The sequence below is a fragment of the Typha angustifolia genome, chromosome 15 (assembly GCF_048772165.1).
Source record: "Typha angustifolia cultivar Huaian chromosome 15, ASM4877216v1, whole genome shotgun sequence".
Lineage (NCBI taxonomy): Eukaryota > Viridiplantae > Streptophyta > Magnoliopsida > Poales > Typhaceae > Typha > Typha angustifolia.
Window position 1 is genome coordinate 19,465,296 of NC_133253.1, and position 220,747 is coordinate 19,686,042.

Sequence of the window (220,747 nt, forward strand, 5' to 3'; positions counted from 1 at the left end):
CCGAAGAACCTGGTCTGAGCCACACAGCTAATGGTGCTCCGATAGTGACACCTGTACATGTACCATATAACGTAGAATACGACTACTCGAATCTTCCCCTGTTCACCAACATGTCACATGATGCCCGTAAAGCACAAGAACATGCGCCACTTACCAGGTGGCTCACTGCGAGCTTCACTGGGCCAAGTCTTCGCATCCTCTCGCAGAGAAGAGGAGATGCGACAAAACCCAAATATTCTTCCTTTTGTGTTTATTTTGCTGTAAAAATTGATTCCATTTTTAACTCCCCCTCAATGTTTCACTTTCACTAATTATCAAATAGAATTACTAATTCTCGTCCATCCTTTTTTTTTTCTTTCTAAGAAGTAGGTTTTCCTCAAAATTAGAAAAAATCAATTTAGAATTAAGTATTTTAAGAAGTTGCCGTCTAGAAAATAGGCACTAAAGAAGAATTTAAAATTATTTACATTATAATTTTTAATAAAATTGAGGAAGAGAGATTTATTATATATTTAAATAGTTTTAGAAGTTGTATCCATAAACTTTTTTTCTTTTCTGAAAGTGTGAAAGTAGTGCGATAATTAAGGAACGGTCAAAATATAATGAAGTCTTCATTATATTAGCAGCCTAGCTGTAAACAATATACATTACTAGGCAGACTAATACATTCGTGTTATGAGCCTTTAAGAATTCGAGTACAGCAATGTCGAACTCGCAGAAACAAAGTTGTACGCTATCTGGGTGGGATCGCGAGCCAGTTACGGCTTGATCTCTCTCTCTCTCTCTCTCTCTCTCTCTCTCGAGTGTATGACAGCTGGCTGAGAAAGACAAAGGACCCCATCCAATTCCAGCTCATAACGATGACAAATACCATTGGTGGTGGCCAAATCGGCTTCCTACCCGACGACACGTGTCCAATCATTTGCTGCGTTATGAAAAGGCTAGGAGGCCCCAGATCTATCCGTTCCTATATGGACCAATAGAAACAGAGCTGGGATTATAAATAGGTGAGTAAAGAAGTAAAGAGGAAGGAGCCGAAGTCTTCGGAGGCAAATAGCTCCCGCGCGCGATTAGGGTCTCGTCTCGGCGATCGTGAGATGATACGCGCCGGAGACGACGCTCCTGGAAGCGCGAAGACGGCGGTAACTTTCGAGAAAGCGGAGCAGCACGCCTCCGCCTACGCCGTGTGGGAGAAAGAGAGGTAACCTTACCAGCCGCCGCCTCGGATCGTACAGTGAGATCCGTTTGGAACCCGAGTTCTCGGTCTCGAGAGAGCATCCTAAGGTATCCCAGGGCGATGTCGGCGAAGTCGGGTGGGCAGATCGAGGTCGAGTCGGAGTCGGCGAGGTGCGCGTGCTGCGATTTGACGGAGGAGTGCACGCCGGAGTACATCTCGAAGGTGCGGGAGACGCATCAGGGCCGTTGGATCTGCGGGCTTTGCGATGAAGCGATCAAGGACGAGATCTACCGGTCGAGGAGGGCGATCTCCACGGAGGAGGCGATCGATCGTCACATGAGCTTTTCCAGGAGCTTCCGGTCAGCATCGCCGCCGTCGAACGCGTCGGAGAGGTTGATCGCTGCCGTGAGCCGGCTCCTTCGCCGGAGCCTCGACTCGCCGCGGGAGGCGAGGTCGACTCCCACGACCCCTCGCATGGATGTAGCCGCGGAGAGCAGCGCCGCCGCCGCCGGAAGCCATCGCGGGAGCGAACTCCCGCGATCTGAGAGTTGCTTCTCTGCTTTTGCTCGCTGAACTCCAGGGGAGAATCCCGTAAGAGGTGAGTAAATGGGCGAGAAATAGCAAGGGAAGAGAAATTTCCAATAGCGGTTTAGTTCATTAATTCTTCATTAAATTACTCTCGTAGGTTCCTCTTTACTCTCTAGTTAGTTCGTCATAAAAGTTTAGCAAGAAGGAAGATTCTCGTTCTCGCTAATCTTGAAAGGCATAGAAATGTTCTGCCGTTAATTGTTTTATTGAGATTAATGTGTTGAAAAGTTTTCATTATATCACCGTGCTTGATGCTCTTGATATTATCAATTAATCTGCTAAAACGAAGCAAGCTTCGTCAAACAAGTTCCATAGCACCACGCTCTCTCAACTCGTTCAATTTTGGTTAGATAAGTCCTACATAGATCATAGATCAACATTATGGAAGATCGATAGACATCATAAAGGATACGGAAGCCAACCGAAGACGAGCACGAACCGTACTGAGAAAGGAAAACTTCAAAGTAGCGTAACCATCAAAAGGACGCAATCTTTTAACCTCATGCTGACATGCATGCACGTCCGAAACCTCTCAAACTCTTCATGAACAGTGGCTCCCCCCTATCTCATGAAGTTTATAGTTTCTTCGAGAGGCTCTTCCATGTAGTTGATGTTGAATTGGCGTGTTCCTAGCTATAAAATTGCGTTATTATTGAATGCCCGGGTGTAATGAAAAGGAAAAGGTAGATGTAAAACTAATCTTTTTTTTATTTTTTATTTTGAGGCATAATTTTGCTACTTACAGCTCACTTGCTGTTAATGATATCTTAGACTAGTTCTGAAAAATTAAATATTTGGTCATTCAGTGATGTCACGATTACACTTTATATGACATAAAAAATAAAATATATTTTATATTAAATGATCAAATATACTCTGTCTAATGGAACAAAGAATTGAAATGATAGTTAATAAAATAGTATTTCTAAAGAGTAAAATACTAATTAAATTTTATTAATTAAATGGAAGATAAAAGAAAATAAAAATATTAAGTTGAAGTAAGTTGCCCTAAAAACCATTCTTATAGGTCACTTCTACTACTACTACTACTACAACTAACAACAGCCATGACTTGGCAAAGCATGGTTAATGGTAGGAATAGATCTAATATTATTCCAAGCGCGATTGTTTTTAGGAATTGCCATAGGCATTCATATTCCAATTTTCTATCTATACAATAAAGAGAGCAACTTAGATAAAATTATGTTAGATTATCTTATAAAATATTTTGAGAGTATTTGTGCGCGTAGCATTACTCTTAGAAAAGTTTATTATATATCCCAACATCTCGCAGAGTCGTCCTTCGACGCTCGAGGAGTCAAATCGACACGGAGGGGGGAGACGCGTCGGGGCTTAGTAGGCAGGAGGCCAAGGGTTGTATCTTTTTCTTCGTAGGAGTACTATTTGCCGTGGTCGAAGTCGTAAAGGCGAGTAAAATATTTTCTTTAGGGTTTTGAGAGCTCTCTCGAAGCCTTCGACATAAGCAGTAGTCTGGAAAAGCTAGATCTTTAGTGGTAATAGTAGAAACAGCAGAAGGCAGTGGCTTTAATTCGTCCTTCTTGCTTTCGTCTTCGCCTCGTAAACAATGGATCGATTTCCTTCCACCTATCCTTTGATCGATCGCCGGAAAGGTTAGAGGTCTCTCGCTAATTTTAGATCTCGATCTTAGTGTCTTGTTTTCGTCCTGATTCAGGTGATTTCTGTCATATAGAACTTACATGATGAAATTTCGAGCTTTGGTTTGATCTACTTCTTTTGTTGATTATTTATTTAGTTATATATATGTATGTGATTTGGAGTTTAGATTAGTGGAATTCTTATTTTGTTCGCATCGTAGGGATTGGGTTTTATTGGCCTTTTAGGTTTTCACTGTGCAAGTTTTTTTTTATTTTTTCTTCTCTCTCGGCGAGTTAGTAAGTCCATATTTTGGAAAGGAAGGAAGCAAAAGTTAGAAGAAAAGTTTTTTTATTTATTTTTAATCTATCGCTTCTATAGATTATGGCGCTTCTGCCTATGGTCGGCAAGGAACTTGAAACACCTGAATTAACTTCAATTATCTTTATAATCTTTCTTCTGTACTCGACCACCACTTACGAGGTTTTGAAAAACCATAGGTGGTAGACGGGCTGGCAAGGAATGAAATGTCTAATGCCTATGCGGTTGAAGTATTAGCCTTAGGACAGGCATCTAGAAGTCCAGGCAAATGAAATATAATAACCCAAGAAAATAATGGGTAATAGATGTCTAGTATTAATGCATGAAACTGAAAATTGAAGAATTATCTGTTAACTGAAAACGTCTACAGTTAAGAATCTTATATAGGAAAACGTCATATAGGTGCTAATACGGAGACTAGGTGATGCCTACTTAGTTTTTGGTGGATTCTACTATAACCTATGGGAGGGGAGGAGAATATCCAGTCACAGTGATAGGAGGGGTATCCTGCTGCTCCATGGAGTCAATGGCTGTTTGCTGCAGGAGGTTATAGCGGCAGAGGGGAGGAGGGAATACAGAGGGGATGTGTATGACAGCTGGAGGAAGACAGGAATGGTGGCCTTGCAGCTGTGGGAGTAGGGGGAGAAGGCAGGGAAGTGAGGGGGCAGCCAGCTGTTGTAGGAGGATATTATTACTAGAATGGAAGTTTCTGTTAGGGATAGAAATTTTTAACCCACACGATTTCGATTTTGGTTCAATTATTTGATACTGAGAAAAGGATTTCCATAGCTCCTTTGGGATATTTTTTCTGCGGATTTCAGGATCTAATGGAATGCCATGATGGCCATGGCATCTGGTGTAATATATGGGTCCTGATTCTTGATATCAAACATGATGAATTTGAGAATTTTTTGCAGTGGATTACAGGATGTTCTTTTCGTTGTTCACTGTCATTTTCTTAATGATGATTCTGAGATCATACTAGTTTAGCTATATATAATTAATATCGATTGGAGATAAAAGTATTCTGCTGCTAGGCTTTAATTCAGGTGTTAACAGAGTGATTTGATGATGTTTCAAATTTTTTGTCAAAATCCTTGAATTTATACCTTGCATATTTGTTAATTTCTTATAGTTATTTGCAGGTTTGGGATAAAATCCTTGATGAGAATTCCCTTTTTACTACAAGGATATGCACGTAGCATGATAGTTTTATACTTAAAAGAGGAATGAGTTTGTCCACCACAGGTTTCCCGCACAGGGAGTGTCTGAAGAACTTAACAAACAAGGTTACAACTCTAAATCCCAATGCAGCAGAATTTGTTCCTTCAGCACTTCGAGCATCCTTTGGGAATGGCAGGAGTCCATATCTAACCAGGCCAGATATTCATTATCTTTCTGGAGAAGCTGTCTCCTCTCAATCAAAGTGCTCTATATCCAATAAGTCAGATGATGAAATACGTGAGTTTTGGGATTGCCAACTTCCTGATGATATTACTCCTGATTTCAAGTTGATGGAGAAAGATGACCAATCACCAGGGCAGCTGACACTTGCTGGTTTGTCATTACATGATGTTGAAACATCCGAATTTTCTGCAGCAGCAGTCAGCCACTTCCTAAGTGCATCACAGGAAATATCTCTTCAAGATCCTGATGGTCTCATTTCGAGTGAAGAAATGTGGTATTCTGGTCCATGCTATGGTGAAAATCAGTCATCTTCTGCTTTTTTAACATCAGCGACAAACAACTGGGGCCACGAGCTGGGTGATGATGATTTGTGTTATATCAATGGAAAGGAGGAAAACCAGTATAGTGGTGAGTACGATGCTCACAACTTTTCCAAAGAACTTGCTTCTTCAGAGGATGCTGTTGTCGAATCTGTGCAGTATTTGATGTCACAGTTTCCTGGTTTTTCTGCTGAAAGCCTTGTGGATGTGTATTATGCAAATGATTGTGACTTGAAACTGACCATCGAAATTCTCACTCAACTTGAGGTAATTTTTCAGATATGTTGGTATATACTTCTGTACTACTAGTCAAGAAAACCCAGAGTTTGGCAAGGCAATTATGTGTATTTAGAAGTGGTATTCACAATCGCGGTTCCCTCAAGCAAAGGAACACCACCTGCATAATATATTAGGATTTTATTTTATGAAGCGCCATCTTAGATAAAAGATTCAGATGATCATAATATTGAATATGTAACATAAAATTTTCAAGGAAAAGAAAAGATGGTAATAGAAGCCATGAGATGCAATAATTTAAAATGGTAATAGAACAGTTGAACCTGGAAGAATAGAAAGCATGGCCAGAGCAACATTATGGAGAAATGATAAGTAGTAACATACTCTCATATAGGAGTGAAGGACCCGCCCAGCTGATTGCTTAGGCCAATGGCTGCTTCTATCCCTTGTGATAGCGATATAGTGGATTCTGGCTCAGATTTGTCTGCCATGAGCTTTTGGATTTATTAGAGAAAGCTTTTGCACAGGGTCTCACTTGTCAAGCTAGTGCAGATGCCACTGACTTTGTTTTTTTGGTAAAGTTGGTAGGGTACAAGTCTTGTATAGTTGTATGTCCCAGGCATCTGCATAAGAACTTTTGGAAGGTCCATCTCAAAATTCTGTAGATCATACTTTAAGTCTTATCAATTACCATCTAATTTTCCTGTACTTCTGAATTACTGTATTGATCCCTCTCTGGCATTTGGTAGCATCTTTGCCTTGTTTCAAATCAGAGAAGTGTGGTTTTCTTTGCCAAATCAAATGTGCCTTCTCTCCTTGCCAAAAGATCTCATCTTTCAAGATTCCCAGTTGATATTTCTTTAGATAATTGGAAGTTGAAAAATGCTTGTAACTGTTGCTTGCTTATCTGCTCTATTGCTGACTTCATATTCTTGGGGGAAAGGTTGTGTTGATGATAGTGGTGGTTGTCGTGGTGCTAATGAATGATGAAGATAAGTTTGAATTGTGTTAGTTGCAACATAATGCAGATCTTGATGTGGTGCTTTAATGTATCTTGATTTTACTTGTGCATGAAGACGCAAGTTGATGGAAGGTTCTATCAGGATCCAGACTTGAAAGCTTCAACTGCTCCAAGCCTTAGCATGCTGGACTTCCCTGAACTTCTCACAGTGGAGGCTCAAAATGGTTTGTCAAAGTACATTCCAGAAGATGTTCAAGGAGCTAGTAATGAATATAGTTCCTCCACTCCATTTAGTGGTGCTATTAATTTGGCTTCAGCTGTTTGTAAACTCGCTTCCAGGGACTCTGGTAGTTTCAAGATTGAGAAGAAAGGTGCTGAAAATTGCAGTGTTGGTTCAAGTACAAGTTCACAAGTTTTAACCAAACAATACGATCTTAATAGCAAATTGGTTGCTGGAAATAAGTTGCAAGGTGTTAGTTCTGCATGGGATGCTTTGGTCTGGCTTGAGACCGGTGAAGCAGTGGGTAATACTCTTGGTTATCTTTCTAGACTTCTCAAAAAATTATTTCTTGTTCCTCTGTTTGAGACCTCTTCTCTTAAAATGTGAAGCTGATTTCTGTATTTGACAGCAAATATGTATTCAGTATCAAGGGAAGAAGCTCGCGATTTTGCATGCCTTCGAAATGCATTCTTTGAACAAGTAAGAACTTATTCGTGGGGTTCATCATGTTCTTTGGTTTTGGTAATACTAGTTACAAGTGATTCTTGACAGGCAGGACAGGCCTATCTGACTGGTAACAAAGCTTTAGCAAAGCAGCTCAGTGCCAAAGGGCAGTTTTACAATATGCAGATGAAAGCAGCTCATGGGAAAGTTAGGGAAGCCATATTTCGACAAAGGTCCATTATCTTTTGACTGATAATTTTCATAACCTATCTAGGGAAGCCATATATCAACAAAGGTCCATTATCTTTTAACTGCTAATTTTCATAGCCTATTCCTTCATTGTTGTGAAATCTCTGAAGTACATGAGCAATCGAGTTTTGGAATGCAAGTCATTAAGAGATAGTACTGTAGAACCTGTAACCATGTGGTTGCTAATTTCATGAATGTAGTCATCACAAATCTTCCTTTTTTTTTGAGAAAATAGAAGGTGAATCTTAAGAATATTCTCTGGTAATAAACCATATCTAGCAAGATACAAGCAAAAGTCATTTTTTTCCTTACTTATCAGGATGGACTATAATCATTGGAAACTTGTTTGCAAGTTCTTTTAAGTTGATGTCTGGGCTCGCTACATTGGATAGATCCAATCATATCATCATACTCAAGGAGCGTGTTCTAACATTTTTTTCTGCTTTCTTTTTGGCAGAAATCCTGGAACTTCTGACCTTCAGGGATATGGCCAAGGGCAAGATTGCTTGATTGACTTGCATGGTCTTCATGTGAGTGAAGCAATCCATATTCTAAAGCATGAACTGAGTATCCTGAGGAGCACTGCGAGATCTGCCAGGCAGCGACTTAAAGTCATGATATGCGTTGGTACTGGCCACCATTCCAAGGGTTCACGTACTCCTGCAAGATTGCCAATTGCCGTTGAGCAGTTCCTTGTGGAAGAGGGCCTTCACTATACCCAGCCTCAACCAGGACTGCTCCGCGTTGTGATATACTAATTAACCTGTTAGATAAACAGTAGGGATAAAAGAAGGGGCACAGGAATTCTTGTATGTGTAACGGAGGAAGAGAAATAGAGTCTCTAACAGTAAATGATCATGTAATACTATATGTAATGACATCTTAGCATTTTGTAAAGCTTCAGGCAGCAGGTCATACTCTCATTCTCTATGACTATTCTTTTTGAACGGTGTCCTGTTGTGATTATTGAAGTTCATTCCTCAATCTCACACTACGCGAGTCTCTTAAACCAGCATATGCCTGATCGTGTATTGTGATTTGTTTTCATAATTTGTTGCAATTCACACTCAGTTGATCAGATAATGCTTTCCTTATTAGCTTCTTATTGCTATCTTCTCTTGCAAAAGTAACGATATACTAATTGAAGGGAGCATGATTTACTGCTGGCAACTTTAGGGCAAGAGGGGCTTTACATTTGTTGAACTAGGACACTATACCTAGAACTGAGGGGTTCCAGCTTTCAGAAACCTGATTGCTAAATTTGCTTTGTTTGATGATGCATTTTGGGTTCCATTATGACCGGAAAATATGGATATCTCAATCAACGGGCCAACAAGCCAAACTTGGCTCTTCATGGGTTTGAAGAGCTATTTGGATAGCTGCCAAAAACACGTGTGCTGCACTAAACATTATATTAGTAATGGTAACACTAAACACTGTTAATGTGATTAATGTCCCCCTGGATTAGGGAGGTGCCTAACAATCGAGTAAATAACACTATGTTTGGTACCTTGGTGGTGACTCAGGCATTTGGATGATATGCAAAAAGTTAGGATTAAAGTTTCTTTTAGGGCCACAAGAGAAATACAGATATCACAGCTTGACAAGCTCTTATTATGGCTAAAGAGTTCCATGACCAAAGAGAGGACCAATATAAGGCCCTTAAGGCGAAACCTTGATGAGGCTATTGATCCTTGGATGGACCTGCAGGAATTGCCAATGTTGGCCGAAACAATACAGGCAACTTGACATTCATCAGTGTCAGTCCTGTTTTGGTTTCAACTCTGGAGACTGAGACCTTAGCCCTTAAATGTCTCTCTTGCGGCTCAACAACTCTTCAACATGTTATCTTTGGAGGAGATTCCAACATCCCTATTACTGCAATCTCTGGCTTGGAATATCCAGCTTAGAATATCAGAACCTTATACATCACTGCTTATTTTTTAAGACTGGCTTTCAGTCTTATAAATTTATTCATACCTACATAGAATGTAACCCGGCAACAAATTGGGTTACCCATTTTGATAGGTTTAGGCATTTTTAAACTTAGGAGAACATTCTACTCTTACTCCTGGGATAAATTGTACCCTCCTATTTAATGCTTCTGGTGTTAAAACTCAGCCGTGCCTGATCAATAAATAGCTGGTGTCTCATCTCTCTTTTTATCCAAAAAATAATTTACTGGATTTTCCCTTGGACTACGGGCGATCGATTGCCTCCAATTATTTGATACGCTGATATGCTTTTAATGTTTGATTGAGAAGCTGTGTTGGCCTTAACCAAATGGTAAATCACCAAGTTACTTTGGGAGGTTTTGAATTGTTATCTATGTAACATGGTTAATGTATCTTCGTGATGCAGCAGATGAGCCCGTATTCTCGACAACAATGCAGAAGAATTTCGCTGATTCTATAAAAGATAACACCTCGCTACTCAATTTGCTGTTGCTTGTAATTATTTGCATTAGTTTATTATACATGTACAAGAAAGTTTTACATTGGTTTTCTAAAAATTTAAAATCCAAACACAGGTTCACCAATCGCTATTTAGGATGTTGCTGTCATGCTCTGACCAATAGCTCATAAACGTTGCAATTAGTCTCCACATTGAGCCGCTTCAAGGCCTCAAAGCTCCTGCGGCTTCCCAGGAAATCAATTCTCTTGAATGATACAAAACCTTGTTCTATTGCTTCTGTGCTAGCATATAGGGAGCGGAGTCGATCAGCATGTCTTGAATCAGTGTGAATGGCAACCTCTGTTTCATTTGCAGACATGTTTTCCTGAAGAGTAGCAAAGTGAAAAAGAATTTACCCACTATATATTAATCCTAGTATTCATGAGGAGAATCAGACCCATAAGCTCTGTCATGGATCGTTAGAATTTAACACTAGGCTACAGTGGTGGCCTAAGGAAGCAACTCAATAGAATAATTAGCATATAGCATGACAACTACAAAAACTAAAAGAAATATTGAATAAAATAATTACTAACTAGGTTCTTCTGGGTATCAGAACTACTGCAACTTAAAGATGCAACTTTCTATCAGTAATCCTGGTCCATATACTCGACCAGCTAATTATTTCGTGCATGGTGGGGCAATATCTTTGATAAGAATATCTGCAAGCTGAGGAGAATGCAGGAACTCCAAGTTCTGACTTCAACAAGAATAAATCAGTTGTCAAAAGTATATTCTTCCCAGGATGTGCAGAAAACACGGTTGGTACATATAGAAGCATGAGTACAGACTATAGGCTGACCTAACAGAGAGCACTGGGCCAATGGTAGAATCAACTGCTAGTTGCCTATATATGTACTATTACCTGAATGTGCCAAACCATATGTCATAACTATCACTTGTTAACCTTGTGAAAGCAGCATATTTGATTAAATAGTGAATGAAGAATATGAGATTCTAAAGAGCTCAAAGTTCCCATGTTAATGATGTGCTATAGTTGCTACTGTAAGGGATAGAGTATCATACTATACCTGGTAAAAGTTGTAGATATGATCCAGCACCTGTATACACGTAAACCCACTATTGCTAAAGAATGTTTTTGAGCAAGGCCCCAGTTCACCAAAGCGATCAACCGGAAAGAGAATAGTGAGGAAGTGGTTCTTAAATATCAGTTCCCTCTTCTCACTGTAAAACACAAGATTGACAGTGCGGACATTACTAACAACTCAAGATATCCAATGACAGAAATTATGAAAATGGAAAATGTGACAGAAAATTCATTACAAGTACCTTTCTCTAAGCGGACGAGAGAAGTTCTCAAATGATGGTTCAGAATCCTTTCCATCTCCTCTTGCATCAAAAAAAGGAGTTTGTTGCTCACTAGCATCTTCTGACCAGGAGGAGTCCGTATAAATACATGCAGATGAAGTTGGCTCAGATATTGACCAACAGATGGAATTCAACAAGCTGGCTGGAGTGATTGGACTGATTGGAATTTGACATGACTGACTTCCAACAAACAAAAAAGGATCACAATAACTATAAATCCGCCAAAATTGTTTCCTTGCAAGTTTAATGAAACAAAATGCACATGACTTATATGCAAACATTGCAAAATCATAAAATTAGCACAGGCAAATATTGGGGGTTTCCATACAGAATCCACAAGTTGGATATGTCAAGTGTGTGAATGGAAAAAGGATTATGAACAAATACACAAAGTACTGAAATCTTGCGATTCTTGATTGTTTTCTGAGACTTTCATTGCAGCTGATACTAAAATGGTTTCATTGTTGAACATACAAGTAACATTCTTAAAGAAAATCAGAAGATATATAAGAAATGAAAAGGTGGCAAGATGAACGCCCACCAAATGAAAGATTTGAGGGTGAAGGATTCACAAACAATGTGCAGGAAAGTTTTCCCTGGAAATTATGTCCAGTTAACAAATAAATAAGTTATTATACAACTACAATTACCAATCAAGAAACATGTATCAAATACTTAAAGGTACAGCATTTGCACCATAACTATGAACTCATGTATAGAAGGATAATGTCTGATAAACTTATAACTGAGAAAGCAAGACAGTCTTCTCAGTTATGTACTATATAATATAGGCATAACAACAATATGCTCTGCAAGTAAATTAAAATAATCAAATGGATGTCAACCACTGCTTACTTGCATACGGCGACAACGACGACCTCTGACACCCAATTTTGCTAAATCAATTAATTTCTGCCTCTCTTCAAGGTTTTCTTTATTTCCTCCATACATTGATGGAGATCTCTTAGAATTTAAAGCGACCGGACAGAAACTTCCATCTTTTGCATTCTGAAAGAAGTACACACTCAGGTAAAACTAACTTCACGTGTAAAAGAAGAGCAGTGTCAAGTAGCTGCAGGGAGTCAGAAAAGTAAATTGGTAATAAAATCAAATTATACATGTGACCAAACAATATTTGTCATGGACTTCTTAATTTAACATCCGACCAGCAAAGCTGACAATGTCAGTATGACATGGACCATATATTAGTCCATCATCACTTATCCAGGCTACACTCCATATCAGTTCCGAGTCTTTTGAGAACATGCGATGACTAATGAATACATCCAGAAAGCGATAATTTTCCTAATTGTAAGAAGCATTAATCTACATATAGATGAATATAGCTGCTAAATACCTCTTTAGAGATTTGAGCATCCTCAAGAATCATGGCAACCTGTCTAGCCAGGTCTGAAGAAAGATGCATGAGTCGTTGCAAGAATTTCTCCTTTACTGTTTTCAGAACCCAGAGAGGCTGGGGCAAAAACCAAAATACAACAGCTTGAAGCTATATTACTCAACAAAGAAAATGAACAACTGCCTTCAGCTAAAGACCTAAGAGATAATATACAGAATTACTTACAGTTACAAGGTTGTTGGTGTGCCCTATGTATCTTTGGATTGAAGGACCTTCACAAACAACATAACTTGCATGACAACCAATAAACCAGTGATCCAACAAATTTGCACCTTCTCTACTAACTGCATCAACAATCTGCAAACATAGTCATTTCAAATAAACCAAAAATCAACAAATTCAAGAGTAATTAAATAATAATAATTAAAAACAATAAATCACATTTTAATGGATAAGCTGAAACTTTTATGAAGATAATGGCCCATTACCTAAACAGTCGACATGAATTAGCAATTTCTATGGTAAGAGATGGGAAACTCATTTCAACCTATTTTGGTTTTAAGGTGAACTTCCTCAAGAGATAGAATTCAGGAGAAAATAATAATAATAAAACTTATGAAGGCCTAAAAGATAGAAAATCTCAACATAAATGAGATATTTCCAAATAAAATGCTCCTCCACTGCAAGATTAATTAGAAGAATCTACTTTCTTCATCATGTGTGCATGACTTTCATTTGGGATAAAAATTAATTTCACTTGGCAATCGGCTCTGTTATGAAAATAATTCATATAAGTCATACCTTCTTCCTCATTTCGCCTGAAATGTTTGAATCAATATAGAGTACATCATTGGAAAAAAAATATCCATCCTTGCTGTTTTCTCCAGAAGACTGTAGCTGATTTTGCCTAGTCAGGTCCGAAGACTTGCCATCCCCAAAGGTAATTAGTGGAAGACATGAATTTTCATTCCCAGGAATGTCAACCAGTCGGTTAAACTCCCCTAGTGGTAACCCGTTGTCTCCAGTACTTTTTACGCTATACAAAGATTCGCTTAATCTCACTGTAGCAGAGAATCCACAAAAACATACATTAAAAGAGGAACAGCTAGAACGTTAAGAATTTTAATATTCTTTTTCTGATACGCAACAGATATTATTGTAGTGATATTCTACTTTACAACATGAGGTAAACCAAAATATAAAGAGATTAAGGTAGCTAAACCAGGATTAATGAAAGTAATGCTCACCGTTTCTCCTCACACTGTCAACAAACCAACCCAATGTAACAACTAAGAGGCCACTCCTTGGTCCATGCTTAAGTGCATGTTCATATTTGCGTCCTCCAAAGCTGTAAAAAGTGTTAAGGGAAAAAATATCTAACATTTCCATCATGTTACTGCATTATTTACCAATAGAAATAGAAAAATGCTAGGATGATGTATAAGATGATGAGCAAAACAGTTAAGGAAAAAGAAGGAATAAGAAAGTGTCAGACTAAAGGATATCTGTACCACAAGATGAGTGCACTTAGGATGCAAGTTTGCACTGTACTGCCCCCCTAGTCTCTCAGTCGCAGCCATGACTTGATTTCTTGCTTCTGTCATGTGAAGAGGTCTTTTGAGTAATGAATGACATATGAAGAGTCATCATGATATATAAACGGGCATTATGACATGTGGAGTGTAACACAGTAACACTACAAAGTTGAAGAATTTCTAAGCTCAAGTTGGAGAAGCTCCAAAACCAAAAGTTACGAAAAAAGAAGCTTGATGATAATAACCCAACAGAGCTGCAGCAGAACAAAAATGCAATTCATGCTTATACTTCTCAAATATTTAGGGTGATTCCAATAGAACTTGGAATCATACAAGATTAACTAATTATGCCCAACATACTACTAATAACCTTGCAATAGTCTTTCCATTAAATTATTTATTTCATGTCTATGTTGAATCTTCCGGTGTAGTATACTCGTATCGTTCAGTCACATTGCAGGCAGGCCACTGTTAAGAAGGAAGGGCTATCATGCCCTTCCTCAATACTTATATCCAAGCTACTTCTGCTCATCCATAGTATCGAGTTGAACAGACTGTAAGTAAGACTAATACCTCTTTAATTTAACAGGTTTTTCTTTCTTTCTTTAAATGTCACTCCTAAGCATCACCATTTTCAAAGCCAAAAAGGCTCCATAATATACTGCTACTGTTTAGTTACTGCAACCTAGGAGCAGCTCCCTGGTAATTTGCACAGTTAAGCCAAAGATCATTCCCAGATTATATCCAACAATTGAATTATAAAATTAACATTTGATTGCAATCAAAATAATAATAAGAAAGAAAAGGCAACAAGAAAAAAGAATATATGTGTGGTGAGATCTACAAGTACCTTTGGATAACCCTGTGACGCATATCACCAGACCAGCGAATGGCCCACCAGCCTGGGGAACAGTAGGCTCCAGTAGGACCGAAGAAGAAGCCGATGACATCGTCTCGGCGGATCTCAAATTACAAAATGATGAAAGAGAGGTCCCAACAAAGAGCCTTGAGCAGCCCTTGCTACTGACCACCTCCACTCTACCGCCGGCCATAACTATACCACTCTCCTTCCCAACATGGGCCAAGGGTTTCAACATGGCGCGTGACTGGAACCATACTATCTCAGCAGAGACACCTAAGAAAGTTAAACTCTCAGTATTATTCCGGAGCAGATTAAATCGCTGTTCGCTAAACTACCAAACGTCGCCATTAAATTCCTAACGAAACTCAACAATTGAGTACGATTAATTGGAAAAACAATAACTTTTTGAGAAAGAGAACTTGCACACACACAAAAAAAAAAGGATTCAAGGGGATCTAAGAATTCAAATTCGAAACTCCCGCCGAAGAATTGAAGACCAAATCTATTACAAAAACGATTCTGATTCATAAAACTGAGGAAACCATGCCTTCTTTGCAGAGAAGCCAGTTCTCGTTCAACAGAGTAAACTTCCAAATTGCATCAGAAATGTCAAGAACCACTCACATATCCTCCTCAGAAAACTCCAGCTCCCCAAATTCCATCAGTAAAACACAGTAAAAGAATCGCCCCAGAAGCAAATTACCTATCCGATTGCAGTACCCAATGGCTCCAAGAGAGGATAAGAAGGTCAGTAGATCGTGGGGCTAATGATTTCGAGCAACGAGGGGGGAGATCTGGGGAGGATTGGGTCAATGGAGAAAAGTTTTTGGGGGTTGGATGTGGTGTTGCTTTCGAGGAATAAAGGCGTTTCGTCGACAGACGGGAAGGTGATAGCCTGATAGGTTAGAGAGAGTGGACTACTAATCTACTACTCCCCACTCGCGGCTGCAGCGGAAGAGGAGACGAGAAGAAAGAAACCCCCCTCCCTTCCCTTCCCTTCCCTTCCCTGGTATCAAATTGGGCTACCGCATATACGCGGCGATATTTATAAATGCCACCGTTGTTCTCGTTTATTTTCGAGTTAATGCCATTGCGTCTCGTCGTCGGTTAGTGTAACCCACGTAGATGGAGCTAAGATCGCATTAATTAAATTAACGGATTTCGAATGCGTTAGAAGTGGAAAGCATTTTTCTGAATTAATATTAGATTAGGTGAACAAGGCTGAGTTCTAGCAAATGACATTATTCAAGTTTAATTTATTTAATATCGAGTCTATAACAGAAGTCATAGATTTAATCCCCCAAATAGAGGTTTAGATATGATATTTAATAAAAATAATTTAATTAAAAATATTATATGCGTTTTTTTTGTGTGAAAGAATTAGTCAACTTATCGAATTACTATATATTATAATAAGTTAGCTTCTTTATTTAACTTATATTTAGCGTATAGCGTCTCTCCTGAAAAGTTAGCAAATTCGTGCTAGTTTTGAGGGCGACATTGCCATTTCACAAGCTTTTAACTTATTCTTGCAGTTTGATGTCATTTTCCGTGGCGTTAAAGCAAAGCCTTCGATAAACTAACGGCGGTTGACCCGATAGCGACGGACTCCTTAAAATTGTCTCTCTTTTTCTGCAAGAGAATTTATTGCATTCCAGATTCTAGTTCCACTAGCGGCTGCTACGCTTCGAGTCCCATGTGGGAGACTCACATGCAACTGCACCGAAGCGTCACACTTGAATGCGAAGGGAATTAAGGGACCATTAAGTTGAGCACTAAATCTACGAATTAAGATGTGACCTTAATGGGACGGCTAACCTCCACGTGCAATCCTGTACGTTGGAATAGTCTGCAGAGAAGAATATTAGCCGTCCGTTCTGCGAATCTATTCTTTAGAGGAAGTAAAGCAGTGCTCATCTTTTTAGCACGTGGCTTGCACGGGACCATGTCCTTCTATGCCAATTGTCTCTCTGAAGTCTGAATGTAAAGTCGTGAAACAAAGTCACTGGCCATGCAAATGGTTAAATGGCTACTTAAAATAATGATTAGCAGTTAAAACTGTGAACTAATCGATTGTCTACTATGGGTTGCCAAATTTATATCTTAATTACACTTCCCAAAGTTTTGGGCTGCACTTTTCAAGACCTCAAGCTTCTCTCATTCTAGTTACCAGATGTTCTTTATACGAAGAGTATATTCGACTTTTAGTTCCATGCATGGATAGGGTTACTTTTACCTTTTGACCAAGAATGCATGCCTTGTTCTTCTAATTAACTCACTAAAGGAAGAACCTGAATAGTAATTAATACCATAACATCGTTCTGATCCACGAGGAAGGACTTAAAAAGTTTGATCATGTCATCATTTATATCTGACAAAGGTTGTGTTAAATCCCTGCCACGAGCTTCCAGTCGTTGGAGAGCGAGAAAAAAGGCGAAGAAATCCTCCTTATAACGAGAGACTCGGTTACATTGGTCATAAAGCTCAAGAGGTATATAGAAGTAATGGAATATAAGACTTTGGAATTTGGATGGGTGGTCGTAATCAATCCCACCGACTATATCTTATGTCAGGGTCGATGCTTTTCATGAATAGGATAAAGGGAACCAACAAAACTAGTGCACATAGAACTAGGGGTGGCAAAATTTGACCCGACCTGATAACCCTACACGATAACCCGGCATTTAATCGGGTTTGGGTTTGGTATAATCAGGTTCGGGTCATAAACGGGTCAACCCGTCTAACCCGTTTAATAAACGGGTCGTGTTCGGGTTTATACAACTGACCCGTTTTGACCCGTTTGACCCGTTTAATTATACGGGTCGGGTCTAGTTGGGTCGGGTTAACCCGCCAACCCGTTTATATATATATATATATATATATAATATATAACCTAACCCTCTCTCTCAAATATATATATATACATATATATATATACCTAACCGGCTAACCCTCCCCACTCTCCACTCCAGCCGCCTCTGCCTTTCCAAATATTTGCCCCCATCTCTAATCTCTCTCTCCAGCGGCGATCGTCTGCCACCGTGTCTCCGCCTGCCGCCTCCCGCATCTCCGCCTGCCTCCTGCCGTCTCCACTCCGCGTCTCCCGTACCTCCCGCGTCTCCGCCTGCCATCTGCACTCCCCATCTCCTGCATCTCCGCCTGCCGTCTCCTCTCTCTGTCTCCACCTACCGCCCACCACCGAGTCTCTCCCTGTCTTCGCTTTTCACGGTGCTGCAGTCTCCGCCTGCCGCCCCCGCTCCCTTTCTCCGCTTGCCGTGTCTCCTCTCCTCCTCTCCCTGTCTTCGCTTTTTGCGGTGCTGCAGTCTTCGCCTGCCGCCGTGCTGCAATCTCCGCCTGCCGCCCCCGCTCTTTCTCCGCTTGGCGCAACCGTCTGCCGCGGTGCCTCCGTCCTTGTATCTGCTTGCCACGGTGCCTCCATCCCCTTCCCCGTCTCCGCCTGCCCTCCTCTCCTCTCTTTGATGTGTTCACTCTCCTCCAATCGCCTCTCCGTCCCTAGCTGCACCGACCACCTCGTCTTCCTTGGCAGATCCGGAGCTCGCGCCATGGGAGCCAGCTCCTAGAGCCTTGCCTCCACCGCTGCTGCTTTGTCAACACCAACGTTGAAGCTTGAGACATTTGAATTTATTTTTACTAAATTTTCCTACAATATTGTAAATTATGCTGGATTTGTGTAAATTTGTGATAGTTTATCTCTGCGGCCTGCGGGTGATGTATTACGCCGATTAACTCTAAACGGGTTAAATGGATGTAAATTTAAATGGGTTGTATTTACGGGTTAAACAGATGGTTAAATGAGTTGAATAAAAAATATAATATATTATTAAACGGGTTAAACGGGTTATATAAAAAATATAATTTATTTATTAAATGGGTTATACGGGTCGTGTCGTGTTACCCGTTTAATAAACGGGTCGTGTTCGTGTTTAGAAAAATTGACCCGTTTATTAAACGGGTCGTGTTCGTGTTAGTACTATCTTAACCCGACCCGAACCCGGCTAACCCGACCCGATTGCCACCCCTACATAGAACGGATGAAAGAGGAGCACTTTGCTAGTACTCTACTGGTGATGGTGAACAGCTAACAGTGGGGGCACGCTATAATGGCGTGGTATGATCTCCTTTTCACCTAAAATTTGGGTACTTTTGAATCGAAACGAAAGAAGGGCAAACTACAAGTATAAGGAGTTTTTGACAGAACTAGCCCTGTTGCAAAATATATTTAACAGAATAGATTAACATCAATTTATTTATCAAATAGGGTTCAATTTATTATATTTCTAATAAAAATACTGAACTGAATAGCGTTTCTTTCTTAGACAAGAACTTCGAACTGTTAAGCATTTTTTGTCTAATCCTAAAACACTGATTTATTCAATATTTTATATGTATAAAATTTTTAACTTAGTCTTTCAGTAATTTAGGAAAAAAAATTATACAGCAATAATAACTCCTAACGTAAGGAATCAAGTGAAATATTTCTAACAATTTATGAGGTTATTATATACTAAAATAAGTTTAGAGAATCATTATAAAAAAATGATAGTTAAAGGGGTAAAAAGAAATTATGCCTTTAAGAAAATATCAAATAAGTTTTATATCTTCATTTTTTTTTCTCCTTTTATTTGCCTTAATACACAAAAGATAAAAAATAATTTTTAGAGAATCGAAAATTAATCATGTGATAATTATGTGATGTTTTTTATTATTTTTTTAAGGAACAACTAGCAACAAAAGTATTTTAAAGATTTTATGTAAATATTAGGGTCTGTGTTATGAAAAATAAATAAATAAAGTTCATGTAAAAATGAACAATAGTTTGGAAGTTTCAGGTGCATTAGTCTTTAAGAAAATAGGAATAAACTTTTCCATAGATTTGCTTGGATTATCTACTTAAGCCGAGTCCGACTCATGCAAGCTTACTGGCTGCTATATACTGGAACCTAAAACTCATATGTCGTTGCCGGGTCGGATTCGCACTACACTTCCTAAAGAGCCTAATTCGGATCCGCTCAAATCTCGACCGTCGCCCAAGCAGCGGACGTGTGACCTCCTTCGCGTGTTCCGGAGGATCTGTGGTTCCCGCCTCGCCGGAGATGGGAGGGATCTCGGTGTCCTCGCCTTCCCTCCTCCTCCTCTTCCTCTTCCTCCTCTCACTCCTCTCCATCCTTATCTCGAGGTAAGCAGTAAGCCAGTTTAAGGTTTCTTCTAATCTCCTTTCTTCCCCTCCTGAAAACCCTTGGGGTTTCTACCCTGATGTCGAACAAATTCCGAAGCATTTATAGAAACTTGTAAGTTTAATGTGATGCTTGATTGTCGTAAGTTACTCCTATTCTAACCTGTTGGTTCTAAAAAATTTGAAGGTGCTTTGATACGTGATACCCTTGTTGTATATAATGCAACAATCTGGCTGGTTGAGTTTATTTCTGTATTATCCTAATAGCATCAGTTTAATGTACAATATACTGTGCTTGTGTTTGATGATTATACTTACGAGAGATAGGGACTTTCGTGGGAGATTCAGGTCTCAAATCTATGGGGCTGTTGAGAAGGAGAAAACTTTGGCTATGATAAAACCAGATGGCTTGCTTGGTAATTACACAAATAAAATAAAGAACGTTATTTTGGAATCTGGATTTAATATCGTCAGAGAGACGACGGTTCATCTTGATGTGGAACAAGCGACACTCTTTTATGCTGAACATTCAGAAAAGAAGTTTTTTCAGAGCCTGGTTAAGTACATGACAAGGTATGTTTGTTTTTGAAGTGATTACTTTATCTTTTATTGGAATTAATCTTTCCATACATGGCATTTGAGTTGTTTCTAAAGAAAATTTTACATTTACATACTGGAAGCTGAAAATAAAGGAAATGGAATGTCTTCCAGAATGAGCTAAGATTGGTTGTTAACTTGGTGGCCACGGACATTGGGCAATAGCCAAGGCAGGATGTTGTGGCATTTTACATTCTCATCTAGGAGATATGAAGTTATTTATCGCCAACAATTCTAGTATATGTTAAAAATGAATTTGATGATAGGCCGCTATTTTGTTATTATACTTGGTTGAAAACTCCCAACCAGGGAATTTGCGCACAATAATTTGGTTGAATTTTCTATACTCAAAATATGGCCTACATTGACTGTCGATCTTTTCAGTGACCATGTCTAGAGTATTTTTTTCCTCATACTATGATTTTAAGATGAACTCTAATAATTTATTCTTTTTGGTTCTGAGATTTAGTTACCAAAATGAACACATGCATTATGTCTTCTATTTCTTTTATTTTGTTGTCCTTCAGTTGTTTTGGAGTTCTGTTTCTTTCTTTATTTTGACGTAGTACATTTCCTGTTGGTTTATAAACTCTCGTGTTATCTCTTATATCCTTGTCTTGCTGGAATTGTGGTGTGCATATATCATCAGTAACTATTTTGGATTTCTGATTTCCTTAAGTCCTCATGTTTGATTAATTTAAATGATAATCTGGACACTTCATCAATGAATACTATATGTGTCATTTTTTACTGGATAGTATACTTATTTTTGCAGTTTTTCCAACTTGCTTTCCATGAAATTATCAGCTCTATCTGGTTCCAAGGCATCCTTTTTTAGTTGCAATGGTGCGTGGCTTAGTGAAGTATCTCCTATGCTGGACTCAAATGAACCTTAGACACTTGGATGTTATAAAGTTCCCTTCTGTGTTATCTATCTTCTTCTAATAAAGGCGATGTGCCTGTTACTAACTAATTTTTTTGATATTTAGTGGCCCAGTTTTTATTATGGTTCTGGAAAAATCTGATGCCATCGCACACTGGCGTTCTTTGATTGGACCAACTGATGCAAGAAAGGCAAAAATTTCTCATCCTAACAGGTTAGAAATTTCATTCTTTTTTTTGACAAATAGGGAAGGGTTTTTGATATTCACAGAGCAAAATACACTATCCGTGGAGCATTTTGAATAATGACAAGATATATACATGTCTATGTGCATGGACTTATGTGGTGTGCCTGACTGAATTTGCATGCCAAGATATATAATTTTGAATTGTTTATCTTGCTTTATGGTTGCAATTATCAGAGTCAAGGCATGTAAATAGATTATCAGTTCTGTTGACTTCCCAATGCAATAATAAGTCTCACACTCACCAGTTCTCTATATCCTTTAGAGAATATATTTTTAAGGTGATTTTCTCGATAGTGGCCTCAAATATCACTTGCTGCTTGTAGGACCATTTATTTCTGATGATTATATGTGACAGGTATTTCACAATTAGTCTGTAATTGTCTTGTATATATATATAGGCCTTCAAAATGTTGTAGATCTAATAAACAATTTTTTAGGATCTTTAGTTTTTGAGCTTAGGACATCGATATTTAAGTTATAAACACTTCCTTAAGCCTGCCAGATCTCCTATGGCAACTTTTAGGTTGTAAACTAAGCCTTTCTTTCTGACAAATATCTCACTTATGTTATAATGTTCACTATTCTGATTGTTACTTGGTCAAACCTTGTGTCTTATACGAGCTTGGCTGCTAACCTTTGTACCTTCTACATATTATAGCTTAATTGGGGATACTCGTAATTATATGCATAATATTGATAGAATCATCAATATATTCATCATGGCCTCTGCTATTAGTTTAATTGTGTGCACATTTCTGTTCGGTTTGCAGCATTAGAGCCATATGTGGGTTGGATTCTGAAAGAAATTGCGTTCACGGTTCAGACTCACCTCAATCTGCTGCCAGAGAAATTTCTTTTTTCTTTGGGGACATGCCACCCGGTTAGTCCTCCATTCTTTCAGTAGTGTTATCTTTTTAACACTTTTCTTTTGTTTGGTGCTTCTGTTTACGAGTATTTGTAAACTATTCAGAGAATTCTTGTTATATTAATCTATAAAAGTTTAACAATGAGCAGATGTTCTTGCAAATCTGCCTAGCATATTTCTTTTATCAGTGCATTCTTTACCTTTCTATCATATGGAATCTAGGACCTTTATATATATGTTATGACTGGATCATGAATTCCTTTTATGTTTATATGTGTACTTTCTTCATCATGCAGCTATTGTGAAGCATGATGAGCTTTAGAATACTCTTGCGAGGCACACAGTTTTCACACAAGCAGCTCTCTTCAGACTACAGATATTAGCAGCGTAGCTTATCTATTCTTCAATTTGTAAAGGGAACTCATACAGCTTTGTGTGGATGATGGCAATTCATAGACTTGTTACTTTAATATTCGTCCTGTAATCCATGAGATGGCCTTACATCATCAGACAAGGTTGAGGAAAATGGAAATATGAAGGTCAAGCAGGGTCAGATGGCTACTTGGTAAATGTATGAGCATCAGAACTTGCACAAAGTTTCCCTTTTTGAAGGTTATGCATTTTAAATATAATAGTTAGATATTGGTGCACTATTTTTAAGGTTCATTTCATACTCTTTTGCTCAAAATTTTGACGTCCAGCAACGGGATCTGTCAAGATTGTCTCATATGTAATGGTTTCAGCATAGTGAATCCTCCTTCCTGCATCAGCTCATCTGTAAAGTGTTATAAAAACAGGCATTGATGCTTTCCATTGATATGACTTGAAAGTGAATGTTGTCAATTTGATTTGAGCAGAAACTTACGACAGTCAAGTGATCTGCGAAGAATTTTTTTTGTGCAGAATAATGTGTCTGTTTGCCATCAAGGGTTTCTTTAGATATTACTGTCCACATTCTGTTTTCTCTAATAATAAAGTAGACAAACTTTACTATCATTTCTTCTCTTATGTAAAATGCTTTGTTCATTGAACAATTTCTATCTCCTTTTTTCCTATCTTGATGGCGCCACGACCCACAGCCCACAGCACCAACTTGCCTTGAATGATTCTTCTATGTTGGCACTTGGACGGAGAAATGTTGTTTGAAGTCTAGTTGCTGTCTGATTTTTGTTCGTTCCCTGCAATCAATACATCACTTTTTCCTTTCCATTATTTTTCTTTCCGGAGCTGGTCCTACTGCTTCGAGCCTTCGAGGCATCCTAGCTTAGAATCGAGACCTATAGCGACAGGTCTGTTTCTTGCTTTATTTCTTTGTGCATATAATTAATGAAAGTCATCACAGCTAAGAATCGTCTCCTATAGTGACAGGTTTGTTTCTTGCTTTATTTCTTCATGTATTTAAGTATTAATGAAACTTGCACCTCTCTAGATTGATATGGTAGTGGTTGAGATACGTAGTTGGTCGGTTTGAATTCTAACAAATGTTTGAAGTAAACTTGCCTAGATATTACTTGTTTGCTTTGAGTTTAGAGACTAATTTAGTTCAGTAATTAAATATTTTTTTAATTTTTATATCGAACTAAGTATTCTTTCCTAAGAAATGAGACCTGCTGTTTACTGTTCAATCGAGGTATCAAATCCAGCTAAGCTGGGGGTTAGAGTGGCCGACTTTCCTTGGTTATGTAGGAAAGGTTACTAAACTTTTCTAAAATTGTTGGTACGTTTCTACGGCATGCCACGTAAGATAATTGGTACGACCTGTTCTAATGTGTACGTGTCACGTAAACGTGCTGTCCGACAGATATTTATCCTCTCGGTCGCGTACGCGATCCATCAAAGCTAGGCGAAGTAGAAGTCGAGGGTCTTTCCTTTTCAGTGGTCCTTGCATTTCTCCCCTCGTTTCCTCTCTCAACGAGAGGCAAAGAGGAGAAAACCCTAGAGAGCAAACCCCCTTACCTCCTTTTGATTCTTGTCGGAGTCTTGTGGGATCATTGATTCCTAAGGAGAAGCCTCTAATTCTATCCTTCTCCTATCGGAATTCCTGGCTGGATCTAGAAAATTTTGTTCTTTTCTCCTTGCTTGAGGAGCGTTGGGGCGAGTGGGTCGAGAACCTGGGAGCTCCCACTGCCAATGCGATTTTTTTGCGCTTTTGGAGTGGATTTCGGTGTTTTTAGACAGGCCGAAAAATTTAGCTTACGATGTCTTGGGCGGGACCGGAAGATATATTTCTCTCCACCTCACTTGCAAGCTTTCTTGACAGTAAGTTTCTCTCGAACTGTGTCTCCATGATGAGCTTTTGATGGGGAATTAATTTTGCACCACCTAAGTCTACCAAAATAAAGGAGATAGAAGAACGAATTAGAATTGGGAACACAGATCTGTTGAATATCATGTTTGAATCTAGGTCACTGGACTTCAGTTATACTTTACATTGGTCTGGCTACAATATTCCAGGTGGTCTTTTTATTGGGTGATGATGCAAAAGAAATGGAGAGAGGGCCAGAACCGTGATAAACGAGGGAGTTCTGATTGGTTGGTATTTAGCAGGCTTGAAAGGGTGACTTTCTTGGGATCGTTTGGATTTATTAATTGCAATTGTTGTCGTCCAGCCAGTAGCTGGTTTTATGTCTCACTTCAGCAAGGGAATACAGGAATGAATGATGCACTAGAAAGAACCTAGTGCCAAAATATTCAACAGAAAAAGTAGTTTTGATGCCTTTCATATATTTTGAATGTAATTAATGAGATAACATCATAAAATTAGAGTCCTTTAATTGAAGTTGTTTGAAACTTAGATGCACCTTCCAGTTGGTGTATGGGATTTTCCTTTTCAAGACTTCTGAATTTTTTTATTTGTCTGGAGTCTGGACTATTTATTTCTTTTAAGCAATGAGGACATATGTACTAAAAGCAATTGGCATAACGTGAGATGCAAAGTTGGATGAGTAGAATTATCAGAGGCATGATATTTGGAATCTTGGATTCAGACTGTGATAATTCTGGTGCTCGACAAAAAAGTAAAATGCCTAAATTCATTGAGGTTATGGCCAATTTAAACCGAAGTTCGGTGCTCAAACAAACTAGTGAACAAATACTCAAAATCTGAATTCCAGCCTGGAACTTAGGATGAAATTTGATTCTACTGTTCGTTTTCTTGAAAGTTGAATATAGCACATATTTTTGACTACTTGAGGGTTAATTATATGTTTGTTCACCAGTTTGTATCATCACCGAATTTAAGTACAATTTTTTATAGAGATCTGACATATCCTCACTGATAAATTTACTACACAAGATTTTGCAGCAACTGGTTTTTTATGGTTCTGAGAAGTAGGTTACTAGTGATCATTATACCACATGCTTTCCATTTGAAATTGCTGCATTATTGAGTTAACTAAAACGTTTACTTTATCATAACAATCAAAACATTTTACATTTCAATATATTATTGGCTAGCTCCTTATATCTTTTCCATTTTGTTCATTTGGCAGAGAAACTGATTGTCTTATTACGAGATGGACGAAAACTATTAGGCACTCTCTGTTCATTTGATCAATTTGGTATGCATCTCTTCTTTCTTTGTTTTGGCATGGTTTTGCACAAGATATCTCATATCAAATCTTATATTTGTATGGTCGGTGTTACCACAGCAAATGTTGTTCTTCAGAGTGCCTGTGAGCGAGTCATTGTGGGAGATCTATATTGTGATGTTCCGCTTGGTTTATATGTGATCCGTGGGGAGAATGTCGTTTTAATTGGAGAACTGGTATGGACCCCTGTTATACATACGAAATCACTAGAATCTTAATGTGATGCCATTTCCTTCTGTTGATGCATTAAAAGCTATTGTTTGTGAATGCACAGGATCGTGAGAAAGAGGAACTTCCTGCTCACATGACTCCAGTTCCAGAGGCAGAAATTAGAAGGGTATGTATTATCCCGTGGGATTTATTATCTTTAGAGACAGGAAATTTTTGCCACTTCTGTTTGAAGCTATGTGCTGCTGATAGTTTTCAGTGTTCTTATATGAGCAGTTGATTTGATCAACTAAGTCACTGATTATAGTCTTTAAGACATGAATGTTTATTTCCTAAAATGCTTGATAGACCTATGTTAGACGGTAATAAGGAGGTCAATATTTTATGTTAATAACTTAACATTAAAGAGATATTATGTATAAATTGCTGGTCAGTAATAAAGATATATTCACTGCTTGGCATCCTGCACGTGGTAGAACATTGACAAGACTAGGAAGATTTGGTTGCGTATTACCTAAGAGTAAGCTTTTGTAGATAAGTGAGTTCTCTTAATATCCGAAGCAATTCTATTTTAAGAGGCTTGTGTTTGTGTCCAAAAGCTGGGAAAGAAAGGGCTGTCTGGGGATGATGCTGTCTGAAGGAACAATTATATAGTCAATATATGGTATGAGGCTCTTGGAGAAATGGTAGGTTAGTAGTTTTGTACGTGGTCGAGATGCGGCATGTTGTGTAAGTTCATTGTACAAGAGACCAATATATTATGTTTCCAGCAGAAGCTTATCTTAAATGAAGGCTATAATGCTAGTTTTGATTTCTCTGGTTTCTTGGAAAAAGCAATCATCTCATGTGCTTTTGCATTTAAGTTATTTGGTTATCCTATTTCTTCTCAGTCCATCTATCCTCCACATATTTGGGCATTATCTACTTGGTGATGATCAAGCCAGAGGTTCTCTAACGCATTGTTTTTTCTTTTGACCTTTTGCAGGCTGAGAAAGCAGAAAAAGATGCCAGAGATCTTAAAGGTTCTATGAGGAAGAGGATGGAGTTCCTTGATTTTGACTGACATCCAATTCCTTCATGCCATGCTTTATATTTGGTACCTTAACCAGTTGAGGCTGCAAATTTTTATCACAGCTTCTCTTATTGGGCTTTTCAGAACCTTATCTCATCTCATTCCAGCTTTGGGATCTATCGAAGTGGACTCTGCAAGAAATTTATGTTATTTTTTAACCTGAGTGCTTGAAAGTGCTATTTTGATTTTGTTTTTTCTTCATTTGCAACTTATCTTGAGACTAAAGTTTCTGCTACATTATTATTGGGCTGTGTACTCTTATTTACATTAGTGACTACGTGGGTTAGTATTTATCTTGTTGGAATACATTTCTTGGTTGCAATTTTTCTAGTTTACCATCCTGTTGTCAATTTCTGACATGTATGCCTGAGATGCTTTTCTCCATTGATATCAAAATCCATCAACAGGATCTCTAGAGCTCATATCAACTTGCTACTTTCTGTACTTCCGTTATTGCTTTTCAGAAGTCTGCTTGCTTGCATGCATGAGGCTCCCCGAACGGGGGGAAGATACTGATAATCTGAGACCGACAACATGATTATATTTTCTACAGGATTGTCTATTGCTCATTATTTTTATTTTTTTAAGTAGAAATGCTTGTGCTATATCCTTTATTTTTTATTTTTAAATTTTGGAAGTCTCTCAGGACCACTGTCCATAATTACACATTGATCGATCTCGGTTGTATATTCTTTTAGTAGTCTGAAATTGGTGAACTTCTTGGCTATCATGTTTATTCTCTTCTCATCATACAAATGGTTCTCACTGGTCTGACAGGTAAAAAGCGAACTTATTTCCCTCTGGCAGAATCTGAATTTATAGGGGTTGGATCTTCATTTGTTTGATCCTGTCGAGTTTATTGGGTCTAGTTGTCTGGAAGTGCCACCTTCAATTCTACGAGCACTCATATGTATTCACTTTAATTTTGTGATCCATTTGCATAGTGGATTGCTAGGTTTCCCACATGTCTCTATAATACTTTGTAATAAATCGTCTCTTGATTAGTATTTCAGGTTTAAGACATCTGAATCTCTACTAAGAGACCAGAATCTTAATTTATAATTGATTTAAAATGTGTTTGTATTTATAAATGTGGCAAATTACACTTAAGGTTAAAATATTTTTTAAACATTTACAACTCATCAGATCACTTATGAGCCAATGAGTGACGACTGTCATGTGAGTCGCCGAGCTCCTGGTCTAGGCTCAATTATTAATTCTTCCAGCCCCTCACCGACTAATATAAGTATATCGGAAGAAAGGACCGATAAATAATCTTCTCGGCTTTGAGTCTCCTCCTCAACACTCCTTCTACCGACGACTCCTTTCTCACTCCACACTAAGTAGCAGATCCAGCTCTCTCTCTCTCTCTCTCTCCCCCCCTCTGCCACACTACTGCTACTCCTACTCCTCTGTGTGTGTGAGAGAGAGAGAGAGAGGAGAGGAGCTCTAATGGCGAGGGCGGATCTGTGGATTAATTCTTCTATCTCACTTGTCGTCGTCGTCTTGCTCTTCTTCGATTTCTTGGCCGATGCTTCGGTGCACGACTACCGAGGTGAGAAGTTCGCGAAACGGGGGAACGCATTCATCCTCCATGGTGGAAGTGAGGGGCTCTACGCTTCGCTCCCAAACCCCAATACGACAGCCGGAGGCAGTGGCGATTCCTTTATCCGGTACCAACTCCTATATCCGAGAGCTTATCTGTATCAGATATCCGCATTTTGCGAACTTTGATCTGGGATAGATCTGGCTATTTCTGATCTTTACTGTGATGGGTTGAGTCTTCGGGGCTTTGGGGGAACTTGGGTTGACCCGATTGTGAATCTGGGATTTGTAAGGGAAATTCGAAGGTCTGGCGTTGAGATCTGATATGAATTCGACTTGGATCTGAGTCCCTCGGATCCCATTTAAGCTTTTCTTTGGTTAAAACTAATTCTAGAGCTTATTCGTTTTAGTCGCTTGATTGAGACCAAGGATCGTTCGGTAGTCTTGTTAGAGAAGAAATCAGAGGCGTAGAAGTCATAAGAATTACTTGAGTAATGTTTCTGTTGTTAGTGAAAGTAGTTGACTTTGCGGAATGTTACTTGCTAGTTTTCTGTTACTGTCATTAGGAAGCTCTAAGTTTTTTGTAATCCATTATGCTTTAATTAGTCCTAGTGTGCTGACCCCCCTGACTATTAAATTGGCTGGTCGCTGCATGTTTTTGGCCTTAAGATGTGAGCAATGTGCCAAAAATATTTTCAACATCTGTTTCTGATTCTTGATCCAAGATTATTTTTTTGGAGGGTATAGTCAATTCGGCTTCTGAGGTTTTATTACATTAAGAATGAAGATTTTATGTAGATGGTTGCATTTCATTTTTCTACTTACAATTAAATTGCATGACAACAAACTAACTTTTGTAGCTAATGGAATTTCTGGCCAACAGTTTCTCATGGTGTTCTTTTCTCCTCTTGTTCTCATCTTCTGGTTTTAAAAAACAGTTTCGACAAGATAACTTTTAGGAGGCCTGAGAAAGCTGCTGACTCTGTTAAGGAAACTGATTCATACAAGGTGCAAGCAATCATCTTTGAGGTGGAAGACCGGGAGACAATCGGTGGGTCAGCATATGGCGGTCAGAGAGCTGTTTGTTGCACCCCAGATCTGGCAAAGTTAGGAGCTTGCACAGAAGGCACTGTAATTCACCGCATCTCTAAACAGAATCCTGATTGGCCACAAGTACTCTTTGCTTCTTTCAATGGAAAGGATCTTGAAGCTACACTACCATCACGGACCTTACCGATAACTAGAAGTGGAATGTACAACATGTATTTTATATATTGTGATCCAGCTCTTGATGGAGTGGAGATAGAAGGGAAAACAATATGGAAGAACCCTACAGGCTACCTTCCTGGAAGGATGGCTCCTCTCATGAACTTCTATGGTTTCATGTCATTTGCTTTTGTGATACTTGCAGTCTTTTGGTTCTCTCAGTATGCAAGATTTTGGAGAGAGGTTCTTCCGCTTCAGAATTGCATTACTATTGTCATTACGTTGGGAATGTTTGAGATGGCATTGTGGTACTTTGACTATGCTGAGTTCAATGAGACTGGAGTTCGTCCAATGGGTATCACATTTTGGGCTGTAACATTTGGTACTGTGAAAAGAACCGTGGCTCGTGTTATCATTCTTGTTGTTTCTATGGGGTTTGGTGTTGTCAGGCCTACACTGGGTGGACTCACTTCAAAGGTTATTATGCTTGGAGCAACATTCTTTTTGGCATCAGAGATTCTTGAATTGGTAGAAAATGTTGGTGCTGTAAGTGATCTATCTGGGAAAGCACGATTGTTTTTGGTTCTTCCAGTGGCAATCCTGGATGCTTTCTTCATTCTGTGGATATTCACTTCTCTATCCAAAACGCTGGATAAACTCCAGGTTAGCATATATAATTTTCCTTGGTATTTGTTCATCTCTTAATTCATTCCTTCATGGCTGCACATCATCAGTTCCTGAGATTATGATAAGAATATAATTCTCATTTATGTGTTTCTTTCTTTATCAATTACTATATTCTCTCTACTTCTGTTAGTCCCAGAATTTCTGGAAAAAATAAAGTGACAACTGTAAGGCTCTTTTGGTTGTTCACAGGCAAGAAGGTTAATGGCCAAGCTCGACATTTACAGGAAGTTCACAAATGCATTGGCAGTGGCTGTTGTGGTGTCTGTCGGTTGGATTGGCTATGAGGTAATGTTCTTTTACTGTCAACCTAATGGAGAAAAAGGGATTTTTACTATTGAAAATGTAAATGCTTGTTCTGCTAATTAAGAGGAAATTGCAGTTAAGTAGCTTGAGTAGTCTCGTACCTATGAAAGCTGATGTGCTGAAGAGTTAGTTCTTTGAAATTAAAAGAATTTGACTGTGATATAGATAATGTTGCTGATGCATAAATTGCCGGTATGACAAGGTTATTGTCTTGCTGCAGCTTTATTTCAAATCAACTGATGTATACAATGAGCGATGGCAGAGTGCATGGATAATTCCTGCCTTTTGGCAAGTCCTCTCCTTCTCTCTTCTCTGTGTCATTTGTGCTCTTTGGGCCCCCTCTCAGAACTCAATGAGGTAAAATTTCTGATAGTATCTTCTTAGGGTACTTGATGTTATCATCTTAGCAAGGGACAGAGAGCCTCTGTTTTTTTATTTCCAGTCATTAGTAGTTTAGGTATTAATATTATGGTATGGCTTTCCACTGTGCACCATGGTGTTGCTTGTTGAGCCACCAAAATTATCCTTCCAGCAATAGAACTAAAGCAGCATGCATCTTACCCCTCATGCATTGGGCACTGGAATACCAAATTTTAGCTCTTATATATATATATATATATATATATATATATATATATATATATATATTGCCTTATGGAATGTGCCTTTATGTGTGTATGTGTAACTACAATGTTGTTAGGGACAGATGATGCCAACGGTAACTGCTGTGTTTTTTTGCATGAATGTGTAAAAATTTGCTTAAAAAATTTAAGTTGGATCAAGTTTCTTGTATCTAAGCAATAATGTTTTCTCATTTAGAATTCATCTTTTTATTCATTCTGGATCTGTGTAATATTGAGTATGTAGAATGTCTATACTCGAGAGTTGAGAGCTTTACTCTAACAGGACTTGGTGCGTTCAATATATATTGCCTGATGATTGCATTGTATGCGTGCTTCTACTAGTAGTTCATGATTTGTGAGTCCTCTTCCTGTTAATACATTTACGAATTTTTGTATTTGCATCTAGATATGCTTACTCAGACGATGCAAGTGAAGACTTTGACCGAGAGGACACTCTATCCTTAATAAAGCCAGGACCTATCTCTCCGAAGGATGGCTGGGGCTCACCTGCTTCACCGGATGATAAAGCAACACTGAACATTTCGACTGCCACCTTACATAATGGCGATATTGAGGAAGACAAAAGGGAATAGTAATCATGACCTGCTTATATCTGAATGGTCTATCAGATTGTACTGATCTACAACAACTCCCTACAGTAGATGTAATGGGATTTTCGATGTTGAGGGGTAAGATGTGTACTATTTTCTTCTGTTTGTAAGAAACTAGATCTGAGGGTATATTGTTTCTTCTTGTAGCACTTTAATCCTCTATTTGTTCGTAGCCAGTATATTGAACCTCATTGTCATAATGGTAATATTAATGCATTTAGGAATTAATGAATACCATAGTTTTTACTGAACATGATTGAGTTGGTCTCAATTCTTCTGTTCATTGATGTGACTTATCGTTTTCATTGGTGAAAGAGAAATTATTCTTGCCAGAATTCAGGCATGCATTATTGCAGGCTATTTTTTCCATGCATCCTGCGATCCAAGTCTGTAGGCTGTCAGAAATGTTCCATTACGATCGGTTCAACTGATGTGTCTCACAATCTCCTGTTCTTGAATTGTCTTCCTTCATTACTGTTCCATCAACAGCTGTTTGAAGGTCAGGAAGAAGGACAACTTGGAATTGGATTAAACTAATTCATCTCAAACTAATCAAAGATATATGCCTAATTCTGCTGTATTTGAGGTCGGATATCGTCGAGCAGAAGTTTCTGAGATCCACAACGAAGCCGAATCATTATGCTTAAGTACGATTTGTCAAGTCTCGTATAAATAAACATTGCCAGATTGCGACCTGAAACTAGAATAAGCTTGGCTTGTAATTTCCAATATGCTAGAAGCGAATCAATTCTAGACCGACATAGCTATTCATGAACCAATCAGTTCTTTTGCTGCCTAGTCACGATTAATTGTTTTTAATCAGGCACCAAAACAAAAGTTCTTCCATTAGTAGTATAAGAATATGAATCAAATAATTGGTCTAATAGCACACCCGGGCATGTTGGCATTTATTCTTTGAGAAAAGAGTAGCATATATTCGTAGAAATCATACACTACGAGTGGTATTTTAGTGTCCAGGATTTACTTACCTGTTGGAAACGGAGAAATGATGAAGCTAGAAAAGAAGGGGGGGGGGGGGGGGGGGGGAGAGAAACTTCATCTACTGCAGACTATTGCTGTATGCTTCACAAGCTATTACAACAAACTTTTATTAGGCATACTACGCTTCCCAAGATATATCCGTTACTGACAAGATAACGTACATTTGTAGCAAAATATGAGTTGAAAAAAAAATCTTCGAAGTTAAAGATGATGAAAAGAAATGATGAGATACATATGATGAAGCAATCACCGCTATAAAGGTCACATAGATGGAACTGATAGTCTGATTGCTGATTCCACACTGGTTATAAAAGCAATTGTTCTTGCACTTCTGATTTGACTAAAACAAAGTTCACCAATATCCTTGGTGAGGACTGCGAGGTGGCAAAGTAAGGGGGTCCCTTTTTTTAAGAGGACTCGCCTTAGATGCATAGAAATATAATTGACAATTTAGATAATTTGATCATCTATCTAGCAAATAGAAATTGCAGACATGAATATCTCTTCGATATTAAAGAATGGCAGAGAAAGTGTAGGGATTAGAAAAAATCAATTGCTATCCGGTACAACTAAGAGAAGCAGGAAATGCCATCTCAATTGTGATATACACATAATGAGATCTGAAAGATGAGTATTAAGGGATTATGCCTGTATAAGAAGGGAGACATGTAAGAAGCAAAACAGTATCAATGATGAAATGTTAAGATGCATGAATGCAGAGAGACCAATATTAGCTATTAGTTATAAAATAGAAGCAAGGTACTAATTCATGTTCAATAGAATAAGAAGGCAACCAGCTCACACCTTTCTCTTCAAGTCTTCTTGGAAAATAGCTTCAAACATCATGCTCCCATGAAGAAACCAAAATTCAGGTATACAGGTCTATATCTTGCCTTAGCCAACTCTAGTTGAAAAAGAATGTAATAAATCCATAAAAGAAGAGCATGACAGGATTGCAGGCTGAACATGGATTGCTTGGTTTATTGACAATGGTTGCTCAATGATGGGATTTAATTAGGACACGGAAATAAGGTTTCAGGTGGCCATCAAGGACTACTAGACACCTATTGTGAATGCAAAATCAAATCTTTTGGCCACCAAGCCTAGGCCACAGAGGATCAACTCAAAATTGGGTAGATATGAATTCAGCAATCCAATCTAAAATTTATTAGAGTATTCAGTAGTAAAACAGAAAAAGAAGTGAAAAGAAAGAGAAAAGAGAAAAGAGATATGGAAAGAAAGAAAGAAAAGGAGAGCACGACAAATGGAAGGCCATAAGAAAGATAAGTTATATGCAGTGCTACGTTATCATTGTTGAGCCTTTAATGCTTCATAGTGCAGTGCACAAGGTTAAAATCTTCAAAAGACAATATTAAGGAACAAATTGTATCATGTGATTACAAATGAGAAATCAGTGAATATGACTGAGCTTCTAGAAGAAAAATAATAATTTCTCTGTTTTGAACTGTCAAAAGAAGCATCAGTGCATCATAGAAGAAAATTTGAACAATTGATTTGCTAAATGTCTACATTAATCCTGTCGTTCAGTCACTCTCTAAGCAATGAAACTTTCGGAGGAAAAAGGCAATACAAGTTTACTACTTTTCAACCTGAAAATATCTCAAAATTAGAGATGAATGGCGTAACAGAAAACCTTGTAGCAAGAACTAAGTGATAGAGAGAATTATGCAAATCATGAAAAAGAAGAAGTTTATAAATAAGAAAGATGATATACGATATGATTATCCAAGATGCTGACATGAACAGTGTTCTATATGAACATGCTACACGAAAAAAACTAGATAGTGTAATAAATTGAACAAATATGCTTACAGAGACAAAGTAAAACAGGCTCTTCACAGCTCCAACAAGATATTGCCTTCGATTCTGGTTGCAGAACTCTTCGTCAGCTACAAATGCAAGTCTCTGAAAGCAAGCCCAGCATCTGTCCCGCTAACATTCAATTGGCTGATCAATTTCCCTGGAGAATTTAAAGAATATCTGCCAATATCCTTATCAGACTGCAACACGCCTCTTTAAAGTTTTGCATTTTTTTTCCACTTTAATGGGTTCTCCTCCTACTGAGAATAGGAGGCGGGCAGCCTTCAAAGAAATCAGACACAGCATTTTCAAGATCCTCAACTGAGTACTTGATATACAACTCTGGGTGCCTCCCATTCTCTATATGCTGCCGGAACCTGCCAAGAAATGACCGGTAAGCAGGCAACAGAAGCTCCGATATTGCGATCCTGAGCTCCTCCCTCAGCTGAGAATCTGGCACATGCCACATTGCCTGAGTGCGATGAGCCTCATCAAAAGCAGCATTGAAAGCCCTAAACCTCTCTCGAAGCGTCGACTTAGAGACCCCCGATGAGAAGCCTCCGCTGGCATGCAATCCCTCATCCCTCAAGCAGTAGAGTATCTTCATCCACGTTGCTCTCTGGTAAGCAGTTGCCGCTTGCCGGTACTTTCCAGTGAGCCGTTTTAAGTAGTCATCCCCAATCATTAACCTTAGCTCAGGCGAGTCCTTCACCTTGTTGACTATATAGTGGACGTTGTTCATCAAGAAGAGGTGGGAGAGAGCAGTCTCCTTGTAGAGACTTGCCTTGCTCTCGAGATTGTGCTGGAGGACAAAAATGATCCAGATCAGGTGGTAGGCGAGAGGCAATTGGTTCTCAGACTCCGGGATGTCGAATTCGGGATCATCAGCAGTTCGGCAGCTTGCGGAGGGAGGCGAGACGATGAGTTCAATGAGCGTGGGCTTGTAATCGGAGATGAGACTGATGTAATTCATGACATAGCGAGTAAGGGGATGAATTGTACCGCCCGGAACTGGGATTCTGGAGGGATCCCGATGGACGGCGCTCTCGAACTCGGAAAGGATACCGCGAACTGCCTCGGCGAGGCGGGAAAGGATCTCGGCGGCTTGGATATAGATGGACTCAGAGGACTTGGACTGGAAGATGGCTGACACATCGGGGAGGAGGTCGGAGATGGCGTCGTGGAGGTCGAGGATCTTGAAGAGCTTCTCCGGGGATCGCCGCCCGATGGAGATAGCCTCAGCAAATCCAAAGAGCTGGAGCGCGGCGCCCTTGACGGTCTCGGCGAAGGGTGCATCGTCACCGTCGCCGAAGACCTCATCGGAAAGGCGGCGCTCGCTGGCGAAGACGACGCGGACGGCGACGCGTGCGGCGCGGATCCAGCGGCGGATTTTGGACTCGAGGGCATCCCACTCGAGGCGCTGCACATCGCCGATGCTGAGCTTCTCGACACCGAGGCGGCGGAAGCAGAGGTCCACCGCCGACTTCCGGATGGAGCTATACACCTGGACGCACTCGCGGCCGTAGCCAGCGGATATCATCTGCTCGGAGACGGATCGGAGGTCGTAAATCGCGTCGGAGGGAAGCAGATCGATCTCGCGGATGCTGCGCATCGAACGGTAGCTGCTCCGCCTCCCAACGGTACTGCTCCCCTCCGAGTCCTCCGACGCCGCCAACGGGCTCTCTTCCTCCCCATGGTCGGAGTACACGCCCGACTGCTCCGATTCCAGAGTGCTCGACATGGACAAAGAGCTCAGATCGACGAGTGATTCGATCTCTATCTCGTTCGCGCGGGACACCAGGATGTGACGAAACTCGTCCTCGAGCCGCGCCATCGCGATCTGGATCGCGTTCTCCGGGCATGGAGACGACGACCCTGCCGCCGACGACGAAGAGGATAATCTCCGAGGGCTGCCGATGGCGATCGGCTCCTTAATGGAGCGGCGGATCTCGTCAACAGCTCGAAGGTATTTCTTGGCCTCGGATCGATCTCCACCGTCGAATAGCATCCGGTCTTCCTCCCGCGCCCCAGAGTCCCACCGCATGATGAGCCTCTCCGCCGCCTCCAGCTCCGCCGCCGCCGGCTCCGCCGTCGGAGCGGTGGCAACGCCAGATCCGTCCATAGGAAAATAAAAGGAAGTAGAGCTAGGGTTTCGCCGGCGTGAACTCTTTGGTCACGAGAGATGACGGTATAAGACCTCGGATACCAGAGTAGAGAGAGCAAGAGAGAGAGCAGAGGAAGCGAGAGTGGTTTGACTTCGGAGAATTTTTCTTCTTTTTTTTCGATGATGGGTGTTCTGTTTCCAGTAGAGCGTGTGATAGGAAGATTCCCATCATCCCATGTGGAGGATCACTCATCGGACAGCTGATTCATTATCACACGGACAAGAATCACCGACTACCCAAGCTCTAAAATCTAATTACTCCTGTAGTCCCAAAAATGAAAAAAAAAAAAAAAAAAGACAAAACAAAAAACAAAATAGCTAGCAAGTAAGCAAAAAACAAGGAAGAAAATCCAGAGTTCGTCGCGTCTTGGGCCTCTTGGCCCATGTTGTCTGATTAGTTTTTCCGGGCCCACGTGGCAACGAGTGACGCAAAGACCGAATCGTGGCCTTCTGCCATGGGTCGGCTGCTCACGAGGAGCATTGTACTAAAAGTATTATGGATAATCTTCAATCCAACTAATAGAAGTTTCAAATATTCTCTCTTTTACGAGATAAAATCCGTAGTCGGAGTATCCATTTGCATGATCGTTGAGTTACTATTTATTTATCTATTATGTAAACTTGGATTTGATACAAGTATCGATTTTGCCACCGTCTTCTACCTGCATGAATACCGTTAAGTAGGCTAGAGTACCTCATTTATGGCAAGAATGTAGCAACTTTTAGTCTAATCAACCTCTGCTGTGGCACTTAAACAGGGGAAGCTGCATTAGTGAAATAAAGCAAGATTGGTTGATGAAAATGGAGTTGCATTTAGCACCAGACGTACTTCTTCGTCTCCAATTTGTAGGCATTTATCTACCGGGCATAAAGGTGTAACAAATTCATGGCAGCACATGAAAGCGAGAAGGAATTAATGATATAATGTACATACATATGACTTAGATTAGTGATTTGACTTGCATAGAATGGACAAATCATATCTTTAAAAGATAGTCTACAGTTAATATGCGGCCCACTGCTGGGCCAGTGCCCAGTGGCAAAATATAAACTTTTGCTCGTAAAAAAAGTTAAACGAAAAATAATCAAATCTAATCAGATTTATGTACACAGATTGGGTCATTTACGCACTAAATTAGGATCATACATAATCTGCTGCTATATAGGGGGTTGCAAAATAATCTTTTTGGTAAATAATTTGAAGGGAGATCAATGCAAGCAGAGTTGCTTATGTTAATCTCTTATGCCTAAAGCTATACGGGCTGCTTCACCCGTGGAGATTAGCTCTTTTACTCCGTTCCATGTCCTCCTACCTTTCCTCAGTAAGGCTTCAGGATTTGAAAGGAGCAGAGAAGGCTTGCATCTACACTCATTAATGCACCGGCATTATTGAACTCCCCACAGTAATTTGGGGCAGAAAATATCGTCACCAATTGCCGATCCGCAAAAAATTCATAGCCATCCTCCACAACCTGCTTCATTAAGAATTGTGCATTAGATTGTACATGAAAGTAACGAAAAGCTCCAGTTAGTCATCAAAATTGGCATTGAAGATTTTTTTAATCTGGTCAATTTGCATATCAGGGATATCGCCACCTACTAAACATTATTCCGGGGAAAAAGACAGAACTTCTATTAATATATTGGTGAAAAGAAAACATCTCTTATTTATTTACAAGGAATACTCTCTGAATGTTAGATTGTTCCATTAAATTAATATTTGGGTGGTTTTCGTGGAAAGGAAGGAAAAGGGACAGATAAGAATTGTAGTTGGGTGAAGAAAAGGATATATATTATCTAGAAGGGAGGTGGTTTCCTAATGGTTGGTAGCCAATCACAAGAAGCCAAACACTCAGCTACAGTAATATTTCTACAGTAGGCTGCAGAGAATCCGCTGTCGAGAAGTATCCAAATCAGTGTCATGAATCAAAGTTATCCGAGGAAATGCACTAACTTTTGTAGATTTGATAGGTACTATTCACTATGACCAACGACGTTATGAGTTCGACTCCAATTTTAAATAATTATTATAAAAAATTTATTTAATAGTTTAATAGTTTAGTAGTTTTGTTCGATGGTATGATTAGCTTAAATAAACAGCTCGATAATTCAATGAGCACAAGGTTTGAGGCATAAACTAAGTGACTTACTCGAAAAATAAAATACTAACCTGATGAGCGCGACAAATCAGATCAAGATCATGCTTTCTCAAGAACTCGGCCACCTTATCCGCTCCAAAAGTAAAAGACACCCCTCTATCATTCTCCCCCCACCCCTTGATCTCCTTATCAGGATCTGACCACAAGAGATCGCATAGCAACCCTTGGTCTGGTACGTCGACCGGCCTCTCAATCTCCCTTATCTGATCCATACTTTGTAGATCCGGCGACAAGCCTCCATGCATGCAAAAAATCTTGTCATCAATGACAGCGGCAACAGGAAGACAATTGAAGCAGTCAGTGAAGAGCTTCCAGAGACGGACACTGAATCGACGCTTGCATTCATCATAGAAGCCGTATATGCGATTAATGGAGGCACACTCGTGATTGCCACGGAGGAGAAAGAAGTTGTCAGGGTATTTGATCTTGTAGGCCAAGAGGAGGCAAATAGTCTCTATGCTTTGTTTACCTCGGTCGACATAGTCACCGAGGAAGAGGTAGTTGGAGCTCGGTGGGAGGCCGCCGTATTCAAATAGGCGCAGGAGGTCAGAGAACTGGCCGTGGACATCACCTGGTAGAATGAGGTTATGCAGTAAGGGAGCTTCGTTTCATATTAAAATTTCTACTTCACATATAAGAATCCACATTCCACAAAATGTAAAGAATGAATAGAATTCAAGTTCTTGGATTAGATAGTGCAAGTTATCCTAGATTTGTAAGAAAAAAAGTCAAACTTCAATCTTATTACATTCAAAATAAATCAAATTTCAATCATATCTCTAGTAGTGGAGATGCAGTTTACATGGACACGGTCATTTTGGGTGCCAGCTTACCACTACAAAGGTAGTTAATTTCAACATTGTGATAACTTATCAGCTTATCCAAGCTCTTACTATTAGATTACGAATCGAAATTTGTTCATCGTGCCCTAACACTCCCTATTGTGTTGCCTTTATAAATACAGATACAAAATAAATGAGAACTAAATAAAATAGAGATTAAAAAGGGGTCTAATGATGTTTCAACTTGAGATCCGACTCTAATATTAAATCATTAATGGATCCAACATATTAACTAATCATGCCTTAACATTTACTAGATCATATTTCAATACACCTTGCAAATTAGTGAAAGAGATGAGGTTTTGGCAATTATCCAATCGTGCAGTAGTATGCAAAAATCTTAACCCCTGCAGTTTGTTGCGCATCATAAAAATGCTTGCATCTGGTTAAATCTTACACGAATCAGCAACAAAACTAGCTACAAAAGAATCATTAATTTGCAAGAAATCACAATAAACTAAGCAAACTTTGAGATTATTAAAAGCCAGATCTGGCGTCAAGGAATGATAACTGCAGAATAATCGTATATCAAAAGGAAAAGAAAATTGCAAAATTACGAACGAAATCTTCAAAGAAAACATATCATCAACCTGGTTTATCTCAATCTATCTTAACGAATTCATCGGATATCTTTAGATCTCAAGAACGAAGACAAAATAATACAAATCCAGTCGAGAATCTCACCACAAACATTAATGGGCGCCTCCAATTCGAGCAAATTAGGCTGCCCTAGAAAGATCTCCTTGGCTGCTACGCAGAGATTCCTTATCTCCGCTTCGCTTAGCTGAATCTTCTTGCCACTGGACTTGTTCTTCTTCCCTTCCAATAACCTCTCTATCAGATCATCCAAAGAACTCCCTTCCATACTTTTTGAGAATGATTAAGAATTAAGAAAGAAGAGAGAAGACAACAAAAAAATAGAGAAAGCGTTTGATTCTCTCTTTTTATCAATAAAACGAAATAATAGCGAATGGGGAAGAGGAACCAGGGAAACGGATGGAAACCGGAGGTTGAGGGGATCAAGTGGACGGAAATGGGGAGGAGGGGTAGACGTCTCACCGCTTCATGCGCGTGCCATGGCATCCGGGCCATCCGTAGGACTTGGGCCCCACCGCTAACAATCCACCAACAGCCAATTGTGGTTTGGATAAGGTCAATTCCCTAAGCGGGAAAGGCCTTGATAGAGGCCCAATCGAGGACAAAGAAGGCATGACGTTGGCCCACTGCTTGATAAGAGTTAAAATTATGCTTCGCTCGCTATCTTCGCACGAGGGTGGAGGGCAGACGACAGAGCACTTTAAAATAGTTTAATGGGCTTCTGGTTAAAATGATGCATTTAGTGGTGGAATTGGGCCATGATAACTAACCGATAAGATATTTGATTACCTAGTTGGTTAGATTTTGGGTTAATTTGCTGATCGTGCAATGTGTACACAGGAATCTCATCTACTTGTTTAGATTCAAGCTGGGTTTTACAACCTAGGGATGGGATTTTTTACTAGTATAAAATGATGTAGCACTATTGGAGTAATACGCAAATTGCCAAAAAAATTTAAAAAAATTCAAAAATCAAACTATATATGCATTCTCTAAATTACTACAGAGCATAGTTATCAAAAGTCAAATAGACTTGGCTTTATCGAAAAATAATTGGCTCGATTTTACTGTGCAATTCAGAGAAGAGTTTTTGCAAATCGCACGAGTTGCTCATTCTTCTAAATTTTCTAGTTGTCTTTAATGATCAATTATTTCGTTAAATATAATTAAGATATAACATTATGCAAGTCATATGATGTACTTGAAATATTAGTTGAGGATAGCTAAACAAGAGAAGAAATTCAAATTTATTAGTTTTATACATATACTTTTTAGTTTTTAAATTATTTAGAAAATATTAATATTTTAAAAAAATTTAAGATATGCTTAAATAAACAGTATAGTTCTACCGAGTGACTCGCAGGTTAAAACTAACAACTTAAGACCCAACCTCTACCTAGGTTAACGTTCAGACAGGATGTGATAACTATGCCGCAAAGAAAACTTTTAGAATCACTGGTGATTATTAGTTATAATCCGTTTGTGGATATCATGCAGAAGAAAAATAAAATTAAACACGAGCAAATCATGAGATCGCAATCGAGAAGTCAATGTCTTTCCTCTCGCCTCGACTTCTCCCCGATGCTTCCAATCCTCCTAGACCTCCAGCACGTACCCCTCGTGGCAGTTCCCCATCGGCTTAGTCTCCTCGATCTTGTCCACCAACTCCTTCATGTCCGGTCTCCTACCGGGATCCGTCTCGACGCGCGCAGTTCACGCCGATGCGTAACAACCGCTTCATCTCGGCCACCGCCGCCTTCGACTTACCGACGATTGCCGGGTCCACGATGGCCCACTTGACGAGGTCGGTCCCACCCTTGGGGTTTTGCGAGTACTGGGAGGGGAGCTTCTGGTGAGGAGCTCGAGGAAGAGGACGCTGAGGCAGTACACGTCGGATTTGGGGGACACGTGGCGATTACTCTGGGGCGCGATATGCTGACTTGTCTTTGGAGGCAACGGAATGGTTGAGGAGGGGGAGGAGGCCGTGCCGCTCACCACCACCGCCTTTAAGGCAGACCCCACGCTGCCGCTTCCAATCTAGGGGTGCAAATGAGCCGAGCCTGAGCGGGCCAGCTTCTACTTAGTCGGGATTTTTGTTTAGGCTTGGCTTGGTTCCATTTAAGTCGAGCCGAACTTTGAATGAGCCCCTTCATCCCTCCACTAATCGTGTCTTCTGCAACAGGGAGGCTGCCACCCTTGAGGAACTGGTCGATAGGGATGTGGCCGTCGTTGGAAATAGACAAGTGTCGTCTTCTGCTCCCCCTCGTTCCACGACCTGGACAGCGATGGACGGCTCTCCCCTCTACATTTTCCCTTTCATCTCCCCTTCCGGGTTTGAAATCGCCATTGGATCCAAATGGGACGATCGGATCCTTTTCCGATAGATTCCGGCGTAAAGATTGGTTAAGAGATCGTTGCGCGAAAATGGCAAGGAATCATTACATATAACGAAAAATTCAATTAATAAATGAGAAAAGAAAATCCGAGAAGAGAGATCTCTTACCTAAATGCTATCACCTCTCAGAATCTCGAAGAAAAGAGAGAATACCGAGAGAAATGCTGGAGAGGCGCGAGAAGAGGGAGGGTGTAATATAAAGTAGTAACAACTGCTGTGGGAGGATACTTCTCGCCTCCTTAATCCCAAATTAAAGACACATAATGCTTGCATGTTCTCTCTCTCTCTCAAAAATGCGACAGGGAGAGAGTCCTGTTTGCATTAATGGATGTGTACTATTTTGACGCGTGTATAAACTATAGATTATATATATATATATATATATATATAATTTTTTGAGCTTGTAGAATCGAGTCTGAGAGAGCCGGTTTTGACTTAGGCTTGGCCTCATTTTTTAATTCAAGGCTTCAAGCTCGATTCAACTCAATTCAAACCGAGCTTGAGTCAAGCCCGTCGAAGATGGGCACAAAGTAAACCAGGCGACTTTCGCCGACGAGCTCGTCACTCTTCCGGATTCTTGCATTTCTCGCCGCCGGTTTTCACGTAACACAAGTAGAGGTTGTTGTCGAACGACCTGAAGCCGAACTTCCTGAAGCTCGGAGGTACCGGCCCCTCTAAGTCGTTGTTCGACACTTTGAACGAGGCAAGCAGCCGCGGGGCTACCCCGAGAATCCGGCCGGAGAATTTGTTTCACTCAAAGCGCAACTCGATGAGCATGGTGGTGTCCTTGAAGAGGAAACGATGGAGCCGTTGAAGGCGTTGCCGTGGAGCCAGAGCTTCTTGAGATGCATCATGGCGTCGAAGAAGTCGTCTCGGATGGGGCCGGCGACGTGGTTACTGGAGAGGTAGATGGACTTGAGGGCGGCGGGGAGGCGGTAAAAGGCAGGAAGGGCGCCGGAGAATGAATTGCCCGAGAAGTTCAGTGTGCGCAAATTCTTGATGTTGGACAGCGCGGCGATGTCGACGGTGCCCATGAGGCTCATGTTCGAAAGCCGGAGGCCCGTGACGGCGCCGTCGCCGCTGACCCACGGGGACGTGGAGCTGCATGGTGTGGAGGATTAGTAATTGGGTGTCCACAAGGAGAGGGAAGTGGCGTTTGGTGAAGAAGTTGTTGAGGCGGAGGAAGGCTTCGGCGTCGGACATCGATACCCCACCGGGAAGCAAGAGGTGGAGGAGGAGGAGGACGACGACGACGACATTGACCATGGGTAGAAGGTGATGGGAGCTAGGCCGCGGTTTGGCGTCAGCCTATTCTGTTTGGTTCCTTTCTATCTCCTCGATGGCCATAGATAGTTTTCTGGAGGAAGGAAAGGAGATGGACAGAGAGATTAGTAATAGTAAGAGAATGGGAGACAACGCGGAGGTGATGGCATTCAGATTCAAATGTACAGGTAACAGCGCGGTGGTTAGAAGAAGCCAGTTCAAAAGGAGAAGGTGAGTCACTAATGATATTTTTGAGCTCTAGATATTTAATTTACCTCAATTTGGAGAATGGGCAAGCAGAGAGTCTAAAGCCTTGTGGAATTTTTGCTTATTCTACAAGCTTACAGCAATCAATAACTAGTTAAAAGGGCATATGACCGTGATCATGAGGTAGGTTACCGGAAAATTCTAAACCTTTTCCCTTAATCGCATTGTTATTTGTAATTCATATATTGGGTATCTGAATAAATCTTCTTAGTTAATGGGCTATAGCAGTTCAAATCCTTAAGTCATAGTTAGCCATTTTCGACGTATACACATGCAATCCACCAATTTCAAAACTCTTTCGCACTCGAATAATTTGACTCCCGGGACAGTAGATAGCAGACTAACTCTTCATGCCATCCACCATTATGATTCAGTGACTGTCTCCAAACAAAAAGATTCATTGACAATCTTTGTCATTTACTAACTCTTCATGCCAAACAGCATTCAACATTGGAGCAGCGTTTGACATCCACTAAGTTATACATAAAGCCTCTCTTATTTATAAATGATTATTATTTCTTATAAATAGTATTTAAATATTTCTATCTCTGGTGAGCATTAGACACATATTTCCTTACCAAAATGTACATACGATAAATCTAGGCCTTGATCTATAACTTGAAACCAGAGAATCCTTTATTAATTGTTATATGTATATATCTAAAATGCCTCTGTGGTAGTACTTGAGACCTGCAAAATTTTGGATACATAACCTAACTTGTTTAGCATCGATCCAATATATGGGTACAGGAGAATGTATTTGTCCTTATCATTTGCCTAACGAAAGCTTTGCCTTACCTACCTTAGTAGAGTAATTCTCACTTCAAAACTATCAGTATCACAAGGTAGGATGACAAAGTTGACAACACAAGCAACCAACATATATGATGTGGAATTAATGAAATTCCACCTAACTTAAAACCTCAACTTCCAACAAAATATATTCCCCATCTAATGTGTTACTCCACTCTGCGAGTCTTCTCTACCAACTAGGGCATGTTAGGTAGAGATATTTACTTAATTAATTTGTCAAATACTAGATAAATACTCAGGAGTTACATCTATAATTTTGGTAACCGTTGAACTAAATTGTTTAAGGAAAGTCCAACTACTTATCAACATCCCATTTCTTTTAAAGTCCATACATTGCATGTCTTCCATTAATTAATTTGTCAAGTTGATTAGATAATAATTAAAGCTCGCAACCAACATTTTACCTCATAATGAAAAGGTCATTAAAGAGAGAGAGGTCCGAATCTTGACAAGCTCCCTGCCGTCCGATCTAGATACTTGTGCAACCACCGTTGTCTTCTGTACGAGGAGGGTATTTATGTCAATTCACAATCGTCTTCTTCACCGAAGGCACCAATGACCAACCTCGACTTTACGCCTCACTCCACGTCCCGTCCCTTTTTTTAAACTCCAATCCTTCTCCCCCATGGCCGAAATAGTTGCTTTCGAAACCTTAGTCTCCTTCCTCCGACCTCGATCTCTCTCCGCTTCTCTCCGTAACTATCAAGTCGTTCCTTCCAAGATCCACCAATCGATCCGAACCGCCTCGCCCTACAGAATAAAGTAGATTCCGATTCGTTCACTTCGAATTCTTCGATCCGATGGTTGAGATCTTCTCCCCCGGTGGTAGGTTTTACTTCCAGCAGCAGAGGAGATGGCTGCGTGCGTTCTTCTCGTCGCACAAGACCCTCCTTGCTGTTCTCTGGGTCGTAGGAGTCACCTCGGTGTTCATATGGCAAAGTAGCTCTATAAATGTAATTAGGATCTTTCGGCCGACATCGGCCCCGAGGCCGGTGCCGAGGCTGAGGGCGGCTGCGTACAATTTGACGGATTTCGGAGGAGTCGGAGATGGGAAGACGCTGAACACAGAGGCGTTTGAAAGGGCAGTGGCTGCGATAGCCAGGCTTGCGAAGAAGGGCGGCGGGCAGCTCAACGTGCCCCCTGGGAACTGGTTGACGGCGCCGTTCAATCTTACGAGTCATATGACTCTCTTCCTTGCGGAGGGTGCTGTGATTCTTGGGATACAGGTGAAAAGTTTTGAATCATTTTAATTTTAGGCGGAATTGTTTGATAATGATATGCCAATAATCAGGGATTTTGATAATTTCCTCCCAGTTTTATGATATTATGCATCAGCCATCCAAATCAAGTCCTTCGGTGAAGATAAAAATGAGTTTTAAGTTAGATGATGGCCTTTATAGACTTTCGCATTATTTTTTGCCGGAAAGAGTGAAGACACTTCAAAAGTAGTGATCAAGGACGTCGGTAGGTTATTTGCTAATTTTTGCTTGAATAGTGATTCAAGAGTGAAGACACTTCATTTGCATTTATTAATACTCTTTAGGACAGGGAAGTGGTTTATGACGATTGGAAAGTGCCATATGTTTTTCATGACTATGCTCGGAGAGTAATAGGGCTTGTATCTTTGGCCAATCTTCTTTCTAACTCTCCTATTTGGTATATAGTACTAGCTCAAAGTAATGTGACCTAAAAGTTGGTAGATCAAAGAATATTACCAGAAGGAAGTCTGGAAGAAATCTTGAAATATGGAGAAAGAATACAGATCTAGTAATGTAAGCAGAGAAACAACTGGATGCAACAATTCTAAAATTGGCAAGGAGCAAGGAGATCATTGACTAAACATACCTTTATTCTAATTGGGAACCTAGTCACACATATGAATTGCGTAAGTTGTGAGGCACACTGAGGCTACATTTAACACAAAGGAAAGAAAATCCTTTTACATACTGAAGCAAAATGCCCCCCTCCTATTTTATTTCTTCATTTTTTTGGTAAGATTTAATTTAGTTTTCTGAGTAACACCTAGAGTCTAATGATTTACATAGTAATGTTGTTTGAAATTGCAAAGCAAGGAAGCACAGTTCATTATTGGTTTGAATTTCCTCATTGGTGGAAATTTCAATTTTTCTTAATAAACTGCATGAATTTACTACGAAATGATGGTTGCTTCAATTCTAGTCACTCCTTTGGATGCCTTATTTGCTAGTGTATTTGTTAAGATGTACAGCATTTAACTACTACTACTATTTCATGCCCTATAACAGGATGAGAGGTATTGGCCATTATTGCCTCCATTGCCATCTTATGGCTATGGTCGTGAACATAAGGGGCCTCGATATGGGAGTCTTATTCATGCTCAAAATTTGAAGGATGTGGTTATAACAGGTCAGCTTCTTACTTATCCTTCCATTTGGTCCTTTTTGTTTCCTTATGCTTCTTTCTTTACTGGCAAATTGCACAGTTCGGGCTTCTGAGAAATTCATTAAGCAAATTAAACTAGATGATAAATTAATGAAAAGAAATTTTTGTCAAGCTTAGAGATATAGTTTAGTAAGGAACTCATAAATCACTGGATAAATGAAAAAACAAAAAACAAAATAGAGGGCTATTCTTTGAAGAGGGGTTCAATCAGTCTATAAGTATGCATGCCTCTAGTATCATTGGTTCAAGTCAACCTAAAATGAAGTCTAAGCTCATTCTAATCAGACCAGAATCAGATTTTAGTCAATGAACATTTGACATCCTTCTTGGCTTCTTTTTTATGTTTCCTGAAAGCAAAATACAAGGCAGGGGATATGTTTGCCTGTCATTGTTTTTTTCTTTCTTTCGCTTACTGTTACTGTAAATTGCTGGACTCTCTTAGAAGTGAGGAAAACTTGATCCATTTAGTAGCAACTAGCAAGAATAATTCTTTGTTGACTGGTAGAATTGTGGTCCACTCCCCGTTTTCATTTTCCTTTGGCGTGATAATGGAATTTACTCCAGACAAGTCAATGGAGAAAAATGAACCCATTTAGTCAAACCCAAATATTTGGGACTGAAGGTTTGTTTGTTATCGTCGTCGTCATCGTCATCGAAGTTTATTTCAAACATTCTTTGAATCGAATGGAAACTAAGTTAAATCGTATCATTTGTCTTAGTTGTCTCCCAACTGCTATAGCTCTTAATGCCCTTAGTTAAATCACCTCGTGTTTGTAGATCTTTTTGTGTTCCAGTTGTTTTTAAGTTGTGTGGTTTTTTAACTCGATGTTCACTTTTTATTAATGAACAAGATTGCGGTGATTTATTGGTCATGCTATCTTATCCTTGATTTTGTCAACAGGACATAATGGTACAATAAATGGTCAAGGTCAAGCTTGGTGGACTAAATACCGGCAAAAAGTACTCAATTACACAAGGGGCCCTCTTGTTCAGCTCATGTGGTCTAAGGATATCATCATTTCCAACATAACTCTTCGTGATTCTCCATTCTGGACGCTTCATCCATATGACTGCAAGAATGTGACTATCTCAAATGTGACCATCTTGGCTCCGGTTACTGGAGCTCCCAACACAGATGGAATAGATCCAGGTATCTATACAGCGTAGGTGTTGTGACCATTCCTATGTTTTGGAGAATAGGATAATGCAGCTGCACTATTTGATTAACTAATTTTTAGGAACTTCCTTATAGTTTGTTTTCTCTGTAGCTCTGCACACCATGTTTTCTTGGATAGTTCTATCTAATAGTAAAAGATGTGAACCTGATTCTCGAAGGTTACCATGACATGAGTGATGCATCCCCTTTTATCTTTTATATCCTACTTCCTAAGCTTCTCGTTGCATTTTTCTACTAAAATCATAAGCATAGAAATATAAAATCCTACTACTCTCATAAGCATTATGATTAACTGTAAAAGTTTCATGATACTTCCATCATCCCTTTTGTTTATAGCCTTTCAAAGTCTGACTTGTTCATGTTGTGGATGCAGATTCTTGTGAGGGTATGGTGATAGAAAATTGTTACATATGCGTTGGTGATGATGGGATAGCAATAAAGAGTGGTTGGGATCAATATGGTATTGCATATGGGCGTCCATCTACCAATATTTTAATCCGCAATGTCACAGTACGTTCTGTGGTGAGGTGAGATATTTATTGAGCATTTCATGTCATCTGGATAAGCATGCAAGTTTCTTAACAACATTCAGCAATGGGCATGCTATCATTGGAGCAGCAAGACATGTAGCATATTATATTAAAATTTTAACTATTGAAGTATAAAACATATTGTTTGGGCAATGCGGGCCTTCTCAAATTTTAGTTTTTCTTTTGCCAGACCCATAAATTGAATATGCTTGCACATATGATTATTAGGCCTGTCAAAGCATACTCTTATGTGATAGAACTTTAAAAATAGGTGGTAGTCCTATTATCTAAAGCCTGGCCATATGCATAATAGGTTCTTTGATATTTGCTCTCTGACCTATCATTCATCTCATCATGATACTTGGATTATCTTGCTCTTCTGTCTTTTGAAGTCGGTTTGAGAGATCTTAGCCTGATAGGTGAGGCTGGGTTTTTGATATTTAGGCCTGTTCAATTTTGAGCTGAAGGCACACTAATATCTTTAAAGTCTGGTCAGTTTTGGCCACCCAAAATGATACGGGCTTAGAGTTGGTTTGGATTGAAACCAGCCTGACAAGTGAAATGTTCAGGTTTAATTTCAGATAAATGAATATTTCTTATGTAACAATTTATATTTAGTTTGAAATAATGAAATATTGACCGGGGAACATAAAAGTTAAAGTTTGCCCCCTTTAACAGAAGACTCTCACCTTAACAGTGTGCATACGTTCATATTGAGACGTATCAATATTTCCCATCTCAATCTTTAGCAAGTTGTTAATTTGCACTAGCTAGCTCTACATAACTACAGATATTTCTACGTAAATTTGCGTACTTCATAACTACAGATATTCCTACATAAATTTATGTAATCTTTGTTAATAGGTTGCTTCTTTTTTTCCCAGAGCATTCATTTAGTTAAATTGTCTTTCCCCTGTAGTGCTTTGAGAAATCAATTGATGCTAACAGCTGATATCTTGAAAATAAATACGGAATTACCTTGGGCTCATGAGACCTCATTTGTTTATACCAGTTCAATACTATGAAAAATTATTAAGCTAGATACTATAGCTGTTGTTATAGGAGATCTGTTTCAGGCCTATAGAGAGTCTCTTAATTAATTTTGTTTATCAGGATGGGTTTGAGAGCTGTAATTTTGCATTTCTAGATATTTTTTCATCGATCATGTTTCAAATTCAATGAGCTAGTTGAGTGGCTTAACATTGTTCCTGAAGTTGTTATTATTGATGCACAGTGCTGGAGTATCAATAGGCAGTGAGATGTCGGGTGGAGTTTCAAATGTTACTGTAGAAAACCTTCATGTTTGGGAGACAAGACGTGCTGTGAGGATCAAGACTGCCCCTGGAAGAGGGGCCTATGTTCACAACATCCTCTATCGGAACCTGACCTTTGATAATGTCCGTGTTGGAATTGTGGTGAAGACTGATTATAACGAGCACCCTGACGAAGGCTTCGATCCGAAGGCTGCCCCAGACATTAAGAACATAACCTTCATAGGGATCCATGGGCAGGGCGTACGAGTACCAGTGCGGATTCAGGGGAGTGAAGTGATACCCATAAAGGAGGTCAGTTTCCAGGATATGTCTGTCGGTATAACCTACAAGAAGAAGCATATCTTTCAATGCGCCTTTGTCGAGGGGCGTGTCATTGGCTATGTTTTCCCTGCACCGTGCGAGAACCTAGATATTTACGATGAGAAAGGACGACTAGTTAAACGTTCAGTATCACAGAACAGCACCGACATTGATTATGATTTCTGAATAATATGAATTGCCCTTCCATTTTCGAGGCCAGAGAGATGCTGGATGGTTTTTTTTTCTTTCAAAGTTATCACTTTATCAAGAATTTGTAGTTGTACTCCAGTTTTTCTATTCATTCTTTCCCCTTGTTTACTTTTGCTCCTGTATATAGAGAATATTCAGTTGTTTATACTGCTGGGATATCAGGCCATGCATGAGCATGTTGCGGCCTAGCTGCTTTTGATTTTCTTGTCACTCTATAGTGAAAATAGTCCATTATAGATATTGACAACTAAGGGGAAATAAATGATAAGGTCTTTATGAAAAATAGACAATAACTCATAGGGTCTAAATATAATCATCCCTGTATTTAATCTCTTCCGCACTCTATTTTTATTTATGGCATTGCTTCTCGCTCTCATAAAAGGTTTTGCATTGACATTCATGAGATATAACCAATGGGTTCTATGTGAAATTAGATAATGCTTAAGATGGTCCAAGTGTAATCGTCTCAATATTTAATCACTTTGCACTCTACTTTTAGTTAGGTGTTACTTCATGTTCCGGTAAAAGTCTGCAGCTTAAGCTAGTACACTGACATTCATGAGGAATAAGTGAAAATAAGGTAGAGTAAACACTGAAGCATGAGCAAGGGTTGAGAGGACCTCTTTGAGAGACACTAGCCATTATGGAGAGGTTTTTCTCCAAGCTGTGTTTAATTGCTAGATTAAGTGGACTTGTGTATATGTTTTAGCTTTGCGAAGGCTCGGCAGATATTTTCATTAAATCCAAGACTAATATAATAATTATAGTCTGACACACATAATGAGAGGGGGAATAAAATGAGACAATACTATCTGGACAAAGAGCATACCATCTCCTACTGCCTACTGGGAGAACCAAGTGAGGAGAGAGAGAGCAATACATTCTACAGCCTTAAAATCTTGTTTGCTTTGAGTTTAAAAACTCTTCTCAACTAGTTTATTTATTTTTATATCTAATTAAATTTACTTAAAAAAATTAAGACTAAATAATAAAACTAATTAATTAAATTCAGAGCTTAGTCTCAAACCAATCCCGTACTATATTGGCCCATTAAATTGGGCTTTACTTATATAGTTATATAGTTATACCACTATTTTCTTCTTCCTCTCCAACTCTCTCTCTCTCTCTCTCTCTCTCTCTCTCTCTCTCTCGGATGGATTCTACCAGAAAGGCTTCGCAGATCGTGGCGCTGTTGGACCTGAAGCCTCACCCAGATGGAGGATTCTTCTTGGAGACCTTCAGGGATTACTCCATCACTCTCTCTAAGTCTCAACTCCCACCTCACTGTAAGCATCCATTAGGTTCCTCTTGTTCACTGCTTTGAAGATTAATTTGTGATTGAGAGTTCCTCTTACCTGCTAAAATTTTGCTAGAAATGATCTTCTACAGTATAACATCTTTTTGTTTTCGGATTGATTGCTGATATAGGTCCCCTTTAATATCTAATTTGATCTGATCATCTCATTTAGGACTTTTCCCCCATCCCATCTATTCACTGAATCGATGGAGAAAGTTAGTGATTTCTTGATCATGGCTATTGTATTCTTAAAAATCATCCGTGCTGTGGATTACTGTTCGGCATTCTTAGATTTTGATCTCTTGTGAGTATGAGTTGCTACTTAGACTGTCTAAATTTGCCTAATTTATGGTAACCTCTATTTTTTTTTTCTTTACTATAGTTCCTTTTCGAACACATGAAGTACTTTATTTGGTATTCTTATTGTAATGGAAGCATCTCATTGAAGTGGGAATTGAAGGATTTGTATGTTTTGTTAGGGTTTAAGATCACTGTATCACAGAAGATGTTCTATTGATGTCACCTAGGATTACTTTGCCCGTTTGCGTTATCAGCCGTAGACATTGACATTCATTCAATCAAATAAGTTGCATGTCAGACCGCTTGCTGCTTAATTATGTCACTCTCTTTGTAAACGTAGTCATTTTCTGATTTCAAGACATACCTTACTGTCAATTAAGTCTTGCTCATCCAAGATAAGCTTTAGTGTAAGCATATCCAATTTCTCCTGTGGATTAAATACTAAGTACTAACTTGAATTCTGACAGCAGACTTTCTAGGAGGCACTTATCTCTTATGATTGCAGTTTTAGTTTATTGCCTTATGAGCATATGCAACATCTAACTTAAGTTTAACCTCTAGATAAGGTGGTGGATCGGGCCGTAAGCAGTTCGATTTATTTCTTGCTTCCATCAGGGGGTATTGCTCACCTTCATCGCATCCCTTGTGCCGAAACCTGGCACTTCTACACGGGAGACCCCCTCACGGTTTGTACTGTGTTCCATCTATTGATATAGATTGCATTTACAGAAGTTTATTTGCCCTACTTCATAAAGTGCCGATATTTTAATCTGTCACTCTTCTTCAGGTATTTGAGCTATACGATGATGGCCGCATTAAGCTTACCGTCGTTGGACCGGACCTAGAAGCTGGCCACCGGCCACAGTACACAGTTCCACCAAACATATGGTTTGGCGCATTCCCAACATTGGACGTCGAATCCTCGTCATCTGATGGAAGTGTTCTCAACAAAGCACCAACCAGAGATCCTGAGCTGCATTATTCTCTGGTTGGTGTCACCTGTGCTCCTGCCTTCCAATTCGATGACAATGAGTTAGCAACGCGTGATGAGCTGAAGGCTCTTGCTCCCGCTGCTGAACCCTTCATCAACTACCTCATTCCTTCCTAGATGAATCAAGTCGTTAATGCTTTGTTCATGCAAATGATTTCTTGGCCCCTTTACTCTTTTACGACATGAGTATTGTATGTTATGTGACCAGAAGTTCTTGTTAAACATCTTTATGTGAGCTACATTGTGACTGAAATGAGCAAAGTTGATTTGAAATTCAGCTTCATTATACTTCACAGTAGGGCAATAAGATGGTCTGGCATGAACTCTAGCTTGATACCAGCGGCGTAGTGAATCAGCTATTACCAATTAAGTCATAAGCTTTTGGATAAACTGATGTATCACATCCCTGTACTAGTCAAGCAGGAAAGCAAAACTTGAATAGATCGACGTATTAGGCTGCTGATAATTTAAGATGAGCAATTGAAGAAGTCATAGACAATTTTTGTTCCTTAATTGACAACAAAAATGACATCTTCCTTGCAGATATGGTCAAGCTTAAATCATGTCGTCTTTGAATTGCTCAGGAATAATGGATTTTCTATGGTGGAAAAGTCTTTCGCAATCCTTCAAATCAAAGACATTAAAAAAAAAAAAAGAACTTTCATTGTTCTTTACCAAATCTCTTGACTAGAGTGACAAATTGCATATTCCCATGATACAACTTTCTAAAAAACTATGAAATGGTTGTGTAGGCAAAAAAAAAAAAAACTATTTGTTCACATAAGTTTATTGCTAATTGCCCCAATTTGTCCCAAACTAAGGTAGTTTAAGTAGTTGCAATCATGCAACAGTGGCAAAACCCTCTTGATTATGTCTCCAAACCCTTAACATTTGTATTTCCTAAATAGTAATAATAAAAATTACAACCTCAAGCAAGAAAAATAATACACAAATAGGCAAAGATTTTTTTTTCCCACTTACGAGCCCGAAGCAAAAGGCCAACTCTCTAAAATAATACAGAGACACTTAGGCCTCAAACTTTTAGTCAATATAATAAGATATCTAGTCTATGCTTTAAGTTATGTGCATCACCGAATAATTGTTTCGAATCAAATACTACTAAGACCTCTCCGAGCCATCGCGCTGCTGAGCTACTCCTTCAAATCAACCACACTGTCAAACCATCAAACTATTAATTAATTTATTTTATAATATTATTTAGAGCCGAAGTCGAAGATAAGAATTCCTTGTGATACAGGTAATACACAAAAAGGCGAAGATGTCGGCAATAATTATTATGCTTCGTTGTCCATGCACCGTTAATTAATACAAGAACAGCAAGCTGTTGTAATACACACGTCTCGCACTAACGACTACCCTGGCCTTTGATGAACCAATGGACGGAGGATATTGAGCCAAACCTTTTGAGCACACTTGGCCTTACACGTTTGTCTACACTATTCCCGAGGGTCTGAAAGATGCGAACAAACGTTATTCACATTGTCGGATAAGTTTTGCGGATAGTGGGGTTTCGGTTGTCGAACAAACGTTATTCACATTGTCGGATAAGTTTTGCGGATAGTGGGGTTTTGGTTGTCGAACAAACGTTATTCGCGCAGATAACGTGAACCCACCCCACCCCACCCTTCGGAGTCCCATCTCCATTTCGAATCCCGTGTAACAGTACACAACAGCGAATTCCGCTAGGCGAAGAGGCCCACCACCTGCTTCCGCCACGTAGCATTCCGTCCCGACTGATCTATCGTCTCGAAGAGTTTGCCGAAATTTTAAGCAAAATAGTTCAACTTTTTAAATTTAAGATAAAGTTTACTCCACGGAGTTTAGCTTTAATTTATTTTATCTTTATATGTTTTAAATTTAAGCACTTAACTCCCTTTTTTTCATCCAGATCAATTAAAACTGTTGGATTTTCTATTCCAAATTAATTATATTTTATTGGCACCGATATAAATGATCTAACCATCCCTTAATCTATATTTCATATATATAATTTAATTTTTTTTTCATGTCTCAGTTAACAATTAACTAAGAGCTGCAACTTAGTCTGAATAAGAAAAGGGAAGTAAACGTGGGTATAATAAAATCTGATCAAATTATATGAGGATAAGTATAAATTAATTTTAAAGTTATTAGAGAGATATAGGAGTTTTTATATTTTTAGAGTAATAAATTGAACTATTTTTTTTAATAGTAGTTTCTCACGCATAGTTATGAAGCATATAATATCACTGAAAGAACATCTTGGTGGAAAAAAAAAAACTGGCCAATTTCACCAATAGGTGATTAATCAATAAAAATTTATATTTTTTGAATTATTAATCTTCTTGGAGACAAGTAAAAAATAACAAACATTAGAACAATTTAGAATTAGGAAGATATACTAATATTACATCTTGGTCTTATTTTCTCTCGCGGTCGGAGTTTTATAAAATCAATTTGTGTACTTTAAAATAGTGTATATTATTCGCTTATGGGTGACAGTAAATAAAAGTAAAATATTATCTTCACAAGTCATCCCTATTAGACCCCTTGTTAGGGTTTCTTCCTTCTTTTTTTCTCCTGTAAAAACTTTTATGTGTTGCCATTGAATAATTTCCTCCTTCGGATGCTTTAATTATAAGAGAAGAGGCCTTTTGCTTGCCCATGAGTTTTTTTCCCTACCTCTTTTCTTTTCTCTTTCCTCACTAGCTTGTTTGTGTGGTATGAAGAGTTCATCGATTATGGGTGGGTGGCTTTATTTTACCCTACTCTTCTCCTGACTTTATTTATTGTATATCTCTTCGTCTCTATTGTGTTGTTGTTGTTGCCGCTACTGCTGCTGCTGTTGTCTCTCCTCTTCCCTTGTTCAACAGGGGGAGAGGAAAGAGGAGAGGCTGACATTTTTTCCCCCTTTTTTTCCTCTACTTGTCGTGACCAATTGTCTTGCTTGGCATGCGGCTCTGCTATAGTGATTTGATAGGTGCATGCGAGTCGGTGAGGCCCTCCTCATATTTCATCTACTACTTCTATTGAGGTAGCATGTAGTTGTAAAGGTGAGGGTCAAAAGATGTGGGTGGTGCTATGACAAGTTGAGTCTCACTATGGAGAAGATCGCTAGATTTTATCATTAATGCTACCTTGAGACTAGCACATCAACAAATACTTATCTTGGATCATAGTGTTGTGCGCATCCTCCTCTCATATTTGGTTTTTAGATTAGAGAAAGCATTTTTAGTTTTTTCTTATTGTATATTAGAGTTTTATCACTTCTTCGACCTTTCGAGGATTCACAGAATTGAGTAACAAAATTACACGCTAAGTTTAAGCCCTCTACCTACACTAATCCTTCAGCAACTCCTATTAAGATGAGAGTTGCTACTAGTTTCACTTCAAACGTGGTGATATTTTAACTCAATATTCAACCTATGTATTGAAACTAAAATTAACAAATAGTTTTTTTTTAAATAATAATAATAATAATAATCAAAATGCATGTGCTACTGCAGCAACCGTGAGAATTCGGAGATCTCGAGACGGTGACTTTTGATATTAAAAATTAAACCTGCAAGCCCAATATTATTAAAAGCAACACTTGATCTAATCTCGGACCTTTGATTAGTGCCATGCCTCATCAGCCATTAGGTGGTATAATAAGAAAGAAAATTCCCATAAATTAGGAGGTATTAAAAGAAAACAACAAAAGAAATAACGTGTATTGTTTCTGATGCCGTATGGATTATGTCACTTGTCACTCTGATACCCAAACAATTTCCACGTGCTTTCGCGGGTGTCGGCGGTCCACGACAACTAAGCCCAGCCGCGCGACAAAAACGTGAGATGAGAAGAACGACTTTTCTTTTTCTTTTTACTTCTCATTATTATTATTATTATTATTATTTAGTATAATAATTTTATGTATTTAATTAAGTTATTGTCCTTGCTAACGCTATTCAAGTCTCTTGCAATTATTTCTCTACGCGGTGCTGTCACTAACGACCAAAGAGGGAGACTTGTCTTAGGACAGACTTCTTATCACCTCTATTTTTCCTTAAAGTTCAAATATTATTTATTTAATATCTTGTTTTAATATTATTTGTCGGTATTCAACTAAGTGTTAGCTTCTTCTATTATTGGCACCCTTATAAAAAAAATTAAGTCTATTTGTTATATTTGTTGCTTGATACCATAATCTTTGACTTAATCTATCAAATCTAAATGCACAGGAGAAAATTAGAGAAAAAAACTTATTTATTTCAATATATTAGATCAATTTAAACTCACCCCACCAATTATATATTATTCAAGTCTATTTTTAATTTTTCTACATTAATTCTTGAATGCCATAATGAGCTTACATGCATTAGTTTACTCTCGCTACTGTCACATAATTTATAATTTGTATTTCAATTCTCCCTTTCTAGTGCTTATATTTTTAATTCAAATCTTTCTATGACTAGGTATTCAGACTATTAAATATATGATCATCTATCTAAGGTATATAATTTAAAAAAAAATGATGACAAAGAGATCCAAACTAGAACAAGCTAATACTATACACCACTGGAGCATGGAGGCCATCGACTTTGTCAAAAGGAATCCCAACTATATTAAAATCGATTCTTTGATGCTGGCTAACATGCTGAATAGTTTCACTTCTCCAACTTAAACTATTCAATTCATCAATAATAATATTCTTCTTCACCTCCAAAAGTACCAAGATTTTATAACCACTCATGTTTATCTTAATTTCTTTTAAAAATTTATAATAATGCATAGTATGATATATATATATATATATGTACTAAATTACAACTAGTTAGTGGCTAATGTTTATTAGATTTTGGTGGGGGAATTGGAATCGTTGACCATCTCAAAGAGACCACCACTTGGGCTAACGGCCAAGGTAGACGAAGACATTAGACCGGTCAGCGAATCCATTCAAAGATAATACGTACTACCTCGCCAATAAGGGCTACCATTTAAAACTAAATCAACGATTTATTTATTTATATATATAAAAATTCCACATTTTGAATTGTTCATTAGCTAGAGTAGTATTTGACTGCATATGTCAAAGAGTGCATATTTATTGTCAACACTTCTTTTAGAAATTGTAATCATACTTGGAAACAAGTAGCAATATGAGCGACAAGGGGCATAGAAATTTTCTTATATTGATTGTTCTAGAAAATTATACATTCGCGCATAATAAAATCATGCCAATGCGTCGTAAATATTTTAGGTTGAACTAAAATAAGAATTTATTCTGAAATAAAGGAGTTTTTATTCCAACTTTAGTGTTTGGTTGTAAAAAAAAGGAATATATGCCGAAACAAAGATATACCGTGATATCTAGGTTGGTTGCAATAGTTAGAATAATTGATAAAAATAATCTAATTGATCTTTTGTTAGTTTAATATAAATTGATTATTATTATTTTTTTAATTTGTTTGGAGGGAGAAAGAAAATGTGTTTAAAAATTAAATATAAATTATATTATTATTTTTACAGTAAAAAAATAATTAAATTTAATCTTTGATAGTTTATACAATATAAATAAGATTAGAAATCAAAATATATTTATATTCCAATATATTATAATCATATTTATATTTAAAAAAAAAAGTGGGTGAAATGTCCCAAAATTTTTATTTCCAACTAAATCCTAAAAAAAAGGGATCATATTCAATTTTCTATTTTAATTTTGTTATCCTGCATTTGGGATAATTTTATTAAGGATAAAATAGGTCTATTTTAGAGTAATCCCCAAAAGAGTGAATGATCTAGGAAATAAAATCCAGCAACGTGGCTCCACCCTATAAATCAATAATGCGGCTGATTGTCGGCATACAAAATAGCACGACACGTCGGCAACTCATTAACTCTCCATAGATTACATCTCGTATTATTTTTCCATGGTTTTTGCCACATTTGCCCCTACCATAAAATTATTTTCCCACTCTTTCAGAATGGTTTATTATCACTTTTATTTAAATACTTATTATTAAAATTAAGAGGATTTTCTCTACAGTAAAAAAATTGGAATATATTTTTAGTGTACTATGAAATCTAAACAAGAACGTAGATAACACAGTGACAATTATAATAATTTGGAAGTTTCAAGTAACATTAATTAGACCTTCTATAATATTTATTTGTTCATGAGCACGACTTTTCAACTGGAGGGTTCCGTTTGGCGCAGTCACATCTTGGTTGTGTGGAAGACCATCCAACCACTCTCTTCTATGCCTCTCCGTTGTGCCGTCTGGCAGTGGACTACTACTATCTCTGCCGACCAAAGAGACCACGTGCTCTTCTTTATTATTATTATTATTATTATTATTATTATTATTATTTTATATATTTTTTTATTCGGTCGATTCTTCTCTCTCCCCGTCTCTTCCACCCGCCTTCCTTCTTTTTCTCGCACTCAAATCACGTGCATTAAAACCCCATGCTCGTCACCTATATCCAGCTAACAAGGACTATAAAGACAAAAGCAAAACAACAACAGAGAAGATGAACAAGGAATAATAAAGAGTCCCAGAGAGAGAGAGAGAGAGAGGCATCCGGAAGAAGAAGAAGAAGAAGAAGAGAGAGAGAGAGAAAGAGAAGAGCAGAGGAGGATAGAGATAGAGAGAGGAGAAACTAAAGATGGAGAAGAAAGCAGAGAGGGCAGGGGAGAAGACCAACTTCTCTGTGACGTGTAGCCTCTTAAGCCAGTACCTCAAGGAGAAGCGTGGATTTGGGGGTCTTGGCCTTGACATGGCACTCGAGCAACAGCCAAAGGGTGAGGTTTTTAATGTTAAAGATTTACTACTTCAATGTGTTTTTGCCTTGGTTGATAGTTAAGTTACCCTGTTATTATATGTGCGTATGTATATATATGTATATCGTATGAAACGAAGTAAGAGAGCTAAATCCTATCTTAGTGCTCTAACTTAATACCTTTTCCTCTTGTAAACAAATGCAGAATTATATAGACCACCAACTACCATGAGCTTGATGCCAGGAGTTGATGCGTCCGAAGAGGAGGAGGAAGTTCCAAGCAAGGAGGAAAATATCAAGGATCTGAGTTCTACTGTGTAAGATTTTTTATCTTCTCAACCCCCCAAAAAAGGAAAAAAAAAATGGACTTTATTTTTTTGCATGTAGCCATGAGGAAAATTAATTAACTTCGTGGCATTCTTTAGGGCGCCGGAGAAGGCACAGTTGACGATATTCTACGACGGAAAAGTATTAGTTTTCGATAATTTTCCTGGGGAGAAATTCAAAGACATGATCGAAATTGCAAGCAAGCAGAGCAAACCAATGCAAAATTTGGGTCCCGCTGCAGTAGACGGCGACGGCGGTTGTTCTTCGCGGCAGAATCCGGCGATGTCGACCTCCGGCGGCCAAGCAGCTCTACCGAGGCCATTACGAGCCAATGTTTCTGGTAATAATTCTTTACTTACTATTCTTTTTCCCTTATAATTTCGAACATACAAATTAAGTCAATTATGTATCATTATTCTTTTTTTTTACAATTTATACGAGAAATTAATGTAACATAACTACATAAGACCTCTCTCTCTTATTACATCTCATGTTCACATCACTGTTGCTAATAAATGCCCAAATAATCTCCTGAATCACAGATATGCCCATTGCAAGAAGAAAGTCTCTTCTAAGATTCCTGGAGAAAAGAAAAGATAGGTGAGTATCTATTACTGATAACATATACAAATTATTCTTTTGTGGGCATGGTGTGATTAAGATCATAAACTGAATTATTTTTCTAATCCTTTTAGGGTTAACAGCAAGGCGCCTTACCAAGTGAATGGCTCTTCAGCAAATAAGCCAGAGGATAGCAAGTCATGGCTTGGCTTGGGACGACAAGATCTACAGCTGAACACGAGCTCTGAGAGCAGAAGATAGGAGAGGCGTCTGACAAACCAAAATTTACTAAGATATTTTAAGGCCCAAATAATAATTCTTAGTTACGAGATATATAAATTTGCACTTCATTATTGTTCATTAACTCAAGACAGCTGTTCGAATTTCCGATAGACAAAGATATTAAATGTATGCTGGCCCTTGGAATATATATACACTTGGTGATGATTAACTTTAATGATGTTATATCTCGACAACTAGGAGGTAAGTTATTCTTACCTGTTACTCTGATGAGAAAATTCCTCCACTTTTTATTTGAATCTTTTGTCGATCTAAAGATGAAGAGCTATTTCAGCAATTTATTCATTGATTATTATGATCGATTCTTTCTTAACTCTTGTATGGTGACTTCTTTAGATCAATATCTTCTTTTTAGGTCCTCTAATTTAAAAAATCCTTATCCTAGAATACTGGATCTCTTTTATCTGAATTATATAAGAAAAGAAAAATACTTGGGTGTTATGAAATGTTTAACATAATCACACGCTTCTCAACAATTAATGTTAAGACTCTTTCTTAAAAACAGCAACAACTTGTCCTTCTTTAATTTTATAGCAACTCTATCACTTGAATTAACCTAACACGGTTTCTAAGAAATCTTAACACGGTTTCTTCCCCCATGCCAGCTATTGAATAAAGAGTGATGGGTACCTTCAAAGTAGTAGGACTTCCATGGTTCCACCATGGAAAAATTATACATCCAAAGGCCTTTTTTAATTAGAAAAGTCATGCATGCTTCACCTTTTATTTTATTTTTCTCTCTTTTGAAGCAATAGTTTACTCGTGCATGTGGATGTGCAGTACTGCTTGTTAGGTGTATATGTGGTATTATATATCCATGGACCACAGTGATGACATTAGCAGGTTTTGATAAGGTTGCTGATGAACAGTATGGGAAATTCCCAAGGTTGAGTAGTCAATTAAGAGCCCCAGATAGATAGCTAGTTGGATGTCAAACTAATGAATTATGGATACTGGCATATTGCAATCACCTCCTCAATATTAAGATGCCAAATAATCTATTAATTCAAGATAGACTTTGCATCATCTTAGACATTGATGAAGATAGTTATGATGTGAAAAAAGAAATTACTAACGATAGCTAAGTTGTTGCATAATTCTGTTAAGTGTAGCATTGCTTGAATAAAAAAACATCCAAAGTGACTAATGCAGCAATTTCATATAATTTAATTTTCTCGAATATACTTAGTTTTAGCTACTGAGTAAGTTTATTCCTTTACCTTATTTACTTTATAAATAAGATCAACCGTAGAATATATAAATATTCTTCTTTATTATTTAAAATGAGAGTAATAATAACTATTTTTAATGCAATATAAAGTGAAGAAAAGATAGGAAAAATATATTTTATTTTTTCTGAGAAAAGTCATACATGCTGGGTTTAATTGAAACAAAATAAAAGCTATAACAATTAGAAAATATCTGTCTAGATAAGACGAAAAAAAGCAGTGTATCTCCTGTACCAACAAGACAAAACTAACTAACATCTCTACCACGATAGAGAGTAGTAAATCACTACCTACCAAACAAACTGTTTCAAAATCATATCACAAACCATAAAAATATATAACAAGAGCACCGCTAAAGTGTTTTTGAAACAAGTAAACAAAATACAGTATCCTTCTTCCAAAAGCAAAATGCAAAACCCTTAGTCTTCTATTGTTATCCATTACTTAACCATCCTTTTAGCTTTTCTTTTTATCGCCCACTCCTCCTAAATTACGAAATTTCATAATAAACACTTTATAAAATATTCATCGTAATTTTATAAAGTGTTATTTTTTTTATGAAGTTATCATAATTATCTTTTGATTTGATATAAAATAGTTTGATGTGATATATATCAAAAGTAAATTTTAGTAATTTAGATTAGTGCGTCCTGCAATATATAATTTTGATGAATAATATTATATTTTAAAATTAAAAAAAGCATTTATTCTTGTCTATATTAATGGAGATAACTCTCTGGATAAATATAACATAATTTAAATCCGACTAGGAACCACTGAAGTAGGTACATGCATGCAATTGGATAAAACAACATCTCGTCAATCTCGGATTGAGATATGCTTGATTTCGTCTTGCAGAAACAAATGGAGAAGCCAACAACCTCTGAATTTAAAAATCCGGCAAAGCTAAATAATATATATATATATATATATATATATATATATTTCACATGCCTAAAGCTATTAGCTACAGGTAACAGGTGAGCAACTTCCTATTCCCTGTCCCTCCTCCCATGAACAAATCCATGGATATCAGGAGGTGGTTGCTCGGTAGCTTCACTTAAAAGAAACACGTGACAGTCGATAGACGAAACGAGGAGGACGACTTTGGAGGCCACTGGCGAACCAACCACTCTTGCCGGGAGGCGAGTTGTTTTCTAGAAGAAGTTTTCTTTTTTTTCTTTTCTTTTTTTTTTTTTTTTTAAATCTGAAAGGAAGAAGAGGATGTGTCATGAGTGACATCCGATGAAAAGAAGTTAACTTGCATGTGGATGAATAGAGTTTCCAAGTTCAAGCAGTAGTGCGTTAGGCACCAATTGAAGGCGACCTTGCAGCCATAGATAGGTTATTGGATCCAATCTCTGTGGAATTTATACAAGGGTTAAAGTATTTAATGAATGAATGAAGACTAGAATTTATTAAAGAAGTCACTGCGTTAATTCTTCTACGGCCAGAGGCAGAGATGGCTGCATGCACGTCATCTGCTCTGCTGACCTAAGATACGACCAACTAGATAAAAAGATATGACTCGGAATACAAAACTTTATTCTACCCATGATCGTGATGGGGGAGTGTGGAGAAGACAATCACTTCCTGTCATATCATGACTCTCGGATGGTCAGGCATTTGAAAAGCTCGTGTCTTTAGTGCGCGAGAGGATGATCGGATTAAGAATGCCATCAACGATGGTTGTGGGTGAGATTAATTATTCATGAAAAAGAGAATAAGTAGACTCACCTAATTTTTTTCTTCTTCTTCTTTTTGATAAATTTACCGGCTAATTTAATAGATTAAACTTAATGCAAATCTTTTTTAGTTTTTACTAACATCGCACTTGGAGGTGGAAAAATTTGACCCGATCCGATAATTCGGCTCTCGATCAGGTTTGAGTTTAATATAATATGAGTTCGGGTCGTAAATTGATCAACCCGCCTAACCCGTTTAATAAACGGGTTGTGTTCGGGTTTACACAATTGACCCGTTTGACCCGAAGTATACGGGCCGGATTGGGTTGGGTTAGGTAAACCCTCTAACCCGTATATATATATATATATATATATATATATATATATATATATATATATATATATATATATATATACTAACCCAATCATCTCTCTTAAATCTCAATCTCTGCACTTTCCCTTCTCTAGCCGCCTCAGCATTTTGAAAGAAAAAAATAATCACCTTGTCTTTCTCTCCAGTGCTGTTGCGCCTACCGCCTACCGCACTTGCCGTCGTGCCTGCTACCTCCCTCACCTGCCGCCTCTCGCCCATGCCTCCTCCTGCACCTGCTGTTGCGCTTGTTGCCTCCCTTGCCTACCGCCTTAAGCATCTTTGCTCTCCGTCTTCGCTTGCTGCGACCATCTCCGCTTGCCGCAGTGCCTCTGTCCCCATCTCCGCTTGCATTGACCACCTTTGACCTCTCACATCTTGTTTTCCTTAGCAAATCCAAAGCTCGTCGTCATGGGTGCCAGCTCTTGGAGCCTTACCTTCACCTCCGCCTCTATCGTTTTGCTAACTTCGGCGATGCCTCCCCGTCGGAAGCTGCCGATGAATTTATTTTTTACTAAACATTCCCAAAAAATGTGAATCTAATAGATTTGTGTAAATGTGTGATATTTTTGTTAAATATGTAGTGTGTTAAATGGATGTAAACTAGTTAAACGGGTCGTATTGATAGGTTTAAATAGGTCAAATAAAAAATATGATATGTTTATTAAATAAGTTAAACGGGTTGTTTTGGATTAAATGAGGTCGTATAAAAAATATAATTTGTTTACTAAATGGGTTAAAAGGGTTGTGTCGTGTTACCCGTTTAATAAACGGGTCGTGCTCGTGTTAGTACTATTTTGATCCGACCCGAACCGGACCCGATTTGATCCAAACCTGATTAACGTGACCTGATTGCTACCCTACACAACACAACCTTCGATGGAGCCTAAATAGATAATCGATTCAGTTTTAGCTATAACTAAAGGATTGGATACAAGTCCAATCGTATCAACTAGCAACGCAAGTTGTCTGGGATCAAGTTGGGTCCAATGCTGCTGTACCATGGGCCTTATATGGGTCATCGTAAGTAAGAACCCTTTTCTTTTCCAGGGCCCAAATCCTTATATGAGGTTCTTAGTCTTGGATTACGGCGGTCATTCTTACCGCGAGTGTTCATCCCACGACTTCCTCTTCTCTTCCCTCCTTACCAAATTACAAAATATCAAATAGCGCGCTCATCTCTCTCTCTCTCTCTCTCTCTCTCTCTCTCTCTCTCAAGATGCCTTCAAGTGCCAAATCTTTGACAGGATCTAGGGTTGTCGGCTCCGATCTCCGAGCCGTAACCCTAATGGCGGAAGACGGCGATGACGATTTGCGGAACCTCAGCGAACCCAGCTCCATCGACCAAAATCTCATGTTCTCCGCCGTCGGAAACCCTAGATCTCGACCGCTGGAACCATCTAATGGCGTCTTCCTGAAGAAGAGGCCGAGATCAGGTGCTTCCGCCGGTAAGGAGAATCGCCCAATCACCAAATGCCCGGAATTCGATTCTACTATTTCTGATATATCTCCCGAGGAGAGGAAGGTAGTGGAAGCGGGAAGGGGAAACCCTGCCACATCTATATGTGATCGCTATATGTCTTCTGGATTTGAGAAAATGGAAGAGAATAAGGTCGGAAAATCGTGTCTTTGGACATCAATAGAATCGGAACATTTTGGGAGAAATCACGATAGTGAGTACAGGATTCGGGGAGAAAAATCGTTCAGTTGGGCATCAACTGCACTAAAAGCAACAGAAAATGAGGGAACACGGGACAGTGAATTAAAGGTTCCTAATGATAATTACTATTTAATGTCTATTGAATCAAGGCTATTGAAATTGAAAGCGCAGTCTGGTACTTCTGAAAATGAACATAGTTGTTCACAAAGTGATGATGGCGAGTATTTTGAGGCAGGTACACAGCTAAATGAATTGATGAATCTATGCTCAGAGGTTGATGCTGAAGGTGATTTGAATGTGAAGGCTTCTGAGTTAGACGGGAATGAGCTGCCTGTTGAGATATCTGAGTTGCAGTGGAGTGACCGAATAGAGTGTCCTTTGTGTGGAGATGATATTTCGGAACTCAGTGAAGAGTTACGGCAGGTGCACACGAATAACTGCCTGGACAATTGTGGAACTGTGGAGGTGAATCTCTGAACAATTCTTTGCAAGTTTCACAAGACAATCTTACATATTTGCATTTAAGCATACTTTTAGTGGTTACATTGTTGCACATAATCCTTCTTGTTACAATTGAAAGAGAGTATTTGAGATTGGTTCTGTTTTAGTTCATGAATTTTGTCTGATTGTGAGATAGTTGTTTAGCGATGTCATGCTGTTTCTTTTGGAAACAAATGCACTACATTTAATGCTTTTTGGAGCGTTGGAATAAAAAAGGATGGGCTATGGGACATCTAGTGCCTATCTTCGTATTTGAGATTGGTGCTGTTTTAGTTCATGAATTTTGTCTGATTGTGAGATAGTTGTTTAGCCATGTCATGCTGTTTCTTTTGGAAAAAAATGCATTACATTTAATGCTTTTTGGGGCGTTGGAATAAAAAAGGATGGGCTATGGGACATCTAGTGCATATCTTAGTCTATTTGATTTGATTTAATTATTAAGATTTATTTGAGTCCAAGTTAGAATGTCAAATTTGTCTCCATCCTTTTCTTGTGTAAGTGTTAGCTAGAGGTGACTTCTATCTAGTAATGCAAGTCATAATATTTAAGTTGGCAGACCTTGTTTTGAAGTTCTCTATATATCTATAAATACCATATATTTCTAAAATATTCAATGCAATGAATTCACAAATGAGAGTTTGTCACATAAAAGTATGCTGATAAACTTTTATTAGAGAAATATGATCAGAAATGAAATACTTGTGGTGGCATGACCAAGAATAAAAATGTTCTATTTATCTGTTAATATTGTAGTTTGTTTCTATGTACAGATGCACCTTTATCATTGGCTTTATTAGTCAAAATATAATATGCCAAAATCTCATCATTCAAATATATTCACATTACTACAGAACCCATTTTGCAGGTAACTCATTCTGATCATGAAACAAAATCAACTTCACCACAAGAAAATGTTGGCATCAGCTCTGTTCTTGAGTTTCTGAAGAATTTGGGATTATCTAGATATGAGGAAGTTTTTGTCAGAGAAGAGATTGATTGGGAATCCCTGCAATGGCTAACGGAAGAGGTTTGCTACGTGTGATTAATGATTACTCTTTTCTCTACGTTTATGAGCATGTACCAGTTTTCTTATTGAGAAGCCTGCGCTTCCTGCATCTGTTGTGGTATCTATTTATTGACTATTACAGGCTTAAGATGCTATGTCACTTCATGCTGGCTTCTTTCTATTGTGGATATCAATTGAGAAGCTAATTTTTGGCCTTCTACACTATTGCAGGATCTTCTGAATATAGGAATTGCTGCACTTGGACCTAGAAAAAAGATTGTCCGTGCACTCAGTGAGTTGCGGAAATTAAATGACTTCATCCAAGAGACAAACACCAGCTCTTCAAATCTAGCTAATAAGGAGACTGCAAAATTGTCTACTGGGAATAAATTAATCACAGAATATTTCAGAGGTTCTGTTTTTAATAAGAACGTTCGCAGCCTCCAGAAACCACCTGATGAGAAGGGCCAGAAGGTTTCAGCTAGTAAGAGAGCCACTAATAAGAAATCTGTTGGTAAAGTGGAAACTAGAGATATACCCCTTTGGTGTTGCATTCCAGGAACACCGTTTCGTGTGGTACGCTGTGCTATCATTGAGTTATAATCAAGCATTTTAGTTGTTCTGTGCAAGTTGCTCTCAATCTCTCCATTGTACATAGATTTGAACTGAAATTTTATATGTTAGCAAAGTCCTCTGTTTTCATGTTCGTGATTGATTCATGAATACAATATGATTCAAAGTACATGCTTTCATGTTTTGTGGAAGCTTTCTAAGAGTAGGTGGGCTTGGTAATGCAAGTCATGGGATAGAATAAGAACTCGTGAGATAAGAAATGAATATAAACTAAACTAATCCAGTTTGGCACGCAAAAAAGAGAAAGAAGTAATATTCGTAGAAATTTTTTATTTGCATTGAGGATTGAATTTTATCATGTTGTATCTGTGCTATTCATTGATTAGATGTTATGTAGCATAAATGGGCCTCTTTTGAATGGACCTAATGACTGGCGGGCATGCATCTAAACATTTATTCATTTTTATTTTAGTACCATTCATGTGAAGACTTGAATTACATGGTTTTAGGACTTTGATTTTTGTGCAATTGCACATACGTTGGACAAAGCTTTTCAATTTATCATCTTTACTTGGGATTAGAAGCATTAAAAAAAGTCCTTGTTTGATTTAATCAAGTTTATTTTTCTTAATTTTCTTGCCTTCAGAGATTTTCTTTCTCAGTCATTTGTACATTTATTGTTATAAGAAGAAATAATGTTGCGAGAATCTATAGTAAGAAGGTAAAATCCACTAGTAGAAGACTAAAATTAATCAATATAATTTATCGACTACTCTAAAAATTTAAGCTGTTAGAGGATGAGGATTTTTTTAATTTATATTCTAATACTTCCTCTTATTTTTGGGCTAAGATATTTTGATGGGCTCTAAAACAATGGAAGATCCAAACCTAGCATGGGTTTGGAGAGAAAGAGAGAAGGATAGAAGAGAATTTTGGTGAATGTATTAATTGATTGTTGAAAGAGGGGGCAAAGCTCTATATATACAATGTCATCATAAAATAAGATAAATAAATAATATGTAATTTAAAAACTCTAATCCCCCTTTTAAACTTAAGGTGTATCATAAATCGATAGTTTGTTAAGTAAATGCTCAAAGCAAGGAAGGGGAAGAGATTTTGTGATAAGTCGGCAATTTGCTCCTTAGTGCTGAGGTGATGGAGCGAAATGATATTAGTTTGGTACTCTTGACGAATGTAGTACATATCGACTTTAATGTGTTTTATTCTCTCATAAAAATAGGATTTTCAGCGAGCTTTTAGCACTGTTATTGTTGACATGAAAAAAGCTTAGGAGAGGTAAGGGAACATCTATATCACTAATGAGACAACGAAACCAAATAATCTCCTTACTCGTCACACATATAGTATGATATTTTGACTTCGTACTAAAAAGAGATATCACATTCGGCTTCTTGTTATGTGAAAAGATTAGGGAATCTCTTAAGAAAATATAGAATCCAGTAGTAGACTTTCAATTAGATTTGTCACCAGCATAATCTTTATCAAAATAAATTTGCAGAGCTAAGATGGAAGTTGATTGCATGAAAAGACAGCGAATGATAATGCCACGAAGGTATCGAAGAATACGTATAATAGCAGTATAGTGGGTTAATTGAGGAGCTCGTATGAATTGAGTGATAAAACCAACTACATGAGAGATATTTAGCTAACTGGTTTGTAGCGGAAGATATCAGAATACCATACAAATCAGGAAGGTGACGCTCATGCTATGGATAACAATGAGTGGGTGTAGGAGCTGTTACAGTAGAGGATGACATGATCAAAGGGATACTATCAGTAGAGGGGTCTCAGGTATAAAAAGGATACACAACTTGCGAGTGTAGAAGTATGATAGGGTCGTCATAGGAGAGAGGTACTTTGGAAGAGTTGAAACCTCAGCCAGAGAGCGTTTTAGGGGGACATATGGAACTGATAATAGAGAAGTGTCTACGGACCAAAGAGCATCAAGTAAGTAGAAAGTAGATTGTGGGGCTGAGGGAGGGACATTTGAGGGGATAAAAAATAGGATAGATGCAGGAAGATCAAGAAAGGATAAGTTCAAAGGAGCCAAAGCATCCGAGGTGAAGAAGGGTATCTCTTTTAGAAAAGTGACATGATGCCATATCATAAAACGATGATGCCATATCATAAAACGACGAGCATAAGTATCATAACAACGATAACCTTTATGCTCAGGACTATATCATAAAAAAACGTATTAAGTTATTCAAAGGGACAACTTGTTCTGTTCATTCAGATGAAGAAGAACAAAGCAGTCGCATCCAGACATGAAGATGACTATAAGATGGTGAAGTGCTATAGAGACGCTCATATAGGGTCACATCATTGAAGATTGAAGATGAAGTTTGATTGATTAAATAGAGAGCAGTAAGAAGGGCTTCAGCCCAATAAAAAATGAGGTACAAAAGTCTGAAAAAGAAGAGCACAAGTTGTCTCAAGAAGATAACAATGCTTTAATTCGGCAATATCATTCTGAACTTTGGGACACGACTATTGAGGTAGAGTGCTGGTAGAAGCATGAGCAAAATGAAATTAAGAGAAAATATACTCTTGAGCACTGTCAAATTAGAAAATCTTAATAGATCGACCAAATTGAGGACAAACTATATAAGAGAAAGAGAAATCACAATAGATGTGACATACCTTAGAGCGCTAGCGCATGAAGTAAATGTAGGTGATATGAGAGAAATCATCAATAAAGCATACATAATAGAGAAAGTTAAGACCAAAAGAATGAGGAACGAGGCCCCAAATGTCAGAGTGTACAAGATCTAAAATCTAACAGGGAATTAGAGATACTTTGATTAAGAGAAAAAGAAAGTGCTCGATGTTTTGCCAACTTACAGCTAGTACAGGGAGACAAACAAGAAAAAATGATTACTGCCTAAGGATCTAGATCTGAATAATGTCTTGAGACGCTGACTTGATACAAGACCTCAACGTCAATGCTATAGGTCTGAAGAAGATAAGGGGTGACGGGACAAATACTAGGACTAGGTGGAGGAAGAAGAAGCTAGTATAGATAATAGAGCCTATGAATTTGATGATCGGTAGGTTTAAGTCCTTCAATTATTTGATTATAATCATGTTGATCTTGAGATAATCTTTTTTCTTTTTTCTGTCTCTAATAAATGTTGCTTTGTGATTGTTTAGGTCTAGCATCGTGCTTTTAATTTTGGGTGGCATGTGTAAAGTTTCCTTTGTCTATAAAAACAAACTTCTTTAAAAAGACTATGTAGTATGGATGCATGTCTTATCTCTATTATCATCGTTATCTGTTCCAAATTGAGTCTCATTATTATCACCATCACCATTATCATAAGAAAATGAGTAAAGTTGATCGATGGAAATATTAAATACTTAAAAAAAATTGGGTTCTACTTGATATATTATTTTTTTTAAAGAAAATGACTATAATTGATTAATGATAATTGATAGAAATAGAATTACTTTAAAAAAAACTCTACATCAGCATGGATCGGCAGGGGATGTGCCACCGGCACACATCGTGCCAGGTGCCGTATCACCATTAGCACAGCCATCGTTGATATTGATCACGATTCATGACTTTGAATGAGTGTATTTCGAGTATGTGGCTTGTTATTTAATTAGAAAAATGAAATAGAGAAGTAGGTCCAATTAACCCTTTTGATGTAATAATGTTGGTAACTGAGGTTTTTCTGGTAGATGATGTACCTGCAACATAGACTTACATCTCAGACCATTCATTTGCATACTGCATTTCAAGTTTAACATGGTAGTGGTGTTATTGGTGGCTAGTCTCAATGTAATTAAATGGTAGGACCATCAGTAATTTGTAGGTATCTTTACATGTGCTCGTTGGTTAGATTTCTGAAATCTGCAAATTTGACTTATATTTTTTCTTCTAAAGAACGGCAAAATTTTCTTTCTCCAGGGTCTACCAAATGATATGTTGAAATTGTAATGGGTGCAATTATAGATCTCAATTCTTTTAGTCCCTTAAAGCTCCTTGATTTCTCTGGTGTATTAATGTTTCTTGGGTTAATAAATGTTAAACTATGTTCTCTTTCTTGTCTATGGCCTTTAACTGTTCATTATTGTCAGTACCCATTTCTGTATTCACTTTCCTTTTATATCGTTTATCCAGCAATGATAACTGTAATGAGAATAATGCTTCATAATTGACCTAGGAACGTTCTGAGTCTGTTCAACAAGTGCTGTGTATGCACCAGAGACATGCCTCATTTATTGAGACAGATTAATCATATGCTGATTTAGCTATTCTTTCTGTTTGCAGGATGCATTTCGTTTTTTAAGAGGAGACTGCTCTCACTGGTTCCTAACACACTTCCACATAGACCGTAAGTCAATTATAAACTTTCAGTTGATAACTACTGTGATCAATTCATATCAAATGTAATTTAGTTACTGATTTGTCTAACCGTTCTCAGAATGCTTAAGATTTTAGAATATTTGTTGGACCAAAAGAATAGAAGTTGCATTACAATTTACAAATTCTTCATTTTTAGAAGAAATTTGTAATGTTTTTGGTGGACAGGACTCATATTCTAAAATACTACTAAATTGGATTCTATGTATTAGATCTTCAGTATAAAGAATTTATGATCATAAATTTTCATTATTCAAATTCTTTTAAGTTGATTGGCAATGGTTATGAGGTTTTTTTGTAGTATCAAATTCTCACAGCGTGCAATATGATACTGTCATTTTTTTGAACTAAAATCCTTCTCGCGATTCAGTAAACAAGCTAGCTTTGCTGGCTAGCCAGCTCAAGACACCTGCATAAAATTTTTGAGATCTTGCTGAGATACTTATTATATTTCCTTTGAGAAGATTACCAGGGTTTGACAAGACATTTCTGTCGTGGGAAGATATATTGTTCCTCAATCACAGCTCATCTTGTAAATCTCAAGATTGGTGTACCATGGGAGAGAATGCAGATCTTGCCTCTCAACCAAAAGATCATCGTTGCAGGTGTTAGCTTGACATGCTTTGATGCAAACCATTGCCCTGGATCTATCATTATTCTGTTTGAACCACCTAACAGTAAGGTAAGATGATAGGATCCTAAGGGCATGGAAATAAGTTTGGCATGACAATTGTTAAGAAGCTTTACCTTTTCATGTTTGTTGCAACTTTTTATTTTGTTCTGAAATAATTCTGGTTTATTTGGATCCATTAGGCTGTTTTGCACACTGGAGACTTTCGATTTTCTTCAGAGATGGTTAGCAATTCTATATTAAAGGCGTCTCATATCCATACCCTTATCCTGGACACAACCTACTGTAATCCTCAAGTGCGTCATTTTTCAGAAGGAACTGATGTGCTGCACCTTTTGTACTTATAGCTACGTTTATTTGTTCAAATAGAAAATTCATATAAAATGCTCTTATATGCAGTATGACTTTCCAAAACAAGAGGCTGTGATACAATTTGTCATTGAGGCCATTCAAGCAGAAGCTTTCAACCCAAAAACTCTCTTCCTGATTGGTAGCTATACAATAGGTACTCTTCTCCGTATCTCTTTCTGTTGTTCTTTCAACTCTTTTTGTGAGTTTGGTGCATAATATCATGCTATCTTTATTTATTTTCAGGAAAAGAGAGGCTGTTTTTGGAGGTTGCTAGTCTGCTTCAGAAGAAAGTTTATGTAGGTTCTGCAAAGCTGCGTTTGTTGAGGTGCTTGGAGCTTCCTGAGGAGGATATGCAATGGTTTACAGCAAATGAAATGGAGAGCCACATTCATGTTGTTCCCATGTGGACTCTAGCAAGCTTCAAAAGGATGAAATATATTTCCAACCAATACGCTGTGAGAACATTATTTCTTATGTTTTCTTTGTAGTTTGAATAAAAGTAACCCATAATTCAAGGCAACTGTACAGCCTTGTCTTACAGTGTTTCTAGTTTATTTGATGTTTATCATATTGCTTAGGACCGCTTTGATCTCATAGTTGCATTCTCTCCTACTGGTTGGACCTTTGGAAAAGGGAAAAAAAGGACTCCTGGGAGAAGGTGGCAGCAAGGCACAATCATCAGGTATAGCTTTGCCATTCCTGAAATGCTACTATTTGTTTCTTTTCTTTAAGAAATGATCCTCATAAATCCTCTATTAACTTTAAATACTAGATGAAAATTATAGCAAATAACATTCTATGCTATCAGAGAATTACTTACATGATTGAACTTCAGATGTCCTCCAAATAACATAAGAACTTTACGCTTATTGACGTGGTAGAGCATATTAGATAAAGCAACTCGTGCGGTTGAAAGTATATCAGTGCACGTGGACATTGTTGGCCTGATATCCTACTGAAAAAATACCGCAGTTTCTCATACTTTAGGCCTGTGGTCCCAATCTCTTATTTAATCATTGACGAATAGATGCATTTCTCATGTTCAGAGCATCATTTCCATGTGAACTGGAGGATCACTTAGGGCCTGGCCCAGCATGAGAATAAACTGTAGTTTAGAGTTTTGTCTTTGGCTCTTCCTTGCAACATATGCAGGGTTTATTATTCATTATTTAGGTGATTGATGCAATTTGTTTTGTAGTATTGTAGCTCACGAAAATTGATGATTATAATTATGAGCAAGGAGTGGGCTCGTTGAGACAGGTCCCTAGTATCATATTAGAATTGATCGAATAAGATCCTCTGTAACCAACTCCTATACTTGGTCACTTTGTTGGGGCGGACGGCTGAAGGGAGGCTGCAATTGGCTGGCTAATGTAGGGCTGTCAAAATAATCGAGTCGGCTCGAGCCCGGCTTGGCAAGCTTGGCTCAAAAGTAAGCCTAGCCGAGCTTGATCTCGAACTAGCTTGATCAAATTGGCTCAATAAGGCTTTACATGACTCGATATATATATATTTAATATGAGTATTATGAACTATTAGATTTTTTTATCTAATTGCTCAGGTTCTCTTTTTTTAGTTGAATTTGGCTTTATTTCAAATTTGATTCAAATCCAAATTAATTTAAGTTTGCTCAGGCTCAAAAATAATTTAAAATTACTAATTGAGTAGCTCATTTAAACTCAAACTCGAAATAGGCTCGAATTAATTTTAATTTGAGCTTGATTACAAATCTAAGTTCGAAATTAATTTCAATTCAAATTTAATTAGAGTTAGGCTTGATTAAGTTTGGCTTATTTACATGCCTAGTTTGATGCAGTGAAAGTATAGAAGGCAAATTGGGCTCTTCTTTTCTATGGATGCTAATTTCAGTTTGTGGTCCTAACAGTAGATGCTGGAGGCGCGGGGCTCTTCCCATATGCTTGACATGCACTACCCTAATTTTATTTTAAACCTTTATTGTCCTGTGTTCATATATCAAAGGCTTGTGTACGCTAACCAAATGTTCAAAAGTAGCAACTGCAGTTAAATTCTGATAGGCTGAATGAACTGGTGGCACTAGTCCATTTACTTTGCTGTCATTCAAGATGGACATTCAATTGTGTGTGTTTAAACTAATGCTCAGAACCGCCGGGGTGCGTGCTTGGTTTTGTTCAGGTATGAGGTGCCATACAGTGAACATTGCAGCTTCACAGAGCTGCGGGAGTTTGTGCAGTTTATATCACCAGAGCACATAATCCCAAGTGTAAACAATAATGGCCCTGAGAGTGCAGATGCCATGCTATCCCTCCTCATGTCTGACCCATGAAATATAGTAGTATATTTGCAGGCTGATACAGAGTTAAACCAGGTACATCACCTGAAAAGAACGATAATCTTGCACCTAGAGCCGCCAAACATGTATGTGATATTGTTTATAAATTATAACAACTAGTGTAAAATCTTTAATCCTCCCTCTAATATTGTTTGTAATTTAGAACTTTTTTTTAGCTAAATGTGTCTATTTGCTCTCAATCTCTAGATTCTTTCTTTTCATTGTTAGTTAGAAGACTAGACATGGCTGGACAGAGGGTTAAACGCAAATTCTCTCTTACGGGATGCTAATTAAAAAAATTTGATGAAAATATAGGAAGTTATTCAAAAATTTCCCTCAGTTTCCTTTGGCCGATCTAGTGGGTGCACCTACAATCCATCGATATCGTGGCATACTCGTCATTTTCTGGAATAATTCCATGTATCTATCTATATACAATTGACCTTTTGTTTCTTTCTCGTCTTTTTTCCCCTTGCTCCAGGCCACGTGACAGCTTGCGCATGCTTTAGGAAAGTGGAGTTTATTTTAGGGACCAAGCAATCAACGAGGTTAGAATGGTAAATCGAGTAGTATTATATAACTCGTGTAATATAAGCTTGACTAGTTGCTTGTTTGGTTGGCATAATAAATCTTTCTATGTGGATGATGCGAACAAAGAATCAATGAATGCAACAGGGCCAACTTTACGAAGAGGAGAGCCAAACGGCAGCCTGCTGCAAAACTTGCGGCCAGCCGCATGACTGATTGTTCGGCAAACCAAGTAGTCTGCCAAACTTCTAAAAAACTCCCCTGGGAAAAAAAAAAATTAACAAATAATTGAATGAATAAATCAGAAGCTCCAGAGTATTGAATTGGAAGTAAAGCCGCCGAAAGAGATTTCCTCCGTGTCATCCGGCATCGGCGGCGCCGGCTGCATTGAGTCGCAAGAAAAATCCACGATCGCCGGAAAAAACCCGGGTCCGCCTGCTGTACCCGGGGAAAGTAAGACGTCGGTAAGCCAGTCGAACACGTGCTCGCTCTCCGTCACGGCCCCATCCGATGCCTCCTCTTTCGGCGACGTCGCCGACAAATCCCGCTCTTGAGCTGGCGCCGACGCCGGTGACCGTGCCCGCTTGGCGTGGCTGGCGGCGGCCGCCTGGATCTCGTGCGTCTCAAGCGGGCGCTTGCCGGCTATCGGTGGCGGCGAGTCGGGGAAATTGAGGTGGCCCCCGCGGCAGCCACGTAGGCAGACGACGGCTGCGTCGAAGGCACGCGCCGCCTTCTCCGGGGTGTCATAGGATCCCAGCCAGATCCTCTCCCGGCAGTTAGGCAGCCGGATCTCCGACACCCACCTGCCCCACTTCCGCCGCCTCACTCCCCTGTAGCGCCTCTCCGCCGCCTCCGTCGCCACGCTGTCCTCGGCCTTCATCACGTCCGATTTCATCAACAAAATCAACACGTGTCAGGTGTAGTGAGTGAGAGCACTGCAATTTTTTTGGATGACGGCAGGAGTCGGGAGGTTGTTTATATTAGAATTTGGGGAGGGGGGGAGGGGGGAGGATACGCGTTGAGAATGGAGATGGCAACGGATAGCCGACGCGTGTCCACGGTCGAGGATCGACTATAGCGTGCTGCTCTTCCCAATTAGATGGATCCACGTTTGCAATATACAATTAAAGCACGTGCATCCATGGGGATTAGCAGTATTTGATCACGTTTCGAATTGGGGTGAGTGGGAGTGGTGGTATTAGATTTCTCCTCGCTTGAAGATCATGTCGGTATCATGGAAATGTAGAATCCAGAGAGAGAGAGAGAGAGAGTAATAATCTTCGTATTTAGGCTTCTAGAAGGACCCTCTCTTCCATTTCCTCCTCATTATGCTTCAAATGCTGAGTATCGACGGATTATTAGACACACGAACAACCCCCGTTACCACGAAGACACGGGGTCCTAAAATTATGGTTAATTAACATTAACAAGAGGACAAGTAGGCATCTTAAAAAGACCATGTGATCAATATGAGGTGCAAGGGGATCGTAATTAGAGGTTTCTTTTGACGTTTGGTTGCACACATACTAACACGTGAATAAAAGCAGCCGCCATTTAGAAAACAAAAAAAGATAAGCTTTTTTAAGTTGCGTGCTGTACTTCTCGGCGGATATAGGACTATAGGAGAGGTGATCACACTCACAAGAGTCAAAAGAGAAAAAAATAAAAAATAGAAAGAAGAAGAAGAAGAAGAAGAAGAAGAAGGAAAAAAAGAGTGATCTTTTGAAGTGGTGTCCATGAAGGTTCCAATTTCATTAACTTGAGTCAGTAGAGAGTGTGACTGCTTTGGACTTGGGGTCCTTCTTTGAAGAGTAGTGTGTGTTATAGTGCTAGATAGGATCCAAAATACGGCCCAAACGATGGGCTTGAGGCCCGTTTGCAGCCTTACGCACCTCTTCGTATGACTTGGGTAACACGAGGACGCGTGTCACGTGGCGGTATCACTTCCGCTCTCGTTTCCGCTGTGCTAGACTTCACAGCTGATCCTCCTATCGTGGCCAGCCCGCTTCACAGCTCAGGCTCGTACTCTTTTCTTCTTCGAAAGGCGAAACCCTAGCTGGTTGGGAACCAGGAGCCTGGGATTTTTGAACTCCGTTGCTCTGCGACTCGTGGCTTGCTTCGAATTCATTGACCGAATTCGATCTCAGTGTTAGGTTAGATCTCGCTGTTTTCTTTTATCGGGTGGATCTCATTCAAAATTGCTATGTTTTGGGGGAAATCCAAGTGATTGAGAGGAGCGTGAGCAGGCGACGGCATTCGAAGGCAAGAGTTTGAGGTACGGTGGTGATTCCACTATGCCTTACGAGCAGGATCAGGACCAGGAGGTCCATCACAACGGCGACGACGGATTAGAGGATCCCGCAAGGTGAAAAAAAAAAAAAAAAACAACGGACCCTTTTGATGATTAGTTATTCGCCCATTTCTTTGGATTATATGTGTTTTAAAGTGGGTTTGTGAACATTTGCCAGATGTCTCCACTGTGGCATTAATGCAAAATTTACATCACATATGCGCCGTGGCCCTGAGGGACGAAGAACCTTATGCAACGCTTGTGGAATTGCATGGAAAAAGGTATATACTTTAGATAAAGTAGAATTGATTTGTCATTGTGGTCATTATGCTTTTCTCTATTCTTCATGCTGGAAGTGGAGAACACGTGGTATTAGAACGACTTCTCCATGACGACCTGACTACAGTTCAACATATCATTCGTTGGATATAAATGCTATTTCGCAAACTATTCATTTTGAATTGCATAGTGTACTATAAGTTTGGCTGGGTTGGCAGTTGGGGGTGTCACTTCTCACTTTTGTAGATTTTGAAAGAACTATCATATGTTGTGATGCAAGTGAATTATTAATCAATGTTTGATAGCTCTAAATTTCTAATTAGTTATGTTGGTCTTGGATTTTGAATATCTTCATTTACCGTATCCTCTGATTTCTTCAATGTCTAAGCTCTTTTCAAGTTTAGTGGAGATTTTGTCATAACTTCCTAGAAGAGGTCGCTTGTTAATGCTTGCCTCATGCCACTCCTGGTAGCATTGCTCAAGTGAAAGCAGTCTCTCCAATAAGATTTTAACTTGTAAGGGCTGCATATAAATTTGCCTTGTCAGTGTTCTCCACTTGCATGAGCCTCATGCACGGAGGCTTCTTTTTCCAGGTTTCATGAGTTTTTATTAGAAATCAAAAAGGCACAATGTCTTAGGCTTACCTTTTTTGCAATGCACATCGATTTCGTCCTAATCTTGCAAACAATAATTTTGCTTCATTTTAAGTTTTTTCTCTGGTTGGCATCAGAGAAATGCCCTTGAGTTTTGACTTGAATGGGCTGTTTGATTTAATATTCTGTTGAGAGATAATGCTAAGAGTAATCATCTTTCATAATATATGTACTGCTGTCTAGATTTCATTTCTTTTGGTACTGCTTTGATCCTCTGTTTGATGTCACCTGAGATCCTGGAATAAGCTGTACTATAGTTTCTCTTGGATAAGACATTGATAGTATCATAGTATGATAACTTGAATCTGTTGGCTTCACATTTCATCCATTAAAGTCTTCTAAGTTCATCTGTTCTAATCCTTCTTATTCAGTTGTGCTACAGTCTCTCTCTGATGAACGTAAATATATCTCTCGTGTACACACATGACGTGACATATCATTTTTTGTTACTTGCTTCTAGCTATTAATGAAGAGTAATACTGTCTTTGATAAGCAGGGCAAACAGAGAAAAATCATTGGCTATGATGCCCCTGTTCAAGAGGTTGAAAGCTCAAAAATGGTGCCAGAACTAGATATGGAGTTTGAAAATGAAGATAAAGCATATGAATTTTACAATAGATATGCTGGAATGGTTGGTTTCAGTGTACGGAAGGGTTGGTTAGATAAATCCCCTGATAATGTTATTAGATCTAGAACACTTGTTTGCTCAAGAGAAGGTTTTCGGAAGGACAAAAAGGGTGCAAAGGAAGTGAAACGTCCAAGGCCAGAAACCAGAATTGGTTGCCCTGCACGTATCACAATTAAACTTACACCAGGTGGTACATTTCGCATAACAGAATTCGTAGCAGATCATAACCATCAGCCTGCACCTCCTTCGGCAATGCACATGTTAAGGTCCCAAAGGGTATTAACTGAAGTTCACGCTACTGAAGCAGATTTGTCAGATGATTCAGGGACAACACCAAAATCCACAAGTGAACCTGTGGTTAGACAGGTTGAAAGTCAGAGAAACGTTAGATTTCTTCCGGCTGATTATAGGATAACTCTTCGATCGAAACGCATGAGGGCTATGCAGGTGGGAGATGCTGAAGCAGTCTTGAAGTACCTTCAAAGCATGCAGCTTAATGACCCATCATTTTTTCATGGTATTCAAGTTGACGAGGACGATAAATTAACCAACATTTTCTGGGCAGATGCAAAATCTGTGATGGATTTTAATTATTTTGGGGATGTGGTTTGTCTGGACACGAGTTACAAAGCAAATGGATATGGTAGGCCATTTGCACCATTTCTTGGTGTTAATCACCATAAGAAGCTTGTTATGTTTGGTGCAGCATTGCTGTATGATGAAAGTGTAGAATCTTTTAAGTGGTTGCTCGAGACTTTCAAGATTGCAATGCGTGGAAAACAACCAAAAACAATTTTAACAGACCAGTCTATGGCAATAAGCAGTGCAATAGCTGCAGTCTGGCCAGAGACGAGTCATCGTCTATGTGTATGGCAAGTCTATCAAAATGCTGTTAAGAACCTTAATCACGTCTTTCAAGGCACTAAAACTTTTGCAAAGGATTTCGGCAGATGTATTTTTGAGTATGAGGAGGAAGAAGAATTTTTACCGGCATGGCAAGCAATGTTAGAAAAGTATGATCTTAGGCATAATGAATGGTTGGCAAAGCTTTTTGATGACAGGGAAAGCTGGACTTTAGTATATGGTAGGGAAATATTTTGTGCTGATATGAAAAGCACACTACAAGGTGAGAACTTGAGCAATGTGCTAAAGAAGTACTTGAATCCGCAAATTGATCTCTTGACCTTCTTTAAATATTATGAAAGGTTGGTAGATGAACACAGATATGCAGAATTACAAGCTGATTTTCATGCCAGTCAAAGTTTCCCAAGAGTTCCTCCCTCGAAAATGCTAAAACAAGCTGCTAACTTGTATACTCCAGCAATATTTGAAATATTCCGGAGAGAGTTTGAGGTATTCATGGATTGTATGCTTTACAGCTCTGGTGAAGTTGGGACAATATCCGAGTATAAGATTATTGTGGGTGGAAAACCTAAAGACTACTTTGTTAGACTTGACTCCTCTGATTGTTCAGTTGCCTGCAGTTGTAAGAAGTTCGAGTTCATAGGGGTTCAATGTGGTCATGTGTTGAAAGTACTAGATGTCAGAAATATTAAGGAGCTACCAGAACGTTACTTCTTAGAGCGGTGGAGAAGGGATGCTAAGTCAGGAAAACAGAAGGATCCTAGAGGAGTTGAATCTGACCCTAAGCCTTCCAGTGACAGTGTGATGCGTGTTCCTTTGTTATCTTATGGGAGTCGTCAAGGTTTCCATGGTACCAGTCAGGTAATACTGGCATACTGTTTTTTTGGGTTGACGGTAGTAATGCACAGCATCTGATTTGTAGCAGCAACCATTTAACGAAGACGGTCAATTTGGTCGTTTAAGTTAATTCAAGTAAATATAGAAAAACAGAGAAATTACTGTTAGTCCCATTAGAGGTTCTTGGGAGTTGGGTAGGTAAATGGTAAATTCAAAGTTGACGAATTAAAAGTATGAGTTTTAGTTCTTGATAATTGATGACTTGTATCAATACTTAGATTATCCTCATCTAATAGTAACAAAACTTTTACCTCTTGAAATCAGATGCATCATCTCTCTATATGTTTTGCAGGGTTATTCTACTCCAGATATACCAATGCGACCAATGTTTGGTAGTTCTCAGTTGAACAACTAGAGCACAAGAATTTCATCAAAGCATTGATCTGCAGCTTATTTGTGGTAAGGCATGATCCATTAATCTTTAAAAACTAGATAGAAGCACAGAACAATGACTTGATTACATGTTTGCTCTATTATTATATTCTGAGCTACTGTTGTCATTCAAACGTGGCCTCAAATAACAAATTGGCAAATTGCTCCATCCTATTAAGCATTGTCGAAAACCGTGTAACAATACCTGTGTAAAGGGTCAAGATTCAGTATCTAGCATCTAAAATGCATCTGTGAGCTTATTTAATTGCATTCTGTGTGCAGGTCATCATCTTCCACAAACCTTTGCTTCAAGATAGTAGAAAACTGACAGAGTTCATGTAATGCAGGGAAGCTGCCAAACTAATAGAGCTTTGTGCATTGTCAGTAGTGATGCACATCTGACTATGGGAGATTAGCATTAACATCGCTCGCGTGACTTAGGGTACAGGCATTTGACTAGTGACAAGTGCTGAGAAATCTGTCTCGTGTTTCTTCACACACATTCTTCGACGCCCAATCCGATTTGTAATATGAATTTGCCTAACATGTAATCCAATGTTCTCTACAATCTCGTCAATGTATAATCTTTGTATTACCTGGTAAAGATCAGATTCCTTTGTACTTAACGCATGACTTCGTCCGACATGGTTGGATTCCCTATTGTCAAAACGGGTATATTGAATCCAACTGTTGTCAAACGTTCACTTCAGGGTCATCATTCTAACTGCATCTGTTCTAGATAATTTTCAAGCCATTTTGTTGGAGTGCATGAATCTGGAACATAATCTATCTTCTCTCATGGAGATATTTGGATATGGCACCCTATCTTTTGTTGTTAGACTCTGCTCCATTAATGAGCAGTCAAAGAAAACACTACCTAATTACTGTTCATTTACTTTACATAGCTCCTATAGTAGATATATTAATATAGTGCTTTCCGGTGTTTGACAATTGACATATCAATATAGCACCAAATATTTAAACCAGAAATTATTACAATATATGAGAAGATAGTGGCTATTAATCAGATCCACTCTACTAAATTTATTTATCAGAATAGTTTACTCATCAAAATTATTCTATTTAAGCTAATTCAGTTGTTATATCATAAGTTGTCGGAAGAATTATTCAAGTATTTAACAGTTTATGTAGAAGATAAATAACCTTAATTATAGGTTCTTTGCAGAAGAAGCGAGTCTTTTTTTTATTTATTACCAAAATGGGCCTCCCAAGAGAATTGTTTTACTCTTTATTCGGGTTTATCTCCTTCTTCTGCTACTAAGGAAACAAAGGAGAGATTGTCGAGGATAAATCGTTCCAGTCATAAGGTTCGTAATCTGTCGAACTTTTTCCAATTTTCCTGAATATATATTCGTGATTTATCTCATGCCGAATCCTAGATTCTTTTCCATCCCTCCAATTCTATCAAAAATTTTGGTCCTTATCTCATCTCTGTGCCGTGATTGCATCTCAGGTGAATCCATGGCGTCGGTGCAGCTCTCGGGAACTGGACTAGATGCGGCGACTGCAGCAAGGAGGGGGCTTGCATTTGTCGACGGGCTTCGCCTCTCTCCATCGGCCTTGAAGGTTCCTTCCACGGGAGCTTGTGGGTTTTCTCTTCACAGGAGGTGCTTTCGCGGACTGGTTGTTAAGGCTGCCACCGTTATCGCACCGAAGGTAAGTGGGTCCTGGACGTGTTTGTATTCTTCATCTTTGTTGCAATATTTACTTGCAAAGTTTGCTTTTTAGGCTTACTTATGAACTGGAACTAGATGTAGTGAGGTGGAAACTATATAACTAATAGAGGTTTAGCCAAATTTCTGACCACATAACTGTATCTTAGCACCTGAATTTGACTATAGAAGTCAACTAATACAGCAGTTTGGTCTTTTGTTGAGATCATCAGGTTTGATATAATGGTACTTTATATGACGTTTTTGTTGTGTTGAATTGCTGCTGTGGCTGTTGATTCTTCGGAGTTGACTTATGATTGCACTTTGTTAAATAACTGTTAGTCGTCGTAAACTCTGAGGTATTCAGTAGTCTGCCATTAGTCCATTACACCGTTGGTGGACAAGTATGCCTTGTGCCCAGGTTCATGGGGTAAATGATTATGCAGATAAGAACTGAAATCACTTTACTTCCATGTGTGTATTGAACTTTGCATCTTTAATTTAAGTGTCAAGTGCTGTGATGCACCATTTTTTCTTATCTAATAACTACGTAGCGTAAAATTGTGTGTGGACTGTTTTTCTTCTCTTTTTTTTTTCCTATGAATTTTATGCTAGGATTCACCAGTTGATTAAGACCTAATGTCATATCACTTATTCTGTCTCATCAGCACCACTAAATAACATCAACTCGGGAAGACTATAATAGGAAATTTCCCATATCATTGATTTTTCCCTCACATTTATTGGAAAGGAATTGAAGTTATCATTCTTTCTGCTAGCTATTTGGCATCCCAAATTGTAACAGTATTTTCATTATATCTTGTTTGGATAACCACGAGTGCATTGGTCAGACAGCTCTAACATAATAACTGTGTACATCACTTGTTGCTCACTGCAACTTCTGGCATAATTGGCAAATCTGAGTAAACTTTAATCAGTATTGTGGCAGCATATTTCCTTTGCTTCACCATTTGCTGTCACATTGACTGGTACTTTTTCATAATTTCACAGTATAATTCCATCAAACCCTTGGGTGACAGAGTACTTGTGAAGATTAAGTCTTCTGAGGAAAAAACTACTGGTGGGATATTTCTTCCATCAACAGCTCAATCAAAACCTCAAGGAGGCGAGGTAGTCGCTATTGGAGAAGGAAGAACCATAGGCAAGAACAAAATAGAAATTGGTGTTCAGGTATTATTCTTTTTTAATAATGGTCTCTAGTGTTTTACAATCTTTTAAAGGACGTCACATGAACAAAATAATAGCTAGATGAGTAAGCCAAGGAGCTTTTAATACTAAAGTGTTATCCTGTGAAGAAACTTGGAGTTTAGAGTATAATAACATAGTTGTAGATGTGTTGCCCATTTAGCTTTTGGGATTCTCAAGTACTTGTTTATTGCCATTATCCATCTAGATATTACCTCGGCTGAAGATTATTGTGACACAGGCAAAGGCTTCTTGTTAGATACCCTACAACAAGTAGCTGCTAATTTATTAGTTGCTGCTTCAAATGATCAAGTTCTATAAAGTGATTCATGGGTAACCACTAGATATGTGGCTGAACATATACTATGGATGCAGACTGGAGCCCAAATTGTCTATTCGAAGTATGCAGGCACAGAATTGGAATTTGGAGGATCCAACCATCTCATTTTGAAAGAGGATGACATTGTGGGTATTCTTGAAACCGATGATGTAAAAGACCTCAAGCCCCTTAATGATCGTGTTCTGCTTAAGGTTTGTGCCTAATAAGTTCTTGGATGACTTTCATCTACTTGATGTCTTCCCTTGTTATAATATGTTAATTATGTAACTTAACATGAGATTTTCTAGTACTAGAAGCATTTATTCATCTTATAATGCTCATGACATTTCAAATAGCCTTTTACAAATTCTCTCTTGTTTTCCTTGTATATCAGATTGCAGAAGCTGAAGAAAAAACTTCTGGTGGTTTGCTACTGACAGAGGCAGCCAAGGAAAAACCTTCCTTTGGGACAGTGAGTATCTTAGCTTTTCTGAATTTGTTTGTATGTTTGTCATCAACTTGTAGGCTGAGAAGGAGAAACTTTTGTTATTGTTGTTCCTTTTGGCATTTCTAAAAGTCGCTAAGGTAAATGACTACATCCACCAAATTATTAAAATATCTTTAAAAATATTCTAATCTAGACTTGACATACTAACCAAACCATTTTTAAACCATATTTCACCTTAGCACCCTCCACCAAATTAAAAGCGTGTTCTTTAATCTAATCACTGTACCATACTAAAGGGTAATTTAAGTATTTCAGAAATTGTCTTTGGTATTCTAATAGGATATTCCTTGGTGGTCCATGTTCATTTGTCTGAAAATTAATTGGATTAAGTTATATGAAAATTTTAGGAAAAAAGAAAGATCCTATGTTACAAAATCCTCAAAGACGGATGGAGTGTTATAAAAAAAAAATCCTTTTTAAGTTTTTTGACAGTTGGATGATAGGTTATGAAGATGTGCCAAATTCTTCCATGTTGTACAGCATTGTTAAATTTGACTTTTGCTTTTGTCAAACCCAAATTGTTATGCAAAGTCTTGGTTGGCAATCCACCACCGATAGCTGCTATCACACAAATGGCCAGTGGTCCACCAAGCATTTTCAAGATATTCCTATTGAACTTTTAGTATAAATGCCGATTTAGCTAGATCTCGATAACACTTGCTTCCTTTTCTGGTTGTGTATGTCTTAAACAGGTGATAGCCGTTGGCCCTGGCCCTTTGGATGAGCAAGGCAGCAGGAAGCCATTGCCGGTCACCCCAGGCAACACCGTGCTGCACTCCAAGTATGCCGGCAATGAGTTCAAGAGCAGCGACGGCACTGATTATATTGTTCTAAGGGCATCTGATATAATGGCCATCCTCTCTTAGGCTCATCTTTGTCTCAATTATAGTACAAAATATTTGACAAAAGGTCAACAATGTTGCCCAAGTGTTAAATCATTTGGTGCAATGACACTGGTTGTTCTCATTCCTGTTCATTATTTAACTTCTATATGGTGAGCAAAGAAGACGGTTTGGCTTTTGTAGTCATCACTGCTGTGTGGCTTGTCATATTCTATGGAACGCAAAACTTATGAGAGGTCTACTGCACGCCTTTATCACCCAATTTGCCTATTACTAAAGAGGAATGCCAAAGAAGAACCAAGAGAAATTTTACAACAAAAAATAGTGAAAATTTATCTCTTGCTTGTGCTGCTGTCATTGCCATTGTCTATGCCATTGTCTAAAGCGGTAGCAGGCACAACAGTCATTGCCGATCATAGTATCTTATTATATAAATAAATCCACAACAAAAGAGTTGTAGATGAAAATTATATACTACTATGAAACGGAGAAACATAACACCGAAAGTTGAATCGTGCACTTGGATTATGACTTTATGATTCAACTCTACATTTAGACCATTTGATATGTCATGTAAATCACTCTAAGCTCAAACTCCACGTTCTGCTCGTGGATTTCAAATTTGTTTTTTTCTCAAATTTCCTTGCAACAAATTCAACTCTAATTACATTTCTCTCTCTCAATAAAAATAAAAAATAAAACTCAAACTCTGCAGCTAATAATACAGTAAATAAATGTCATTAGTAAATGACAGCTGCAAATCGCCCAAACGTGGTTTAGGCCCCTCCCTCTCTTATCGTTGGTATCGCCATTTGCCACTCTCCGCTGTTGGAAGCCAAACAGCGGATCCTTTACCTAGTGTTTCTTGAACGGATCTCCCAAATCTGGTTAGCCTCCTCCGCCCTCTCTTCTCGTTCGTATCGCCACTCTTTAAAGCTTCTTTCTCCCCAACCCACCCTCCCTCTCTTCTCCTCTTCTATATATTCTCCTCGTCCATCCCCTTCCCGATTGCCTCCATTCTCCCGTGCTCTTTAGGGTTATCACCATGGAAACCCTCCGCATCTCTCCAATGGACGGCCTCCGCCTTGCGCCGCCGCAGCCTGCGACGCCGAGCCACCGTGTCCTCCGTCGTACGGGGAGGCGTAACGCCGTCGTACGCGCGGCCGTGGCGGCGACGCCACCTCGGAGGGAGACGGATCCGAAGAAGCGAGTGGTCATCACCGGGATGGGCTTGGTCTCGGTGTTCGGGAACGACGTGGACGTGTACTACGATAAGCTCCTCGAAGGGGAGAGCGGGATCGGGCTCATTGACCGGTTCGATGCGTCGAAGTTCCCGACGAGGTTCGCCGGGCAAATCAGGGGGTTCTCGTCGGAGGGGTACATCGATGGGAAGAACGACCGGCGGCTCGATGACTGCTTGAGGTACTGCCTTGTCAGCGGCAAGAAGGCTCTCGAGAGTGCCGGACTTGGCGTCGGAACCGAGGCCCATAAGAAGGTACTGTCTTCGCTTAACATCCGATTACAGTCTAATTGGGGATGCATTGATATGATAGATGCTATCCGGATGAAAAAGATCCCATTTTGATAAAATGCAGCCTGGTTTCTGAATAACTTAGAAATTTATATTGACTTTTTAGATTTAATTTGCTCGCATTATTGATGTTTGCCTGTTCTGCTATCACTTTTTACTGTTCTTCGATGGTTTAGTAGGACAAGAGTCTATTTTCAGTACCAATTAATGCATGTTCTATATTTTACCGTGCTATTTTTAAGGAAATATATTGACAGAGCTCAAGTTAATATCAGCAGAGAAACTACGTGGCATATTAAAATTAACTGACTTATATGCATTTATTCCGTTTTCTTTTATCTATTCGAGATCCTCCACTCCAACATCTTTTGTAGGTAGTATTCCAATTAAAAAGATGTGCTCTGTAGATTGTAATCTCTGTTCTGTGAATATCAGTACCCTTCTATCATTACATTGCCTCGGACATTTCTTTACATCGGTACTGTACATATGTTCCACTGATAACTTTCTTAACAGATTGACAAGGTGCGAGCTGGTGTACTTGTGGGGACGGGCATGGGAGGCCTTACAGTGTTCTCTGATGGTGTTCAGGCTCTTATAGAGAAAGGATACAGAAAAATAACTCCATTTTTCATTCCTTACGCCATAACAAACATGGGTTCTGCCTTGCTTGCTATGGATATTGGTTTCATGGGTGCAAACTACTCAATTTCAACTGCTTGTGCAACATCAAATTACTGCTTCTATGCTGCCGCGAATCATATACGTCGAGGTGAGGCTGATATAATGCTTGCTGGTGGTACCGAAGCTGCAATTATTCCGATTGGTATAGGGGGATTTGTAGCCTGTAGAGCACTATCACAGAGAAATGATGATCCTAAAACTGCATCAAGGCCATGGGACAAAGGTCGAGATGGCTTTGTTATGGGTGAAGGTGCTGGAGTACTGGTAAGCTCTATTGATTCTTTATCACATTCATCAATTGAAATAGCACTAAGTTGTGATTTTTGAAGTGTTCTAGTTTCATCTTTCTTTCTGAAATAAACATTTTTGGCACTCTAGTTAGTCTAGTCCTTTACTATGCTTTCACTTACTTTTGCTGCCTATTCTGATATTGTTCTCTAGAAGAAATTTAGATCATGAATCTAGCAGCTACTTTATCTCTTAGTTGAATATTCTAGTTACTGGCTTAATGCTACTCTCCATTCAACTACTAGAAAACAATCATTTGTTTCATTTGGTTATACATTGGTGCTATTCAGCCTTTCAATTAGTTCACATTTTCTTCTCAAAGAATAATTATGTCTTTGAGCACCATGCTCACTTTGATAATATGATGCAGAAACACTACTTTTCTGTAGCAGCCCCAATAAATCGGGATTAAGGTTTTGTTGTTTTTGTTTTTGTTGGTAATACAGAAACATGTTGACAATCATTGACCCCAAGCAATTTTTTCTTTGATCTTGATGACCTAGCTTATGTAAATTTCTACTGATTAAATTACTTAAATTTATTCCTTTAGAAAAGGGAACATGCAAACAAACATTAGAGGACGTGTTATACAAACTTATCAATCATATCAGCAGGAGTTGTTGAGAGTGTTTTTATTGTATTTTGTGTGGTACATTAAAACTAGCACCTGGACTACATATCCAAAGTGGGGCAGATTGCTGCAGAAACCTTGTTTATTGTTGTTGTGAACCACTCTAGAAGTAAATATTTTTTACGATGTTCTCTTTGTTGTTTTTTCTCTGTTGGTTTTATGGAATGATTCTCTAATGGAAAAAATAGGTTATGGAGAGCCTGGAACATGCAATGAAGCGTGATGCACCAATTATTGCAGAGTATCTTGGAGGTGCTGTAAACTGTGATGCTTATCATATGACAGACCCTAGAGCTGATGGACTTGGTGTTTCATCTTGCATTCAAAAAAGTCTTGAAGATGCAGGGGTGTCACCAGAGGAGGTAAAGGTTTACCTTCCTTTTGCTCCCAAAAGAGTGATGTTTCTTCTATTCATTTTCTTATGATGCCCTTTGATCATCTTTCTCTAACTGCCGTGTAAATGTGCTTAAATATTATCTTGCATGATCAGCAGAAGTACACGTTTTGTCATTTGATTTCTCCCTTTAGGTTGAACAAAAATCTGTTATGTCTAGCTGCCCTATTCAGTTTGCTTGAGAAAAGTGTTGCCTTAGGCTTGGTGAGTAGACTCAATCCTTGGAACTTAGTTTCAATCAGTAAGTGTCTCAACTACTAGGATATGCAAAAAGTGGAAGTTGATTTGAAGAGCCTCTTCGTCTAAAAGTCCTACAAATTTCACCAGAATTGTTAACATTTCTACTTAACTGGTGAATTGCCATTGTATCTGAACAGAATATTGATGTTTGATTCCAGGTTAACTACATAAATGCTCATGCAACTTCCACACTTGCTGGTGACTTGGCCGAAGTAAATGCTATCAAACAGGTCTTCAAGAACCCATCTGGGATTAAAATCAATGCAACCAAGGTCACTACTTTTCAACCTTTCATTTCCTCAAAGGTTCTTTGCTTTCCTCTCTCTGATGTGCTTCTACTTCCAGTCTATGATAGGACACTGCCTTGGTGCAGCAGGGGGGTTGGAAGCTATAGCAACAGTCAAAGCCATAAATACCGGATGGTTGCATCCTAGCATAAACCAATTTGTGAGTATTAATATGCATTGCTTAGAATGGGGATGATCCTTATAGCTTACTTTTCTGTATACTTGCAATATCTTCAACTTCTAGTAGTGTAAAAATTCATGTTATGGCATGCATTCAAGTTGCTTATTAATGTCTTTTTACCATTCTTTCGGAAGTAACCAATTGAGACATTAAAAGAGGAAAAAAATGAATATGATTGTATTACAAGCATATCTGTACACTAGATATGTGTTCTAGGATAATTTTGTTAGTTACAACTTTTAACACGGAAAAAGAGGCAATGATCCAGCACTTTCAAGTGCTTAACTTTTAAAAATATTAAACAATCACAAGAAAGTAGCCTTTTGCCTGAGAATTTTTACTTTTTAAGTGTAACACCTAGACAGAGGTTGAGTTTCATCGAGCATGTTCGACATTTTCCTGCCATCATACTCGTTGTCTTAAATCTTGATCATTTCTGCAATCTCTATGTTGGATTAAGACTTCCTCCACAACTAATTGCAGGAACCAGAGCCTGCAGTTGAGTTTGATACAGTAGCGAACATAAAGCAACAGCATGAAGTGAATGTTGGTAAGTTGCAGTGCCAGAATCTCTCCATCTCTCCTTCCCTCCCTATCTATCTACCCTCTTATACCCACAATGTATTTTGCAGCTATCTCTAATTCATTCGGATTTGGAGGACACAACTCAGTGGTGGCCTTCGCACCTTTCAAGCCATGACCCGCATCCATTTGCTGGCATATACTGTCCTCATCCAGATAAAGATCTTAATGAGAAATTTATGGCGTCGTGGTTATCCGGCCTTTTTCCTGTTTAATGAAAGCTAGATTGGACTTAGGAGCATGTTTGTTGCATGGACCTATAGGTTTCTTGCTTAAGAGATTCTAATTTTCGATTATGCTCAATGGTTTGGTTTTTCTAAGTGCATTCATTGCAAAGAAGGTTCGCGTGTCAAAGACTTGAAAATATGAGGAACTTTATTTTATAGATATCGTGAGGGTTTGTTCTTTCGTTCCTTTGAAGAAATTGAAATCTTGCCTCTAGAAACGCGATAATTCTGGACATTTCGTGATGCTCCTAAAGTCGGTTGACGGTAAAAATCATATTTTTAAGGAGCTGGTAGAAAATTTTCGTTTAATGTGATTAAAGATTGACCACCTCTAGAAAAGGCAATATCATTGTCATGTCAAGGTCTGGTCCAAGGTTCAAGGCCCCCACCTTGGATTATGCTTAATTAATTTAAATTTCTTATTCTATGCCGTTACTCAGTTTGATGTAGCATCACCAGCTCTATTAACTCTCTCAATCTGATAACCATCACTATCAATTAACATGATGGTGCAACGTCATCTTGCTTGTACAATGTAAGCATAACAATACTCTTCTTAAGAAAGCTCATATTATGTATTGACCGTACTTGATGGAAACCTTTCATCCTTTATCCAACCAATAGCCCTGCTGCAACTTTGCGTTACTGTCCGCCGTTCTCCAGCCAGACGAAGTTCACGCAGAGGCCAGAGCTGAGGGAGTTGATGAGAGAATGGATTGCTCGAAGTTGGAGAGACGAAAAGAAGCTCTGAAGAAGAGGGGAGAGGGAGAGGGTCTCTAGTATCAAAAGTCAAACCCTCCATTGTAAAGCATCTGAACTTTTTCCGACAACTACATGAACATCAAAAAGTGCAGCAATGAGTTTGGACTGCACTCGTTCTCTTCAGAGAACATAAATTTGACTAGTATCGTAATTGTAGTACTTTTCTATGGATATTCTGTTCTCCGAGTTCCCTGATTGTTCAATCTTGATTATCGAAAGAACAGGTCCATAGATTTTCCTAATCATACAGAGAAAAATTTTGGTACCAAGCTTAACACTGATACATAAAAAGTTACCTCAAGGTACGATCAACAGATTCTACGATAAATCAGGCTATAAACAGGCACGGGAGCTGATCATCTTGGATAGAGAGAAACAAAATGCATAAAGACTAAAGGCAGATCAACTAATTGGACCACACATGGATCAGGCCTTGCTTGTTACCAGTGTAAATCTCGTTCCTATCCTCATCGTAAAAGAGGGCAGTGACATCCTCAAGAGCTTCCTGAATGGTGCTCCGGATGATAGATCGGCTGGAGCCGCCTCGCTTGCGTGGCGCAATCTGAAGAGCAGGATCACGAGGGCAGATCTTGGCAATGCACTTACCGCTCAGGATGTTGCTCATGTTGATGGATCCGACAGCAGGAACTGCAGAGGTCAACGACAGTAGCTCATAATATCAGATATCCTTGTGAGAACAAAAAAATATGATAATGGGTTTCGACGAGATAGGAGAAGTAAATACCTTCTCCATGATCTTCGCATCCATCTTCAGCCTTGCAATAAGAAATTATCAGGTCCTGGTCACTGGTGATATAAATGTTATTTGTGTTACAGTCGGGGTGCCACAGCAGGTGGTCTTCAAACGAAGTAACAAGTTCTCCACGGAAATTCCAGACTGCCACTGTCCTGTTTCGGAACGTTAAGAAAAGATGATTCTCATAAAGGAAAATGAATGCTGAGGGGGTCATGAAATCAGTCCGGCTAACTTCAATCAGCTCTGAGTTCCTCACCTAATCCAAGAGTTGAGAATGTTAATTGTGAACAAGAAAACTAACAAGAAACTAGAAGAAAATGCTATAGCAGCCTACATCAAGAATTTGCAAGTTCTCATTCTCTTGCTTGACCAGAAGCTTCTCATTGAACTGCTCAATGAAATCAACCTTCTTGTTCCGGTGTAACAAGTGATTGAAAGATTTCAACACTGTTCCATCTTCAATTGACAATATTGTAAGTGGAACATAACCAGGAGTTCTCTGGTATATTAGCAGCATGATGCCTGGACTGTGTTAGAATGTACAATATCCAGCGATCAGGAGATAAATAGATTCAGGTGCACAAGGTGTACTCAATGCATGTTATGAAATATGAGGAGGCAGCCAAACCTTATTTTGATCTCCTGAATATTCTTATCACATATAGAGTACAGAAAGTTATAATTCTTCAGGTCAAACACTTTGTAAGTACTGCATGCATAAAAACAGATATTAGATTACAATTTGTTAACAGAATATAATGTCAAGATGGCCACTTACCCATCCTGAGCTGAATAAGTAAGTACTTTGCCATTGACATCATCAAATTCAACAAAACCAGGCCATTTTAGTGATTCAGTCTCAAAAAGAGGATAGCCAGCATCTAACTGATTTCTTCTGATATACCTGCCAAGACAAAAAGAAATCATCAATAGGAAGCTAGTCAGAGAAAAAAAAAGCATCCACCAAGACTGTTAGAGAGGCGGTCTTTTATGCAATATGGTTTCTAACTATCTAGATGGAACTATTTCTCACAATTATCGCTGATCAAACAAAGTTATTCAACACAATCAAGTGTGACAATCTCATACAGAGGAGCTATAACCAAAATAAGATCAAAACACCTGTATAGGTTGGCTCTATCCTTTGTTTAAGGACACAAGTCATGTTTTATCTCAATGAAACAGGGCTTTATGCCTTCTATAAAAAACAAAAAGAAAAAAATATTGAAACTGAAATCTCTGTACAAAGGGAAATAACATGTTCACGGGCGTAAGAAGAAATCAAAGGGAAAGAACAATAATTCCTGAAAAGTTAAACTTTCACATGAACCAAGTTTCTTACTCTATTGGAGTTGTCCTGCATTTCAGGGAACTGAAATGGTCCGATGCATATACTGACACAGTGATAAGTGAATCATTATTCTTATTATAAAATAAGCTCCTAATCACTTCATCGGGGCTTATGTTCAAGAAGCATATACGTTTGTTTGTTGCTGTCAACAAAGAGGAAAGGATGACAATGATGATCAGAATAAAAAAAAAAAGGGGTCAAGAGAAAACTACGAAAGCATCAGCCTTACTCCGGCTAAAAGCGGCACAGAGACCAGATTGTGCAAGAGCAAATATAACATCCTTTGCTGCAACAATCTCAATAATTTTGGATCGCTTCTTCAGAAATTGTAATTTAAGGAACCAATGGATATCATCGTCATAAGTATCAAATTCCTCCTGCATACCCAACAAAGTAATCACATGAAAAACATTTGCCAGTGGAAGTAAATTCAGAAAAGTGTGGTTAGATTGTAAACTCAAACATGCAATAGAGAGAACGGTAATGGAAGTATAGCCTTAGCAAAACAAAGTATGATCTTAGACAGCACCAGACTCCTCAATGTTCCATCTCACCTCCATTGCTATGTTACTAAAAAATGTAATATAAATAGAGTCATTTAACTTGCTAAGAGTTCTATTGCCAATCTGTCAACTCCTCCTCATGGGAAAGCGACAAGAAAAGGGTCAAACCATTGAAAGGAAACTCCTTTCCTTGTCAGAAAATAAAGTGATCATGTTTCCAATCCAAAGACGAATTTTGAGCAAGCATTTATACATCCATGGTGTTAGATGCCTATGAGTCTACCATTTCATCATCTCAAGTATATGATATTCCTTATTATGTGTTTTAATAGTCTATTTTGAGCAAGATTAGACTTATATCCCAATTTGATTGTACCAATGGACTGGAAAATTAATATACTTTGGAAGTTGTTTTTGAAAAGTCTTAGCTATATCTTAATGTAGACATGTGTCAAAGTACAAACTTCCTTTCCAGTAAAAGTGGCTATAGAGTCCATGTTAGTCTAAAGCACCTTAAATGCAGGAGCTTAAGTTTTGAAATTATGAAGGATATGGATAGCACTGAATAGTTGCAGAGAAACACTGACAATATCACAATAAAAGCTCAACCTTCATCCATGTGGAAATAAAATGTTTCTTTATCATGCCATACAAATAATGATAATCCAGAGACAAAATATGAATGACTGGGAAATATTAGAAGGCTGCATTCCTGCCTCAAGACACAGTCCAAATTTCAGATATAGTAAACCCTATCCAATATTATGACTTAATTAAAAAATTCTTATCTGTCAATGGATGAACTTCCTTTGAAACAAAATTACCCATGTTGGCCTAATCAACTATGCATCAGCACTACTTTCACTACCAATCTACTGAAACATAGCAGTAACTCCAAATCAAAGATCGATAATAATATGAGCCCTAACCCATCATGCCAATCGTCTTGCTACATATCAAAAGGAGATGTAATTTTTCTGAAGCAGAAGACAATCAACTTTCGACCTATCTGAGTATTAAAAAGAACGACATGTTGCCTCTCTCATGAAAGTAGATCAGAAGTAATACACTGGACAACCTTCTACTTTTCTTCATTTTTAGCTGCACGAAAGAAACAATTCTCAGCTTTAGCATACCTAAACAAGCAGCGCATCCATGAAGTCAAACTAATATCAATCTCCATCGCAAGCCACCAAAACAATAAACAGTAACACTAAATCCAAGATTTCAAATTTGAGCTTCACCCTTAACCCTAGATGCCGATCATCTCCAACTTAAGGACGGCTCCAACTTAGCAAAGGCGAGACTGTAATACTAACTACAAATCCCAAACTAATAATCATAGAAGATGCAGCCAAGGTACTACCGAGAAACCCTAAAATCAGGGAAAAGAAGAACAAATTACAGAGTCGGATCTCAAATCACAGACCTGGAGCTGGATGTTTCTAAACTTCTCCGGTGAATTCGACGAATTGACACGGGCCATCCGCGGGAACCCACCGATCTCGCGGCGGAGGAGCTTCCTCACCGAATTGCTCCACTCCCGCTCCCGATTCTTCCGAGCAGAAGCGTCGCTGGAGGACCACTCCCTTCCTCGCTTCTTCGCCGTCACCCGGAACCGAAGCCTCAGCGAAGACTTCTTGTGGTTCTCCATCTCAGCTCCTCGACCCCTCTCCCTCTCTCCCCCCCCCCCCTCTCTCTCCCTCTTTCTCTCTCTCTCTCTCTCTCTCTCTCTCTCTCTCTCTCTCTCTCTCTCGTGCACTAGTTCAGGGAGAAACGCGAGGAAGACGAGATGGAGAGCTCAATGAAGAGTAAGGGAAACAACTGGAGGAGCTAGGGCTATAATTTTCCCGAGCTCTCCATAGTTGCGGAGATGGAGATGGAGACGGAGAAGAGCCCAGCCTTTTCCCTCACGCGTCTTGCTTCGAGTTTGCGTTTTTCGACTTTGGTACAAGGAGTGTGTGGGGGGTTTGAAGCTGTCGGAAAAGAGTAGCTTCTTTTGTTTACTAATATACATGCCGACTAGGATTTAGTGGACAACCAAATATGGCCCAAGTCAGGTTAGCACAGCGCCACGGCCCATGCCAGACCGGATTCGAAAAGTTCTCCTCGTCATAATAAAATAAAATAATAATAAAAGGTTTATAATTTAATTGCATTGTAAATATAAATTGTGTTTATTTTAATATAATAAAATGTGACTATAGAAAATATATGCACTCAATTTTTACATATTAAATTGAAAAGTTAAATACAATTAAATTGTAAAAGCTTCCTTGAGGATCCCCTAACAATATTTATAGACTTATCTACTAGAAAAAAGTCTATAGACTAATAGATCAATCAGTATTACAATTTGTTACAGCTTCATATTAACATAGAAGGAACATATGGGTATCAGCCTTTTAACAAGCCCTATATTTGGCCGGCAAATAGACTGACGAACTAGAGAGCAGCACGGTAAGCCTCTTGCTTGCAAACACAAATATTATTGCAAGGAAGTAAAATTTTTGTCTTGGAAATAAGCTCTCACATAGCCAAACATTGACAACACTATGAGAAGAAACATTAAGAAGCTTGGAAGGAGATGAAAGCATAGACAATTTAACATCCTATAGCCTAATCAGCACCTTAATAGATTAGAAAGAGCAAACTTATAGTATAAACTATAAACAGTAAAACTAAAACAGAAAGAGAGAAGTAGGCTAGGTCAAAGCAACTCCAGAACATATACAATCTTTCACGTACAAAAGAAAAAACTCATACAAATAAAATTTAACTTGACAAAAAAGAAGACATTCAAATCAACATGCGATGTCGAAATCACTACAAAAAGGTAGGAAGAAGATCTTTCTAAAAGGGAGTGAAGGAACATAGGCACTAAACCCTAACAAAACTTGGACCGGCACAAGGACAAGACATGTATCACCCACACGGTCACATTCCATTATTTCTATCTTTTCAAAATAACTAAAATGTTCTACGTAGCAGACTCACTTATATATATATATATATATTATATTTTTAATTTTGTCACATAAGATATATAGATTTATATATTTTTTTTTCTGACCATGTTTGGATTTCTAGTAAGGAAGACTAACCTGCACATTAACTTATCTTATAATATGGGGTAATTGGACTTTAAAAAGTTAAAAAGGTAGGCTGGGCAAGAGTTGGCCTGCTTGCAAATTGAATCATCTTTCGTATATCTAAAAGCCCCTTGATGCGATTAATTAATTGGCCGCCTAACTGGAATATCTGCTTCTAAACTGAATCACCTCTCGACATCTATAAACCTATTAAGGACTTTATTCTCATTCTTTTTTAAAACGGGACTTTATTCCGAAAGAGACTGGAAACTTTTATATATATATATAAAAGTTGAAGTTAGCTTGCTAAGGTGGGTTACATGTCATTTAGTCTGTTACGCTCATCAGAAATTTCTTCTCCTTTAAAGTAGTTTTATGAGAATATTCAAACCCACCATGCTCTTAAATATTGATTCTCTTATTCACCAATCTTATAAATCTTTTGTCGTCATAATTCGTCATAATATTATGATGCTGTCCTCTGTTCGTCCGGAGCATCTGTGGTTTTATTCGCTTATGTTACCCCCGGGGCCCATCTGTTGCCAATCACAAGGCGGCAAAAGGAGCCACGTCAGCTTGCCAGAGGCCCGGGCCCAGTCTTTAAGAGCATCCGTGACCAAAGGCCCACGGGCTCCCTTCTTGACCTCACTCGTTCAAATTTCAAATACTGGACCTGAAGACCTCCCAATTATGTAGATCATATTAATCATTTTCAAAAGCATTGGTCTGATCTAAATCATTTTCAAAATCAAATTTTGAGGGCCATAAAATTAGAGGGGTTTTTTTAAAAAAAATAATAAAAAAATAATAATTAATAGGTTAAGAGGAGCGAAACTGCACTGCAGCTGCATTTAAAGTCTCTCACATTACACATTTATTCCCCTCCAGCCTCCGGGGCCTCCTCAGGTACTGTTACTTACAAGATCTGCCACGTCGTCAGACTGCTGCCACGTGGGAGGCGTGACTGTCATAACCTGAATAAAAAGAAATTTGACAGCTACTTGTTTTCCAATTTGTAAACATTTAACGGAAATTAAAAAGGAAAAAAAATGACGACGACTCCGCAGTGCGCGAATCGTGCACTCCTCAAAATCAACCACAGCGTAGGCACGACGAGTCCTGGTTGGCGTCTGACTTGGCCGTTGCCGGCGAGAGAACCAGGTCATCCGCCACGCGTCACCACCAGAAGCCCATTCCACGGTGGGCCGGCGAGAGAACTAAGTCGTCCGCCTCGTGTCACCACCAGAAGCCCATTCCACGGTGGACCGCCGAAAGAAACCGAAGTCAGTTGCACGTCGACGACCGGATCAAGAAAGAATTCTCCGCACGCACACGGAGATTAGATTAATATTAGAGATAACATAGCAGCACGGCAACCCCCATCGATCAGATCACCGCAAAAAGCTACCGTCTTGGGGTTCACGATGAGGTCGACGAGATCGTACCAGGAACTCGACGTCGAGTCTCTCTGGACGAAGGCCAACGAACTCGAGGAGCAATTCGCGGCGTACAAGCTCAGAGCCGAGGACAAACCGACGAGGGTCTCCTACAAGGCCGATAGGATCAGCGAGATGGAAGCCAATCAGAGGGACTCGAGAGGAGAGCTCTACGAGAGATACGCGCAGAGACGAGACTCCAAGCTGAGAGAGGAGTGGCTGCTGAGGATGAAGGAGAAGGAAGCGGAGATGAAGGCGATGTGGGAACGCTTGGAGCAAAGCCGCGCCGAGATGGCGGCGACGTTTGTGAGTTCTTGCTCTCTTCTCTGCCTTAAAAATGTCAACTTTATTGCTTTAACTTCATGTAGTGAATAGGATTCTCTACAAAAACTTGCAGCAGAGAATTGAATCCAACCATGCCGCTCCAAGAAGCAGCAGTGCCAAAAGGCCTTCTTCGTACGATAGAAGCATGTCTTCCTCAAAGCCTAGGAGCTCTGTATCAAATATTCCTAAGACTGCTCACTCGAATTCCATAAGGAGAAGAAACCAACCTGAGACAACTCCTCCTACAGCTCGAGACTTCTCTGACGCCAGGAAGGAGAACAGAGTGCCATCATCAGGTGTGTTAGCTCGAAGCAGGAGCACAAGTACTGGAGATGTGATTGCGGTTAGAAATCGCAAGTCGGTATCGCATTCGAGGAGGAATAGCACGGCTAGTTCTGCTGAGTTTGAGGAGATGCAATCGGCGCCCAAGAAGCAAGATGAACAGATTGTTCTTAATGAGATCCAAAAGAGCGGCGCCGCCTCGAAGCCGTTCTTGAGGAGGGGCAAAGGAATTGGCCCTGGTGCTGGTGCTGCTGTAGCTAAATTAAGAGCCTCCAGGGTTGCTGAGACTGCAGTGGATGACAAAGACGAACAATCGCCTAAGAAAGGTGGGGACTTGGACTCTAATTCCAACGACTCGGATGGCGGAAACTCGAGTTCCAACGAAGGATCAAACGACTGCATTGATCCAAGATCTGTTCTTGAAACCAAGGATGATTCGTCCAACCATTATTCCTCAGCGGAGAAGGCGGGAGAGTCCTCGGGAGGAAGCTCTGAATCTTGGTACTCGAACGTGAATACTTCATTCTCTAACGTACCAGGGATTGATGCATTAGTAGATTCTCCTGCAGTGAGCCCACCTTCCTGCGAGGTTGATGCTCTGGAACCAAGGAAGAAATCTGGGAGCGCTGAGAAGCCCGTTTCGGCATCGAATTCTCCCGTCGAATCGCACAAGGATGCCGCGAAAGGATTGAGGAAATTACTACATTTTGGGAAGAGAAGCAAAGGTACAGAGAGAACTATATCCGCCACAGCAACTTCGCTACGTGATCAGGAAGGTTATGAGCATGCCCATGAGATAGCAAACTGGTCATCGTATGATCTTGAGACTGCTTCTAATAATCCAATTGATGGGCATATCATCTCTGAACAAGGTATCTCTCTTGCTTGCTAGTCCTACTTGGATTTTATGTTGACAAGGAGAAATATATACTAGACTTCAGCTTCAAATCTTAAAACCATCTTCGTATGCACTTTCAAAGTTTATACTATTTAGAAAGATGTTAGTGGAAAAGTAATATTACTATGTTTCGAATCTTAAAACTCCTTTTGTTTTGTGCAGTTCACTCTTCGGTAATCTCCACAGCTACCTCAACTCGTAACATAGAAGTGTCAGAAGATCATCCATCAGGAAGATCTCCAAAAGGTAACTGCTCACTAGCAACATCTTTTAGGCTTACGAGAGTTCTCTTTTATTTCTTCTGTACATCGCCTAATGATCTGCGTATTAGTGGGTGTGGTTTTGATGTACATTTGTCTTCCTTGCAGCGCACCGTTCTTTCTTTTCATTTCCATTTCGTAACAGAGGACATGAATCCAAGCACCGGTGATCGGATGAAGGTCCAGAATTTGAGTCTTTTTTTTAAATTTTTTTTTAAAAATTCTTCTTGTTTAGCTTCTGGCTAGAGAATTTCTTACCTCCACTGATACAGAATTTGCGAGAGTGTTGTGATCTTTGTTGGTTTGCTATGTTCTTTTATTTTATTTATTGCCTTTCTTTTGTTGCTTACAAACGTGATTGTACCATTAACAAAAGGTGAACCATTCTTTTTTTTTAAGCTATTGTTTCTTTCCACGTTATCTGCATCAAAAATATATATAGGTGATATCAGATGCACATATTCAAATCAAATACTCATTTGGATTGATTCAATAAACTCATGCGGTGAGTTATGTCAGTTTGGATTCCTTTAACTGTTGTCATTTAGGTTACGTGAGAGACATGTACGGGAGAGCTTGGATTTATTCAAATGTAAGGAGTAGGTAAGCGAGAATTTCTTATCTTGTTCTCTCTTTTTGGTGTAGAAAAGAAAGTGATTTAAGGATTTGCTTTATATAAGTCTTCTGATTAGTCTAAGGGCTCCAAGATTAGTTGAAGGCGTTGACAATGACATTCTGGAAGCAGAGGTGATCAGATGCATCCCGGTATTAGGTGAATCACATATATTCTTGTGTAGTGGTTATGACTGTGCTTGTATGCCCTTTCTTGGGCTTTTATTATCTTCTCTATATTCTTTGCACATTTTGACTATGGGTATTTGCTAGAACTTAGGTAGGTGCTTTCATATTAGAATTATTTTGATTCCAGTAATGTAAGGAAAGGGCTCTTCTTTTTCACCTACAGGTTCTTTTGTGTTTTATTTAAGAAAATATAAAGTATATCTAGTTATGAGAAATTTAGTAACTAACTATGGTTTTTGCTGAATTAAGGGATCAAATCTTTGAATTAGATCAGTTTCCAGCATCATTTTGTATATAAAACATTATAAAGACAAGGGAAAAACCCAAAAAAAACAAAAAACAAGAGGAGGTTTTCCCCCAAAATTCTTTTTGTATGCATAAATTCATTCAGCAGTCACCTGCAAGTTTATCCAAGTATCGTATAGAGAACTCAAAGTTCATGCTCCACTTGAGAGTTGAGACTTCGCATAGAATGGATCCATGAACAATCAACTAGGATTAAACAAATAGACGAACCTTCATATATCTTTGTTTAATTTAATGCTAAGACTCTAAACATAGCATACTTCTAAACCACAGTTCATGTAAGTAAGCAACTAACCTCCAGCATTATTGTAGATCTTCTTCTCGTAGCTCCTGAGGAAGAGGAGGAGGGGGGGGGGCGAGAATCCGAGCTGGAGATGGAGGACACGTGTGCGGACTCCATTTGTTGGACGTCGTGAACACGTGCCCTGCTTCTCCAGCATGGCGTTCTCGTCCCGTTAAGCTCTCTTTGTTTCCGGTCACCGGGATTCTGGAGAGCAGGAAGGGCGATGAGCAAAGAGTAGTAATTTAACTTTGAGAGCCCATTCTTATATACATAAGAATTAAGCTCTCAAACTATATATTCCTCTAGCGTAGCAACCAGTGGGGCAGTGGTTGTGCTATCCAATGACTTGCAACGTTAGGCTGCCTAAAAGAAAATTAATGTGGAAGGAGGACACGGCTATCTACCAAGCAAACTACCTCAAAGCTACTTTGGGAAATGGCAGACAACCAACCAGGGGTCCTAAGGACGTCTTTACAAGGGGAAAGTTCATGGCAGTGGGAATACAATGATCACCATCCAAGTACAAAGTGCAGACGAATAATGGAAAGGAGAAAGAAGGTTGAGTTCGTTACTCTTTGCTTGCTTGCTTAGATACCCCCCCACATTTTATACTATAGACACAAAATTAATTTAATCATTCCAAACTTGACGTAAAGTATCAATGGGATAACAAGCACTCCTTTAGCCGTCCACAAGGGTTTATTATTTGTTTTACCTCATGATCAGCTTATCGCCTGGCAAAAGAATTCCAGATCTTTGTCGCCATTTGGACGTAATTCTTCGCGTGCCGGTGGATGACAAGAGCTGGACGTTACAATACAATCCTTTGAGAGTTGTAGTCTGAAGTCCACATACTTGTAAACTGTTCAGATGTTTGGTCAAATCATTTAACTACGATAAGTGTTAACCGTGATTGATCTATCAACAGCTCATGGAATCCTTGTCGAGACTTGTTTGTCAAACATCTTATCCCCTCTTTTATCAGAGAGAGTGATGCTTGAGCCCACTCACAACTGAAACAAGTTTGGCAATTAATAATTATATATTAAAACCCAGATAAAAAGATTTACTCAGAAGGTTGAGCAGCAGAAGTATGAAACTAACTGTCAACTGGTGTGCGACGACCATAAAACCCATATGACATACTAAATTTTAACTTAGATTAATAAGGGCATTTATCCGCCGCCGCCCTGAGCACATAAAGAAAGGGCAGGATAAGAACTGCAAGTCTCTGCCACTTTTGCCATCGATGTATAGATGGGTGAAAAACTTTGAAAACAGTTTTGAAAGAGCCTCAAGATTCTCAAAAAATTATACACACATGCATAAATCAACTGAGTATTTGCAAATTCCACCTTGTGAGATGTTAAGCCCCTGGAATGGAGCATCTACAAATTCAAAGGTGCATCAGAAATTTCTTAAAACGTTTTTCGTACCGTTTTCAACACAAAGTAAAAGGTTTTAACTTTGTGTACTGATGAGACGCGACAAAGTATAGAAATGAACTACACTGTTTATTAGTAAGAATAGCAAATCCAGCGATTCTAAGAATACTGTCTTGTTCCGGAACATGATTGAAAAAGAATTACAATATGTGAGTCCAATAGGACTTGGCACGATAACTTAAATTTTGCTTTAAAAAAAGAAGCCTTAAAAAAAGAATATATGCGTCGTACGTAGATTCAGGAAGACGTCTCTGCAAATTGATCTACAACACATAGCATTAGAGTAACATTGGCTGGCAATGAGATGATGATTCAACCAGTGCCTGTCCCAGAGAGATATTTTTGAGCCAAGGAAAAGCAGGCTTCCTTCTGCTTCTTGTATTCATCGTAGCGAAGGAAGAAGTACCAGAGGTAATCAAAATCAATTGGAGACACCTTTGCCTACATTTCATAAGAAAGCAAATGTATTTTTTGTTTTATACATATTGTGTATCAATTGATCTATTCTGCAAATCCAGAGACAGGAAACATTACCTGGATAAGAGCCCACAGTGCCCAGTAAATATGTGATGCTAACCTAAAAGTATTTGTTTCCACATGAAGGGCTTCAAGAACTTTGTCAGGCACCTGAAAGCAAGAAGACTATAACGACAGAAGAAATAATTGGACAGGAAAGGTGCAGATAATAAAGCACATTTCAGAAGAAAAGTATTCTTTTTTCCCCACTTCTCACATATCAAACTGTTTGGAAATAGTGAATTTTGTAGTCCACTATTATCTTTTTTTCCATTTCATGGCAGGTATAACTGTATAATGAAATGTTGTATGGCTTGGCAACAAGACCAGGCTGAGTACTCTCTGCAAATCACATTTTAATATATATCTTCTCAAGGGTTTGAATATGGTTATAGTATGCAAGGAAGAACTCTCGATACAAATCTTGGAATAAATATCATACATGCTTGAAGATGTATATGCGAACAGTTGTAATAAACTTTGAAAGGTTAAACCTGAGTTTGCCCAAACTGCTTATCAAAGAAATTATTGTTATAATTTATAACCAAAATGCATCACAATAACTGCTCCAAGAATAGTTACACAAATTATTCTATGAGGAATGCTGCTTAAGTAAATTCGTGAAGAGAGGTAAATAGATCCGTGAGGGTTCAAAGCCAACATGTGATAAGAGCAAACTGCTACTGTTAAAACTTTTGCATAGCATCAGTACAAATCTCAATTAAATAAGGCACTCAGATATGCAGTGACATTCGAAGCAAAGTCTCTTTGCAATGACCTCTAGTGCAAAACAGGATTGTCTAAACAACCAACAGGGCCTTTGGCTCAGAGAAAGACAAGCAGATAGTTCAAATAAGGCATTTTCAGCTACTTCAGTTAACTTAGCACATAATAGGAAAAATGTGATGGCAAGGGTTGCTGCCCTGAAAGGACCAAGGCTGCATATAGTCCAATTTAGCATAATATCATAAAAACCAGATGACTTTGCAGACAAATAATAATAAATAGAGATATCCATCTATTCCATTAATTTTATTGACCAAATAACTACATTTCAACAATCTTTTAGATTATATTGATAGAGGATGGTGAAAAATGAACCATCAAATTTACATACCTCATCTGGTTTATCAGGTAGCAAGTAACTCCTGAAGAAATGATACTGTGCATCCTTTTTTGGGTACCTACATCAGATAACATCATAAACAAGCCAGAATTAAGCAAACATAGATATTAGCTGATTTCTCTAGGTCATCCTTTTCTCTAGAAATGTTTAAGCATTGTCAGCAAGGACGCAACTCACAAGCTGTAATCACAGTCAAAGCCTGCATATTCGTTGAAGTGGTTTGCAATGTCGTAGCCACGATAGCTGTACGACCCATACTCGAAGTCAATGAAGTACAATTTCTCTATCAAAGAATATGGCACCAAAATAAGTTGAGGGCAAATTTCTAAAATATACAAGTGAAATAGCATATGTGAAGGGACAAAAATGTAGAACCATATGATTATCAAAAAGTGGAGATAAGGAAGTGCAAAAACATATACCTTCTGCATCATTCAGCATCAAGTTTCCAGAAAGTAAGTCATTGTGCGCAAAGACAACAGGGGGATTCAAAAGGTCTGTAAGATCCTGTCAGCAAATAATTGCAATGAAAATATGCACCAGAGGAGGAACCTTCATCTCCATAAGATTAATGGTGTCCACATAACGAAGATCACTAGAACCATTGAAGTATTCAGACATATTTGGATGAGCAACTGCCCATTCCTGCAGGGGTAGCCCCATAAGAAGCTTCGCTCAAATTACAATGATATAGAGCAAGGCCACTGGGAGGCACTGGCAGATCAAAGGTGCTGGATCCTTCAAATAGTATCCAGTCACCAGATGTCTAACTTGCATAGGCTGAAAGATGCCATACACTGGTACACTGCCATTAATTCTAAATTGGAAAACAACAGTTACCTTTATCTTTTTTACTAAATTTGGTATCATAATATATGGATTTTATTCCTTCCGAACTCAAATTTTAATTGAGAATTTCAGAGGTTAATAGGCAATATAAGAGAAAAAAAATTACAATAAATTGAGATAGCTGGTGTCATTACAAGGAAAGAAATAAGCACAGGAGAAAGCAAATTGAGGATGAAAAGATTTTCTTGCAAAATAACATCATGTCCTTGCACTAAGAATATGAAATCATAGAGGAACCTGACAATGATAAACCTGATTTTGTATTAATATCTTGAAGGCACAGAAACTGAAAATAAGAAGTCTATGTTTTAGAGGCATCATAACTTGAGGATACACAGATTCAAGATCATTTGCAATTGTAAGGTGTTTGGAAGAGACAAAAAGCATTACATCATAAGAAAAATACCTTGAGCTCATTAACTTCATCATGTATTTCTTTAAACGAGATTGCTTCATACTTAGCCTGCTCCTCACTCTTATCAAACTTCAAAGTAGCAGCTGCAATGAAACCTTAATTATTCAGGTAAAGGAAGGTTATAGCAAGAAATAAAATAAATTCAAATGGCATGTCGCATGTTGCATGTGGCAGAACTCAAATGTGATCTGTAATTCAACAAACTTCACAAGCATATAAATATATAATACAAGAGTCAAGAAAATAACCTTTTCTAAAAAACTTGAAGATATCATTCCAAAGTTGTGGTTCTTTAGAACCTGGAATGTCCACCTGATGGAATCTATGAAGCTCCTTGGCAATTTCAGCAGCTATTTTTGGGTTACTCATGTCTGCAAAAAGAATATCATCAACAGCCATTTACAATTGCCAAGTGTGCAAAACGGAATGTCCTTATTTGGTCAGAGTTGATACATAAGCTTGAAAAATAAAAGGACAAAATAGAAAAAGAAAAGGAAGAACATATGAATGCATTAAGTAGCATCTCAGAACATGCCAATGTGCCATATCACATTGAATTTGCGACATCCATTATGCTGCAGCAATGATTAATGAGGATCCGACAGCTTTAGTCATATAAGCACTGACCCATACTACACAAAGTATGTCTATGGAAATCCTGAAAACGGCATCCAAAATGAATGTTACAAGCATGCTCTCTCAGACGATTAACTTGGATTCATTCTAGAGAAAAGCAATGCAACCATAATCTACTTTACCACAATCACATGTCTATGCAACTTTGCTAGATATAATGACCAGTGATATTGATAAGAAACAAAAAGTAGATAGTTCTCCAAGGATCTAGACATCAAGTGAAACATGACTCGTACCAGTGAACCATCTGACCATTTCAACTAGCCCGTCTCTAGCTTATTATCTCAGCCAGCACTCATTAGCTTAGGGCTATTTAGGGCTAAGAAGACTAAATCCTAAAATGAACCCTTAGCATCTTGCAGCATAATAGAGCAGCTAGTAGCCTAGTACTACACTAGTTTTGCATCCTGTCTTCATATTAATGACCTCAAAGAGCTGCATTTCTCGGCATCTATCACAGTGAAAAACTACACATGTATACAAGAAAGATGCCATGTTGAACAAGTAACAATTGGGTCCATTTAGTTACCATATAACATAAGCTTATTTCATTCTAAAAATTAAAAAAAAAAAACCCTTTAAAATGCATGAATTGGCTATTTAATAAATAGAAATGATCACCTGAGGGTGAAAGCGTCCGAGCATTGATAAATGACTGAACAATACCATTTTCAAATATTCCAAGCAATTCAGCACCAAATCCTGCAGCTGAGAGATGTCGTATGGCCTAACCATGATAAAGGTAACCGATAAGCTACTATGCAAATATCATGCATGTCTGATTAACAAATTTGCTACATGTTTGAGTGAGATAAATATTTATGCATGAAAAGACAACGGAAAAAATAAATAAATGAAAAGAAAAGCATACTTTAATAGGAAAAGTTGTGCCTTGGATTGTTGCTTAAACCCCAGATTGCTAGATAGAGCATAAAACCCAAAAAAAGGAAGTAAAAGACTAGCTTCATACAAATTCATCAATACATCAAAAACTACCGGCATCAACAACACAATGTGTAAGAGAAAAAAGTACTGAAACATGCTTCCTTGAATGACAATAGGAATGCAAAGTATGCTTATCATAGAACAAGAATATGTAATGGTATATTATGGACCTCCTAGAGAACATATTACACAACCTCAAAAAGTTTAGACACAAATCTGGATCACCAACCTGCAACTCTCTCTTGCGATCAATCACCAAGTCTGTATTTGGCCCATACAGTCGGACTGTCAAAAGAGATTCATTGCCATTGCTCTCTCTCACAGAGACCTTCAGCACTGCAGAACATTACAAGCAAATGATCTTAATTGAGTTTCCAATAGTTAATTGCATAGAATTACATTAAAATGTATACCAAATTAACGGTCATGAAAGATACATACATATAAGTTTAGAATATTTATACTTCCAGAGACATGTCCTGGAAGAAAATTATACTAACTCTATGAAGCTGCAACAGTTCAACAGCTTCATGTGGTGACCTCAAAACGCCATGCATCTTATTGGTAAAATTGTCACAATTAACTGTGGTCTGCATTAGGACACAAATGTGGCTGAGGCACATAGGTTGTATGTTGAAAACTCTGCCTGGTACCAATATGATGTGCTATAATGTCCCTCTCTAACAACAGTCCAGGACATCTTCATTTTATGTTTCACAGATAATGCTAAAAGATAAGAAAACCTAAATAAAAACCAGCAGTTTCAAGTTTCAACCCATTCAATAATATGGCCTGTGGTAGCATCTCTTACTGCAGTAGTTACATGTATATAAGCGTGTAATATTATATTAGGATTTGAATGTTGGAAAGAACAGCAAGATAGATGTGACATTTTGAAGAAGTCGAACTCACAGAGATTCGTAATACCACCAGAAACCTTCTCGATTGAGAAGCATGAGCTGTCAATAGATGACCATTTTCTAAACAAATCCTTGCAAAGGTTTCTGCAAAAATAAGAATTTGTTTTCGGATCAGAGTCTACAACTTTGCATGCTTTATGAAAGGAAACAAAGTAAACAATGAGATATTGTGCTCTTTTTCTTGAAAAAATAAAATCACGGAGTTTGAATGAAAATACTTGTTCCATCTTGAGGTCCTGGTGTATCAAATTGGGTTGAGAAAATTGTATGTAAGATACAAAGGGGAAAAATGATTGTAACACTTTGATTGCATGAGTACAAGTTGCAAACACTAAGGTAAAAGAGAACTCCTCCATTAACCAACTATCCTTTCCAGATATAACGACAGTCCACTCGCTTGCTTTATTTTCCATGGAATATCTGGTAAATTACCTAAAGTGTTGGCACTAAATTAACAAACATAATGGAAAGTTACATACTTTTCTCCAGTATGTAAGAGCTGTAGTGTCAATAATAATGTCAATGAACTTCAAGGAAAACCAAAAATAACTGAATAACATAATCGCACTAGTTCGTCAACTATGACAAATACAATTTAACAAGTATACAGGGGAAAAGAAAATGGCATGTTATCTGGTGAAGATAATGACCATGCTAATAAATTAAGTTACCTTACAGTTAATAACAGGACTTGAAATCTTTCCCAAAAGAAAAGCCCACAACAGGGCACTAATAATTGCAGCGACTAGAGAATTCAAGATATCAAGTGAAAGAGCTCAAAAGGTAAGTTAATCTAATCAAAATTGGAAAGACTCAAACAGCGTAGGAACTAAGAAATGGAAAGTGCAATTCGTACTATTTCTCTCAGAGACATTTCCCCAAACAAGTAGCAACAATCAAAAGCCACGCACAATAATCCGTTGAAACTGGGGAAAAATGAAAGCATACACGAATATATCTCCCTAATCTCACGAAATCGAAACTTCAACAAGAAAAGGACCCCATCTAGAGAGACCGAGAGATGAACTGACATGATCTGAGGCTCCATTTGGGGAAGCGGGAGGGAGATGTCGATCGCCATAGGAGACGAAGGGATCGCGAAGGCTCCACCGTTACTCTTCTCCGCTTCTCTTCCGCCCCCTACTATATGCTTCGCTTCTGCCATGGCCGTGACGGGATCCCAGTTCCTATCCTCCGCCCCCATCTCCTCCTCTATATTTCGATCGCGGCGGAGGAGGGAACGAAGCGTATACGATTCGATTCAGTACGACTGAACGGCTTTGCTCGGATTCGATGAGTTTTTGACTAAAATAGCCCTCGTCTTATTTATTTTTACCAAAATAAATTATTCTTCCAACCTATTATCAAATAGAATCTATCAGTATTTTATCTCTAAGAAAAAATAATAATCGGTTCAATAATTTTATCTAACCTTAAAATACTAAATTGATTAATATTATATATATATATATATATTATTTTAGCTTAAGTTTTTAACAAGTTAAGAAAAAAATTATTAAACGACAGACATACTAAACTGATTAATATTTTAAAAACAAGTTAATTAGTTTAATATTTTTATTATAGCCACATTAAATTAGATGAATTAATGTCCATAAAAAGAATTTGTGTCTCGACTGGGTCTCTTTTATCATATCCACCAAATGGATCTTAGATTATATCCTTGATCTTTAGTATTGGAATATGGATGTATATAAAGAAAAAGAAAAAGAAATTGTTAGTCAATAACGTTCCCATGAAGAATCCTCCTACGCGTGCTTTTTTCCTCTAATTGTTTTGCTGGTATTAACTAAGTTTGAGACTCGTTTTCAGTTCCGTTACTCTATTTCTTTTATATGAGTATTTGTTTTATATTTTATTTTGTTATAGTTTAATTTGTGTTCAGCTAGGTGTATAGCTCACCTTCTATTCTCATATAAAAAACTTAATAAACAAACTGTCTACATACATACATTGTTTAAATAAATAAACAAAATTAAGTAAATCCAGAGTCGGTGAGAAGGGAGACAAAGATTGGTTGGTGAGCATAATAATGTTGCAATAAATGCATTTATGCATGGTCTCTTTATATATATATATATATAAGCTTTTCACATAGTTTACTCACCTTTAGACTGTTGTGGTTCGTTTAATCCCAACGATAATCCCACGCATCCCTTTCTTAAGGATACCAGGCAAAACCCTTTCCTTTTGTCTCACTGTGCCAACTCCATCTCCGACGAGGAATAAATTGCAATAAGGTCTAACTCAATTTAAAACTTAGACAAAGGTTTTAAAAATCGATATACTCTCCCTTTTTAAATATGGGACTAATTATTTGGTATATGTTGGATCCAGCACTCAACCTTTCTGATATTTGTCCACGTGATACAATTTTGGGCTCAAATTAACATCAATCTCGGACTTTTTCTAATCTGACTAAGCATCTTAACCTATGCTGACATGGAGGGATCATCGGCAGGGCAGCCCAAACTGCTGAAAGTTTCTCAAGAAGTATTTCTTAAAACGGCTCGTAATTAGCCCCCCAAAAATTAAATGAGAGCAACTTTAATTTTTTAAATAATAATAATAATAAAAAGGCTAAGATGAGTTGTTAAAGACGAGTAGATCCTTCCAAGTCACAGCTTCTCTCTCTCATCTCATCCTCGTCATTTTACCAATTACCAGACCTCGTTATGGGGCCCAACAGATCTTTTCCAAATCAATCCGAATCGTAACGTCGACGTGTTAGCCATAGCCGCCATCACGTGGAAAGAATGATCTCAGTAGTTCTCACGGGGGCATTTTGGGATCAACCTCGGTATCTCCTTCACCCGATTCCGAGCATCTTCCAATCCGATGCCTTCGGATCCAACGGCTAAGATTTATTCCCATCTCTTTTTAAGTACGCCCCACTTCCTCGTCACCCAAACCCAAACCCCAATTCCACAGGAGGAACCTCCTCCACAACTACAAGAGAGAAGTTTGTCACCTCCTCTTCCCAAAATGGACCTCCTCGAAATGCCCCTCGACCACCTCGCCTTCCGCTTCTACTCCCTCCCCGCCATCGCCGCCAGCTCGCTGCTGACGTGGCTGGCGGTGATCGCCGCAGCCGTCGGCCTCTGGCGCATCAGGTCCGCCGGTTCCAGATCCGACGTCTCTGCTCTTCCCTCTCCCCCTGCTCCCCACCCTCCCCCGAGGATCGTGGGAGCCACCGGAGCTGACGTAGTGACTCCGGCTCGGGAGGAAGCGGAGCCGATGGTGCCATCTCCGCGCACGCCCAAGGTCCGATTCACGGCGTACTACGATGCAGCTTGCGGAGGAGGATTCCGCAACGTGGATGAGGACGGCGAGGAGGAGATGGAGATGGAGGTTGATGATGATGACGGCTTTAGTGAGCCCATTGATGGAGCTGAAGTGGAGATGACGGCACCGTGGACGGGAGGAGCTTCGAGGATGGAGGGGATGATGGTTGGGTGGAGGGGAGACCTCGGATGGTATGACTACCAAGATATAACGGCGCTCAACGGCCGCGTCGTGAGATTGTGGGATGGAGAAGGTGGGCTGACGGCGGCCCAGAAGAGGACGGGTAGAATGGGAAGATATGCATTTTAGGGGAGGAAGACAACAAAATTTAGAAAAAAAAATGTAGATAATTATGTTCAATTAATGACATTTTTGCTTGCATTAATTCCACCATTTCCTCTCTCTCTCTCGATTTACTTGCGTACCTTTGCCGACCAAATGATTTGAGGATAATAGAAATGGGATTTAATTTTCCTTGGTAACATGGCAACAAATGGGCAACAATATTGCTTGATTGCAGATTTAGCTCGATAGCTCTGTAGAATCTTTGTATCTCCATTAGTTTTAGTTTTCCGTTTAAGCTTGATTACCTTGTTACACCACCACCATCATCGTAGCTCAGTAATCAAGGTTTGATCAGCACTGAGGTTATGAGTTTGATTTTCTCCATAAATATTAAGATTAATTTTTGATGAATTTATGCATTTGATCTATTTTTTAGAACGTGAATGGCAAATTGGCTACTCTACAAAGCTAGAAACAAGCAATTCGCAATACCCACAAAATATTTGAGTACAATCCTGTGCCATGTCATTGTAGGAGCCTTTTGCAATCTCAAGGTGAAGGGCAAGATAATATATGATCTTCAACAAGTGGTTAAGATTCATGGTTCCTTTTTGTTTTTTAGTTTATTTTTTAAGGAAAAAAAAAAAGACATAGATGATAATTTTATTAATAAATGGAATTATTGTAAGCCTGATATAAAACATAAAATAAAAACAAAAACAAAAAAAAGAGAGAGAAATCGGGTGATGACTCTTGAACAAGTCTCACAACTTGATAATCATCTATAACACTATAAAGTAACACATCATAACATATTCATACGACATATTAAAATATATTACAAGATATATAGCTTAGAAATGATCACAAATGTAAAGTATTCAGTGTCCAATGGCTTCATTAGGATTACTACAAAGCAGACACACTTAATCTCGCAAAATATTAAGAAGAAGCTACAGTGAGATCAATTAATACATATGCTAGATATCACCGACGATAATACCCTTGCGATTTAAAAAAACTCATTGTTTTAGTATTATATGAATATTCATATCACCCATATTTTTTAAGATAATTAAACATTTTTATTTTAAAATTATATATTTAAAAGAGATATATAGTAACTAAGATTTGAAACTTTAATACAATAAAAGAGATTGAAATAATAAATTTAACAGAAAGAGAAGAACCAACCAGTCTGATATTCTTAAAATTTAGAATATAGTCTGTAATTTTGCCTTATAAAATAAATGGGCATACGGAGTTAGGGTAGTGCCCAGAAATTGCTAGTCTCAAAGGACTATAAATGGAGGAGGGCTTTAATTGGAGATAGCTGTTTCGATGGCCCACAAAATGCAAGTGGTTGAGTCCAATAGCGTCCGAGTACAATATATAGTTCTCAATGACTCTTCTTCTATAAGGTTCTGCGGGCTTCTCCTCAAATAATAATAATAAAAAGAAAAAGAATTGGAGGTAATAAGTGGGCCAAATGCATTGAAGCATCCCCAAAGAATTTATGGACTCAATTTAACGTGACGCATACTACTATGATATCATATTACTCTACATTATAGCATTTCCAAGCTGGGTGGAAAAATAATATTTAATATCAGTCTGGGTTAAACTACCTTTAATTATTAAAACTTCTTCTTTTTCTTTTTTTGAGATATTATTATTATTATTATTTATTATTAATATGAGCAGTTAACACGTGGATATAGTCTTTTCCTCGTTAGTATCGCCACTGATCGATTGCTTGGTGAAGCCAGCTGTTCCTTTTATTTGCCTGATTTGACATCTGAACATGTTATTAAAGACTAGCCGCAAGTTCATATACGTAGAGACAAACTATTTTTTATAGATTTATGTTCAAATGTTTACAGAAGGATGGGGGCTACTCTCTCATTGCACTCTGTGATAACGATAGCTGTGAATGAGTGTACTGATCACAGACTCAGACTGGGACTCCACAACCCACACATCCTGTTTCTTCTGGCCACCCATCTTAAAGATTCATCTCATCCTTCCATGGTGGTTAAAAGCAACAATGAAATAAGAACACTTTTGAAGCATCAAACAAGCATACAATGAAATATAAGTTCACTTCATTGCATTCAGTCACTTTTAGTAGTGGCAAATTCAATAAATCACTAGCTGGCATATGGTCATTAAATCAGTTTTCCTCTGGCTGACTGAAAGAATATTTTCTTGTAAGTTTCTCCCTGGAGTTCAGGAACACCACCTCATTTGCTGCCATATATTGGGAAACAAGCATACGAAGAATCCTCCCAGAATAATTGGGTGATGGATGTGCATCAAGCAGATAAAGTTGGCTGAAGATCCCCAATAATTAGCCAGAACAACGGAACAAGTGAAGGAAGAAGGAACCATTTGACACTCCTCTGAAGCTCATCTGCTAACTACTTGTAAGGTGCAAATAAAATGGATGAGTTGTGGCCACCAAAGCCAAATGAATTAGATAGTGCCACCTTCACGTCCAATCTTTCCTTTCTCGCGCCCACTAAAATATTCATATCCTGAATCCAAATGTTTGGTCTGGTCAGTAGAGTCAAATGTGCGAAAACCGGGGGTGATGAGTTATCACTTTTAATTTTCATTAAAGGTATGGATGATAGTGAATCCAATAATAGTACTTGTCATGAGATTTTTATGTGAAAATCTGCAAGAACACCACTTGATCTTGAGAGGAAAGAAAAGCAATACGTACCACATTCTTCTCCGGGTTTTCAAGGTTGAGATTTGGATGGACCCACCCTGATCGAATTGCCTACATTAAGATCAAGGCTCAGAAAATAAGCACAGAAAGACATCTATGCAAGAGGGCATCTTAATTAGAATCCAAAAATTGCCAACTATTTATGCTTTTCTATGAACAAGAAAGCCTTTATGCTGCAATTATTTTGAAGCAGGCATTAGGCTATGATGCCTTTTCTGTAATCAGCTATATATATACACTTTTATATGCACTACGTTGTATGCCTCTGCTAGTCTTACACTCTTAAATTCAACTCCATGAGCAAATTCTTCGAGCAATTGATTAAACTGAAGCTCTAATCACGCTTTTCTCCAGGCACTTCAAAATCATAAGTTTCACATGTCAGAAGAGCCTTCGTTTGACTTGATTCATCTTTCGACTCCTCTTAAGGTTTTTTCATGATATTAGTGATGAAAGATTTGATATGTTCTTCGCAACAAAAAAATAATAATGCCCTTTTGGTGATACAGCCTCTAACTAGGTTAAGCTACAGATTTTTGCTAACCACAATAGAAGAGTTCAAAATTTTTACCTGAATTGTAGCAACGGCTTCCACTGCACCTGCTGCACCTAGTAGATGTCCAATCATTGATTTTGTGGAGTTCACTCTTAGCTGTAAAAAAATTTGTCAGAAACCAAATCCGATAAAAATTCTTGTCCAACAAACGACCATACCTGGTGATTATCACCAAAACAACGTAGAAGAGCTTGATATTCCTTCAGATCGCCGGAAGGTGTCGATGTTGCATGAGCATTAACATAGTTGACATCTTCTTTAGCCACCCCAGATTGTGACAAAGCCTTCTCAATGCAAAGGGAAATGCCAGTGCCTTTTCGAAAATATCAAATAGAAGTTTTATTCAACAACGAGTATATAAAATGGAAAAAGAAAGACAACGAATTGCACGTGTACCCTCTGGATGAGGCTCAGTCAAGTGGTATGCATCACAGGTAAAGCTTCCACCAAGAAACTCAGCATAAATATCTGCTCTTCTTTGCTGCAAACAGAAAGGAACAGTAAAGAAAATGAGACTCAAATTAAAAAAATATAAATTTTATAACCTTCTCCATATTCTTCATCCATAAAAAAATTGCACGTAATTCAACCTTAGCATGCTCTAGCTCTTCTAACAAAAGCACACCGGCCCCTTCTCCCATTACAAATCCATCTCGATCCTGTTAGACATTGATTGGCATGAACATCAATGGATTAAGGTACTGTCTATGCAGGCTATGTAGTAAAAGGGATATATAAATTGCCAAGAGAAATGTAATCATTTAGAAAAAAAAAATAAAGAGAAAGGAAAAAGATAGGACAATGCGAGGAGAATAAGAACCTTATATTAACTTCCCAGTCAATTATATGCAGTTGAAAGATGGCAGGTATCCTCAGAATTGCTTCAGATATGAAAAAGTTATATAGCGTTGGCATGTTACACAGGTTTGAACTGGAAGTTATGAACTGACAAATATCAATTAACGAGTTGAGAATTTTTAAGTAATGATCAGCGTATTGTGTTAAAGAATTCAAATTAATAAGATAACTATGGAGTTCCATTCTTTTCCTGTGTGTTTCCTCGACATTTTTATATGAAACAAATATGTAGAACTCGCTGGTTCAAGTTCTAATGTAACATAAACCAAGGCTGAAAATATTTGAACAGGTAAGTATACAGATAATTCAGTATCCCCATTCTCTTACCAATACATCTGAAATGTTAAAGCACTGCTACATCAATAGTCTGGCTGCAAATTAGGACAATACTACCTAGTAATTGTTGCTTGGGGGCTTAATATTGAAGTAAATGAATATCATAAATGATGCTTACAATATCCCAAGGCCGTGAAGCTTTAATTGGATCACTATTTCTTTGTGATAGTGCTCTGCATGCCACAAAACCCCCTAATCCTGTAAGTTTTGGGGATAATGTCATTTATCAAGAAGTTCAAAAGGTAGAATGCTTATAATAAACTAAAGCAAATGCCAACCTATAGGTATAATTGCAGCATCAGAGCCACCACAAAGCATCATATCCTGCAGTACATAGCTTTAGAATCAGAAAAGGCTAAACATTCAGATAAACAGCCACAAATCAAACTCTTTTAAGGGAAGCCAAGGTACAGAAGTAACTTACTGCTTCACCTCTTATTATGTGGTTTGTGGCATTCAATATACAAAAATTGCTGGTAGCACAAGCAGTTGAAATTGAATAATTAGGACCCATCCAACCCTGTAGTCACAGAAAGTTGCATAAGAACCTCATCGCAACTATTCCTGAAAATTTTACAGGTCTTATACATGTCTGTGACAGTAAATTTAGACTACCAGATCCATCGCAAGCATAGCAGAACCCATATTTGTCGTTGCAAATGGTACACAAAAAGGGTTCATTTTCTTGTATGAAACCCTTAAAGCTTCAATTGCATCATTGAATACCTGCTCACAGATGCACAAATTTTATTGAGGTTGGTTAGTATTTCATGGAACTTTTATTTGCAGATGATGGAATATATCAATTTCTTCAAGTCCATATGCACTGATAAAAACTATATGAAAGATGTTTCAATTCCATAAGGAAAGTTGTCAGCTTCTTCTGGACTTTTTCATCTGTTAGCTATATATAGTCAAATAAAGTGCAAATATCTACCTTCATTCCACCCATTGCAGAGCCTATTAGCACTCCACATTTCTCCTTGTCCAACTGACTCATGACATCTTCTGTAACTCCACCATTGGCTAACGCCTTTTTACCAGCAATAAGTAAGTAAAGCATGAACTTGTCCATCCTCTTAGCTAGTTTTGGAGCTATCCATCCATCTGTTGAGAAAGATTTAATTTCCCCTGCTATTCTCTGGAGAACAATGTCTGCATCAGTAACTGGAAGAGAGGTCAAACATCCCTCAGTCCACCAAAAGTCACAGTTGCTAAAGCTTCAAACCGTTGTATGAACAATGATGTAGAATTTGTTTAAATTTCATTATCAAACAAAGGAACCAAGTGTAATATGAAATGATCAATCTCACCGTTGGAAAGTTGGAACAGTCGAATGTCTCTATTTGACTTATGCCGCTGACACCATCAAGAAGATTACTGTATAAAGTATCAGGATCATCTCCAAGTGGAGTCACAACACCCATCCCTGTCACAACAACCCTCCTCTGTTTCGTATAGGATTTATTTTTCTCTGCAACCACCACCGCAGGTTGTATAGCTACTGCCATAGTTTTACCTGCATCATGAAAAGGAAATAAACCTTACTCCTGCTACCACAAACTTAAAGGTCTCCTCAGCCAGTATCCAAGACCAAGAAGTTTCAATTGAATGTACTGTAGTGGCAGTTTTATCATCAAAGTTCGGACAATATCATGGAATCTGGGCCATGAAAATCCAATATGGTTCACTTTAAGTTTTTGGATATCTCCGAAGTCCATAACGGACACCCACCATTTCTTCAAGAAATTTAGCATGTTTTAACAGAGCAGCAAATTAGTTTCTTTTGACATTTCTGGTCAAAAGCAAGTTAACTGAAAATGAATACTCTATTACTCTTCCATCTAGATATAAGTTCATGGACCATATAATAACCCAAGATTCGAAGTATCAAGCAATTAATAAAGATCTCTTCTATGTTTTCACCCTTCCAGGAGATAAGGCACAGAGAGTTATTGGTCCTAATTGAATCTGATAACCATTTCAGCATCACTGCCACAAGTTAATCCGCTAGGCCCCAACTCCTATTTAATATTTCAAATCACAGAAACTACATATAAAATTATGCCAGATATGTAAGCTGGATCTATTGAAATATATTTCCACATATGAACTAATCTTAGCTAAAGAACAGAATCATACTTGCAACAAACATTTGTGATAGGAAAAACCATATAAGGAAAAACAAACAAATAAACAAAAAGTAAACTTGTTACCTGAGACGGTAGCACCGCGTGCAACCCTCCGATGTTGCCTTCGAGTAGCCTCTGCTTTTAATGGTCCAAAGAGGGAGAAGCCATTCTCCCCAAAGAACATCGATCCACTTCTCGAGTTGTAAAACTCCGCACAGGGTTCAAATGCCAAACACGAGCTCGCTTTCCCGACCGCCTCCCTCCTCCTCCTCCTCCTACACTTCCTCGTCGGCGCCATCAAGAAAGTATCCTTATCGCACGGAGTCGATACGCACGACGCCACGAGCCACGTACAGAGCGAGGAGGCCATGGAATAGCTCGCCATTGAGAGGCAGAGGAGAGCAAGAAGTAGTGCTCAGAAGCCACGAGGGGCTAAAGCGCGAGATGGAGTTTTGAAGGGCTTCTCGAGAGGAGAAGAGCCCACGAAGGGATTTGGGATTCTCGAAGAGGAGCAGGGTCGAAGAGGGATCACAAGAGGAGGTGGGTTCTGGGAGGAGAGCAAAAACCAATAAAGAAATAGGAAGTTGGCATTGGTCTCACTTGGAAAGCTGCGAGCTTTGGTGACTCTTAAGAGCACCTGGCGGTAGCCATTGCCAAGTGGGAGAGAGTGAGAGGAGACATATAATACCAAATTACGGCAGAAAAATAAAAAATTAATAAGAATAATATATCATACAAAACCAAAAGGTACTCACGTGACATGAACATGGAGAAATTTTATTTTATTTTATTATTGTCTTCTCATGTGCAATCCACCCCACCATTGATCTCATGGAAATATTAATTATAAATGCTATTATTCTAACAGTTGTTTAGTACCATAAATTCATTGCTGTATTTTAGATTATAACTTTTGATGACAATCGCATACTCATGTTTGTTAATGACATCTATTTTCATAATAAGGATAAGAAATTTTAAGAAAGTTGATAATTATAAGGAAGATTAACAATCAAACTTTGCAGCCATTGATTGCTTGCAACTTTTAGTTGATAAGAACACCCCCATTGTCTGCTGTCCTTATATCATGCCAAGATTACCTCTGTCCTTGCAATTCCAAACTGAGCAGGATTACTCTCATCCTGATAAATTCTCATCTCACTTGTTTCTGTAAAGCTTTAAAATATACTAAACGCCTAATAGAAAAAGTTTAGGAGAACGAGACTCCCTGAGATATAATACTATCTGAAATAATGAAACAGAGAAGTAAGCAGACGACTCTATTATGGGTCTTTTGCTGTGTCTGCTAGGATGATATGGATACAAGAAGGAAGATTAATACAAGCAAAAGATGGAAGAGAATAAATGTGTGCATTCATATTGTTACCCGTATATGTTCAACATTTGTAAATAATTATGATGTATACATGTGTAACCCTTAGAAAATTGACTTTTGAGATGGCTGTTGCTCCTCCCCATTTTGTTAACTCAGATGCTTAACACCTTCTCTACTTTATATTATGTACAATTATACTTTCTGTTACTTTGAAAAAATTACACAAAATCTGTGACAATTAGAAGTATTCCTTGTGGAAGTGGAAGCGTGTCGTCGTTCTTTGGTTCATTTCATGAGATAGTCTTTTCAGTTCCTTAGCTAACATTGGTGCACCGCAGTAAAATACTCCTGCATGCATCAGAAGATTTCAAGTAAAGGTTCATGAATTACTGATTATGAAATCATTTGAATTTCTGCATTTAGTTGACAGAAGTTTTCGGTTTCCAGTTTAGTATACTACCTACTGTGCCATTGGGATGCTTGGAAGCTATTCTGGCGAAGACCTCTTTCCAGTTGGGTCTTGCAAAATGTGTCCTCACCTGCCAATTGATGAATTCAGTAGGTGTAAGTTGCATCAACATGGGCAATTGTGGTTGCATAGATATAACCTACCATATATGCTGATTTACATATACTACTTAGCCGACCAAGAGCTCATGACGCTATGCATTTCTCTGTCTTGTACATGACCCAATCAACTTGATTAAGATTCTTTGAAGGTTATTACTCAAAGTTCAGGGATGAAGTAGTAGGAAGTGGGAACCCTAGATTTTTTAGATCTAAGACATTCTATTAAACAGTCAATAACTGTGCCTAATGAACACAATTAGCTAGGATATCTTAAGAACTTAATCAGGTGAGTGGAAATGGAAAAACAGTGTCAGGCATGTAGTACACATACTACAAACTTCTAAAGCAATTGTATGAACTCTAAAATAGACAGAGTACTACTTTTAACTGCAAAGTAGAGCAATTCAGTCTCATTTTGATGCATCCGTTTTGAGTCATGAGAGATAGACAAATTTCACATTTTCCCCTTTTCTGTTTGAATTATTGTTTTTGTATATCAAGAAACTGCCTAGCAATGATCTTTTCATAGAAAGAATGTTACCCTGGTGCCAGAGACGATGTCAACACCATGCTTGGCATGATTTAGAGCTTGGACCATTGTGAGTAGAGTAGTTCGTGCATCACGCTCCTCGTATACGCTTGTCAAATAATTATGTAGTTCTATTATACCCTATTTCAGGCATAAAAAACATTCAGCTATCAGTATAACAATATTGTTTCCCATGGAAATGTGCACACAAGTATGGGACATGAAAAGCAGAACGATCACCTTATTATCCATTTCTGCTACTTCATTCATAACTCCTTTGAACCATTCAAAAGATCCTGGTTCTCTAGTAACCCAGTAAAAATGGGCATTGGTAGTCCTATATGCTCTCTTCTTGTTGCTACTTGTTGTGGAGAAGCTGAAGCTATTCATGCTATCTTCAGACCTGCTAGTTTCCATTGCTAAGTCCTAAGAATTTCAGACAAACACACAAATGTAATAAGTAAAGGCTTCATAACATAAAAAGGATATGTTAAGAATAATAGTACGCATGAAATTTTACCATTAATTCTTCTGCTAATTTAATGTTGTTTAACAGGTCTCTGAGAATGCTTATAAAAGGTGTTGCTCCAATTCCAAGCCCCACAAGAAGTAAAACATCATAGTTGCGGAAATCTTGAGCGGGGGCACCATAAGGACCATCTACGAGCAATCTTGGCAAGCTGTATTCGAAATTTAAAGTCTTAGTGTTTTTTTTTTTTTTTTTTTTGTCTTTCAAATACAAAGGAACCATAGAGATCTTGATTTAGTGTGTGGTTTCCCAACCTTCTTTGTCGTACTGCACCTAACTCATTGAATGTAGCTCTGCCTATTGAGTTTGATGAGTAGTAGTTGTCAACAAAAATACGTTTCAGCTCCTTTGTCCAGTCTCCAGAGGTTCGAATGTGAACACTGAGGTACTCATCACCAGGAGCAGAAGTGATGGAGAAAGGGTGCCTGTTATGGAAGAATTGGAACAGAAGGAGAACTCTTCATATGTGACCAATTTAAACAAGGGAAGACTGAGAAGTAGAGGTGGAGGCACAAACCATTCAAAGGGAGAGATTGTGGGACACTGAAGGAAGATATATTGCCCACTTCTATAGCGAAATCCATAGGGCTTAGACATTGTCAGAGTCAAGACACTTCCTGGTAGCAGGGAAACCTGAATGATTTAAACAATATTAGTCTTTCTGAGTTCAGTATTTTGACTTCAGATAAGTTTTCACGATAGTGTTCCTAAAACATAAATGGTATATAATACAAAGGTATTAACATCTACTAGTAGAGGGTTCAGATTGTTAAGCACTTTGCTGGATGGAACATACGAATGGAGCCTTTAGGAAACAGAATAATGCTTACTAGTTTACTCTTATGACTAACCTGTGAACCAATAAAGAACATGATTCCACTGCAAAAGACATATATCTGTTAACTATGTTTTTGAAATGTTCCCCAGGATGATCTTTGCGGTTTGATTCTAGATAATGATTGATCATTGTAATCTAAAGCAAACTAGGATGAATCACTAAACAAACAGCATAACATGAATTATGGAAGATGTTAGTATCTTTAGGGTATAATGATGATACACAACAAGTGCTTACAATCTTAGTTAACTATAAGACAGGCTAGTAGGTCTCATAAATAATAGAAAACTACACAATTTAGTAAGGAGCGAATCATTTACCTTTAAGATCTTAACAGAGTAAGCCTTGGAGCGTAAGGCTCGCAATGTTCGTTCACCCACATAGAGCAGCAATGGAACAGAGATGTACATCCATGTCTGGTGGAAAAGAAAAACAACTATGGGTCTGAATTAATGAAACAAAATATGAATATAGAAAAATTTCTAGTTGAAATTCCTCTAGTTCAGACTTGCATAGGTTATTGTTTCAAATAACTCATCAATGCCAGTATACAGCAATGAATAGAAGAGTTGAAACTTTCTCGCCTACTTAGCTAACATCTTTATATATTACACTGCCTACTAATAATTCACCTTCCCATTTAGTATATACTCTTATCCCCCCCGCATAGGACATCCTAGAAATATAATTTAGAGGTGTAATTGAAGTCCCGCATCTGGCGGCTAAATCAGTGGCAAGGTCATAGAAACAATGGGTTGATATTAAAATAGTGGGACGAGGCATCGTCTGCCATCAATGGAATACTCCTTTAGACCTTTTCTTTAGATGCCTCGACAGCTTTAGAATTTAGATAGTGACCTAGGCTTTGGGGGGGGTTGCTCTGGAAGTCACTATAATAATTAGCTTTGGGCAACCGCCCATGTGAGAAGTGCAAAGTGCGAAGAACCTCTCTTAATTAAGTGGGGTTCTCGCCAATAAATACGTTAGTTTGGTGGTAATCCGCACCGCCAAGAATGATTGACACCTATAAACTACAGAGCAGTCGTAGCTACATGTCCCAAATTTGATATACAACGACCTAATAATACAACTTAAACTATTGTCGGATTCTCCTAAATTTAAAGTAGGAAATCTACCAGACCCTACAACTTTAATTAATATTCTACTGGGATTGGCTTAAATCACTACAAGAAAATTCAACTTTTTTCTAAAGTTTAATGTGTGTAATGTAATGAAGATTTTTTGAATTAAACGTCCATCGCCGGAGCTAAAAAGCATAATTACGGAGCGAGGAGAATCTACTAAAAGTAATAAAACATAAACTATTGCTGGATTCTTCGAAAAGTAAAGTAGGAAATCTACCAGGCCCTACAACTTTTGTTAAGATTCTACAGGATTGGCTTAAATCTCTGCTTAAAAGAAAAGGTCAACTTTTTTCTAAGGGTTTTTGGGAAGAAAATAAGGCCTTAAAAAATCCTCTCGTCTTCCACTTTCAATATCCATCATGGGAGCTAACAAGATGAATTAGGTAGCGCGGAGAATCCCTTGGGATTTTCTTTTCCTATCTTTTGTTTTGTTATATCACTGGGGATCACTTGTGACATACTATATTAGCATCTGAAATGTGTACGCGACAACTAATAAGACCTATCGTTATCTAACGTGATGGGATGTTCATTGACTCTAAGCTTAATCTATAGTTCAGTGAGCAATGCTTAAGGTTACGATAAACTTACTAAACTTTTTTCTTTGAACAAAAAAAATTGGGGGGTTAGAGCACATACCGTTCTCTGATACCACCTGTGGACGAGGTACAAGAAGTAACCGTGGACGAGGAGAAGCGCATAGACGAGGCCGAGGAGGTGGTGAGAATACCAGAAGGCATTGAAGCCGGTGAGCCGATTCAGCGGGAAGGGGAGCTTTGCACCGTTCTTCCGGAACGGGTGGGTCGCCAGTGTGAAGGAGATGGTCATCAGAATCACCATGGCGATTCCGGTCACCCCCTCGATGCTCGAGAGGAAGGTCAGGTAGGTGGGCTTCTCCGGGCCGAAGTATGGGGCCACGAGCTCGTACTGCTCCGGGCTCGACCCGATCACACGTGGGAAGTCGCACGCGAGATGGTTGCCCGCGTGGAGCATGATTCCGACCACGATCGCCGTTGCAATCATCTATTAAGAAGGAAAAACGATAATATAACAAAGATGAGCATTCTTAAGGTAAGGTAACCGTAGTAATATTATTAATTATTAAAGTAGTGGTGGTCTTCCGAGATTAGTCAGGAGTCACCAACTACGACAAGGATTATGTCATAAACAGGGTCGTCGTTACAGCTCGCAAGGCGGGTCCCACAAATGATTGATCACGTGTCGGTCAGTAAGCGTCTATACGTTTCATGTAGACATGTAGACATGAAGAGCACTCACTGCCGTGTCCGCTTGCAAGATTGGAGCTTCTCGTGGGACTATGCACTTCCACTGAATTGATACTGAGGTGTGGGGTCTCACGCGAAGGGCCAATTAAATTGCGGCGACAAGAAGAGCCAAAGGCTCCTCCGTTTAGAAGACATAATTACTACTAATATTGTACTGTCGGAGAACAAAATCCTGGCCCAGTAGAGGCACCCCACCACCACCACATCATCTAATTAAAAGAAGACGGCATGCCGCCTCGGCGCCTCCAAGACTGTCTTGGAGTACGACAGCTGAACAACTAGGAGAATTGGTTTTTCCATGAGGAGAGATCGATTCATCATACCTTATGGAAGGCGATGTTGTCGTCGAAGGGTACGAAGAAGCGGGCCCACGTGGACCGCAGCCAGGTGAGAGTGTTGCGGCAAACCGGGAGCAGCACGAGCGCCATGTTGAGCTTAAGAGTTTCCGCCGCGCCCTTCGCGGTCGGGAGGCAGTAGCCCATCACGTGGAACGCCGCCCGCCGCCGGTACTGGACGAACTTCCAGGCGAACAGCGCCGCCATGGCCGCCGCCCACAGCGCCACCACCCACGTGCGCCGCCAGCTCTCCTGCGTCGCTAATCTGACTTTCGCCGCGGCGCGCCGCGGCCCCCACCTCCTCCGCGGGCGCTTCGGCTCGGCGGCGTTGCTGCCGCCGGCCCCAGCCCCTGCCCCTGTCCCGGCTGCCGCTCCGCCATTGGCGAGGTTTTGGCTCCATCCGGCGGCGCTGGCGGTGCTGAGCGGACGGCTGTAGTTCATGTAGACGTCCCTCTGGAGTAGCAGCGCCTCTAACTGCCACAGCTGGAACAGCAAATAAGCGGCGTGTCAGCAACAGCCGCTGCCACTTTTCGAAACAATGGCAGGTCGTAATATTTTGATAGTTGAGGGGCGAAATTGGAAGTTGGGGACGTACCTCGATGTAGCCGAGATTCTCCGGGTCGAGCTCCTCCATGATCAGCGCAGCGTACTCCGCCGCCTGCTCCTTGAGCTTCGACAGCTTGTTCGCCGAAGCGCTAAGAATTATCAACTGCGATCGAACCAATCACCCGCAAATATATTTTGATCAAAATTACAGATTGGGACCCGCGAATAGTATTAGCTGCCAAGGCTTAGTTGGCCAGACAAGACCCAAAAAGGGAATTCTGCTGGAGTTTTAAACTCACCTCCTGTACTTCCTCCCTCGTTATCCTCCCGTCCACGTTTGTATCCACCCTGCGATAAACCAATAAATCCATCTTCTTAATTTTTCTCGTTAATTTCGGAATTAGAATGGAGATGAAGATTTAATAAGAATAGGTTACATGTCGAAAAATATCTGGAGACGGGCGTCGAAGCTCTGATCTGAGATCTGGAGCCAGAAATCGTGGAGCTCCTCCTTCGTAATCCGCTCCAAATTTTGCCGGCTCCGCCTCGCAAGCGCGTCAAATATCCCCAGAGCGAACTCCTTCGAATCCACCATACCTGTCACCCCCCAAAAATTCACAAATGTCACCTCAACGCCTCACCTGGCGGTAACCCGACTGCAATAACGAACTAAAAAGGATCGGAATAGATCAAGAGCAAGCACGAGAGAGAGACCTATTACCTATGCATTCCCCGAAATCGTCACGGGAGAGCATCCCGTCCTTCGCGAGGGCGTTGAACCGCTCCTCCACTCTCCTCCACAGCTCCGCCGCCTCGACCGATCCTGTCGACCGGCTTATAAATCGTAGCCCCTTGAGCGCCCGCTGCGCTCCGGATCGGCTCCGGTTCAACCTCGCCTGGATCCGCCTCTTCTCTCTCGCCGCTAGGGCTGCGGTGGCCACTGCCGAGGACGACGACGCCGCAGCCTCCTCTCTCCCGGACGACGGCGACAACCGCCGCGGCGACGGCGATCTCAGCCACGCGAACTTCTTTCTGATCCGCGACGACGTCGACGAAGACCGGCTCAGGCTCCGTCCGCCGGAATCCTGCCCCGGCGCTCCGCCATACATGGTGGCGAATGTCGGCGTGACGCTCCGCACCACCATGGAGTCCTCGTCGAGCTCGAGCATCACCTCGACCAGATCGCTCTGGTCGGCGAGGAACACTGGCAGCATCCCATCGTCACCGACTCCGCCGAAGGCGTTGGTGAAGGACTCGTTGTCGGATTCCTGGTCCTCGGCGAGGAAATCGGCCATCCGTCGGTGACTGGTCTTCCGCGCGCCGTTCCCCCTCGGCGGTGTCGTCCGCATTCTCACAAGGTGCGGTCTCTTAATCTCCCTTCCTTCCCTCTCGTTTCCTCTCTGTCTTTCTATCTCTCCTTTCCTTTTCCTCCTCACCTTCTTAAAACGAACTCCATGCCACTAAATTCAACGCTTAGGCGACGACAGAGAGAGCACCGAACCAGGGTGGTTGGGGTTCCTTTTACTAAACCTGAGAAGAAATGGAATTAAAAGCAAGCAATATTTACTCAAAATACGTACACAATATAAATACATTTAAACTGCTTTAATCCATTTCTCTCTAAGCTGTGAGGATAATATACATGCAGTTCGTCGAAGATCAACGCTTCTGAGAGAGACAGGTGTCGTCGAACATCAACGCTTCTAAAAGTGTATACCAAAGCAGCGATTAGAGAGAGAGAGAGAGAGAGAGAGAGAGAGAGACGGGGAAAAATAAATTTCCGGTTCACGGGGCGAGGGAGGGCAGGGGCTGGGGGCAGCCGAGCATATATAAATGCGCGTCAACCTCCGGTTGGCGGGAGCCAGTGACGGTAACGAGCAACGAAAACAACAAGCGAAAGTTGCAGCTAATCGTCGGTTAACTCTAAGTGGTGGTAGTTTTCTACATTTTACGACAAAATTAATTAAGCACTTCGCTTGTTAATTAACGAAGTAAAGTGGCCAACTTTTTGGCAGATTGACTGATATAACCCTCGCACTTTAGAAGAGTTTGAGGAGGCCGATATGTAGGGTCGGGGTTAGATTAGTCTTTGGTGCTGCGTAGCTTGCTGCCTTCGTGAGCAATATTGTTAGTTAAGTCACGCGATTTCCCTATTTTCTAAGCTTTGGTATCATACAAAATGAGGGGGGATAGCTTCTAGAAAATTGTAGAAAGTTCTAGAAACCTCCGTAAATTTCATTTGTAATTGAGTAAATGAGCAAATATGAAAGATTGCTCGTGTTGGGGATTTTAACGAAGCCTCCTAATGGGTTTGCATTAAATTATGCGGAGATGTTGGGGTTGCTCGGATGCGTAACGAAGAAGCCCTTGGCATTAAACCTTTCTCTCAAGTTGGTTGAAATTGGTATATGGAGGATACCTGTTAGTTGATCTGATATGCAACAAATGGAGACTAAGAAGGATTAACCGAATATTTTTCGTTTGGTCTGTTCAAAATAATCGTAATTTAATTTGCTAGATTAGTCCATTCGGAGTTTGTATGTAATATAGCGTAGTCAATTTGCTAGTCTAGTACTCTCCATTTGTTGCACTCCCTGCTCTCCTTTGCTTAGTATGAGTAGTTGTTTTTGGAGGTAGCAATGATCTTGATAATCTAATGATCCACACCTATGGTATAATCATCCCTCTCTAAGAACCCACCTGGATTCTTCTATAAGTTACCATTTTAGTTGTCACTTACGGAGAGGTAAGTGGGTGGTTGCACAAACTTTTGTCTGTCCTGTGTAAAACTCTTTCCTGAGAGTTTGGATTACATGTAGAAAATTATATGCAATAACTCTTTATCTAGGGTGGTTGGAGAAATTGTATGCTTAGTTGAGCATGATATAATATTAACTCAGTGGTCCCTCATCAACCCAGCTGTTTGATATGATTCTTAACTAATTGGACAGGGGCTTCAAATCTGGATTGGTAGTATACAACCTTGATCATAGATAGCATTGTTTGATGTTTGGATGATGCTTGTGCTGCTGAATAGGGTAGGCCCTTGAGCTATTTTAAAAAATAACTCAATCTTTCTTAGGTGGGTGTATGCAAATTAACACCTTGATAGACACAAGAATGTTTATGTATGTGTGTCCAAATAAGATCGAATGAACAGAAGGTCAACTGGGTAATTTTACAAGTCGTGGTAGCCTCTCTAGTGGTCATATTGAGCTTCGTAATGGCTTAACTCATATGGAATCTTTTCTACCAACCGCATGGTGTTAAATTAGTGTTGCACCACTATGAATAAGAAAAGTACAAGATGTTGCTTCTACCTCAATTTAAACTATTTTTTTAGATAACCCCAGTCATTAGATAGGGAAGGTAACAAGGCTTCATCTAACGTGATAGACTACGGTCTTTCTCCCTCTCAATAATAAAAAATAAAAAAAATGCTAGGAGTTTGAGTTATAGAGTATAGTCTCCCGAAATAATGGCATAAAGCTAGGAACATAAGCAAACCAAAAAAAAAATGTTTAGCTTGCAATAATAATTCAGCGACATATTAATTAAAATATTAAATTAGACAATTTAGTTTATTAGCTAAATAAGTTTAGCAGAGCCTATGTGATTTTATATAAGGGAACATTGAGGCTCTTATATGATCCTTTTTAAAAAATAAAAATAATAACCTACGCGTACTATACTAGTTCAATTGTTTCTATGTTCTAGATAGATAGATACCAATGGGCCGGCCATCAATAATCTCCAATAGCGACTAGCGAGGAAGCAAGATGCTTGCTTCTTTAAATCGTCCCAGCACGTCTGCCACGCTTATAGTATGAAGCTTAATTCTAAATGATACATAGCTTTCGATAATTTTCCACTAATTAAAAACCTAACTTGATCGAGAGGTCAACAACTCGATAATCGATGTTTCATTAGTCAGTATTCGGAAAAAAAAAAAGAAAAAGAAAAAAGGAGTTAGGTTGTGATGGCAAGTATATTTATTCGTTCATTTAGAAAATCACTAGGTTTCAGTAGTTAGATTACATCAGACCGTAGCCGCCTCTGTTTTGGCTCCAAAATCGAACATATTGAACCTATGAAACTCTGAAAATTTCAATTAAAACAGAAGTAATATAAATAACCAAAGATACATCAAGCTTATTTTTTGTCACATAAAATTGAAGAACATGGATTCCTAGTTCCTATATTTTTTGCATTGAGCGGTAATCAGATACGGCAGCAATAATTCATTAACTAGAAGAAAAAAAATTCCACCATTTTTTTATAGCCACGCTCGAAGAGGCTAAATATAAATATCAAAGATTTCGTCCTCTCTTCTGTTGGACGTCTAAGGAATCATTGAACCTATCATCATTGATTAATTAGTTGTAGAATGTCGTTCTTCCACCTCAAATTCTCCCCTCTAAAGAAAGAGCAAACTACTACACGAGGATCACACGTAATGGAGGCACATCCTAGTAGTTGCAAAGAGTTGGTGTTGCATGTACTAAAGGGATTATTTTGAGGTAGGCTTTTGTTTTCTGATAGCTTTTCTAACTCCAGTAAGGTTACAGATTATTGCAACCTACTTCTGTCGATGACTCTGGAGGGGCCAATCGGAAAGCTGCACCTCACGAGCTCTTTTTGTCAGTCAACAACGAGATGGAAAAGAAAATGCCACGAGGAAATCAATCAAAAAATAAGACCCATTTATATAACACCAATACGTACTAGCTTTTTTTTTTACTGCCTTATGGGTGATGCTGATGGCCATCCAACAATACGTGCTATATCACCTGCATAAATAACGATAAATATGATATGAGGAGAAGGTATATATAAACTTAGAATTTTTCTAGTGAACAAGATAATGAAACAGTTTTATTATTATTATTAAATAATTTCTTGGTAGGTTAGCTCAACTTCCCCGTACCTTTCAGAGAGTAGATAAGCATCACCATCAAAATCTTCAAGCACATCAAACCCTAGGTTTTCTACTTCTTAAATCAGTTGGAAGTACAATATTGTAATAGTTGTACGACTCAAAATAATAGCACTGTTCTTCTAGAATGGAGGTAAAGAATTTCCTGAAATCGTTCCCAAATTTGCTTTGATCGTACCAAGTAAATAATTAACTTGCCACTGCATAAAGACTCAGAAGAGTCATATTGGTCGTAAGTCCAAATCAAAGAAAACTGCAACCATCTCAGCTTTTGCAAGTAATTCCAGATCCCATATCTTTCTCACTGCTATTGAAAAGAAAATTTCAGACAAATCACCTAACCAAAAGTATTCTCATACAACCTAAATATCTTAATTAAGCACAAGTAGATGTAGCAGGCAGTACAGTAAATCAGATGGATACAATCCCCAGTGAGGACTAAAATGCAAGGAAATAAAATGTCCCACAAGAAAGAGCAGTACAAATGAATCACCCATTTATGAAAGAATTTAAGTGGTAAAACTGAAAGAGGAAGGTTATTTTCCGGGTGGGCAGTTGCTTTCAGTGCCCTTCTTAATTTCCTCTGAATATACTTCTACATCGTTCTAAACATCTAAATTGTTTTCCATTCTAAAGTAAGAACAATCAAGAATGTGAAAAAGGTTTTTATTTCGACCCAACATAGCACCCCAAAAAATAAAATCTAGCAAAGAATATAAAGAATACATAACACTTTCTAATATTAAAAAAAAGATGAAAAGAATCACGACATGAATAGTTTACGAATCAATCCTTAATGATTTCAAATCTCTAGTGTTTTCACACTGTGCGAGACGTCTTTGACGATCATTCTTATTTCCAAAACAACAGATCCCCAATTGCAAAAACTAAAAAATGTTTGAATAAGGAAGACATAACAAGATAGATAGTTTCTTAGTCAAGTAAAACAAAACCAACAGCCAACAGACCACCAAGAATCATACTGGAAAGGTACCCTGTCCAACATCTGAAGCCTCATCTAAGTATAAATGGAAATCCTCAGCATATTACTGTGTAATATCCTAAATCCAATCTTCATATTAGACCAGATAAATATCAATCATATTTCCTTGCACACAATATTATACAGCACAATTAAACCACCCCTAAGAGGATTGGAATGCAGTGAACATCAATCAACATGATTTTACTCACAAACAAACATTGGTCAACATTATTTTTTTTTCTCTCCGAAACTTAGTTCTCAAGAAAAAAGAAATTATAAAAAAGAAGAGGCCATGCAATGGCACTGAAAGTTAAGTCTTTAAAATGACTACTGCTGGTAGGTGAAGCTTTTCATGTCACTACCTAGAAAAGCACTTGCTGCATGTATAAGTAGCAGACAATCATAAAGAAAACAACAGTCTAAAAAACCAAAGCCACAGAGTTCTAGTGGAGCAGCAATAAATCTTCAATTAAAAGAAAATCAAGCTTGCACATCATGGTATATCATATGTGATTCTAAATGACTCGTGATAATCGAACCAAAGGCAATGCCCATTTTGTAAAGGTTCTTCTTTGTAATCAAGTAAGTTATTAGGAAAGCAACATTTTACTTTCGCACCTTCATGGCCCTCTTCCTGTATGACATCCTATCACTCAAGAAGACTTCAGATCGTCTACTCAACTGTTATACTAACCATGCAACTTTTAATAGAGTGAAGGTTTATTAATGTGAAATCAGGATTCAGGTTTGCAAGCTTCCAGTTAAAAATTGTCTTTGTATGTGTTAAATTTGTCAAAAGTTGTATGCCACGAGTTACTGATTCAGAGGCATACCTTAACAATGATTATACTAGTGTAGAACACAAATGACATGCCAATCATGCAATTTATGCTTAGAAAGAAAAGAAGAAATTTGGCTTGTGAGATAGAAAAAAAAACAGATGAAATATAATTGCAATATCTCCATCATATGTAGGAATCTAAAAGTTCTTACATTCACATCAATTAAAAAGCTGATCAGCCATCACACTGAACTGCAGATCAATAAAATACACTCTGACCTGCTGTATGATCAGTCACTTGCATAGTCTTTGGCACCTTAAATTTGGCGTCCTACTGCAAGCTTCTTTGATGTTTTCTGCAGCATAGCCAGATACTGCAACATATGGACTATATATGTACCATCACAAACCATAACAGTTGTGCCTTCATGCCATCTAAACTGCTTTCGTACATAACTTCCTATCATCTGTCTCAGATGCCCTACATATTCTTCTAAATCAGCATACTTTTTTTACTTTAATTAACTGATACCATTAAAAGAAAGACCCTCACGGAGCTAAAACATGTCTTAAAGCAACTCAATAGCAAAGTGATGTAATAAAACGCAATCCTTAAGCATGTGAATCACGACAGATTGCACTCTTGAGAGTGTGAATTATCTGATGGAACTAAGGGTGGCTGTCCATAAAAATTCCTCATGATGCAAGCTTTTTTCACAAAGATATGGTTCCACTAGACCACAATCAAAATATGAGAAGGCTTCAAAAGAATGAAATTTTTTCCAAACCAGCTCTCAACCTATCATCAATGATCAACCCTCTAGAAAGTGGTACCAAAGTCCCAACCAAAGAGAAATCAGGCCTAAAAGGACCCTATAAAAGCTATAAGGTTGTCTTATTCAACCATATCATCATTTATCGACTTGATAAACCAACCCCACCCCCACATCTTGATTCAACTTATTCCTCAGCAATGGGATTCTTCAATTTGACAAAGTAATTGCTCATCAATTAACTAATTAGTTTATTAGGTATCATCTGTACTTCAAGGAAACAAAGCAGTATATATATTGGATGAGCTCAGAATATAGACTACCTGATCAGTTATTATACATATACATCCTTTAGCAGGTGGGTTTAATTTTTGAAAGAAACAAAACAAAGATCCTAACAGTTTCCAATCAAGGAGACCTGAAGAAGCTTTATTGCACAAAAGTCAGCATAGTCCAAACAAGCCTCAGAGCAGAAGAAAAAAAAACTAGGAGACCTCAGAATTACAACTACAAAGTTTCAGTGCAATTTTGACTAGTATACTGAAAAGGTCTTATTTTATTTAGCTAAATCCAAATAAAACAACAGCTAATGTAAAACAGAATATCTTTCTCATAAATCAATGATGTCACAGGTCAATTGGCTAAAATGGTTGCATGATGGTAAATAAGATTTGAAAATAATCAAATATGCTATTCCTGTTAATAGTCCAATATCATACAGAAGTAGAATTCGAACTTTGGAAATATTACTGCCTGACTAATGGATGATATTGGATATCCTCGTGAATTCACATTAGTCAGACAGAACAGCTTATTGGCTACTATGTTCCACTCTCATAAGATTTGCTGCACAAACATCATATTACTGAATTACCAAAGTGAACAGGCAAAGGATATATTTGAAATCTGAAAAAAAAAAATTCAGCCCCACAAATAGGGGATAACAATGACCTAAACAATTATATAGAGAAAAAAAAATTTAACCCTCATGCATTATTAAAGTGAAGACTGAGTGATGAGAAAGTTCTATTTCCCTTCCCAAATGTGTTTGGATATCTCAATAAATTACTCAATGTGATTATTTAACAAGCCTTATCCTGTTATACAACAATGACGGTAATTTTCATGGTAAGGATTTTAAAAAAAGGGGCACTGAGAAAAAAAAAACAAATCTTCATATCGAATACTACAAAACCGAGTCAGGAAGTATCTTTATCCCCAGAAATTGTGCCGCCATACTCAATGTGGTTTCGGTACATACCCATCAACAGCAAAGTTCCTCGTGGCTGATGGTAATGCCAAGCGTACGCCATCAAGCTCAGGGCTTGCAATTACTTGGCAACCAAGACGAGACCTACAAAGGTTCCAAGTTAAATTTAAACAGTATGAGAATACTTCTGAGTTTATGGATGAAGAGAAATACGTTTCAGTTAGCCCGAATGCAAGGTCCAGCATATCATTCTCTTCATCAGTGGGATCTTCCAATTTGTTGTAGTACTTTACATCCTAAAAGGAGAACTGCTCGTCATGCAATGCTGTAAGGTTATAACTAGTAATTATTACAAGATACGTCAAGAGAGTTGTCAAGTTCATACCATCACAATCACATGGCATGTAGAACAAGCAAGTGAGCCCTCACATGCTCCTGCAATTACAATAACAAAAAGAGGAGAAAGATTATTTAGGTAACAGAAATTACATGGTAGTGCACACAACAAATCATTAAATCTCAAGATTCATATAAACCTAAACAGCATACTGGTGCAGCATCTGACAGCAAGAGCAGATCTTGTAGGATAGATTTTTCTCAAGGTAGTTGTAAATTAGTAACTACTGACAACCAGCCATGCCATATGAAAAACAAGATAAGAACCTTCTAGTTCTATGTCATTCTCATGAGCAGCTTCTAACATCGACATTCCAATAGGAACTTTGATGTGCTTCTCATCTCCGTCCTTGTCGACAAACGTCACAGAAATCCTGCAAATTTTCAGAAAATTAATCATATTGTGTGCAAATCCTGAAATTATAGTCAGTGTAAAATCAAGAACAATCTTACTTGTCTTTTTCTCTGCTGCCTTCATCATGCGCTCCATCATTTGAAGTGGTGGAGAAGAGAATATTCCTCTGCAAACACATGCCACATATCACTGAATGCCATGGTTCAACCAATTTTAGCACAAGATCTCACGAAAACAGTCCCTATTATGTTTTGATATGTATGAAGATCCTCAAGAATCCAGACAAGTTCAAATGAGAAACCGTTTATAAAGGTCACAAAAGAATAGTAATGAACCCTCCCAAAAGGAGGCTCGGGGTAACAATAGACACAAATAAATGAAACCGGGCTCAAAGGAAGGATCGTTAGCAAACAATATTTTCATCTGAAAAGTATGTAATACTGAACAAAATTTTGTAATAAATGAAGTGGATGGGTGATTGTTAGTAACAGAGAGCTGACCACAGGGTTCAAATAGTGTCTGAGATTTGCTCTCTTGTAATCTCGTCTAGCTAAAGAATGTTGACCTGCAAATAATAGCAACCGTGTCTCAAAAGCATGAACTTCACAATGACTAGAAAGAGTAATTCAATGAATAAAAGGCAATGATGGCAACCTTACCAATACATGCCAAAGCCTTTTTTTTTTATTAGGAAAAACACGTCGACATTTTCTTTGCTAAATCAAACCATTAAGGGATATACAATGAATACAAGATATGTATGGTCATCGAGATGGTTTATCCAAATGTTCTAAAGTTAATTCTCCCCATTCATTATAGAATCAACTAATGCAAAAAACAGATAGATTTAAAAAAGTGAAAGAAAAATTCTCTAGTAGGTAATAGCAGTTCCAAGTGGAATGGTGCTAAAACAAACAATACACTAATATCGCACGTATATGTAGGCAAGATGGTTTGAGAAAGCTTATAGAGGCGATCGCTTTGCAGAAAAATAAAACAAAATCTTCTTATGACAAGTAAATGCGAGTGTCTAATTCATTACTCTACAAATCAAAGAAGGAGACAACAACTCAAACATAAATTCACTTGCCTACTGTCGCCTCCTTCACGATCCGAACTCCGAGCCGCGCGATTCGCGGGAACATGATTCACACCACAATAACCTGTAAACAACAAGGAATCCGCATAAAGTAAAACTGAAATCAAAACCCTAAGTAGCGCTTAAGAAGAATCATATCATCGTCGAAATTAGAGGAAGATGACCTCCTAGGAGCTCGCTTCCACGACGGCAGGAGGAAGAGAGAGCGATGGGGAGGAAGAGCCGCCACCGCCACCGACTGATTTATTTGCCAGACCCAACCAAAACGAACTAGAAGCCTCGACGGGGTTTCAAAAATCACGACCGTACATTATATCGATTGGTTAAGAGTAGAGGTGATCGGTAGTGCAAGACTGGGCCGGACTAGATTACTATAGCATGTTATCCTCTACTAGCCATACAGAGCTTAAGTAAGGGGGTAATGAGCAAAATTTTAAATTATATCCGACCGAGCATAATAGGCTTTTATAAAGATATTTTAGTTTTCTTTCGTAGTATTATACTTATAAATTGATATCTAATTTACTAAATATGTGACTAAAAAATAATAAAAAATTACATGCATAATGGGTTGGGCCACGAATAGACTTAGTGAGTCGGGCTTTTGGGCCTGGCCTGGCGAGGAAAAGCTTCGCTCATGCCGCTCATTACAATCGGAGCAACTCAAATCGAGCTCGGGCCAGGCTTAGCTTGTTAAAACCAAATTGGTTCTAATCGGCCCAATGATCACTTCTATTGGTGTATTGGCCGAAAAATCACAACTTTGGAGGATTAGGGTTTTTTTTTTTTTCCTTTTGGCAATTTGTAATAAATTTTATGTTTGATGTTGGGTTGCTGAGGTCTAACTCAATTTGTGATAAATTTTATGTTGCGATTCATTATCTTAATCGTTTACTTTGTTTGGATTATGAATCTAGCCTTGTTTATTTCAGCAATAAGATTAATTCTAGAATATATATATATATTTTTATTGTTATTTTAAAATAAGATTTTTATTTTAAGAATAACTATTACTGTATTCACTTATATTCTGTAATAAGAGTGTAATAATTAACTTTAATATAATATAAAGTGAATGAAAATTTAAAACAAAAAGTATTTTATTTTTTTATAAAATTACCATGAATATTATTTTATTTGATATAAAATAGATTGATAAGATATATACCAAGAATAATTAGTAATTTAGTTAGTGTACTATATAAAATATAATTTTAATAAATAGTATTTATATTATAAAATAGAGTTATCATGTTGTTTAGCTATTATTCTAAAATTATATTTTAAAATAAGAAAAAAAAATTATTCTGAAATAAACGGTGCTAAATGTATCAGGGGATTTACTTATTTATAGCTCGTCTGTAATTCAAATGATGCACCACGTGTATTAACTTCTGCATTTAGATGCAGAGATCGTTGTTGCACTTTGGAAGCTCTTTAATCGTTGTTCTTATTTGTGAATGATTGACTTATGCAAGTCTTGAATCTAGACATTAATTGTTGGTATTCAGATAGCCGGTAACCGAATTAATTCGTCCATTAGGACAATTCCATCGTAAGTATCGCCTGGGATTACGATGGAATTAACGTCCGAGGCTACCTAGGTATCATCACCTCCGTCTCTACAAAAGAAACGAACGCAGCCTATATATAAAGCATGCAAAAGTCTCTCCTAACAGAGATTTGTTCCCTCTTCTACTCTTCAAACTCTCTCCTGTGCTAACTCCTCGTCATGGCTGCTCACTTTGCCATCTCTCCTCTCCCGACTAGTGCAGTCCCAGTTGCGAGTCGCCAACCACAGTTGCAAACTGCCATGGTAATCTGTAGCTCTCTATCTCATCTCTTCTTTCCTGTGAGTGATATAAGCTGCTAAGATGTGTCCATTAATTACTCCATTCCCGTGAACAGAAGCCTTGTGGGCTAAGGCTTATGCACAGGAATCAGTTTGTGAGTACAAGATTCACAGTTGCATCCAGGGGATATTCCAGGACTACAATCTCATGCTCCTCAGTAAGATTAAGTTTAACATTTTCTATGATCTAATATCTATATAGAAAGCTATAACTGGAAAGTACCCTTTTGCATATCATATATATATTTATACTTCGGTTACAGGCGCAGCCCGAAACTCTGCGGATTGTTCAGGATACTATTGCTAAGCAACTATCCATTGAAGAAAGCACAGTGACATCTCAAACTAAGTTTGCTGATCTAGGAGCTGATTCTCTCGACACAGTGCGTGAGATTGGAAGCAAGCATGTTATCGTTAATGTTTCGTTAACTAGTTGTGTTACTTAACTTGAGGAAAATTATACGTCTAGTTATGTTGTAAATGACAGGTGGAGATTATGATGGCACTGGAAGAGAAGTTTGGAGTTGCAATCGGAGAAGGAGGAGCTGAGAACATTGCAACTGTTCAAGATGCCGCAGACCTAATCGAGAAGGTGAAGGCAGAGGGAGGTTAAACTGTGCAGCCAATTAATGGCAAATGTTTCTACATGTTAGAAATGGAAAAAATAAATCAGAAGATAATAGTCTTATAAGTTCATCTCAATTCTCTCTAGGTTGTTTTTCTACGCGATGGTTCATGTCACTTAAATTGAGAACCCCCTCTCCAGGATTATAGTCTCAAACATCACCAGGTAAAAAGAACTATGGTAGAATTAATCATCAGCTATGGGGTTGCTGGCAGTGAAGGTAGGAAGAGGATAAGGCTGCTGGCTCATATATGTAGGAGAAAAGAAAGTATCAGTTGGATAAGAATGCTGACTGTCGTAGCTTTGACTGTCACATGCATAGTTTGAAGCCATAGGAGATCTTTTGAACAAATACTCTTATCTATGTTCAACTAGAAAAATAAAAAGGGAACTCTGCTACATGATCATACCCATCATAGTGAATTCTTCTACACAACTCCTATAAGAAAAGCAAAATCTAGATGCAGGAAAATCCACAAAAAAAAAAAAGTAGGCCTTTTCTGCTCGAATTTTTCTAACATCAAGGTACATAGCTAACTTTCTTTATTAACTGTTGGTCATGATACTGAAACATTAAAAAGAAAATTAAAAAAAAATTAAGAAAGAGATGCAATTAAGTCTTAAACACATGCTGCATTAAAATCCATCAACCAACTTTTACACAGCAAAATCTGAAACAGCTAGCACAGCATAGCAAGGGGGAAGGAGAGCAGAAAAGCAAGAAAACAACCCTATGTTAACAACCCCTCTTAATCCACGTATCTAACAGTCTCTCCTTTGTCCACTTTTCTCTCTCTCTCTCTCTGTCCGTCTATCTCTCTCTCTCTCTCTCTCTCTCTCTCTTTCCACCCTATAAGTGCCACTATAGTTTTATTATAAACTACAAAAATCTGCATCTTATACACAGATTTACAGACATAAACAACGTCAGAGTCTCCATCACACTACGTAGTAGTGTGTCCCTTTTTTCTTCTTTTCTTTTCCTCCAATTCTGCAAACCTCTTCATCTCTATCTCAATCTTCATCTATCCAATGAGCTAATCACCACCCTGCTTAGACGAAGTAAAGGATTAGATAAAGCCAAAGAAAGAAAAGGAAAGTTGAAGACAACCATGTGATCAAAGCTCTCCACTTGGGTCCTAATCTGTCAAAAGATAAATCTTTTCCGTAGACAAAAGAAATGGTAAAAGGAATAAGAATATATGCTGAAGTACAGGGGCTGCAATGGTACAAGGGGGCCGTTAATAATGGATAACTATTGCTATCAAGGCGTGATATTTATATGACAGAAGATCTATCACAAAAGACTCAGGGTTCTAACAATAATTAAATTTCGTATCAGGGACCAAAATAAAATTATGAAAAAAAAGAGAGGATCGAGGGGTCAGACCAGTCGTAAACGGTGGGGCTTCTGGGCTCCGCCGTCTCCATCCCCTCGGCCACCGGCTTCTGCTTCCTCCTCAGACTCCTCCATTGCTCCCTCGGCGTCAGGGCTACACAAATCAAATCAAACCAAAACCAAACAAAAAAGGAGCCAGCTTTAGCCAACAAATCCCCTTCTAGAACCTCCTAGAATCTTCAAGAACAAGATCCAAGAGATGGGAATCTCAGTTCTCACGTGCAAAGGGCGAATCCGGGACGCTCGCGGGCGAGGAGGGCACGGAGCTGGAGTCACCGGAGACGCTACGAGGCGAGCAGACGGGGGAGGAGGAGGAGGTGGTGCGCACTATAGTGATGCTTCTGGTCACCGTCACGCCGGTGCCGGCGGCGGCGGCGGAGGCGGAGGAAGGGGAGAAGGAAGAGTATTTGCGGAGCTTGCCGAGGCCGGATTCCGGCGGTGGGCCGGCGACCGTGTCATCCCAAAGGTGGTCGAGAAGGCCCATCTCTCTCTCTCTCCTCTTTTATCTTCTCTCTACTCAACTATTGACTCTGCTTATTTCTTTCCCTTCTCTTTTGGTGGGGGAGGTGGGGAATTTATAGAGGAGAGAGAGACGGGAGGGGAAGGGATGGGAAACTTTGTACGAGACTTCCACGTGGCGTGATCTGAGTGAATCCCTAAAGGCAAAGACACAATAGACGTCTGATATTGTGCCATGTCATCTAGTCTTCTGAGAAGTTTGTAGAAAGTATTCTTGGATGTATCGGTAGTGGATTTGGGCGATTTCTCAGGGGTTTATTTTGGATTAGCTCAATATTGGAAAGAGTTTGTTGATTGGCTACAGTTAGCTTGGCTCGGCGCGGCTCAGCTGGCATTTCTAGGCACAGCCGAGCCGATATTAGCCGAGCTGCGTTTGACGGAGCCAAAGCAAATATAACGAGGGAAACCGGAAAAGTTGGAGAGTATTGACTGGGTTAACCATGGCAGGGCCCACCCGGTTCATTCCACGTAATGGATAAGATCACATCTGACACGGCCAACAGCTATGCGCCACGTCGTGGGGCCTCCCATTATTAGTATAACTTGTTCCCAGATTAGGGTCTAAGCTTTGAGCTTTCTCACTTGGTACGGTGAAAATGGATGGGTTGAGGATTTTATTTTTCAAACCAACAAGCACTCTCCCGAGTTTATTTAAGTATCTTGGCGTATTTTAAAACTTAAATATTAAAATATATGTGTTACAAAATCATTGAGTCAGCATGACTTTTAAATATAAGTCGTCGATTCAACCATGGACTTATATAGAATTTTACCTAATTATTTAATAATAGCTAACTAACCAGCGATTTCTAAACGCACATAATTTTATATTTAAATTTAAAAAATAAATTAAATATGTTAAAAACTTAAGGAGAAATTTAAAATAGTAGAAACTCGGGATTAATTTTGATCATATTTGTCTTTGAGTTTTTTTTACCAATTTAATATTTGGCTTTGTGTTGTATCTTTATAGTCTATGCGGATAGGGATATGAGTTAAAACATAATAGTTAAATTAATATCTGTATATTATTTAGTTTTAAACATATTGAAAGCTGAGGTATAATGGATATTTCTATATAAGCTTCTAATCTAGTGTTAGTATGGATATGCTCAGAAAGGTATTACATATTCAGAAAATAATAATGGATATATCTCATATTTAATTTGTCATTATGTTTCGCAAATATAATAATTTAATTTTTATTTGCATTCGAATTTATATTCAAAGAAAAATTATATATACGATGGATTTTTTAAGATCTCATGTGCTTAGTGGTAATAAACTATCAATCACTTTATAATATTTTAATATAATAGATATGGTCTGCTCATATGTAGATCAGATAGATACCTTTTTGTCATAAATTCTTGGCTACATTAGAAACCAACATAAAATAGTGTCTTTTTATTCCTTTTCTTCTGAAAGCTGATTAGTTGAACAAGCTACTATCAGACAATAAAAGCTATCAAGTCCATTTTCACACAGTAAATAATTCATACTAACAATCAACTGCTTGAAATGAAGCTATAATTAGAGGAACTCTCAACCCCAATTTTATCCTCCTTCCAGTTTCCTCCAGAGAAATACTAACCACACTCTGATAACAATTTTGACTCCAGAAAGATAAGACGAAAAGGCTACTTTTAGATAATCAAATAATGTCCAGTGATCTGAAGGAAAGTTGCAACTTCAATAAACGGAAAGAAGTTGAATCAAAAGTTTGCCTTCTTTTTCTTTTTCTTATTCTTTTATTCTTATCACTTCAATGCAAACGGAAAGAAGTAATATCCTCCTAAGGGTATTACTGTCCCTCACCACAACCTATTAGGTTTAGGTTAGTCTTGTCTCTTACTGGGATTCGATTGATTAGATCTCGTGGTTAACGTATAACAAGAACCGGAGTAACTAATCGGTGGAGAACGAATTAATAGTCAATGAAATCGTCAATGGCAGTCATCATCAATCAATATCAGCTCAATCGCCACTTGAATTATTGGAATTCCAGCATAAATTTTGGCCACACACATAAGTTTTCCATTATTCAGTATCTGCACAAATTTTCAGCAACCAGAGCTTTACTAGTCTCTTTTGCTATCTGCTGATAGCTTATGAGGAAGCTAATTACTTTATGGTTGGAAGCTTTTCTATAAGCTTGCAGTGGCCTCTCTCTTTTGTGACAGCCAGCTGTGGCTCTTGATATTCTTTTGTTAGGTGGGATGGTTTGAAGAGTAACTATTCTACAGCCTATGTGGGGCCTCTCGGAGTACTTACATTACTTAAAAAAAGAGGAAACCAAACATCATCATCACTGTAGTTCAGTGGTTACATTCCTCCTTCTTTTTTAACTATACTAATCATGTTTTAATTTTTTTTTATTGAAATAATTACTCATCAAACTTATTATTATCAAATAAGATCTAATTTACTGCGGCCCTAATAAAAATGCTAAACTAATCAGCGCTTTATCCATAAGCAAAAATAATGATCAGTTTAACGTTTTTATTTGATCCTAGAATACTAAATTGATCAACGTTATATATATATAAAAAAGATATATGACGATAAAAATATTGAACTAATTAGTAGTTTTAAAAATAGTAATTAATTTAGTATTTTTGTTATAGCTACAGTGAATTAGATCTTATTTGTTAATAAGTTTAAGGAGTAGTCTATTTCGGTAATAAAAAAAACTCTTGAAACCTGACACCAAAAATTATAAGTAAAATTCATCTCATAAACACCTTACATGAATATTTTGAACCATTGGGACTATTTCTTTGAGGGTTTGATTCAGTTATCTATGCAAAAGTTAGCAGCAGTGTACTGATGAGTAAAAATATCCTGTGAATAAAATATAATACAGGAGAAAAAATAATAGATATTAATAAGGTTAAAAGTCTAATACATTTAGTATAGTAGCTACTTTTAAAATCAAATAGTTAATAAAACATTTGATCTACAAAACCACTATAAAGAACTCAAAATATCTTTTCTATGGACTTATATTATGAAAAGTATATATCTATATAACCAGATTTGACCAAGTAGTTGGATTGATCGACTTGACGTAGTAGAGAAGATAAGAAAGCTATCGTTTCGTTTTCAATCAAAATCGCACTCTAGTCATGGTGGAAAAATAATACTATCACAGGCTAATTCCAGGCAATTATGTCACAAATATATTTGAAAGCTACTAGAAAATGATATAGATTCGTATGCCTACATTTCGACAGGCAATTGGGCGATGCAAAATTCGAGCCCAATTTTGATATCTTGGAATAGAAATTGATGGGCTAGGCTAATCTGGGCCTAATGGGCTTAATTTATTTTCAAGAAAAATGCAATAAAACAAAATAAAATTTGCACCTATACCCCTCATAAGTCATAACCTATCTTATTCACTTATATGCCCTACTGTTATCATTCGGTAACTGGTTGTTAAATAAAGAACTATTTAATATTAAAAAGACACAAACACCTTTTGATCCTTTTTTGCATATATACTTTATAATTTTTTTATTTAATATATGCAAATAAAGGACAAACAATTTGCTTAGGATACCAGCAAGGGCATATATGCAAATAGATATACAAGTAAAATAACTATTTTTGTGAAGATTGTGACAATAAGTTGTTAATTGAATATCTTTTGCATCTTTTTTTTAAAAGCGATAAGATAGAGTTTAATGGTTTCTTAAAGAAATTCTCTTTAGTTTTCCTTTCTCTTTACTTTTAAGCTTGTATGCCTTTTTCTTCCTTACGTCTCCTTAATAAGTTAACTAATTCTTAAAATTATGTTAATCCTAATTAACTCTTTAATTGTGTGATATAAGTAAACAACACCATCCTTACAAGAAAAAAATGATGCTGTCACCATAAAGTGCCACTAATTTACAATGCAAAGTGAAGGTATCATTCATAACATCAAAGTGAAAAGTTCTCACAAGCCTAAACTTCGTTATATATATATATATTTAATTTATAAAAAGTACAGGGATCCACGAGGACGATGGAAAAGATTAATTAGACGGTGGAAATTAGTATTAAATAATTGGATTAGTTTATCTAAAATAGGGATAAAAGTGATACTGTAACCGACCCTTTAAACCAACGTTTGAACGGTCGAGATGTGCGCCATCCTAACAATCTTAACTGCTGAGGCTGGAGAGCCGTTTAGGCTCGCCTTTCTCGGCGTAATACTTGCCCGTGGGGCACCAGATGCTGACACGTGGAGAATTAACATAGCCCCTCTTAATTTTTCCCTTCTTCTCTATCGCTTTTAGTTCCACAATTGCCCCCATATAATAATCGAAATTACTAAGTCGAGATAAGTGAGGTGAACTGGAAAAGGGAAAGGTTTCAGGGTTATAAAAGTAATTTAGGATGTAACGTTTAAATCGCCTTTTCTTCCCCTCTTTCTCTCTCTCTCTCTCTCTCTCTCTCTCTCTCTCTCTCTCTCTCTCAATGACAGCTTCTCCTCTCTGAGAGAATGGCCTTGACTCCTTCATCAAAGAAGGTACGAGGAACAAAGAGCTTTTAATCGTGTATTTGGATTGAGGCCTTTATTTTGTTTTGTTTTTCTTTGGCGAAATCTCATCCTATATTTAATTTGTTAGGAATCAGATTGTATTATATATATATATAGTAGTTTTGAGATCCATTTTGATGTAATTTTGTTTATATAGATCATAATGGTTGCAGTTTATTCCAGATTAAAATTTTATGTAGATTGATTACGAGTCTTCGTAGTCCTAGAGGTATCATTCCGAATTTAATGTTAAACACCACTTTTATTTTTCTCAATTATATTCCAACGGAATAAAAACCCCCCGATTGGATTTAGTTGCAACTCTCCAATATGATACTCTTGCTTGCATGTGATGCTCTGTTTTGTTAAATACGAGAAGACAAAGGAAAAGTTCTATTCGATGTACACGTCGTACAAATCTCGGCACCAACAATCACATGATGCATCACAAATTTGCAAGAATTAAGTCTCATCCGACCGATAGCGCTACGAAATCATACAAGATTCTGATATGTGATCATCATCATGTGCTCTCATGTTAATCCTCTGCTCTGAGAGATTCCTTATTGGCATGCATTGTTGTTGCAATTCATCGAGGAGACGATGATCTTCTTCGTGGGAATGCAAAATGTCAAACACTAGAAACTACACTGAATTAAACAAATGGCGTGCAGATCCACGGAACCGATGAGTTGTAGTTGGAGCTCTCACCAGTAAGTCCGCCAGCCATGGGAGACGAGAGCGGGAAGGCGGCGACCGGAATCCGGCAGATCGTTAGATTGAGGGAAATTCTGCACAAGTGGCAATCCCTGGCCATTGGGTCGAGAGACGACCAGCCTGCGGTTTCTGGAATCCCACCGTCGGTCGACAAACGGCTGAAGAGCGTGTGCATTCAATGTGACTCCGACGAGGAGAATTGCCAGAGCCCCGAGCCGCCGCCGGACGTCCCCAAGGGGTATTGCCCCGTCTACGTCGGGCCGGAGCACCGGAGGTTCGTTATACCGACGACTTACCTTGGCCTCCCGGTATTTAAGCTGCTCCTGGAGAAGGCCGAGGAGGAGTTCGGATTTGATCAGCAGGGTGCACTGACACTGCCCTGCGATATCGAGACATTTAAGTACATCCTCCAATGCATGGAGCATCACCGGAAGGGCCTCATCGACGACGGTAAAAATTAAAATTTCTTTCTCTCATCTCACAGTTCAAATTCCTTTTTTCTAATTGAAATCTCTTTGTCTTCGTTTCTCATTCGGTTCTTTTGGTAGAAGGAAACCCCAACGAAAGCGTCTCAACTCAGCTGCAGCAAGTTCAGGAGTCTGGAGTCTTTTCACATAAAGATTAATTTTAGGGATTTATTTCAGCTTTAAGGACAGGGGACGTGTGAGGTTTTCTTCACCTTCTTTTACTGCAGGGGATCTGATGGGATTATTCTGACCCACAATTCCCTGTGTTTGTAAACCATGACAATTTAAACGTAATTCTTCTTAATTGATTCTGTTCAACATTCATTTAGACTTGTACTTAACTGAGAGTTTTCTTTCTTTATTTTGACTTTCACCGTCGAATGTAATGCTTCTTATTTCATTATTTCATCAAAGTCATACCGTCGAAATTTTATTCAGATCGCTCATTTAACAAATGAGTCAAACATGAGCAAACTTAACTAGCTCTTTTTCAGCTCAAATATCTCATTCTATGCCATATTCTCTATTTTGTATTGATTAATTAATACAAGTTTCTTGAGCTATAAATGAGCTCTGACTTGAATTCTTTTCTAGCCGACCTAATCGTATGTGCAAGTGCAACACGAGCTTCAATTTAGGAGCATGGCTTATTGGGCTACATCGCTTTTCTTGCTGGGCATTTTGTCTACCATAACAAATTAATGGGCCTAGGTCCAGATCCATCATTAACCCCCCACACCCCCCAAAAGAGAAGAAATTATGAAAAATATATCTTATATTTTTTACTTTTATTATCATTCACACCCTATCCTATTAAGTATTTTATCATTCTAAGTCCTCCTACGTTTTATTTTTAATACCTCAATCAACATCCTACTAACTCATGCCCCCGGATGCTTCCCACTGGCCAGTTGATTCCAACCGGAATTAACTGTCACAGCCCCCACTCACTCGCTTTCATTTCCCTCTCATGCACGAATGCATCGTTCTCTGTCTCTCTCTCTCTCTCTCTCTCTCTCTCTCTTCCTACTTCCAGTCTTTGAAACCCAGCAGGAAAAGAAGGGATCGGAATACGAGATTTGGTGACCCCACGAGGACATATAATCTTGTTTAGTTTATATCCTCATGCATGCGCTCAAATAATCTATTCTTTCCTCCCCCTCCCCCTCTGCTGCTCGGCAGAGGAGCACCATCAAACATCACATGTGCTACTTATCTGACCCACTTCTACCATCTTCTTCTTCTTCTCTCTCTCTCTCTCTCTTATCCTTCCAAGCCTATGGAACACTTCTGCTGCTGGGAAAACTAAACTAGGAGAGAAGTTCTCAATCCAAGTTAACTAGCGATCTCCAACAAATTAAGGATCAATCCACATGCTTAAATGATTCGAACTTGTCATTTAGCTGCTGTTAAGAGGAATCGAGATCTTAGCAGAAAACGATGGTAGATGAAATTATTTCGGTGAGCATCTCTTTCCTCTCTTTTTTTTATCACCTCTCTCTCCAGTGCAGTCGTGCGTATGTATAGATAGATGGGTGGTGGCCAGTTATTAAATAGACAAAGACTAGGGATGAGAATGGTAACCAGTGGGGAGGACTGAGGAGGACTGCAATCAAACCCCGCCTTCTCCGGTAGGTGCACATGAGAGAGGTGTCATCATATCAGGAGGGTGATGTTCCAACGAAGCACAAGTACAAACACACCACTCTCTAATCTCTATCCTTATCCGCTCACAAAAGGTTGTAACTTTGAACAATACCTTAGGAGTTTTTTTTTTTTATTTTGACTATATTAAGAGAATGATATATTTTTAATTATCCTAGATGCATCAATTGTCATGAGTCAAGTAGTCAATTAACTAATTAGGTCTATCAATTATTTAGAATATAAAGCCCCTAGAATTAAATTATAGGGTCACTTTGTCGGATGAATTATTGTCCGTTTTCAAATAGATATTCTTATTTATTCTTAGAGTGTATTAGATTTTAATGGCCACTTGTAATATATATACATAATTATTCCTTATTAGTGTTTGGTAAAATGAGATCATCAATCTTAATGATGATTTGCAATATATATAAAAAGATGGAAAATGTCGTCCTCTCTAATTAGAAGAGAAAGTGAAATAAACTAAAATTAAAAATATTGGGTGATATTAGAAAGGAAAATAAACTCACTCATAACTCTATTTTCTCTATCCAAATACCATAAATTTTATAATAAATTTTTTAAAAAATTATCATATGATTAAGCAACTCTCCAAATAAAAAGGTTTTACATGGATAATTATTATTTTTAGCTTAAAAGGCTCTACGTGGATATATATATATATATATATATATATATATATATATATTCTATTCTATTTTTTTCTACTTTCCATCAACTAAATGCAATCTCAATGAAAATATTAATCACGGAATAGTCCTATGACGTTTTTTAACGAACAATAAATGTCCAACGACAATTAATAGAGGAGAAGACATTTAGAAAGAAGAAGAAGAAGAAGAAGAAGAAGAAGAAGAAGAAGAAGAAGAAGAAGAGGGTCTCGGGCAGAATAATGGGTAATAATTTGGTGGGGTCGAGATGTAAAATTTATCGGTTGGACTTTATCCAACTGAGAAGTAACGTGGCTTAAGTAGAAATGGGAATGATTTTAGGGAAACTCAAAGATGTCCTGGAATTTATTCATTGCGCACCAATGCAACACTAGTGTTGTCACTCTCACACCATTCCACACTTTGATCATTGGGTCCGAGCAGTACTACTCACACCTGAAGCCATCATCATCATCATCACCATCACACGAGAAAATACCAAAAATCTATTTTGATTCCCATATATAATACACATTTCTCATCCTTTCGAATTTTGACTGACATCGTCAGCTTGTAAAATAGTGGACAAATATTTTATCAAGACAAAGACAAAGAAAAAAAAGAAACACACAGAGAGGTAAATTTTTTGAGGGATGATTTTATTTTCATCCCTTCAACTATCATTTTTATACTTACCCCTGATTTTTTCTTTGTATACATTGATTGATCTTTTAAACTATCAAAAATATCTCATCGCCTGAATTGTTGGATTAACCAAATTACCCCACTTATAATAATAAGATATTTAAGTGGCTTAATTAAGTTTAATATTTTATTTCATTTTTAAAATTCTTTATTACCCTCTCTCTTTGCCCTAATCCTCTTTCTAAACAAAATCCTTTCTCACCTCTCCAACCACATCCCACCCCAACAAGGGATGGCGCATGACACGAGGCGGGCGGGCGACTATGGCCTGGTGGTAAATGAGTCGACGAAGACCGAGGAGCAAATAGTCTCAAGGTTGTGCATGAGCTTGTCAAGCTCAGTATTTTGGGCCTTGTCGATGGGGAAAAGACAGTTGAGGGCTTCGGGGTCGATAGAGGTGCAGGAAGTGATCTGGCGGTTGATGGCGAAAGTGGAAAAGAAGGTTACGAGAAGACCCTTGGCGACGAGATGCTTAGTGGGCGGAGAAAAGAGTTGACATGGCCTTGGTCGAGGAAGGAGACGAGGATGATATGGAGAGATGTGGAAGAATCAACCATGGCACTCGTCGTCGATTTATCTCCGCGGTCTGATCCATCCTTCCTCCTCCCTAATAGCTCTTGCGAGCTCTTTGGTGACGCAAGGCTCGAAGAATAGGGCATAAGGCATTTGGAGAGAGAGAATCGGTGATGTTGGGCTCAGAGAAGAGGGCGACGATGACACTGAGCTCGAAGAGGAAAGCGACAAGGAGGAGGATGAGGACCGCAATAGGCACAAGAGGGGTCAAAATTTGTTGAGAATGAGGAGGGGTATTTTATTCCACGTAAATTTTCCTATTAACTTGCATATTACTTACACATGCTTATGAGAGTAAAATTGTCATATATTTATCACATTAAAACCACGTGATAATTTATGGATGGAAATAAATAGCGGAATCCTAATGAAAGGAGTCAAGTTAAATATTTTTAATAGATTAAGGGGTTTGTGTGTACAAAAAATTAAAGATGTCATTATAGAAATATGTGATAGTTCAAATGGCGAAAAAAAAAATTCTTATTTTCTTCTTCAATTTATTAATTATTCTAAAAGCAAAAGTTATTAGAGAACGATAAACGTAAGAAGTAGCCTATGCTATCTCTAAACACTTAAGCCGTTAGATAGGGTTTTTCTCGTGATCTAGTCTCTCACCTGCCATAAGCTGAATTAATTAGTGATGAGCGCTAGGACATAGCTCAATTTGAAATATATTGTACACCTATAGGTAGGTTGAGACATTTCAATTTTTCTTGCAAGTAATTGAAGACCTATAAACTAATAGAAATGATCAAATCTTTGAATTTTCAAAGAGAAAAAGGGTGGGAGGAGGGCCTACCTGAGAACTATTCTGTGGAGCAGATATATACTATACTATAATGTACTACTGTTGAAGGATATTTAAAAGCACACCAACCTAATGAGACAGCAGCACAGATGAATCCTACCAAGTTGCAAGTTATTAGAGGAAAAGTACTTACGGCAACTCGTTATCAACTTTACCACAAGACCTATGCTTGCCTGTTTACTTTGAAAAGACACCATACTTACTTATCCTAATAGCAATTAGAGGAATTAATGCTGCGTCCGATACCAGACTATTTTAGCTGGTTGACAAAGAAATCTGAAAGACAATGTAGGTTGGACCATCACACTGTCACTTTCTTTTGGATATGCATACCTAATTTCTCATAAAAATATTTCTAAGTTTGAATTCCAACGATGAAAGAGTTCATTCAAATTAGGGTTTGTGGATGAGATTTGAACTAAAAATATTCATACACAATATATATATATATATATACCTATGGGAGCATGCAAGCTTGAGTTGAAGTGACACTGTTAAATAATGGAGTTCATTTAGAGAGATGAAACCAAAAAAGAAAAGAGAAAAAGACAAAAGTAGTGACTATTATTTATGATGTAAAATTTTAAAAAGTACACAAGGAGATGGGAATTTGAGATGAGAAAAAAGTGTGTGCATTTAATAATAGAGTACTAAGATTATTCATGCCCATAAAAATGACAAATTAATGGCGAGACTCCTTTAATGTACAAAGATGTACACACAAATTATTCATAAAAGATCCAAATATTACATCCACATTAGCAAATTCAATCCCCACTCACGTCTCCACACTTCCAGGGTTAATTAATCCTTACCTCGATTATTCTCTCTCCTTTTTTTTAGCCCCAATCGTTGCAAGATTTTTACGTCACCTACCCCTACCTGGAAACCAAGCTAAATTTTGAACAAACCCATTAATTTCATTAATCGCCTTTTTCGTCCGATCAGCAGGCGTAGAAATCGACGAGCTCGTCGAGCGACTCCGGCGGCGGGTCGGCGTTCTCCAGCATCCAGAGCAGGTGCTCGAACAGCACCACCTCACAGCCCACCACCGTCCCGGCCACCCCTCCGGCGACGCCGCCGGAGCGGTCTACGAGGTTCCGGAATAGTGGGTGGCCGACCAGGTCGGAGCTGATGAGGTACCGGCGGCGGGACTTGCCGACGTAGACGGGGTGGAACCCGGAGGGCACCTCGTCGCCGTGGAACGATGCCGACGCCAGCGACGGCGAGCGCCACGTGTCGTCGTCCTGGGACATGGAGGAGGCGGCGGAGCGTGAGATGCGGCTGGAGGAGTGCCACCGCTTTATCATGCACTTGAGCTTGCTTAGCTTCCCCCCGGTTTTAGCCATTTTCGCAAGGTAGAAAGAAAAAGAGAGAGAGAGAGAGAGATAGATAGAAGGGGGCTGGAATCGGGGAGAGAGGAAGGAGGAAGGAAGGTTCGGGGATTTATAGTGGGGGGTGGGGGGGAGGGGAAGGAGACGACAGCGGAGAGGGACAAAGGCGCGAGGGGAAGAGGGGGAGAGGGAGGGGGGGAAGGGGGGAGTGGAGGGAATGGGACCCGAATGTCGTGGATAATTACCAAGGGTACCACTGGCATTCATTTGTTTTTATTCCCGTGGGCTATACTCTATAGGCTATAGGTACAGGGGAAATATACGTACACACCTACAAAGTGTTGGTATTTCGTACGTGTAGATAGATGATAATGGGTTTACTGGCGTTACTATGTTATCTATGTCGCCATGTCGGTGCATAGATGATAAATCTATTAATTGTATTTACATAACATGAAGGACGAAATTGCAAGCTGATTGATTCCTACATATCCCAGTTTTATAGGATACCTACATTGTTATACAGATTAAATTCCTAATTTTTATATTCTTTCACTCAAATTGAGATTATTAACATTTTGGAATTAAGTATACTTTATCCTTTATATTTTGGATAAATTTTTTTGTCAATAATTATTTTAAATTTTTTTTTGCTCGAATGCAACGGTTGGGTTATCGTTTAAACTTAAAACAATGTCTATGAATTTTTATTTTAAATAGAAATTAATTTATTCTTCCAGCATCCATCGGCTTAGGTCAAGTGGTGGCTACATGCTTTAGGCTAGATCTAGTTTAATACGGATGAAGCATTTTCGTTAAAGGGCTATCGGAGTGGATCATGAGCAATGTTGAGGTCGGAAGAGAGTGCTTTAGTAGCCATTGCTTGGGAATCTATTCTTAGTAGCTCTACAATGAGGTCGGAAGAGGATACTTTAGTGGCCATTGCTTGGAAGTTGGGAGCCAATTCGCAGAGTAGACTTGAGATAGAAATTGAACCAAACTCCCTCGTGTTAGCCCAAATTCTAAGTAAGGAGATTGAGAGTTTGTAGGGCATCACAATGATCATTGGTGAGTGCATTAACCTTATTGAGGCTTTTGAGGATGTAAAGATTTTTTATGTCTTTAGAGAAAGGGATCGGATCATGATTAGAGTAGCAAATCAGGGTAAGATAGTCTACGATAATTATATCTTAGGGTCTATAGAGGGACTCTCCTATGAACTTTGTAATTTTCTCTATTTTGACACACTTCTAATATCGCTATTAGTCAAAGTGTTCTAATTTAAGCTAAATACAACTTCTGATTTCAATATATATATAATATTGTTGTAGACTTTTCCTTTATTCAAATAAGTCACCTTAGACCCATAATGATACAAAAGTATTTTGTCTAGGACAAGTAAAAGGAAATTTTCATCTAAAATATATAAAGATAAGATATGCTTGACAATAATATTTATCTCTTTGGACTTTGTCTTCAAATGCCCAGCTGTCGGTACAGCTAATCAGACCATATATTAAAGAAATATGTAGCTAATGTAATTCATATTCTGGAAGTAATTGGGAGCTTCATACAAGGCATGCAACTAGATAAAATAATTAAGCACGGGTGAACAGAACTGCCATCATTTTATTTGGTCCAATTTCCAAATGTCATCATCTGAAGCTCTCCTTGTAAATGTTACAGAAGGCTAGGGTCGCTTTTATGGGTCTCTGGTGAATGGTGATACAAAATAATGTATAAGTAGTTCCTCTTAACAACAAAAGCTTAACGAAAGCGACAGACATGTGGGTGGAAGTTAGGGAGGTCCCCAATCTCCATTACAAGCTCTAATTTCAAATACTCTCATCATTTGTCCTCGCTAATTTTTGGGTTATAAAACTAATTACATTACGATTAGGGTTTGGGACGTAGTGTGGAACAGTGTGTGACATGATAGCATAAACAAAATGGAAAGAATTCCGGCGTCCTATTTCACAATCACTTGCAAGAATCAAGGGAGGCCAATAAATTAAAGAATGGATTAAGAGAGTGAAAAGGTAAGCATTTTCCTGTACTTAATTTGGTTGTGTTCCACTCTTTAATAGCTCGACAGAGGCATCAGTGGAGCCCAATCTTTTAAGAATCTGTCTACCTCCCAAACAGCCGTTTATCTCCTAATTAATCCTAACAATAATAATCTCTATATATCTATAAGAAATTGGTAGTTGGAAGATGACTTTGTCAAATCAAACATATACTCATCTTTGTCACTTAGTCCGATTTGATTCTCCAAGGCATAAATCAACTCTGCAATCATGGAAGAATAACCAGTCTCTAGCTAATTACGCATAACGATAAAAGTTAGGAGACTTGGACGCGAGTAAATAGGAGTTTAGTGGTTGGATAATGGCGTCAAAATGAAGCAATATAAAAGACATTGAGAATGTAGCCAAAAAACAACACCTACTTTTTAACGTGTAGGATGGCTGATAAAAGTATAAATCTCTCTACCTACAATTTCCACTTAGGCTATAAGGTGATTACTTTGAGGAACACTAACTGATAGTCAATTAAACAAACATCACTATATAATATGTATGGGCATTGGCTTTGGCAGTCTAGCTTGGTGAAACTTTAAGGATGATCCTCTATATATGTGAGTAGAGTACAGTTGTAAAGCTTGTAGGTAGCTCAGCAGACAGTACTCAGAAGCCAAGCCTTTGTTGGGTTGTCTAAGGGGAATCCTATGGTGGAGAACAGCCAAGGGCCTACCCCTTGGGCCTTGGCGTTGGTGGTGGTGGTACAACTCTGTGGACCAAAGGATGGATATATATTGATCTCAGCCCTAGCAAATAAAGAGGCTACTTATTACTAGGAAAGAGAGAGATACTCTTCTTCTTCTTCTTTCACTGTAGCAGCATCCTCTCATATCATTCTTTCGATGCCATTTCTGGGCGTCAATTTGCAGAATACTACCAGATACTGTGGCCTGGCATTGCTGTGGAGCTTATGCTCAGCATTTAATTTGATGCAGATAGGAGCACTCTATCAAAATTGACAATTATACCCCCTAGAAGTTTTTTTTATTTAATTAACGAGTTTTAAATCTCCCCCATGTGCCACAGTGTTAGTCTCTATTCTCGTAATAGTCCCTATCTGCATCACACGTTGAACTAAGCGGTGCTCTGTATTATATATATACATATGTTCAGATGTTCTCCTTCAGATTTTATCTATGTTGTTTACTATTTTATTTATTTTTAAATCATTTTAGCTGAAGATTCTGGAAAGAGTAAATCGACGGCCAATGAGATTTGACCACGTGCCGTGTTCTCTCTCTCTCTCTCTCTCTCTCAGTTTATATGAGCTCGACTGATTGCCCCATGGTGTGTACTTAATGGGCTTCAGATATTAGGCCCACTAAATAAGCCCAGCCCAGGATTAAACAGTCCAACGAAGGATCAAGATATTTCTAGATCATTCGTCTTAGGCAGACACGCGACACCGTATCATCTCTCTTCGCTCTCGAACGTTCCTCCCCGCCTATTAAGCTCCACCCTCCTCACTGTCTCGGGAGAGAGATATATGTATACAAAATTGGATCGAATCCACACCTATAAGAGATGAGTATATTGGCCGATACAGCGGTGACCCACCTCTTACACCTACCGGAGACGCTCGAGAAACTGGTGTTCCCGTCACCGCGGTCGCACGAGAACCACCGCGGCCACGCCCAGGCAAACGAGCGGGGGTTCGGGAGCATCCCGGTGGATATACTTGAGACGGCGAAGGAGTACACCTTCTTCCTCGACGTCCCCGGGCTAACCAAGTCTGACATCCAGGTAATCTAAAATCTTCCTGTATTTCTCCCTGATTCTGACTCGATCTAGGTGATCTGTGAAGTAACTGACGACGGAGATTGGGCATAGGTGACATTGGAGGAGGAGGAGAAGACTCTGGTGGTGAAGAGCGGAGGAGGGAAGAGGAAGAGAGAGGAAGGCGAGGAGGAAGGGAGTAGGTACCTGCGGCTGGAGAGGAGAGCGTCGGCAAAGTTCCTGAGGAAGTTTCGGCTACCGGGTGATGCTAATCCTTCGGCGATCTCGGCGAGGTGTGAAAATGGAGTGCTCACGGTGGTAGTGGGGAAGATGCCGCCGCCGGAGAGCAAGAAGAAGACGGTGGAGGTCACCGTGGCTTAAGCTTGAGCTCGAGGATTAGGTGTTATTAGTGTTAATTTTAAAATGTTAGGAATAGTTAAAGAGGATTAGTTTGTCTTTAAAATGGATAGCCTGCTGTGTCGCGGATACTCGAACAGATAGCTTTGTAACTACTGCGACATCTTTCAAATTCTATCCGACTATCTATTCGTGTGATATATGGTGCGATATAAATCTCTGCAACATAATTAGTGTATGATAAAGATAAGATTTAAGTGATTTTTATAAATTACACTTTATATTTTGTCTACTGTATGATCGACAACCTGTCTTTTGAGAATTTTATAATTCAATATTTTTTTAATATTTTTTATTTAATATTTAAATCAAGTTATTTAAATATTATTTTTTCATTTTTTTTTCTTTTGAAGAGAAAAAGAGAATAAAAAAACAAAGGTAATTAAGTATTTATAAAATTATGTATATATTATAACTAAATATTTTTTAATACCGTCTAAATTAATTTAAGATATTAAAAAAACTATATAATAAAATAAAAGATCAAATTATAAAATAGGACTCAAATATAATTTGGTAACATTTATACTCTCTAAAATAGATGTGACATTAAGACTTTCTGAATTATCATAATTTTTATAGGGGTTATATTGTCAACACTTTCTGAGTTATTATAATTCTCATAGGCGATTATATTGTTATATGAAAAAAAATATATATAAGATTAGTGTGTATTTTTATACTGGAAGCAAGTGTAAAAGATCTTTTAGTTTTTAATAAGTATCTAGATTGTGATATTTTATTATAAATATGTAAATGTATTTAATTTTAAGAGTTTAATCATGTTATTATTAAAACCTAAGAATTTTTTTTAAATAGTTTATATATTTGAACTTTAGGAGGCGACAATTTGATAAGAGATCAGGATATAAAAAGAGTACGAAATAAATTGAGAGGAAGAAAAGAACAAGAGAAATGAGAAACTACATTATGAGAGAACTAGATATGGGAGAGAGAATTGTGAACTGGGAGAGGATTATGGAGATCAAGTAAGGTTACTGACTATGTGAGGAGAGGAAGAGAGTATGGGAGAGAAGTTTGAGAGATTTAGAGTTTGAAAGTCATAGAAATCATGAAGGTTATAACAAGGAGAGAAATATTGAAAGAAGATGAAAGAGAGAAGATTGAAAGGAAGAGAATATAAATACACTATTATAAATTTGGAGTGACAAAAATAAAAGAAAAAGATATCAAGTTAACTTTGGATGAAGATTAAATAATAGATTGATAGAAGTATTATTTTGAAATATTTGAATAATTTAAGGGTTACAATTCGAAGAGTCTACATATAATTATAGTCTATGAAAAATTCAAAAACTTTCATATGCAAAAAAAAAAAAGAAAAAAAAAAGAAAAAAAAGAATCTGTATAAGAAAAAAAATATTAGTCCTGTATCATACTTGCTTATAAGACCATCGTTTTATGGATCTTCTACTCATTCAAGATCAAGGCGCTTAAACCAGTCAGCAATAGTTCTGGAGAGAACTCTAGTGTCATTGACGGATAAAGACTTCAAACTCTGAGCAACAGCATCTGCTGGGGTATACTGGGGACCAACTTGCCATTTCAAGTCCTGTATGAGGAGAAGTAACTTGCCATATTAATTATGAACAAATTATGGAAGTTTATGACGATTAACAGAAAGAAATTAGTACCTGTACACATGGGGTTAGATGATTTCCTGACAATGTAACTTTTTCCACTCTGCCGCCTATAGATTCGACTCGAGGTTTCAGTATGTCCTCTAGAAGGTCAGTTTCATCAATAGCATCAGTACTAAACTTCACCTGCAAGAGTTATATATACTTAAAGGAAATATGAGTGGAACCAAGAGAAGGACATGGAGTGCATCATATGATCATATATTTGTTACCAGCAACGTGCAAGGTACGCTGTATGATCTCTTGAAGAACTCACGATTTTCTGAAGGTGTTGGCTTGAACTCTGATGTACCTTCCATGACCTGAAGAAAATGAAGTAGAGATGATGCAGATCTTTGCTCAGGTTAAATAGCATAATCTGAGACAAAAGGTTTGGGAGAGAACCTGATTCATAACTGATGGAATCTGATCAACGAATTTATTCAAAGATACTATAGCTTCCTGGTCTGACACTATCAATGTTCCTGCAGTATCCAGTAGTGTCTTCCACGCGTCCCCTAGGAGATCAGTTCAGAGCGATATGAGCACATTAGAACAGTAATATTCTGCGAATCTTCTTGAACCATGTAATGGATGGAAGCAACTAAAAGAACCTCCTTCCCTGAGCAAGTTGTGAGATCATATGATACAGAATATCCAAGATAATATAACTTTATCAATGTTAGAGATTCCATGAACTCTGAATGCAAGAGAGGCATATGAAGCATTGTTCACGGTGCAAATTTTCTTTTGGCAATTTACCTCAAAATGATTTAGCAAAGGAGTACGTAAATGCCAGTGTAACCTGGTGATTTTATTCCCTCGTTTCTTGTGCTCCTTCACAAATCATCTGATTATTTCAAAATTAAAAACTATAAAAGCAGAACAATTGGTATTTACACAGTTCCGATTCAGATCTTAAAAATAGCAATGCAGCATCAAATTCTAGTACCTAAAATTCAACATATCTCCATTTGAATTAGTTTCCCAAAGATCAATGTCTAGTCACCATGCCTCTCTCTCTCTGTGGGGAGGGGAGAGAGAGAGAGAGAGAGAGAGAGAGAGAGAGAGATTAATACGAGGAAAAAGATCAAAGAGCCAACCAGGAAGTGATGGTAAGCTTCATTGAGAGTCTAAAGGCAGCATGCTTTCTTTTTAAAAAGGACCAAAGCAACACATGTCTAGTATTACAATCAAGAACTAACAATTCATAATCCCAATATGATTAATAATGACGAAAATTTTGACAAAATTATAAATTATTATGAAATGTTTTGTCTTATCATCGAAATAACATCCAACAGGAACAATTCTAGCACACAAACTTCATGCCTGAATCATGATATAGCATACCTTATATGAATGACATGTCAACACAAACTTTTGTCACCAAGTAAAACAAATCTGGACAAAACTGAGTACCTGATGCATTTCTGGCCATCGTGTACATGGGCAATGCTTCCATTACAGGTACTACTTGACTAACCATAGGACCGAACTGCACCAATGCTTCCCAAGTTACTTAAAAGATCAAGATATTATGAAGTAGCAGATTAAGAAATGAAATCACTCGCTCATTAGATGTAAAAGAAACCTTAAGTCACATATAATGAATTCCAGCAACTTTGACCACTCTTTGAGAACATATAGCACAGGTAGAATAAATGCCCATATACATAACAGTGAGGAGAAAACTTCTTCCAGGGTTAGTCTCAATTTTGTACAGTGAGATGGATCTGTTATTGTTGTTCTTTCTTAGTTTCTATCATCTACTTAATTCAAAATTGTGCCATTGGAACTCTTGTACATAATTTTGAACTTATACCATAAGAGATAATATTGTAAAACGAAAAATAATCATCTCTGGTCAAATGCACACCCTTAAGTTGAGATGACTTAAACTACTACTACAATTTGGAGAGAAGGTAGAGAAGCTACCTTCTTCTACCATAAAAGTACACCCAGTCACCTCTACAAGCTCAGATCAAGCCAGTCAAATATATTCAAATACATTATTTACTTCAAAAATGCAAACAGAAGAATGGTAGAAAAAAAAAATTACCTGCTCAAAGTATGGAACAGCCTCTGCTGCCGGCTTGTTGTTGAACGAGACAACTGCATTAGCCTTCCAGAACAAAAACGTAGAACTCTTAGGTATATTTGTGGTTATTTCCAAAACAAAAGAAATAAAGAATAGAACAAACAACAAAGTTTCCAGTATCTCCTTCTCCCTGTTCGTTCAAGACAAGTTCACTTCTCTGTAATCGTAAATATAGAAAGAACTGAACCTTGGGTAACTTTTCCGAGAAATAGCTTCCCACAAGCATTTGAAGTAGCGCTCCGTTACTGCAAGTCATATCCCAATATAATGATGGTGAAGAGAAAGGTATTTAAGCAGGAAAAAAGAAAACTTTTCTTGCACCTCCGACTCAAAAGATGAGCTTGAATCAATGAACTGTCCGAATGCTCTAAGTTTAATAGCAATTGAACTCCATGAATTATATCTTAACTAAAACGGGTTATGGCACTCACCTATGACCAACAGAGTAGAGCGGAAGGCAAGAAATATCCAAGGGTGTTATCCCAGCATCTGGAATCCCCGAAGCTAAGAGCTCATCTAAGCAAGCTTGGAACCTCTCGTACACCTCCCTCGCTGCCATCTCGTGATCGAAGGTCACTTTGTACGGCACGGAAACCACGAGGAACCCTTCCTTCGCCAGAAGCTCCATCAGATAGCTAAAAGAGAAGTTGGATCTTCAGCAAAACCGCTAAAAATCGCATCATATTTTCCCCCCACTACGCCTCTTCTCCAGCATCACATAGAATTAAACCTACCTATACGTGACCTCAGGAACGGCTCCGACGAAGGCGCCACCCAAGAATTTAATGATGGCGATGGGTTTCTGGCCTTTGGGCGGTGGAACGATGAGGCAAGAGTCCATCCTAAGATATGAACGCCGAGGCATCCTGTAGGTGGTTCCTCCGGCGTACCCGTTGGAGATGGCTCGAGGTGAGGAATGTCTTGGTCTCCTGAGTTGGTGATTACGGCCATTAGAGGAGAGGGGGATGGAAGCGGAATTGGGCTGGGAGAGGGGAAGGAAGGAAGAGGATAGATCTTTGAGAAGAAGGGAGGATGGAGGAAGAGGGAGAACGAGGGCCATGGAATTAGTATTCGAGAGGAAGAGGAGGGAAAGAGGAGAGGTGGAAAGTAATGGAAGGGGGTTGAAGAAGCGGGTGAAACGAGAATATAAGCTAATGGTTCTGCCACGGTATCATAATATCTGGATCACTATTTGGTTGTCACTATTTTAACTGGGTTTTAATTCAGTCACTGGTTACTAGTGAAGCTAATGATATTAATTTGATTTTAGGTTCAACCAGGGGAAATTTGTAATTTAAATCTACCCATTTTTATTTAGTACCTACATTGTAAGATTATCATGGGTCCATCTATCACTATTTCTGAATCATTCTTGTTTTTTTTTTCGAAAAAGAAATTAATTAACTACTTGGAAACCGTTTCGAACGAAAAGGTATTAATTAAGAGGCAGAGGATTAAAAGTGAATTAGTCCAGATTAATGAATACTAAATTTCTACACCAGGCGACCTAGTTATACAGGTAATTGCTCCCACTGAAGTACTACTAGACAATCAAGAAACCTAATAAAGCTAGTATACGACGGAATTAAATCTAAGGTACATCTCCGTACATGTCTATAAGACCGTCGCTGAGATGAAAATCTCAATCACCAGAACGTGGCATCCATTTAAAGCTTTCCAGATACTAACAGAAACATGTACCTCGTTTATCAATCATCTAGCTACCAGTGAAGTTCTACATTGTTTTATAAAAAAAAAAGGTTCTACAATGTACCCTTGACAGAGAAGCAGAAATAGCCACAGTAACGTACAACATCTCCTACCTTTCACTAAGAGTAAGCAAGTGTAGTCGCATAAGGAAAATGATACGAAAGAAAATCCACATTATTCGAACATCTCCTGAGTTTCCACAATTTCATTCACAGCAGTACCACTCTACTCAAAAGATATGTATAATATGAGCATAACTTTGAAATTTGAAAATAAAGACATCAAAAAGTCGTCCAAAAGAAAAATATAGAGAACAGAAATGCAGAGTGATGATAGCAGGCATACTCATGCCCAAAGCAAGTTCAACGATTTTTTATTACATTTTAGCTCACAGATCTGGCAGTTGCTAGTGCTCTCAACATCATTGGATGAACATTCGCCAGTTTGATCAGTCACCCAAACTCTTCCAGTCCCGCAATTTGTGGCATTTCATGTGTTGCGCAATTGTATGGTGGGGCATGAAGCTCCCCCAGGATGGTATTTGCATAATCACACCCAACGCCGTGATGCTGTCATATTTAAACTTTTTGATGTATGGATATCTACTATGATCATCATCATATTATCCTCTCTGCAGCTTTAGCAATATAGAGGAGCCTTCTAATGATAAAGATGCACACTTGTTGCAACCCAAGCATCCGCAAACTGATATAAATATGAGGGAAACCAACCTGCTGACACAAAGTGGACTCCAGACTTCTGCTGCATTACTCAGTTGTGACCCTGGCAGATCAACTTCAGTTTGCTCACCTTGTAGAAGAGCATCAGATCTTGAAGGCATGGCAAAACTCAACGAGACACAGTAGCTTGATACAATGACAACTGCAAACTGGTTAATCTTCAAGAAATTTTTGGTTTATCTTGCAATAGCATAAGGGAAAGGCTGTTACTGTTCTATTCAATGAAACAACAGCAGAAAGCAACACAAAGAACCCAAAGAAAATGGAGCCTGGAGAAGTGCACTACAGGAGCTGTCCAGCTGTCTCGAACAGGACATCCCTATGCAGCAGAAGTTCATCATCATTGCTTGTTCTTCCTTCCTTTATATAGTGTAATATCTTGCAAAGCTTTTAGTATGGTGCATTCCTCCTGGAGCATTCGATGAAGTTAGTCAAAACTGGACCAGACCTTCTCCATAATGGGTATAAATCCTAAACAAAACTAACAATTTCACAACAAAGAAGAGTGAAGAAGATTGAGAATAAAGAGACATGAATATAAACTTCCAAACAAGTAAACCTGAACTGCTCTCCATATCCCCAAAGCAACCAACTAGTCACAGAGTGAAAGCTATTTATCATGAAAACAAAGAGATTAGCAATAAAGATCAAATAACATCTATAACCATAAAGTAGAAAGGAACAGAAGAAACATAACTGCAGCAGGCATCGCAGAAAACTGTGTAATGTTCTACCTGTTTACTAAACAAGCACAATGTTAGTTGATCAGCATGCTCATCACCTTTGACAATTGTATAATAATATTCATTGCTAAAGATAAACATTGTACTAGTGGTAAAAGAAAAGAAAACTCTCAGAGAATGTAGATACATTCACATGGTTGAGGGTCCTGAACATCCACATAGAGAAAAAAAAAGGCTTACAAGAAGATAGGTACTCCTTCAAAATGTCTTTTATTTTATTCAGATTCTCCAAAAATATGCAACAGATTGATCAATTTGTTCACTTGTAGTGCAGCTCTGGGAAGGAGATAGTATGGCAGTACAACTATGTAGAGCCGGACTAACAAGAAAGTGATTCGAAAAAATTCAACTGAACCAATTATACTACCTCTTCTATGATGTAACAAAGTTTAAGTCTGTACAATTAACACCATACTGTACACTCTTTACATTAAGCTTTGCCTAGACTGCTCCATGTAATAATGGTTAAGCAGTCATAATGCCCAATTTGCCAAAAGAACGACCGTGCAGGATAGCCGTGAGGAAGAAACCTAAAGAGCCTGACTACATGCCTCTTCAGGAAGCGAGGCAATAAGCTTCTTCCTTGTCATCAAATGATTCACCTTGTACCAGTTACTTAGTCTCACTTCAACAATTCCATAGGTTCCCTGTTGGCACAGTTTCTTCATTTTTCAATCTTCTGATAATACACTTACGACAGGGAAACATCACTATGCTGCTTCGTTAATCCACTCGTGCTGTTTAGCAAAGCAATTTGTCTGTCTCCAGTTTTATTATCAAACACTCATGAAGTATTCTTCTGCGGTGGTCTTTGAGGAAAGAAAATAATTGCTAAAAGAATACAGAAGCTCAGGCCGACAGCCCCATCAAATGGATGCAGAGGATGGGTGCTCGTCAACCAGAAAGATATGTTAGGGCTGTATTTTATGAAACCACCTGCTTGTAAGATATAACTAGTAGTCATTATTCCTGTGCGCATGCCAACAGGGGCAGCAAGTTTTCCGTGAGCAATTTGTTTTATACCGGAAAGCACCAAAGATAACAGCAAGAGGCCTGGAACTGAAGGCAGAGACCTGAAATTTCATCCAAAACACAATAAAAGTATAAAACATTTTACAATGTATCACTGACTAGCAAGCCGTATAAAAAGAAAATTCAGCCTGCACAAAATTATGTTGACGAAAAAGTGCAATTTACACCATTAGAAGAGTTTCTTGCAATTTTTAGATCATAGAAAGGCATCTAAAACATTTGAATACTGAAATATTATTTGCTATTCTACTGAAATATAAAATATTTTTCTCAAGTTAATACTAGTGCTTCAAAAGAATCAAACATATCTCTCTTTGTTAGTTATTTATTTATTCCTTTTGCTGCTTCTATTTGACAAGGGAAAGGAGGATCATATCCAAAACCGGAAATCGTACAATTAAATCACATATAAGCACATCACTAGGCAAAAGAGAAATTGAGTATTCAAATATATGAAAAGAAGGCCAGGCAACTAAAAGCTGGAGGTAGGAAATTTATAATTACGGGTGACAAAAGTTAACCCGATCTTTGACATAATAACCCAACTCTTAGTCGGGTTTATGTTTAATCTAATTGGATTCGAGTCGTAAACGAGTCAACCTGCCTAATCTGTTTAATGATCGAGTTGTGTTTAGGTTTACAACACTAACTCATTTTCACTCATTTAAGTATACGGATCGGATTGGGTCAACCTGCTAAACCAACACACACATATAAAACCCTAATAACTCACTCACCCTCACAACCTCACTTCACTTGCAGTCGCCTCCTATTCTTCCTCACATAACCACCTCCTAAGCTCCCACTCCCACTCTTCCTCACGTCGATGTTGCCCTTACCGGATCTCCTCTCCGCCCCTCACCTTCTTTAGTCGAGATAGTGGTGACTACATACAATCATGTGATGGAGTAGATAGATTCTAATTCCAGTGAAGATTGGAGATATTGAGTTGCTTCAAGTACTGGACCTCAAAAACATCGAGCTTTCCGACGAGATCCTGATCTCCCTGAGCCAATGTCGTTTCCTTCTTGAGCTGTGAGTGATTCATTTGCAAACAAATATAACAACTCAATCTAGAAGACCATTTCTTTCATGAATCAGTAAAAAGCTTAGATCTTTGCTTTGTGCAAGTATTTGTCTGGCAGTGGAATAGAGAGACATTGTTGTTGTTTCTATCATTCTTGTAAGGATCTGTGTGGTGACTTTTATAAAAATCCGCCATTGTTGCTGATGAGGACTGAGTTGGCAAGGATTTGTTTATAAAGAATTTATGGTTGTATAGATTTGTGTTAGGGTAAATTATTAGAATTGTTATATTTAAGTTGTATGAGTTTTGAGTTGGAAATAACCTATTTTGTTTATAAAATATACAATTTATATAGAATAAATTAATAAATATTAACTTTTATATATGGTTAACTATTATTGTGTTATTCGTGTTAAAATACAATTTGTGTTATCGGGTTGTGTTAGCATGACACATTTATTAAACAGGTTATACGGGTCGTGTTAACTCATTAACACAACTCATTTATTAAACGGGTTACACGGATCGTGTTGTGTTATCCGTTTAATAATCGCGTCGTGTTCATGTTAGTGTGATGTTAACCCAACCCAAACCCGCTTAACATGACCCAACTGCCACCCCTAATTATAGTCAATGGACCAACCATAGGGTTGAGAGCAAGTAGTTGAAAGTGTTAAGCTAGAAGTTAATGCAGCAAATAGCAACTGGAGGACAGTATAGATTAGTGAAAGAATGCATAAGGTAGCCAGAGAAATGAAGCATACCTATGAATCAGAGAAAATGCAATACCAGATATAACAATGGCTCGATAATATCCAAGGTCAACAGCAATTTCTCCAGGGAGCCATGATCTGAATAACAATTCCTCAACCAGAGAAATGCCAGTTGCTGTAACAATCCCTCTAACAACCAGCACTAGTATATTTCCATATGTTTTAATTAGGGGAATAGGACCAGCTGAAAATGGAGGCAGGCCTGATGGCCAGGAGAGGAATGCATAACCAAGTAAATTATCTATTGAATGTATACACAAGACAACCATACTTCCTCCAACCAAACCCTTCAGAAAATCGTGAACCTGCAGAAAGTTAGCTGATTTTAGCAACCACTATAGCAGCCAAGAATCAGTTCTTTGTTATTTCAACTTTCAAAACATCAATATTACAAACAAACATCCATATTAAGAAAAATCAAACTAGTAGGAATAATGCCACAGTCATACTCTAGAATCATTAATGACTAAGAGTTACTGCATTATTGGCTCTCAAAAGGACAATGCTAAATTGTTGCATATCAGACCCTACCAACCTTCCCCACTGAATTTCGATAAGAATAGGATGACCAAGCCCGAGTTTCTTGACTAAAACACCCACCTAAAGATCACAACAAAACAAGACTGTCCTATCCTGCCTGGGCCCCTCACACTTAGGGTCATGAATTTAGTAATTAACAATGCTGATTTTTAGTAGAAGCCAAAGAACATTACATTAAGCATCTGATGTACAATGGGAAAAAAATTAATGTACATACCCTTGGTGCTGATGTCAGATCCAAGCCATATTGTTCAAGTGGATTGTCATACCCCCGAATTCTTTTGCCCCATAGCATGACAAGGATCATTACAGAGGCATAAAGACCTATAATGCAAGCATAGCCAATAAATCCGATAGAAGACTTTGTTGTCCAACTCTGAACAAGTGACGGCAAGAGAGGGATCACAAAAGGAGACCATAGAACAAGTACCATGCAGGCAAATGCTAGAATCCTAAGATGAAAGCCAATATATGAGTTAGTAATAAACTTTTACTAAAAAAAAATGAGTAGTAAGACTACTATATGTTTGAACTTGCACAGTTTTATCATACTTCATATAAATTAAAGAAAAAATAAACGTACAAAAGTTCATGCAGAAAACTACTATATATTTGAAATTGACCCGATCTTTTGACAATATCGATAGTAAGCAAGATATCACAGGACAAAAGTAGATAATTGAGCTTAAACATACTACAAAAAAACACCTAAATAAGGTAAATACTTCGCAAGTGGGATAATTATAGATAACTTGCCCCTAAGGTGCACTTTTGTGTATAAGATACTATAATTTGTCAAAGAGCAATGCAATTCTCTTGGGCAATAATCTGATGCCATTTCATCTCACAAAATCCATAACGACAGGCATGTCTTATGAGTTCTTTGCTTCTAAGCATGTGATTTTATTAGTAAGCTTGCAAGTGTCAAAATTTCTTTCTCAAACACTAGGACTAATGCTGTTATAGATACAATTTCTAGATTACAAATTAAGTCAATCTTGTTTGCCTACTCCTGAGTCATGTCAAGAGAAACGCAATAGAAACTGAAGCTGAAAGATTTGTGACTTGGTGAGAGATGGTAATTCAGTTGAATAACCGACAGTTGAGTGGCTCCTCTAACCTCACTATGATACAAAGGTTAGAGTTGAAGTTCCCCAGCATACAAAAAGAAGGTTGATAATCTTGATTTGAACTTTATTTTGTTGATTTGGTCCCAGTTCAAAACAAAATATTTGATTTCTTCATCCTATTGACTTTTGTTTCATCAGTTTCATTTCAGCATAATTTTGATGTAGAGAACACAATATCAAAAAATAAAATATGAAGAACCAATAAGGTACCAAGATCTTTTCTTGATAGAAGCCTTATGCAATGTGAAGCCCTTTATTTTATTAGGTTTTAAGCAATTAATAGTATGATGAAACTTACATATGAGCATTTAAGGTAGTGATTACATCTTCCTAAAGGACGCAGACAACAAAACTATCTAAATCAGTTTCAAAAGAGAATATAAGACCGAATTAGAGATAATTGTACTTCATAGCTATAAAACTGTCAAGCTTCTCACTACCCTGGATAAGTGATAACCTGCTTTCTACCCAAAAAAAAAAAACAGAAATTTCCTATCGCTTTTTAGTGGTAGTTGCTAGGTATTTGCCTGTCGCAGTGAGGAGGTCCCACCCCCATTATGGTTAATCATTTGCATGGGTACATGCCTGATGATAAAATGTGCCAGCTGGCTGACCTTGAAAAAAGCCACGAAAAGAGGAAATAACTAAAACCATGCCCTTTTGGACTAATAACAGTGCACTTTTACTGGTTTTATTGTTTTATGTAATTCATAATTCACTGACAAGAATATATCCAAAAGCAATTATAAAAAATTGATGAAAACAGAACAAACCTCTGCAGTAAAGGACGCTCAGCAATATGTAAGAATGAGATGAGCCTGTCAGTCAAGCTCATAGCACCACGTATACCACCCCAAAGTAGCGCAATTTTACCAACCAATCTCAAAATTCCACCCTTTTGTCCCAGCTCAGCCAGAACTGCAACCAGTCTTCTTGTACATGTCCAGCATAAACAAAGTGGTATTAAGATAAGCATAAGAATCAACGAAAAATGATACTAAAGGAGCAAACGGGAAGAGGGTATAAGAAGCCGTTTTGATCTAACCTGTCATGATCAACTTCTCCATCATCCTTTGTGGGTACTACAGGACTGGCGACAGACATGGCTTTCTCGGCAAGGCTACTCATTAAACTGTTCTGATTTTTTTCTTGCATTGCTTCCCCATGAATATCTCCCTTCTGATTAAATGAAGCAGAAGGATTCGCCATGATTTCATCATTTTCTTGCATCTTCTTTTGTCCAATATACAAAACAAATACATGACCAGTCAGCAAAAACATAAAAAGTAATCACTTAGCAGCTTTAACCTGACAAGCCACATTGCAATGCCTAACAAAACTAGAAAAAAGAATGATAAGAAGATTTTGAGCAGCAATAAAAGGGGTAACAGGAAGAATATTGTTTGACATGAGAACTACGACAGAGTGAAGAATTTGTGAGGAACTTTAACTTCAACCATTTGAGAGACAGTGGAACCCTGTAGTATGGTGTAGCTTCCAAGAAAGGAGAAAACTGTTCACAATAAACAATTCAAAAAATTGTTTAAATATTATTGAAAGGTTATAAAATATTGTTATAGATTAATGGTCTTATAGAACATAAGAGAATATCAAGTACACAAGATATTAAGTAGCAAATGAAAAAAGGCACATATCAAACATCAGAGAGAATTAAAGTGGATCCACTTAAAATGTGCTGCTCCAGCTGATAATGTTATGCAAGGAAGTCTTAATTCTTGAGAATAGTCGATAGCATGTCATCGAGAAGACAAGCAATCAAGGAAGACATGTCATTGAAAAAGGCAACACACTCGCTCTGGTGATTCAGGGAAATTACCCTAGTGATGTGCCAGGGAAATTTCTCTCAATGACAGGGAAAGTTATCCTAAAAGGCATGTCATCGACAACACAAGCATAATATTCTAAGCTGATTCAATGTTTTACCTGGTGACCTGCCAGTAAAGCTGAAGCACTCAACGCAGCTGTGACGGCCCCAACCATAATACCATCATTGCTTGATTCTGCTGTGTCAAGTTGTTTATCTCCACCGCTTGTGGTGTTATTCTTTCTACCATGATGATGTTCCTCATCAAGACAAGTTTCGTCCCTCTTATCACTCTCTTGAATAAGAATATTATCCTGCGTATGTCCATTCTTATAACTTTCTATTCTTTGGTCATGATCCAGCTGATCACCAATATGGAAATAGTTTCTTAAGGATACTAACACAATCCCTACAATGACACCCACTGGAAGAACTTTCCTCAGATGGCTGGTCTCCTGAACTGCAGAATTTATCATCTTTATCATAGACTCTCCTTCAATTTTACCAAACTTTACCAAAGCAAGATCATTACTTTCTGAAAACGAGCTTGGATATAATTCACTGGATAATACAACATTTTCAGACACTGTATTAACAAGTTGTTCCATATCATTTGCAAGGCTGCTATCAACTTTCTTTAGACCTGTTATACCTAATCTGCGACCAACTTCAACTTTCAGAGCATTCAGTAATTCATCTTTAATCATGAGCATCAACTTCTGCTTCATGGAATCATCTTGTTTGAATTGATGACCTACTGCATTGCATTCTTCAGCGAACTGGGGATTAATTTTTGAGAAGTCAGCATCTAGTATTATGTATGATGGCTCAATAATCTGGACCATGTCGTCCAGTTGTGACGAGGAATAAGTGGTTTGAATCTCTTCATAAATAGCATGATTCTTTTCAGATGCATGTATATCATTGTTGACACTTCTGGTTTGATCTACCATTTTCCATTTACCTTCTTCTGGGTCAAGGAACAGATCAGTTGTTGAACTTAAACCTGGCTGTTCCATTGGTAATTGTGTAGAAGGATATGTTGCATGTGGTGTATTCCAGTAAGGGTTAATAGAGAAGTTTTGTGCACACCCAACCTTGTTTAAGATATTAAGTTCCAAATTATTATAGCCTGCATTATTATCTGGAAAGCAGCTGATCTTGCCCTTTGCAGTTGACATAATGCTAGAGGCGACCTTTTCCTCACCAGAGCTATCCTTGGTGTTCTTAGCAGAGAGAATATCTTTTTTGTGGGTATCATTGTCTGTTTGAGGACTGGATGGAATTTTATCGCTCTCTGTGTGTGATCTGTTCTGCCTGTCTCCTATTTCATCAGACCCAATTTCATTGGTAGTTTTGTCACTAGATGCATTTGGGTTTTCCTGGTCCTCATTATTATTTGAGTTTTCATCATTTCCATTGTCATTTTTTTTCTCTAACTGGTCAATCATATTTTCAAGAACTCCAAACACACTGTTAACCGCCATTTGTGTAGAGTCATCAAATCCAGTTAAGGCATCTAATGCCTGAGTCACACTGATTGAGGTTGACTGAGTGTTGGAAGATGTATGCTGTGAAGAAGGTTCTTCTACTTTTGGGGAGTTCTCTACACTTTGATCGACTATGTTCTCAGTAGCTTTCTTTTCATTCTTTTGAATTCCATTCCCTTCTTTTTCTACTAACTGGTTATCAGAAGTGGATAAACCAGTTGAAATTGCTTCTCCAGAATTTGAAGGTTGAACTTGCATACTCCGTTCTGGTTCAGAATCCACTTTCTTTATCTCATCTTTAAGGGCACCGTTTGCATCATTAACCACCACTTGATCATCGGTATTGTGCTTCTCAGCTATTCCATGCCCTTGGTCGACCCTTTGCTGTTCAATGTCACTTATCACAGAACTTACTTTTTCAAATTTGCTAGGTTGGGTTTGTTTGCTTTCCATTTCTGATGCAGTTTCAACATATTCAGAAATTTGAGAAGTTTTTCCTTGATAATGTTCAACATTTTCTTGAATGTTAACATTGTTTGAAATCGACTTGGCATCATTATGCAGTCTTTCGTCATTGTCAGCACCAGCTTTAGTTTGATCTGATGAATTGGCATCACTGTATGCATTTTCAGGGTTTGAAGGTCCCTTGATCTTCTCTTGGATCCTTGTATTGACTTGTGATGTCACATTAGTCCAATCAGTCCTTGTTAATGCACCAAGCCTTAAGTTTGTTTGCTTATTTTGCAGGATGTCAGAAACAGCAGTTGTAAGTTTTCCACGTACATCCTCTGGCACAGCTCCTTGCAGAGCTTTCATAAGCGTCTCTCCTTGTTCCATGGCACTTAGAACCTTACCAAATTGAAAGATCAATACTTAAACCATACCTAATGACTGAACTATATAATATATAAAAACAAAAGAGAAATACTGTTTTACTACATAATGCATCAGCAAGCAAGGATCCTTAGGATGTGTATAGATGACTAGGGCTTCAGCATAGCATACTATATCATCTCATCAGATCAGCTTCCAAAAATATCATTTAAAATGGAAAAGAGATATGGGAACTAGGAAGCAACTAGGGGTGACAATGGATCAGACATTGGCAAACTCATATTCAGATCCATATTTTTGCTCCGGATATTGATTAAAATAATGATATTAGACAGATAACAAAATATAAAACCATATTCAGATAAAACGGATCACAAAATATATAACAATATCCGAATAAAATGGATATGGATCATATCTTAAACAGATACGGATACAAACCAAATCTTAAATGGATTCAAAGACAAACTAAATCTTAAATGAATTGCTATACAAATTGAATACCAATGAGACCTTAAGCAAATAATATACAACTAAAATGCGGATTTAGATAGATTTGAAAAATAAATGATCTTAACTATATCCAAACTTTGAGGATTGTAAGAGCTAGAAAGTTTGAGGATATGCGATGTGTTAATAAATTTAGTTCTTATATATTTACTAATGAACAAATATTTCAATAATCCATATTTGTTGGTAAAATGCAATTATGGAACCAATTAGGACAGCTAGGAAGTTTGAAAATCCATTAAATACTAGTGAAATCAAGTTATATTTTTGTGGATAAACATGTATCCGAATCCGGTCCGGATCCATATCCGAATCCGTATCCGATTATGAAATTTTTTAAGAATTTTTATCCGAATTCGGGTTAGATAGGAATTTTGCAACCTATCCTACAGTAATCAGGTCAACTCAGATATTATCCGATATGTTTTCACCCCTAGAAGGGGCACAAGTCAAAAAAGTAAACTAGATTAAAGGGATTCAAAAAACATGCATTTATATCAATAGGCAATTTTTGTATTCGGTAACAGCTCATCTTGCTCCCTACCCTTATTAGAACTAGCTACTTTGAGATTTACAACAACTTGATATAGTGCATTTTAGGTAGTAGCATTTAACATGGATTCTATTTTTGCAAGGGAACCAGGGAAGGTTCCTCTTACCAAGCACATATGCCTAATCTAATAGCTTGTATGCGCCTATTTGTATCTTCCAAATAATACACATCTGGTCACCACTAGTATATCTACTCTGGCATAGATAAGACTTCAGGAACTTTTAAGTTTAATACAGGAAGTTGAGCATGGATGATATTATATTTGTATAGCATACTTCCAAGATCCAATGGGTCATTGTTAGTGAACATAACCAATAGATGTTACAGCTCAAGATTTTGTGAAATGAGTGTAATGACTGCCAAAAGATTGAAAATAGAATTTATCTGAAACTTTGAAAGTTATTTCATGATATAAATAAGCTTAAAGAAAAAGCCCCGAGTGTGAATGTAACCATTAATAAGAATGGATTGATATAGAATTCAGTCAATCTAGAAATAACTGGAACTCAAATGCTGTATGCCCGTACCTTCTTTTTTCGTTCGTCATCCAGAGTACCAGGCGTGGTAATGTCAAGCATATTCATGACAACAACTGCAGTTTGTAACACATGACTTCCTTCAGTATCTATGGCACTATCTTGTTTCTTTTCTACATCATCATCTCCACTTACCCCATCTAAGTCAGTTACTTGTTCCAATTGATTTTTCTCTTTGTTTTGAGATATAGGATCTACATTAAAATCCGGATCAATGAAAAACTCATTCACACGGTCAAACATTAGCAAAGAATTCCCGTCTGCAATATTATGGTTCAAAGGTAATCGATCAAGATCATAGCTTTCACAAAATTTTTCCCTATCTGATATTCTCCTTTGTGATGATCTATCATCAATAAATGCTGGACCTTTCGAAGGATTGATAGTGACATCTACATCTTTTAAAAGTGGGTGTCGACCTTTTAAAAGTGCAAGCTCCACCGCTGACAACCACTGCAAGGTCACATAAATAGATCAGATCCCTATGAAATGATATCAAAGAACAGTTCATAAGCCAAAAAGTTAGTGCAACAAATCAAACAAAAACTAGGTGGCAATCTATACGACAAACACAAATTGGTTGTCAATGGGATCTCATATCTTGGAAGAGAGTGCCTGAATAAAGAAGCAAAATAAGTGAAGAGACTAGTCTTGTGCCCCCAACATTTTTTTAATTGCAATAATGAACATAGGCCAAAAGAAATTGCCATGATGTCTTCTCCATACAACAAACAAATTGCAATATTTCAACAAATATTTGATGATGGAATAGACTGCATGATTGCTTTATGAGCAATAAAAAATAATATGCAATACTTAGGGTCGAAATTGAGTAGACCCATGCAAATTACAGGTGCTTAGGCTTGGTTCGAATACACATTATACATATATCTCTGAACTCCGCTCTATGCTTGCACTCAAAGTTAGGATATTTCACATCTTGGCTTGTTTACTACTTGAACATGCCTGAGGAGAACTTTTACTGAGCAATGCCAGGATTTTATTACTTTTGCATGTTGGATCTATTCCAAAGCCTCATATGAGGTCCGATCGGCCAGGGAAGGCAAAACACGAGCCCGAGGCCCCTCTGTTAACTGGGTAGGAAAAATGGCAGTTGTGTGGAACTTCTAAAGTAGAAAACTGATATCCCAATGGCAAATGCCTTGCACTAAAATCAGCCTTAATCATCCGTCTCCATATGCCTGTTGTAGATAAATAAATTATTACCATTTGGGCAAAAGAATTTTTTTTCTGCATGTTCTTTGCAATCGATATTACTCATCTATTAGAATGAGAAATAAATGCAAATTCAAGCTCAGTTATGAACATTGACCATGAATGAAAAGAGAAAAAGGACAAATTTGAAGTATGTTACAATGTACCAGAGACTAGATAGGTCAAACATAAGAAGGAAAGCAGCTTAAATGAAGGTGGTAGAAGCCATAATAGACCAGAGTAGATTGTACTGTGTAAGTCTAAAGCCAATGACTTCAGATGAGAGATTAAAAATGACAAAAACAATATAGTAAATTAAAAGCTTCATCAATGAAGATTGCAAACAATATGTCTGGTTGGTATGTGGTGTTAAAGAAGAAACTAAAAGGAGACTCATAGACCAATAAATTCCATAAAATCAAGTATTTCTCAGATTAATTGAGATCTATTTTGTTCTCTGGTTGCACAAATAAACCTTAAAGCACTCAGAAATGATTTGAGATGGTTTACAGCTAGTGCAGAAGTTCAAATTTTTTTAAAAAAAAAAACAGAAATTGACAAAGAAACTACAATTTTAGGATGCAGATACTCATCAGTTGCAATCTAATAAATCTCCTCGATGCTTCTTTCAACCATCGAAAGAAAATAAAACAGAAAACTGTACTCTGTCTATGAATAGGAGCAAAAGAATGGGAACCTGAACCAAGTTAATAGAATATAGGCCCGCCCAAAGGGGACCCACACAATTAGCAACAAGTCAGTGATATATAATAATACATGGAAATATTGACTCTCAGGAAGTACAGTAAATCTTAGATAATTTGTTTTTCCATGATTATCCTTGATAGTATACTAAAACAAATCTCTATTACTTTAGTTTATTCCAAATGCACCAGCTTCTTTCTTCAAACCATCATGCAAGGACTAAAATAGGAACAATTGAATTAACACTATCAAATCATGTACCTCCATCGCAATATGTTGGCACCAAAGCCCAGTGGATCTCTCAGTTCTGATGATAGTTGAAGGCAAACAAGAACAAAGGAGGAGACTTGTAAAAGGATTTTCTGCTATCAAACTGCGGGGCACAGAAAGAGGAGGTACGGTCCCATCATCACTCTGCAGACAACACAATGTTCAATATGAAAAAAAAAACCACAGGATATACCTGAATCTTACATGAAAAATATGTGAAATGTTACTACGATCTTATATAGCAAAAGGACAGTACTATACATTACACATAAATATTGAGTGAACTTCGCAAAATCTGACAAGAGCATGGCTGTTTTATCAAACAAATACATGTGGAGGTACAGATGAAATAATGAAACAATTAATAAGATGACCAGTTAATAGTATATTGAGCATGCAGAAAGTGTCTGTAAAATCTGACTTCAGTGATTCAATGTGTGAATTGTGATGAATGTCTGAAAGCATTCAAAGTTTCAAACAACCAACATGTAGCTGGAGAACAATGCATTGCAACCAAATCATAATAGAATAAAAGTGGGCAATATATGTTCAGAGTACTTTCCTGGATAAATAGAACAGGAATTTTCAAGGTTTCAACAGACTGTTTTGTACTATTCTTTGCATAGAAGTCCTCAACAGCATCACACCCATAAGAAATCATGGATATTGCTCCATCAAATTCACGCACAGACGTTGCTGATAAAGCTTTTTGAACATCAAAACCTTTACTTTTTCCTTGGAAGATTTCCTGAAAGAATTTAGCCTTGAATTATTTGCAACCAATATTGGAGGTACAACAAAAACAAAAACCGCATATCACAAGGATAGATGAATTGATTTACATGAAAATAAATTTCCTAGTGTAATCAAAATTATTTTCTTCTAATAATGTCATATTAAGAACAAAATAAACATTTCGATCATTATTAGGAACAATCAGCAACCTTATTGGTCCGCAGAATATCAATTAACCCACTTGTCAGCTTTTCATCCAAGGCAACATGATGAGGGAATGACCTTGTGGCTTCCTCCAAGTCAAAAGGATTGTCAATGCAAACAGCAGCTGTAAGAGGAGTAGACTCTCCAATTTCGGCAAGATACTTTGTCAGCATATTTGCGCCATATCCCCAAGCAATGCTCATTAATGTATTCCATGGCCTTAGGCCATTAACAAATTGGATTGCTGTGCGGACATCATCACTGTCAGCAGCTGTAAATAACCTACATGAACAAGTAGTTTAGAAGTGCTACAATGAGAAAACATTGATACTGTTACTATGAATGTGTGAGATTCTCAAAAGAACAATTTTTTCTATTAAAAACTTCTGGGCCATGATATGCGTTGGGAATTTGACAGATAAATAGTGTGACATGTCAAAAGTGAGAGTGGAAAACAACGAGATATAGTATTGTTATGTGTGAAACATAATCATATGATGCTAGGTAGAAGGGATCTACTAGACAGAGTTCCTAAAAGAAGCATAAAAAAATCACTAGAAAGTGTACCTATTACTGCATATCCATCTTCATTCTACTCACAGACCATTGTATCAGGCCTGCCGACCACCACATCTGGCATGTAGCATGCAAGCGCCTTATTGAAACTAGTCCAAGGGAGTATCTCACTAGTCGTAATTATGAGCTAAGCCTGCCTGTGTGACCCCCTGTGAACACTACATCGAACTAGCACATATTTTTTGGTAGGAAGGTGTGTCTTCCCATGTCAAACGTGTCAATAGGAATGTATCATGCGGAATAGCTAACTAGCAACACCCGTGCCGCCTAGATGTACTTGTAAGCAAGTTTCGAAAAATCGGATTGGGATTGAGATCAATCTCCCGAAAAAACGATACGTATCAGCCGCTCGAATTGTATAAGACTATTTTTAATTATATAAAATTATAAATATTATTTATAAATGCAGAAAAATTCTAAAATTTTTTTTTAAAAATGAGAAAATAATAATTACTCATGTATAAAACCAAAAAATTAAAAAAAGTACTTACTTAAAACTGCTGCAACGAAAAAGAGAGAGAGAGTGAAGAAACGAAAAAAAAATTCGCCATAGTGAAAGAGAGAGAAAAAAAAACTATAATAAAGAAAAGAGAGATAACGAAATAAATAAAATAATCACTGTCGAGGTTGTCAAAGTTGGATCTGCATCAGTGGAGTTTACCCGATCTGAATTTCTACGTTGGAGAAGCAATAGCTATAGTAAAGAGATAAAGAGAGAGAAATAGTGAAAGAGAGAAAAATAGAAAAATAGAAAGAAAGAGATATAGTGAGAGAGAGAGAGAGAGATATAATGAAAGAGGATCAGCCGATCCTTCGAACCATGCTTGCCAGCTCCTTCCCAGCTATTCTAGTTTAGACTACATACCCAGTCTAATACTCTGATCATGCCAATTTACATGACATTACTCCAACAGACAACACAAATCATGGCTTTATGCCTACTTGCTATATATATCTATTCATAATAAGGCAAGAAACTAAGGATCTGATCATAACAAGGAACATATCTTTCTAATGGTCCTTACACTAACTGTAGCTCTATATAATCTCCTGGATGACATCAGTATATAAATACACGAGGCACTGTGAAAAATTCTTGGAAGTTGGTAGTGAGGTTCTTCTAGGTCAACAAATCCAGTGTTCCTGCCACTTTTTTCTGAGCATTTCTCTTGAAACTAAACTTTCTTTAGGAAGAAAATACAAATAAGCAGTAAACCTAAATTAATATCCATAATGTTTTTGTGAAATTTCATGAATAAAGACCATGCTTTTACATTTTAAAACTAATAGTATAGGTGAATAGCTCATGTTTGATAGTATAACATCTATTTATAATTTTATACCAAATGATTAGATTTTATGCATTATAGATAAATCATTTGAAATTGGATATAGTCACATTGTCATTATTTTATTAGATTCTTGCTTTTCAGGTATCATACTGGAAATTCAACTTGGAATAAGTTATATTTTACCAAGAAACATAAAGGTCTCTAATTTTGAATTCTTAAACTTTTCTAGCTGAAGAAAAGGAACCGCTGAAAGGGGAAATCAGTGAGCCCAGACGAAAGTGCAACTCAAACCAATACGTAGCATCTTGTTCAGCTAAGAGGACACAGAAGGATATTTTGAATCAAATATTTGATAACACTTAATTTCATCTTGGCCTTTTCTCCCTAGCTACATGAACTTTTATCTTTCTAAAAAATATAAAATTTTTGCAGGAAGTGAGTAGTATTTTGTTTAAATCATGACTTAACACTAACGGGCACAAAGAACAACTCACTTATCAGCTCTTCAAAGCATATTTCATCTAGTGGAGCAGTATTAAAAACCTACTTATATAACCAATGGAAAGGAAGCTAGATTTGTACCTTGCTGTGGTCAGCGGAGAGCCAGCACATCCCCGTGGATTCATCACGACAGGGAAATACCCGTGCTTAAGCACATCCAACACAAACACTCTTATATTCCTCTCCATGCTACCTTCCACAGTCCCTGGCACAATCACCACCGTTGTATCCATCCCGTGCTCTTTCCGTAAATCCAAATTGTCCGGCCAATCCAATGATATCACCCCGCCGTCCTCCGTCCCCAGGCAAACCCTCTGGTACGAGATCTCGTCCTCCGGCCTCCCATCCTCCTCCTTCTCCTTTGCTATCGGGATCCTACCTCGGCTCAGATTCACATAATGCCTCTCCTCCTTCGCCAGTCTCTCGTTTACTCCATCCAAGAGCTCGCCCCCCTCCTCGAAGGACACGGAGGGGCACCGGAGGAGCACACACCGGTTGAAAGGCGTCGGGCTAGTGAACAAGATCCAATCCCCGATGACGTCATCATTGCCGGCATCGACGACGACCTTCGTTGAGCGAGACAAGCCGTTGGAGGTGAGGAACACGGCCGCGCCGGCGATGAAGCCGAGGGTAGGGGAGAGGATATCGAGGAGATTGGGGGAGACGAGGCGAGAGAAGAGACTATCGAGGGAGGCTTGGGTCCGAGTCTCCGGTCTGCGCCGACGGCGGCGCTTCCGAAGGATGAGGAAGTTAGGGTTCCGGCGTGGGACAGCAGGGTCTTTGAAAAGGAGGAAGGGGGAGGGATTGGATCGGAGGAGCATGAGAGGAATCGAATCGACCTAGGGTTTCGAGAAAGGTCGAATTCGAACAGAGAGAAGGTGGGGGAAGAGGTGGGAAAGAGTGTTCTGGATTGGGCGGTGGCCGCTATTTGGAACGAGCGGAGCGAAGAGGAGAGAAAGCGCCACGTAGACGAGAGAAAGCGAGGGAATTGGACTAAATGACAATTTTAGCCTTCGTCCTTCCGATTAATTACACCTCGCACCGTCCTAACGGCTAGGATAACCGTAAAAATTGAATCTTCTAGCGTCTTCCCTCCAGATGATGAGGCGCGCAAACTCGGCCGTACAATCTGTGAGTTACTTGAAATTATCTTCTATTTTATTAATTATTATATTTAAATTTTTCTTGGACTAATACTCGATCATATACTTTTATTATAAGTTCTCCCGTAGATCTAAGATTGAGACCTTCAAGGGCCTCGAGACTTTTTGAGCATATGGTGCATGCTTTATCTAAGCCGATGACATTGAGGAGATCATCAAAGAAGAAGAAGACAAGCCTATTGTGAAAATGACAACATTTCCAGATGAACCCAATGGAATAATGGACATAAGATAGCAGCATATTCCGTCACTACTTAGACCAACACCTAATGCCCATTCGGTGGGAACCCAAAACCACATACATCTATCTATCTATAAGAGAGAAAAGGGAAGAGAGAAGAGAGAAGAGAGAAGAGAGGTAATAACTTCAATGGCAAGACACTTCTCCTTAAACTACCATTGCAATAATATTTCTGATTGCAGGGAGAGATTGTGTATCCAGGAAACAACAACTATGGTGACACTGCATCAGCCCACCCCACCGGACGATTCATCGATGACCGTGTAATTGTTTATTTCATTGGTAATTTCAAAGAAATTTATAAGATAGAACATTCTAACATGTTGGTTCGTGACAACTTAATTTTGTCAGTAATATGTTTGCAGACTAACTTGTATTGGTGTGCAGCTGAGTAAAATCAAAGCTTCCAGCTATTCCACCATACTTAGAACATTCACCTCGGTCCTCCAATGGGACTAATTTTTCATCTGGTGGAGCTGGTGTTCTGCTTGAAACCAATCAAGGATTAGTATGACTCTGAATAGATTGTGTACTTTTTGCAGAGTTATTTCTAACTGCATATTTGAGTAACTTAATTTTGTCAACTTTCCAGTATTATTAGCAGGCAATTGATCTCCAGACACAGCTCAGGCAGTTTGAAGATGTCAACAGCTTGGTGATCAAACAGTCAGGATGAATCAAAAGCACGAGAATTAGTATCAAACGCCGTCGACTTCATCAGCATCGTTAGCAACGATGATATGTCGGTTTATTCCCTTAACTCGAAAATGCTAGAATCTTATCAGCCAGAGGAATTCATAAGGATGGTTATGGGCAATCCGACATAATCTATCCAGGTGCCTTTTCTCGTGCAACTAAGCTAAGATATAAATGCACTTCGCGTACTAAATGCTATCAGAAATTGTATGCAAAAGTAGGTAGAAAGTTTTGTTTCCTGAGTTTTGTTTCAAATGTTACAAAGACGATGTGATTGAATTCTTTGGCCATCGGCTCAGCTTCTATTTTAATTTGGATTCAAAGATTTCAAGGATGGATTGAATGCTTGTTGTGGGGAAGGTCCCTTAGGAGGAGTCTTCAGCTGTGGAGGGGATAAGGATCTGAGTGAGAACAATATATGTGAACACCATCATGACTGTGTTCTTGGGGATCCATGAGAAGTTTACCCAAGTACCCTGGAATGGTCATCCGCCATCAGTGGCGGCGCCATACAATCTAAAGAATCTATCCTCCCACCATGACGAGCTCAGAATAGCTGATGCAGTGGATGATCAAAATGCCATGGAGAATTTACTCTAGCTGCATAATTTAACATAATAAACTTTCATGAGAGCTCTGTTTGGCGTATAATTTTGGTTAGAATGGGTGTTATTTTCAGAGTTCTTCAAACTAACAACAACAGCAGGAAGTGGAAATTAAGATTGAGAAAAAAAAAATTGATGCTAAGGTCCTACCTTATCATAATAGAGAGGAGCTCTGCTAAGGTTTTGAGATGGGGCAACAACCAAGGCAGTTGTTGGCCCTTTTCCCTTTCCAGTTCTGGTCTGGATCTGCTAGGAACGTGATAAAAGCGATGGAAGACCTTTATCTTGGTGCGGCATGCTCATGATAGCTATATGCTTCACTCCTTAGGCTTGATAGAATATGTTTATTGTTGTGATATTGATGTTTTACTTAGATTGTGGGGCTTATTTAAACTCTCCTAAATTTTTATGTGTATTAGGTTTATAATCCGCTAGTAGTGTTTTATTAGTCACAACGATTCTGATTGAAATGATGATATCTCTCATCTACAAACTTTTTCTATACTTTTTTTTAAGAGAATTATGATTCCAAACTTACCATCATAACGTGATTTATATGAAAAAAAAATCACATGGACATTGTGCGAGTATAGTTTGGGTCCATGGGTGGTCTATTTTTTAGACGAATGACCCAATTATCTAATTTATTTACTGAGAAAGACTAATCACTTTATTTAGTTCATGGTATATATAGATTTAAGAAAGATGATACGCGATATAATATGCAGAAGTATGCCATTTTAAGTTAACATGATCCAAAAAAGCATGCTCTAGAAATAGGCAAGTACTAAATTCGAAATGGCCCGGGCCAAACTCTTTCACCGGAAATATCTCTAGGCTTTATAAATTCTGTGATCTTGTTTTCCTTAATTGATCATAACCTCGTCGGCTATAGATTAAACAAAGAAGTTAATTTATTTTATATAAAAGTTAGATAATTAGGCTAACCTTTTTAAAAAATAAATTATATCACTGAATAATTGAACATATAATAACCAACTACTAAAATATAATGTATGGTAGCTTTAATGATCATGTTATACTAACTAAAGGAGTAAACAGATCCAACATCTTTATTAACCACTACAGTCAGTAAAATAATAATACTAGGATGGGCACCATGTAACAACCAAAACTTAGGCCAAAAAAAAATCCATCATCATGCAATTTATAATATCTCAAAACGTCTTAATCTGAACCCAACTAATCCTCTCTCACGTTGGGATTCTAAAAACGTAAAATAAAAGGACTGGTCCATGTTGGATCAACAAAGCCAATTTGGAAGACGACACCTATATACATATTTTAGAGATATTTTAGTATTTGCACGCATATTTATATATTCCTCCACATGCTGACATTATTATATTAATGACAGTATTAGCCACTGGCAGAGCCCACGGTTTCATCACCTTAACCCCACTCTTCTCCATCTTATCCACGTTCTCACATCAGTACATCACAGATCACGATGCCTTTTGCAACCTAATTAATTCAACATGCTATCCAGTTAATCTTTGCCTCCATTGCCGAAGCAATACCAATGACCTAACAACCTAAATTATGTGGTTAATTAAACTAATCACGCCAAGTGGAGGGATTAATTAAACTACGTTTGACGCTATACCAAACGAGTGCTCAAGCTCTGCATGAAATAAGCGAGTCGTTTTCTATACCTCATGCCGATTTAATCGAGTCGTGGAAGGATAAGGATGAGGATTAATTTAAGGGCCCATCTGATGTGGCTGGTGGGGGCCTCTTTGAATTAATTAGGAAAATAATTAAGGATATCTTTCGTAGTAATTGATGATGTGAGAGGGATTAATGCGAGAGGAAAAGGACGGGTTGGTTGGTCAAATACGATTATACTAACCGAGATGCCGGTAGGAATTTCCTACAGCGGGGGCTGATAAAGGATCCGCACCTTTGTCAGTACGGAGGAGGGGGGGAAAAAGCTAACAGTTTCTTGGTTACAGTTGGCTCGTCGTGCTGTCAAGGTGACGTGGAGCCAGCTCGGCCGGGGGTTAGAATTCAACTCAGTGGCCCCCGCCCGCAATCGAACATTTTACCTGGATCCGCTGTTTGCCGGTAGATATCGGATCTGCGTGCAATTCCAAAACCCGACGCGGCGATTAGTATTGTGATTGGTGATGGATCCTCGGCTTTAATCTAGCTATACTGTTCTCATAGTTCATGGTGATTGGTGATTGGATCCGAAATTTGCGGCAAAATTAACTCAATAAAAGCTCCGACCTGATCCAATCTCGTCGCTCGATAACTCGCCGAAACGGTCACGAGACACGGCTGCGAGTGCGAGATCGTCCATCAAGCGCCACGCGTACGACTGTGGTTAACGTGAAAGGAGACGGGACCCGTTGCTGACGTGGTGACTCCTCTGAAACTGGAGAGGCCTTATGATGCCAATGTTTTAAACAATCAACTGCTCGTTGACCATCTTTTGATGGCCTCAATTAGTGCTTCTATTTTGGCTCATACAAAGCATCAGAAGAAAGATTTAGAAAGGGGTGTGTGTTCGTAAACGGTAAGAGAGAGAGAGAGAGAGAGTATAAGATAATATATCGCCAACTTAGTGCCCACCCACCCAATTCGTGAGTATCATTTGTGGCATCGTTCATGGCATCACAAATAACAGAGTAGAATATCGCAATTAATAGATGAAAGAAAAGCTCTTTGTCATGTAGCCAGACGTATTTTTTGGTACTGGCGGTGGATATTGTGAACAACCAATGCTTCCATCCTTTTTGAATTTAATCCGACTCTTTGAGTTGATATGACCAATGCTTCCTGCTGTATAAAAAGTTTTTTATCCTTATCTACAGCTAAAAGGTAACGTAAATCGAGAGAGAGAGAGAGAGAGAGGAAAGAAGGCTTTCTATCCACGGGCCAAAGAGAATACGAACAGCCTTTTGTAGTTAAGAACTTTGACACGTTTCTTTAACCGAAGAAATAAAACTATCGAGAAGAGTTGAAACTAAGAAGAAAAGAAAACGAAACAAAGAGAAGAAACCGAGAAGAGTTGACAAAATTGGTACGATTCCATATTTTATACATGTACAATATCAACGGTTTGTTTAGATAATTAGCTTCATTTTTAATATAAAATACGAATAAATTCAACTAAATCTTTTTTTTAATTATAGCGTTTTATATATCAGAATAAAATGTTAAACCGATAAAATTGATATAAGTCTACATTATCCATTAGATCAATAATAAATAAATAAAAATTAGATGCACTTACATGATATTGCTACCCTCAGCATTTAATACCCTTACTTGATTCCTATATGGTGTGCAAGTTGTATTATAGCCTGATTTAAATTTGAAATTGAGAGATAAAGTATTTATCATACTAGATTTTTATCTAATATTATCTCTATAGGATTAGATTGATCTATTGGTTGGGATTATCTTAGACTACTCAAAGTGATAAAGTCGAACATAAGCTTGATAGCATTAAGGTGAAGTGCCGATAAATTCAGTATATTAGAATGAAAGATATTTGATTTGATATTAAATATGTGGCGTGATTTATTTTGATAAATAAAATTAAGGAGATAACTCATTTGTTATAAAAGGAAAATGTGAAACGAGAGGAAAAGAAAAGTAAACGTCTGCACGATATCAAATAACACGCTTTGAATTATTTTCTAAGCAAATGTCGGAGTCGTGAGCAGATGGTAGACAAAACCGGAAGATTTTGAAGTGGTTTTGAATCTTTTGATTAAAAAGGAACAGTTTGTTCGCCTGCTGAGTGCTGACACATTGGCCTGGCGTCAACTAGCTAGTGGATCCCCATCTCGGTTGTATATAAATAGGTGCTTTCCTCTACAAATCTCTTCATCCACTCCTCCGTTTCGTTTCCTCTTGCGTTTTTGGCTCCGTTGCGTTTGCCCTGTTTTGGGGTTTTTTCTTTATTTTTTTCCCTCTAGATTCTGGTTGCTGTTTCCGTTCTCCACAAGGTAAATGCCGCCTGAAGGATCACAGAAATAACGAAAAAAATTTGATTTTTATTCTAACAAGGAACTGAATCTAGTGCGTTTGGACGAGTGGCCATATGGGTCCTCCTTAAAATGCGATTTCTGCTTGTAGATCTAACCAAAGTTTGAAATAGCGAGAAGGGTCTACTTTTTTCGTTTGGTATCGTTCTATTCTTGTTCTTTTTTTTTCCTCGATGAAAAGGTAACAGCTTGACCACATTTCTTGTAGCATTCGGGGGTCGTCTATGCCTAATTTTCTCTTGCGCAGTGGTTAAGAACTTGGAGGACTTCTCCTTTTTTTTCTCCTTTGCGTCAGTTCTAGCTGTTGGATCAATAGGTCGTAGGAACAGTATAAGACTCTGCTTTTTCGCGGACTGCATTGATGAGAGAATTTAGATGAAGAAATATTTGGTCTTATTATAATATTATGTATGCATTTACTTCTCTTTGACTTCATCTATATAAGACTTCCCTTGCATTATTCTTGCCTTCCTGGTCTGGCTTGTTTCCCAAGTATATTTTTGTTAAGCTTTCTTCGTTTTTGCTGATCTCTTGTTGGGCAATCACTTTCTTCGTTTCTTTCTCCTGCTCGTTGTTTTGTGGTGCTTTTTCCTGATCTCTTGTATGACAATAACTTTGCTGCTTGATGACTTGGTTATCTATGATAAAATCCTGTTAATCTTTTTACTGTCTACTGTAAAGTCTTCTTTGTCATTTATATGCGTATGATTTTTTTTTATAAAAATTTTCCCATATAATTTAGAGATTTGAGTGATACAGTTCCACTAGAATTTGCTTCCTTCTATTTCTATTTAGTAGAGATTAAACTTCTTTCCAGGAGATTAGATATTGATGTCTTTCTATATATTAATTTTTTCCACTTTGTGTTTTGATCTAACTTTCTTGTCAACTTTTGCAATTCAAATCTCTATGTTTAGTATGTGTTAATAATACCCGTTCTTTGCAGTTCCAACTTTTAAGGAGTGAAGAAAGTTGAGGAAGAAGCCATGGTTGGGCGCGCGTTGACCCGCATCCACAGCATGAAGGAGCGCCTCGGCGACACCCTTTCTGCTCATCCTAATGAACTGATCGCTGTCTTTTCCAGGTTTTGAATCAATCTGTCTCTCTAGATCAAACGAAGTTTGACTATATATTGCTGATCTCATGAACCAAATCAGTTCCGTATTGTATTATAAATCTAGCTAAAAGTCTAAGACAACACTTGATGATCCTCATTTAGTATGAACTATCTAAGGATCTAGCACTTTTCAGCCACAAATGGGTATGGATCTATGCTTATATGTTCTTCTTCACTCTCCAGGTATGTTAAACAGGGGAAAGGGATGCTGCAGCCCCACCAGTTGCTTGCAGAGTTCGAAGCTGCATACTCCGAGGGTGTGATTGAGAAGCTCGCTGACTTTGAAGAAGTTCTGCGGTCCGCACAGGTGATGCAAAGAAATTGTACTTATTAGAGTAATTGCTTATTCATTTAGATCTTGCAATTTGAGTTCTTTTGGTCTGACAAAATCCTGCTTGATGCTGATGCATTGCAGGAAGCGATCGTTATACCTCCATGGGTGGCTCTTGCGATTAGGCCAAGGCCTGGTGTCTGGGAATATGTTCGCGTTAATGTGAGCGAGCTGGCTGTGGAGAAGTTGAGTGAGTCTGACTATCTGCAGTTGAAGGATAAACTTGTAGAAGAAAGGTAGTGTTTATTTCCACCTGATCTATACTTGTAGTTTACATATTTCCCTAAATTATTAGATATTATGAACTGAATATATTTCTTCTATTTGATCAACAGCCAAAGCAACTTTACCCTGGAGTTGGACTTTGAACCTTTCAATGCTTCCTTCCCTCGTCCTTCGCTGTCGAAATCTATTGGTAACGGTGTGCAGTTTCTTAACCGACACCTCTCGTCAAAATTGTTTCAAGACAAGGAAAGCATGTACCCACTGCTTAATTTTCTTCGACAACACAATTATAATGGAATGGTAAATTCAATCTCCCTGGATGTGATCTCTTTTTTTCTGCAAAGCATTATACTTTCAGTAGATATTTTGTTGGTAAGGCATGGAAGACACTATCTCAATTTTCTGTTAATGGTATGCAGACAATGATGTTGAATGATAGAATACAAAGCCTTGGAGCTCTCCAAGCTGCACTGAGGAAGGCAGAGGAGCATCTACTGAGCATCCCTCAAGATACTCCATACTCAGAATTCAATCACAAGTACTTACTATTAAATTCTTCTAGTTATCTCTTTTTCCAGCTATTTGTACAATCTCTAGTTTCACATATTTGAAACTGCATGTAGATTCCAAGAGCTTGGTTTGGAGAAGGGCTGGGGTGACATGGCTAAGCGTGTACACGAGAACATTCACCTACTCCTTGATCTTCTTGAGGCACCTGATCCTTGCACCTTGGAGAAATTTCTCAGCACCATTCCCATGATGTTTAATGTTGTCATCCTATCTCCTCATGGCTATTTTGCCCAAGATAATGTTTTGGGATACCCTGATACTGGTGGTCAGGTACAACCATCCTTCTGGAAAGTTAAAGTTCCTGTACTGAAACTAATGGAGCTACCAACCTTTTCTCACTATCTTGCACTAATTGCAATTTTACTTACAGGTTGTTTACATTTTGGATCAAGTTCGTGCTTTGGAGGAGGAGATGCTTCTTAGGATAAAGCAACAAGGCCTCGATATCACTCCTAAAATTCTCATTGTTAGTTTTAAAACCTCTCTTTCTTTTTGTCTGATGCAAATGTATGAAAGATTTGTTGCTAGTGCAGTGTTGATTACCTTCTTCTGTTTGACATAGGTAACAAGACTTCTACCTGATGCTGTTGGGACTACCTGCGGAGAGCGTATTGAGAAGGTCATTGGTACAGAGCACACCAACATTCTGCGTGTTCCATTTAGAACAGAAAAGGGAATCCTTCGCAAATGGATCTCACGTTTTGATGTTTGGCCTTACCTAGAAACTTACACTGAGGTATATCAATCATCTGAGCAAAGGCCTATTTCTAAATCATATATATATATTTTTTCAATTCAAGTTATCTTCTTTTTCTCTTCTGCTGAAAGGATGTTGCGAAAGAATTGGCAGCAGAATTGCAGGCAAAACCCGATCTCATTATTGGAAATTATAGTGATGGAAACTTAGTGGCATCTTTGCTGGCACACAAGTTAGGAGTCACTCAGGTTTGCACATTTAAACATGAACTACTATTTGACTTCTTTACCTTGGAAAACTTTGTTGGACAGCTACTAATCATATCTTCTCTCATGTGTAGTGCACCATTGCCCATGCTTTGGAGAAAACAAAGTATCCTAATTCCGATATATATTGGAAGAAATTCGACAACCACTACCACTTCTCCTGCCAGTTCACAGCCGATTTATATGCAATGAACCACACTGACTTCATTATCACCAGTACCTTCCAAGAGATCGCTGGAAGGTGATACTTTTTGGTTTTTATTGAATCTGTTCTTATTCCACTTGAAGTTTATATCTTAAGAGACTAACAAAATGTTTATAACAATTGAGACTAACAAAACTGTCTGGACACTATGCCTGTAATTTCAGCAAAGACACCGTGGGGCAATATGAATCTCATACCGCATTTACTCTTCCGGGGCTATACCGAGTTGTTCATGGAATCGATGTGTTTGATCCCAAGTTCAACATTGTCTCCCCTGGAGCTGATATGTCTATCTATTACCCTTACTCAGAGAAGGATAAGAGACTTACAGCCTTCCACCCTGAAATTGAGGAGCTCCTTTACAGTTCTGTTGAGAACGACGAGCACAAGTCAGTGATTGTCATATTAATTGCATTCTCTATCCACCTTTTGCAGTTATTGATCAGTCGAGGAGTAATATGACTTTGAATTCCTTCCAGGTTTGTGTTGGCAGACAGAAACAAGCCGATTATTTTCTCAATGGCTAGGCTGGATCGTGTGAAGAACTTGACTGGTCTGGTTGAGTTTTACGGCAAGAATGCCCGTCTGAGGGAGCTGGTCAACCTTGTGGTGGTGTGCGGTGACCATGGAAAAGAATCCAAGGATAAGGAGGAGCAGGCAGAGTTGAAGAAGATGTACACCCACATTGAGCAGTACAAGCTCAATGGCCAGATACGTTGGATCTCCGCCCAGATGAACCGTGTCCGAAATGGTGAGCTGTACCGCTACATTGCTGATACTAAAGGAGCTTTTGTGCAGGTATACCATTTTATAATGAGGAAATGGATGAGAAATAATAGATGTCTTCAGAAAAAAATTATGTAAATTATAACTGTGCCTCTTTTCTTTGTAGCCCGCATTCTATGAAGCATTTGGGCTTACAGTTGTAGAGGCCATGACATGCGGTCTACCAACATTTGCCACATGCAATGGAGGACCAGCAGAGATCATAGTTGATGGGGTGTCCGGTTTCCACATTGATCCTTATCAGGGTGACAAAGCTGCTGAGATTTTAGTCAACTTCTTTGAGAAATGCAAGGAAGACCCTACTCACTGGGACAAAATCTCGCAAGGAGGACTGAAGAGAATCTATGAGAAGTACACTCTATTGCCTTGATGATTCTTTTTGGAAAATTCTTGACTTCTATTTGGATTTATAACTTACTGTTTCACTCTTCCATAATTGGACAATTCAGATACACTTGGAAGCTGTACTCCGAGAGGCTGATGACATTGACTGGTGTTTATGGCTTCTGGAAGTATGTCTCCAACCTTGAGAGGCGCGAGACCAAGCGCTACCTTGAGATGTTCTATGCTCTCAAGTACCGTCATTTGGTAAGCTCTTTGATCTAAATACATCTTCTGAATATGGTGTGCAGATGCTTCATAATTTGCAGAAAATAATGGAATTTGCTTGCTTTTGTTTCTATACAGGCGGCATCTGTTCCCTTGGCTGTTGATGCTGAAAGCTCCACTAACTGAGCTGAGAAAGAGCAGGAGATGCAGGCTCCAAGTTGAGTTCGTTGAAAGGCCAAGTATTGAGTTGCAATGCTTTTGATTATTGTCTGTTTTACTTTACTGTTTCTGGGTTAGCCTCATTATCGGGGCCTCGTTTTGTTTGTGGACGATGTTTTGATGCTTGGTAGATGTGATTCAACATAAGGCTCAATGCCAATATAAAAGCTCTGCTTTCACCTTACATTTTTGTGTCAAATCTTTTTCCCCTTTTCCCGAGAAATGGCAGTCAATTCAAAATTCACGACACGGAGAAGACCAAGCTATCTAATGTGCTTTTGTGTGTGAGTAGAGAGAAGTAGTAACTTTAATAGTGTTTTAGTTAAACTGATGCCTCAAGAATAATTATACAACATGAGTCCTTTTAACCGCACGGTTCTATTAGCCAGTTTATTACTTGGGCAGTCAACATCAACCAATCTCTTCGAGCACAAAGCAAATAGCAACAAGATCTCTCGTCTAGGCCCGAGTTCCAAAGGCTTGGAACTGCAGCAACTGAGCTTTCACAGCTACGTTCTTCTCCTTCATTGATATCCCAGATCGGTCATGCTCTACCTTCTACTTTCATATTGAAGTAGACTTATCAATTCATCAAAAATATTGCTGCACAAAGCTTGAAATATAAAATTTTTCTCATCCAGGTATCCTAAGTAGGTTTAGACAACAGCATTGTAAAAACATTCTTATCGATGGATTATTCCTTTTAAGAAGACAGAAAAGACAATCCATCCTATCAACATCCCCGTCTCAGGCATCCAGAGAGCTAGGTGAAACAATGGTTGCAACTGAGATAATATAGTATGATGACGAAAGTAGCTGGAATCTCATATTTATCATATTAAAATAGCAGTTCTCACTGTACATTGTATCATTGTTAGCTTCAGCAATATAAAAGCAAGAAGCTAATACATGTTCAGGAATAAGAGAACAAAGCTTAAGGGAGTTGAGAAGGAACATCATCGTAACACCGCCACAGCTATGCTCCCTTCCACAGCTTGCTGCATACTTCAAGTTGGGGCGTTGTCTTGTCAAATGCAAATTTCTCAACTTTCTTCTTGTTTTTCTCCACAATATCTGAATGCCTTTTAGGGATAACATCGACTGAAATTGAAGTCCCAAATCTTAACAAGTAAAGTTTCCTATGAACTTCCCATGCAACATAAAAGAGGAACCTAAAAGGCCAAAACCATATGCAATAGTCTACTTGTAGTAGGAAGGATACAGCCGGAAATCATATCCTGATCATCTAAATTGGGGAGGATATTGGTAACTGAGGCGCACATAGAGAGCAAATCTCTGCAAATAAAGAAGTGAGATTAATCTTAACTGTTGTATTGAAATAGACAATCTATCTTAGGTAACAAGATATACTCAGAAATCATATCCTGGTCATCTCAAAGTAGCATGTGAGTTGGTTCAAATCATCACTCAAGAGTAAGTTCTCACACAAAGCAATCTTTACAATGGCTTAATCACTTGACTACTTCTGCCACTCTCAGTATTAATAATTAAGAACGAAACAGATAAAGTGAAACTATCACAACCAAGAGCCTCAAAAAGTGAAAAGTATGTAAGCAATATGAGAAAAACAAAATGAAATTTTCTCGATACATACTGTGACCTCAGTACATCCTTCTCTTTTCTCTTCATTATTTCCTTTCGCTCTTCAAATGAAGCCCTTTGATGATCTAAATCATCGAGCTCATCACTAATTGCTGTGTTGAAGCACATAAAAAAGTTAGATCAGCAATGTTGTAGTCTCCATAGTTCATGGAAAATAAATTTTCAAGCATACTGTCATTAAAATTGAACCAAAACTTATCTTAGTTCCTGATGGAGCAGACGTTCACTTTGAAGCTGCCCTTCCAGTTCACTTTGAAGATGCTTTAATTCAGCATCATCAATTGTTTCACCTTTTGCCTTCTCTATCATCTCTTTGCAAACACTAATCTTTTTCTGATAGTCTGTGGTGCACAAATTCAATAGTTGGTAGGAAGCTAAGTATATCATATGTATAAAACAACATAAGTTTGCAAATGAGTTAAATCTGAAACATAAAGTTCGATCGAAGGATGAGAACAACAGAGAGTTAGAACTTTGAAACTTGGTGCTTTTCAAATTGAACTAGTTTTATACCCTTTCTCCCTGCACTTACATATGTGAAGAAAAACATCAAATCACCAAGGAAATTGGATAAGAGAAAGCAACATCATAGTAGCACACAACCCGCTTCTAGCATCACCATATCACTAAGAATGCTCTCTAGTTAATTAACGCCGTATTATTCCAAAACAAAAACAACAAAAAATGCAATTTTATTATCTGATCAATATAATGCCGCAAAACACAGGAGGAAATGATGATTAAAAGACAACTTTAACCTTCCAATGAGCTTTGAAGGTCTCTGGTATCAGACAGACACGAAGAGCGAAGCATCTTTGCCCCCTCGAAAGATTGCATCAGACCATCTCCATCCTTCTGGTTGTTGAGAACTCCAATAAGATCGTCCCCCAGGGTGAGAAGATTCTGGATGTCGACTCTTTTACTAGGGTTAGCCATCTGAAAACCCTAATCCCAATCTCTAGCAAAGCTTTTGTGTTTTTGTGAGCATCTCTAACCATAAAAATCGGATCTTTACTACTTGGGAACTTTGCATTTAGAACCTTTCTTTCACCTATTATGGTTTACACCCTGTATATTTTATATTTGCAATTCAAGTCCTACGTTTTAGATGGATTCGGTCAATAAAAATAAAACGGATCTGTGATTAACCGATCCGATCGAGTATGAGGCTTATATGTACCCCGGAGGAATCCTTGCGACTCCCCTCTTCCCTTCCCAAATCTTCGAGCGCTTGGAGAAAACTTAACCGGTTCAACTTTCGAGGTGATTTTTTATTCTGTTTAATTAATCCACCTCGCTATTCTGTTCTTTGTGATTACGTGATTCCCTCGATTGTTGGGCTTTCGTCAATTTTGGGGATTTCTTTAGATTCTCTTGCAATTCGCATGTCCTTTTTCTTAATTCTGTCGATATCTTCAGAGGTTGTAGCATCCTGAGTTTGAAGTAGAATTCATTGAAATTTCTAGTTCTTTTATTGAGCTTGAATAGTTTGGGAGAGGAGATGTTTCGTTCGAAGAATAAAGGAAAGAGCTTTTGGGAGATGATAATTAGGATGTTATGCTGAACCTTCCTAGGTTTGCGAAGTATTGGATAATGGTGTGGATACGAGCTCTTTTGATGATGGTGATGATAGTTATGATTCCGAATCTGTTTTATATGTTATTGCGTTATTTAGTTGATTCTTACATTCTGCAGCCATAGATTCCTTTATTTTGGCTAATTTATTAGAGTAATAGATTTTGTTTAGTTTTTTTTTTTTTTGGGTGCAGTTATGATATTATAGATTTACAGGGTAGCTACTTCTGATTCTTATTCTTTGAATACTTTCAGCTGGTTGTAGCATGTTGATACTTCAAATTCCTGTTACTTTCTGTCCCCATCTAAACATTAATAGCGTGGATATTCATGAGCTTTTGTTTTTGCAGCGAAATGAGTGAGTTTTTTCTTGAAGAAAGTAGTATGATTGATTTACTAATTAGCAGCTGTCTCTGTAACTTTTGTGTTTTCTCATTTAATTAACTAACAAGCCATGTCCAAACTAGATGGTTACTCTCTGTAATTATCCATTTATGAAAGATTGTATTCCATAATCTTCAGGAGAGCTCTTTCTATCGATAGGTATTGAAGTCTTAATGAACTAATGGCAGCATCTAAAGAGATAATCACATATGGTTCACTTTCTAAGATTGACAAACAAAGTAATTATGACAAAGATTTCCTATCTGAAAGCTTGGGACAACTTCAAAGAAACTTTTTCTCATCAGAGCCAAAATCCTCAGGACAAGATCCTTATCAGCTATCTGACGAGCCCGAGTTTGTTGACGATTTTGATTCTACTAAGGAGTATTGCATGTCTATGCCGTCGAGAACGCGACCAGAAGTGAACGTAAAAAATGTACTAGGTGGGTTGGTGGCAATTCTCAGTCGGTGGAGCAGAAGTGATGGTGTCCGACCTTCACAGGGTACTAGCTCTAGTATATCATTCTTGGGATCTGCAAGTAATGGAGATAATTTCTTGCATCCTTCTGTGTATATACCTAGTGCTCCACCGTTGCTTGAAGCAGAAGCTATTAACTATAGTGGTTATAGGTCCCTACTAGAAGCAGATCCACCGGAGTGGGTGCCAGATAGCTACACTAACGTCTGCATGCAATGCTCTGCTCCTTTCACTCTTATGTGTGGCAGACATCACTGTCGATTTTGTGGAGGCATATTTTGTGGTGCATGCACAAAAGGAAAATCTTTGTTGCCCGTGAAATTTCGGGAGAGGAATCCTCAAAGAGTTTGTGATTCCTGTTATGATAGGCTAGATCCCTTGCAGGGAATATTGATTAATTCCATTAGCAATGCTACACAGTCAGCGAAACACGATGTCATGGATTGGACATGTACAAGAGGGTGGTTAAATCTGCCTGTTGGTTTGTCAATGGAGCACGAGATATACAAGGCAGCTAATACCTTGAAGAGTTACAGCCAGGTGCATCTACTTTGACCTTTTTCTTTTGTATGTGTGATTCTGCCACATTATTTATGTACAGAAACAAGCTTCATCTTGACTTTGAAAATCTGGACATTCTAATTTCTGTTCCATCAAAATTTTGAATTCAGGTTGCCAGATTAGACCCTGAAAGATCTATTCCTCAGGCAGTTCTAAAAGGTGCAAAAGGGCTTGCTATTCTGACAGTTGCCAAAGCTGGCACAATTCTGACTTATAAAATGGGCACTGGCCTAGTAGTTGCTCGAAGGTCAGATGGTTCCTGGTCTGCACCATCTGCCATAATCTCCATTGGTTTAGGATGGGGAGCACAGGTATGCAAATAAAGATGATTCCCCCTTTTGTCCTCATATAAGTGCAGTTTCTAAGATAGAGTATCTACTTCCAGCAGTTGTGTGTGTGGGTTAACTGATGAAAGATCGTTTTGGTACAAAGTTCTGGAAATATGTGATTTGTTTGAAACATGGTTTAAAGCATGTCCAAAACTGAGATGCTTTGTCAAAATATTTTGCATTTCAATTTTATCTGATCCGAAACTAGCATCCAACTGAAACAACCCTAATAACAATATTATTAATGTATGTTTTAAATTCAATATCAACCTCATTTCTTAAATGCTCTTAGATTTTGTGTCATGCATTAAAAAAAAAGATATCAAAAGAAATCTGAAAATGAAACTAGAATCGAAAACGACAAGAACTGACTGAAACATTTTGTGTTCTAACTAAGCCGAAACCAAAACCAAAAATATTGAACTATGGTTTGAAAGGTTTTTGGCTAGAAAGACTTTTGCTACAACTTGAAACATAAAATAGAAATGGGGACAACAGCATTGAAGAGGAGATATGTAAAATGTAGACAAATAGATGTTGGTGCTAAGCGCTAACATGTGAAGGCTGGTTTAGATCCATGTCTAGCTATAGAAAGGAAAATTTTATTTGGAAATTTTATGTTATTTGTTCTCAATGAGGCTCAAAAGTGTAAATCTCATAACTTCTACAGTTCTATGTTTAAGGCTTTAAGCCATTCAGTCTAACATGGATGTCAGGTTTGTTAGTGCGCCAGAAAATTTAATGACATGGGGATTACATAGAATTTTGTATATGGTAAAGTGGTGCTTTGTCCAGAAATGGTGGTTTACTCTCTGTTTGCTTATATAGCATGACCATTCTTTTCAGGTTTCTGCACTTTGACCATCCATCATTAGAACATTTTGTTCCTTTTCGATATTATTGCTGTTCATTTAGAACTTTCCATATTGTTCTCTGACCTTGCTTGCCTGCAGATTGGAGCTGAGTTGATGGATTTCATTATCGTTCTTCATGGTTCTAAAGCTGTCAAGACATTCAGTAGCCAAATGCACTTTTCCTTTGGAGCAGGTTTAAGTGCTGCAGCAGGACCTGTTGGTAGAGTTATAGAAGCAGATCTAAGAGCAGGGGACAAAGGGTCTGGAATGTGTTATACATACAGCTGTAGCAAAGGTAATAGTTTATTAACTGCTGAAAATACTAACATCTGTGTCAGTATTCTGCAGCCTGCATCAATTATATATATTCTGTAAGAAAGTGAAGGTTTTTGTTGGTCTTTTTTATTTTCTTTGGCATGGAAGATAATGCATATTTAAGTTGTCTTTTGTAGGCCGAGGCATATGATCTTTTTGGATTGCACATCACAAACAAGATCCACCGTAGTATTATTAATACATTTAGAGTTAAATCCTACGATTTTGGGCAATTATTTTGTCCGAATTGTGAAGATCTTGATACTTTCTTTCTTCAGATTAATTATTCTTGCTCTCAAACTACCAGGTAGTTTTTAGCTATAAGTGATTTTTTAATATATATTTAGCATTTGCATGGGAGCATGTGATAAGTATTATCTCAGTTGTAGAACTCTGATTTTATTCCTATTACCAAGAAAAATGTGATATTCACGTTTGGTTGGAAACCAAGCAGGTGCTTTTCTTGGAGTCTCACTGGAGGGGAACATCATCGCGACACGCCAAGATGCTAATCTTCGCTTCTATGGGGATCCATATGTGACCACCAGTGACATTCTTCTTGGGACAGTAGGGAGACCAAATGCTGCTGCACCTCTCTACTCTGCCCTTGATGACTTCTATTCGAAACTACAATGTTAGCTCTCAGAAGTGGCTTCTCTTGTGCATATCTGCCCCAAAAATCATACGTGCTTGAATCACCGGGCCAATCAGTCAAAGTAAGATGATTTGGGATTGCAAGCATAGATATGTTAAATTACAGATGCTTGAACTAGCACCACTGTAAATATTCTTTGTCTATACGTTAATGTTCTCCAAAGGTGGAATAACTGTATACGTTTGAGATGGAAAGCAGATAGAGTATTTGTCATTAATATGCTTCCAGGCATCAAAATGAAAAGAAAATCATCTATGAATCTCTTATTTTAACACCATATCCCTGTGATGGAATTTGCATTATCCCGGTAATATAGAAATTGATTTGAATTCAAGAAGTCCTTCAGTTTTAAAAATATTAAAAATAGACTCTTGTGGGCATATTTTAATATAAAAAAAATAAATGTATTTAGTTTCAAGAGTTTAATCTAAATATTACTAAAACTTTAAGAATCTTTTTATCCAAACTAGTCCGTATTCAAATATTCTTTAATTAACTCCAAATTAAATAGGCTTATTGGGAAACTTCCACCAGACTTGAAATGGATCTTTGTTTCACTTGGCAAACGGATCTACTCCTCCGCTATCACTGAAACCAACAGACTTTCCAAATTCACCCTTAAATAACAATAAATTTGACTCCAACCCAGGAACAACCACTGGGACAGGGAGACATAAACAAATCTAAAGTAGCAGTCTCTAATCTACAGAACGAGTCAGAGAGGGAATGAAAGATCCCCAAGTCACAGTCATCGAAGACGAAGTCTACGAGATCTCTGACCATGACAAAAGATTCTTCTGTCTGAATTCCTAACTAAGATATGAACCTGAGAGGCAATTACACATGAAGGTGCCTTGATGTTGTTAATTCTATATTCTGTGGCATATCAATTACTAACAAGTTTCGCCTTGCTATTTTTATTTACTTCATCTCTCAAAACCTGCAGAGTTGTTTAAAATGTTTTCCTCTGACTGCGAAATTGCATGAAATATCAAACCAAAGTAGTTAGATTGTGAACGGAGACTCCCCTTGACATCATCCCATACTTACACTGGATAACTGTCTGTCATCTTTTCTATGTGAATAGTCTTCAATTAGTCAAGTCTATCAATGATATTACTGCCAAGGCAATTTGATTATTATACTTCTACTTTATCTTCTAGACTCCTACATTCCATTAAATCAAATGAGAATATTTTTATCATTTTAAAAAGTTTATTATGCAAATACCAGAGCTCTATATAATGACGTATTCAAGATGTTGGCCATTTACCTCTATGGTAGAACCGGTGGGGATAACTAAGAGGATACATATTAATGTCTCAGCTCAGGAAAGAGTATAATTGAATACTGTGAAAATAGATAAGAGTGGACTGGAATTATTATAACTATCAAACTTTGGCAAATCCTCGTGCAATGTGATATTTAACTCAAGTTATCTTATAAAACTAATTAATGCTAAGAGTATAAGAAGCCCCGTAATGCCTACCAAATAATGGAAGATATTTTCTTGTTGAGAGAGAGAGAGAGAGAGAGAGAGAGAGAGAGGTATTATCTGAGAAAAAAAAAAGATATAACGAAATTAACAAATGGATAAGATTAAGCATTGGAGTAAGTTGAACTAGTCCTCCATTGAGTTGCAAAAGTATGATTTTCTAATCGACTTACAAGCTGTTGTAATGCTTTAAAAGATGCCCATAAATGTCGAAGAAGCAACACTGTTAACGACGAAAGAACACGGAATTGCTTTCCCAACCATAAAGACTTTTCAAATTCCTCGCTATAAAATTAACCTCAAATCCAAACCCAAACCACGTCACAAGCACGAGAACAAGCACAGACCACATAGAAACACAGGATGGAAGAAGGCGACTCCGATCGCATAATCGTCATCGACGACGACGACAAAGTCTGCGAGATCTTCGATGACGAGATGCTGGCCGAAGAGCTGCAGCTCCAAGAGGTCATCATGTCTTCCACCAAGAGATTCGCCACTTTGTATGACATTAACGAAGAGGTCGTTCCACAAATGGAGGTAGTCCAAGAAACCAAGTGTGATCACCTCTTCTGCAACGTATGTTTGACCGAATACATAGACTTAGAGCTCAAGAAGGACATTCGAATGGTTAAATGCCCCCATGAGAGTTGCAGGGGAGTTCTCGAGCCCAAAGCTCATCGAGAGATCGTTTCGCAGAAGCCCAAACAGAAAGGTATCACTTCATCCAATCTTTTAAAAAATTTTAAAGATTTTTTTTCGGTTTTAAAATCTAATTTGATATTTGAAAACAAAAAACACAGCAAGACCTGTTCAAAAGATAGAGAAAGGTGAATGCTCCAAATCCACCAACGACGACTTCTACTGCAACATCTGCATGGAATCGCATCCCATGGGCGAGTCCTTCGCCATCGCGTCGTGCGGCCACGTCTTCTGCGCCAGCTGCGTGGCGCAGTACGTCTCGGCTAAGGTGGAGGACAACGTGGTGTCCATCACGTGCCCCGACCCTGACTGCAAAGTCGGCGCCGTGGACCCGGAGATGTGCCGGGACATCCTTCCCGGCGCCGTGTTCCACAGGTGGGGGTCGGCGCTGTGCGAGTCGTCCCTGGGTTCCAAGAAGTTCTACTGCCCGTACAATGACTGCTCCGCGTTGCTGGTGGACGAAGGGGACGCGGCGACGACGATAACCGATGCGGAGTGCCCTCATTGCAACCGGATGTTCTGCGCCCGGTGTAGGGTGGCGTGGCACGACGGGATTGGGTGCGAGGAGTTCGAGAAGCTCGGGGAGGATGAGAGGGGGACGGAGGATCTCATGCTGCGGAAGCTGGCGGCGGATAAGAAGTGGCAAAGGTGTCCTCAGTGCAAGATGTTCGTGGAGAAGATCGATGGGTGTATGTTTATGAGCTGCAGGTATTTTATTCCAATCTCTTCTCTTCTTTTCTTCGATCCTAATAATTCTCTCGTTATGATCTAATCTCTGTTTGCCTCTCTCTGATTTGAAGGTGTGGGTATTGCTTCTGCTACGTTTGTGCGTCTCCGATGTCGAAGGAATACCATTACTGTACAGTGTGTAACCGCTAATTGCGGAGCCTAATTGGGTTTCCAGGTTTTCCTTGAGTGAGAATTGGGTTTCTGTAATTTAATTGTTCGTAGTTTTGAACAGCACTGGAGTAATTGGATCTGGTTCTATGTTTGTGTGGTATTAGATTTTCCTTTTCTTCCTCCTCTTTGTCTAAATTAGTTTAAGCCGTTCTTGGGCTTTATCTGGGCTATTTTTGGGTCGGGCAATGTGAACAATCTACTTCACAGGATTAAGCCCAGGTGTGTCAAGGCCTACCAAGGTTACACAAAGTGGGCCATCTCGGCCTAACTACACATTGAGCAACACCTGGTTAGGGGTAATTAAATCTCATCATGTTACAGTTTGCTCTACGATATGTCTTCAATCTTGGAGCTTCTAATTACCCAAATATTACGATCTTAATCACCAATTAAGCCCACTAGAGTTCTATCTACATCGGTAATCAGTAGTAAGCTTAAAAAACCACACCAATACCAATTGCTTCGTTTGAGTGTTAGAAGTCCTTGAAGGGTGAGGTTAAAGGTATGATATGTGCTGGTAATTTGTTACCTAACAATTTTAGAATTTTTATCAGTTAATAATAAGAAAAGCTTAGAAAACAGCCCAACTTGAGGCCTCCTCAGATGCAATTTTAAATTAAACCCATAAATTGAAATCCAAGAAGTTATGCTTGCTATCACTAGATCCAAGTTACAAATAACACTGGAACTCTCTTTGGGGTTGGATGGCCCACTTGGGTTTACTCCCTACTCACAGTGAGAGCCACGAACAATAAACCACCCCAAGGTGCAAATCTGGAACTCCTGTACCTCAACCTGGCGTTAGATTGAACATATAAAGGCAACAAACAATTGGCACAGAAAGATTCCATAGACCTGTTTCAGATGAGCACAACTACCCGTCTCTCCGTGAATAGATACCATGAGTCTAAGAGAGATCACATCTATCCAGAAGTATCTAACGCCACTTGCATTATATGAAATGATATGCCTGGCCAGGACGATAACTTCTGAGAGTAGATTGGAAGGCCAAGTTGGATGAACGATAAAGACCAACAGCATAAGAAATAGCTCCTTCTCAACCTACTGCTGATGTGGCACATAAAAATCATAGACAAACAAATGAGACGGTCCTTTTTGCATCACTTTATCCCTTCCAACCACCGAGAACTGGGGCCAAAAAGTGAGATCATGAAAGGTCCCCACTTGGAGAGACTGTTCTCTTGAGAATCTGCTAGCCAGATAGTAATGCAAACCTAACAAGAGTGTGTAGATCTGTAAACCTTAAAAGCGCAGGCACATGACCAGTTTCCTTCACTCTTTCCGTATACAATGATCTCACTAGTCACCGCTAAAGACTTAAAGCAACAAACAAGCACGTCACAACTCAATAAAGATCTCTTGGTTTCTTATGAACTAGTGGCAACTATTTTAAATGGAATTATTAGATAGGAAAAAGATCTTAAGCTTCAGCATAGCTAACTAATTGACAAATGCAGCGAGTGGCAAAGAGAAGCTAGATTACAAATCTAAGGCAAATCGTTGGTGATAGTTACATCGAAATTATAAGATTTTCACACAGCTGGAATCCATTTAAAGCAAATAAAAGACATTGATGAGATTCCAGTGGAAAGAAAAGAAAACCCAATTATGCTGACAAAAAAAATCCATTAATAAGATTGTCCCGGGGCAGCATTATTGATAGGAAATATTTATTTACTCCGAGGAATCACACATACAAGGCACAAGAAGCAGGACCAAAGTTCATAAGCATCTCGGATAGGAACAGAAGATAAACATACAAACCAAATGCAACTATTGATCAGTTTCTGGAATAGGACATTATGGCGTCACATAAGGACCCAATTACGCAACTTAACACATATTAAGATATACAGTACCTCACAATTATAGCATAACCAAAGTACTATTAGATAGATCATAGCTGACAACATCGGTTCTTCATTTCTCCATAGATATAGATTCCTGAAACAGAAAATAAGGCAACAAGACAGAATTCTCTCAAGAAGAGAATAAGAAGATGCATGGAAACCAAAGAATGGCTGCCAAAACCAAATGAAATCATGGAATGCTTACGCTCATCTGTAGAGTCTCAGTTGCCAGTTCCATGATCCACTCAGTAATTATCAGCAGCCATGGTCAGGTCATCGAAGCTCCAAAGATCCACACTGTCCACTACATCCTGAGTCACATCATTGCTCAGAAGGCTGTCGATTGACTCATCCGAGCTCCCCTCAAGATAGGGAAATTGCAGAAATTTCATGTATGATTCAAAATCACACAGCTCCTCAGAGAGTTTGGCCGAACCATTGTCCTCCGCAGCACGCACAGCTTCACCAGCATTGTTCTTCATTTTCTTTGGTGGACTGCTGTCTTCCAGGATTGCAAACTCATCAACTTGACTTATGGTGTTAGTGGAAGCAAGAACTGATGTGATATCTGGAGTCTTCGATTCATTCTCCCAGCCAAAGTCTGAACAACCAAAGGAGTTACTTCCCTGATCAGAATACAAGTTCATCCCAGGGCCCTCAGAGGATGCAACAGGTATAACTGCAGGGAAGAAGCTCAAACTCTCAGATTGCTTAACAGGCACCTTCTCTTCGAGGATGTCAAAAGTCGAGTATAGATCATTATCTGCATTTAACAGATAATTGAAAGATTGATCATAGTTGGGCTTCTCAGATGGATTTGAATTGGGCGCTTTCATGACAGTTGGCTTTGGGAGGCTCTTTTGAGCTCTTAGGGGTGCCTCATCAGGAAAGTTCACCTTGGCTTTCTTCCCACGAATCCTACGTGCTTCTGCATCATAGGCCCTTGCAGCTTCTTCAGCAGTATTGAACGTTCCAAGCCAAACGCGGACACCCTTACTAGGATCTCTGATCTCAGCTGCCCATTTACCCCAAGGACGCTGGCGGATCCCCCTATATATGTTCTTTCTCTTTCTTGTAGTTGATTTAGCAGCAGGTCCATCATATTCAACAGGCTTCAGAGCAGTCAATCCATCTGCACTCCCAAAACGAAGCATCATGGTGCATTCAAGAGAGAAATTTCAGAGAAAGAAACAAATCCTTCTAACAGATAAAGAGCTTCCATCTTCTCTTCCATGAATAAATAAAGGTAAGCATTCAACAAACTAATCAGATCCAACGATAACAAATCAGGACAAGGAAGATACGCCCTATAGTAAATAATCTAATACTTGCTCAGTGCAAAAGTTCAATTCATATCAAAATAATTTTGCTGATAAGTTTTTCTCTTTGTTATTCACTACGATGATAGCAAAACTGCTTTCTCTTTAATATATAAGGAGAAGCAGAACTATGTTTTCATCAAAATTTGATAAAGGTGATGCCCAATTTACTGCATGTCGCTAAGAAATAACTATTAACAAATACAGTTTACACAAGAGCAAACCGATTCTGAATTGATCCTAATCTACGACAAGCAACTTGCATTACTGTTTGGCTCCATTTTTTCATCTATCAACTGCAAAATCCAAAATAGTTCCTTGCCTCAAAACAATACATGCTAGGACCAAGAAGAAGAACTTCAAGATAAGATTTTGAAGTGTACCCCTAAAAGAAGAGGTAATTGACAGCTAAAAGATGACGACAATCATCTAAAAGCAACTCTCCAGCCCAAAACAGAACTCGATTTGAGGAAATTTCATCCATCCAAACACATAATTAAGAGGACGAAATGATAAACTACGCTTCCCCCAAAACAACTCTCTGATCTTTATGAAGACCCAATAAGAAAAATTAGTATAGCAAGCCAAAAGAAAAAAAAAATCAATTTTTTGGATGTGATTAATCTACGAGAAATGTTCGCCGTTCTATGATCACCAACAACGCCCATTTGACCATGTAAACAAACACGAGGAAGAATAACAGAAGAAAAAAAAAGAGTACTACCACAATTTCAATTTTTTTTCTCCATGCGAGTACCTTGGGAAAGGGGGATTTTGGGGGCGACGGAGAAGGGTTTCACATCAGTGAGCTCCACTTCATCGTCCTCCTCGGACTCCCCTACTTCATCCTTGAATTCCTCAAAATCGGCCTCGAAGTCGTCGACGATCTCGACCCTCTGCTGCTTCTTGCTCTTCTTCTTCTTCGACGCCTTCTTCAGATCCGGCCACAGATAGTCGGCGGTGAGCCGCCTCGAGGCCCCCGTGGGGATGAAGCCGGAGATGATTGCTCCTCCACACATCTCTCCTCTGGCGAGTTAAGACTCCCTCGGCTCTTCCTTCTTAGAGATAGCAGAAGTAAATTAGTATATACCGAAAGCAGCAGTACAAGCCAAAGGCTTCTTATTATGAGGAAAGATGGGAGTAGGAGAGATGGTTGGGTTTTTATATTAATGGGTTTTGGGAAGCAGAGAAGGAAAACAGAAATACTATCTATTTTCGATACGCCGGAGTTTTTAATTACCAGAGAGTATATATCATATATTCCAAGGAGGTCGGCTGGACATATACAAGATTACATAAATGCCCCTACTGTAAATTTTATTTGTATTTTTTATTTCATTTTTAAGTAAATATAAAATATGATACGGCGAGTAAATTTAATCGGAGAGTATGATAATTGTGAGAAAAAATTATTCTTCATAAATTCTCCTACTATTATAGTTGTTGTAATTAAAGGTTTTATATTAGTTAAACCATACCAATGAAAGTTTATTAGGTAGTTTGATTATTAAATGAGGGGAGGATTATTTGCAAATTATATATTGCCTTCTAAATCATTCAAAAAGAGCAGAAGTTGTTAGATAGATTGTCTAAGACTTTTTGTTAGAAATGCCACAATATCTATAGGATATCTAAATAGTAAGAAATGCAAAAGTGATGTAGAAGGCCCTGATAGGACTCTTTAATTTTATTTAATCTTTATACTAATCGTTTGTGTCCAATGGAATCATCAATTGGTGGTATTGTGGTTGGGTTGCCTAATGTTTAGTGGCAAAATGCAACCTCCACGTCTATAATAAGAGATCCATCGAATACTTCTCAAAGTGGTTTGGTGATCTTGAGGAGCTTTTTAATACTTTCTCAAGAGGAATGATGGCCTAATCGTCACCATCTAACTCTCTGGAGGTGATAAATATTTTAGAGCATTAATTCTTACCTAACTCCTATGCTCACTTCAACTTCTTAGGTGTTGTAGGGAGAGTTTAATACATTCTAAGCTCATACGTTTTAGATGATAATTATCTTACTCTTCTTAACTTTTAAGTTATTGTTATTGGTTTGAATAAAAGTCACTCTATTGTTGTTATTATCACTAACCCCCACAAAATTTTCTCTCCGAATATTTATACTTGTTTAATAAAAATAATATCATTTGAGTCATTTTACTATCTTTACTAATTAATGTCTACTTCAACGTAAATGGGAATGACCAGCCCATGCAAGTTATTCTCATCAAGATCTCTAAAGCTTGTCATAATTAAGTTTTCATCCTTATTTTAATTTCCAATATATATTACCTGGAAGTCACAATTCCCTCGAGTCTTTGATCTTGTAATTTATTATTATTTTTTCTCCTCTTTTTTTTTCTCTTCATGCAACCATATCGTCGTCACCTTCGCACTTTACTTTAATCGGACGTGGTATAAAATAACTTATACGCTAGATTTAGTTTCCGGTGCTTCATGATTTCGTCCTCTTTCAATATTGTATCCCATTTTTGTAGCTAATGATCCGATTATGCTAATGATGTATTCATTAGCTTTATATAATTGCAACTTACCGAGGGAGCCGGGCCGGCCTTTATTAATTGTTTTAAATCATCAATTACATTGTTTTATACAAGTCAAGTTTGACTTACAGATCCAACTCTGTAGTATCTTTGAGTTCACTCAATAGTGGATCGAAACTGATCGCATCCACACCTTATAGATATATATATATAAGGTCATGAGTTATAGTTATATAAAGAGCAAAATAATGTGGAGTTAGATCTACAACCTACAACCAACAACAACAACAACAACCACCACATAACACAAAACATCAAGCAATCCACATCAAAAAATAGTACAGAAATAACCAGATAACAGTTATAACAAATCATTACACCAAAGGCAGAGAAAATACAAGAGACTTGCATCCTGAACGAAGCTCTAGCAACAGTCCCTGTCTTCGGTAGTCATCCAGGATTGCTATCCTCTTGAGTCAACCTCTTCACGTTTTTCACAACCATCTCTTCTCTTATATTCCTCCCAGGTTATTAAAAAAGAGAAAACTCTCCTGATAAGATAGTGAATCATGCAGTCAAAGAAGCAGGTGTTGCACGTTTCGATTGATTGTTCATCTAGACGCAGTAAAAGAAGCACCCCTCCTCCTGCTTTTCTTTCTTCTTCTCTTTTTGTCCTTTTGACCATGGCTAACCTCGAGATGCCCTAGGGTTAAAGAGAAAAATGAGAGCATATATGGGACCAAAGGCAAGTGGGCCCTCGGCAGTTACGGTCATGTGGATGTATCTCATCTCTCAAAACAGCGTAGTTGTAAGGATCGATGGAGGTGCAGTGCAAGTTTTAAATATGTTTATTTCAAGGACAAATAAATTAAATTCTGATGGCTTCTTCCGTAGCTTGATTGTAGCAAATTTAATTAGATTATATCCGCCAAAGAAATTAAGATAGGCTTGTCGACAGGGAAAAGGACCGTTGGAATTAACGGTGGCATTAGGCCAAACATGTCTACTTTTGTACTTGGACCTGGACTAATGGTGTTGGAGCAGAGCATCTCCTTCCCCTCCTATGGAGCCAAGTTCAGTGAACTTGATTTATGCATACGAGAATTATGAGAACGACATCATGTGTCATATGCCATGTAGCTAGCGTGTTCCTTTCACCTTTAGCTTTTCATGTAAGTGTTGGTCGATCTTATCTAAATTTATTCAAAATTTTATCTCACAAGGATAGAGATCAATACTAGACGGGTCACATATATACATATATCGGATAACTATGATCATACCTGCTCTAAAACTAGTTCATCAGGCTTGCTAGATTTTGTTTCCACGACGATTCTTGTTACATGTGTCATTAAGCAAGGGCAATCGACTTAATTTAATCATAAACCATAATGAGAAAATAAGAACTTCTAGAACTCTCTGGATAAGAATATTTCTGTAAGTTTTGACTTTGATATTTGGACCTTTGACCCAAAATATCTCTCACATCAAAATAGAGAAAATATGGATCTCACTACTCCTCACTCCTCAGGCAGCTAGTCCAACTTATTCCGTCGTCTTTCTCACAGGCAGAAAGTATTTTGAGTCAAACAAAGCTTGTTAAAAATGTATTTAACTGCAGTACGACATCACGATATCAGAACATTACGCCAAACATGCACACGTGTCGCCCGCCGTTCTTTTCGTAATACAATTCATAAAATCATGGAGTCTTTAATTTTTAATAATGCTAGCTGTTATTTCACTTTCTAAATCCAGTGTGTATATATGTACTTTCTCCAATTGGGATCTTTAGATTGCCATTAGAGAGAGAGAGTTAGATGTTAGATGGGCCTCGAATACATTCCACGGCCCGCTTATTTTTCCATGAGTCGGAAAGCCCGCAACCTCTACGCCCAAAACTAAATGGACTCGATTGCTTTAAAGTAAGCCTTTGCCTACAATCCAAGCTTATTTATCTTGATATAGATCTGGAGGTGTTGAGTGAGACTTGTAGGAAGAAACATACGTTTGAATAAAATATTGTCCATTACATTTATATTCTTTGAATTACAGTCTATTTTTCACATAGACTTTATTTACTTTTTGACACTAGTTTTTATTTTTTTATTTATGAATAGTACAAAAGATCTAGCTGTAATTATTTCCAAAATAAAACTCAAGGACTAAAAAGAATGCTAGCTGCAGCAGTGAAGCCAAATGTTACCAATTATTACCTGCTCCAGGGAGCTCCTTCATTGCAGTACTGCTACTGAAGCAGGAGGCCCAACTGGCTGCCACTAAACTCGGTAGTCGGTAGCGCAGTGCAGGCTGCCAGCCATCAAGGTCGCCTCACACCTTACACTTGCCATTATAGAGTAAACCAAAACGAGCAAAAGAACAAAGCAAATACTACCACTCTCACCACTCACATGCATCTGTTCAGTCCTTTTAAAAGCAGAAGAACACAAGGGTACAGTCCTATGAAATAATTTAACCAATTACATAACAGCAAACATCAACAACTAACATATATCCCCCTCATCCCTCATTACACTCCTTTTCCCTCTTTCTCTTCTTCACTTGTTGCAGAAACTCCTCTCTTCTTCCTGGTTTCAAGTAATGTACACCTCTTGACCCTCCTCAGTAATTCTTCATAGGGGGCTTTTGTTATTCCAAGCCCACAAGATAAGTGCTCAACATCATCACATGTAGATATAAGCTAATAATAATAACAACCCCTTCAAAACCCCTTCTCTCCTATGCAGCTTTCAAAACGAAGGGCTTAAAAAGAAAAGAAGGAACTTAATAAAATCTTTAAACCCTTATACAGAACCCTGAGCAAGGTTTTCCATTCATCCCCTTATTACGGCTTACTCCACAGGTGCTTGCATTGTGACCACAATTGGGCTATTCACAGTGCGTCTTCCGTCGCTCCAAGTGATTGCCCCGCTCCTTAATCTGGTGCTCCCTGGCTCCATCTTCTCCGTCAGCGCCGGAGCCGCCACCCTTAATAGGAAACTCAGCTTCTGCCCTGCTCTACGGAACACGAGCTTTTCTGGATCCACCGTCACCCTGCTCCCCTCCGGCGCCCTAATTGTTGCTCGATAGGTGGCGCCGCCGCTCCCGACGTTGGTCACTGTCCTAATGAAGTGTGTCGATCTCCTTGCCTTTGCTCCGTCGGCGACGAACACAGCGGTGAACGATGGGTAATTGAGATTGCCGGCGTGCCCGGCCCTTCGGGCTTCTCGGCAATCGGAGGGGCGCCTTGTGATTGTCCGGATGTTCTGCTGACTGTAATTGAGATTGCAGAGGAAATTCACGTAGTCAGAAGGTGAGATGTCGTAGACCAAGCCAGGGTCCATAGCACGCTGCGGGTTGACGTGGCCGGCTCCGAAGTCGAACACATCGGCGGCCTCGGAAGTGGATTCGTCCACCATAGTGGCATTGCGGTTGTCCTTGACGTAGGCGGTGGTCGTGAGCGCCGACTTGATTGCTGCCGGGCTCCACTCTGGGTGCGCCGCTTTGAGGAGTGCGGCGAGGCCAGACACGTGCGGGCATGCCATGGACGTTCCTGACAGGATGTTGAACTCAGTGCGCCGTCCGTCGGCAGGGATCCCGGCGGGGCCAACGCCGTCCGGCCATGCGGCGAGGATGTTGAGCCCAGGGGCGATGACATCGGGCTTTAAGATCTCCGGCGACTGCGGATTTGGACCGCGGGCCGAGAATGCAGCTACTACTGGCGCTGGGCGAACGCCCAGTCGGGTCCCGCGGAAGAGGATAGTAGCCACGGCCGGGGATTTGGGCGTGGCGGCGGCGATATACTTCCGAATCTTGTCTCCGACGGAGGCGCCCACGGCGGTGGCGGGAAGGACGTGGCAGTCGGCGACAAGGCCCTCGCCGTCGAAGACGCCGTTGGCGAGGATCATCCCAACGCCACCGGCGCGCCGCACGACGTCGCCCTTGGCGGCGCGGGGGTTGACGCCGCGGTCGCAGACCACGAGCTTGTTCCGGACGGCGTCCGGATCGAGAGATCCGTCGAGACAGAGTGCACCGTAGACGAGCGGGTAAAGCCTTCCCGGAGCAAGTCCTGGGCCGCCGTAGACGCTAACCCCGGGGAGAACCCGGCCATCTCCGAGCTGTACGTCGGCGGGGAAGTCGCGATCCATGGATCCGGCGCCTACGGTGGCCACCCACGGGGCGACGTTGGTGACGGTGAGGCCGCCAGGACCGCCATTGCCAGCAGAGGCGGAGACGAAGATACCCGCCTCGGCAGCGGCGAATGCCCCTATGGCGATGGCGTCGAGGTAGTAAGGCACGACGACCCCGCCCACGCTGAGGGAGATGACATCGACCCCATCGGCAATGGCCGCGTCGAAGGCGGCGAGAATATCAGAGTCGAAGCAACCACCTATCCAGCACACCTTGTACGCCGCGAGGCGGGCCTTGGGTGCCATCCCGGCGGCGACGCCTCTAGCGTAGCCAAGTGTAGAGGCAGGGAAGACGTATCGCCCCGCGGCGATGGATGCTGTGTGGGTCCCATGCCCGTCATTGTCGCGCGGCGACCTGAGTTCGGCGGACTCGTTCATGCGCCCCGAGGTGGCCTCGTACCCGCCGCAGAAGAAGCGCGCGCCGATGAGCTTGCGGTTGCAAGAGGAAGGGGGGAATCCTGGGCCGGAGACGCATGCGCCCTTCCATTTGGGAGGGACGAGGGCGAGGCCGCGGTCGGAGAAGCTGCGGTGGGAGGGGGAGACGCCGGTGTCGATGACAGCCACGACGAGGTCGGAGCCGAAGTCGGAGTCGGCGAGGAGGGCGGAGGGAGGAGAAGGGAGCAGACCGAGGAAGAGAGGGGAGCGGGTAGTGGTGGGTCGGCGGATGAGCTCTGGGAGTACGGCGACTACACCGGGTAGGGAGGAGAGAGAGGCGGCGGCGGAGGGGGGAAGACGGGCGGAGAAACCGTGGAAGACGGAGGAGTAAGTGTGGATCAATGGGCCGCCAGGAGGCCACGTGGCGCCGCCACCGTAGGCGGCTAGGACGGAGGTCTCGTACCAGTGGGCGTGGGTGGGGAAGACGGAAGGCTTGGCGTCGCGGTCCATGCGGACGATGTAGGTGCGCTCCGCGCCGCCATCGCCGTTGGATTCGGTACCATTGACGAAGATGGAAGAAAGAGGGAAGAGGAGGAGGAGGAAGAGATAAACGAAGTGGAGGTTTATTTCCATGGTGGAAGGAGAGGGAGAGGAGGATAGAGATAGGGGGGGAGTGTGAGTGAGAGAGAAGTACTCACCACACTACTAAGTAGCAGCGGAGTAGCGCTGTTATAAGTGTACAGGTGGAAGGCGGAGATGAGTTTGTGCTTTCGTTTAATTATATTTCTTTAATACCATTAGAGCCTTGGAGGATGCGTGGATTGCAGAGAATCTCTGGAATTTTTTATCAAAAAAAAAAAAAAAGAAACCAGAAAGAAAGGTAAAGCTGTCGTATGTATATATCCCAGAAATATATGTACATATTATACGAAAAGAAAAGGAAAAAGAAATCATTCTCAAACCTTCCTGTAGATTCAAAGAGAAAAGAATAGTTAGGCGGATCCTGCAGCTAAGCTAAGCCTGATTTGATAGCTCACAAAAAATGGTAATTTATCGTACAAACTATCATCTCGAAGTAGAAGGAAAAAGAATAGGTCCCAAATAACGATGTCGGCAACTCTTGCTACAGTGTTGAGTACTACGAGATGCGGGACAGCAAGATGAGACCATGCCATCGAACAGCCGCGAATAACCCCATCTCGCTTGTTTGTTTCTTAAACGATGGTTATAAAATGATGGACCCCACGGGGTAACTTGATGTGTTTTCCTGTCCATATCTACCACAACTCTTTCTTTTAAACAAGATTATGAACTCGTAGATTGAACTAGCCAAACTCTCATACTAAAAATTTATAATTTTTATTACACGTAGATAAAACTCAACCAGCAGACTAGACTAGGGGTCGTCCAATAACACCTACTACTACTACTACTAATTAAAGACAAAAGAGGTCATCAAATAGACCCTCTGCAACCGAAGCTGCAGGAATTTCCTGCATGCAGGTACTTTGTAGCCTGTGACAGGCTGAAAGAAAATTTCCTGCACTCAAGGGCTCCGTCGCTTTGTCTTTGATATTGCACCCCACTAGAGCATAGTGCTGATACAAAAAGATCCCCGGCATACTCGAGATTTTAATTCCATGTAAAAGACTACCACAGGGACCACCTTAGATGTACTAGAGCCTAACGCACGTTCAGAAATCAGAACCATGTATGCTAGTTCACCTAAGAGCACAATCAAATGCATCCGGCTGTAAGATAGAGACACTTTTGCCACCCTCCCTTTTACCAGTTAGATAAAAGCGTGCTTTAATAGGACAGCGGAAAGGAGACAAATACCAAGTTGTGGACAAAGATGCAATTGCCAAAGGGCAAAGCGCGCAGTAGAGGAGTAAAAAAAAGGAAAGGTAAAGCAAGGCCACAGGCATGGCCCAGCGCATTGCTGGGATGGGAAGAATATATAGTGTAGTGAGGGTAGGTGCAGGTCACATACTCACATGCAATTATTAGAACTCTCCTTCGTAAGTAGGGGTGGTTCTAGTTGTTGGAAAGCATTCATGGTAGAGACCCCACTTGGGTTTCACACTTTACCAAGTATTTCTGGGCTTCCTATTTACTGTTGAAAACGATAAAGGAATTCTTTTAACGTCTTAGTACAAGGTTTCTGAATTCTGATAGGTGATGCATAAAAGAATAGGTGGATGGTTTATAGTGGAAAGGGTAAATCTACAAATTAGACTACTTACCAGTTACCAGATGAGGTGAGATAGGAGGAGAGGTAGTTAGTTCTGCCTTGTGATTCGTGCTGTATAACCGCCTACTGCTTCTTGTCCAACATCCTGTTTGACCCTGTCCCTGTATATAAATTTCTCAGGCAAGCAAACAAATGGTAGATATTTACTTGTATATGAAGAAGACAAACAGTGTATACAGAAAGCCCACTCACATGTATGAAGAATCCGATGCGCAGGAGGCATGAAATCGTTCTTAGAAAATGAATTAGTATCTAACGCAAGAAATATCATGAAAGAAAAGAGCTTCTTTTCTTGTGTGTACTTTGGGAAAAAGCAGGGTCAAAGATATCAAAGTGATGACCGAAACTGTCCAGATAGACCCACATGTCACACTTTTGGAGAACTATGCTACTCCTAAACCAAATTAACAATGAGGTCTGTCCAATAAATCTTATACCCCACTCCATTCAATCTATACAAAGGAGCCTGTTAAGGCGTGCTCACATTCAAAACCCTGCCAATAATGATACTCACTTTCTATTTTTCACATATTTAAGCTATTCCACATGCTGACACTTCAGCGAGCTTACATTTGGAATGAGACGTCAAGGATAGGTTATCTTTGGGTAGCATAAACTATAACGTTTGCTTTCTCTGAATGCGACTTGTGAACCTTTCTTTCCCAGGACCACGTTATTCTAGATATATATGGTTTGTCTTCATGCTTGTAAGGAAGAGAGCCACCATTATAGTCCAACTCAGTCATCTTGTGATTCTGCAAGTTAGACATAAAAACGACACGGTTATTCTTCTTGTCACAATATATGACTGTCACTTTAATCTTAGCAACCTTCATATATGCTTCTACTGGGGTCAAAAACCTTCTAGATGCGTTGAAGAAGAATATGATACTCAGCGATGGCAGCTTCCCGTTTGAGGGATGATGCACAAGAAGAAAGGAAAAAGTAAAATTTGATTATGGATATTGAGGGGGGAACAAGAAGGACCAATCTATTCAACTATCTAACTGAACAAATTCTGCATACATGAAGTTCATCAAATTGATCAAAAATCCTCTCGACGATCATGTACTGATAGAAAGAATGCACCTTGGCCCACATTAATTCCATATTGTGTCTTCAGGACATTGTGCAACTTTCATCAGGTTTTACCTCTATTGTCTGGTGAGCTACCGACTGTTTCATATTAAATCAAGCATGGGGATGACAAAGCAAATATTAAACTTAACAGTATTAGAGACTCCTAATCGATCTCCAACAAAATAACAGATAAAAATTTCCCCCCTTCCTCCGACCACCAATTTCTAGGGTGAAAAAGCTTAACACGCATTGCAAAAGAAGAAGCCCGTCATAAACAGAAAATGTTTATAGTAATAAAAATACTTCTATAGTAGTAGCAAACTGATTAATAAATATGTTAGCCCTTGCAACCTGATAGCCTGTCATACAAGCTGATCAAGAAATCTAGGCAAATGTAAGTTAACACTCTCAGAATGCATAAAGCTTTCACGGAAGAATAGCAATATTATGATAATGCAGAGTATAATTGGATCATAAGAAATCACAATTCTGACTTGCTTTAAGATTCGTAACTGAATCTTTTTTTAAAAATGAATAGGATAACAATGAAAGCAGTTGGCATGTTTTCCCCGCTGCTACTAGGTTCACCATATGTGCTAATCCCAAACCAGCTAAAAGTAAGCTGGTGTAATTAGAAGGAAGGGAAAGCTCTTCTCATCAGAATTCTCAACCAGACGGGGCCTCCCAACATGGAGCAGCTTATTAAGATGTATCTAGAGATATGACAAATGTAGGAAGGAATACACATTGGTTCTCCTTATAGGCATTCAATAATAGTTTCAAGCTGAGGAGTATTACAGATGGTAACTAGAAGCTAGGTTTGCAAAACCACAATTGTTTGGTATCACCAGAAGAAGAATAGAAGTCCTATATCAGCATGATTATTGGAGGCTACAAAGAATTTGCCTTGCAGTCCTACCTTTCAGCACTTGCTTCAAGATTAAAAGATATGAAGTTTCAGATTCATGAAGGGTTATGCCATTTACTAAAAACTTCAGATGAACTTTTATAATTGGGAGTTCCAATGAGATCTCAAGAGATGGCTAGCATGTAGACAAGTCTTGCAAAAAATTGTTTCTCATGACATGGCTGCTATATTTTTTTTTTCCATAAGGCATTTCTCACAATCCAGTCACAACTATCTGCCTCTACGTGAAGGAGCTGGGTCCTTAATTCTAGGGGATTTATTAAGTTTGTTGTTTACTTAGTCATGCATCTCAGTTTGTTCAAATAAATCCCTGATATCCAGGAAGTAGTTCGCAACTGTTTTTTTAATTCAAATGCATATATCGTGTGCTGTTGTTTAGGCTAAATATTAGGAATTGTATGGCTATTTAATGCCAAACTAATTTTAATAATAAACAATTTTCATTCTGAGATTCTACACTACGTTCATCCTACTCTGTTTCAGTGAGATTGGAATATGAGGTGGACAAATTCATTTTGGTTTACTGTTAAGATAAGTTATGGTCATAATCAAGTTCCAACATATTATTCATTTTGACTTGAGTTTCACTCTGCCAAACTAATAAATTGACAACTTCGAAGTGATTCCAATGAGCAGTTTGAACAATTACAAACTATTTAACCAACTCATCAAAGAGTAGGAACTTACAAGCTAAGGCCCATTTTCATCATGTCCGACAATCAGAAGAGGCGACCAAAAATGCCGCAGCCATAGAACAAAGCAGTTATATCATATAAGAAGGTTATCATCTTACTATCTAGTTACAGAATATGACTGCAAAAGAAAATTTTCACTGAAGCAATCGAACTGCATTAAATGTGTTTCTGTAACTCAAGATTAGTGCTTCAATTTTTCTTGATCACTATAAAGGAGAAAAGTCTATGATAACCATCTAATCCAAAAGCTTAAGCTATTATAATGTGGCTTCGTAATATATAGATCAAACATTAACACCCTTTCATGCACCGTCCCTCTAAAAAGGGAGTTTTAAATAAAGATGACGGAACTACCAGTCTTAAACAATAAACTCTAATTTCTAGGATAAACACCCATGAGAACGAAAACTTATAATAAATGGAAAAAAAATAATGAAAAATACTAGCCAAAGAATAAGCACTGTCTGCATCCCTATCGAGTTCAACCACTAAAAGAATCCGAAAGGAAATCAAACCAGAATCATGAAAAGATGGGCCTTTCTTCAGTCATTTTAACGAAATTCGAGATCCACCTTTATCATTCTTACATCAGGAGAGGAAGTGTTGTGAGACACGAGATGCAATCCGTCCTTCCAAAACCCTAGGGGCACGCACGACGAGACCACGAGAGAGAGTGAGAAGACCGGTCAGTACGAAGTATCGGAGACGTCACTGGTTGCAAAGTGGAAGTAATGTATGGGCTGGATTGATGGCATCTAAGGCCCAACTAATAGTTGATGGGCTGGAGTCTACTTTTAAATAAGGCATTTAATTTAATTTATAATCAACTCTCCCTCCGCAATTAGGACCACAGTACCTAGCAAAAATATTAGTCCACTTTTGAGACAGTTCAAGAATCAAGCTACAAATCTAGAGATTTTGCACAAAATAATTCTAGTAGAGTTGTTTAATATATGATCAAAGAGGTTATAAAATTGATTTTAACTCTAAATAATTTTTATAGAGAAAATTATTTGGTGATCGGTAACGGCTTAAGCTCAATAACTTAGCTCGATTATAACTCACTGATATGGGCTTAAAAGAGCAGTTCTGTAGTACAATAACTTGAAGCATATTATATAATAAATAAATAAATTCAACGAAATCTCCCGTGTGTGCAGTGGGTTGTCCGTCCATTATAAATTACAATTCATTTTGGTGACTTGGAATGTATTGCATGTACATAATGTCTTAAGTTATTTATGAATGTCTTGGTGAGGTAAATGTTTGCAGCATTAGCTGTTCCCCACGTACTATGTAGTTACGGTAATGAATGATGGATTTAAGTGTCTTATTTGTTGGGTATTAATGCAACAATGTACTAGCTTTGGCTCCACTCGATCCTCTATCAATTGGCATCAACGTCAACCTTTGGGTTCTTAAAATTAAGAATCACTGCACTAAATATCAAAACGCTTTCAAAAGCTAAGATGCCAAGATATCAACTCACGTGGAGCCCACTAAGTAAATATAGGCGCTAGGTTCGGCCCCACCTTTAGCAGCCTCTTTGCTATTGGATATGCCTCTTTTTTTTTTGACCTTTTCTTTTCTATCGTAATTGCTAACACGCATCCTAAGTTTAAACCGGTAATCCTGGAATTTCTCCGGCTAATCCGGCCTTAATCAAACTGCCACCAAGGTTAATTTACCATATCACACTCAATGACAGACTCAGAGTCCTGGTGCTCCGTCTAATTATGCTTAAAATTTGAATATTACGATTAGGACTATATCAACGCCGAGATCACGGAGGCCGCACACGCGTCACCTAGGCTGGGAATGATTAAAATGCCCACCGTCAACTGCGCAATTTGGGGATATGTTGGTAATTTCGATCCGCTTTGAAAATGTCGATATCTTTCGTAAAGCCGTGTTGAAACGGTTGCTACGTAGAGGAGCCCACCATGCGCGCCAATTAAATACAACCACGTTTATGGAATAAAATCTTTTTCGGGAAAATAGACTACAAGTGGTTTCACCTGGTCAGTTACGTGTGAGACTATACAAGCAAGTAATCTATTTATAAGCTTCACCAACCGCGGTGCAATTACCACATTTGTCAGTTCCGGTAAGCTTACAGAACCTTCTTGTCTTCAAGCTAAGAGCCTAAGACTCTATTGTCTTTAATTTGCTTGTAGTCAATAATAAGGTCCTG

General features: G+C 38.6%; 36 protein-coding genes and 2 long non-coding RNA genes across 67 annotated transcripts; 21 read left to right on the plus strand and 17 right to left on the minus strand.

Annotated features, from left to right (window-relative positions):
* Positions 1 to 1,297: 1,297 nt before the first annotated feature.
* On the plus strand, positions 1,298 to 1,750 carry LOC140777418 (uncharacterized). Its single transcript, XM_073121511.1, has one exon. The coding sequence runs from the start codon at positions 1,298 to 1,300 to the stop codon at positions 1,748 to 1,750; it is 453 nt and encodes a 150-aa protein (XP_072977612.1).
* On the plus strand, positions 1,636 to 8,468 carry LOC140777417 (polyadenylate-binding protein-interacting protein 7-like). Of its 6 annotated transcripts, none has more exons than XM_073121507.1 (6): positions 1,636 to 1,775; positions 4,846 to 5,694; positions 6,741 to 7,149; positions 7,255 to 7,325; positions 7,398 to 7,522; positions 7,996 to 8,468. In XM_073121507.1, exons 2-6 carry the CDS (start codon positions 4,930 to 4,932, stop codon positions 8,294 to 8,296), a joined length of 1,671 nt encoding a protein of 556 aa, XP_072977608.1. In that variant the 5' UTR covers positions 1,636 to 1,775; positions 4,846 to 4,929; the 3' UTR covers positions 8,297 to 8,468. The 6 variants fall into 6 exon arrangements, with proteins under 6 accessions (XP_072977608.1, XP_072977607.1, XP_072977606.1 ...); XM_073121506.1 differs by lacking the exon at positions 1,636 to 1,775 and adding an exon at positions 3,060 to 3,403; XM_073121505.1 differs by lacking the exon at positions 1,636 to 1,775 and adding an exon at positions 3,060 to 3,396.
* A 1,477-nt stretch (positions 8,469 to 9,945) lies between these two features.
* LOC140779452 (uncharacterized) lies at positions 9,946 to 16,066 on the minus strand. Of its 3 annotated transcripts, none has more exons than XM_073124515.1 (11): positions 15,779 to 16,066; positions 15,064 to 15,348; positions 14,183 to 14,275; positions 13,926 to 14,027; positions 13,480 to 13,739; positions 12,904 to 13,035; positions 12,679 to 12,795; positions 12,177 to 12,329; positions 11,283 to 11,497; positions 11,024 to 11,177; positions 9,946 to 10,317 (listed from the first exon to the last, which is right to left on the minus strand). In XM_073124515.1, exons 2-11 carry the CDS (start codon positions 15,308 to 15,310, stop codon positions 10,099 to 10,101), a joined length of 1,692 nt encoding a protein of 563 aa, XP_072980616.1. In that variant the 5' UTR covers positions 15,311 to 15,348; positions 15,779 to 16,066; the 3' UTR covers positions 9,946 to 10,098. The 3 variants fall into 3 exon arrangements, with proteins under 3 accessions (XP_072980616.1, XP_072980618.1, XP_072980617.1); XM_073124517.1 differs by having other exon boundaries at positions 15,700 to 16,066; XM_073124516.1 differs by lacking the exon at positions 15,779 to 16,066 and adding an exon at positions 15,623 to 15,763.
* Positions 16,067 to 20,035: 3,969 nt separating this feature from the next.
* Positions 20,036 to 23,800, plus strand: LOC140778911 (probable nucleoside diphosphate kinase 5). Its single transcript, XM_073123812.1, has 5 exons — positions 20,036 to 20,272; positions 20,618 to 20,842; positions 21,856 to 21,963; positions 22,767 to 22,876; positions 23,158 to 23,800. The coding sequence occupies exons 1-5, from the start codon at positions 20,190 to 20,192 to the stop codon at positions 23,181 to 23,183; spliced, it is 552 nt and encodes a 183-aa protein (XP_072979913.1). The 5' UTR covers positions 20,036 to 20,189; the 3' UTR covers positions 23,184 to 23,800.
* Positions 23,801 to 24,712: 912 nt separating this feature from the next.
* Positions 24,713 to 27,997, plus strand: LOC140777512 (sm-like protein LSM1B). Its single transcript, XM_073121672.1, has 5 exons — positions 24,713 to 25,120; positions 26,353 to 26,421; positions 26,512 to 26,627; positions 26,726 to 26,788; positions 27,605 to 27,997. Exons 1-5 carry the CDS (start codon positions 25,060 to 25,062, stop codon positions 27,680 to 27,682), a joined length of 387 nt encoding a protein of 128 aa, XP_072977773.1. The 5' UTR covers positions 24,713 to 25,059; the 3' UTR covers positions 27,683 to 27,997.
* A 961-nt stretch (positions 27,998 to 28,958) lies between these two features.
* LOC140777511 (uncharacterized) lies at positions 28,959 to 32,917 on the plus strand. Its single transcript, XM_073121671.1, has 5 exons — positions 28,959 to 29,364; positions 30,175 to 31,105; positions 31,319 to 31,414; positions 31,653 to 31,789; positions 32,462 to 32,917. Exons 1-5 carry the CDS (start codon positions 29,144 to 29,146, stop codon positions 32,646 to 32,648), a joined length of 1,572 nt encoding a protein of 523 aa, XP_072977772.1. The 5' UTR covers positions 28,959 to 29,143; the 3' UTR covers positions 32,649 to 32,917.
* A 2,461-nt stretch (positions 32,918 to 35,378) lies between these two features.
* LOC140778256 (exocyst complex component EXO70A1-like) lies at positions 35,379 to 37,833 on the minus strand. The gene has a single exon (XM_073122887.1). The coding sequence runs from the start codon at positions 37,609 to 37,611 to the stop codon at positions 35,731 to 35,733; it is 1,881 nt and encodes a 626-aa protein (XP_072978988.1). The 5' UTR covers positions 37,612 to 37,833; the 3' UTR covers positions 35,379 to 35,730.
* A 749-nt stretch (positions 37,834 to 38,582) lies between these two features.
* Positions 38,583 to 41,699, minus strand: LOC140779724 (serine/threonine-protein phosphatase PP1-like). 2 transcript variants are annotated; one of them, XM_073124961.1, is made up of 3 exons: positions 41,339 to 41,699; positions 39,824 to 40,383; positions 38,583 to 39,128 (listed from the first exon to the last, which is right to left on the minus strand). In XM_073124961.1, the coding sequence occupies exons 1-3, from the start codon at positions 41,517 to 41,519 to the stop codon at positions 38,973 to 38,975; spliced, it is 897 nt and encodes a 298-aa protein (XP_072981062.1). In that variant the 5' UTR covers positions 41,520 to 41,699; the 3' UTR covers positions 38,583 to 38,972. The 2 variants fall into 2 exon arrangements, with proteins under 2 accessions (XP_072981062.1, XP_072981063.1); XM_073124962.1 differs by having other exon boundaries at positions 38,587 to 39,125; positions 41,339 to 41,696.
* Positions 41,700 to 46,527: 4,828 nt separating this feature from the next.
* Positions 46,528 to 52,089, plus strand: LOC140779102 (probable polygalacturonase). The gene is made up of 5 exons (XM_073124070.1): positions 46,528 to 47,215; positions 48,254 to 48,374; positions 49,312 to 49,560; positions 49,961 to 50,114; positions 51,352 to 52,089. Exons 1-5 carry the CDS (start codon positions 46,790 to 46,792, stop codon positions 51,875 to 51,877), a joined length of 1,476 nt encoding a protein of 491 aa, XP_072980171.1. The 5' UTR covers positions 46,528 to 46,789; the 3' UTR covers positions 51,878 to 52,089.
* Positions 52,090 to 53,009: 920 nt separating this feature from the next.
* On the plus strand, positions 53,010 to 54,772 carry LOC140778556 (uncharacterized). The gene is made up of 3 exons (XM_073123346.1): positions 53,010 to 53,187; positions 54,060 to 54,184; positions 54,286 to 54,772. The coding sequence occupies exons 1-3, from the start codon at positions 53,055 to 53,057 to the stop codon at positions 54,604 to 54,606; spliced, it is 579 nt and encodes a 192-aa protein (XP_072979447.1). The 5' UTR covers positions 53,010 to 53,054; the 3' UTR covers positions 54,607 to 54,772.
* A 6,231-nt stretch (positions 54,773 to 61,003) lies between these two features.
* Positions 61,004 to 62,602, plus strand: LOC140778085 (protein TIFY 10c-like). The gene is made up of 5 exons (XM_073122620.1): positions 61,004 to 61,279; positions 61,463 to 61,574; positions 61,683 to 61,924; positions 62,127 to 62,184; positions 62,280 to 62,602. The coding sequence occupies exons 1-5, from the start codon at positions 61,144 to 61,146 to the stop codon at positions 62,404 to 62,406; spliced, it is 675 nt and encodes a 224-aa protein (XP_072978721.1). The 5' UTR covers positions 61,004 to 61,143; the 3' UTR covers positions 62,407 to 62,602.
* A 4,345-nt stretch (positions 62,603 to 66,947) lies between these two features.
* On the plus strand, positions 66,948 to 77,716 carry LOC140779897 (uncharacterized). 5 transcript variants are annotated; one of them, XM_073125220.1, is made up of 11 exons: positions 66,948 to 67,854; positions 68,756 to 68,917; positions 69,128 to 69,472; positions 73,770 to 73,833; positions 74,327 to 74,544; positions 74,676 to 74,789; positions 74,893 to 74,998; positions 75,088 to 75,299; positions 75,423 to 75,526; positions 76,999 to 77,191; positions 77,637 to 77,716. In XM_073125220.1, exons 1-10 carry the CDS (start codon positions 66,949 to 66,951, stop codon positions 77,147 to 77,149), a joined length of 2,382 nt encoding a protein of 793 aa, XP_072981321.1. In that variant the 5' UTR covers position 66,948; the 3' UTR covers positions 77,150 to 77,191; positions 77,637 to 77,716. The 5 variants fall into 5 exon arrangements, with proteins under 5 accessions (XP_072981321.1, XP_072981320.1, XP_072981323.1 ...); XM_073125219.1 differs by lacking the exon at positions 77,637 to 77,716 and having other exon boundaries at positions 76,999 to 77,619; XM_073125222.1 differs by lacking the exon at positions 77,637 to 77,716 and having other exon boundaries at positions 75,442 to 75,526; positions 76,999 to 77,619.
* Positions 77,717 to 77,818: 102 nt separating this feature from the next.
* Positions 77,819 to 78,638, minus strand: LOC140779898 (ethylene-responsive transcription factor ERF017-like). Its single transcript, XM_073125224.1, has one exon. It carries the CDS (start codon positions 78,576 to 78,578, stop codon positions 77,985 to 77,987), a length of 594 nt encoding a protein of 197 aa, XP_072981325.1. The 5' UTR covers positions 78,579 to 78,638; the 3' UTR covers positions 77,819 to 77,984.
* A 730-nt stretch (positions 78,639 to 79,368) lies between these two features.
* LOC140777526 (protein FAR1-RELATED SEQUENCE 5-like) lies at positions 79,369 to 84,270 on the plus strand. Of its 3 annotated transcripts, XM_073121691.1 has the most exons (6): positions 79,369 to 79,836; positions 79,930 to 80,048; positions 80,152 to 80,254; positions 81,402 to 83,258; positions 83,587 to 83,693; positions 83,949 to 84,270. In XM_073121691.1, exons 2-5 carry the CDS (start codon positions 79,978 to 79,980, stop codon positions 83,647 to 83,649), a joined length of 2,094 nt encoding a protein of 697 aa, XP_072977792.1. In that variant the 5' UTR covers positions 79,369 to 79,836; positions 79,930 to 79,977; the 3' UTR covers positions 83,650 to 83,693; positions 83,949 to 84,270. The 3 variants fall into 3 exon arrangements, with proteins under 3 accessions (XP_072977792.1, XP_072977790.1, XP_072977791.1); XM_073121689.1 differs by having other exon boundaries at positions 79,369 to 80,048; XM_073121690.1 differs by having other exon boundaries at positions 79,370 to 80,048; positions 84,014 to 84,270.
* Positions 84,271 to 84,843: 573 nt separating this feature from the next.
* LOC140777528 (20 kDa chaperonin, chloroplastic-like) lies at positions 84,844 to 88,400 on the plus strand. The gene is made up of 6 exons (XM_073121692.1): positions 84,844 to 84,994; positions 85,141 to 85,343; positions 86,351 to 86,530; positions 86,921 to 87,076; positions 87,259 to 87,336; positions 88,065 to 88,400. Exons 2-6 carry the CDS (start codon positions 85,149 to 85,151, stop codon positions 88,236 to 88,238), a joined length of 783 nt encoding a protein of 260 aa, XP_072977793.1. The 5' UTR covers positions 84,844 to 84,994; positions 85,141 to 85,148; the 3' UTR covers positions 88,239 to 88,400.
* A 684-nt stretch (positions 88,401 to 89,084) lies between these two features.
* On the plus strand, positions 89,085 to 93,446 carry LOC140777393 (3-oxoacyl-[acyl-carrier-protein] synthase I, chloroplastic). Its single transcript, XM_073121466.1, has 7 exons — positions 89,085 to 89,709; positions 90,262 to 90,693; positions 91,537 to 91,710; positions 92,141 to 92,254; positions 92,328 to 92,429; positions 92,934 to 93,000; positions 93,083 to 93,446. Exons 1-7 carry the CDS (start codon positions 89,260 to 89,262, stop codon positions 93,148 to 93,150), a joined length of 1,407 nt encoding a protein of 468 aa, XP_072977567.1. The 5' UTR covers positions 89,085 to 89,259; the 3' UTR covers positions 93,151 to 93,446.
* A 650-nt stretch (positions 93,447 to 94,096) lies between these two features.
* On the minus strand, positions 94,097 to 98,596 carry LOC140777392 (uncharacterized). Its single transcript, XM_073121465.1, has 8 exons — positions 98,062 to 98,596; positions 96,359 to 96,506; positions 96,121 to 96,271; positions 95,557 to 95,682; positions 95,407 to 95,487; positions 95,113 to 95,305; positions 94,767 to 95,034; positions 94,097 to 94,669 (listed from the first exon to the last, which is right to left on the minus strand). Exons 1-8 carry the CDS (start codon positions 98,284 to 98,286, stop codon positions 94,428 to 94,430), a joined length of 1,434 nt encoding a protein of 477 aa, XP_072977566.1. The 5' UTR covers positions 98,287 to 98,596; the 3' UTR covers positions 94,097 to 94,427.
* A 2,040-nt stretch (positions 98,597 to 100,636) lies between these two features.
* LOC140777254 (uncharacterized) lies at positions 100,637 to 103,310 on the plus strand. Its single transcript, XM_073121241.1, has 4 exons — positions 100,637 to 101,466; positions 101,558 to 102,638; positions 102,827 to 102,910; positions 103,033 to 103,310. The coding sequence occupies exons 1-4, from the start codon at positions 101,149 to 101,151 to the stop codon at positions 103,092 to 103,094; spliced, it is 1,545 nt and encodes a 514-aa protein (XP_072977342.1). The 5' UTR covers positions 100,637 to 101,148; the 3' UTR covers positions 103,095 to 103,310.
* A 2,499-nt stretch (positions 103,311 to 105,809) lies between these two features.
* Positions 105,810 to 112,453, minus strand: LOC140779850 (probable ethanolamine kinase). Its single transcript, XM_073125146.1, has 11 exons — positions 112,198 to 112,453; positions 111,159 to 111,250; positions 110,476 to 110,582; positions 109,923 to 110,028; positions 108,914 to 109,036; positions 108,657 to 108,748; positions 107,824 to 107,908; positions 107,579 to 107,684; positions 107,393 to 107,459; positions 106,294 to 106,386; positions 105,810 to 106,200 (listed from the first exon to the last, which is right to left on the minus strand). The coding sequence occupies exons 1-11, from the start codon at positions 112,368 to 112,370 to the stop codon at positions 106,072 to 106,074; spliced, it is 1,173 nt and encodes a 390-aa protein (XP_072981247.1). The 5' UTR covers positions 112,371 to 112,453; the 3' UTR covers positions 105,810 to 106,071.
* Positions 112,454 to 114,087: 1,634 nt separating this feature from the next.
* LOC140778736 (uncharacterized) lies at positions 114,088 to 114,946 on the plus strand. The gene has a single exon (XM_073123585.1). It carries the CDS (start codon positions 114,173 to 114,175, stop codon positions 114,779 to 114,781), a length of 609 nt encoding a protein of 202 aa, XP_072979686.1. The 5' UTR covers positions 114,088 to 114,172; the 3' UTR covers positions 114,782 to 114,946.
* A 1,658-nt stretch (positions 114,947 to 116,604) lies between these two features.
* Positions 116,605 to 122,022, minus strand: LOC140778336 (3-oxoacyl-[acyl-carrier-protein] synthase II, chloroplastic-like). The gene is made up of 13 exons (XM_073122997.1): positions 121,461 to 122,022; positions 120,558 to 120,763; positions 120,182 to 120,385; positions 119,860 to 119,970; positions 119,669 to 119,764; positions 119,523 to 119,568; positions 119,363 to 119,442; positions 118,641 to 118,709; positions 118,447 to 118,531; positions 118,209 to 118,363; positions 118,066 to 118,146; positions 117,486 to 117,545; positions 116,605 to 117,294 (listed from the first exon to the last, which is right to left on the minus strand). The coding sequence occupies exons 1-13, from the start codon at positions 121,759 to 121,761 to the stop codon at positions 117,178 to 117,180; spliced, it is 1,611 nt and encodes a 536-aa protein (XP_072979098.1). The 5' UTR covers positions 121,762 to 122,022; the 3' UTR covers positions 116,605 to 117,177.
* A 706-nt stretch (positions 122,023 to 122,728) lies between these two features.
* LOC140779764 (respiratory burst oxidase homolog protein E-like) lies at positions 122,729 to 130,289 on the minus strand. 2 transcript variants are annotated; one of them, XM_073125015.1, is made up of 15 exons: positions 130,133 to 130,289; positions 129,212 to 130,020; positions 128,928 to 129,087; positions 128,790 to 128,838; positions 128,540 to 128,653; positions 127,933 to 128,427; positions 126,963 to 127,346; positions 125,499 to 125,594; positions 124,858 to 124,973; positions 124,595 to 124,765; positions 124,332 to 124,491; positions 124,052 to 124,237; positions 123,824 to 123,952; positions 123,173 to 123,251; positions 122,729 to 123,060 (listed from the first exon to the last, which is right to left on the minus strand). In XM_073125015.1, the coding sequence occupies exons 2-15, from the start codon at positions 129,837 to 129,839 to the stop codon at positions 122,951 to 122,953; spliced, it is 2,877 nt and encodes a 958-aa protein (XP_072981116.1). In that variant the 5' UTR covers positions 129,840 to 130,020; positions 130,133 to 130,289; the 3' UTR covers positions 122,729 to 122,950. The 2 variants fall into 2 exon arrangements, with proteins under 2 accessions (XP_072981116.1, XP_072981117.1); XM_073125016.1 differs by lacking the exon at positions 130,133 to 130,289 and having other exon boundaries at positions 129,212 to 130,078.
* Positions 130,290 to 132,706: 2,417 nt separating this feature from the next.
* Positions 132,707 to 139,389, minus strand: LOC140779588 (uncharacterized). Of its 5 annotated transcripts, none has more exons than XR_012107369.1 (10): positions 139,190 to 139,389; positions 139,017 to 139,089; positions 138,427 to 138,491; positions 138,025 to 138,092; positions 137,839 to 137,945; positions 137,561 to 137,610; positions 137,389 to 137,471; positions 137,227 to 137,319; positions 133,418 to 133,733; positions 132,707 to 133,280 (listed from the first exon to the last, which is right to left on the minus strand). XR_012107369.1 is itself a non-coding variant. In XM_073124725.1 (9 exons), exons 2-9 carry the CDS (start codon positions 139,069 to 139,071, stop codon positions 133,277 to 133,279), a joined length of 525 nt encoding a protein of 174 aa, XP_072980826.1. In that variant the 5' UTR covers positions 139,072 to 139,089; positions 139,190 to 139,388; the 3' UTR covers positions 133,262 to 133,276. The 5 variants fall into 5 exon arrangements, 3 of the variants coding, with proteins under 3 accessions (XP_072980826.1, XP_072980824.1, XP_072980825.1); XR_012107370.1 differs by having other exon boundaries at positions 132,708 to 133,280; positions 133,418 to 133,730; XM_073124725.1 differs by lacking the exon at positions 133,418 to 133,733 and having other exon boundaries at positions 133,262 to 133,280; positions 139,190 to 139,388.
* Positions 139,390 to 140,638: 1,249 nt separating this feature from the next.
* Positions 140,639 to 142,414, plus strand: LOC140779216 (acyl carrier protein 1, chloroplastic-like). Its single transcript, XM_073124213.1, has 4 exons — positions 140,639 to 140,841; positions 140,934 to 141,035; positions 141,141 to 141,260; positions 141,365 to 142,414. Exons 1-4 carry the CDS (start codon positions 140,758 to 140,760, stop codon positions 141,488 to 141,490), a joined length of 432 nt encoding a protein of 143 aa, XP_072980314.1. The 5' UTR covers positions 140,639 to 140,757; the 3' UTR covers positions 141,491 to 142,414.
* Positions 142,116 to 143,449, minus strand: LOC140779217 (dormancy-associated protein homolog 4-like). The gene is made up of 3 exons (XM_073124214.1): positions 143,121 to 143,449; positions 142,893 to 142,995; positions 142,116 to 142,551 (listed from the first exon to the last, which is right to left on the minus strand). Exons 1-3 carry the CDS (start codon positions 143,383 to 143,385, stop codon positions 142,524 to 142,526), a joined length of 396 nt encoding a protein of 131 aa, XP_072980315.1. The 5' UTR covers positions 143,386 to 143,449; the 3' UTR covers positions 142,116 to 142,523.
* Positions 143,450 to 147,840: 4,391 nt separating this feature from the next.
* Positions 147,841 to 149,487, plus strand: LOC140779215 (uncharacterized). 2 transcript variants are annotated; one of them, XM_073124211.1, is made up of 3 exons: positions 147,841 to 147,939; positions 148,626 to 149,118; positions 149,217 to 149,487. In XM_073124211.1, exons 2-3 carry the CDS (start codon positions 148,680 to 148,682, stop codon positions 149,291 to 149,293), a joined length of 516 nt encoding a protein of 171 aa, XP_072980312.1. In that variant the 5' UTR covers positions 147,841 to 147,939; positions 148,626 to 148,679; the 3' UTR covers positions 149,294 to 149,487. The 2 variants fall into 2 exon arrangements, with proteins under 2 accessions (XP_072980312.1, XP_072980313.1); XM_073124212.1 differs by having other exon boundaries at positions 147,890 to 147,939; positions 148,331 to 149,118.
* Positions 149,488 to 154,106: 4,619 nt separating this feature from the next.
* LOC140778917 (auxin-responsive protein SAUR76-like) lies at positions 154,107 to 154,990 on the minus strand. The gene has a single exon (XM_073123822.1). The coding sequence runs from the start codon at positions 154,886 to 154,888 to the stop codon at positions 154,484 to 154,486; it is 405 nt and encodes a 134-aa protein (XP_072979923.1). The 5' UTR covers positions 154,889 to 154,990; the 3' UTR covers positions 154,107 to 154,483.
* Positions 154,991 to 158,349: 3,359 nt separating this feature from the next.
* On the plus strand, positions 158,350 to 159,202 carry LOC140778885 (17.4 kDa class III heat shock protein). The gene is made up of 2 exons (XM_073123780.1): positions 158,350 to 158,697; positions 158,785 to 159,202. The coding sequence occupies exons 1-2, from the start codon at positions 158,479 to 158,481 to the stop codon at positions 159,049 to 159,051; spliced, it is 486 nt and encodes a 161-aa protein (XP_072979881.1). The 5' UTR covers positions 158,350 to 158,478; the 3' UTR covers positions 159,052 to 159,202.
* Positions 159,203 to 160,299: 1,097 nt separating this feature from the next.
* Positions 160,300 to 163,971, minus strand: LOC140779766 (uncharacterized). The gene is made up of 9 exons (XM_073125018.1): positions 163,563 to 163,971; positions 163,260 to 163,463; positions 163,016 to 163,073; positions 162,790 to 162,852; positions 162,150 to 162,225; positions 161,133 to 161,245; positions 160,961 to 161,050; positions 160,743 to 160,874; positions 160,300 to 160,660 (listed from the first exon to the last, which is right to left on the minus strand). The coding sequence occupies exons 1-9, from the start codon at positions 163,886 to 163,888 to the stop codon at positions 160,523 to 160,525; spliced, it is 1,200 nt and encodes a 399-aa protein (XP_072981119.1). The 5' UTR covers positions 163,889 to 163,971; the 3' UTR covers positions 160,300 to 160,522.
* Positions 163,972 to 166,212: 2,241 nt separating this feature from the next.
* Positions 166,213 to 182,898, minus strand: LOC140778105 (uncharacterized). The gene is made up of 11 exons (XM_073122668.1): positions 181,851 to 182,898; positions 179,406 to 179,682; positions 179,024 to 179,209; positions 178,453 to 178,605; positions 176,263 to 176,724; positions 172,468 to 174,687; positions 171,569 to 171,756; positions 171,297 to 171,452; positions 169,611 to 169,845; positions 168,845 to 169,158; positions 166,213 to 167,094 (listed from the first exon to the last, which is right to left on the minus strand). The coding sequence occupies exons 1-11, from the start codon at positions 182,588 to 182,590 to the stop codon at positions 166,806 to 166,808; spliced, it is 5,220 nt and encodes a 1,739-aa protein (XP_072978769.1). The 5' UTR covers positions 182,591 to 182,898; the 3' UTR covers positions 166,213 to 166,805.
* Positions 182,899 to 182,918: 20 nt separating this feature from the next.
* LOC140778107 (uncharacterized) lies at positions 182,919 to 184,635 on the plus strand. Of its 3 annotated transcripts, none has more exons than XR_012107151.1 (3): positions 182,919 to 183,436; positions 183,539 to 183,681; positions 183,766 to 184,635. It is a non-coding gene; the product is annotated as an uncharacterized lncRNA (long non-coding RNA). The 3 variants fall into 3 exon arrangements; XR_012107150.1 differs by having other exon boundaries at positions 182,920 to 183,455; XR_012107149.1 differs by having other exon boundaries at positions 182,923 to 183,455; positions 183,561 to 183,681.
* On the minus strand, positions 184,075 to 184,914 carry LOC140778108 (uncharacterized). Its single transcript, XR_012107152.1, has 2 exons — positions 184,625 to 184,914; positions 184,075 to 184,469 (listed from the first exon to the last, which is right to left on the minus strand). It is a non-coding gene; the product is annotated as an uncharacterized lncRNA (long non-coding RNA).
* A 3,378-nt stretch (positions 184,915 to 188,292) lies between these two features.
* On the plus strand, positions 188,293 to 193,645 carry LOC140777725 (sucrose synthase 1-like). Of its 4 annotated transcripts, none has more exons than XM_073122047.1 (16): positions 188,293 to 188,313; positions 189,443 to 189,580; positions 189,797 to 189,920; positions 190,029 to 190,180; positions 190,280 to 190,469; positions 190,589 to 190,707; positions 190,793 to 191,009; positions 191,110 to 191,205; positions 191,302 to 191,475; positions 191,568 to 191,684; positions 191,777 to 191,943; positions 192,072 to 192,296; positions 192,387 to 192,705; positions 192,800 to 193,044; positions 193,143 to 193,281; positions 193,381 to 193,645. In XM_073122047.1, the coding sequence occupies exons 2-16, from the start codon at positions 189,483 to 189,485 to the stop codon at positions 193,426 to 193,428; spliced, it is 2,430 nt and encodes an 809-aa protein (XP_072978148.1). In that variant the 5' UTR covers positions 188,293 to 188,313; positions 189,443 to 189,482; the 3' UTR covers positions 193,429 to 193,645. The 4 variants fall into 4 exon arrangements, with proteins under 4 accessions (XP_072978148.1, XP_072978145.1, XP_072978146.1 ...); XM_073122044.1 differs by lacking the exon at positions 188,293 to 188,313 and adding an exon at positions 188,335 to 188,457; XM_073122045.1 differs by lacking the exon at positions 188,293 to 188,313 and adding an exon at positions 188,981 to 189,097.
* Positions 193,646 to 194,274: 629 nt separating this feature from the next.
* LOC140778047 (kinetochore protein SPC24 homolog) lies at positions 194,275 to 196,073 on the minus strand. The gene is made up of 5 exons (XM_073122573.1): positions 195,843 to 196,073; positions 195,283 to 195,425; positions 195,077 to 195,177; positions 194,684 to 194,757; positions 194,275 to 194,535 (listed from the first exon to the last, which is right to left on the minus strand). Exons 1-5 carry the CDS (start codon positions 196,018 to 196,020, stop codon positions 194,438 to 194,440), a joined length of 594 nt encoding a protein of 197 aa, XP_072978674.1. The 5' UTR covers positions 196,021 to 196,073; the 3' UTR covers positions 194,275 to 194,437.
* A 159-nt stretch (positions 196,074 to 196,232) lies between these two features.
* Positions 196,233 to 200,452, plus strand: LOC140778046 (uncharacterized). 5 transcript variants are annotated; one of them, XM_073122571.1, is made up of 5 exons: positions 196,233 to 196,347; positions 197,364 to 198,061; positions 198,193 to 198,393; positions 199,365 to 199,560; positions 200,035 to 200,452. In XM_073122571.1, exons 1-5 carry the CDS (start codon positions 196,248 to 196,250, stop codon positions 200,217 to 200,219), a joined length of 1,380 nt encoding a protein of 459 aa, XP_072978672.1. In that variant the 5' UTR covers positions 196,233 to 196,247; the 3' UTR covers positions 200,220 to 200,452. The 5 variants fall into 5 exon arrangements, with proteins under 5 accessions (XP_072978672.1, XP_072978669.1, XP_072978671.1 ...); XM_073122568.1 differs by having other exon boundaries at positions 196,241 to 196,347; positions 197,182 to 198,061; XM_073122570.1 differs by having other exon boundaries at positions 196,254 to 196,347; positions 197,203 to 198,061.
* Positions 200,453 to 201,981: 1,529 nt separating this feature from the next.
* On the plus strand, positions 201,982 to 203,421 carry LOC140779165 (uncharacterized). The gene is made up of 3 exons (XM_073124148.1): positions 201,982 to 202,445; positions 202,534 to 203,140; positions 203,233 to 203,421. The coding sequence occupies exons 1-3, from the start codon at positions 202,094 to 202,096 to the stop codon at positions 203,309 to 203,311; spliced, it is 1,038 nt and encodes a 345-aa protein (XP_072980249.1). The 5' UTR covers positions 201,982 to 202,093; the 3' UTR covers positions 203,312 to 203,421.
* A 1,683-nt stretch (positions 203,422 to 205,104) lies between these two features.
* LOC140777915 (ethylene-responsive transcription factor 1-like) lies at positions 205,105 to 207,725 on the minus strand. The gene is made up of 3 exons (XM_073122336.1): positions 207,280 to 207,725; positions 205,409 to 206,335; positions 205,105 to 205,297 (listed from the first exon to the last, which is right to left on the minus strand). Exons 1-2 carry the CDS (start codon positions 207,539 to 207,541, stop codon positions 205,449 to 205,451), a joined length of 1,149 nt encoding a protein of 382 aa, XP_072978437.1. The 5' UTR covers positions 207,542 to 207,725; the 3' UTR covers positions 205,105 to 205,297; positions 205,409 to 205,448.
* A 3,695-nt stretch (positions 207,726 to 211,420) lies between these two features.
* Positions 211,421 to 214,443, minus strand: LOC140777767 (subtilisin-like protease SBT1.5). Its single transcript, XM_073122108.1, has one exon. The coding sequence runs from the start codon at positions 214,227 to 214,229 to the stop codon at positions 211,884 to 211,886; it is 2,346 nt and encodes a 781-aa protein (XP_072978209.1). The 5' UTR covers positions 214,230 to 214,443; the 3' UTR covers positions 211,421 to 211,883.
* Positions 214,444 to 220,747: the final 6,304 nt, after the last annotated feature.

Bases quoted from the DNA above. Each gene is read 5' to 3' on its own strand.
- LOC140777418 (XM_073121511.1), top strand. From the start codon at position 1,298: ATGTCGGCGAAGTCGGGTGGGCAGATCGAGGTCGAGTCGGAGTCGGCG.
- LOC140777417 (XM_073121507.1), top strand. From the start codon at position 4,930: ATGAGTTTGTCCACCACAGGTTTCCCGCACAGGGAGTGTCTGAAGAAC. The intron at 7,150-7,254 runs GTAATACTCTTG...TGTATTTGACAG, and splicing joins TGAGACCGGTGAAGCAGTGG to CAAATATGTATTCAGTATCA. The intron at 7,326-7,397 runs GTAAGAACTTAT...GATTCTTGACAG, and splicing joins GAAATGCATTCTTTGAACAA to GCAGGACAGGCCTATCTGAC.
- LOC140779452 (XM_073124515.1), bottom strand. From the start codon at position 15,310: ATGTTGAAACCCTTGGCCCATGTTGGGAAGGAGAGTGGTATAGTTATG. The intron at 14,028-14,182 runs TATCCTTTAGTC...ACACTTTTTACA, and splicing joins CACTCATCTTGTGGTACAGA to GCTTTGGAGGACGCAAATAT. The intron at 11,178-11,282 runs GTACTTGTAATG...TGTGTTTTACAG, and splicing joins TCTCGTCCGCTTAGAGAAAG to TGAGAAGAGGGAACTGATAT.
- LOC140778911 (XM_073123812.1), top strand. From the start codon at position 20,190: ATGGGAGGGATCTCGGTGTCCTCGCCTTCCCTCCTCCTCCTCTTCCTC. The intron at 21,964-22,766 runs GTTAGAAATTTC...TTCGGTTTGCAG, and splicing joins AAAATTTCTCATCCTAACAG to CATTAGAGCCATATGTGGGT. The intron at 22,877-23,157 runs GTTAGTCCTCCA...TTCATCATGCAG, and splicing joins CTTTGGGGACATGCCACCCG to CTATTGTGAAGCATGATGAG.
- LOC140777512 (XM_073121672.1), top strand. From the start codon at position 25,060: ATGTCTTGGGCGGGACCGGAAGATATATTTCTCTCCACCTCACTTGCA. The intron at 25,121-26,352 runs GTAAGTTTCTCT...TTCATTTGGCAG, and splicing joins ACTTGCAAGCTTTCTTGACA to AGAAACTGATTGTCTTATTA. The intron at 26,789-27,604 runs GTATGTATTATC...GACCTTTTGCAG, and splicing joins CAGAGGCAGAAATTAGAAGG to GCTGAGAAAGCAGAAAAAGA.
- LOC140777511 (XM_073121671.1), top strand. From the start codon at position 29,144: ATGGCGAGGGCGGATCTGTGGATTAATTCTTCTATCTCACTTGTCGTC. The intron at 31,415-31,652 runs GTAATGTTCTTT...GTCTTGCTGCAG, and splicing joins TCGGTTGGATTGGCTATGAG to CTTTATTTCAAATCAACTGA. The intron at 31,790-32,461 runs GTAAAATTTCTG...ATTTGCATCTAG, and splicing joins CCCTCTCAGAACTCAATGAG to ATATGCTTACTCAGACGATG.
- LOC140778256 (XM_073122887.1), bottom strand. From the start codon at position 37,611: ATGGACGGATCTGGCGTTGCCACCGCTCCGACGGCGGAGCCGGCGGCG.
- LOC140779724 (XM_073124961.1), bottom strand. From the start codon at position 41,519: ATGGAAGGGAGTTCTTTGGATGATCTGATAGAGAGGTTATTGGAAGGG. The intron at 40,384-41,338 runs GTGAGATTCTCG...TCATTCTACCAG, and splicing joins GGCGCCCATTAATGTTTGTG to GTGATGTCCACGGCCAGTTC. The intron at 39,129-39,823 runs GTTAGTATTTTA...TTCTTAATGAAG, and splicing joins TGATTTGTCGCGCTCATCAG to CAGGTTGTGGAGGATGGCTA.
- LOC140779102 (XM_073124070.1), top strand. From the start codon at position 46,790: ATGGTTGAGATCTTCTCCCCCGGTGGTAGGTTTTACTTCCAGCAGCAG. The intron at 47,216-48,253 runs GTGAAAAGTTTT...GCCCTATAACAG, and splicing joins CTGTGATTCTTGGGATACAG to GATGAGAGGTATTGGCCATT. The intron at 49,561-49,960 runs GTATCTATACAG...TTGTGGATGCAG, and splicing joins CACAGATGGAATAGATCCAG to ATTCTTGTGAGGGTATGGTG.
- LOC140778556 (XM_073123346.1), top strand. From the start codon at position 53,055: ATGGATTCTACCAGAAAGGCTTCGCAGATCGTGGCGCTGTTGGACCTG. The intron at 53,188-54,059 runs GTAAGCATCCAT...TTTAACCTCTAG, and splicing joins GTCTCAACTCCCACCTCACT to ATAAGGTGGTGGATCGGGCC. The intron at 54,185-54,285 runs GTTTGTACTGTG...ACTCTTCTTCAG, and splicing joins ACACGGGAGACCCCCTCACG to GTATTTGAGCTATACGATGA.
- LOC140778085 (XM_073122620.1), top strand. From the start codon at position 61,144: ATGGAGAAGAAAGCAGAGAGGGCAGGGGAGAAGACCAACTTCTCTGTG. The intron at 61,925-62,126 runs GTAATAATTCTT...CCTGAATCACAG, and splicing joins ATTACGAGCCAATGTTTCTG to ATATGCCCATTGCAAGAAGA. The intron at 62,185-62,279 runs GTGAGTATCTAT...TAATCCTTTTAG, and splicing joins CTGGAGAAAAGAAAAGATAG to GGTTAACAGCAAGGCGCCTT.
- LOC140779897 (XM_073125220.1), top strand. From the start codon at position 66,949: ATGCCTTCAAGTGCCAAATCTTTGACAGGATCTAGGGTTGTCGGCTCC. The intron at 69,473-73,769 runs GTACGCTGTGCT...TTCTGTTTGCAG, and splicing joins CAGGAACACCGTTTCGTGTG to GATGCATTTCGTTTTTTAAG. The intron at 73,834-74,326 runs GTAAGTCAATTA...TCCTTTGAGAAG, and splicing joins AACACACTTCCACATAGACC to ATTACCAGGGTTTGACAAGA.
- LOC140779898 (XM_073125224.1), bottom strand. From the start codon at position 78,578: ATGAAATCGGACGTGATGAAGGCCGAGGACAGCGTGGCGACGGAGGCG.
- LOC140777526 (XM_073121689.1), top strand. From the start codon at position 79,978: ATGCCTTACGAGCAGGATCAGGACCAGGAGGTCCATCACAACGGCGAC. The intron at 80,255-81,401 runs GTATATACTTTA...TTTGATAAGCAG, and splicing joins GTGGAATTGCATGGAAAAAG to GGCAAACAGAGAAAAATCAT. The intron at 83,259-83,586 runs GTAATACTGGCA...TATGTTTTGCAG, and splicing joins GTTTCCATGGTACCAGTCAG to GGTTATTCTACTCCAGATAT.
- LOC140777528 (XM_073121692.1), top strand. From the start codon at position 85,149: ATGGCGTCGGTGCAGCTCTCGGGAACTGGACTAGATGCGGCGACTGCA. The intron at 86,531-86,920 runs GTATTATTCTTT...CTATGGATGCAG, and splicing joins AAATAGAAATTGGTGTTCAG to ACTGGAGCCCAAATTGTCTA. The intron at 87,337-88,064 runs GTGAGTATCTTA...TGTCTTAAACAG, and splicing joins AAAAACCTTCCTTTGGGACA to GTGATAGCCGTTGGCCCTGG.
- LOC140777393 (XM_073121466.1), top strand. From the start codon at position 89,260: ATGGAAACCCTCCGCATCTCTCCAATGGACGGCCTCCGCCTTGCGCCG. The intron at 90,694-91,536 runs GTAAGCTCTATT...TGGAAAAAATAG, and splicing joins GTGAAGGTGCTGGAGTACTG to GTTATGGAGAGCCTGGAACA. The intron at 92,255-92,327 runs GTCACTACTTTT...TTCTACTTCCAG, and splicing joins TTAAAATCAATGCAACCAAG to TCTATGATAGGACACTGCCT.
- LOC140777392 (XM_073121465.1), bottom strand. From the start codon at position 98,286: ATGGAGAACCACAAGAAGTCTTCGCTGAGGCTTCGGTTCCGGGTGACG. The intron at 96,507-98,061 runs GTCTGTGATTTG...TTGGGTATGCAG, and splicing joins TTAGAAACATCCAGCTCCAG to GAGGAATTTGATACTTATGA. The intron at 95,683-96,120 runs GTAAGAAACTTG...TTGTCTTGGCAG, and splicing joins TGCAGGACAACTCCAATAGA to GTATATCAGAAGAAATCAGT.
- LOC140777254 (XM_073121241.1), top strand. From the start codon at position 101,149: ATGAGGTCGACGAGATCGTACCAGGAACTCGACGTCGAGTCTCTCTGG. The intron at 102,639-102,826 runs GTATCTCTCTTG...TGTTTTGTGCAG, and splicing joins GCATATCATCTCTGAACAAG to TTCACTCTTCGGTAATCTCC. The intron at 102,911-103,032 runs GTAACTGCTCAC...TCTTCCTTGCAG, and splicing joins ATCAGGAAGATCTCCAAAAG to CGCACCGTTCTTTCTTTTCA.
- LOC140779850 (XM_073125146.1), bottom strand. From the start codon at position 112,370: ATGGGGGCGGAGGATAGGAACTGGGATCCCGTCACGGCCATGGCAGAA. The intron at 109,037-109,922 runs GTGATCATTTCT...TTCTTTTTGCAG, and splicing joins TCGGACGCTTTCACCCTCAG to ACATGAGTAACCCAAAAATA. The intron at 106,201-106,293 runs GTAATGTTTCCT...TATGAAATGTAG, and splicing joins CACTGTGGGCTCTTATCCAG to GCAAAGGTGTCTCCAATTGA.
- LOC140778736 (XM_073123585.1), top strand. From the start codon at position 114,173: ATGGACCTCCTCGAAATGCCCCTCGACCACCTCGCCTTCCGCTTCTAC.
- LOC140778336 (XM_073122997.1), bottom strand. From the start codon at position 121,761: ATGGCGAGCTATTCCATGGCCTCCTCGCTCTGTACGTGGCTCGTGGCG. The intron at 119,765-119,859 runs GTAGTCTAAATT...CTGTGACTACAG, and splicing joins CTATGCTTGCGATGGATCTG to GGTTGGATGGGTCCTAATTA. The intron at 117,295-117,485 runs GTACGTATTGCT...ATTTGGATTCAG, and splicing joins AAAACCCGGAGAAGAATGTG to GATATGAATATTTTAGTGGG.
- LOC140779764 (XM_073125015.1), bottom strand. From the start codon at position 129,839: ATGCGGACGACACCGCCGAGGGGGAACGGCGCGCGGAAGACCAGTCAC. The intron at 127,347-127,932 runs GTATGATGAATC...CCTTCTTAATAG, and splicing joins ACAACATCGCCTTCCATAAG to ATGATTGCAACGGCGATCGT. The intron at 125,595-126,962 runs GTATGTGCTCTA...CTTTTCCACCAG, and splicing joins ACAGGTGGTATCAGAGAACG to ACATGGATGTACATCTCTGT.
- LOC140779588 (XM_073124723.1), bottom strand. From the start codon at position 139,071: ATGTTCCCGCGAATCGCGCGGCTCGGAGTTCGGATCGTGAAGGAGGCG. The intron at 137,946-138,024 runs GTAAGATTGTTC...GAAAATTTGCAG, and splicing joins GGCAGCAGAGAAAAAGACAA to GATTTCTGTGACGTTTGTCG. The intron at 135,674-137,226 runs GTATGTACCGAA...AAGAATATGTAG, and splicing joins AGGAACTTTGCTGTTGATGG to GGCATCTGAGACAGATGATA.
- LOC140779216 (XM_073124213.1), top strand. From the start codon at position 140,758: ATGGCTGCTCACTTTGCCATCTCTCCTCTCCCGACTAGTGCAGTCCCA. The intron at 140,842-140,933 runs GTAATCTGTAGC...TCCCGTGAACAG, and splicing joins CACAGTTGCAAACTGCCATG to AAGCCTTGTGGGCTAAGGCT. The intron at 141,036-141,140 runs GTAAGATTAAGT...CTTCGGTTACAG, and splicing joins CTACAATCTCATGCTCCTCA to GCGCAGCCCGAAACTCTGCG.
- LOC140779217 (XM_073124214.1), bottom strand. From the start codon at position 143,385: ATGGGCCTTCTCGACCACCTTTGGGATGACACGGTCGCCGGCCCACCG. The intron at 142,996-143,120 runs GTGAGAACTGAG...TGATTTGTGTAG, and splicing joins CCCGGATTCGCCCTTTGCAC to CCCTGACGCCGAGGGAGCAA. The intron at 142,552-142,892 runs GTCTGACCCCTC...TCGTCTAAGCAG, and splicing joins AGCCCCACCGTTTACGACTG to GGTGGTGATTAGCTCATTGG.
- LOC140779215 (XM_073124211.1), top strand. From the start codon at position 148,680: ATGGGAGACGAGAGCGGGAAGGCGGCGACCGGAATCCGGCAGATCGTT. The intron at 149,119-149,216 runs GTAAAAATTAAA...TTCTTTTGGTAG, and splicing joins GAAGGGCCTCATCGACGACG to AAGGAAACCCCAACGAAAGC.
- LOC140778917 (XM_073123822.1), bottom strand. From the start codon at position 154,888: ATGGCTAAAACCGGGGGGAAGCTAAGCAAGCTCAAGTGCATGATAAAG.
- LOC140778885 (XM_073123780.1), top strand. From the start codon at position 158,479: ATGAGTATATTGGCCGATACAGCGGTGACCCACCTCTTACACCTACCG. The intron at 158,698-158,784 runs GTAATCTAAAAT...GATTGGGCATAG, and splicing joins TAACCAAGTCTGACATCCAG to GTGACATTGGAGGAGGAGGA.
- LOC140779766 (XM_073125018.1), bottom strand. From the start codon at position 163,888: ATGGCCCTCGTTCTCCCTCTTCCTCCATCCTCCCTTCTTCTCAAAGAT. The intron at 163,464-163,562 runs GTAGGTTTAATT...CTTCTCTTTTAG, and splicing joins GTTCCTGAGGTCACGTATAG to CTATCTGATGGAGCTTCTGG. The intron at 163,074-163,259 runs GTGAGTGCCATA...TATGACTTGCAG, and splicing joins CTCTACTCTGTTGGTCATAG to TAACGGAGCGCTACTTCAAA.
- LOC140778105 (XM_073122668.1), bottom strand. From the start codon at position 182,590: ATGCTCCTCCGATCCAATCCCTCCCCCTTCCTCCTTTTCAAAGACCCT. The intron at 176,725-178,452 runs GTACATGATTTG...GTGACCTTGCAG, and splicing joins GCCAACATATTGCGATGGAG to TGGTTGTCAGCGGTGGAGCT. The intron at 169,846-171,296 runs GTTTGTTCTGTT...CTTTCATCTTAG, and splicing joins GAGCGTCCTTTACTGCAGAG to GATTCTAGCATTTGCCTGCA.
- LOC140777725 (XM_073122047.1), top strand. From the start codon at position 189,483: ATGGTTGGGCGCGCGTTGACCCGCATCCACAGCATGAAGGAGCGCCTC. The intron at 193,045-193,142 runs GTACACTCTATT...TGGACAATTCAG, and splicing joins CTGAAGAGAATCTATGAGAA to ATACACTTGGAAGCTGTACT. The intron at 193,282-193,380 runs GTAAGCTCTTTG...GTTTCTATACAG, and splicing joins CTCTCAAGTACCGTCATTTG to GCGGCATCTGTTCCCTTGGC.
- LOC140778047 (XM_073122573.1), bottom strand. From the start codon at position 196,020: ATGGCTAACCCTAGTAAAAGAGTCGACATCCAGAATCTTCTCACCCTG. The intron at 195,426-195,842 runs GTTAAAGTTGTC...TGTGCACCACAG, and splicing joins CCTTCAAAGCTCATTGGAAG to ACTATCAGAAAAAGATTAGT. The intron at 194,536-194,683 runs GTATCCTTCCTA...AAAGGCATTCAG, and splicing joins TCAGGATATGATTTCCGGCT to ATATTGTGGAGAAAAACAAG.
- LOC140778046 (XM_073122568.1), top strand. From the start codon at position 197,225: ATGGCAGCATCTAAAGAGATAATCACATATGGTTCACTTTCTAAGATT. The intron at 198,394-199,364 runs GTATGCAAATAA...GCTTGCCTGCAG, and splicing joins GTTTAGGATGGGGAGCACAG to ATTGGAGCTGAGTTGATGGA. The intron at 199,561-200,034 runs GTAATAGTTTAT...GAAACCAAGCAG, and splicing joins TACATACAGCTGTAGCAAAG to GTGCTTTTCTTGGAGTCTCA.
- LOC140779165 (XM_073124148.1), top strand. From the start codon at position 202,094: ATGGAAGAAGGCGACTCCGATCGCATAATCGTCATCGACGACGACGAC. The intron at 202,446-202,533 runs GTATCACTTCAT...CAAAAAACACAG, and splicing joins GCAGAAGCCCAAACAGAAAG to CAAGACCTGTTCAAAAGATA. The intron at 203,141-203,232 runs GTATTTTATTCC...TCTGATTTGAAG, and splicing joins TGTATGTTTATGAGCTGCAG to GTGTGGGTATTGCTTCTGCT.
- LOC140777915 (XM_073122336.1), bottom strand. From the start codon at position 207,541: ATGTGTGGAGGAGCAATCATCTCCGGCTTCATCCCCACGGGGGCCTCG. The intron at 206,336-207,279 runs GTACTCGCATGG...TTGGGAGTGCAG, and splicing joins CAAAATCCCCCTTTCCCAAG to ATGGATTGACTGCTCTGAAG.
- LOC140777767 (XM_073122108.1), bottom strand. From the start codon at position 214,229: ATGGAAATAAACCTCCACTTCGTTTATCTCTTCCTCCTCCTCCTCTTC.